The 258946-nt window shown below is 36.9% G+C and overlaps 10 protein-coding genes, 1 long non-coding RNA gene and 1 other non-coding gene across 29 annotated transcripts; 6 read left to right on the top strand and 6 right to left on the bottom strand.

The window, feature by feature from the left end:
* Positions 1-1875: 1875 nt before the first annotated feature.
* purab (purine-rich element binding protein Ab) lies at positions 1876-4632 on the top strand. Its single transcript, XM_058798270.1, has one exon. It carries the CDS (start codon positions 2137-2139, stop codon positions 2968-2970), a length of 834 nt encoding a protein of 277 aa, XP_058654253.1. The 5' UTR covers positions 1876-2136; the 3' UTR covers positions 2971-4632.
* A 5830-nt stretch (positions 4633-10462) lies between these two features.
* psd2 (pleckstrin and Sec7 domain containing 2) lies at positions 10463-46859 on the bottom strand. 2 transcript variants are annotated; one of them, XM_058797805.1, is made up of 15 exons: positions 46668-46859; positions 37550-38013; positions 35481-36200; positions 22732-22926; positions 22544-22624; positions 21298-21410; positions 20867-20927; positions 17946-18036; positions 17529-17572; positions 17204-17394; positions 15822-15892; positions 14530-14687; positions 14254-14398; positions 13597-13740; positions 10463-13180 (listed from the first exon to the last, which is right to left on the bottom strand). In XM_058797805.1, the coding sequence occupies exons 2-15, from the start codon at positions 37927-37929 to the stop codon at positions 12974-12976; spliced, it is 2601 nt and encodes an 866-aa protein (XP_058653788.1). In that variant the 5' UTR covers positions 37930-38013; positions 46668-46859; the 3' UTR covers positions 10463-12973. The 2 variants fall into 2 exon arrangements, with proteins under 2 accessions (XP_058653788.1, XP_058653790.1); XM_058797807.1 differs by lacking the exon at positions 46668-46859 and having other exon boundaries at positions 17946-18035; positions 20869-20927; positions 37550-37976.
* Positions 46860-66797: 19938 nt separating this feature from the next.
* Positions 66798-81101, top strand: zgc:92242 (uncharacterized protein LOC436899 homolog). The gene is made up of 6 exons (XM_058797808.1): positions 66798-66950; positions 68837-69217; positions 75067-75214; positions 75416-75506; positions 76421-76733; positions 80503-81101. The coding sequence occupies exons 2-6, from the start codon at positions 69037-69039 to the stop codon at positions 80649-80651; spliced, it is 882 nt and encodes a 293-aa protein (XP_058653791.1). The 5' UTR covers positions 66798-66950; positions 68837-69036; the 3' UTR covers positions 80652-81101.
* A 35302-nt stretch (positions 81102-116403) lies between these two features.
* cxxc5b (CXXC finger protein 5b) lies at positions 116404-131135 on the bottom strand. 6 transcript variants are annotated; one of them, XM_058796996.1, is made up of 3 exons: positions 130910-131135; positions 125282-126309; positions 116404-118120 (listed from the first exon to the last, which is right to left on the bottom strand). In XM_058796996.1, exons 2-3 carry the CDS (start codon positions 126104-126106, stop codon positions 118076-118078), a joined length of 870 nt encoding a protein of 289 aa, XP_058652979.1. In that variant the 5' UTR covers positions 126107-126309; positions 130910-131135; the 3' UTR covers positions 116404-118075. The 6 variants fall into 6 exon arrangements, with proteins under 6 accessions (XP_058652979.1, XP_058652985.1, XP_058652984.1 ...); XM_058797002.1 differs by lacking the exon at positions 130910-131135 and adding an exon at positions 129737-130025 and having other exon boundaries at positions 125274-126309; XM_058797001.1 differs by lacking the exon at positions 130910-131135 and adding an exon at positions 129737-130025 and having other exon boundaries at positions 116404-118117; positions 125274-126309.
* Positions 131136-136010: 4875 nt separating this feature from the next.
* Positions 136011-141227, bottom strand: zgc:110843 (uncharacterized protein LOC541492 homolog). Of its 2 annotated transcripts, none has more exons than XM_058797057.1 (3): positions 141055-141227; positions 138181-138353; positions 136011-136619 (listed from the first exon to the last, which is right to left on the bottom strand). In XM_058797057.1, exons 1-3 carry the CDS (start codon positions 141125-141127, stop codon positions 136530-136532), a joined length of 336 nt encoding a protein of 111 aa, XP_058653040.1. In that variant the 5' UTR covers positions 141128-141227; the 3' UTR covers positions 136011-136529. The 2 variants fall into 2 exon arrangements, with proteins under 2 accessions (XP_058653040.1, XP_058653039.1); XM_058797056.1 differs by having other exon boundaries at positions 138181-138383; positions 141055-141222.
* Positions 141228-142099: 872 nt separating this feature from the next.
* Positions 142100-149113, bottom strand: ube2d2 (ubiquitin-conjugating enzyme E2D 2 (UBC4/5 homolog, yeast)). Its single transcript, XM_058798178.1, has 7 exons — positions 148738-149113; positions 147437-147500; positions 146038-146069; positions 145800-145877; positions 145318-145423; positions 144326-144419; positions 142100-143242 (listed from the first exon to the last, which is right to left on the bottom strand). The coding sequence occupies exons 1-7, from the start codon at positions 148759-148761 to the stop codon at positions 143197-143199; spliced, it is 444 nt and encodes a 147-aa protein (XP_058654161.1). The 5' UTR covers positions 148762-149113; the 3' UTR covers positions 142100-143196.
* A 1340-nt stretch (positions 149114-150453) lies between these two features.
* Positions 150454-194758, top strand: ppp3cb (protein phosphatase 3, catalytic subunit, beta isozyme). The gene is given in 15 exon segments (XM_058798171.1): positions 150454-150994; positions 173867-174067; positions 177244-177368; positions 177499-177610; positions 179490-179635; positions 182440-182500; positions 182503-182578; positions 184415-184492; positions 185277-185371; positions 186158-186283; positions 186690-186767; positions 186983-187067; positions 188000-188097; positions 188447-188494; positions 192975-194758. Coding segments are annotated over 15 exon segments (1566 nt in total). The 5' UTR covers positions 150454-150936; the 3' UTR covers positions 193154-194758.
* LOC131553471 (uncharacterized) lies at positions 173975-209627 on the bottom strand. The gene is made up of 3 exons (XR_009274191.1): positions 209526-209627; positions 175836-176037; positions 173975-174109 (listed from the first exon to the last, which is right to left on the bottom strand). It is a non-coding gene; the product is annotated as an uncharacterized LOC131553471 (long non-coding RNA).
* sting1 (stimulator of interferon response cGAMP interactor 1) lies at positions 197428-210256 on the top strand. Of its 3 annotated transcripts, XM_058798174.1 has the most exons (8): positions 197428-199105; positions 199600-199790; positions 201099-201325; positions 201615-201792; positions 202637-202745; positions 208185-208408; positions 209547-209733; positions 209849-210256. In XM_058798174.1, exons 3-8 carry the CDS (start codon positions 201099-201101, stop codon positions 210130-210132), a joined length of 1209 nt encoding a protein of 402 aa, XP_058654157.1. In that variant the 5' UTR covers positions 197428-199105; positions 199600-199790; the 3' UTR covers positions 210133-210256. The 3 variants fall into 3 exon arrangements, with proteins under 3 accessions (XP_058654157.1, XP_058654158.1, XP_058654156.1); XM_058798175.1 differs by lacking the exon at positions 199600-199790; XM_058798173.1 differs by lacking the exon at positions 197428-199105 and having other exon boundaries at positions 199121-199790.
* A 3809-nt stretch (positions 210257-214065) lies between these two features.
* Positions 214066-216422, top strand: si:ch211-39i2.2 (DNA damage-inducible transcript 4-like protein-like). The gene is made up of 2 exons (XM_058798887.1): positions 214066-214391; positions 214990-216422. The coding sequence occupies exons 1-2, from the start codon at positions 214235-214237 to the stop codon at positions 215439-215441; spliced, it is 609 nt and encodes a 202-aa protein (XP_058654870.1). The 5' UTR covers positions 214066-214234; the 3' UTR covers positions 215442-216422.
* Positions 216423-216461: 39 nt separating this feature from the next.
* brd8b (bromodomain containing 8b) lies at positions 216462-242684 on the bottom strand. Of its 9 annotated transcripts, XM_058798877.1 has the most exons (20): positions 242554-242684; positions 242028-242124; positions 234621-234690; positions 234480-234529; positions 234003-234125; positions 232511-232591; positions 231766-231830; positions 231344-231486; positions 230046-230237; positions 229045-229147; positions 228629-228754; positions 227414-227595; positions 226687-227184; positions 225603-225805; positions 225434-225526; positions 225259-225327; positions 224094-224376; positions 221598-221690; positions 219456-219500; positions 216464-217552 (listed from the first exon to the last, which is right to left on the bottom strand). In XM_058798877.1, exons 1-20 carry the CDS (start codon positions 242570-242572, stop codon positions 217493-217495), a joined length of 2595 nt encoding a protein of 864 aa, XP_058654860.1. In that variant the 5' UTR covers positions 242573-242684; the 3' UTR covers positions 216464-217492. The 9 variants fall into 9 exon arrangements, with proteins under 9 accessions (XP_058654865.1, XP_058654860.1, XP_058654867.1 ...); XM_058798882.1 differs by lacking the exon at positions 221598-221690 and having other exon boundaries at positions 216462-217552; XM_058798878.1 differs by lacking the exon at positions 219456-219500 and having other exon boundaries at positions 216467-217552.
* A 15-nt stretch (positions 242685-242699) lies between these two features.
* Positions 242700-242772, top strand: trnaa-agc (transfer RNA alanine (anticodon AGC)). The gene has a single exon. It is a non-coding gene; the product is annotated as a tRNA-Ala (tRNA).
* The last annotated feature ends 16174 nt before the right edge of the window (positions 242773-258946 follow it).

Here is a 258946-nt window from a genome sequence, read left to right as displayed (position 1 = left end):
ACAATGTGAAGCTGGTTTATGAGGACATGTTCCCGTAATTCAAAAGGTTTAAAAACATACCAAATTTTTTTTTTTTTTATATAAAAATGTATAAAGTTTCCTGTAAGGGTTAGGTTTAAGTGTAGGGTAAGGCGATAAAAAAAAATACCGTTTGTACAGTAGAAAAACCATTACGTCTATGGAGAGTCCCCATAAACCACTAACGTGTGTGACAGGTATTACAAGGAGAAGGTGACTTTTCAGGACATCACCCCATGTCCCCACTTTTCAAAACGCTTATAAATCACACAGAATTGAGTGTATTGAAAATCTGAAATAGCACAAAGTTTCCTGTAAGGGGTAGGGTTAGGTGTAGGGCAATAGCACATACAGTTTGTACAGTATAAAAACCATTACACCTATGGGATTTCCCCACTTTTCACAAAAACAAATGTGTGTGTGTGTGTGTGTGTGTGTGCGTGTTTTTGTGACATATGTGGACACAAATTTGTGTAATGACATGGGTATGACATAGGTATTACAAGGAGAAGGTGACTTATGACTACATTTCCCCATGTCCCCATATTTCAAAAGGCTTATAAATCATACAGAATTAGTTTTTTTGAGAAAGTAAAAATGCAGAAAGCTTCCTGTAAGGGGTAGGGTTAGGTGTAGGGCGATAGAAAATACAGTTTGTACAGTATCAAAACCATTACACCTATGGAATGTCCCCACAATTCACACAAATGTGTGTGTGTGTGTGTGTGTCTAACTTCTACTCTTGTTTTTAGGCGTCCTCAAAGCATTTAATGAGCAACAACCTCAGAATTAATTCACTCATTAATAAAGCTGGAAAAATTCACGTGTTGACCGTCTCTACTGTGGGCGCGGCGCTGTCGCTGTCCGTGGTGCTGCACAGCAAACAGAATGTATGTATGCGTTTCTATTAGTCCATATCCTTACCATTACTAAGTCCTATCATTTTGTCTGTGATCATGTAATTTGACATCTTATTCGTTTTAATCCAGTTTGAACGGTTAATTTTTAATTACACAATTGTACTTACACACATATTGTAACAAGATAAATGGAAGAGGATGTGTGAAAATATCTAACAGTAATAAAACACCATCATGTTGATATTTATTAGCCTATTCTTTCGAGTTTCCCTTTCCGTCTCTTTTTCACACACATACACTTATTAAACACATGCACACGAGTCATGGTAATATGGGAGATAATCTACATCTGGTGATAAACACAGACAAAAAGAATAGCTAAAAACTTCCAAAGAATAGCAAAAACAAAAAAAAAAACCATCCAAACGAAGAAGTTTTCTGCTTCATGCGCAATCGTAACGCTGATGTGACTTTCACCAACACACTCCTGATCTGAAGAATCTCACGGACTGCAGAAATAGAGCCCCTCCACCAGTCGGAGACTTCAAGATGAGATAAAACATGCGAAACACATTTAAGAGCCCATTCTGTGTGGATAGAAGTCAGTGGAGAAGTTGATGCTTCAAAACGCTGAACAAACCGCTTTTCTGTAGAAACATCCTGACACAAAATAAACGAGCCGCTAATCTCTGACATGCATCTTAAACAATTAGGAGTCTGCTACAAAAAAGGAGAAGGCAATTTTAATTTTTTGTACACTGGAATCCACAAATGGGTACAGAATGTTGTAAAACCTGTTTGTAGTGACTCTTTGAAAATAGACCGTTTTCATATATATATATATATATATATATATATATATATATATAATACGATTCCTTTCAAAATCATACAATTATAAATGTAATTTTTAAGAAAGAAGTTGATATACATTTGAATCCTTTACATAGGATTCAAATGTATAACTCTAAACATACAATTGCTTTTAAGACAATCCAATGGTGGTATACATATAAGAATAATATAATACGCTTTAGATAATTTCAGAATGTCATGTAACCATCTAAAAAGTTTTTGTTTACTGTCTTTTTGCGGTTTATCTGATCCAAGTTGACGGCTGGTCGCGGAGGTTGCGTCGCCTCCTTCAGTGAGCGTCTCTGGCAGCAGATCTCGCGAGAGTTCCGCGGTCGCTCGGCAGCAGTCGCTTTTGCAGCAGGGCTGAGGGAGACGGAGAGAGAAGGTGCGGGGAGGCTGCATCATGGCGGACAGAGACAGTGAAAGTGAGCACGGTGGATTCGCCACAGGCCCCGGCCCGATGCACCCGGGCGCCGCGTCGCGGCTCCAGCACGACACGGAGGAGCTCGCCTCGAAGCGGGTGGACATCCAGAACAAACGCTTCTATCTGGACGTGAAGCAGAACGCCAAAGGCCGCTTTCTGAAGATAGCAGAGGTCGGGGCCGGGGGAAACAAGAGCCGCCTGACTCTCTCCATGTCCGTCGCCGTGGAGTTCCGCGACTACCTAGGAGACTTCATCGAGCACTACGCCCAGCTGGGCCCCAGCAACCCTGACACGGTGCAGGACGAGCCCAGGAGAGCGCTTAAGAGCGAGTTCCTGGTGCGCGAGAATCGGAAGTACTACATGGATCTGAAGGAGAACCAGAGGGGGCGGTTTCTCCGGATCCGACAGACCGTCAACCGCGGGCCCGGCCCGGGAGCCTCGCAAGGCCAGACCATCGCGCTTCCCGCACAGGGACTCATCGAGTTCCGCGACGCGCTGGCCAAACTCATCGACGACTTCGGCGTGGACGAGGACCCCGCGGAGCTGCCCGAGGGCACGTCGCTGACGGTGGACAACAAGCGTTTCTTCTTCGACGTGGGCTCCAACAAGTACGGCGTCTTCATGCGGGTCAGCGAGGTGAAGCCCACCTACCGCAACTCCATCACGGTACCCTGCAAAGTGTGGTCCAAATTCGGCACGACCTTCTGCAAGTACGCGGACGAGATGAAGAAGATCCAGGAGCGGAGCCGGGAGCGGAGGGCGCGCGAGATGCTACCGGAGGGCCTGCACGAGGACGACGGGGACGAGGACTAATGCATCTATGAGTGCACAGAACGAATGACATGATAATCAGACGTTACTGTAATATGGGATCGATCTACACACACACCACCCTCACAGACTCAAACAGTTGCATCTCTTCACTCATCGCCGGAAGTTACCCACTTACCCACCATTTAACAGTAAGACGCTGCTATCGACAACATGATGTATGAACCGTGTCCAGGATGGTGCAGGAGTGTGTGTATATCCCTCTTTACCCACGTGTGTGACACATCCAAGCTCTTATGCACTGCAAAAATCCACTTGTTTTCCAATACAAATATCTAAACATCCTGACAGCTATATATATATATATATATATACACATACACACACACATACACATACACACACACACACACACACACACACACACACACATTTTTATTATTTTAAGTAAAATCCAACAATTTTATTCAGATCACTCATGACACACAGCAAAGAATGTCAATACTTCGAAATAAATGAACATGCCTAGTCAATGGTAAAATGACACTTTATACAAAAACATATGAGTGGGGTCAGTTGTAATACGATTCAATATGCTTTCTAAACACTTCAGCACTGACATCTGTCAATCACGTTGCCAACTTGACAGCGGCCGCTTCATGTGTAAAAACTGATGACCTAATGTGTTTTGCAGATTTTAAAATGTACTTTCATAATTAAAAAAGTACAAAGTGATGTGAAAATGCTGCTGATATTCAGCATGCACATTGGGGTTTTTAACGAGAGTGTGCAAAGTGAGTGACGTCACTGTGGCTTGTTGCTTATTGGAGCAACTGACCCCACTCCTACAGTTCTGCTTGTCAATTAGTATGTAAAATATTTTAAAGATGCTGTGTATTTGACTGGAAAACAAGATGGAATTTTTTTTTTTTTGCAGTGTAATACTATTTCCAAAGGTGCAAATTGAAAAAGAGGAAGAAATATATAATTAGTGCTCACTTGACTTCTAGCACAAAAGCTATTATTTAGGAACCGTTTGAACCAAAGGTTCAACATGCAAACGAACATCAGAAGTGTAGGAACAGTAATGCGGGAGTGCTGTGAATATTTAAACATGCACTATTATTAGATTATCCAATTTATATAAAAGGACGTCACCCCTTCTGGTTCGACTTAAAAGGTGCACTTGGTCATTTTTCCATTATTTAAACAGTTTTTCGCTGGTGGCATCATGGGGGACGCCATGTTGAGATCACACGACCAGCCAATTAACAACATAAATGCAATGTTATTAGTCACTTTCATTTGCAAAATAAATTTATCATGGCAGAAGAAGCTTCATGTCTCACATAAATCAAAAATGACAGAGTGCACCTTGAAAAGCATATGAGGAAATCTAGATATGTTGTTTACTCATTTGCGTTTTAACTCTATACACAAAGCAAATGAGATTGTTTGTTTGCACGCGTCATGCAATGTGTGCTTCGGTAGCCGCACAGCGAAGGCATTGCTAAAACAACCGGTTGACGTTTGTTCCTGTTAAATACGAACCCTGTTGCACCATTGCCCACTGACATTTGGGCAGACCGTTTCATTGAAGTGCTAACTTAGATATACAAACTATGATTTTGTGAATCAGATGTACTTAGATCCTTATGAAATTGCCCACGTTTTCTGTGGGAATTTTTCTTTATTTTGTTTTTGGGGATGGGGTGGGTGGGAGGGGGGCAGGTACTCAAACAGGAGCTGTCCACTAGTGCGAGTTGCATTAATATCTGCGCGGAGCATCCTCTACAACGTCAAAAAACAACTCTGGTGCCTTATATTCTCCACACGTTTACATGCTTTACGTGTTCGATCATTTTCTTTCCGATCGCTGTTTGTCTTTCTTTGTCGTTCGGGGTCACAACGGCGTAGTTGCTGTATCACTCGTGGAGCTTCTTCGATGACTTCTTCGACAAGCCAATCAAAGAAAGAGGCACACGGGCTCTTGGCCCTCCACGTTGCTGTGAAAAGAACGATGATGTCGTAATCAAACAGCACTGACGTAAACATGGACGTACTGCGATCACGTCGTATCAGAATTACTTGGTTTTTCCGTGGTGGTGCTCAAAGGCGAAATCGATCCATGTGTGGTTTTGTCCTTGATGCCAGCTTTTGCGAAATTTGTAAAATTATGATTAAGACGTAAACAGTTTTTTTGCTTGTCAAAAACTTGGGTAATTCTGACGCGACGTGAACGCAGCAGTAGTCACCTAAAGGCGGTGGAGGTCTGCTCCTCGTGCTCCGTGTAAAAAAAATAAAATAAATTAATACAAAAAAAAAAAGTAACAAAGGTTTAAAAAAAGAAAAAAGCTGCGTGTAAAAAAAAAACAAAAAACAGTGTGATAGGGTTGTACGTATGTTTCTCGCTACAGCCCAGCATTATGCTAATGTAGGCCTATATTAGTAGACTTACGGCCGAGGCAGTAGCCTGTATGATTTTTTTGTATGGTGCTAATATCCCCGTTCGTGGGATTTACTTCTGCCGGTCTTATCAGTTGCTGAATTCGTTTGTTGTCAACCTCGTCACATCGCACCTTGAGATTTTACTTTTCTCACTAAAGTTACAGTGCTAACATTTCAGTATCGTGTGCAATATATTGTAGGCTGCGTGCCAATGGCGGTGTTGCCCAAAATTCAGTCCCACCGCAGGTTCACGTCCCCCTTCGGACCCCCAAAGCAAAACTATTTCCTAAAAGATCTTATAATGGGTACTCTATTCAATGCCTGATTGGAAATCCTACAAAATCGCTGAATGATGGTATGACAACTATAAAAAATAATCAAAGCTACACATAGTCAAATTAAACATTTGCCATTCTGGTTTTTGTTAATCCAGTCGTGTATTCCAGATGATTCGAACTATTAATGTTAACGCTACAAAAGCATTACCAGAAATACTACTTTGAGTATCTAGAAGACAATAATGCAATGTTTTTGAAAAGGCATTACTGATGGCTACCTCTTGGGGTCCGAGGGAGGCTCGGATTCTGTGGGACGATTGAATCTTGCGTGACGTCGGCATTTCGTGTGTGTGGATACTCGTCCCCTGCAACGACAAAAAATATACGCTTGAGGCTCGCTCTAATGAAACATGTCTCTGCGTATTAAACTAACCTTTTTGACTGCCCAAGTCAAAGTTGAGGGTTTATTCTACTAACTAAACCAGTCACCACAAACAGGGGCCGTCTGAAAGCACCTGCATATACAGCAGCAAATCTGCTGTCCACCAATCAGACGCAATCCTGTGTGACCTAAAAATATAGTGATGTAGTCACTTAAAAAGCTTCTCGGTGGTTGGAGTAGTTTAATACTCGGTTGCTAATATATATATATGTATTTTTTTTTTTTTAAGCTAATGTAAAATGCACAATGCTTCAGTCAGAGATATTCATAACTATTTATTTGATAAAATATCTTATGAATGTTGTAAGGAAAAAAGATAAAATACTTTTTTTCTCAAACCCTCTCTTGACATAAGCCAGCTCACTAGCGTTGCAGTGAAAAGCCTGTTGCTGTCAGAACCAAATGTCACAAATACTCGGATATGTGGGGTTTTGTAAAAACGAGACCTTTATATGTACTAAAGCCACCAGCCTACCGACAGTTTGGGGGTTTCTAGCCACAGACTCCCATGCTAAAGGCCCATTTCGTGCTAAGCACATGAGGAAGTCTATTGGGGATCAAGGCTGACATTATTCCTGTGGAGCGTTTGGTCTCTTGTTTACCACTGCACAATATTAAAGCATACATACGCACTTTGTCTCGCTCGATATGCCCTCACATCTCTTCAAGACTGAATCTGAAACGGCATGCTTCTCTTGTAGGGGCTATTTTAGGTCTATTTGTACACTGTTATATTTCTTTTCCTCTTGAGACCGGTAAGCAAATCTTTTTCCTATCACTGCCCGGATCCGATTACGAAAACTGCTCGATGCGTGCCACAGTACGAAATTTAAACTGGAAGTAACATTCGAAGGTGTTTTCTAGAGCAAAACGATGCAAAAATGCACCCTCGATCGCATACGCACATGTTTCAAGTCAATCGTGAAGGTGCTATTGGGAACTAAATGGCTCAGTCCTGTCCGGGTGGCATTGTTCAGCCAGACTTTATCTTGTAATAGTGTTCGAGCTCTCCACCAGCAAAGACCAGTATTGGTTTGATGCACAACAGGCTGTGGGGACAAAAAATTCGATGGTACTCTGACTCCATGCTGGATTGGAAGAGCAATTTCAGTCTTTTCTCCAATTCCAGAAACGTCACCTGTCCTTAATTTGCATAACTGAACTAACGGAGCTGCACAGACACCTTAAAGCCCTCACGTATCTGCAGTTTCCAATACGAAGAGCGAAGCGCAACCTTTTAACTTGATCTACGTGTTAATCTCATGAAGCGTGTGTGTGTGCGTGCGATTATACGGTTCCCCTTCCCTGTTAAACCACGGCCAGTCACCAACTTGGGTTAGTTCTCATACTTCACGTTCCTTCGGTCTCACAAGCTCGAGGCTTTGACCTGCTTAGCATGTAACTGTGAGCGTTTTGCGTATTAAGCAGACTGTCTGGGAGGGGTCCTGCATCGAGGGTCAATGCACAAGGAGGGTATTCACATATCCCACCAACCATTTCCTTTTTATTCCCTATCAAATGTGTTGTACTTAAAAATATATATATGACCTGTGATGTGTGTGTATATATGGTTTGTTACATATGATGCTCCTCTTTATTAAAAAAGATAGCATATATATATATATATAAAAAATATATAAATATGTATACGATTCCTATATATGTGTTCCTATATACATAGGAAATGTATATAGGAAAAAGCATATTGCTGTTTTTTTCCTTTGTATTTTATACTTACAGAAAGCATTGAATCAAATGGATAAAATACTTGCACTTTAAATATATAAAGAAAATAAAAAATCAGCATATTATTTTTGATAGGTGACCTCACATTCAAAGATTCTATAATTACTTTCCAGGCTTTGTGACAATTGCTGTTTGGCAGAAATCTATGAAGTTCTTCTACATATTGAAGTCTATTTTGTCTGTGTTACAGAAGGTTTACTAAAGTAAATTGCATGATGACTAAGTAGTGCACCAACTGTTATTTTCTTTAGTTGGTTAAAAATGTCTAATGAAAAAATACTGTGATGATTATTCTCATGTGTGTACCCATGTTAAACTTAAGTCATACATTCGAAGGTATTCAGTTCAGCCTTTCCTATAACATGAATATGGTGCTTAAATTGGCTTAGAAATCCATCGTGTTCTACTCTTCATCATTGCCACAACCATCCTCCTCCTCCTCTGCATCCTCTGTTTGTTCCCTTGGCTGTTTGCGTGTTCTCACAACTTTATTCAGATTTACGTTTCTTGGTAACAAGTGTGTTTTTGTACAGGTACGTATGTTGTTCTTGATTTGGAAAGCCTTTGTGTCTGAAAATGACTAATTGCAATAAATCATCCATTCCTCCCTGGCAATGATTGTTTTTTCGTGTTGTTGAATTCTTACGTCCACTTCCAGTGGCGCTTTAGAAGAATAGTTGACCCAAAAATTACAATTCTGTCATCAAAGTTGTTTGACTTTTAAAATATCTTATTTTGTGAACGACAAAATAAAGTCAAACAGGTTTGAAACCACGTGAGGGTGAGTAAATTATGACAATTTTCATGTTTGGGTAAATTCAAAGCATCAAGCTACTACAGAACATGCTAACATGAAAGTAATAGTTCTATAAAAACTGAAATTGCTTTAAAATAACCTACTTTAACCCATGTGCTTTCAATTGAAACAGGAGTTTCATGCAGAAGAGAACAATCTTTTTTCTATTATTTATGCCACAGTTGAGAATCAAGGGACATGCTACTTCCTATTGCTAGTCAGAGCTAGGTCGTATAGGTCGTATGATTGGACTGTGCAGGATGAATTTTTTGGTCCCACTTTATATTAAGTTATTAACTATTATGAACACTGGTCAACATTTGAAGTGGATCAAAACCTTTCATCAAAGTTCTAAAACCAAAATGCGTTCTTGTCTTAGGACAACTTTGAACTTTTTTGATCCACTTCAAATGTTGACTACTATACTTCAAAAGATAAGTACAATGTACTTATCGTGTTCATATTGTATTGTAAAACTGCTATTGAGGTGGGATACGGGTAAGGATAGGGGCAGGTTTTGTGGTATGGGTGGGTTTAAGGGTGGGTTAGGGTGTAAGGGATGGGTCAACAGTGTAATTATAAATACAGAAATTAATTATAAAATGTAATTGCATGCAGGTATTTTTAAAATATAAGTACAATGTACCAATTGATTAATTTAAATGTAAGTAAATAGTAGTTAAGGCCACGTAATATAAAGTGGGACGTTTATTTCAATATATTTAGTTTGTTTAGCATCCGCTTTATCATCTAGCTTTCAAATGACTTCAGTGTTATCAAATATAGACTGAAAGCTACAAAACTATAATTTTGACTTAACTTGATATTAAAGGGACAGTTCACGCAAAAATGAAAATTCTGTCATTAATTACTCATCCTGATGTCGTTCCAAACCCGTAAAGACCTTAGTTCGTTTTTGATGAAATCCGAGAGCTCTCTGACCCTCCATAAACAGCAACGCGACTGAAATATTCCCAGGCTCAGAAACGTAGCAAGGACATCGGTAAAATAGTCCATGTGACATCAGGGGTTCAAAGTATTCTCGTAGCTTCGTAAAATTACGGTTGAACCCCTGATGTCACATGGACTATTACCGATAACCTGCTACGTTCTGAACCTGGGACATTACAGTTGCATTGCTGTCTGAGAGGTCAGAAACTCGGATTTATCAAAATAATAAATAATTGTGTTGCGAAGATGAGCGAAGGTCTTACAGGTTTGGAACGACATGAGGGCGAGTAATTAATGGCAGAATTTTCATTTTCGTGGGAACTATACCGTTAAACACATAATATTTCAGATGTTTAACGAAAACCTCACTGACATTGGGACGATGGAAATAAAGGTGCAAAAATACCGAATTGTGGCTAGGTTTTCGGACTCATTCTTTCAGTGCTCTATAGTTTAACTGACATTTTAAACTTAAGTCAACAGGAAAACAAAAACTCTGAGAACACATATACCTCTATATACCATATACCACCCACATATAACACGTCTTATAGTGGGTGATTATTCAGTGCATGTTATTTAAGAGAAGACTTGCTCCCACCAAGCGGAAGTCAAATGGGTTGCCGTTTCATGTTGACTTGAAGAGTTGCTGCCATAGATATGTTAATTGGTAATACCTGTTTGACAATGTGTGTAATAGAATTTCCCAATAAAATTATGATTTTGCATAACAATAAAGACATTAGATATGAGAAGAAAGATGTGCCAGTGCTGTTCTGTAAGAAATGATTAATGCAACACTTGGCAAATGAGCTCCTACTAACCTGTGTGGCAGAAATAAGGACTTTAAATGAGATGAAACACACAGGCGGAGATGGTGAAATAATCATCACAATCTTTTATTACAACAGCGTCTGAGTTCTACCCTAAACGGGAAAATCATGTTAGCACAACAGCCAAAGCGAAAAGTAGGCTATAGAGGTCCCTTTAAGAAAGCCATTACTAAGAATGTATAAAATTGCAGCTCTTACGTCATTCCACATCCATAAAGCATAAAAGAGCCAAAAGCTCATTCTCTCACTTTCAGCGTCCTCATGCTTTACAACAGGACTATAAAAATCTACTTGCACTTGCTCAAAGTTTGTACCGTTAAGTTTCAAAATCCTGTTTGGTGGCTCAAGAACAATTTTCTTCCTCAAAAGTGACACGTTTCCAGGATTGAGACGTTTCCATTCGCTACAGCGATTCAGATGAAGAGGCAGGGAGGTTCATGGTGTGTTGTTTGCAGTCCTGCTGCTCAATATTCAGTCCAGGTTGAATTTTCTGCAGGCACATAGAGACACATAGAGGCTTTGTGGTCCATTGAATAGAGAAAATGAGGGCGTCGCTTTCAGTCTGAAATGTTTTTCCTCTTCGTCACTGTTTTGCATACTCAGACTCAACTTGCAGTCTTCCTTCCTCGCTTGTGCGCATACAATTACAATGTCCCATACCCTGTCCCGTGTTAAGACACTGTATTTTCCAACATCCGACATATCCCTGGATCCTTTAATCAGCCATCAGCTCTTCAGTTAAGAGAGTTAAAAAACAATGGTGCGGGCTAAACTAATTGAGGGTCAAACGTAGTCATCTTTACAAGCGTCTTCCCGATATATTGGCTCCAAAAGGAGAAAATAAATTTACAATTAATAAATATAACATAATAAATAATTACAAGGGGGTATTTGTATAACACTACAGACAGCCCACATGAATCTTTACATGCACCCCAACGTGCGGTGAAGCCCTTAAACTGGCTACTTCATGAGGCCGATACTGTGAGCGTCTCACAATTACATCAAATGCTACATCTAAACCAGACCTGTCAATCAGGAAGCCATTACCGCACACAGCCTTGGGATAGACACACGTTGTGATGTCGTAAAGAATGTCAAACACTGCCAAGTAATGTCATGATTTATTTAAAGGTGAAATGTGTCTTTTCTGTGCCACGTCAGAATTTATTCAACAATTCAACACATGCATGCAAGTTACGCAAGTTATTTTTGTGTCTTCACGCACAAAAAGTTTTCTCCGCTGATGTCACATGGACTATTTTAACAATGTCCTTACTACCTTTCTGGGCCTTGAACGTGGTAGTTACATTGCTGTCTATGCAGGGTCAGAAAGCCCTTGGATTTCATCAAACATATCTTAATTTGTGTTCTGAAGATGAACGAAGGTCTTATGGGTTTGGAACGACACGAGGGCGAGTAATTAATGACAGAATTAAAATTTTTGGGTGAACTATCCCTTTAAACATCATCGTCATGAACAGGAAAGCTTATCTATTCACTAGTCGCTTTAACAGCCTTGTTGCGTTTATTATTGCGCTCTAGCTATTCTAACTAAAACTTTCAGGGAAAATTTTTTTTTTTTGTTGTTGTTGGAAGGTTAATGGTGGAAAAGTTGAAGTCAAGTGACCGTGGTGTAATTTGCTCATAGACTAGCTTTTTGCTTTTAGTGATTGTGTTTAGGTTTCAAAATTCAAAAAAATTATGATGTTGAACAAAGCATGTAAGAATCATACTTTGACAAAATACTTTGTCGTCTCCACAAATTAAACTGACTTTAACATTGAAATAAACAACGCACATTTCACCTAGTATCCCAAAGCATTACATTGTTGCTTTGTGATGTCAGTGTGCCTTCATGACACTTCTTAAAGTGACAGTTCACTCAAAAAATGAAAATTTTGTCTTCAGGTCATTCCAAACCTGTATGGCTTTCCATCTACAGCGTAACACACAAAAAAGATATTTTGAGAAATGTCTCAGGCATTATTTTTTTTTTTCCTACAATGGAAATAAATGGGGTCTGATGTTGTTTAAGCCCCAGCATTCTTCAAAACATCTTCTATGTTCCTCAGAAGAAAATTATACAGATTTGGAATGATTTTTCATTTTTGGCTGAACTGTCCCTTTAATGGACTCTAAATGAACCTCTTTGCGTGTCACTATAATGTCACAGTAAAATTCTAAATGACATCACAACGTGGCTGCATGTCACAGTGCATCTTCTGCAACACATTTGTGATGCCGCAGTTCACTTTCTCTTGACTTTATATGCAGTGTTGTCATTTCTTCCCACTTATACAGTCTTGGTCTCCTCATTTTTCGTTTTTGGCACATAATGTTCATAGCATTATTAACAATGTTTATTGTTGTAGTAATAATACTAATAATACATATAATGGTCATAATAAATTTACTGTACATTGAAATAATAAGGACATTATAATGCTACGTTTGTATTTCTCTCGACTCTGTCTCACGTATTCGAACCCACTGCAGTCAGGCTCAGACGTGAGTGTGTCACATGAGTTCAGAGGACAAAGAAGGCTCTTCAGCTATTGTGCTCTGGGGCGTGTTTATGACCGGCCCGTCCATTGACCCCCTGACCTTGGCTGATTGACGGGCTGGACTGAGTTTTGCGCAGGTAACCTTCTTTCCCCTCCCCGCTGAACAGACTGGCTTCAATCTTATCCAAATCATCACTTCCTGCGCGAAACTTGGCCTGCAGGAGGCTGACGTACGTCTCATAGCGACATTTCTGCAGACACAGAAAAAAAATAAATAAATAAAAGATTAAAATGGCTTTAAATTAAAATGATTGGTTTTGGTTAGTTGCATTTTACTATTAGTGATTTGCATTATTTTGCATTATCCCTGTTGACCAGGACCATGATCAGAACAGAATTGTGACCTATTTTTTGGTCACGACCCACCAATTGGGAACCACTGATATAGATGTTTTGCTGATGCTATTTTATGACCAATGAGTACTTGATCAGCTAAAACCAATCATTTGATAACTAAAACAAAGGTTAAAAGGTGTGTTTTCTAACAAGTTTGACTCAAACCTATATGTTCTTCTTCATCAGGCCTATACAAGAGCTAAAGCATAGTTGTAACATCTAAACCACATTCATATGAGCTCTGAGACAGATGACTTTGCATTGTACTGACCTCATAGGTTAAATAGTGCTCTTTGATTCGATACTCTTCTGATTCTTTGCTCTTGGGTGTCAGATCTGGTGGGCTCCTCTTGTGTTCCTCCAACTCCAGAGAAATCTGCTTCAGTTTGTTCTCATGGGACTTCAGTTGCTCCTCCTGTATAAATTAGAACCACCTTTATGTAAATACTGTACAACACCTACAATTTTTGTTGAACAGTCAACAATAGGCTTATACAATGCTATAGATTTAATTAGTATTAGATTACTATGCCATTGTCACAAACCTTCATTACATCATTACATTATTGAATTCAGTAGGAAAATATTTGTGAAAAATGTACTACAAATTAAATATGATTTTAAAAAGATATAATTAATAATTATATATATATATATTTTGCATTTTTAATCTATTGTTTATAAACAAATGAGGAATCATTGAGTAATCATTTTAAATCAATGTCATGAACAAAACAAAATCATATTTTGTTATTGCTCCAAGTACATTTGTCAAACTGGAAAAGGAAGGTCAATATGACCTCATTGCATCATGGGATACAGTATTCTCAGAGTATTGTTCATTATTAATAATAATCAAATTTCTAAATTCTTCCACTATGTAATGAAGTTCATCAGTCTGTAGACGGTTTACAGTTATATTTTGCACCTGGTTGAGTCTTGTTGTGGATGAAGGCAGCAGTGGTCTGCAGAATTTCTTCATGGAGCCGATGGCGGCGGGAAAAGCAGGAGCCGAGAAAAGAGCAGCGACCAGATTAATCCTGAAAATCCATGACATCATCTCCTCTTCACTCCTACACACACATTTAAAGGGAAAGTCAAACAAGAAACCAATGAAAGCAATCTGACCCTAGTACTCGGTGACATCTACAGTAAAACAGCAGGAAAAAGATTCTCAGAGAAGTTGAAGAGGTTTGATGCTTACGGGGCCTGCAGGAGGAAGACCCTCCAGTCCGAAGTCTTGAGTTTGAGGACGTTCTGTCTTTTGCTGTAGTCACAGGCCCTAGTAGCAAGAGCGTGGTGAATCCGTACTGCATTCTTCAGGTCCACCTCTGACAGATCTTTATCAGGCTTATACTCATCCTGACCATACGGGGGAGACAGAGAGTGAATGCAAAAATGAAAATAAATGATAGAGGCAATGGCTGCGTTCCCAAACCCTATTGAGCTGCCAAAGTAGGCGGCATTTTAAGGCACCACAAAGGCAGTTCCAAAAGCAAGCAACATAACTAGATTAAATAATTATGCTGTTTTACAAGAAATCTGCTAAAATTGTAAAACAGTACAGAATGTATCCTTCAAAGTGAAAAAATTTAGCAAAATGTAAATTAGAAGAATGCATTTATTTCATTCAGTACTGAAAAGTGCTAATAAAGCAGGCTTGGTTACCCACTATTTGTGTTTATTGATTAATTTAATTAACATTATTCATTGAAATAATAATTATAAAAATAAATGATTGTGAGAAATGTTACCTAGAGAAGTAACTTGTTGAAAATGAAGTGTAAAGTAAAACTGCAATTGAAATAAAAATCAATTAAATGCGAACAGTAATAAAATAAAAAAAATAAAAATAAAAATGTTAGTAAAAAAAAAAAATTAATTAATAAAATAATATTAAAAACTAGTGTAATATTAGTATAAAAGAGTAATTAAATTAAATTAGTCACTTGTGAGGTTTGATTGCATTTAGCATGTCACCTTAGCAGACAGCAAGACAACCCATTATGTTTTGGAAAAAAGTCTATGACTACTGTATGTTCAGACTGGAATACTAGAGTAGACACTGTTAGCAAATTATATGTCATAATGTATATTGCCTTATGTATTTTAAACACAGAGCACTTTGTAACATTTTAAACTTCACTGTTGTCACATGACTTAATTCAATAGGTTACATAATTCAATGAGTGACGTCGATTGCATATTATTTTGCATTCTGAATACAATTTTGTGTAATAAATGTCTTAACTCTAGGAAGTCTTATTAAATAATGTGTTTAAAAAAGTGATTATAAACTTGTAAACTGTAAAAGAACACTGTAGAAATCAAATGCATTGCACATTGTGGAAAACAGTAATCAGTGTAGTGGGCTCTTGTTGGGACATTCTGGCAAATGTAGTTGGTTATCTGACTATTCCTTACAAATATTATAGTACACATACTGCAAAATATAGTATGAGTGTGTGTGGTGTGTGGGAAGTAGATTTAAATTACTTTCTGCAGGTAGAGAATCATCCCCTTCAGCACAGCATAAAACTTCTTCCAGCCTCTGCGTCCTCTCGGGGCTGCAGAGAGACAGAATAAAAGAGAAAAAGTGTGTGTGTGTGTGTGTGTGAGAGAGAGAGACAGAATAAAGACACACTTCACTAATGAGCTCCGCTGTTGTTTGCTGCAACACAAGTCGAGGAAAAAAATCTCTAGAACAAACTTCACTGCTCACAAATGAACTCCACCACAATGGAAGATACAACCTAATTGTTTTAATTAAAGCAGCTGCATTATTAAACAGAAGGAATTCCTGGCGGGTTCTAAATAATGCTGATTTATTGCATTCCTTGACATTAGCTCTGCTCCAAAACTTGTTGTTTACTGCCTATGTAGCCAGCTACCTTAAAAGACAACATCCTGACCATCATGGAACCTCATAATTGGCATATTTGGAGTGTTCTACATAAGAAGCGCTGCCACACACAACACAAACTTAAATCAACATAAAAATACACAGCACTCATTAAATGTAATATAAATTACTTACACTTATAAAATATAAAAAATTAAAATATGCAAAAATATACTTGCAAAACATAATAAAAATATGAAAATTATATATTTATAAAGATGCATAGCTTATAAAATATATAACTCTTACTTGTTTTCTAATCTAGCTCTGCAATAAACTTGGCATTGTATACTATTGATATTGTTGGCTCTGTGACAAATTGCCTGCAATGTTCCTCATTTGTAAGTCACTTTGGGTGAAAGCATCTGATAATTTAATAAATGTATATGTAAATATATATATATATTTAAACAAATTTCATATTTTTTTCATTAACATTTCATAAAATAAGTATATTTATATTCCACTGCTCTTTATTTTTCACTGAGCTTGTTATTGTTATTGTTATTAAAAATAATTTTCAAGTTACTGACATGAAGCTGAAATAAACTAAATATAAATATTAGATGAAAAACTTAAAAAGTAAAGTTTAAGTTGAAGCACTAAAATTAATAAAAAAATAACAGTGAAATAAAAATGATAGATAACTTGCAGATAAATTTTAATTTCAAATTTTTGTGATTTTGGCTAAAATGAGGAAGCAAATTATTGGCCAAATGACAGCATTTTAGTGTACTTAAAGATGGAAGCACATCTCTGATGCCTTAAAATGTTGCTTTAATAGGCAGCACACTAGGTTTTGGAAGTTGGAACAGAGACATGATTTACCTTTGTGTTTCTTCATTTATTTGTCTGTTATATTTGCCTCTTATATTGATACAGACAAAGGAAAAATGACAGGAAATGATGTGTAAACAGCACTGGGAAATTAATACCAAAAGCATGATTTTGAAGAACAAACAAACGACACACGTACTGCGTTTGCCGTCCATGTCTGCGTGGCTTTTGCGTGTCAGAATGCCGTGTTTGTATGTCGCAGCGTTGAGTAAAAGCGGAATGGCGATGAAAGGGTTACTGCCGTCCGTTACCCTGACAACCCTCTTCCCTCCCGCCTCACACTGCTCCTCCACCAGCTCCGACAGACTCTTCCTCAACTCCTCTTCCTCGCTGCAGAAACAGAGCGGATTAACCAGCATTAATGCACGTGTGCAGGTACTGCGCACATTACACGCAGATTAGCCCCAGAAGTCACATGATAATGCGAGCGCACTTGACTCCTGGGGATGATATTGGATACTCACATCGCCCACTCCAGCTTCTCGTTCTTTATTGAGTTATAGAGCACCTAAACCAGGACAGAGACACATGAGACTGTTAATACCGTACGTCTGAAATACCACAACTGCACCAATACAGTCAGACGGGCTTATGGGACGAGCATATGAAACAATATGCTTTTGAATCCAATTTAAACACGAATGCGTCTTTTGTTGCATTCAAAAATGCAATTACAATATGCGCATTATGCGGTTACTGCGTTTCGGGAGTATTTTAATGAAATCAGTCAGGTTTGGTGAGAAATCACACTCTATCAGTAAACATGCATGTGTTTTTCTGAAGCGATGTTTATTTTTTGTACCGCTGGTTGTCAATAATAATAATAATATAATAGAAATAAAGGAAGCAAATACATGTCTGCTGTGTTTCCACATAATTACCTTGAGCAATTCTTTGGAAAAAACTTTGCCGTCGTTGAGGCCGTCCAGATTGCTAATGAACTGCTGGCAAGACATCTTCTTCCCAATATTCTGCAATACAATAACACAATACTGTGTTACAACAATAATGACATATATGCCAATTAGTATCATCATATCATTGACGGAAACAACTGACCCTCTGCTAAGCTATCCTTCAAAACTGTTGCCATCTAAGACAAATGTATACAGATTGATGGAATATTATTCTTCTAACAGGGGGAAGGAAAGCATTGTGAATTTTTTCTTTAAACTTAATTGATAAATTATTCAGTGACATGATTAAAAACTGTGACTGTGAATCACAATTGAGGGAATTGGTTGCGGGCTGTTTAATCCACAGCATCCACTTCTCAAGATTTATTTAAAGATTTGGAAAAAGAGGCAAAACACCACTTATAACCTCTCAGTGTGAATATTATAAGGGCCCTGACAACAACGTTTCACCATATTTTGTTAAATTCCTGTAAAACCTCTCCAAACACAAGAGATCCTTACATTTACTTGCATTAGAAAAGAGCAAAAGCTTGTATGAAAAATGCCAAACAATAACAATTGCAAAGATGCAGTAGGATTTGTCAGTATTATTTCTAAGATGGCACTTAGCGAAGGGTCAACTGATTAAAAAAGAAAAAAAACTAAATCCCCTCGTAACCTGAGGTAAACTAACATTAGCCACAACTGACAACAGGAAAAAATACTAAACATAACTGCATTTTTTAAAAATGTATGTCATGCTTGTACGCCGCAATACTAAATTGTTGCATGTGGTTGCCAGGATGTTGTACAGAGTGAAATAGTCAGGTTCTGGAAGTAAAAATTGAATTTATTTTCTCCACAGGGAAACAGATTTTTAACAATAACTTATAAACCTTTAAAGAAAGACCTACTGTGAGTTTCAAGGTTGTTAATCAATGGTACATCCTTTTGATGAAGCCATCTGTTCGCATTTTTCAGCTTATTTTTATAGAGGGAAAATGTGTGTGTGTGTGTGTGTGTGTGTGTGAGTGTATATGTGTGTGTGTGTGTGTCTGTGTATGACATGTGTGTATTGATCTATCTATCTCTATATATACATATGTGACCCTGGACCACAAAACCAGTCATAAATTCAAAATTGAATTTTTCCATTGATGTATGGTTTGTTAGGATCTGACAATATTTGGCCGAGATACAACTATTTGAAAATCTGGAATCTGAGGGTGCAAAATACTGAGAAAAAACAAAAAAATGGGTACAAAAAAATCAAAATACTGAGAAAATCACCTTTAAAATTGTCCAAATGAAGTTCTTAGCTATGCATATTACTGATCAAAAATTCAGTTTTTATATATTTATGGTAGGAAATTCACTAAATATATTCATGGAACATGATCTTTACTTAATATCCTAATGATTTTTGGCATAAAATAAAAATGGATAATTTTGACCCATACAATGTATTTTTGGCTATTGCTAAAAATATACCCCAGCGACTTAAGACTGGTTTTGTTGTCCAGGGTCACATATACCTATGTATATCTACATCTATCTATCTATCTATCTATATACAAAAATTAATGGAAAAAAAACTTCTAGAACTAATTACTAGAACTAATATGACTCGAGATCTACTTCATTGTAAATCTGTGTGAATTTTTCACCCCGTTTATCATCTGCCAGAAAAAAATATGCCTGCTTACTTAGAAAAGTAATAATAAACCTCTCCTCAACAAACTGCATGATTTGAGGCATCACTCATGTCTGTGGCACAAATGATGCTTTTCAGGTCCATGAGTGATATTAATAGTGATCCTTAGACTTATGACAGGAAGATTGTGAAAGCTTCTTGCACAGTTTGAAGGAGATACCATATTAATTTATTATGGTTTGTAGCAGTAACAATAACTGTAGTTGAGCATTTAGTAGTCTTTTGGCATCTACAGTCCCATGGCAATCTTTTGTAAATATACATCACCATATTGAAACCTGAGTGATTAAAAAACGCAAATGTAACAATATAGAGATCAAATCATAGAGATAAAAACAAACTATATTCAGAACCACACCAGTTATTTCTAAACTCCATGCAGTTAACAAAGCTATCAGCAGATGGCAGTATCAAACCAGACCAACCATTCGAAACATCACAAACAACACACATCAATATCTCAGTCTGTCTGTCTCCCTCCTACCACAGAGATCTACTTTAGATGAGTAATATTCCACGAATGATGGATGAAAATGTTCTGAAAACACATTAAAGCTGAAGCCATTAAAAGAGAAGAAAAATACAAAGAAGAACAGAGGAGGAGAGAAAAGCACTTACCACCTGCCGCAAAATGAGTTAGAGAAGAAATGGAGAGAGAGATACATGTTTAGGTCAAAGTCGGAGAGAACTGTAATATTACTAAGAGAAACACAAGAAGAAGCAGCTTGTTAAGGAAAATGACACTATGAAGTGCATATGGTGAGGTTTTCAGTTTAGTTGCTGATAACGGTTCATTAGCATCATCTTCAAATATTATATTTTTTAATTTTTTATTCTTATAATACTTTCTTGAAAATCGTCAGTCTTGGCCTTCTGCAGTCAAATATATTTGTATAATGACCACTAGACATTTAATATGTTGGATGGTGTACAGTCAACCAGTTATTAATGCAAAATCAATACTTAACATCAGGGTACTGATCAACTTTTTGGTGTGAATACAGAATATAGAAATATGAGACAGGACTGAAGATTGTTTGTTTCCAGATCAATCTAATATTTGCTTCTGCAATTAGATTGGAGAGTAATTGCTAGTAGATCCAGTTAATGCAGTAACTAAAATTATGAGGCAATAAACTTGTTAGTGCCAGACACGTTTGGAATTAACGTCCTAAAGAAGAGCTGAATACATACGTGTCCATGCAGGTCTGTGTTAAGAAGCATAAGTGCACAGGTCAGTGTGTGAGCGCCATCTATTTAAAAAAAGAGTTAGGAAAAACAAAAGTTAGATAATAAGAAATCATACATTCTATAGAGCACATATTTAAAACTAAAACACTGTTTCAAAACCAAACCAGCTGCATAGTTGCACATCACAGGAGATTTAAAGCATCGTAAGCATCATTTGCTAGGCTAGCAACATGCTAACATAAAACAAATGTTCCAATAATTCACTCATGAGGTTACATTTCAGTGAAGATGCAGTCTTAGAAGGCCATCTTACTAGAGCTTGTAGATGTAAATTCACTCATGTACCATAAAAGTTAATTGAAATACATTATGAGCTGCCATCATAAAATTTGAGCTACATGGCATAAGCTAAATCTAGAGAAATGCACTTGCCCTCTGAGGTGAGAGCTTCTGGGTTACAGTGACAGAAGCGTTTGGAGAAGTGCACCAGCACACGTTCTCTCTCCTGCGTCTCTCCCATCAGAGGAAACGCCTTCAGGAAGTTCCTGCAATGACATGAAGACAATCATGGTGCTGTGCTAAGAAAGAGGAGAAATGCTAGTAATGCTATAATACAAATATACACACAGACAGTATATATATTCTTTACATTACTTAAAATGTAATGTCCTTGCATTGTGCTATTTAGTGCAGTCTGACATTCAATAAAAGCAACAACAGTTGAATTTTGGTTTGCATGGCTACAGTAGAAGAATTTATGTTAATTTTTTGGAATGCACAATTTCAGGAAAAAAAAAAAAAAAATCTATATAAACATGAATCAGGATTGCAATTTAAAATGCATTTTTTTAAGCTCCAGGTTTGCTGTGATTGTTTGTAGGGCTGCACAATTTGGCCCCAAAATTCTATCAATATGACAATAAAAATATAACAATAATTATCATTATTAAAGCATTTATTTTGGTGGAAAACAGCAGGACACCCTTAAAGCTTCTCTTTATAAGCTCTTCTCATTACAAGTTAATGACTGGCGGATGTTGTGTTCCCAAATCCATGTTATAAGCGACCCAAAATAGTTTCATGAACTTGTACTTCATGTACTTGTGTGTTTCGGGCCAGTAACTTTAGTCTAGACTGAATCAGAGCTTCCACTCACTGTCTGTGATAATTATCGTTCTATCCATAGAACTATTGTTAGTCCAGGACTGAAATATTCTTAACCGCGTTGTGCAACTGCACTTAGTTCCTCCTCTTCTTGCAATGCAGGTATTTAAGTAATGGCATGCTTAACTTCTTCCAGTTTCAGGGGTATTTGTGGAACTGAGACATTAATATGTGACATGCGTGAGTATTAATCTAAACTAAGCTTCTTCCTCTTATTGCAGCTTAACCATAGTAATAATACAAAGAAACAATGAAGCAGCTACATATGTGACGTGCTTTTAAAAACCGTTCAACAACAACCGTGTCTTTTACATTACATTTCTGACCTGCCCACACTGAAATCTTTTTGGTCCAAATACCTGCTTAGCATAGCTGTGTATTACACATCAAATATGTTCAGTCTGACTGTGATTTTGTTGGTACATTTGCCATTTTTCTTTCAGTTAGGATCAGTATTTGCACTGTTCAGGACACTAACAATCTTGGTTGTATTTTGTAGTTGAAATGTTCTCACCTTAGCGCTCTGTCTAATGACAACCCCGTGAAATCAAAGAAGCTCAGGTACTCCGATGCCACCAACTGGCTGAATTCATTACTGCAGGAGAAAGAGACAAGGAAGAGAGGGATTGTGTGTATGAATGAAAAGTGTTTTATTCCACTCCCTTTCCTACACAGTACGCTCGTTCACACACAAACGCTCACTTCTTGCCCAGGTGTCGTGCCACATCACAGCGTTTGAAGCCCTCCAGATAGAAGAGCCTCTTAGCCAGTCGTTTGGCAGCATCTGTGTCGACGCGGCAGCCGTTGGCGAGTGTATCCGTGCTGCCCCTCTCCAACGTGTCCACGCTGCCCAACTCAGAGTCCGAGTCGCAAAGCACATCTGTGAGGTTGGCATCACTAGGTTGGCGGAAACAAACAAGGAAAAGAAAAAGCATCAATGTCCAGATGGAAAATACAGCCAGAACCAAGATGGTAGATGATGGATGGTTTTAGATCAGTGTTTCTCAAACTTTTTGACTCGAAGACCCCCACTGTCCAACATAATATTCAAAGGACACTATAATAGAGGTGGGAATCCAATTCCGATTCTGGAAATCACAATCCAATTCTAAAACTACTCTTGATATGCATTTTCTTATTAATTAATGATACTGACTTCTAATAATATAACACTTATTTGTGCATTTTTATTAAATTACTTATAAGTACATTTGAAAATAATTACATAATTAATAATAAAATCAAAACAATTGTATGTTAAGTATGATTAACTAATTCAAACATAAGCAAATATAATGTAGTAATGGGAGCACATTAAAAAAGGGAACAAAGAAACACATTACAAGCAAAAAACAAAAAGTCATTTTCAAAGTATCTCAAAGTTTTTCAAATGAGGAGAGTGAAATATTTTTTTCTTTTTATCAGCATTTTTGCCGTTTGATTATTACTGATAGACAGTGCATTCAGACTAATGCACCGATCTGATTTAACGTCAGTTGTGTTGTCATGTCCATAAGACAGAACTGACTGTTTACATGCCATCGACTCTCGCACCACACAGACTGGTGCACGTCACACTGGACTGCATTTCCCATCATCCATTGCACTGATCACACAGCTGTCACCAATCACACGCTCACCTGAGATCTATTACACACTCTATTTAATACCCACTCAGATCCTGTTCAGATCGCTGAGTATTGTCTAGCGTTTAGCACTCTCCTAGTGTTAGCTACTGTACTAAGCCACTGTAGTACTCTAGTATTGTTCTGCGTTTATCATCTCTCCAAGCGATAGCTGCTTTACGGAGCCTTTTTCTGTCTTAGTTTCTAGTTCCTAGTTCTAGTTCTAGTTCTAGTTCTAGTTCTAGTTCTAGTTCTAGTCTTAGTCTAGTCTCATTGTGTTTCCTGATTTCCTAGTTCCTGATTCTTGCTCATGTATTTTGGATTAACCCTTTGCTTGCTGTTTCGGACTGTGTTTGCTCCTTGTCTGGACTTTTGCTCATGTTATCGGATTACCCCTCTTGTCAAGCCCTCTGGATATTGTTCGCCGATCAAAGACCCACGTTTGCCCTAAGATTACTCCTGTCTTGCCTGTGTCATACTTGTTTGCTGTTGTTTGACCCTGCCTGTGTTTTGACCATGTTTCATAATAAAAGCTTGCACTTGGATCCGCACGTCTCACATCTCGTTTGCCCCGTTACACATTTAAAGTTTCCAAAATCGATTCAGAATCACGATGCATCAGAGAATCAATATTTTTCTCCACTCCTACTATATAATATTATTAGAACTATACCTATTATTAGAACTAGACTATAACGTGTTAAGTATAACATTTTATTAACAGAAACTGTTTAATTAAAATTAATTAAACACAGTTCATTTTGTGATTGCTCTATTATATATTTTTTTTAGCATTTTAATTTAGATTGTTTGTAATATCTTAACAACAACAACAACAACAAATATTTAATTATAAAAAATTAAGTAATCTTTGCTGAGGCCCCGTGGATGAGAAACTGGATGAGTGTTTTAGATGGTTTATAGCGAGCCTTTTATCATTAGGTGGTTTAAATACTAGCTGTTGAGACCAAGTTCAATATGCCAGACCATTTTGGTTGAGCTGGCTAGAGATGGTAAACCACTACGGTAAACTTATGTTCCAACCAACTCATCCCAACTGGGTTTGATCTGCTTTTTCCATAAGATTTGTTACACTAGTCGTCCCCCCCCCCCCCTAATCCTATAAGAGATTGACAGAGATTATCTAACCCTACAGCAAAGATCATAGTGTGTACACTTGTGTTCAAATTTAGGCTATTGATATAAGCGTCCAATCCAAGCCCATTAAAATACTCCAGCAATTCATGCCACCGAATTAGCATTTAGCTCATGGGTAGCAAAGAGCATCTTGAGAGAAACACAATCTTTTTTTTTTTCCAGCCAAGAAACGGCAGATCTAATTCAACTAATTAAAATCTCGATGTGTTCAATTACTGCGATGGAGGCGAGTGGCTCATTAGGATGTTCTTTAAATGAAGCTATAATTTGGAATGAGGCGTTTTTGCATCAGCTGCTGAGCCCAGAGAGGACAGAACCTGCATGAGTCAGGCAGGCCATTACTGAAGTGACAGACGCCAAGCTTTATATGATTTATTTATGAACTTCTGTCTGGTTATGGTACACAGCTAACTGCGCATAAACTAATGTGCCTTGTGGTGTTTCATTGCAATCATAAACATATTACACTCTTAAAAATATTCAGCTTCACGATGCCATAGAAGAACCTTTTTTGTCTAAAGGTTCTTTGTGGTGAAAGACGGTTCTTCAGATTATAAAAAGGTAAGAAAGAGATGGTTCTTTGATGATGGTTCAAAGAACCTTTGACTAAATGGTTCTTTGCGGAACCAAAAATGGTTATTCTATGGCATCACTTCAAAGAACCTTTTAATCACCTTTATTTTTAAGAGTATAGGAAGGTACAGAACTTCATATTTTCATTGGGTTGCCTGAATAACTACTATAATTTAGGCTTTTGGGACACCGGATCGGATGTGCTTCTCACAAGATGTTTATACAAGATGTGTTGTGTTCAAAAATATCTAGACTGTGCAATGTAATGTGTCTTGAGATGTGTTTTTGAAAGCAAGATAACTTGACACTTTGACTTTAAAACACTTCTCTGAGAGAGTTTTATGCCAAGCTTCTTGGACAACTAGTCATCAATTGTGACTATATACACTGCTATTTAAAGGTTTGGGGTTAAAAGAAAAATAAATTAATATTTTTATTTAGAATAAATGCTCTTCTTTTGAACTTTCTATTCATCAAGGAATACTTAAAAAGATTTTCCATCACAACTTTTTTCAACATTGATAATAATATGAAATATTTCTTTATAAGCAAATCAGCATATTAGAATAAGTCAGGATCATGTGACACAGAAGACTGGAGTAATGATGAAAATTCAGCTTTTCATCACAAGAATAAATTGCATTTTAAAATATATTAACATAAACTGCAATATTTAACAATATTTTATACTGTATTTTTGATCAAATAAATGCAGCCTAGGCCAAATGAATTGTAAAGGACAAATTAAAAGGATGCTGTCATCACTCTGTGAGCAGACATGAAGAGAAACGCACTGCGAATACAGATGGCATATGCTTACTGGTCAACAGTTTAGTCATGATGCATGTCCACAGCCCTCTGAATAAATTATGGCTGTCATTTTCATTGTGGGTGATTCAAATTTTTTTGCATAATTTGATTAGCACAATTGCATTAGCTCTAAACTCGATAAGGAACGGTAATGTGTTGGTTGCCATGGCGCCAGTAGAACCTGGTGTTCCAGGAGAGAGAAAGAGGGTGTAATTTGTGTCCCTCCCAAGCAGATGGCCCCTTCATCAGCATTACCCACAATGCCCTAGAAAAGCCCAGACAAATCTCACACGGTACAGAGCGAGCAGTCAAGCAGGCATGATTGCACAGGGTACATACTGTAATTCTAGGTGAAGAACAAAGTAACAGGAACGCGTGATGAGCAGTAGTTCAAGGTGATGAATGATTCCCAATTTCATCCGGAGACCACAAAAGTATTTCAGAATTTGCTGAAAATATACCCACCATCAGGACATTCTAGATGTAGATAAATTTGCTTCTTTATCAGAACAGATTTGGAGAAATTTAGCATTACATCACTTGTTTACCAATGGATCCTCTGCAGGGAATGGGTGCTGAGTCCAAACAGCTGATAAAAACATCACGATAATCAACAAACCACCAATTAATGTCTTGTGAAGCAAAAAGCTGTTTGTAAATCCATCATTTAGATGCTTTAAACTTCAAATCATTTGGAGTCAGCTTCCGGCTAAAATTTCAGTCCTCTATTCATAATGCTTCTTGCTACAGTGAAAAAGTCATCTCACCTCAATCAGAAAAGAGGAGTATGCACAGACCAAGCACAGTTTGTAAATGAAAACAGTCCAAAACTATTCTAAGGGGATGGACTTTTCCACTAGAGGAAGCATTATAATGGATTATGGACTGGTATTTTGGCCAAAAGTGATGGTTTAAAACACCTTAAAACACCTTTGTCTCTTACCAATGCACAGCTTTTCACTTCACAAGACGATAATTGATGGACTGAAGTTGTGTGGATTACTTGTGTATTATTGTGATGTTTTTATCAGCTGTTTAGACTCTCATTCTGACGGCACCCATTCAGCAATACATTACAACATTACATAAAGGTATGACGAAATGTCATCTGAGTTTAGGTTGTACACTTTCCCTCTTCCTGTCAAGCAAAGCACTCACTGAATCATCACAAATGACTCACATCTACAGTATGTGAGGACATGTGTCTGCACAGAGACAGGTGTGAATTAGATCGTCAGACTCTCTGACTGGTTCAGCGCCCCTGACATAATCTTTCAGCAGTCAGGTGTCAAAACAGCTGGCCGTTTGTATTTTAGTCCTGTGTACATAATGACTGAACAAACCTGATCGGAAAGCAATAATTCTCCATCTGCCACCGGGCTGCTGTGATCAATAATAATGATAGATTGCACAGTTATAGTATTATCGATTCCTAAAGGAACCCAAGTAGGACATTGCCATGGACATATAATATTACAGGAGCCAATGAGCTGTGTTTGTGTGACATTTAAGTAAATAATCTCATTATCATTTATTATTTTTTTATACATATTTTCTCCAAGATCCTCCACGGGAAAACGGGAAAACAGACAGACAGACAAATACATAGTTTAAACGTTTGGGCAAGATTTATTTTTTTTATTAATTTTTTAAAGAACTGAATACTTTTTCAGCAAGAATCCACTAACATGAACAGAAGTGACAGTAAAACTAATTATATTCTGTTTCAAATAAATACTGCTCTATTGAACTTCTATTCATCAAAGAATCCTGGAAAAAAAATTATCAGTTTTTACAACACTGTTAAGCACAGCACAACACTGATTTGCCGTTGGAGGAATAAATTACCTTTTAAAATATTTTAAAATAGAAAACAACTTATTTTAAATTGTAATGATATTTCACAATAGAACCGCTTTTACTGTATTTTCAATCAAATAAATGCAGCCTAGGCCAAATGAATTGTAAAGGACAAATTAAAAGGATGCTGTCATCACTCTGTGAGCAGACATGAAGAGAAAGCACTGCGAATACAGATGGCATATGCTTACTGGTCAACAGTTTAGTCATGATGCATGTCCACAGCCCTCTGAATAAATTATGGCTGTCATTTTCATTGTGGGTGATTCAAATTTTTTGCATAATTTGATTAGCACAATTGCATTAGCTCTAAACTCGATAAGGAACGGTAATGTGTTGGTTGCCATGGCGCCAGTAGAACCTGGTGTTCCAGGAGAGAGAAAGAGGGTGTAATTTGTGTCCCTCCCAAGCAGATGGCCCCTTCATCAGCATTACCCACAATGCCCTAGAAAAGCCCAGACAAATCTCACACGGTACAGAGCGAGCAGTCAAGCAGGCATGATTGCACAGGGTACATACTGTAATTCTAGGTGAAGAACAAAGTAACAGGAACGCGTGATGAGCAGTAGTTCAAGGTGATGAATGATTCCCAATTTCATCCGGAGACCACAAAAGTATTTCAGAATTTGCTGAAAATATACCCACCATCAGGACATTCTAGATGTAGATAAATTTGCTTCTTTATCAGAACAGATTTGGAGAAATTTAGCATTACATCACTTGTTTACCAATGGATCCTCTGCAGGAATGGGTGCTGAGTCCAAACAGCTGATAAAAAATACTAGTCAGAAGCTAACAGCCAAGTTGAGAATTCAGTTTCAAAATGTGCAATTTGTTTACCAGTAATACCAGAAATAAATACTAAAATAAACGAAAATACTCAAAATAAGTATCTTTACAGTAGTTATTAAACTTTAAAGAAACTTAAAACAGCTTTGAAAAATAAATGTTAAAAGAGTTCTGCATTCTCAGAGGTCTCTGTTTACTTGGAAACTAAATTATGAATGTACTCCAGAGACTAACTTCAGTATGTGAAAAATATGGATTATTTCAAGTCTAAAATATGTGAGCTCACAACAAACTGGAACATGTGATGCAGCCCAAAGATGTGCTACAATATTTCCATTCAGCAGTGACTCACCTCCATACAGGCAGAATGGATACAGATAACGTACAACATTCACACACAGACCATCACTTCATGACAAAACGCTCTATCCTTCTGAATTCATCCACCCGTAACGCTTTATGTTTTAGAATTTGCAGTTATCGCTTCAAGATCAGGATGTGGGGCCAAGCTGCTATGATGTATGATACAGTAAAGCGCCTTGTTGGTGCGTGTGAGTCTGCTATCTGTGGTATTTGCATGCTTCAGTAACCTGCAGTCACAACATGTTTGTCCCTTCATCAACAAACATCAGATCATTCAGCTGGATGACCATCATAATTGGTTACAATAATCATCACAGCTGATGCCGCTCTACCATCCAAACTAATAATCATCCTTCTCTTTCTCTATACTCAGTATCACCTCAACTAGAGTTAACAGATTAGCTTCAGATGCAGAAACTGATCTGCACTAAAAGCACTTTCTATGAATAAATTGTATTTTAAATGTATTTTAATTTGTCTACATTTCTACTGTACTCAATCTTACCTTTTGAAACTTGGCAGCACTGCAAATAGGCCTATATTGTTGGCTCTCTTCTTAGACACAGTGCTATTTTAGTATTATGTATAAACTGTTAAAGTATTTATTAATATTTCTAATTAGTTTAATTATTTTGTATTTTCTGTTTTCATTTTGTTTCAATTTTAAGAATTCTGTTATATTTTTATTAGTTTTTGTTTAGTTTAGTTAGTTAGTTAGTACATTTAGCACTTCTGTAAGCACAAGTTTAGTTAGTTGCCAAGGCAAAATTAAATAAATTATTTTAGTATTATTTATATACTATTAAAATATTTATTAATTTTTTAATTAGCTTAATTATTTTTATTATTTAATATTTTCTGTTTAATTTTAGTTTTAGTTTTAATTTTAATAATTCTGTTATATTGTATCAGTTTTTGTTTAGTTAATATGTATATAGAGACAGAAATTACATTTATTTATTTAATTAGTTAAAGTAATTTTAGCACAATTTTAGCACCAAGGTCAAATTTCAAATTATTTTTAAAAACTCGTTCATTTTAATTTAAGTTTTTTTAATCTAACATTAATATTTACAATTACAATTACTAAAATCAATTTTGAATAGTTTTAGATTTAGTTTCCAAAAACAACACTGTTTGGAGACTATTTAGGATTAATTATCTCTTTCTGTCACAAGATATTATGGCTGCCAACTTGAAAATGAACAGTAAATATTCATGACATGAACATGGCTTTTTACATTCCATAGCCATACAACATAATGGCATCTGAGACAGTTATGATTCTATGGACCTTTAATGGAAAGGATATTAAGTTAATGGACCTCTTGAACCTTCATTGGAATCCCCTTGCTCTGAGATTCACTTTAGCATTTTTCCAGGGCACTTAAAAGCTCCAAAATTACAAAAAAACATAAATGTATCATAAAAGTCATTCACATGACTTGTGCACAGCAGCTTTGTGTAAGGAAAAGACTGAAACTGAAGTTATTCACTGAAAATCTGGAGTGCATTTATCTTTATGGTGCTTTCGAGTGTTGTTTGAAGCTTGACGGCTCCAATCCTCATTTAAGTCAGGATATTCTTCTGTGTACACCTTTTTGTGTTGCACAGAAGAAATTAAGTCATCTATGGAAGTCATATGGAATGACATGTGGGTGAGTAAATAATGACAAAATGTTTATATTTTATATGTTAAAACTATTCCTTTAAACCTTTCTTCTCCATTCTCGCAGTCACTTTAAGCTGCTGAGCAACTCACAGCAGTACTGAAGTGTCAGACAGAGACAGGATAGAGCTAATTATAGACTGGGTCTAAACCCAGTAAAGACAGACTTCTCTGTGATATGGACCTGCGAGGATTTAACAACACGGCACAGTGCCAATGAAAAAGACCCATCATGATTTACTCTGACACATGCACACACACTTACTATAGTAATAACTTTTCTCTCTCTCCTTATCATCTTTTGGTGTTGTCTCCACAGCAACGAGAGATTATTCTCTATCTTCACTTCTGCACTTCTAATAGCTCAGCAGAGTCTCACGGTCAGCTCACTTTCATCTCAGCTCATCCGTGCTCCGTTAGCAGGTCCACACACAGTGCTAAAAAGGCTTTCTGCTCTAGCCGGCATTTTCCTGAAGCTAACAAACTAACTGACCCATAGATATTTTACAGCTTATGCTCCATAAGGTGTGCAGCTAAGAAAAGTAATAGATTTACACTCTGCTAAAGCCTAAATGGTAACTGAGTATTGAAAAGATTGTTACCTATGGAAATATGTAATAAAATAATACATTTTATGAGGATTATGTTTTAAGTCAACATGAAACCTCAAAACCTCTTTTCAAAGGAGGATCAAATGACTGCTTTTCAATAAATTGCTATATATATGTATTATGCTATTATGAATATGTATTATGCGTGTGTGTGTGTGTGTGTGCGTATATATACACACACACATACGCTAATACATTATATAAAAATATATTAATTGTACACTGTAAAAAAACAAACAGTTGAGCCAACGTAAAATTTTAAGGCAACCAGCTTCAGCAGATTTTTGAGTTTCCTCAACTTGTCGTTTTAAGTTTATACAACAAAAATTTGAGAATCTCCTACAAAAATAAGTTGAGCAAACTCAAAAATCTGCTGAAGCTGGTTGCCTTAAAATTTTAAGTTGGCTCAACTGTTTTTTTTTTTTTACAGTGTACAAAAATTAGAAACATATATATTTTTCTCATGAAAATATTCACAAAAACAAAAATATATAGTAAAAATATATATTAAAAACATTACTGATTGATAAATTGTAATGATTTAAAAAAATGAATTGAAATTGCGATACATTGAAAGGTACATAATGACTCAAAGAAATACATAAAAAAGTAAATGAATAAATATATATGCACTTTCAATTTTTTTTCTTGTTTAAAAGAGTTTTAGATATAGTTACTGGAACACAAGACAAAGATAGTGATTAAGAAAATGTTTTTTGCAATGTATGGATTAAAACTAGAGGATATATATTTTATTCTACATGGGTTTAAGACATATTTCAGGAAGTGTATAACACTAATAGACTACAAACGCTGTTATCAAAGGATGTGAGCATCAATACCTGCAAGAGTAATTGAGTAAATAATATTGATTTCACACAAGCAAGATGCCTTTGAAAAAGAAAAGGCCTGTGTTTTTGGAGAAAAACAAAGGATTACAATAGTAATCCTTTCTCTTTGTTGTATGGAAGTATGCACGTGTGTGTGTGCAATGTTTATCACAGCCAGTGTGTAGATGTCAGAAAGAGAGAGATTGTGTGTGTGTGTGTGTGTACAGCTCTCCTGCATCCTGTAGGGATAATCATCAGCTAGACAGCACTCACCCGCTGCTCTTACACACACAACCAGGATGGAGCGGAACCAGACAGGAAGTTTGCATGTGTGTGTGTGTGTGTGTGATGGGGGTGCACATGAGTGTGGATTTGTGAGTATGTGTGTGACAATGAAAGATAAAGAAGGAGATTATGAGTGTCTGATAAAGACAGAATAAATGAGTGTGTTCTTTTGTGTGGATAGGTGCAGGCTTCAGAAAGGCGTGGGGGTGGTAAAGGAGGTGGGGTCGCGGCTGAGATGATTGTTTCTGTGCCTATGTCACCAAACGGGTGAAAAAAACCCACAAATTAGCGACCGCCTGAGGTGCAATACATAAAAATGCATCACATTTCATGTCACATATTGACCTTTGTATGGCAGTCAGAGCAGACAGATCAATCACTTAATCGTGTCTAAACTCAGGTCAGTCTCAGTGGAGAGGTAATGAAGCATGAACCTTCAGAAAATGAACAGATTGCTCTTGAGATGGCAGGAGAGAGTGTTATGTGTTTCAGCAGTGTGAATTCCTAATAGAAAATAATTGCTATCTTACATAAAAGCATGCATTCACTTGCTCACTCACTCATGCACAGCAAAGAACACTTTGAACTGAGGGATTTGTTGATGAACAGTTTGGGATTCACTTGCATTTCCTCTTATTTTCATTAAACACTAATAATATGAATATATTTTAAATACATGTCAAAATCAAAGTTTTATGGCTTTAAGTCAACGATAGGTTGCATTCCGGATTAGGACTGACTAAATGACAACTCAGTTGACTGAAAATGTGAATACTGAAGTGGACGTATGGTGGTTATGGTCCTGGTAGTAAGGCCTCGAAATGCTATAGCATTCTTTTTTTGTCCAATAAAATGCCCTTTTGAATGCAAACATCCTTTGCCTTTAACTAGCAATAGCAAGTAGCAAATCCAAGGTTTACAGCTGCAACGTAAGCTAAAGGCTGTTGGCTATTTAAAGAAGGACGCCTTCTGTATGTCAAAACTAACTTCCTGTTTCAAAAGCTTATGCATCTGGTCCACAAATTATAATGCTAAAAATATGATCAAATGTATAAAAACAAAAGGTTTAAGATATAGATAAACAGAGCTTGCATTTATTTTAAGTTCTCATATACCACACACACGCGCGCACGCACGCACATTCGTATATTTATTTACAGAAACTGAACTGAAATGTTAAATGCATTTTCAATGCAATTCTGAATGCAGCACAACTAGACTATGTTTTAAGTAACTCCCTAGTAATCATGATGCTTGTGAGGCTCTGAGGATTTGATAATTACCAGCATATGTTCTTTTCCTTCTGTTAGCGGTTGTAGACACTGTGCAGCACTCATTTTGTTCTCTGTGATGAGTTTATCAACCACATTCAACCACCATGCAACTCCAAAGAACTGCTAATGAAAAACACATGTGGCTAGTGTAGTGTTACCATCCTCTGGTACACCACAGGCTAATAAAGTTAGCCTCTAATGCTAAAATACGGTAGTTTTAATGAATAGTGTGCAATATGGAGGTCAACTGGACATGACCAAATGTAGTCTTGACCCTGTCAGTGACTAAAATCTAACTGCATTAATACAGAAGGACACTAATGGAGGCATAGACAAGCGGCACTTGGATAAAGCACAGTGTGACTGAAAACTAGAGCAAGGCTCCCGTCGTGAAAGAGGAAAGCCAAAGGCGATGATGTCACTCCCTAAAAACAATGCCTCATTCAGGCAGACTAGGGGGCAGGAAGCTGCTAGTCATTTAAAACTGGGGAGGAAAAAAACGACAACATCTGCTGCTGCGTCCAGTCCAGATGGATGCAAAGAGAGAGGGAGAGTGAGACAGCAGCAATATTAGACCTATCCTTCATTTGCTCCCAGAGGTGGAAATCTTTCCTCTTGGATACTGGCTCAGATCCGTGCAATATAAAAAAGTTTCCAGTCAGCTAGGTCACAGTGTGATACTCCCTTCAAAACAGACACCATAGGCTCTCATTTTCAAACCAGGCTTATTAGAAAACGTGCACGTGGAAACATTTCTGCAAAACGATATAACGATGCTTCTTGCACATTTTTCAACACTTTCAAAGTGAAATGTCCATTGTGTGGACGCTAAAAGAACTTTAAGTTTTATGAATTCTGGCTATGTTTTGTTGTTAATTGTATCGTGTAAATTTGGAAATGAAACTTCCGTTGAGTGGCTCTAAAAGGTTAATGCTCTATCGTGTTTGAAAACATTAAATCTGATTGTGAACCTAATGGATAGTGTTAACAAAAGCAAATGTGAGATAAAAACGCATCTGTTGAAGCAACCATGCCATTTTGCTTACTTCTACAAGCGAGTACCAGGTGAGCTTCCAAGCAAGTTTACTACATTAGAAAAGCCATACATTTTGAGAGAGTTACTGTATGTGACGCAGATGTCATAATGTATTAATTTACAAATCATGCACTATGGTAAAAGTGTTTCGAGGTCATAACATAGTATTGTGCAAGACAATGTGTGAAAATAACTCTTTACTAATCAATAATCTGCCCCCATAATAATGATTTGTGTGAAAAGAAAAGAAGATTTTTGGTGCTTCTATTCCTGCTACAGTTCATTCATTTGGATTTGTATGTGTTTTTGTAAAAATGTATGTACAGGCATGTTTTTCCAATGAGCCTAGGTTGCTCATTTTTATGCAGTTTGGATCAGAGTAACAAACAGCAAATAGTCATTGACTGTGGATTGAATCTTGACTCCATTCCAGATGAGCCATTGTCTGTGCTGGGAAGAAAGCATGAAGCATGAAACTTGTTGCTCACTAGTTTGAGACCATGTTATTAACTTGTGCTGCATGCCATCTACTGGGCAGATCAAGAAGATGATTTAGTTGCATCCCTACCTGATAGAGTTTGGCATCGTTCCTCCACTCTCTCCATTCCCAGGCAGCTCAATGTGGAATCCATTAGGGATGCTCCATTGTGCCGGCTGGCTCAAGACATTTTCTGACCTGCTTCCTGGAATAGTGGTCCGTAGCGGACTTGCAGAGCTGGCTTCATCCCTTGCCGTCTCCGTCCCCAGCTCAGACTCGCCCTCAGCCCCTTCCTGCACGGTCTCCAGCTCCAGCTCCCCAGGTTCAGGGCCCATTAGGGCCCTCTGCTGGATGAGAGGGGTGAGCGGTGCCTCGAAGCTGACGCAGCTGTCCGTCTCGTCGGTGAGCGACAGCACGTCCAGTGAATCCAGACTGCTGTAGCAAGTCCCGCCTCTCAGAAGCTCTGATTCAACGATGCGTTCAAACGTGGAGCTGAAGCCATCCTGGCTCTCTTTCGTTCTGTCGTACTCTTCCTCTCCGTCGTCCTCTTCCTCATCCACAGCTGTGATCTTGGCGACCTGCTCGACGATGCTCTCAAACGTAGAGCTGAAACTGTCCTGATTTCGGGTCTCCCTTTCCTCTCCGCCGTCCTCCCTCTCTTCCTCGTCCTCTACCTCAGCATCTGCTTCTTCTACGGAGAGCTCAAACGTGGAGCTGAAGGCGTCTAGGTTCCCCTGTGCTGAAGGCTCTTCCAGGACTCCCTCCTCATCCTCCTGCCCTTCACTGTCATCTTCAGTCCCGTTCTCGAACCTGCAGTAACAAAGATGCCAGTTAATGCATTCCCAAACCTATCCGGTAATAAACACATCACAGAGACACAACGGGCTAAAGAGGTCTTGCTTTAGACTATACACAAAGGCTCTTAGCCTGGCTGGCATGCGCTGTGCGTGTTCCTATCTTTAGTCGGGCTGCTGTCACAGTTCTTCAGCACGACTGCAGTGGAGGAGTCCCAGCAGAGAGGAGCATCATTCAGGACAGCTCCCCTGCCACGTACAGTGCCCAAAATATCTCCCCACCCTCATTGTAACATGCGTGCCACATCATTTGTGAAGCCTGACACTGAAAATTGCACAGCTAAACTCTGTAATACATGTGTTTCATATTCAAAATATTTTGTAAGACATGAAAAGCCAGGCATTGTGAAATTCATTGTGAAAAGATGGAAGCCTTTCAAGGGGTTTTGTTGATCTTTTGGGGGTCTGTTCAGACTACAGCTTGATCCTTTTTTGAAAGATCGTTAGGATGTGTGTTTTGGAAGTCAATTTTATTTGTTTAGCACTTTTGACCGGTGCAAAATTTCTCTGAAATTAGAGTTGACGAAGTGTCAGAGAAATAATAAAGAAATAATGTGTCAAATACTGAATTTTACTTTCTTACATTCAAACTGCAATTTTGTATCCTGTTTGCTTCCTCAATTTAAATTCAATTCAAATTCAGGATTCTCAGTTCCATTCTGAATAGCATGCAACCCTAATTTGGACCAAAATGTTGATTCAGAGGCTAAAATATGTATTATTAAGTATGTTGACCAGTGACAGTTACAGTCGAACTAAAGTCCTCATCTGTCTGTTCAAGTAAATGTGACATATAGGTCAATATTTAAAGGCTTAAATACATTACCACTCAAAGATTTGGACTTAGTAGGAGTTTTAAATGTTTTTGAAAGAAGTCTGTTATTCTTACTAAGGCTGCATTTATTTGATCAAAAATACAGTGAGAAACAGTAAAATTTTGAAATATTAAAATAACTTATTTCTATTTTAATATATTTTAAAATGTACTTAATTCCTTCGATAGCAAAGCTGAATTTTCAGCATCATTACTCCAGTCTTCAGTGTCACATGATCCTTCAGAAATCATTCTGATATGCTGATTTGGTATTTTTGTTTGATAGATAGAAAGTTTAAAATAACAGCATTTATGTGATTTTTTTTGTAACATTATAAAAGTATTTACTGCCACTTTTAATCAATTTAATGCATCCTGGCTAAATAAAGAAAAAAAGAAAAAGGGATTAAAGGAAGGATTATTGCTTCAGTCTGACAGAAATCAAACTTTTAAAATGTATGTAAATGTACAGTATATCTTATTTTACTAACCTTAGAGAGCACAGGGGCTTGGTTGAGTCCTTTTCTGGGCTCTGAGGTGGCAGCAACTGTGTGTCTTCACCTTTACGGATGTCCCTATTACTGTTTTCTGTTACAGGATCTAAGCTGCTGCCCTCAATCTCACTGTTTCGACCTTCCTCTTCTAATGTCACCTTCTCATCCTCCTTTGCACTGGACTGTGCGTTTCTGTTATTCTCTGTATCTCCGTCTTCTGCTTCACCTTGCTGCTCCTCCTCTGTCTTTGTCCCATTACAGGGCTCCAAATCTTTCGCAGTAGAGCCATCAGCCTCCTCCTCTCCCTCAGGTGCTGGGGGTGTATCTGGAGGTGGGGTGTCTGTGCGGAGGGGGTCATGCTGCCCCTCCTGACTCATGGTGGCCTCCTCAATCACGGTGTCCTGGCAGCCTGGGGTCACAAGGTCAGGGTCAGGAACAAGGGAGGGGGGTAGAGTTCACACCTATTAAGAAAGAAGGTGAGACAGAGCAATGAGATTTGAGAGGTGAGCCCTGAATAATAAAGGATAAGGACCTACTGAGAAAAACTGTCTATTCATAATCCACTCTCATTAGTATGGATAAAACTGTTAAAAACCACCATGGCAAAGAATGCATAAAAGCCCATCTGTTTCCAGAGGAAAAATTGCTTAAATAGTTCATAACTCAAAGTTATGGGAGTTTTTTCCTTTTTTTAAAAACCAGCATACTGGTATAAGTGACTAAGCAACATAGACAGCTTTGTGAATTGAAAGGAGATCTCTCTTAACTGCATACACTTCTAACTAATGGTTGGAAAACTATTAATAACCAACAACTAATTCTTTAACTGAGCAAACAAACCAACTGTAAATGGCCGTTAACAGAAGCCAGAGATGCTGAAGAAGAATGCAAAGAGCAGGCAGAGCAAGATCACTGTTCACCAGCGAAATATCCTAAATACAAAATTGGGGGTTTATATGAATGTTTCTTTGAGAGAAACTGACTGTCTTCACAAAAGTTTAGATGGTATTTTCTTTTCATCTTACCTCCATATAATAATGTAGTTTTTAAATGCTCAGTGCTACTTTGTTTACAAAGGTAACCAATGACATGTTCTATCGCTGCTGTTCCATAAGCGCCACCTGCTGTCAGAGAGTGAATCTGTGTTTTCATTCAGTATGTCTGCTGCTTCTTTTTCATGCAGATTTGTTTTGTTTTTTTAGCATAATTTCACAAAGCTAAGGTCAGACCATTCTGTTTCTGCTTTAAATTTTGAAATTATTCGATCTAATTTATATTAAAAACTGCTCATATTTTAATGTATAATGTTTGTTTGAATCATGATTAAATTTCAGTGTTTCTGCAACTGTTTCATGCAATCTGATTTATTTAAAGGCACAGTCAGGGACAAACCATGATAAACCGCGAACCACCAGAATCCTTAAAAAAAAAAAAACAGTGATACAGATTTTTGGTCAAACCGCCCAGCACTAAATGGTGATTAAAAATCTAACAATACAACAACTAAAACAATAGCTCACATACAGTGACAAAATAAAACTGTCCTTTAAGCAGGCTTGATGCCATAAAGTGACAGGACATTCTGTCCATCGTTTGGCCTTTATTTTTGTGATGTCACTCTTGGTAGCCACACCCACTGTGAAATCTCATTGGTTCAGAATCCCACTCCTGTACATTAAACATCGAATATTTTATTTCAATCAAATGTTCAAGGCAATGGACAAACAAACTGGTTGCCAGTTGCATCACGTCTGGTTAGGAAAAATACAATGAAAAATTAAAATGGATAAATAATTTTGGTCTAGGAAGAATTTGACAGTCATCAAAAATAGTCAACATTTTGATATCTTGACAAATCTAAGAACAAAGTAGAGATCTCTTCTGAAATGCTCTTAAAAATAAAGGTTCCAAAAGTGGCTTTCACAACGATGCCATAGAACAACCATTTTGGGGTTCTGTGGAATGGAAAAGTTCCATGGATGTTAAAGGTTCTTCATGGAACCCCAGATGCCAATAAAGAACCTTTATTTTTAAGAGTGCAGAAGAGACTCGTGTGTGATTAAAGGGGTCTTTTGCTTAGAAGAAATATTTAAGACTTAAGCAAAAGTATTCTTTTGCTCTCCATTTAACCTCAATAATGTCTAGGAAACAATATAACTGAAATAATATAAAGATTTCATCTGAGATTTTTCCATCCCATTTGCTAAGTACTGCAGTCCATCAAATCAGACAAGTGGAGCAAATGTGTCAGGCCGGCATGTAAGACCACAGCTCACTGGACATTACAGGTGACATTAAGCATTCTGAAGACTGAAGCAGTCAGGTGGCAGGATCTTTAAAGTTTAAACAGCGATTCAGACTCCATTATCTGCTGTCATCTTTGTGTTTTATCAGCCCTGCAGAAATGCAGGCCGGTGAGAATGCATTATCTTTGACTCAGCAAACCTCAAGCGCCACTGATGTTTTACATGCTAGAGTCACACACACTTACAATACAAGACGCAGACCAGAACGATCCGCTGAGGGTGAATTTAAGGGTCAGTCTGAGTCTAATTTTAAATGCTGCTCTGATTTCTAACATCTGCTCTGGGGAATCTTCCCTAAACTCAGCGGGCGGCGGCAGCACCGGACAGGACAGATGTTTTTTCAGATGATTTTACTTCTGTAATGTTACAACATCTGCCGAACATTAATCAATAGACCGCACTAGCGATGGGAAAACTGGATCATTTTACTCACTTGGATCTTTGAATCTCATTCAGCAAAATAGACTAATCTTTATTCAAGTCATTAATTTGAGTAGAGTTAAATTAAAATATTTAATTTTTAATTTCCAAATTCCCTGAGATACTCCAATTAGATAATGCATCCAAAGACTAATTAAGAAAAACAGAAATGATCTCCCAGTCCCTACTGCGTTTTCTGAACCAAATCTTTCACTCGTTTTTCACGTGACAGATGCAAAAATGAAAAGTTCATGAGCGATCCATCACTAGCCCGCACAGCCTAAAAGGAAATTAATTTCACAGGTGGAGAGAGTTATTACATTTTAATGAAAGATTACAAAAAACAAACTTTTTTGGACAATCTTCATTTAGAATAATGTGCCTTAAGGAATCTGGAATAATAGGATCAGGAATGTGTTGTTACAAAAGAAATCTGGTCTATTTTAATTTCACATCGACTTTGAAGCTGAAATCTGCTGCTAGCATCACCAAAAGAATTGCAAAATAATGACAAAAATAATTCACACACAGATTTCCAGAACACTACCTCCATTTGGTCGATCAAAACTTTTGAAATAAGTCTCATACACTCACCAAGGCTACATTAATTAAAATTTGAAATATTATTACAATTTAAAATATCTATTTTCTATTTGAATGTATTTTAAAATGTAATTTATTCCCGTGACGTAAAGCTGAATTTTCTGCATCATTACTTTTTTAGTCTTCAGTGTCACATAATCCTTCATAAATCATTTTAATATGCTGATTAGCTGCTCAATAAACATTTATTATTAACAATATTGAAAACAGTTGTGCTGATTAATAATAATTTTGTGGAAATTGAGACCCATCTATTTCAGGATTATCTGATAAACAAAGCATTTATTTAAAATCTTTTGTAACGTGTTTTTACTGTCACTTTTGATCAATTTAATGCATCCTTACCATATAAAAGTATTATTTTAATTAGAAAAACAAAACTTTTGAACAATAGTATAGCGTACAGTTGTCTCTGCACATTAAACTGAGAAGTACACTTAAGTGTGACTTTTAAATTCATATTCAGAGCATTTTCTCTTGGGCTCTTCATTAAACCCAGTGAACAGGACAGATGCTTAGTGGCACATCATTACATGTTTAATACTCATTTACCAGATGAAACCAAATGGACAGACACACAAACACAGGCTGGAATTTAAACAGCACACATGTACAGAAAATCCCTCTCTCTGGCAGAGAAACAGTCTAACATCCTCCGAGTTAAATGTGAAGCTCAGCTGCTTTTTTTTTTTTTTCTGAAGCTCTGACTCAGACGGTGCTCTTTAAAGCTTTCTAATGCCGAACATCTGATCGAATCCAACCGCAGTAAAACCCAAGTTTCCATTACATTAAAGCTCTATGGCCCAAACTCCCATTACATTAGGCAACAAATCAAATCTCTTCATGTCTATATTCAGTGCTGTTTGACAGAATACACACCAATTCATCTTAATCGTACCAGTTACACATTATTTCGATTGAATTAGGTCAACGGTGTGTGAACTGTGTGTAGTTTCCTACATTATTGTACCATTTACCCCTGCTATCCCCCCCTAAACGCTAGAGACATGGGAATTTTAAAAACACACACTGTCCCACACCACAATGAACATTTTGATGTGACATTTAGCAAAAGACGCTCTCAGAAAGTTACCTTTGACCTTGGCTCTTCATTCAAACACACGTGGTTAATGTTTGACATTCTGCATGGGCGCTCAGTACCCAAAGTCCATCCCAGCTGCAGATGATCTTTTCACATGGAAAGCACATCTAGACTCACATGCATGATTCCATCACACACAGACACAAACACACACTCAGGCTCAGCTGCTGTGCAGTACCCTGTTGTCATGCTGGCTATTCCTGAGAGCCTCTGAGCTCTGTATCTGCCAGATACCCATAATTCCTACAGCAGCAGCACACGCCCATTAAACAACATGACAGATCATTCACTGAGGATGTATGAGTGTGACGTATGACTGTGTATGTGTCAAGATATGCCTGTATTGGCAGTAACAACAATAGGGATCAACAATAAGGATTTTTTTCTGGGCAATTAGGCTGATTTTTACGTACCCACCAAAAAAAATAAAAAAAATAAATAAATAAAATTAAAAAAATATATATATATAAATAAAAAAAAATACTATCTGCACACTGAAAAGGTGTTTTTTAGAGCCACAAAAGATTTCTGTTTCAAATGCTGTTCTTTTGAACTTTATATTCAAAGAATCCAGAAAAAAAAGCTTTTCGCAAACATATTAAGCGGTTTTAATTGTTTCTTGAATCAGTATATTAGAATGACTTCTGAAGGATAATGTGACATTGGAGACTGGAGCAATGATGCTGAAAATTCAGCTTTGCATCACAGGAATAAATTAATTTTTAAAATATATTCGAATAGAAAACTGTCATTTTAAATTGTAATAATATTTTACAATATTACTGTTTCTTACTGTATTTTTGATCAAATAAATGCAGCCTTGTTGAGCATAAGAGACTTAAAATATTATCAACCTCAAAATTAGGTAGTATATGTATTATTATAAGACTTTTTATTCTGAATCTTAATCTGAACCCATTCAGTGCACACACTATTTATTCACACACCCTAAAACAATTTATTGTGCAATTTTATTATTGCTATTATTATTAGCATTTAATTTTTCCTTGAGATATTTATATTTTTAATTAATGATTGTTTTTAAAAGATTTTTTTTTTTTTTACAAAAAGAAAATATTCATATTCATGAATTCATGAACTCACCTTAGCTAGAAAACAATCATTTGTAATTTGTCAATTCCTACTAGTGTTTCTAATCTCTATAATTTTTTTTTGCAAATGCAAATCAACAGAATTTGCATCACAATGTCAAATACAGAGCAGAAAACCAATTACATGGATGTTAAAGATTAATGAATGTAAAAATGTTCTGTTCAAGAGAATCATTCTATCAACTTATTGTTGAGCCCTGAATATGATACTAAAACCTAAATCATCTGTATTGTAAAGACCATCTAGTAGTCTGGGGACAAGTTCACTATATATAACAATAACAGATGTCCTCAAGTGCAAAATGATTCATAAATAAAGCATATAATGCCTTTTATTAAAAAAAACACAAAGATTTCCTTTGGAGTTAGAGGTTTGGTGATCATTATCAGCTTTATATAAAAGACCAAAAATCTGCAGTGTGTCTCATTTAGATGTGTATGTGTGTGTGTGCACTTGACTGATTGACTGAGAGACTTCCAGTATTGTCAGCAGAACAGTAGGGTCTTCAGGGCGATCAATTCTGTTTAATTACTTTCCCTGAACTTGTCCGTCACCTTCACTCTTAACACCACACACACACTGGCACTCATACAACTACTGGCCTTTTAACAAACCCACACACACACACACACACCATTACTGATAGACTCAAAGAACGGCCTTATCTTCAAATCAACAACCTCTACTCAATCACTGCCACCCAAAAAACCTTCAACATGCTTTCAGAGAGATCTGCCTCCACCTTTTGGCTGTCCTGTGATATTTTGAGGTGAAATTTGTTCATTTTATGTGTGTTGGTTTTTCTGCAAGTTCCTTCCGACAGCTTCGGCTTAATCTCACATCTTTATTGATTGGATTAAAATAAGGCAGTATTTCCTCAGGGATCGTGGGTTGGCCACGCAGCAAGGGCCTGACAAAATGTGCAAAGAGGCAGAGAGGAAAACAGAGAGCTGCACTCACGAAAAAATGTGAAAATCTGCAGTTATTGCCATAGACAGCTATTTTGATGCTTTAAAAGGACTTCCAATTGTGTAACCTCATGTAATCCAATTGATTCATGACGTTTTGACTTGAAGAAAGCAGGTAATTCACAGGTTACCATATAAGGCACATTTTGAGGGATCATACTAAACACTTTTACAGTGCAATAAAAAGCATCACAAACCCACAGCCTTTCACAAAAACTCCTACATAATTACCAGTCTTTGTCTTAAATATAATTCACATACATACACACACACATCCATGGAAGAGTTTAGGCCTATATCTTAGGCCCTATAACCATTTCCTCAATATTAATCTAATAATCTATTTGCCTTTCAATAGTCATTGTGAATTGTCCTGTGTTGCCACAAATTAATAAATAATAGATTAATATGTATACATTATAATGCTTTACAAATATACATATATAATTATAATTATATTATTTTTATTAATATATTTAAGATATTTAAATATAGTAATAATTATAAATATATTAAAATATATTATTTTTATAAATATTTAATATACATTTTAAATATTTTTAATAAATATAATATTATACACAATTACAATTATAATTGCTAGAATTGCTTTTTATAATTATATTATTTGCATTATATTAATTGCATACATATTTTTTATAAATATCTAAATTACATATTTTACAAATATTTATACACACAGGTGGAGGCATATATAAAACAAATATTTAATTATTACATATTTAATCACAAATGTAATTAACTTTTAAATTAATATGTAACGTATGTAAAAAAACATTATTACATATCTAATTATAAATATGTAATACATATTAACATATTACACACACACACACACACACACACACACACACACACACACACACACATATACATACATATATATATATATATATATATATATATATATATATATATATATATATATATATAAATACTTAAAACATGGAAGAATTTAGTTGAATCACAATGGTTGAATTATGGAATGTCACAACAGAATGCATCTTAGTCAATTATATGGTGCACTATGCACTAGGGAGTCAGGGATTCATTATCTTATAAAAAACTTTTTATTTAAAAGTATATTCAGTGATAAAAATAAGCGTAAAAAGTCTAGTGCAACAGTAACAGGGTTAAATGAGACACTATCTATCCATAGTCTAGCCTACTCTCTACAGTCGGACCTATCCAATCTACCTGTCTGGGACTATTAACACAAAAGAGAGCCACTATATTACAAAAACACTTCATCCCCTTCTCCATCTCTATGTAGTCTGGATACCGGATGTCTGCGTGACCCACTAACCCTCTTCAGACGCGAGATGACACCGCCGCACACGCACACCGCGGGCGCAGACACACAAAGACTGACCGTTACAAACGATCAGCACGCGGTATTTAACTCTCTCGGGAGCTGCAGTGCGCTAAATATATCGATGCTGTCTACCTTACCCACATACAGCCGGCTGCGTAATGCTGCCTTTCCGTGCGTAACGAGTTACGGGACATCAAAATAGAGGCTTCAAGATGACAGAGTAAGCGCAGACTGGGTTTTTCCTGACACGTCAGGGGTCCTGTGAAGGAGACCACAGCTGAGTAAACGAGTGTGAACTACTGAGCCGTGCGTAAATGTGATTTAAATCACCTCGTTCTGTCACTTCCACTGTTGTCAAGGTCAGACGTCCTATTGTATCATGTCACCGTATCACTTACAACGTCTTCACTTAAATCATCCCAGAGATATAAATCTCATTAAACGCATCCAGGCTTACACGCACACACCTTTTTAACAGGTAGAGAGAGAGAAGAAGTGATCGTTTAGGGCGTCTTGTGTCTCGTCTGGCACTGGGATGTCTGGTTGTCTGACGCCTATATCCCCGCTGTTTCATTATGATAGTTGGGCTAACAATAGATCAATAAGCATTGCTATTGCATTGCATTGCATTGCATCGTCAGACATAAAACCGTATGCATTTAAGATGCATCATCATTTGCAACCAGAGAGTATTCATGAGGCTGCTATTAAAGCAAGATACTCTGCAGCTGTTCAAAGCATCACAGCTCAGGTTTTGCCTTAAATACAGCCTGTGTCTAACATACAGTGGGTCCTTGTGTTTAAGGCATCGTGGAGTAAAACACACACACACACACACATATACACAGAGAGCCTGAATCACAGCCATATTATCCCCAGCCTCCCAGTGCAGTAACCATGACAACAGGATGGCTGGGAGACACTGCGCTCTCTCAAAAGGCTTCGGCTGGTGCTTTCTTCCTTCCAAAATAGACCCCAGAAGCTTTTCAAGAGCACCTCGTCCTCCATATAAAACAGAAGGGGTCTCTCTCTCTCTAGCATTTAAAACCACCCAGGCCACACATATAACCTGAGAACACGTTGCATTTTCATGCGTACCACAGAGAAAATAACTGCCGGCATTGCAAACGCATGCACCTTAACGTGTGAGCTTTAAATGTGCATCAAAGAGCAAAAGCACTGAGCATACAGTCCGTTTGTGATGCATTGCATGCGTTAACCCAATTATAAGCGTCCTAGATGAATATATGTTAAATAAGATACTCACCACCAAAAAAATTGCAATACAAATCCCTTCGGAAAATGAAGCAATTTTGGCAGAGCGCGCGCGCGTCTTGTCTCCCTATATCATCCGAGCGGATCGATTTGCTGTGTTTAAGGAGGAAGCTGTGCAAAAGGCTTATCAGAACCGAGTCTGACACCTGCCGTTTCCTCTCGCCACAGCGTGGACAGCGCACAGCGACAGAGAGACCGACCGGCTGCGCGCGAGATCTCGGTTGTGTGTGTGAGTGAGCGCGCGAGCTGCGGCGGCTGTCTCGTGCCCCCGCGACGCGCTGGACGAGCAGCACTTCAGACTGTTGCTCACAGTCTTTCCACATCAATAATACATTATAAAGCACAATTCACGCGCACCGGGGGGTTCTAAGAGAATATTCAGACTCATTCGTCTTATATAAGCCATCATGACAATTCAAAATCAATATGACAGGGGGAAAGGCATTTTCAAAAAATGGTGGTTTACATTTCAACAAAATTTAGGGCATTGGAATATGAGCAGTTGATCTGACATGTTTTTACTGTATGTTTACAAATCAAAAAGTGCGTGTGTGTATGTTTTGATTTGTAAACATACAGTAACAACATGTCATATATTTAATATATATATATATATATATATGAATACATTTTAATTTGTAAACATTTTAATATCTCTCAAGAGATATCATATATAGGCTATATGGAATCTGATGATGAATAATATCAATTATTACAATTTATGATATTTATTATCAATTTATTCATACAATTGAAAATGTGTCAATATAATCTGCCTTTTTGAATACCACATAATATTATAAATTACATTAAAAAATCCAACAAAAAAAAGCATGTTTAAGTGTATGGTAACAGTCTTTTCTGTTGCCCTGAGACAACAATAACAACAACAACAACAACAACAACAATAATAATAATATTAAACTATTCAGTTGTTAATTTAAAATCCTGAATGTTTCTTCAAATAAAATGTCTTGATTTTTAGACAGGCAATATTTGAGACATACCTACTGAATTTGAACTGGGACCTTACCCAAGAAGTCCAGGACAATATTGAAAGGAACTTTGCTGTCAGGATAAAAAAAAAAAAAAAAAAATGAAATGAAAAGAAAAGAAAAGAAAAAAAAAGGAAGAAAAACGAAAAAGGTACTGGTAAGTTTACAGACATTTCCTTTTTACTTTAAAACACAACACAATCATTTGCATGATTCAAAATATGGAGAAACATCTGTGAAACATCAGTACGGAAAATTCCTTCATCAGACCCTATTTTTATGGACTTTTATGGACTCATGGAGTTTGTTTTTGCCTTGAAAACAACTTTTAACTTGACCATTAATAGCAGCATTGTTACTGTCCTGTGATGGGACCTATTTATTCCATTCTGTTCTCTAGTGTACCAAACATCTTTCATAGATATATGATGATATTGGAATATTCATAAAAAAATAGCATTGTTACCAAGATAGCCCTGTTCTCTCCTTCTACTCCTACAAAAAGTGACATTTGCATGTAATGTTGTTTAAAAACCCTTTTGTAATGGATAGAAAACTTCTGATATTTTATCTGTGATAAGAGTGGGAAACACTGATGCTCTGCAATTGAAAAGAGAATATTAATGGATCTATACATTGAATTCTTTGACCTCATCTTAATTAAGCAGTAAAGAGACGCCTTGCTTTACTGTGAAAGAGTCCCAGCTAAAGGTGTTCTTATATTCTTACACTAACTAGCCTGTAAATACAATAAATGGGATCATGTGACAATACCATTCTAGGATGCTGTATTTCTGCATTCATAAGTCAGAGGAAAACAATAGTGTTTAAACGTCACTAACTCAATAAAATCTAGTGATTGCGAGCTGTCAATTTTTGATGAACCCATACATTACATTTTAATGGGCAGGTCTCTCCTGTTTGTGTAATTTGCATTTTGCACCAGAGCATAAAAATGAGCCAGTGAACACCCACACTGTCATCCTGATGTTCATCCAAGTAGAAACTAGAAAGGAAACTGGTATTAGGGAGGTAAAAAAAAAAAAGAAAAACATAGCATTCACCTGTGCTAATGATACTTCAGGGACCTGAGGGTGGGTTTATGGGCTCTGCTTGTGTAGTTGAGTGAGAGAAAATGAAAATTGTGGGATCAGGACCACTAGCAGTAGACCCCCAGACACTGTCAATCTTAATCACTTATTCATTAGACTTCCACCCTCTTCCTCGGCCATCCCTTCATCCCATGGGATCTGGTGGAGGCAGGTTGGGGGCGGGTGGGACATCCCGGCTCGACAGCAGGAGGAATCCTGAAGGAGTGTCCGTGTTGGGAATGTCGCAGGAAGGTGGAGTGTCCTATACAGAAATGGGGGATGAGAGGAGACAAAACAGAGGTGTTTTTTTGGGGGGGAGGGTGAGAATGGAAGAAAGGTGTTATAGAGCTTAAACAGATGGAAATTATTGTACCATGGATGGATGGATGGGTGGATGGATAGACAGATTGGAAGAGAGATGTGAAATGAGCAGTTAGAAATTAATTTGAATATAATAAGGCAGGAGTGTTTAAAAAATGAATGTTCTGTCATTGTTTATTCACCCTGATGCCCTTTCTTATCCATATGCCTTTATTTTTGTCTGTGGAACACTTTTGAATGTAGCTATAAAATAGCTTTGTGTACAGAGTGGATTGAAATTTTAAATTTGACTAACAATATTATTCTGCTCCACCAAAGTGCGTAAATATCTTTCACTTCTGCATTCAGATTATAAAAATGGCTTTACACAAGAACGATAAAATGGCATTGGTTGTTGTTTGTGATGTAAAGAAACATTTTGCAACAGTTTAAATATATAGAATGATGTGTGAGACTTGAGAGCTGCAGCAGATGGGAATGTTTTCATTGAAAATCGACTTTTAGGACTGTTCCTCATCATATGGCTTTAGAAGTCATGGAAAATAGTACTACGGAGGACATTTATGTTTTTTTTTTTTTTTTTTGCACTAAAAATGACACACACACACACACACACACACACAAAAGACACACACACAAAATCAACTGTGATTAAAAATATTTATGCCTAAATGTAATATTTATGCATTTGAACTGCATATGAAATTTCCACTCGTTTGTATTTTAACATAGGCAAACCAATACATTTTATGTGATGCATATTTGTCAGATCATTTACCTATTTGCATCTATTTGATTATTTAAATAATCATATTTTCAAAATGCATTTATTCAAATGGCTTAAAATCTGCATAAATCTGTTTATTGTGAAAAAAATATTCAGTTAAAAAAATAAGCTGCATTCAATTGTATGAGACTGAAACAAATTTGATTTATCCATTAAAAATATATATATATATAAACCTGGTTGTGTATGCTTAAAACAGTCAGTTTAATAGTACTGTCTCACTTATGCATGACTGACAAATATGCATCACATTAAGTTAATTTTAAAACTGTAATCTTAATGGATGAATTTTTTTAATATCCAATTCAAATACATAAATCTTAAATTTAGGCTTAAATATTTAGTAATTGTTAAAATTGACAAACGACTAATAAATGCTGTATAAGTACTGTTTATTGTTAGTTCATTTTAACTAATGCAGTTAACCAGTGTTTATCACATGAAACCTTGCTGCAAAGTGTTACCAAAATAATAATTTAAATAATTAATTTTTATATGAACTATTCCTTTAAAGAAAATTAAGATATGGTGAGTGGGAGGGATGCATGGGTGGGAGGGTTCAGTGATGGATGTATGATGGATGGAGGGTGTGATGGAAAGAAATGAATGATAGATGGACAGAGGTAAATAGAGTGTGACAGAGATGGGAGACGTGGGAAGAGGAGGGAGAGACTGGCCTCAGGGATACTTAGCAAGCAGAGACAGTAAGAGCCAGGGGACGGCATGGACAGGATCTGATTGGTCATTTGTGGGTTTTCAGTCCAGGGATGAGAATGAAAGAGACGCAGCCGGTTTCCCAGAGGCCTCTCCTGAACCCTGGTCCACTGCTCCCAACGGACTGTTTTCCCACCACACAATACACACTGGCTGGAGGCCAGCAGGACTGTCCAAACAGAAACACACATTGGACAGAAAGGAGCTTGCGAGATAGCGGGGTGAATGTAAAGACGTCTAGGGGTGTTCAGAGAACTGGTGTAGCTTGGGGAAGGGGGGAGGAGCCGGAGCGCAGGCGCAAGGCATTGTGGGCAAACTCCATGGGGACGACCAGGTGAGGGAGGCAGTTAAAAGAAGCTGAGTCAGCGGGAGAGAAGGAATGGGGAGGTACAAAATGGATAGAATGATGAATGTAGTTACAGTATGATGGCACTATAGCAATTATTTACTCACCATCATTTCATTCTATATGACAGATTTTCTTTGCTGTGATGCAAAGCAGCCATTATTTCAGTCTTCAGTGTCACATGATCCTTCACAAATCTTTCTAATGCTGATTAGCTGCTCAAGAAACAGTATTATCAATGTTAAAAATACTGTTTCATATTTTTTTGTAAAAGCTGTGATACATTTTTTCATCCGAAAGAATATAATTTATTTGAAATAGAAATCATTGTAACATTATAAATGTCTTTACTATCATTGTTGACCAGTTTAATGCATCCTTACTGAATAAAACTTCTTTAAAAAAACAACAACAACAAAAAAAAAACACTTGACTTGTAATTCTGCACTATTCTAAATGTACATAGTTATGCACAGAAAAATCAAAAGATCACTGGTTTTCATCTTCTCAGCTAAAGCCTCTCAATAATTGATTCTTGAAGTCTTCGATTTCAGACTAATCAATTTACCTTTTAAGGTACGGTCATATTTACCACTGCTTGGCAAAATTTAGTAAGTGAAATCCAGTCATTTCAAAGGGAACTGGTGAAGATTTGAAAAGAAAAGAAAAGAAAAAAAAACTGCAGATCCACAATGGAGTGGCTCATTCTGGCAGTATCTACTCAGTCACTTTTCCACTGTTGGGGAGTAACTACAGTAGTTGCATGTAAAGGAATAACATAATTTAATTACAAAATAAATGTAATTGTAATCAGTTACAGTTTCTGAGAAAAAAATGTGTAATTAAATTAGTTACTTATGAAAATGTTAACAATAACAAAGGGGTTTACATCTGAATATTTTCAGACAAATAGATTTGATTGATTTCTTTGCCAAATTGCAGTGACTGCTGTAAAATATTAAATACTATACTGTAAGGTTAACCTTGCCTGATTTAAATTTTTCAAAATGATTAACAGTTGAAAACATTAGAAATTTAGAAAAGCATTCAAAAAGTAATCAGTTACATTACTTTAATAAATTAATTGAAATAGTTACACTACTTATTACATTTTAAATAGGGTAACTTGTAACCTATACTTTTCCAAAGTAACTTTCCAAACACTGCACATTTAAATATCATAAAATGATGATCCATAAAAAGGCTGTTTGAAAGAAGTTAATTATGGTTAGTTTATTTGCTTTTGACATTTATTTAGTTGTCATTATTCGTTATATTTTGTCATATCTAGCCCCGCTTCTTATTACATGTGACATTTCACAAAGCAAGGTTAAATGTGATGCACATTTACTCACCAGTAACAACAGATGATCAGTGTCTTGGGCAGAGGAATTGAAAAATTTAAGGGAGAGGAGGATATGGGAGATGTTGAGATGCTAAAGGTGAACGGTTGCTGGGGTGCGCTGGCATTTTGGCTGGTTCATGGAGGGAAGGTTTTGGTTCAGCTGTACAGTGTCAGCCCAGTGAACAGGAACCAGTCATCCCTTGACATTTGAAAAGCCTGACAAGACCATAATAACTGCAGCACAGCAAAGAATGTGTGTGTGTGTGTGCTAATGCAAGACCTCCATCTACACAATCTATTAAAGTCAAGATGACATGTACATTATCTGAAGAAAACATGAGTGGCACTTACCTATGCAAAACTAACTGCCATCATGGTTTTATCATCCATTTGCTTTGAAAAGTAACAGCACACCGAACAATCCACATGATTTCATTTGAAAAGCTTCTAACCCTTAAAGTATCAACAATAGTTAATAGTGCCTTAGCAAGCACCATTAAGTATAACAAATCTGCTCAGTGTCCCCTTACGTCTTAGAGGTATTTAAGGCCGTTTATTTCATTAAACACTTTTAACGAGTTTTGGATGAGAAATTTAGCATTTGATGGGTTTAAACACCTCCTTGATCTGCTGCAAATTACTGCCAGGACGTCTGATGACAGAAATGTCATACTTAAATGTCAGAGTGTTTAGCCATAATAGAGCGAACCGACCAAACAAAGGGCTTGAGCGTTTATCTCGCCGCCACTGCTGCAATCTCTACACTTTCATTAGGCAAATACAATACCATCTGATCACTCACTGTTCTGCTTTGTTCTGTGTGATTTCCTTCTGTGTAAGAGTGGGTTTGAGATGGCACAAAATGCCTCTGTGCACATGTGTGCATCACCCTGACTGCTGACTATGCTGAAACAAAAGAAAGATACAGCAAAAACGTGGTTTAAACTACTGTACCTCTATGGCGTTTTGTCTGTGTGGGTGACTGCTATACAATGTTTCACTGTTGCCACCCTTTGTTTGCACATGCTGTCTGTGTTTGTTTGCTGCAATGATCAATAATATATATATATATTTCCATTCAAAAGTTTGATAATAACTGTATTAAATTGTAATATTTCACAATGTATTCATCTGTTTTGATTAAATAATGCAGCCTTGGTGAGCATAAGAGACTTCTTTCAAAAACATTTAAAAAATCTTACTGACCATCATTTGTGAACAGCTGTGTATAACACCAATTCATATAATTTTAATTCTATTTACCATTTGCTTTTCACAGGCAATTGTACTTGCGGCAAGCATGCTCATTCTATAATGAAGCTAATTTACATAGAAAGGTGTGTTTGGCTCAAAAGAACAATGGCTTAATTTAAATACAAAGCACTGATATTTGAGCACATTTAGTGATTGGTTAAACTGTAGTGTTTGGTTAGTTTGCATTGAAATCATGGCACAACTGATCTCTGCCACAGACATGCTTACACGTGCAATGCCCATGTGTGCATGCGAGAGAGAAAACAAAAGCATGTTGGTTTGCACATTGTGACATTTACACAGTATTGCTACATGCTGTCGTGCTGTCACAAAACACAGAGCGCATAAAGATGTCAGATTCCAGCTGTCATGTGGAAAATTGACAAGAACAACAGAAAACCCGGTGGGAAACAGAAATAAAAATAATGTTCATGTGACTCCCAGTGCCGACCAGACGGCGGGGCGCGATTATGGCTGTCCAATAATGAGCTAGTCAGCACGAGTTAGCATCAAGAGAGACAAGAAGCAAATCTGACATGCAGACTTATCTGTTTAATTACCACACACTCCTGATGTGTGAGAGAGAGAGAAAGATGGTTGAAGGTTTATTTGGTTATTAACACGTCCATTATCACACACACAAATGCACACACTCATTATTGAATTGATAGTACAGTGCTGGTCCAGCTTATGAAATAATGTAATTAGCAGCTCTTGCAAAGGCAAGCATCACTATTACCCGAGTCATATCTAGTGAAGTGCAGGTGGACTCTTCTGACTTGATCCAGTAATGGGGTTGTGCATAATTCAGAACTGAAGAATTGGCTCAATTTTAATTCATGAGTTGGACTTGAATTTGAATTAAATTGGCTACACCCCACAGGAATTTGAACTGGAATGACAGGAAGAGGAATTTACTGAGCAGCAGTGCAAATAAATGCAATATAGATAATGCATTCTGGGAAGTGAAGTGTTGGTTTCTATGGTAATGCCATTGAGCTGTTATGCCTACGCTAAAAACAACAGTAACAGCAATGCAGTTTGCAATACATATATTGTCTTATGACATGACAACATGTTGCCGTTGCGGTTGTGCTGTATTATTATATTTCGTCTTGTGAGGCAGCGGCAGAAATGCAGGAAGCTGGAATTAGCAGCTTTATTCCATACTGCCGTCTCCGCTACTTTCAAAACTCAAAGAGGTATGTATACTAGCAGTACACTCTTAAAAATAAAGGTGCTTCAAAAGGTTCTTCAAGCAATGCCATAGAAGAAACATTTTTGGTTCCACAAAGAACCATTCAGTCAAAGGTTCTTTAAAGAACCATCTCTTTCTTACCTTTTTACAATCTGAATAACCTTCTTTTACCACAAAGAACCTTTTGTGAAACAGAAAGGTTCTTCAGATGTTAAAGGTTCTTTATGGAGCCATTTAGACAAAAAGGTTCTTCTATGGCATCGTGAAGCACCTTTATTTTTCAGAGTGTATATTGTGTTTTTCCGCTTGACTTGCACTTGCACAACACAAGCTTGTTTCTGCAAAGATGTTCAGCATGTTTTCTGCAAAATCGTCTGACGTGTTTACATTTTACGTGGCGTGAGGACGTGAAAAAGCTACGCTAAATCTGATATGTCCGGTCAGGCTGAAACGGATTTCCAGAAATGCGATTTGAATAGGATTCCAAACCACATACGAATGTAGCTCGAAACGGATTTGCACAAATCGGATTTCATGTAGTTCGTCGCTGTTCAGACTATTTAAATATGATCGGATTTCAATTGGATTTGCACAAAAATCGGATTTGGGCTGACAGTCTGAACGAGGCTCTTCAACAAATGGCTGGTAAGGGACTTCAAAGAGCTTCTTCCTGGGTTTGTGACATCACAAACCCTTAAATTTACGGGAACACGCAGCAGAGGGGGTGGGGCCATGTTGCACATGCAACTACCCGTAATGGTAAGAGGCGTGACGTATCCAGACAACATGCACTACTAGGCAGTTAGTGAATCTCAACACACTGGGCCTACTAACCAATCTGAGCCCATTGCGTATTTCCGAGGGAGGGGCTTCATAGAACTAGGAAGTCAACAGGCCATTTTAGGAGAATGTAAAATATATGAAAAATAATGAAATTTAAAAAAAAAAACAAAGCATGAGCACATGTTAAAGTGCACCCCATAAACACAACAAAGCCTTTGTAAATAGCTGATTGACAACCCCTTTAAATATAATTAACTATAAATTTTTATCCTATAGCATCTATTAATCTGTCTACCTATTTATTAATCTACATATATATATAACTAACATTCAAACCTCAAGGCTTTTTGAAATCCAAAATAATGGATTTTCAACTGAAAGTTTCTAGCATCCTGTTTACTATCTCAATTCAAATTCCATTCAAATTCAGGAATTCTTAGTTTATTTCTGAATGGTGAACAACCATGGCAAGTAATCAACTACCTAGCAACCACCCCGAACATCCTAACAACCACATAACAGGAACATGGCAAGGCCCCAGCACTGTAGCACCAACTTTTGCACCATTCACAATCTCTTCAGAAAATGTAAAAATGTAGTTAGTTTATATACCATTCAAAATAAATACTTTTACACAGCAAGGACATGTTAAACTGATCAAAGGTGACAGCTTTCAAAAATGCAGTTCTTTTGAACTTTCAAATAAGTTCAAACATCAAAGAACCCTGAAATAAATGCATAAAGGGTTCCACAAAAATATGCAGCAAAACTGTTTTCAACTTTGATTATAATAAGAAATATTTCTTGAGCAGCAAATGATTTCTGAAGGATCATGTGACACTGAAGACTGGAGTAATGATGCTGAAAATTCAGCTTTGACATCATATACATACTGTAACGGGAGGAAGAATCACACGACACGGAGGGTCAATAAATGCCTCGAAGGGTGCGTTTATTGGTGTGTGCAAGCGTGCCGTAGTGCTCGTGGGTGAGACCGTCGTGCTCCAGGATCAACTTGTGCTTCCGTGCTCTGCGTAGGTGCGGGTCTGGTGTCCGTGCAGTCTGTGTGCTGTGGGCTGGCTGGTCAGACGCTGCTCTCTGTAGCAGAGGGAGAGGGAAGTTAGTGATACGCGAACTGGAGTCATATCTCACCCCTCTCCGGTTCTGGCGTGCTTTTATCCACGTCTTCAGGTGTGGCCGGCCAGCCTGTGTTAATGACGTGCAGGTGATCCTCCTCCGTTTCCAGGGCGACGCTGATGAGGTCCCGGGACACACGTCACACTCCCCCCCCCCTAAGCGTCGTCCTGTTCCTGCGGGCGAGAGGGGAAACTGGGGGTGGGTGGGGAGAGATACCTGACAGACCTGCGAAAGCTTACCAGATCCGGGAAAGTCCGTCGGCGTTGGTGTTGGCCGTCCCCGCCCGATGTTGCACGATGAAGTGGAAGTCCTGGAGCGCCAGGAACCAGCGGGTGACCCTCGCATTCGTCTCCTTGGCCCGTGCCATCCACTGCAGAGGGGCGAGATCGGTGAACAGCGTAAACTTCCGGCCAAGTAGGTAATACCTGAGCTCCAGGACTGCCCACTTGACGGCCAACTCTTCCTTTTCCACGGCGGCATACCGTTGTTCCGTGGGGGTCAGCTTTCGGCTGATGTAGATCACCGGGTGTTCCTCACCGTCCTGTACCTGGGAGAGGACGGCTCCCAACCCGGTGTCGGAGGCGTCCGTTTGCAGCAGGAAGGGGCAGTTAAAGTCCGGGGCTCGGAGCACCGGCGCCGCGGTGAGAGCCTCCTTCACCTTCCTGAACGCCTCCTCTTCGGTGTGTCCCCAGGCGACCCTCTCCGGCTGCCCCTTCCTGGTCAGGTCTGTCAGGGGTGCTGCTAAGGAGGAGAAGTTAGGGATAAAACACCGATAGTATCCAGCCAATCCCAAAAAGGCACGTACTTGGGTCTTGGAGGTGGGCCGCGGGGCCGAGAGAATCGCTGCCACCTTCTTCTCTTGGGGTTTGATAAGTCCCCGGCCCACCTGGTAGCCCAGGTACTTGGCTTCATCGAGGGCGAGGTGGCATTTCCGGGGATTGGCGGTTAGTCCCGCCCTGCGCAGCTCCATGAGCACCCTCCGCAGCCGCTCTAGGTGGTCCTCCCAGGTCTCCGAATGCACTATGACGTCGTCCAGGTAGGCCGTGGCGTAGGGTTGATGGGGCCTCAGCAGGATGTCCATTAACCTCTGGAAGGTGGCTGGGGCCCCATGCAGGCCGAAGGGGAGGACCCGATACTGCCAGTGCCCACTGGGGGTGGAAAAGGCGGTCTTCGGTTTTGCCTCGTCCGATAAGGGCACCTGCCAGTAACCTTTGGTGAGATCCAGGGTGGAGATATATCGGCCCCTCCCTAGCCGATCTAAGAGCTCGTCTACCCGCGGCATGGGGTACCCACCGAATTCGGAGACCTCATTTAGGCGGCAGAAGTCATTACAAAAGCGGAGGGTGCCATCCTGTTTCGGGACCATAACGATGGGGCTGGACCAGGGGCTGCGCGAGGGCTCGATTACCCCTAACTTCAGCATCTCCTGCACTTCCTCTTCAATGGCGTGTCGCCGAGCCTCTGGCACTCCGTAGGGCCGCTGCCGGACGATGGTGCCAGGTGGTGTGCGGATGTCGTGCTGAAGGACATGGGTCCGCCCGGGCAGTGGAGAGAACACGTCGGAGAATTGACCGACCAGGTGTTGCAGCTCCGTCTTCTGGGCAGCCGATAGGTGGGGGTTGACGTCTACAACCACGGGAGTGGAGGTGGCTAGGGTGGCCAGCTGGGTCCTCGTCCCGACCCACCATTTCAGGAGATTCACATGATACAGTTGCTCCTCTTTCCGTTTCCCTGGTTGGCGTATGCGGTAGGTGACGGGCCCCACCTTTTCCGTCACCGTGAATGGCCCCTGCCACTTTGCTAGAAATTTACAGGCCGCGGTCGGGACCAGGACCAGGACGAGGTCTCCAGGCTGGAACTCCCGTTGTTGGGCCTGCTGAGCCTTGGTGAGATACTCCCGAACCATTGGCATGACCCTGTCGATCCGTTCCCTCATCTCACGGATGTGCTCGATCGTGGACCGATGGGCGGCCGGCTGTTGCTCCCAGGCTTCCTTGGCGACGTTGAGTAGTCCGCGGGGTTGACGTCCGAACAGGAGCTCGAATGGGTTGAAGCCGGTCGACGCTTGGGGCACCTCTCGAATCCCAAAGAGGACGTACGGGAGCATTCGGTCCCAATCCCGTTTATCCTCCGCAGCTACCCGACGGAGCATCCGCTTCAAGGTTTGGTTGAATCTCTCGACCAGCCCATCGGTCTGCGGGTGGTAGACTGAGGTGCGGAGCTGTTTAACCTGCAGGAGCCGACAGAGGTCGGCCATGGTCCGGGACATAAACGGGGTGCCTTGGTCGGTCAATATCTCCGCAGGGATGCCGACTCGACTACACAACAGGAAGAGTTCCTGGGCGATCGCCTTTGATGTTGCTTTCCAGAGGGGAATGGCTTCGGGGTAGCGAGTGGCATAATCCACTATGACCAGGATGTGTTCATGGCCCCGGGCGGACTTCGGCAGCGGCCCCACGAGATCCATGCCTATTCGCTCGAAGGGTACCTCGATGATGGGCAGGGGAATCAATGGGCTGGGGGGAGGAGTGCTGGGCGAGGTCTGCTGGCACGTGGGGCAGGTGCGATAGAAGCGCCTCACTTCCGCATCTAGTCCGGGCCAGTGGAACCGATCCCGAATTCGTTGGATTGTGTTGTGGGCCCCTAGGTGACCGGCCATGGGATGGGAGTGGGCGAGCTCGATCACTGTCTCCGTCTTGGATCGCGGCACTACCAGCAATTGTTTCTTCCCTCTCTGTAGCAGAGGGAGAGGGAAGTTAGTGATACGCGAACTGGAGTCATATCTCACCCCTCTCCGGTTCTGGCGTGCTTTTATCCACGTCTTGATGGGCTTCAAGTGTGGCCGGCCAGCCCGTGTTAATGACGTGCAGGTGATCCTCCTCCGTTTCCAGGGCGACGCTGATGAGGTCCCGGGACACGCGTCACAATTCAGTACATACATATATAAATATTTTGACTTGTAGATAAAGCAGCGACCAATGAGTGTGTGCAGAAATCAGCAGATAGTCCCCTAAAACCAGTGCATGAAAAAGTGATGAAGATTTGTTCTGTTCCTGTCTATCACTCAGAGAGAGAACTTAGGTCCCAGACTGGAACAAAGACATAAACTCTTGTTCTTATGAAACTGCAGAGTAATACAAACATACACAGAGAGAAACAGAGGGAGAGCAAACAGAAAGAAAGACAGAGGGAGAGATTAACTGGTGAATGTTGACCTTGCCAGCTGGTGGTTGAAGGAGCTACTTACACACACACACACACACACCCGGATATAGCTCTCTGGAGTGCACGAGCTGTCAGGTTGGCACTATGATGCAGTGGAGGAGGGGCCATATAGGGTGTGAGTTTATACCAATCCCTAAACATCCTCTCCAACACAAACACTCCACATGCTTACCCAAAATCCCACAGGCTGGGTGCATCGCCGTTCACAACTGGCCTGGAATGGGCCATCACAGGCCTAAATCACATCTGATCTCTGACCTCCATACGGTCAGTCCAGACTTAGCAACAGATCTCACACTCCATCAACAAATCTGCTTCAAACATTTGCTTGGTCTTCATCCAGACAGCCAAGATGCACACTGTAAAAAATGTTTTCATCATTATAACAACAACATCTGTTTTTATCTATTTAATTTGTTACATTAATATATATAATGTATGTATACAATTTTATGAGGCTTCAGAGTTTCAGCTTTTCTTCCAAGTTTTTTTTTTTTTTTTTTGTATCAAGTATTTTTAAAGTGGCATGGTCAAGTAACATTGACATCACTTTGATTTTACTTAAAACTTTGTTTATTGTTAAACATATTTGATTATATTTTATTAAATATTTAATCCTTAAAAATATCACAACTTTTTAAATATTTCAACTATTTTAAAATCACTTAAATATGACTAATTTAATTTTAAATTGTATATTCATTCATATATAATCATATATTTAATCATATATATCCTAGTTTAATTAAAATAAACTGAATTATAAAGAAAATAAATTCAAACACCGGTAATGTTCATACAGTGACTGTCATCCATATAGATATCCATCAATAAATGCAGTTCTTTATCAGCTCTCATAGGGACTGTATTGCAAACATACAGTCACTGCCACTGTAACAACACATAATATAGACTTTAGTATGTTAGATATTGAAAAGATCATTTGAAATAATAATTTGTTGTCCTACCTTCCAACGTAGGACACAAAGGTGACGGTGAAGCTTGAAGGTCCTGCATTGTTCAGCGATGGACAGTCATTCATTTTATTCATAATCAAACTTCATCCAGTCTCTTCAGAAGATCAATGCAGAAGAAAAGAGAAGAGACGGTTTCTGTATTAGCACCATAAATCCTCATAAAACGGAGCAACCAGGTGCAAAAGAAAACACCTATTCACACTCGCGTTAGAGAGCAATATTTCTGATAAGAAAAATGTTTAGTTCACATCTAAAGAACAATGGCTCCAGTTTGGTATCACACACAGATCTCAAAATAATCGATAATTTGATTAATGTACAATCTAAACAAACAACCTCTGTCAGTTCATAAATCTTTATTTATTTATTTATTTTTATATTTTCTGCCTATCTGTAATAATGTACAGTTAGAAAGAAAAATATAATTTGCTCGCTTACAAAAACGAAAACCTCATGCACCACAAGGGGGCGTTGTTCAATAGTGAATTACACTACGGCCATATAAACTGTAACTGTATATCGCTTCGACTATAAATTATTGATAGGGTGGGAATAATATTACAACTAATCATAAATTGCCCTACATTTCACATTTGCATTTTTAATCGAATTACTATTTAGTAATTAACTTAACACTTTATTAATTATTAACTAGAAAGCAATCTGAGGTAGCCCAATGTGCTTTTTGACAATGGTGAAGGTCCGTTGTTGGGTTCAAACCTCAAATCTTGTAGCTGCCAGCCCAGATGTTTAACTCCTGAACTAAGCCATTTAAATATTAATTTAGACAGATGACATATTCCCACTGATATGAACCCTGATAAGGATTTGACCCAGAAACCACCCTATGCCACATTCTCACATGTTTATGTTGTCACTGCAGGTCAGGCCGGTCCTCAATTTGAGCAAAAGATGAATAGTTGGAAAGAAATGAACTTTCCCTGACTGTGGGAAAATACCAGTTAGATAGACATTGAACCTCTACATGAAACTGAAACGATCTGGGTCTGGGTGCCTCACCAAAGAACAAGTACTGTTGACTTTAATGAGGCAAACGGACAACATTTTCTGAACATCTTCCATGCCTGTGTTTCTTCTGACCCCGGAGCGGCAGTTTTACAGCAATATCACTCGCTATATCATGACACGGGCTTTCTGTGGACTGCTGTTGTTCAGATACGGTCTATAACTGCTGAACCAGCACCAGTGTAATTCCACTTCAATCTAGAGCCTGAAAACACACAGGCACATGATCACTGCTGTTTCAAACAAACTGCAGCAGTTCATTATGCCTTCAACTGTTTCATTAATGCATAGGTCAATGTCACAAATAAATATAACAACATCTGGTTTTATGTGTTTAATTGTTCAAATAATTTGTTATTTTGCATACAATTTTATTAAGGTTCAGAGTTAAAATTTTTAACAGTTTTTAAAAAAAAATATTTTTAAAGTGGCAAGATAAAGTGCAATGAGCTTAAGTAGTCAAGTAACTTTGACATCACTTAAATCTTTAATTTGTTTATTGTTTAAAATATTTTATTATATATCTTATTAAATATTTAATTATTAAAAATATATTATATATTATAGTAAAATATTTTTTAATTTGAAATTGTATATTCATTCAATGATATATTTAATCATATACTTTATATCCTAGTTTAATTAAAATAAACTTAATTATGAAGAAAATCAATTAAAATAATGTTCACAAACTTTATTTCACAAAGTCCAGGTCACGTTTTACAATACAATCAAAAGCGATAAAAATAAGAACATATATTTTAAAAAGAATGTTAGGATCATAACGCTTTGGTATCCTGATTGCTGACACAATTTTCATGATAATTATGTAAATTTTAAATACCATAATGAATCTGGATTTTTTAAAATGTTAATTACCACAATCATTTGCAGTAATTATTCCCAGTGGTGATACTCATTAGATTCACATTAGCATGTTTAAACTGCAGTAAAAAATACTGCAGTTTAATGTTTTTTTTAATCAGCATACATTAAAGGCACTACAACAAATACTAAATATTTATACATATTTATATTGCTATAAAATATTTAATTGTTTTTAGAATTACAGTGCAGAGGACTGTTTTCCATTATAGCTATACATATTTAAAGAAACACATGCTTAATTGTAATAAAAAATTATTATTATTATTTAAAAAAAAGCAATATTTACAATTTCAAAAGCCAAATAGAATTGCTTTTTACTTAATTTTTATTTTGGAGTGAAATATGGCCTTGAAAGGTTTTGTGAGATTCTTTCTCATAAAACAAAAAGAGTTGCAAGGCCACTATTTTTCATTTGGCCAAAAGTTAAAAAACATTTCCATTTATGTAAATACACAGGGAAGATGCCGAAAGTGATGCAACATTTAACATTAACACTACTGGGTTCAAATGACGGCTGTAGGATCTCATTGGATTTCAATGCAGTGTAAAAAAAATATACAGATATTTGGAGTATGTTGTACAAGAAAATACTATTTCAGACTCAGTCTAATTCAGTGTGTTAGCCTACTTGCTATTTCTTTGAGTAAAGTGATATACAATATACAAAATCCTGCATCATTTTTTTTCCAGTGTGGGTGAACAAGCTTGATCACAGATAGCCATACTGATACATTTACATTTACATTTATGCATTTAGCAGACGCTTTTATCCAAAGCGACTTACATTGCATTCAAGTTACAGTTTTTTTTTTTTTACATTTTATCAGCTCTTGCTTTCCCTGGGAATCGAACCCACGATCTTGGCGTTGCTAGCGCCATGCTCTACTATTTGAGCTACAGGAAAGTACACGAGATTCCTCAAGTGTATTTTGATACGAGATTCCTCAAGTGTATTTTGATACGAGATTCCTCAAGTGTATTTTGAAGCTAATCCCAAACACAGTTCCAAACCCATGGAACAGCAACAGACTATGGAAATCTCTTGTGTTCAAACATTCCCAGTCTGCGGGATTGCTTTGAAAGTCAAATATGCTGTGTGTGAGTGAGTGTGTTTACATATACCGCTTGAACCCTAACCTGCACTGCGCTCCATAGTTGTCTCTGCAGGCTCACATGGAGTGAACAGTACTCACATGAACGAATGAACATGTGGTCCATTTCAAAAAGAGTAATGAAAGTCACATGACCGCAGTCCATGATGAGTCAGGGAAGAGTAAACAGGTCAGTACACTTAATCAGACACTTCCTGTTTTTCACAATGCACACACCCACATGAGTCAAGTCATTTCAAAGGAAATTTTTTGGGAAATTTATAAAGCATGCTTGTAGGCAAACAAAACATCATGTGACTCCTATTTAAATCTCAGTGAAAATGAATTGTGTACTTATTCAAGTTCTTAACAAAATGATATCTGTGTTAAAGAGATAGATCGCCCAAAAATGAAAATTCTGTGATCATTTACTCACTTTTTCAATAGAAAATTGACTTCCACTGTATGAACAAAAAACAATGACACGCTTCTTAGATATCTTTTGTGTTCCACAGAAGGAAGACAGAAAACTATCCCTTTACCAGATGACTCCCTTCATAGTGGGTGTGTAACATGTTTAAGTCATGACTGTGTTAAAAAACAAAAGTCAGGTGACTTTTTCCACAAGAAGGAGATTGTTTAATAAATGAGATGGACCTTTTAAATTGAATCTGAGGCTTGTAGTGAAGCAGGTTCATTTCCTTGCTGAATTAACCTTGACTTGCAAGGCTTGATGGGAAAAACACCTGTTAAGCACCATTATTTTCTAGGCCTAAATATGTAATGATGTATTCTGTTTGCACTAGAGGTCAAAGAAGTATAGAATTTTGTCGTTGTTTCTGGTTTCCTCCATTTCTCTTATTATCCATGTAGTGGAGATTCCCTCCTGTACTAACTGAATAGCCTTTAATTCACATTTTTACACTTCTGTTCTGCCCAACAAACACTAACAGCTCAATCCCTGTGGCTTTCACACCTCTATTCAGTCAGAGCTCTATAGAGATGCTAGTCATTGGGTTTTGTGATGTGTGGACTTCATTGTTCTCTGACTCATTTATTACATCTCTGTTGTTTATGACATAGAAGGCACCATGATACATTTCACACGTGAAAAACATTTGTACCTTTTTCTTAAAGAAAAAAAAACGACCCAAAAAAATCTAGTGTAACAATTAAGTAAAAATTCTAAAATATTTTTATGATTACATAATGATTATTTTGATTAAATAACTGAAAATTGTTTCTTTACAAATACAATTAATTTTTAAATAATAATATTTTTTTCTTTTTTTTTTTAAAACTGAATGCAAACTGTCCCAAAATTCCGAAAGGAAAGACAAATAACAATGTGAATCATTTTTCCTAGACAGCAATAAAATTGAATAGATAGTGTAGAAAATCTTAAGTGTGTCTCCAGAGCTTCAGATAAGATCTCAACAGTATCTCAGTTTGTAATGCTGATGACAGTCAAGTGTTCAAAAGCCTGTCTGTAGGGTTCATTTCAACTACTGAAATACGTCAAGGGGGGGAAAGTTTTTTGCGTCATATGCTTAATTTATGCCTGAATGGGTCTGTGTGCTTAAAGTTCAATTATGATGTCACACACAAAAGAACGTGGAATTAATAACAAGTCTGACAGTGACCTGTCAGAGAAACACAAAAGCATTTGGCTGTTCCATAAATACTCATTTACTTCAGCTGATGACCTCAAAATGACAGATTTCTTTTAAAAGTTTTCAAACAAACATACATGAAATACAATGAACCTGAAATAAAAAATATGGTTTCACTTTATTTTGATGGTCCCTTTAACACATTCTATTGACTATAAGTAATGTTGCACCTACATTTCTACTAACTCTCATTAGAGTGTTAGTAGTGTATTAGTTGACTGATAGGGTTAGAGTTAGATTAAGTTGACATGTTCTTGCAAAGTTACTTATAGTCATTAGAATATCTGTCGGGAGACCAACACAATAAGGAGTGACTAGATATGAAGCAGACAGTCTACTAATACTCTTATGAGAGTTTGTTGACATGTAGTTGCAACATTACTTAGTGTCAACAGAATGTTCAAAAGGGACCATCAAAATAAAGTGTTACCAAAAATATATATATATTTTTGAGTCATAAATATTAAGACACTTTTTATTTGTCAATGAAGAAATGTGCGTATTCATAAAAAGTCCAAATATATGTTAATAGTATTTCAACTTTTTAAAACTGATTCAGTGCTTTTTGTTATTAAATGGCACTTATTTTCTCATGAAATTCTGCCTTTGAATGATACTTTGTCTCATTTTTTCTGAAGTTAGACCACCATATTTTTGTCTTACAGTCCCACAACAAAATGCATAATTATATAATTAGTTGAATTTTAATGTACTCTACCATTACCTTAATAGTTCAGGATCTTTAGTAATGTCACAAAAATGTTTTATATGTTAACATCAGTTAATGCTATAGCAAACATTAACATGCATAAATAAATAAATAAATAACAGCACTTATTGATTTTGGATTATTTTTAAAAATGTATAAATTATTCTTGAATTTAATGTTAATTTATACAACTTTCTGAACAAATGTGAATTAATAATGAACTATTAAAGATTGTTTTTCATAGTTACTTCATGATACTTAATGCATTGGTTGAACTACACAAAAAATGGTTTTAGAAACAATTTTCACTCCAAAATTAGTAAAAACAATAGTATTGTAAAGCATACTCCAATAATCTTCGTTATATTTACAGCTTTTAAAAATAATGCTTTACAGTGTATATTGTAAATCATTACCATTTCCCATATATCAACATCAGCCTATCCTGCTGATTTGGCAATTCAAATGTAGCTGTTTTTGTTATGCCAATGAATCACATTGAAACAGATAGAGAGGGAGGAGACAAAGAAGGAGAGTTGTGGTGAGGAAGTCTGAGAGAAGGAGGGAGGGAGGAAGAATGCTATGATGTCACACTGTAGTGCACTCAAATACAAAAGCAGCCGAGAGAAAGACACACACTCACACACTCACTCACACACACGCTGCTGCCTGTTTCACTAACACAACTCCACAGCACACTTCTCCAGCTCTGAATGTGAGTACTAGTTCACTTTTCTCTCTCTCAGCTCACTTCATCAGCACTCAGCAGTCTCTTTGTCCTCATCTTTACAGCTTTTTCATTCTCTCTTTCTCTGAATCTCTCTGTATCCTCTCTCTCTCTCTCTCTCTCATGTGCTGAACAACTGAGACTGTTTTGGTTAGAGTTACAGCTCCTGATCTATCTAACGGCTGCTTCCTCTCCTGCTTTGTTTCTTATAGTTGCTCTTTTGCCAACTTCCAGAGTCTTTTGTGCTGTGAGTCTTTGTGTAAATGTCTCAGTCCCTGGCTGTCTCTGTTGTCCATCCTTAACATACCCAAATTCAAAGTCTTCTCTGAGTGCATCATCACAGTTTTAGCATGTTATTTCAGCTGCATTTGAACTAGTTTTATGCTTAGGTTGTTAGTTTTGCCTGAGTAAACTCAGTTGTTGCATTTGTCCCCTATCACTCTAATTGAAAACCACAGAATCGTTTATGAATTTATTGCTTCTTTGTTTGCTTTGAAAGGCTTTGTTAGTTGTGTGGTGAAGAAATATGTCTGACCTGGTGCATGATTGTTTTGAATAGAAAGGCTCTTTGTTTGAGAAATGCTAGTGGAGTAGGATTAATTTTCTGGCAGAGAGAAATAAAGAAAAAGAGAGAGTTAGGAACTGAAATGCTGAAGTAATCTGTGTAAACAGCAACAGGGATGAAGCTACTGAATGAGAAACAACTAAATAAAGTGTATGTCGGAGAGAAATATAGATGCTCATTTAGCCAAAGTCAACAGAGAGAGGAAAATCACACACAGAGCTCTGGAATAAAACAGACTGCTATTGTCAACCCAACTGAACAGCAGTCTGGATCAAACCATAAAACATCAAAACTTCCAGCTGCTCAGAGGAACGTTTGTCCCAACAGTCTCCTTTAACCTCTACGGGAGAGACAATCACAATGAGAATCACTGTAATATAACAACTGCTTCTTCTAGACAGCAATGAGAGTGTGATTTTCTCCTTAAAAGCTTCAGATAAGATCTCAACAGTATCTCAAACTGTACTTCTTACTTGAATCAGTGTTCAAAAGTATCTCCATAGGGTTCAGTTCAACTACTGAAATATGTCATCTGGAAAAAAAAGAGAATTTTTCGCTTCATGCATTCATTTTATACTTGAATGGGTTCACAGCTCAGTTATGAAGTTCATAAACAGACATTATATCACAACACTCATTGACTTCTGTTTGTCCAAAAAAATGGCAAATATATTAAAAAGACTTGGTCTTTAAGACAAAAATGTTTAGTTGGTGTAACTTTAGAGAAAATGAGACAAGGTATCATTAAAAGGCAAAAATTCTTGAAAAAATAAGTGAACACTGTATAAACACTGAATCAGTTTTAAAAAAAAGTTAAAATGCTATTAACATTTATGTGAAAACCAAACACGTATTTATAGCGTATTACATATTTTGGCTTTTTTATGAATAGGCACAGTCAGACAAGTTTTTACACATGTACTGTATATGATAAATTTAAAATTATTGTTAAATCATCAATACCAAGAAATTGTCTTAGGGTTACATATACATATATATATATATATATATATGCATGTGTGTGTGTGTGTGTGTGTGTTTATGAATTTCTTCCTAAGATAGTCCACAAAGAAAAACAAAATCTAAAAGCTTCATTAAGCCTCCTGAAACAACAATAAAACGTCTCTGCTCTCTTCAGAAAGAGGAAATTGGAGTGGGATGCTTTGTTGTTTTACGAGTGAAATCAGGATTAATTAATGCAGAGATATAAAGGAGTCGCCCATAAAGAGGGGCTGCACAAAAACGGCAACAGATGCTTAAATGGATCTTTCTTTTTTTTCACCTCCTCCCATTTCTCTCTCTCTTTCAGACTGGAATCACATGGCCAGAGTGTGGGACAGGAACGAACTCAACAGCAGGATCTAAAATGCCAATCTCTGGAAGATAGAGGAAGCTTTTGTTTGAGGAAAGGACGATAAGAATTCCAAAAAAGGAGCTGCACTCTTCAGAGAACATTTTTGTATACCAGCACACTTGTTCAAAAGCCCACAATACTCAAACAGACACAACATGCTGCAGCAAATCCTAGCTGACATGTACATCGACCCTGATGTACTAGAGGCTTTGAACGAGGAACAGAAGAAGATCCTGTTCTTCAAAATGAGAGAGGAACAAGTCAGGCGCTGGAAGGAGCGGGAAGAGAAGGAGGGCAAGGAGGGGATAAAAAAAGAAAAGCACCGGCAAAAGAAAGGTATGAACTCACACCCTTTCTAAAAATACTGCCACGTCTGTCATTCTGTAAGCATCAACAGGAGACAAAAATTATTTACAGAGCAGTCAAATGCTTTTGTGTGTCTCTTGACACGCCAGTGTTTTTGCACATTCTTAAGTGTGGGACATCATAATTGAACCTGACAGGCCCATTCGGTATAAACTGAGCACATTTTTACTTTTTGTTCCCGATGACGCATTTCAATAGTTGAATTGAGCCCAATGGAGAAACTTTTGAATAGTGATTGTCAGGTACATTCACACAGACGCCGTGCTGAATATAGTTCAGTTCTGTTATAAAAGAGAAAAATTGTGTTCACACACACTTCAGCTATTAAAGAGTGTGACAATCATTTAATATAAAAGAAATAACTACCAGTTTTAAAAAACACGTTTTTTTCTTTATATATATATATATATATATATATATATATATATATATATAAGTTACCATTTACTTCCTTAAGGCTCTGGCAATAATATTGAAAATTTAATTTCAGCTAATGTAGAGACTAATTTACATAAATGGAGATGAAAAGAATGACAACGATTTACACTACACTTGAACATTTTGGGGTCAGTATAAGATTTTTTTCTCTTATGCTCAAAGAGGCTTCATGGATTTGATTTAAAAATATAGTAAAAACTGATGAATTTGTTAATGCTGAATTTTCAGCATCATTACTCCAGTCTGCAGAGTCACATGATCCTTCAGAAATCATTCTAATATGCTGATTTCCAGCTTAAGAAACATTTCTTATTGTAAATGCTGAAAACGGTTGTGCTGCTAAACATATTTTGTGGAAAGATTATATAATGAAAATAAAGTTCAAAAGAGCAATGTTTACTTGGTGTAACATTGTCTCATTATACATACCTTTACTGTCACTGAATATTAATATCTTTCAAAAACAAAATGTGACTGACCACAAAATTTAAACTGTAGTGTAATTCACATACTGTCAGTTATTTCACTGACACATTTAGAGCCTGATTAAGTAAATTCACCCCTTGCCGTGTGAACATAGCCAATCAGAGAATGATTCACTTTTATTGAATGTCTGTGCAGATCCACGTTACAAGGAACCCAAAATAAATCTTTTTACCACGCCCTCACTGATGTAACAAGGAAATCAATACCTGTGTGAAATGTTCTAACGTCATTTCAAGGTGAACACATATTTTTAAGGCCAAAGGTAATTAAGTAACCTGAAAGAGCGAAAGAGTCACATAACAATACCGCAGAGACACGCTACAGCTGCAAGGGCAAAACCAGAGCCAAATTCCAGCTTTTCAACACTGGCCTTGCAACACACACAATACTCACATGCAAATCACCTTGCAGTAGATTACTGTTTATCTCCATAGCATCAGCATTTGTATGGAGTTGAGGCTTGTTTGGGATCTAACCCCTGTAATGCCGTAGGGGCCCTGCCGCTGTAAATTCCTCTAAACATTTCAGGGCTTTCTTACACTAATGCCTGAGGATGTGCTTTGCCAGAGATTTGGGCATGGAATGTTCTCAGGAAACACAACATGCAAAAACAAAGCAAACATAAAAGAGCCATTTTTGGTTGCCCAAAGAACCTTTCAGTGAACAGTTCTTAAAAGAAACATTTTTTCCTTGGTATGAAAAGCATTTTAAATATCTAAAAACATTTTGTGGAATTAAAAGGTTGCCTTGATTTTAAAGGTTCTTCATGGAAGCATCAATGACTTTATTTTTAAATGAAAATTATGAAAACTTATTCACCCTCAGGCCATCCAAGATGTAGATGAGTTAGTTTCTTCATCAGAACAGATTTGGAGAAATTTAGCATTACATCACTTGCTCTGCAGTGAATGGGTGCCGTCAGAAAGAGAGTTCAAACAGCTGATAAAAACATCACCATAATCCACATGACTCCAGTCCATCAATTAACATCTTTGAAGCGAAAAGCTGCATGTTTTCATCATTAAGATGTTTTTAACTTTAATTAGTTGCTTCTGGTTACATCAACAGTCCTCTATCCATAATATTGCTTTCTCCAGTGAAAAAGCATATCTCATTTGAATCAGAAGAAAAATCTGCACAGACCAGGCAGTGTTTACAACTGAAAACAGTCCAAAACGGTTGTAAACATAAAGGCCTATGTGAATTTTGATGTGAGAAGACAGATAGACTTTTCCTACTGAAGAAAGCATTATTATGAATTATGAACTATTTTGGCCAGTAGCAATGGGTAAAAGTTAAAACGCCTTAATGATGGATTTGTTTCTTACAAACACGCAGCTTTTCACTTCACAAGAAGTTAATTGATGGACTGGAGTCACGTGGATTATTTATGATTATTGTGATGTTTTTATCAACTCTAATTCTGACTAAGCAAGTGATGCAATGTTAAATTTCTTCAAATCTGTTCCAAAGAAACAAACTCATCTATGCAGTACCTTGGATAGCCTAAAGGCAAGTACATTTTGGGTGAACTATTCCTTAAAAAATGAAAGCTCTTTAGAGAATAGAAGAAAAAACAACAACCCAATAGTGTGGTTTGCAAATGCTCGTAACATGTTCCCTGACTGCGAAAAAACATTCAGTTCATGTGATGATGACGATGGAATCCAACCGAACAGGAATTGACGTTTACAACAGCATTTGCTCAAGGACACAAATGTTCTTGTAAGTGTTCCTATCAATAGTGCTGGTATTCTCCCCCGGCTTCTGTTTCTCATCAAAAAAGCGTCAAGTCACATGAGCCACATGTAACACAGGGCCTTTGTGAAGTATGTTTAGCTGCTGCACAAACGAGAGAAAAGAGAGCTGCTGTGTCACAGTCATGCAGTTTGACTCTTATTCATTTACTTCAGTTTGACACGAACACAGTCAAATCTCTTTTGATTTTCTCTCCACGGACACACAACTGACAGGGTTCACAGCTCATGTCAATGACAGCATTGTGAAGCGCAGCTGTGTCCGTCTTTCTCTCGCTCAGCACTTTGTGGCCAGTTTCAGTTGCCTCAGCTGATACTGTGTGTCAGCTCTGCGTCAGGGGCAGTCGAGATAAATACTGTTGAAGTTTCTGTTGGCAGTTCTGTTTGTACACAGGCAAACAAAACTATGAGCTACCGCTGGAACTTTGTACCCGAGACTCTTTTGCTACCCACTGGAAAGAAAAATCACCAATGAGATGTCTGTAATATGTCACTTGTTTCTCTCTGACAGCAATCCGATTAAATAGACAGCAAATGGAGACTTCGAGGTGTGGTCAGACTAGACATAAACCTGGGGAATTACTATAGACACCGTCGACGAATATGAGCAACAGGATGTGATGTCACAACTCACTGTCTTTGTAGCATGACCCATCCTACTTTTCCCGGATGTGTCCTCTAAAGGTGCAAATCATTTAGTAGCGCACATTAATCCAGCAAATCCTCAGCCAAAGGAATGAGTCTGTGAGCTAAACCGACTAAATTAAACACTTGACAATAAGTCCTGGTAACATTTGTTAAGGTGTTATGAACTAACAATGAACAACATTTTTGACATTTAACCAGTTGCATAAATATTATATCTGCATTAATGATTCCGAATGCATTTTTAATGTAAATAACATAGGCTAACATTCCTCCTTTTCTTTTTAAAGCACAACATTGTATCCCTAGTTTTTGATACATAATGGATTATATAAAATATCAACATTTACAATCTACACTACTGACAAATTAAAGCATGCAGCTTGTCTTAAACTTGCTTACATTCTTTAAAGTCAAAAATCTCAACATGAACTCATCTCTTATCAAAATCCAAATAAGACTATATAAATAATCTGACTTGTTAACCGCATCTTCATAGCTCTACACAAGAGGTTCCAAACATTTTCAAGGCACTGTCCACAACAACAGTTAAAGACCTACAACCCTTTACAGCTGTTCATGATTTACTGGATAAATATTCAGGATAAAGATTTAAAAAATATATATTTTTATTCACAATATCTACCTGGTATATCTGAACTATTTTGTAGAGCTTGGCATACAGAAAATGTGTGTTCATGAAATGTATCTAAATTCTCATGGAATTGTAGGATTTTATTCATTTACAAGGCTGTTCCAGATGTAGAAATCACACTTTTATAATTAGGCTTCCTTATACATCCTGGTTTTTCCTCAAGAGAAAACAGATTCTTGATAAGAATACTATTAGAAGTTTGCTGAGGGCCCCTGGTTGAGAACCGCTGGCCTGTTCTCTTAAATGTATGTCAACAATCGTCCCATTTGTGCTTATTTTAAGAAGTTTAAATGGATAGTTCACCCAAAAATTTAAATTCTGGATTGGAACAACATGAGGGTGAGTTAATGATGGCAGAATTTTAATTTTGGGTGAACTGTACCTTTAAGGAGTAACAAGGAGCGACATCCAAGCTATAAAACTCTCCTATGGGATGGTATGAACACAGATTTTTGCAGGCTTGTTGTCTTTTATTTGTAGTTTTATTACATAAAAGGAGGGAGAAGCTCAACCATTGATAAGTTGCGTTCCTATATAGGCTACAAGGTGTAGCTCTAATCTCGCTGCTCAAGTTGGGTCATAACGCTTTAAGAAACACTCCTCAAAAAACACATCCATCACCATGCAGTTACATCACCTTTCAAACACACACACCATGTCTTAAGCAGCATATGTGGGTGAACCATGTGACCTTGGCAACAAGCACTACACAAACACACACAGATCTAACCATTAGTGCGAAAAAAAATACCCAATAAAGATGTGTGCCAGTTTTATATTATGTAACTTTGTAGTTTCAGAAACACATACTGAACATTTCTGAGATTTCTAACAGAAACCCTAAATTCATTCCTGCATGGAAATGAAGCCATTTGATCTGCCTCGCTCTTAGTCGTTGCGTGGCTTCTGTCGACCTGGAGAACCGGTTCTTTACCTAACCTTTTTTGCTGGAACTGAGGGGTGTTAGGTTTTCCCTTACGTGCAAGAAAAGAATAAAGAACAGATCAACCCCTGCTGGAACAAACGCTTTCACGCTGGGAAATTCTTGACATTTTTTCCATAATTCCCACTGTGATATTCATGGCATTATGATGTACTTTTAGATTATTTAGCTGAGGTGAACTGCAATCCCCTACAATCCGCACAAGGATCCTCTTTGTCGCTTCTTATGTAAGCACCACATATCAGTTGATCACACTTCATTTCATGCCTTCAAACATTTGGTGTAATCTGAGAAGGTTAAATCACACTGAAATAATGATGAGGTTGACTGGGAAGGATTCACAGCTTTTGTGGGTCGGTGTAAGTATCTGTAAGGTGATAATACAAGCCTGATGAACGCTGGCATTGACATCTAGACACTGAATGACATTTACACACTTCTAAACCAGAGCAGGCGACCTACAGTATGCAGGATCAATTTCACTCAATGTCACAGCGCCATCTCTTTGTGAACAGGACACATTGCAGAGCGTAATATTGGAAATCAAGGGTTCAGGGTTTGGCTGGTTTACATCTTAAAGAGGTCTGTAACCAAAATAATATGCGGCAGAATACAATTTTAAAAGGCTGTCAATGGAGAAATATGCTTTATGCCAAACTGTCAAACCTCAACCCCTTGGGTTGAGTAAAGAAAATTTAAATAACAAGAAATTACAGACTATTAAACTTCAAAAATACCCATATCTTTGTTCAGAAAGCAAGTAAAAGGACTAATCGTGAGCTGTTGCATTTGTTGTGCCTCTTTGTCTTTGTAGCTTAATTGTTTCTGTGTTGCTCATTTATTTATTGTTTCTCAGATATTGATTTTCTTGCCATGTTTATTGTTTTGTCCTCAGGCCCTTGTAAAAATGTGAGCTGGTTGCTGGGCAGTGACGGTGACGTGCATGTGTGTATTATCGGAGAATCAGATGAGCTCAAATCTCCAAAACTCATCCTGTCCGAGCTGAGAAACAAGACAGCGGCCAACCCTAATACTATCAACAGGTACAACACCCTCAATAATAGGTAGAAATACATGGAAACACTTTAATATAGGGACCAATTCTCACTATTAACTAATTGCTTATTAGCATGCCTATTATTAACATATTGGCTGTATATTAGTGCTTATAAAGCACATATTTTGCCTGACCATATTCTACATCCTTGGACCTCAGAGCTAAATGTGTTTTTCTTTGTTCACAGATCAAAAGCAGAACTTGTAAATAGCAACCTGACCAAACCCAGCAGAGCACAACAAACCAGCACAGAACCGGGGATCCAGCTACTGCTCAAGGTGTGTGGGGGTACTAAATAATGTCTTAATCAAATTTAAAGAAAGAAAGAAAGAAGGTTAGTTGGGGTACTGTTAGAGCACTGCTTCCGGTTCTGCTTCAGAAATAATGTTGTATTAGACATGAAGTGGCAACCCAGCACAGTTCCAAACTATCACACAAAAATGTATTTAATTTTTTTAATTAAATTAAAATGGCTATGAAGGCACATAGGCCCAAGAAAAAGATTTTACATTAATTAATTTAGCAGATGTTTTTAACTAAAGCAAATTACAAATGAGGAATACAACCAGCAATTCATCTTAAGGAGGCATAGGCTGAATAGTAAGAACTTTGTGAATCATATTTGTCTTTTACCTTTGGTGTTTTTTATTTTTCAGGATAAGGCAATGTCACATTCTGCATGTTGGTATATAATATGACTCACTTCTATAAATTTACAGTACATATCATTTGTGTGACCAATCAGAGCATGAGATGAGATTCACAAGGTTGGAGGATAAAAAATATCATTAGCTTGGTATAAAAACAGACCTCAATGGGATGTCCACTATGATAGAACGTGTGCGTGTGTGCGCATGTGTTTAAATGAGTGTGCTTTCATGTGATTTGACATATGAATGTGCATATGTGTGAGAGGATGCACATGTGTGTGTGTGTGTGTGATTTAATAATAAGAGCAGCAATAATAATAAAACGATGGGTGTGTGTAGTTGGACAGGCCAGGCTCCCCTGAGCAGATGGTTTAGAGCCTGGGCAGAGAATTAAACGGTATCAGATGGCATCAGTGCCACGTTGCCAGAGGGAATACACACATGCAAAACACACACACACTTCCATCTCTCTTTGTGTCTCTGAATTTGTCAACTCCGATTTTATAAGTGTTTACAAATGAGTTTCATTCAATCTGCCACAGAAACCAGAGGAGCTCAGCGATTCTACGACAGTCTCAGATGAGTCCAAGCAGGACAGCGGTTCTGATCAGTCAGCTGACGACACCAGGGGCCAAACAGATGACTCCGATTCGGGCAGCGCGGAGGAGGACACGGGCCTTTACAGATCACATATGAGCAACACAGAGATGACAGAGACAACAGTAGCAGACAGACTCAGAGAGCTTCAACTGCACAGAGCAATGAAAGAGCAGCTGTCAATCAACATCAAGACACACCCACTGGACACACCCACACCAGACAAGAGCACAGAAGAAGAGTCTGAATTAATCCCAGGTATTCTTTCAACAATATACTACAAAAACACCACAGAACAAGAAACACAGAGAAACACAAAACTATTATCAACATTTATCTTACTTAACATTTATTAATAATTACTATTCATTTTGTCTGTTTATCTATTCATTCAGTTTTTAGCCTCTTTTTTTCTTTTGTTTAAACATGTCTAAAGTTTGTCATTTTGCCGTTTTCTAGCAATGAACATTGGTTAAACATCAAAATAAAATAAAAACACAATTTTTAAAATTAAAACTAATATATGTAATATTTTTGTTTACACACATAATATTATATATTCATATTTATATACACAAATATAATTATATTATATAAATACTATTATATAAATATAATATTACTTAACATTATTTACTAATATATTGTAAGAAGGGTAAGAGCACAGTAGCATCTGAAATAATGAAATAAGGTATTCTTTCAACAACATACTATAAAACATCACAGAACAAAAAAAGCACAACACAAGATAATCAACATTTACTTCATATAACATTTATTGTACAATTTATATTCATATATTTTTATATATTATATTAAATACATCTTATATTGTTTAATATTATTTCATAATATATTGTTTAATAATATATTTATAATTAAATATATAAATATTAAGCATTTGATATTATAACTATAACAACTATTTAACATTTGCCCTACATAATAGACAAATTGTCCAACATAAGACAAATATCAGATAATAAATGACCTCAAATACATTTATTTTCAACATTAAAAACTATTTATAAAATAATAATATATTTTTTAATTTATAAAATAAATAACTTTGTGTATGTGTGTATAGTATTTATTTAGTGTGCGTGTGTGTGTGTGTAGTATTTCCTTAATTTTGATTAAAACATGTTTCTTAATAATAAAAAGTAACAGATAAAAAAAAAAAATCTCTCGTTTATAAAATTTTGGAAAGGTACATTCATGTTGTTGTCAATGTAAATTGACAGCAAGCGCCATCTAGTGGACTAGTGTCATTAGCACAGGCAACACACAGCACGCCAGGCCTGCGAGCGCCTCCTACAGGACACACCAGTCACAGCAACACTTTCCTTTGTTTACCAGCTGCGGCTAACATTTTTAAAAACAAGGAACTTTGCGCTGCTCTTTGCGTACTAAAACGCTGCACTGCCTTCAGACCTACACACCAACTACAATCAAACTTATTTGGAAACAGAAAACAAATACGAGCTCAGAGGATTCAAACATACTAACGCACCTGTACCTGACTGTCAGCTTGGGATGGCAGATGTTGCTCAGGTGTTGTTTGGGTCGTCACCTCACATAATGTTGTACATACATGTTAATTTATTTAATGCTAAAGTGGATAAATGATTTACGTGTGGGTCATCGTGTGTGTGTGTGTGTGTGTGTGTGGACACGCGCGCATATGTGTGCGCTGGAGCGGGAATTTGCGCTGATCCCACGTTTCCATGGCGACAGCATAACGCAGTCAGGGGGTCACGGCTGCAGGGAATGGCCAGAGAAGCATCAACAGGAACTGCGGCTCAACTCCTGCGAGAGAAATAGAGAGAGACGTGACAAAACTAGATTGCTCCCATTATAATCAACACAGCTGTCCAGTAGGAACCACATGAACGATCTGGTTTTGTCACATGGTGTTGCTTGCGTCACCATCGCGACAAGTTGTCGACGTCATATCATTTTTTCTTTATTGTTGAAGTGATCTTCAGCAACAAATCATTAATTTAAAACGAGAGCAGGAGATATATATCAACAGCAACCGTTTACTATATATATATATATATATATATATATATATATATATATATATATATATATATATATTCAGGCTTAAAACTATAGGCTATATTCGGATTTTATATAATATGAATGGATTTTTTTATTATTATTATTATTATTAATTAATTGCTTTAAATTTCACAAAATTTGACAGTCAGTTTATATTACATTTTACAAAGACAGATTATTGTTTTAGTCAAACTGAACTTAAACCTTTATGTGTCAGTGTCCCAAAAATGTCTTTGTGTGCATTGTATTGTCAGTGTTTATTGCTGATGACTTTTCCATGTTGCACCTGGTTGGACATTTTCAGTCATTATAATGGGAACAGTCTTGAGTTGCCGTGCCGTTGCTTGCAACTTGGATATAGAGGTTGCGTCACGTGAATACAAGGGAAAAACTGCAAGTAGAGGGCATAGTAAAGACCCCCGCATCAGTGCGGAAGGAAAAAAGTGATGGCAGAGAGTCGGTCTCACAGGAAAAGCGTGAAGGGGCGGAACTCCAGGCTTAGACCCCTCAGGGAGAGTCTAAAAATACAGTTCTCCCCTGGCCTCTCCTCTGAGTCTCACTCTCCACAGCATCTGTCTCTGAAGTCACCCACGGTCCCCACAAGCGTCCTCCCCCGTCTCTCTGTCTCGTTTCTACCCCCCATTCCCCCTTTTACCTCAATCACCCCTTCACCTATTCCCTGACCACCTGTCTCACCCCGTTTAACACATTCAAATTGAGTCATCACTCCCGTAGCCTTTACCCTCTACCTCACTCTCCTGTTATTTGTACTCTCTTCGTCCTTTACTTTCTTCCTCTCACTTTTTTCTCTTCTGCCTGCTGTCGCTCTCCTTACTTCTCCCTCTTGTGACCTCTAGACCTGCCTTGAGTGGGTGGAAAGGAGGATCGAGAGAGAGAGAGAGAGGCAGGCAGAGAGAGAGAGACAGCTGTGGATGTATTATAATCCCCGGCGGGCTTGTGTCAGGGGTCTAACAGCTTTTTAAAGTCAGCAGTGATTTACAGACAGTCAAAGTCTCGTAATCACGAATTTCTGCTTGATTATTTCCTTAGTCTTGACCTCTCGTGAGGTCATCGTGGCTCTAAACCAAAACCCAGTGAGCTGACTACATAAGCAGAATTTTAAGGCATCGTAGGCGCGCTCCAGGCACAAAGGCCATTTCATATGGTATGCAGCATTATTATGGCAGCATCTAATGTATTTTTCACAAAGAAGGCAATTCCATAAAGAATTGTGACAAGCTCAATGGGAAAAAATAAATAAATAAAAATTCCAAAATGGCATTAATGAATGAATGAATCAATAAATAAATAAAATATATAGGTAAATATATATAAAAATTTAAATGTATGTAAATGATTTAATACAATTATTTAAAAAAATAATTACATCGTAAAGTGTTTACAATATAATTTTTACAATATAATTTCTAAATGTAAATAGTGCATATTATTTATACAGAATAGTTCAATCTAACAGACATTATATATAAAGTTTATATAAGTTATATAAGTATATATATATATATATATATATATATATATATATATATATATATATATATATATATATATATATATATATATATATATATATATATATATATATATATATATATATATATATTTGCAAAACCTAGTCCAAAAAAAAATAATTAAAAACAACAACTGCAGTTTCATTGAGATTAATTGGAATTCACAATGAAAAAACATGATTTTTGAGAATTGTTAAAAAACGAAGTTATCTGTTTTTGCAAATGAACTATTCATATATAAAATTCATATATATAGAAAAGACCTTATATATATATATATATATATATTATTTATAATTTTAACAGAGTATCATGTTAGCTTAGCAACATGCTAACATTGTATGCTGCCAATAGACAGCAAAACAACTCACTAGGTTTTGTTTCCATGTCTAATCTAACAATCTTTCTTCTGCTCTTTCTCTCTAAAGGAGTGATGAAAGATAAGGATAGCGGTCTGACATACGGCGGTCGTGTGGCTCAGCTCAGGAAGAACTTCAACACCAGTAATGCTCCATGTGTCAAACCACCGATCCCCTGCAAGCCCGCTCACCTACTGGCCTCCCCCTCTGTCAGATAAACACAACACTGCCACGCTGCACACCTGAAAAGCATCCTAGTGTATCCAAAAACCTGCAAAATGAACTATAAACATAGACTTGTACATACCTGAGCGTGTGAGCAGATCCAGGTGTGGACGTAGCTGGAGACGGACGTTGTACGGAAATCAAACACTACTTATGACCCAGCTCGAGCCATCACTCTTTTCACACTGTTTACAGAGGAACGTGAGGAGGAAAGGACTCAAAGATTTGTTCTACTGCCTTATATAGTTTATTTTTTTGTTTTGTTTTTTATATAAACTTTGTTTCCTTAAGGGGAGAATGACCAAAGTTATTGTTTAATGTTTTTATAGATAATGGCTCATCTTTTTTTGTCTGGTTGTAAATAACGGTGTCATATTGTATTAAATAAAACAACTGGTTTTAACTGGTTTTGCGAGCTGAATGCTAATGTAACTAGGAATGCTGTTCCAGGCCCTCCAATGTCTAGATAGATAGATGATTGGGTGGAATGGATGGATGGATGGATGGATGGACGAATAGATGTAAAATATATTTCCATATTATCGCCACATGTTTGGTAACTCAGCGGCATCTGGTTCATGATGGAGACAGTCCATCATTCCAGACTGTGAAACAGCAGCTGGGATAGTTATCATCTGTGCGTCCGACCGGTCGAGACAGACGGCAATGCCGGGCCGTCATGCTGACCCTCTCGTCTCAAATGAGCTCATGCAGCTGAGTTACTGACCTCTCCCTTATCTCCCTCCATTCCGTGCTTCCTCTGAAGGATCGGGGTGGAAAAAAAGAGACATGGAGCCTGGAGGTGCATAGAAATAGAGAGAGCATAGATACAGAGGAACAAAATGGAAAGAAGGACATAGGGAGATGGGGGGAAGGTATACATGATCTGAAGGGGATGGGTCACTCAATCTCATAAAATTTAGTTGATTTGCAGGTGATTTTTCTTTAAGATGGTATTAAAGTAACACCAGTACTGACTGAATCCTTCTGTTGAAGCTGTGGCCTCATGGTTATAGCACAGATGCTTAAGTGGTAGCCACATATATCTTTCAGTTTAACAAAATTCTCATTACATGTATATAGTAATATATAAGTAATGTATATGACCATAACCATATTCAATTAGTATGATAGCAATTCCAATATCAAAAGTTTGTATATACACACATCAACGTAATTCAAATTTGACACTATTTACTTTTTAATATTTGTCTTCCAATTCAACACAATTTTACATTCTTTTCAGATATAACTATAAACATATTTGGTTATAATGTTATTTTATATGTTTTGAGAAAAAAAAAAAAAAAATTACATTGACTTTTTACAAAGACTTTTTAAAGGGTTAGTTCACCCAAAAATGAAAATTAGCCCATGTTTTACTCACCCTCAAAGCATCCTAGGTGTATAGGACTTTCTTCTCTCAGACGAATCCAATCGGAGTTATATTAAAAAAAATTCCTGACTCTTCCAAGCGTTAGAATGGCAGTAGGCGGGTGTTTTTATTCAACAGTCCAAAAGTAGTCAAGTAAAGCGCACATATCCGTAATATAACATGCATCACACGGCTCCGGGGGGTGAATAAAGGCAGAAGCGCGACAGAGAGAGAACAAAACAAAACACCGGACACGAATTAGAAGCACAAAACGAGGATTTGTAAAGAAAAATGTAGGATTTCGATATAAGCCAAGAAAAGACTGGTTTTCCTTTGCTAAAGTAGGCTACTTTGCTTCCTTTGCTCCTGTAAACAAACTCGCGAGACTATCATATCTCACAGGCGCGTGTGCGACGCATAAGTCCTTCATCATCCACCAGATTGTTTATAACATGTTAAATATGGATATTTTTCTTACAAAAACACATCGATTTGCTACAGGAGGCCTTTATTCACCCCCCGGAGCCGTGTGAGACACATTTTATTACGGATGTGTGCGCTTTATTTGACTACTTTTGTACGGTTGAACAAAAACACCCGCCTACTCCGATTCTAACGCTTGGAAGAGCCAGGATAATTTTAACTCTGATTAGATTCATCTGAAAGAAGAAATTCATATACAGCTAGGATGCTTTGAGGGTGAGTAAAACATGGGCTAATTTTCATTTTTGGGTGAACTAACCCTCCAAGTTGTTTAAAAAATAAAAATAAAAATAAAAATAAATAAATATATATATATATATATATATATATATATATATATATATATATATATATATATATATATATATATATATATATTCTTTTGAAGTTTCTATTCATCAAAAAAAAAAAATCCTGAAAAGTATTATTTTAATGGCTGCTGAAAATCTAGCTTTTCCATCAACACATTACATTTTAAAATATATTCAAATAGAAAAAAAAGGTTTCTTAAAATTGCACCCTTTGTGAGCATAAATAACTTCTTCTCAAAGCATTTAAAAAATATAAATAAATATATGGGGCTGTTCTACTGATGAACGTTCTAAGGTGTGCAATTATTTTCAAGTTAAAGTATTTCTACTAAAGTATTTCTAGGCAAGTCTAGACCGCATTAGATGTTATTTCAAAGGTCCTTACAGCCTACAACAGCAAAAGAGACAAAACCCACAATGACACCGACCAAGCAAATAAATAAAAAAGAAAAGCACCTACTCTATCTCCTGATCTCTCCCACTCAAACACACAGTACAGCACACAAACGTGTTGTCAGTGCTGCTCTGACGATTTTATCTGTAAAATAGTTTAGCAACTTAAAAGCTACATGCCATTTCTCACTAACAAAGTAATAACAGCACTGTTCTTGAAGCAGATTAATTTAAAGTTTTGTTATTACTGCTCTTAGACCCTGCTGCCAAACACTGTAGAGAGACGCACAGACTCCTCAATGTCTCTCTCTATCACTGTATTAGTCTGCATTTATCAATGGCTCAAGCATGGACGGAACTTGACGATTGAAAGATTTTACTAAATATTTGTTAATAATGTTTTCAACTCAAAAGTAAATATGCACATAATGTAGTTACTTTAACATATATTAAATTGTTTTTTAGTATATAAATTAATAAATAAAACTTAATGGCTTCCCTAGTCTCATTTGTGTAAGAAGTTTTCGCCAGATGAATCTGCATTTTGGCGGATAATAGCCTGTTATATGCTGCTTTCCTGTTGCATGACGTACATGGATATTTACCTTTTTTGTTTTTTTTACAACATATGATATTTTATTAACAAAGAAAATTCTGAGCTCGGAGCCCTCCCTTCGGACAGCACATCAAATACGCATAAACCTTACTCTATTTATTATATGTAAGGTGTGAACTCGTGAAACAACAACTGGAGAGGAATCTGGACATGACCAAAATAAAGTCAGATGAAGGTGCCGATGCTTGACGTCTCCAGACCCGGACAATCTCATAAAGGTGATCCGCAGGACGCTCCATTGTAGCAGCTCAGTGTTTTACATTTATATTAGGAAAAGGACCATTTGCATCCAAATCTAATTTAATGCACACAGAACAGAACCTAGAAATAGATTTAAGAATATAAAGTGCTTAATTGGCCATTTTCAGTAAGATTTAACGTTACCAAATGTGTTTGCATGCCTGATTCTGTGCATTTAACTTGAATCATGTACCAACAGATTGTTTAAAAGCACTGTAATTCACTCGTTGATTTGCTTAAAATCTACTTTGCGATTCTGTTGACAAACATGTTTATAGTGCATTCTATTCAACGTGTTTATTGCTATAGCGCAGCAAAAATAGACTGCACAGCCAGAGATTATCTTACTATAGGGAGATGAGAGGGTCTGTGTTACTTACTATTAGAGAAAGCGTGACGGCTAACTTGGATCATGTGTGCCTTAATAACCAATCACATTAAAGCCTTGACGTCACTGAATTTCAGTCAGAGTTGTACGACACTCAGTCGCCGTTTATGGATACCATAGGAATGAATCAAAGCCACTAGAAGGCAAGCCTGCAACCATTTTAAAAGAGAAGTCTCTGACTTTTTGCGACAGATGGGATTCAGCTTATACGACACTTCTCATTCATTCCTACGGTATCCGTAAACGGCGATTTAGTGTTGCACAACTTCAATGAAATTCAATGCTTCAATTCAAGGCTGTACTGTGATTGGTAAATAAGGCACACGTGATCCAAGTTGACAGTTACGCTTTCTCCAATAGTAAGTAATACAGACCCTATCATCTCCCAATGGTAAGACAATCTCTGGAATGAATGAGAAGTGCTGTAAGCTGAATCCCACCTGTCACAAAAAGTCAGTGACTTCTCATATAAAACAGCATTTTGTTCGTGGTAAACTTTAAAAATAGTTAAATCCAAAAGTATTGTTTAGTGTAAAACATGCTGAAGATTAGCCAATAGGCTATCGATTCATTACATGAAAAGCTGTTTCCTCTAAAAAGCTGTTTATTCAGGGTAGTGAAGCCTCTCCTCCATTGACATCCATTCAAAACAACTGCCCCTGGGTCTCCTTTCCCACTGCCAAAGCGGAAGCATTAGCATTAGCTGTTATGCTTTTTTGGCTAAAGGTTGCATTCTTGCCTTCTAATGGCTTTGTCGCAGCCTTTACAAGTAGTGGGCCTTTGTGTGCAGTGTATCTGGTTACCATGACAATTTTGCGTAAATTTGTACGTTTACTACAGAAATGCTAAAATGTAGGGTAAACATACCTATTAAGCTCAAGTACCCATTAAGCACACTTCCATTTTTGAGATCAGATTATAAAAAGAAAAAAATAATTTATTATCCTACTTGATGTCTTAACCAATTGATATGTTTGTTACTATATACCTCCTATAATTTCAAGTCAATCAGATCATTGCACACTGAGATATGAGTCTCCATGTGTTCACACTGTATGGCAGCCATTTTGAAAGCTGTCTAAAAACTTTCACCAAAAGAGGAGCCCCTTAAATGTGCATTTTTTAGATGTTTAAGCTTCTATTTTAGGTAAATTTCACTACTTATTGTAAAATTAAGAGATTAATGTTCAGACTTTTGCATATTATAACCTGGAACTTGGATGTGGGAAATAATTACATTAGATCCAAAAGATAGTTTAGCAACATAGCGCAGATGCTACAGAACACAGTTAGCTGACTAGCTGTATAAGATTGTGTGCTACGCTAACATATTACGTCACAGGCATTACTGGCTTGTACTTTTACATCCATAATATTATAAAATGACAGTTTATTGCTGGTCTGTCATTTTACAGTGCTGTAATTTTTAAAGATTTCATATTATTTTAAGGTGAGCTTATGGGTGCACGACTATGAAAATCACACAGCTTCAGTGTGACATCAATAATAAAAAGTATAATTTCATAGATATTGTTAATAATAGTTGTTCATATTAAAATATGTATGAACTTAATACATGACCTAGACTATTTATTTAGCAAAAATCCTGTCATTTTAATAAATATTACATTAAATTTATTAAAAATTGTTGCTGCTCCAATTAAGCTCAGTGTGCTCTCATTAAGCTCATTCACATTGAACGTCTATGTAAATACTTCATAAACAGACTTTACATATAAACTGATGGTTGTCACTTTAAGTTAAGTTAACTGATTTTCTATGGATTCTGTTGACTCAAATCTGCAGACTGGCTCTGATCTTTGGCAACTAGCATCAACTTTTCCAGACTGCAAATCTGTGGAAAATCGGAGCAAAAATCATGTAGTATTCTCCTGCCTTAAGAGACTATAGATAAGTTGATATCCATTTAAAAAGAAGTTTCATAATGAGGCTAGTTTCTGTGTTCATCCCCATGAATTAAATGTTTTATTGGTTTGTTTTATTTGATTTTTGAATGTGTTACTTAGCTGAATGTGGACTAGTATAGCTGAATATATGAATATATAACTGATCAAATTGAATGCCTTGTTGCTTGATTTTAGTGTTCTGTTTTTTTTTTGTTTGTTTTTTTTTTGTGATTGACTTTGTACCTTCAAAAAAATTATTTTTTTTACAATTATTCTTTACAAATTTTCCTTAAAATAAACATTTATTTTTAATAAAACATGATGTGAGCTTAATGGGAACAGGGGTGCAAAAATGTACCCATTAAGCACAGCCAGACTTTTTGAATTTAATGATGTATATCTTAACTGAAATGCTTTTGTCATTTAAAATAAAATTAAATATTTTTGTGTGAGAGATTAATATTTTATTTTAACATAACTTTTTGTACTGAAACCAATATCTTGTGCACTAAAAAATGTTTCAATGTAGATTTTGGGGAGCTTAATAGTTACGTTTACTCTATTCAAAAGTTTGACTGACCAATTTGACTGGCTTGGGGTTTGGCCCCCTCAAGCTCAAATGTCAAGCTACGTCTATAGGCTCAAGCCTAGGTCTAAATTTACATTTTGGAATTAACAATGGAGGTGTGGGATGTGTAAGAAATTAGTCCTACACACAAAAGCGTTTTAAGGAAAAAAAACTGACAAATGTCTTGAAATACAACATCTAAACAATGTCTCGAGGTGCGGTAACCATAGTATAAGTGGAATAGGCCTAATTGACTCTGGTCCGTTGAATTATGCTATGCATCGTGGTTGAATCACCACCTCTGGTGTGCATTATTTTCTAATTTTACGACCCGTCCTAAATTATCCGTTGCATATATACTACAATATAATATAATATAATATTTATTATTTTACTTATTTATTTACTGACTGACGTCACCTCAGCCAAGGGGAGTTTAGTCATCCACATCGACTGCAAACAGGCATTCAGGTCTGAAACGCCCACTTTTCATGATTCAGTCAATTCCCAATGGGCAAAATCACTTTTGATTTGAATATTCCGCTTGCAGTCAAGTAAAACGGATTATAAATGTCATCTTGTGGGTTGCGTGACTAACTTCATTCTAATTTAGCTCTCACAAACATCACTCAAAAATAGTGGCCAGGTAATATGGAATGATATTAGATTTAGTGTCGATTCTGTCAATGATCTGATGCAACGAACTGGTCTGGATGTGTGTTTTCAGAACTCAACTAATGATGGCTACCTACCGTAGAAATACCTCTGATGTGCGGAGGGCGAGAGAACGGATTAATATTTCATAAACAGTATCATTGCTGTACGCGAGGCGCTGCAGAGTTTTGGGGAAGCTGCTCTGTAACTCCAGTCGATACTTTATGTCTGTCGTCTCTGTAGTGACCAAACCGGTGTAGAATTTTTACATGAGAGGAGAATTGATATTCCCCCTCTCTCTCTTTCTCCCTGCTTCCTTCTATCTCTCTCTCTCTTCTAAGCTTCTACAAAGACCGCGACTGTTTTGCCGTTACACTCAGATGCTCTGAAGAAGCTTCCTGGAGGAAGAGGAAGGTGGGGGGTTTCTCTGAGCGCGAGGAGGACAGGGGTACTCAGGCATCGTAAACCTTTTAAACGCGCGCGCACACACACGCACACACAATTCCCTGCTGCAGTGGGATTCTCTGAAGGGAGATAAAAAAGACTCTGTTGTGCGCGGGAAGAGAGAGAAGCCCATCACCACCTCCACCACTGTCACCCAGAGAGAAAAGAGAGAGAGAGAGAGGGAGAGAAAGGGAGGGAGAGAAAAAAAGTGTTGTGGCGGTCTAGCGGTGTAGGCTGAACCTCGGCTCCAGTGACCCCTGGCGAGAGAGAGCGCTGTGTGTGTGTGTGTGTGTGTGTGTGTGTGTGTATCCCTGCAACATGTGACAGGGCTACACACACACACGCAGCCTCACCCCCTCAGGCAAGAGCGAAACGGTCTGCAGCGAAAGCGCCAGTGTGTGTGTGTGTGTGTGACCGAATCCGTTCGGGGAAAACAATCCCTTCTGTGTGTGAGTGTGTGTGTGTGTGTGTGTGTGCGTCTCTATACGTGAGGCTGCGTGTGCGTGTCCGTGCGTGCGTGTCTTGCAGTGAACGGTCTACTGCGTTTTTTCCTCCATGATTAATCAGAGCGAGGGCAGGAGGCCGAGGGCCGAAGGGACTGCGACAGCTCCAACGCGCTTAACCCTTTACTGCCCACTCATACTCGGACTGGAGATCCACATTAAACACGACCTGTAATATCACGAACACTGAAACGATCGCGAACTAATTAGCTGGGACTATTGTGGTTGTAGCACAAACACCGTTAGTGATTAGGCTAATAGGGCGCAACAGGGTTTTACCATTTGGATTTTTAACAACTGTTCAACAAACAGTTCTATGCAGTGAATTAACCAATCAGTTCTGAATTGAAGTGACATTACAAACTTCGATCACTACAAACTTTGCATAAATAAATAACTAAACAACAAACTATTTGACTAATAGCTATAGGTTGTATACAAAAACACTAAGTGTACTAAATGACAAAAAACACTTAAATGCTTTCTAGCAATGTAGTAATGTAGTGAAAACCTTTATCAGTGTACAAGGCTACTGTTCAAAACTTTGGTGTTGGTGTTTTTTTTTTTTTTAATGCTTTTGAAAGAAGGTTTTTTATATGCTTGTCAAGGCTGCATTTCCAATTTAAAATACCTGTATTAAATATAATTTATTTATGTGATGTCAATGCTGGATTTTCAGCAGCAACTACTCAATTTTTCTGTCACATGATCATTCTAACATGCTGATTTGCTGCTCAAGAAACATTTCTTATTAATATTATTAATGTGGAACAGTTGTGCTGCTTAATATTTTGGTGGAAACTGTGATAGATATATAAATATATCTTTAAAAAAAAATGTACATCTGCTCTTGAGTCTCTGGTGAGTGGAAAACTGAACCTGACAACACCATCAATGCAACACAAACCCAGAAATCCCCTACAGAGATGAGAAAGACCATTTCAAACACAAACATCACATGTCTATCATGCTGAAAACCAATCACGAGCCCACAAAGGCATGCGATGAAAATTCACAGGTGGAAATTGGGGTGCAGGGCTGTCAATCAGACATAATCCCGCCTTTTTAATTTGACTTCAAAATTGGGATTCTGTGTCTTTTAGTCTACATCTTATGGCTTTAACAGCCACCTTTTTATTTTAATTTTTTTTAAATTACTTAACATATACAGTAAGTAAGATTTGTTTTAGAAGTAATTCATACTTTTATTCAGCAAAGATGCATAAATTGATCAAAAGTGACAGTAAAGACATTTAGAATGTTTGTATCTCAAATAAATGCTGTTCTTTTGAAGTTTATATTTATTTTAAAAATAAATAAATAAAAAAATGATTAAGAATGTATCACAATTTCCACAAAAATATTTTTTGTGATTTCTTTTTTCAGCTGAATTTTTGTATGTATATTTCTTAACATTTTTAAAGCATTTTCAGCATACTGCTGCATATGGCTTTGCTAATGCAGCACATATTAGCTGAATTTTGCTCTCAATATATATAATCTATAACATTTTGCTCTTGACTACAGAGTAAGACAAATAGAGACATGCGTCCTTTAATATGATATATTTTTATTATAAATCCTCAGAATTATAACGCTAAACACTGTATGTGGGCTATTATGCAATTTCGAAATTATTTTTTTTTTTAAAACAATAAAATATAAAAAAACTGTTTTGAACATTTCAGGTGGTCACTTTGGTTATATAAAGTGATTTTCATTCTTTAATAACTGAAGTGTGTGTGAACACCATCGGTTTCCTCTCTTCTAACAGAACTAAAGTATATTCAGCTCTGCTGCTGTGTGAATGTAGCTGTATTCACTGCATTGCTCACTACAATCACTATTCAATAGCTTCTCCATTGGGGTCAATTCAACTATTGAAACGCATCATCAGAGCTAAAAAAAAAATCACTTCATGCACTCAATTTATACTGTATAGGTTCACAATTCAATTATGATGTCACAAACAGAAGAATATGTAACTATTACAAACACTGTGACCATTTGGCAGTTCTGTAAATACTTTTTGTCTCCTGTTGATGCTCAATGACAGATGGGGTAATATTTTTATTTATTTATTGCAAAATGAACCAAATACATTAATCAAGCAGGGGTGTATCCAATTTTATTACAAAATTTTCTGACTATTTAAAAGATAGGACAAGCCCTGCATAACAAGTATGTCCAGAACTTCTTTTGGATAGGAAATACAACGTAATTAACCAGGAGGAAAACGGTGGGGTCTTTAAGAGTGAATCATGTGACTGAGGCTGTAAACACTGCAGACCATGTTTGTGTTTGTGTTATTTATTTATTTATTTTGCAGGAAGTTAATTAGAAATAAGTATGTAGCATTTTAGCTCAACGGTAAGTGTTAAATGCTCGTCCCATCTTGCTCAATAACTTCAGCACAAATGACCCCGATACATGAGCTGCCATTGTTCAGCCGGACACATGCTTGGGCAGCATGAACAAATATTATATCACATTATGAGTATTTAATCAGTAACCATATGTCATAATATAAGTTATTTTTGCTGGAAATTCAACCCAAAAAAGATTATAAATAAAATAAATATTTCTGCAATATATATTTTATTCTGCAATAACCCGCTAAATTAAATTAAATACTTTACAAATTAATGGTGCTGTATTATTTGACAATATTATAGGAACTTGATGAATGCAAACCAAAACATAAAATTATTAATTAAGTCTGGAATCAGAACAAAACAGAAATGAGTTTAATGCATTGAGTTAAAAATTAATACAGTATTTATATTTTATTGATATATCACCATGCATTGAAATATACAATGATAAACATTTTTGACTGCATGGGTTCAGGACTATTTATATTTGTATTTTTAATTACGTTTTTACATTTTCTGTTTTTATTTTAATTTGTTACATTTTTAGTTTGTTTTTTGGTAATTTTTATTAATTATTGTTTTTTTAAATAGTTCAGTTAATTTTTATTTCAGTTTTAGTTTTAGTTATTCTAGTACATCACCATAAACTGAATGAAAATGAGAAATGATGCCTTGGCAACTAGCTAAAATAAAACAAGTTACATTTTTTTACATATTTTATTTCAGTTAATGTTTATTTCAAATAACCAAATTTTTTTTTATGGTTTTAGTTTTAGTGTTAGCTAAGTAGATTATGTTTGGTTCGCTCTTAATACTGCAAATTATTTGTGTGCATTTCACCGATTTGTCATTTAGACAACAAATTCTGTTCACACATGACCTCTAAACAGACAAATGCTGTTAAATCTACAGAAAGGCTATGAAAGTGCCTATTGTCGCAATTATTTGCGGTCTTTCACAAATACACACACTCAAACAACATGATCATGAGTCATTCCGTAAGACTCCCATCAACTACGACTACAACTGCTGCTGCACACACACAATCGGCGGCCTTGTCGATAAGCACTCTTTGTTTCTCATTACGCCGCAGTTGTTTTGATGGGAATATCCTGTCACGAAGGGAAGGATGTCCACTTTAGAGAAAGAGAGGACGACGCTGGGCAGACGCTGAGGAAATGAAATACAAGAGACACCTACGTGCAAGCGAACGGATAAAGAGAGAGAAGGGGAGAGAGGAAAGGAACCGTACCACCAGCAGGCCCCTACAGATCTGCCAAACCGCTAGAAGAAAAACCCTGTTTTATTTATAGTGCGGCGTATCCATGGAAACCCGAGAGGTCACTGCAAGCTAGACCTGTATTTCACCCTTGCTCAGGGGAGTAGGATTTCACGGAGAGGCGCTTAGATGTGTGTGCGTGTGCATTTGTGTGTGTGTGTGTTTGCGCACAATGTGGAACCGTGACTGATGGTGGTCACGCAGTCCCTAGAGCAGGCAGCCAGGCCCGATGCATGCTGGGATGTGTGCACAGGAGGCAAGAGAAGCACAGGCACAAACTGCGTCTTTCTCGGCGCCGTACATCAGAGCCGTTTTTGTTCATCCAAACACGTTTTCACTCTGTGGGAGAGTGCCGGAGTATCAAATCTCACGGCATTAGTCAGGGTTGAGCACAAGGTTTCATGTGATACATGCAGAATCTCACCACCAAACGTTTAATTTCCTTGCAAATATTTTGATCCTTAACTAATTCTGTCATTTTACAGAATTACAATTTGAATATTGCAATTTAGCTCTCCGTGATGGAACCGTTTATAACTATTGCTCATAGTTCGGGGTAGAAATTTGAACAAATCCATGCCAAGTAGCCTACTGTGTTTTGGTGCGCAAATCGTCTTGCACAGTTGGCGCTAAAGACATGAATGATGCATCAAAGTGGTCAGATTTATTTATTTATTTATACATTTATTGTGAATGATAAAAAAAAATTTCAACCTTGAAAAAAAGCTACTGAACATTTTCCATATTATTCTAAGAATAACATTCTACATATTCTTAGAGTAAAACATATGTGGCAACCTGCCCCTTTATAAATGTAACGGTATGTGTCACATTCCACCAGTACTGCCCAGAAAAACAGTCTGAAGTTCATTGAACACGTTGACCCAATAGCGGTGCATGTTGTCACAATGTAAACTTGGGTAACACTTTATTTTAGGCTCTCTTAACTAGTTGCTTATTAGCATGCATATTACTAGAATATTAGCCATTTATTAGCAGTAATATAGTAAGTACATGTAGTTAATTAATATTACTCAGCACTTAAATGTATTATTGCACTGTAACAAGGACTCCTTAAAGGGGTCATCGGATGCAAAATTCACTTTACAAGTTGTTTGAACATAAATGTGTGTTCGAAGTGTGTGTACATATCCATCCTATAATGATAAAAATCCACCCAGTGGCTTTTTTTAAATCCCCTTTATCAAATCAGACAGTTCTGAGATTCCTGTCAGAATGATGTAGTTCTGCACAGGCCCCTCCCACCATAGTTGATTGACAAGACTGTCTTACCTTAGACCCGCCCTGAGTGAGCTGAGAGCTGTCCGCCATTGTGTCGACTCCGGCGCAGGGGAAGACAAGATGTCTCAGATTAAGCGATTGAGGTGTTTAGTTGTTGGATGCAATAGTGAATATAGCAGTTGTCATTTACTCCCGGCATCTGAGCCGCTGAAGATGCAGAGGATACTTTCGTTTTGAAGGGAATGCGCCGATCCCCGATGTGCCTAAATGCGTTTATGTTCGCGCAAATTATTCATGATCCAGCTTCATCTACAGAAGAAGTGAGTATAAGGATTTTTTATGAATCTTTGCAAATTGCCTTTCCTAATAACTTGGTAGTTAGCCAGTTTCACGGCTAAAGTAAACAGTACTGCTCTTCACCCCACGGAAGAGAGGGGCGGGGCCAACACAGCTCATTAGCATTTAAAGCAACATGGCCTAGAATGGCTTGATAAAAACAGAGCTGATTTTGACAGGGTAAAAAAGGTGTTTTTTACACTACCATTGAGAAATTTGAACCAAAGTATGTTATAGACTTTTCATTAAGACCCGGCCTAAATAATCATATCAACTTGTGGAAAATGGGCATCCGATGACCCCTTTAAAATAAAGTGTAACCGAAACTGATTTTGAAAGAATTTTTTTCCCTAAAATAATCTAAATTAAAACCTAATGTATTTGTCTAATACAAATATTTTTTATTTTTTATTTTAATGTATTACAGATTTTTTGAGCAAAGATTTATCAGTAAAAGTTTGTGCTAAAACAGCAAAAAATAAATAAATAAAGTCACATAAAACATTGTTTTAAATTGACCAATTAAACAAACGTATAATATTCTAAGATTTAAAAATACATGTGAAAACTCAGACCAATTTGACATTTAGAAGAGAAAAAAACTACATTGTATTTATTTGGTATTGATAGTGATTTTTGATAGTATCGGTGTATTATAACCATGTATTATCTTTTGAGTAAACTTTTAACAGTATAATTTTGGGCTTAATTAATAAATATTATTAATAGCCTGATGCAAAAGATGATTCCACAAAAAATCTGTATTTAAAATGTATTAGGCTATTTAACTTTTTTGCAGCATATGCACAAAAAAAGCAAAAATTACAACAACAAAAAATGAATATTATAAAATTAGAATATAAAACACGTGACAACTTTATAAACTTCTACTTTGTAAATGTGACGACATGCCCTGAGCTCAAATTTATGGGGAAAAAAATGCCCAGTTAAGGTATGTTTTTTCTTTTTCTTTTTCTTTTTCGTTTTCGTTTTCGTTTTCTTTTTCTTTTTCTTTTTCTTTTTCTTTTTCTTTTTTTCTAGCAACCACATAGCAACACCCTGATAGCACCCACAACATTGCAGCATTGCAGCAGCAACTTTTGCACTTTCTTTAGAAAGTGTAAAAATGTAGTATTTAATCAGTAAAAGTCAAAAACAAACGGTTTAAGTTTTCAGTCCCTGCGTTGCATCAGCTCCAAGTTTACATCGATGAAAAACAATTTCCCTAACAAGGACACAACTGCCTTACAAATGTCGTCTACCTGAGAATCATTAAAATAACTACCACATTTTCTGGACAAAAACCCCACAGTTAAGCGATCATTATTTAGGTTGCAAATCTGAAGGCCGGTTGTGAAAATGAAGACTAAAAGCCTTCTGAAGACGCTGAAGTAAAACAAATGCATAAATTAGGAAAAGGCTACCCAACTGTTGGATGTCCCAGTGGGTGCTGTTGTTCAATTATCAAAAAGATCAAACAACCGAGTTGCCAGCTTAAAAAAAAAGATGTCCCTGTGCGAACAAGAACGGCACATGTGAGAGAATCCGCCAAGGAGCCAACGATCACTTTGAAGGAGCTACAGAGTTCAGCAGCTGAGAACAGAGTGAAGGTGCACCAGTCAAGCATATCAAACGCTCTGACACTAGCCTGTATGGGAAGGTGGCACAAAAGAGGCCATTACTCAAAGGAACCATGTGAAAGCACGTCCGGAGTTTGCCAAAAAGCTTAATAGTGGCCCGGTTACAATGTGGGAAATGATTCTGTGGTCAGATGAGAACAAGATATAGAGCGTTTTAGCGAAAATTCAAAGCAATTTATGTGGTGTAAATCTAACCTCACTGCACAAAAAAGCACCATGCCAAGAGTGAAATATAGTGGGAGTTGCATCATATTGTACGGCTGCATTTTATCAGCAGGGACTGGACATCTTGTTAAGATAGAAGTAAGGATGGATGGATGGTGCAAAATATAGAGAGATACTGGTCTGAATACAATAAAACACATTATATCATTGATTCAATAGTATTACAGATTCTAACTGCATCGCAGATTCAAAGCTGAACCGGAATCTGAATTTGACAGAAGAACATTCTAAGAAATAAATGTGCCAAGAAGAACATTTTTAAGTTCTACAAAAGACTCTCAAATTCTTTAGAAAACCATCAATATACTGATGCTTTAACCCAGAACCCAGCTGATTTTAAAAATGTATAATATAATTTTTTTTTAATCGCAGAAGTCATATAACAACATAAAAAACTAAAAGTTAAAATTTGAACTGCTCCTTTAAGAGCGTATCAGACATCATATAATTTGTCTGACTCAAGATTCATAAAATATAAAGGGGATTAGTTATAAAAAAGAAGGGTTAGTTGTCGCACTTTTTACTCCAGTAAATATTTTTTTAGTGAAAGCTTATTGTTGAAAGTCAATTTCTGTATAGACACAAACTTTATAGTTGTGGCTACAAACACTCTATTTAACATTTGAATCAATATTGCCCAAGAAAAATCTATAGTTCATTGGCTACGCTGATTCAACAGTTGTCATAATATAAAGCTGCTAACACTAAAATACTGAATTCATGTATAAATTAAACTGATTTGAGAAGAACACAGTTTTCTAAACTAATATAAACTAAACTCAATTTAAACTAAAACAAAACCAATCTTCCACAACATTCCAGTATTTTTATTTATAGTTAAATGTATTATATTTATTGCCCTATATTATTTATTTTATATTATATTAAATGACTATTTAACATTTTTTGAGGAAAACTTTGTTGTGCTTATGAAGTACAAAAACAGCAGAAAATAAGGTAACATGATGCTTTGGCTAATTAATCAAATTTATAATACTCTAACATTAAAAATACATGTGACAACTTGCCCCGATTTGTATAAATATTTGTTTTTATATTTAAATGTATTATGGATTATTTAATATATTTTGCGCAAAAATTTAAGAGTAAAACAATTATGAAGGACAATTATGAATAAATAAATATGCATGTGAAAACTTACTTCATATTGACATTTATGAGTATATAGTATTGGTGCCTATCTGATGTATTATAGACTGTTCGATATCTTTTCTTTATGAAGCACAAAAACAGCAAAAATAAGGTATTATACAATAAAATCTTTTATTGAAATTTTTACAAAAATATCAAAAAATTGTTTTGGCCAATTAATCAAATGTATAATATTCTAATATTAAAAATACATGTGACAACTTGCCCCAAATTTGACATTTACGGGGAAAAAAAACCTACATTGTGATAAGAGTTTGGTAGTATGTCTGTCTGATGTTTTTGTCCTCGTTGTAATGAAACCAGCGCCATCAGCAACCAACAGCAGTTTGTGTGTGTGTGTGTGTGTGTGTGTGTGTGTTTGATGAGTATGTGACGGAAATCTGATTAGAGATAAAGCTGTAAACTTTGTTAGCTTGCAGAGGTGACAGCGTCAGACACGGTAGATCAGACAACCCCCTCCTCCCCTCTCTTTCTCTCTCTCCCTATCTCTCCTGCTCGCCTTTAGGCCAATTCAATAAAGCCAGGCCCTTATTTACCGTCAGACGGCACGGCAACACACTGGACTGTGGTGAGAAGAACAATGGCCCCTCACAGCCCCGTCTTTACACAACGCTACCCACGGCTGACGCTATCCCAGCCCAGCCCACAGGCCTGATGCCGTGCTGATAGAGATCAGAGTCACGCTAGCTTAGTTTGAGCTCATACAGAATGAGTACGGAGAATCAATCCTGCATTTTAGGACTTTGTCATGCTGTTGTGTGGACTCTTTGCTTGTGGGCTTCGTTGTACATTTATATAAGGAGTAGGTCTAATTCTGTCATTATTTCTGTCATCATCATGCCTCTCACATGCTGTTTTTCTGTGAAACACACTGCAAAAATCTATTTTTATCTTATTTTTGTCTTAAAACTCTAAAACCAAATAAACTGATTTGATAAGCAACATTGCATAACATTGTAAGACTTGTTTTCAGAGATTTAATATGATTGTTTATTACTAATATGAGAGTATTAAGTAACAAGCTAAAAACAAGTTTAAAAATCTGTCAAAATATAACAAAACACATTTATTAAGGGCACATCTGAAAACAAGTTTTAATTTCTTATGCAGTGTGGCTTCTAAAAAAAGATAAAAAGTAAATGTATCTTGTTTTATAGAGGTTTAGTCATTTTTAGCCCAAGACTAAGTAAAAACAGACTGCAAAAAATGCTTTTCTTACTTAGATTTTTTGTCTTGTTTCAAGCCAAAATATCTAAAACTTCTTATATCAAGAAGGATTTTCTAGACAAGTTAAAATTATTGTCTTGTTTTCTTACTGCCAATGGGGTAAGAAAAATAATCTTGTTTTCTGTTTGAAATAAGATTATTTTTCTTACCCCATTGGCAGATTATTTTGCTAAACTCACTTAATTTTGACTTCTTTTTTCTAAAAACAAGACAATAATTGTACTTGTCTAGAAAATCCTTCTTGATATAAGAAGTTTTAGATATTTTGGATGCTAAAAATGTTTAAACATCTTATCTGATAACTGTATTTATAAATTATTTTATTCATTTTTTATTGTAATTTGTAGCTGTTCATTTTTGTCATTTTAATTCTAAAACAATATACAAGAATAATATTGTTGGATTTTATTCCAGCTGATGAATGATAAAAACATAAAAAGCTCAACCATTTAAAGTGGCATAATTTGATGCACTTCTAAAAACATTATAATCTGCTGTTGTGGATGCCAATAGAGTTATCATTATAGTTAACTTTATAGTTATCATTCTTGTATTCAGCGGGCCTTTATGTACTATATTCCAAGTCATCTGATACATTTTTGTAACTAATTTACCAAAATGTAAGTTGTATTCTCTGATAATCTTAACATCCGCTGCACCTTTTAAATCTCACTCTCCATTTCTCATATTCAAAGCGGTGTACTGCTTTTTGCAACCACACATAAGAAAAACTGTGCTTTTTGGCCATTTAAAACATTAAAAGCCCAATTTTCCAAAGAGAAAATGACATGAGGGTGAGAAATTGATGACAGGATGTTCATTATTGGGTGAACTATCCCTTTAGTAGTATATCGCAACTCTAAAGACCAAGTAGATGGTGAAATCTTTTGTTCCCTGTAGGAAAGACTTTCACAAACACGCACAGACCATGACGTCTTGATATCCAGCGTGGCAGGATCTCACACACACACACACACACTGGGGTCAGTGGCGCTCAGTGAATTAGTCACATGGTGGTGTGTTAATGAAGCAAACCTTCACAAACTATTTAATCATTAACATCAGGTTTCTACTGCAGCAGCGGCGCATTCTCCCTCCCCATCTTAATCGCACACACACTCACACACACACACACACAGAGCGACACTCGCTGTCTGTGACACACTCAGCCCGGTTCGACTGCATCTCCTGAGACAAATCCATTTTATCTCTCCTAGACTGCATCTGCCTGTCTCCATCTCGCCGTCTCTGTCTCACTGTAACACACACACACACACTCGTTTACTCACTTACACATTATCTGCCTGCTCCAGTCTGCTTGCTTTCTACTTCCTGTCACGCTCTCTCTCTTTGTTCCTCTTCCTCTCACAACATACAGACACATAAACACAAACATGCAGTGCTCAGATCAACAGTTTACTGTACTAATAGTCTATTTTGACAGTCGTAGACCAAAAACACACCCCACACAGAGCCGTCGCATACATTCATGGGGCCCAGGACAATATTTTATTACAGGAGAGCATAGGTTATACCATACAAGACGACCTTAGTGGGCCGTGTTGTCCTGATAAATTTATGCAGTAAACACAGGGTTAAATGCTTAGCCGATGCATTGCAATTGACCTTTCGCAGGGTGTTTGATTGACAGGTGATCTGACCAATCATAACACAGAGTCTACCATTTTTAGTAGAAGAGTAGATTAACAATGGTGAACTTGAATTTGAAAAAGCGTGTGTATTGATGTCTTTCCAAAGTTTAAATTTCTGATGTTCATTCATGTTTATTTCATGCTATAACTAATACAGAGGAAGAGATGATCGCATCATGTGCCGCTTGAACTATGGTGCTAAAGCGATTTGTCACGACACATTAAAGTGCTACAAAATGTTATTTACTGTTTGAATTTCTTACAAAATGACAACATTTGAAAGTTTACTTGGTTTCATACCAGAAGTAACCTTGACTGTCGGCGTGTTGTCCGTTTCCTCTTTGCTCTGAGATGTATTTTTCACTGCGTGAGAATATGACGTGTAGTGTGAGAGCACAATGGCTTGTCAGACAACATAGCAACAGTAACGAAAGGGGGCGGGTCTTTCCGAAAGGGGCAATTATACAGCCACATTGTACATATTTAATATCTGTGGGGCAAAATTCTCCGTATTCTAGGGGGCGATAGAACTGCCTGTGAAAATGTCACTTCAGTGTTACGGACTCTTTCACATTCCAGGGTGAGCAGAAGTAGAATTTCTACAGTTTTATAAAAAACAATTCATGATTCAACATTTCTATGACTTTACAAAAAAGGAAAAAAGCATTGAGATTGATTACTTTTGTCATGAAACGTGAGCAGTGGAATAAAAAAAAAGCACAAGATCTCGAGACACGCTTAAGTTGAATGTTATTTCATTTGCAGTTTTTACGTTTTTAGAACGTAGTGTCATGTGCAAGGAATATATGCTAGCACAACGGTCAAACGCTGCACATGAAATCATACACTGTCTAGTAGGTATTGCATTTGGTTTGATTAATTCTTACTTTGCGAATGGTGAAAAAGTATGTTTTAGTATGAATATGGGTAGTATGAAACTCAGACATACAGGTGCATCTCAATAAATTAGAATGTCGTGGAAAAGTTCATTTATTTCAGTAATTCAACTCAAATTGTGAAACTCGTATATTAAATAAATTCAACGCACACAGACTGAAGTAGTTTAAGTCTTTGGTTCTTTTAATTGTGATGATTTTGGCTCACATTTAACAAAAACCCACCAATTCTCAACAAATTAGAATACTTCATAAGACCAATAAAAAAAAAAAACATTTTTAGTGAACTGTTGGCCTTCTGGAAAGTATGTTCATTTACTGTATATGTACTCAATACTTGGTAGGGGCTCCTTTTGCTTTAATTACTGCCACAATTCGGTGTGGCATGGAGGTGATCAGTTTGTGGCACTGCTGAGGTGGTATGGAAGCCCAGGTTTCTTTGACAGTGGCCTTCAGCTCATCTGCATTTTTTGGTCTCTTGTTTCTCATTTTCCTCTTGACAATACCCCATAGATTCTCTACGGGGTTCAGGCCTGGTGAGTTTGCTGGCCAGTCAAGCACACCAACACCATGGTCATTTAACCAACTTTTGTTGCTTTTGACAGTGTGGGCAGGTGCCAAATCCTGCTGGAAAATGAAATCAGCATCTTTAAAAAGCTGGTCAGCAGAAGTAAGCATGAAGTGCTCCAAAATTTCTTGGTAAACGGGTGCAGTGACTTTGGTGACACCAGCAGATGACATTGCACCCCAAATCATCACAGACTGTGGAAACTTAACACTGGACTTCAAGCAACTTGGGCTATGAGCTTTTCCACCCTTCCTCCAGACTCTAGGACCTTGGTTTCCAAATGAAATACAAAGCTTGCTCTCATCTGAAAAGAGGACTTTGGACCACTGGGCAACAGGCCAGTTCTTCTTCTCCTTAGCCCAGGTAAGACGCCTCTGACGTTGTCTGTGGTTCAGGAGTGGCTTAACAAGAGGAATACGACAACTGTAGCCAAATTCCTTGACACGTCTGTGTGTGGTGGCTCTTGATGCCTTGACCCCAGCCTCAGTCCATTCCTTGTGAAGTTCACCCAAATTCTTGAATCGATTTTGCTTGACAATCCTCATAAGGCTGCGGTTCTCTCAGTTGGTTGTGCATCTTTTTCTTCCACTTTTAACTTCCACTCAACTTTCTGTTAACATGCTTGGATACAGCACTCTGTGAACAGCCAGCTTATTTGGCAATGAATGCTTACCCTCCTTGTGAAGGGTGTCAATGATTGTCTTCTGGACAACTGTCAGATCAGCAGTCTTCCCCATGATTGTGTAGCCCAGTGAACCAAACTGAGAAACCATTTTGAAGGCTCAGGAAACCTTTGCAGGTGTTTTGAGTTGATTAGCTGATTGACATATCACCATATTCTAATTTGTTGAGATAGTGAATTGGTGGGTTGTTGTTAAATGTGAGCCAAAATCATCACAATTAAAAGAACCAAAGACTTAAACTACTTCAGTCTGTGTGCATTGAATTTATTTAATACACGAGTTTCACAATTTGAGTTGAATTACTGAAATAAATGAACTTTTCCACGACATTCTAATTTATTGAGATGCACCTGTACTACATCTGCCATGTTACAATGGGTAATCTGTTTACTTATTGACTATTATTGTTTACAAAATACTATGAATTTGCACATGCTACTATTTTCACTAACTATACAATATATAAGTAGACATATTTAGACACAGACAAAGACATTTGTGTACCACATGTGTCAAGCTGCGAGTGTGCATTGCTGCAGGGATGTTAACATAAACTTAGCATCAATTTTTATGCTCATTTTTATCTGTCAGGTCAACTATTGTTATGATTAGGCAAACTGTTGAAATTTTTGAAGCAATAACTACCTGAATAACAGCACATCTGGTTTAATGACACAGACATCTGAAGGAAACTCTATGGCCCCCTTGAGCGCTGAAGTTCGTTACCTCTAAAGTATGTTTCCGGCCTTAGCTCAGCTCATGTAGTATTCCTCTTACACTCACACACACTTTGATTGGTCTCTCTCCTGTATGAAAACGTGTCCTTGGTTCTGTTGCCATGGACAGTAACTAACCTGTTCTCACCCTCACAAACATGTGGTTTCTCTTTCCTCTTTCCTAAAAACTTTCCTAACTACCAGGCGCATCTCTCTTACTTTATTTTCCAGTTTTAAATTGTCTCTCTCCTTATTTTATATTTCATCACTATACTGCTTTCTATATCGGTCCATCCTCCTCCGCAAATCAGTAGCACTCTCTCTTTCTCCTTCTCCTCCTCCCTCTCCCTCGCGCTCGCTCATCCTGCCATCCTGCCGGGCAGCAGTGCCCGCTGGCACATTGGCAAGCTGGTGTCGCGACGGGCACGAGCCAGCGAGGACAGCAGGTGACACAGATTTGCGGAAAAGCAGAATTAGAGGTGCGGGAACCACCGAGGGGGAGCACTCACGCGGAAAATGGGAAGTCAGGGAATAAGGGAGAAAAAGGAACACTTAAAAGTTAAAACTGATTTAATGAAGTAACCGCAGAACTTGATTCCTAAATTTGATGCTGTTAAGACTGAGTTTAAGAATAAAATAAAGAATGTAAAATAAATTAATTGAACAAAAACTAAAGAAAAACAACTAACCTCCAAAGCTCTAAAAGCCAAAAGAATTACCTTGCACAAATATATCTACTGATATTGCATTGTCCACACACAGTGCTGCATGAATGACATATTTTTGTAGGCCAAAACCCAGTAACAATTTAGCAATTTAGCACTTCCAGTCTCATTGTCCTGAGGTCAATGTTTTTTTTTTTGTCTAGGTTTTTGGTTAAATGCCTAAAAATAAGCCCAAAATGTTTTCATGTTTTATTCTATACATAAAATACATCAGTAATATGTCATGTGATTTTTTTTTTAAATCTAAATGGGACTGCACTGGTTTTCATGGTCATTAAACCTCATTAAGATGAAGTTAAACTCATCTATTCACTAGTCCACTTTTAAAGCCTCGTTTAATTTATAATCACGCTCTTGCAAATTCTATTTTTCTATATTTCTATTTTTTTTTTTAAATAATGTGGTGATGTTGAAGTCATGTGACTGTGGTATAATTTGTTTATCCCATGTTTAGCTTTTCACATCTGGCGATTGTATTTAGGTATCAAAATTCAAAAAAGTTGTGTTCATTTGTGAATATTACCAAGATCCCAAATGTTTGTTGGTCACAGAGCTTATTTTCTGCAATAATCCAATTACACAATCCAATACACTAGTTTGAACACATCACTTTGCATAATTTATACTACAAAATGGCACAGAATAGTGCACAAGTATGGAAATTTTGACACACCATATGTTTAACTCTGCAGATGGCGTCCATTTATATTTGGAAATGTATTGGGATTTTTTTTATCCAGTTTTGTGTAACAATTTATAAGCTTTGATAGTCTGATCAAATATTAATACTACTTCCAATTGGACACATTGCATTGTGGGAAAAAAAAGTTTTCCATGCAGTGCGCTCTTTTGTTTACTCTACGGCTGTGTTCCATTCTGAAGGGCTCATCCCTACAAAGGGTTTACCCTCCTGAGAGCTTCAAAGGAATAAATGGTGTAGGGGACCAAATAACTGTTCCTTGGAACCCAAATCAGCGTCCTCTTACTGAGCCAATCAAGAATTAAACCTGTGCAAATAATCATGGGTGCAAAGGTTTTGAGCATTTTGGTTTGGAACAACTCTTCACTATGGCAGCCATGATTGTTCTCACTCCAGAGCGAAATTCAGAGGCAGAAATATCCCGTTTGGAGTGCAGCATATATGTAGTAGGTTGTATGAAGATTTGCATACTGTGCTTAGTGTGCATACTGTACAGTGCAGAAACAGTAAGAGTAGTATGGTAGTATGGAATGCTATTCTGAACACAGCCATTGTGTGCAGTGCAGTATGCATCAGACGGTCAGTGAACGGACTGTGGGCGGTCTGTGGGCATGTTGCCTGAGGCTTTTCAAAAGGTAATTATTATTTCAAAATCGAAAAAAAAAAAAAAAAGACAACTAGCCTCATGTAAAACAAAATAAAATATATTACTGAAAATTGAAATCAATTGAGAGGATGTGATTTTCAAACTCCAGGCGAGGAGATCACAACAGAAAGGTAAAATATGTTCCAGTGACACTGAAAAGGGGGCGAAAGAAAGATTGAACAGGATACTGGGAAGTGTCGTGTAGCCTGCAGTGGTCAATTCCCCACGGTACTGCTTCCTTTGTCAAATACCCTCGCTACCATCTTCCAAACACCCACACACCCACACACACACACACACACACACACACAGAGACAGTGCCTGAGGGTTTATGTCCACCATCTTATCACCATGCAGTGGCAGCTCTCTCTCTCTCTGGACTCTGGGTGAATTCCCTGTGCTGTCAGGGCCCTGTCACATCAGCAGAGCTAACAGAATATAAGAGAGAGAGGGAGAAATATTCAGAGTGAGACAGACAGAGGGAAAGGTGGACAGAAAGAGAGAGAGAGGGGGAAAAATACTGTTTGTGTACTGTATAGATTCACAGCCATAGGCTACGACTCAGCTAACCTTCCTCCACCCCTCACAACCTGAGCTCTACTTCAGCTTCTGCTTCAGAGTTGCACAGCTGCATAAAACATCCTCAGTTAGATTTTGGCCCTCAAGCAAGGTGTAGACTTCACCTGCAGCAACTCATGCAAGCTTAAACTCGTTGGTTTATCAATTTCAAGCTGAGGAAAAGATTCATAATGTGACTTGGAATAGCATAGACAGGCAGCTTTATCTGCGTATAATGATGGATATTATGCTGTGTTATGTTGTATTACACCATGAAGATATACTTTCATAAACCACACACTCAGAACACCTTAACATAGCAACAACCTAGCAACCAGCCAGAACATCAGAATGGGGGAACATAATCGACAACTTGGGGGTGGGGTTTTTCACGAGTACCAATAAAAAGCCACCTAGCATTACATTAAACTTACACATTTAACCTTTGCAACTGCAAAGCAGCATGCTAACAACCACTCATAACACCTCAGCAACTGCATAGAAACAACTTAGCAACCAGATAGAATTTGAGGACTATTATTAAAACTAGAAACTACCTTTCAACAACATATCGATATGCAAAAAAACACTTGCACATTAGAAACCACATAGTAACGCCATAGCAATGTGGTTACAATCATTCATAATAGCTAATCAACTGCTAAGTAACATGATGGCAACCACTCAAAACATTTAATAGGAATGGATTATAGAGACACTATAATATATAACTGTAATAATGTCTTAGAAACCCCATAGCAACATGTTAAAATCATTCAGAACACCTTTGCAACCACATAGTAAAGAGCTGATAGCCACTCAAACAATTGATAATCAGTTTAAACTAAAGGTTGTTGGACTCGATATAGGGTTCCTTCCTAGTGTTTCCAACTTATCAAAGATCCAGTGGTCCAGTATTGATATGCAGCCAGGAATCTTGTTTCCTGAAATGTATGTGTGTCTGATTTCAACGCCAGGGAAATACATAAAGCAAATTGCCTGTTAATTGATCACTTATATCAAAGTTATATAATATTGTCATATCGTCCAGTCAAAAACTTATATAATTTTTGTCATTGTTTATTTAAAAACATTCCAGTTATGCAGAATATAAGATGGTAAATATTTAATTGATGAGTTGTCAATATGATACATAACAATAAAATATATATCGTATGATTTTAATGCAACATATCAACATAAAATTATAACTACAAATCCGTGTTTCGCTGACCGGAGTCCATTTGTTTCTTTGAATTGCAGCGATCCATTTGCTTCTCCTTTCTGTAGCTTTAAGGCCCCGATATACATCAAACGAAGTTCGTTTTCGTTCTTCGTTTGGGGGCAAAAATAAGTTCGAAAAGTCTGAGCGACGGTATACTGTTTTCGAACATTCCAGCACCCCTGCGCTGCTGGAGGCGGGGTGTAGATTAATGTAAACATGTGTCGCGACGCTCGCGCATATGCCCTAAACACACCAACAGTGCAATGTATGTGCAACATACAGTGCAACAATGCAACAGTGTATCTAGGTCTTTTAATAAACTGGATAAATTATTACACGTTTTTATATTTTATGTGTTGTCATAATTTGATAAAAACAAAGGTTTATTATTGTATGTTATGGCATTCCATTTATTGTATACTTTTTAAATTCGCTTATTGAAAGAACAACAACAGCAGCAGTATGCTGTAACATTTATTTGAAACACATGTATTTGGTACTTGCTACCTTATATCTTTACTCTTTCGCTTCATTATTTTCATTGCTTTGGAAAACTTGCATCCGATGTTTCTCTACGTCGCTTTTTGCATAAAGGCCTTTCCACACTGAGCGGGAAAAAGCGAAACGAGTTTCGGACGCGATGACGCGCTGGAATAAAACAACCGCTTCCTATGGATGCTTCCACACAGACCGCGAACATTCGCGCAGCGAAAACGCTAATGTTTTTTTTTTTCGTCCAGTCCGACGAATCTTTTCAGTTTCGCAAAGCGAAAACACGGGCCGTCCAATAAGATTTGAGTTAGGATCACGTGACCGGAGCAGCTGCTGTTGCACAAAAGGGTGAGAATGGTGGCGCTGTTTCGAAAACCAGTGTAAACAAACAATGAAGAAGAGTATCTTGGATAAGAGAGTGGATACTGAGTTCTTGTTATCGTTGGTATTTGAGAACAGATTTATTATCTCATGTTCTTCATACAGAATAACATTTCTAATAATTATCCACTGAATCATGTGATCTGTAGAGCACCGTCCATTTTCTTCCACGTGCTCGAGTGTTATGATTCAGAGCGCCTTCACTCTAGATCTTTCTTATTAAAATAAAAAAAATCGAGTGAAACATTGTTCTTCACTTGAAATATGAAAGCAAATAGACATGATTATGACTATATATTTTCCGTATGTGTTTTGTATGCAGCTCATTTCTTTTTTATATAGCAATAAAGGATGTTTATGACTAATATTAGCAGTGTAGCGTTATTAAACATACAAAGAGTGTGTCTTATTATTATAGAATCAAAATCAACTATAAATCACAATCGGAAGTCATTACAAGCACTCGATAAAGGTTTAAAGTGAGTAAGCAAATAAATTAATAATTAAATACATTTTCAAGTGTAGCTTGATGCTAATTGTAGGCTACTTCTAATTATATTTTATATGTAGGCTATTCTTGTAAGCATTATAGATAGTTTGTGTTTCTGGTGTAGAACCAAAGTTTGTTTATCTTAATTTAAATGTTAAATCCATACACGCGATACATATCTGAGGAAAATGCATTGTTGGTCGGCGCCACCTAGCGTGCAGGTGTGAATTAGCAGAAGGTGAACATTCGTTTCGCGCTCAGTGTGAAAACAACATTCGTGGGTGATTCGCATCGCGCTCAGTGTGGAAAGGCCTTAACTCTGGGTCGTCAACACCAAGCTTTGTTGCAATTTCTTTCTAGGAATTAAATGCTTTCTCTGAATCTTTAAAGTCTGTCTGCAAGCGATTGTACAGGTGCGGATATATTTGTGGCAGCTCAGCTGACACGGTGTATTTATGTTGCTAGTGACTTGGAGATGTTGTTCTGCTACCTGACCTTTGTTGAATGAGAAATGAACTGGGGGAAGAAAAAAAAAAAAAAAAAAATTAAATAAATTTAAAATAAATAAAAAAAAAAATTTAAAAAAATCGCACGTCAAAGAAGGTGGTGCTCCAGAACACACCCACCGATTGCGTAATCGCCACGGACCAATGGTAGCTCAAAGGTAAACAGGAGCCAAAATGAACTCCCCCAGAAAGTTCGCTTTGGTGAGCTGTTTCGAGCTGCCGAAACAAACTCAAAACAAACTTCATTTTGTCCTGATTTTGTTCGAAATGACGTCATATCAGTTCGTTCTTCGATTTCGTTTATCGGGTATATCGGGTAAACATTTAGGCAGTCTGTAAAAATATACCTCAGATTTTCTGCAATCTATTTGTACAGTCAGTCGTAAAGCTTTTTCGCATTTTAGATGTGTTTTGTGTGTTCTGTCGCAGCATTCATGCTGTAAACCAATGCTGCCATTCAGTCTTTTTGCCACTCAGTGGGCGGTGTTGTGCCAAATTCTGCACCCTGCCAGATTATGCACCCCTCGTTGAAGTCGCTATCTGATTGCATAATCCTAACCCCACCCCTAATCCTAACCCCTCCCCCACACCTAAACCTACCAGGACTAGGGGGTGCATAATCTGGCAGGGGTGCAGAATTCGGCACAACAGGTGGCGGAACCGCAGTCAATCCAGCTGACGATGACATCATGTGCTCCCTCTATAGTTCCAAACAACCAGTAGTTCCAGCATTGAAGTCTATTAATTTCAGTGCATCTCAAGCACTCTCGCTAGAAAGTTGAAGAAATTACACCATTTTTTTTTTTTTGGCATTTTAATGCATTAGTTGACCTCTCGGAAATCTAGCCAGTAGTGGTATTTTATCGTTATAGTTATAGTTAATGTTTATCTATAACATGAAAAACACCTCAGTAGCGACAATAACCAGATGCTAGTTGTTTTAGTCTTTCTACAATCTTTCTCTCCATGTAGGAGGTTGAATGAATTTCATTAAAGACTGCCCATTCAAGAAATACAATGAAGAATTCTGCTAAATGTAATTGGTTGCCTTGTGTTTCTACACATTTACACATTATTTTAAATATTTTATTGGGTTAAATTCCGTATTTGCTTGTCTTTTCTCATCTTCACTTATGTTGTATGCTTGTGTGAATATCATAAAATAACACTGAGATGTAAGTAGTTAACCTTTTTAAATGTAACATTTAAAAAAAATCATCCCATTCAAACACATTGACACATTGAGTGGTTTGGAACTATTGAGAGTTCCATGAACCACGTGACCGCGTGGTGGCGAGATCAAAGCATGTCGCAACTCTGGTTCTCAATGGCTCTGGGTGGAATATACTCCTAATAGAGACACAGTGGACATAGCAATGCCCTAGCAACCACATAGCAACATACTAAAACCATTCAGAACATCTTAGCATCTGCATAGCAGTATCCTGGCAATAAGAACACCAGAATAGGGTGAATATCATAGAGACACGTAGAAAACCACCTAGCAACACCCTGGCAACCACATAGCAATATGCTTAAAGCCAACCCTAGTACTGTGTCAGGGTTTTGTATGCGAAAGCAGCACTCTAAAATCTAGTTTTAAGAGGAAAGCTGTTTCTTGCTGCCACAGACAGCAGAGAGGCATGTAGAGATCACATTGATGGGTTGTAGCAAATAAATGTTAAAGACAGATAGACAGAGAGAAGCATGATGGCCCGCGAGTGGAAAAGCAAGACACTGAAAGCAAGAAACTGGCAGAGAGGAAGGGAAGAGTGAGAGAGTGAGTGAGAGGGAGAGAGAGAGAGAGAGAGGACAGGCGGCTGTAATTGGCAGTCATTCTTTGTTGGAGAAGGCCGCTGGCTTTAATAGGCTCTGTTGGTGACTCGAGCAGTGAGGTGAAAACTGTGTACACACACACACACACACACACACACACAACCACCCATCCCCCAGATCTGGGAAGTGCCTGACCGCCCCTCTCACCTCCCATTGCCCTGCACCATACCATCAGAGTGAGTGAGAAAGAACGCTCATGTCGTATTACAACATCAACAAATGTAACCTCACAAACCCTGACTAAAGAAAAGTTCACATTAATGTGAACATGAAATAGGTTTCACTCCATTTTTGACATATATGCAGCAGTCAAGCAGTGCAACACTAATGTCGATTTGTGTGTGTATGCGCATCTGGCTGTATTAGGGTGTAATTGTCGAATGGGCCATAATTCCCGTTGGTAAACGCTGTGTATTGATTGGTTTGGAGGAGATTGTCGGATAGCAGTCGTGTCCAATTAGGAGCAAGATGGACCTCTCACAGTTCGCGAGGCTAAGAAACATGACATCATCATGTGTGAAGGGTCCACGAGATGTGTGATTTCAACACTGAGCACATCTGAGTTTATTTAACCACATCACCAATAACTGGAATATATGGTTTTTAAAGGAGTCATGAACTGCCTTTTTTAATGTAATTATAAGGTCCCCTTATAATGTTATCAAGATTTTTACATCAGGAAACATCATAATTTATGAGCAATAGGCTATTTTCTGTCCTGTTTTGGCCCCCCTCATCAGAACACTCTGTTTAAATAGGCATGGCGGATTGTAGACTCGGACGTAAGAGCCCACTGCAATGACTGGATAAGAATTTTGTATGTTTGACAGCCTTCATCCTTCATAGATGGACACTGATTTAGGTTAAAAATGCATAAATACTCAGTACATATCAAACAATCTGTAATAACAGACAAAGCAATAGTGACCACATAATTACTCACGTAATTAAAACAGTTACTCACACTTGTGTTGCAACATTATTATCGGATCCAATATAGTCAGCACAACATCATCTTTAATTCCAATCTTTCTGAAAATCCTGCATCGAATTTCATTAAAAATAGTTAATCAAATAAAGCTTATCATTTGATTTTTATGTAGACCTGCATTTGCCTCTCTTGTCATTTACCTTCTACATGCGCAAATCAGTGGGCAGGGCTAAACAGGCAGTGATGTAGAAGCAGGCGTTGATCTTCTTCTGTGGAGGCGTTGTTTAGCCACACTATTATATCATAAAATGGCACATTCCTTAACCTGTCATTTTTGCAGATTGGCTTCAATATGAGCTGTTTAGACTAACAAAAAGGTTTTGAGTTCTGTAACTGATGGGATTTTTTTATAGTACAATGGCCTCTTATGTGTCAAAAGATCAAGGGAATTTTGACTTGTCAGTTCATGATCCCTTTAAAGGAATAGTGCATCCAAACATACAAGTTCTGTCACTATTTACAAGGATCTTTGTTTGGAATACATTCAAACAATCTTTCTAGTAGCCATGGTGAAAACAACAAGAAAAAAAAGAACACACTAAGAATGATAACAATAACAATAACTATAAAGTTTTAATAATCATTTGAATTCAGTGAGAATAGTCTACACCATAACTATAAAGTTAACGATACAGAGGAATGAAATCACTGAAATCCCTTTAAGAACTTTTTTTTTCTCCAGCTAATGAAAGATAAAAACATTGACAGCCAATCAGATCTATTCATCCATCTGGCTTTCAAGAGCTTGAGTGCACGCTTAAAATAACAGAAATAAAGAAAATAAAATTGGAATGATCTGGGGGTGAATAATGTTGTCGTTTTGAGTGAACTATCCCTTTAATGCCTCATTATGAAACTGAAGCCATATGTTTAGGAAAAATCAATCAACCAATGACAGCCATTTACACACCAAGACCAAAGGTCATGAGGTAATAAAACTAGCTCCTATTATAATCAACAAAGCCGTCTATAATACAAAATAACACTTTTAATAAGTGTCACATTGTTGATTATAATGGGACTTATCTAGTTATATTTCAATCTAAACGAAGTTGATACACCAAAAAAATAAAAGTGCATCTCTTGAGAAGTGCCCACTAGGCCAGATAGGAATATAAAAGTATGCTATGTTGACATTTTGTGCGCAATTTAATATTTTATTTGTGCAAACATGGAAGATGTTGTCTTGTGTATTGCACATGTTTGACAAAGGAGTGAAAATATAGAGAAAAGGTCGCAGGAGATTCAGCTCGGCGTCAGCTGCGCAGCTTGCGTGTTTGCGGCGTGGAAGGGGGCGAATTAGATGGCTTCCTCTCCGAGAGAGACCTGACCGTGGCCAGTAGCGTTTCTCTGCCACCGTACGCAATTAAAGCCAGACACTGCCTGGACAAAGGGGGGTTGAGGGGGACCGGCAATCTCGAGGAGAGGAAAAAGAAATCTCTCTTTCCGTCTGTGCTGATAGTCCTCTCCCGAGCCTCCGTTCTGGTAGATTGGCCTGTGAAAGCACTGTCACCATGTGAGGTTTCACTTCAAAAAGATCTGTATTTTTGCAGATAGAGAAAAAATTACACGTCCGTTTAAAAAGGCAGAGTTTTTCCAATGTGTGTTTAAAATGAACTCAAATGACAGCGTCAGCGTATTTCCTTTTCACTGAATTAGTGGTTGATTCTTCAAATTCATAAAATGGCTCTATATTCTGATTGGACGAGACACTGTAAATAGCCAAAATTATGTTGTATTCACATCATTGTTGGAATTACCGTAATTACTGGAAAATGAGAACTTAGAGATACTGCTGAGGGCTGTTTATGTCCTTAGACTCTAGATGATTTGATACCATGGCAACTAACACCAACATGGATCCATGTGCAACTTTGTTGCTTTTGTTTACAGTAAAAGAAGTCATTACTAAATTAAACTGACCTCTAAGCTCTTGCATTTAGCAATGAAAGGACACCAAATAATACTGAATACAATTCAACGGCATATAAAATAGAACTGTGTACATAATTAGTTTTAGTACAACTTTTTGAGGTCGCTGCCAATTTTGTTGTTTTACTATGACGTCACGATGGATCTCTTAGATCAAGGGTGTCAAACTCAGTTCCTGGAGGGCCGGAGCCCTGCAGAGTTTAAATGCAACCCTAATTAAACACACCTGATCCAGCTAATCAAGTCCTTCAGGCTTATTTGAAAACTACATGGTTTGTGTGTTGGAGCAGGGATGGAACAAAACTCTGCAGGGCTACAGCCCTCCAGGATCTGAGTTTGACACCGCTATCTTAGATTTTTGATAAAGAAGATGCACTGCCTGTATCATTGAAATGGTACTGCTACCATAGTCTCACGTAGCCAGACCTTCAGACTGATGGCTGAAGGTCTGGAATAGATGGCAGCTTTCATTGGCCAAGGCCCGCCCATGATGCCGTTTGACCGACATGTCAAACAACTAATCACAGTTCGTTTTGTTCAGTGTCATGTTTCAGGGCGTGGGTTATTTATTTTTTTTTTTAGTTTTTAAAAAAAAATTCCAATAGACCCTTCACAGGGAGTTTGAACAAAGACAACACTGGTTTGACCTACGGGCGATTTGACCAATCATAACACCGAATCCGCCATTTTTGTCCGACAAACAAACCAGACTGGGGAGTAAAAGCAGGAGGGGCTGAACACAGTGCTAACTGACACCTTAGACCTGATGGATTTAGGGTTAGTGAAAATGCATTAAGTAGAAGATTATTGTAGGCTATATTAAACTGAACTGTAGGTGGCGACATGTGCTTTTGATGCCTGCAAGTTAAACTAAAGAAGAAGACACGAGATCGGTAGACCAAAACTTGAAAAATTGTGTGCACTGACTTTTCGCAGTTGAAACAAGGTATCTTCTTATGTTCATTCAAGATTATTTCATGTTATAACTAGTATAGTGGAAGAACTTGGGTAAAGTTGGTTTTATATTCGCACATTCGGACTATTGCATTCAATTACTTTGTTAACTGCACTACATTGGACGTTCAGCGGACATTCGCAAGTAAATATGACATTAAAACAATACTTGCCCATTTTGATCGATTGCGGAAAAAATGTAATTACAATGATTGGTGAAATGGTTTACAATGATGTTGCTGATTAGAATTTGCAAAAAAAATAACCTTATTGCACATATAATTAGAAAGTTATTGAACGCGGAAAAATGTCTGAATGTTGTGAATGTGCAAATATAAAACCAACTTTACCCAAGTAGTGGAAGAGATGATCGGTTCATATGCTGCTCGAACTGTGGCACTACAGCGATCTGTCATGACACGTTAAAGAGCCACAAAACTGTAGGCTATTTATTGTTTCAGTTTATTAAAAAAAAAGGGACCAAATTTGAGATTCTGTTTCATACCTAAAGTAACCTGCTCTGTCTTGTCTGTGGGCACGTTGTCAGTTTCCTCTTTGCTCCATGATGTATTTTTCACTGCATGAGAACATGGTTTGTAGTGTGAGAACGGCATGGCTTGTCGGACATAGCAACATAGCAACAGTAAAGAAGGCGGGTTTTTGCAAAGGGTCAATTGAATACATTAATGTCCAGAAGTATAACAATTTAGAGAAAAAAAAAAAAGTAGAAATAGAAGAATTTTTAAATACACTAGAGTTTAATTGGGCTCTAAAGTTAACCATAAAAGAGGCCTAGGATAAAAATAACTATTTAAGTAATTTAAAAGTTTAAAATGGAATAAATAGGCTTATTTCAAAGAAAATTTTAATTTTACTCATTGATATGATTAAAAAAAAGAGAATTTAAAAATGGTACACTATTCCCCATTATGCTACGTTTAAAAGACCGTCCTCAATAACTTGGCTAGGGGGTAAAATTGTGGATATAGTTTAATCAATCACAAGCCCGCTGCGATTATTTTGTGACTAAAATAAAGAGGACAGAGCAATATAGGGGAGTAGGAGGAGGAGGATAGAGGAGATGAGAGCCGGACACGTTGTGCTTTTCCGCCGTCTCCCAGCGGGAGTGTAATATCGTGGCTCCTGCGCGCTGACACGCGCACCTGGAAGTGCCGCTATGCTGCTCGCAGCACTGCACCAATTATAGCGCAACATCTCGCTCTGCCGTTACCATAGTAGCGCCGTGCTCCTGTTCCCCTGGAACGAATGAACCGTGGGGGAGCGAATATCTTATCAACCATCGCCCTGGTTACCGCGCTCTCTCTCTACGCGCGCCCCGTCGCTTGAGTGAGAGGCCAGAGCAGGCGCCCTAGCTGCAAATGTGTGTGTGTGTGTGTGTGTGTGTGTGTGTGTTTTGGACAGAGCTGCAGACGTGAGCACAGAAGGGTCTGGGTGATGTTGATAAGACTGAAGGAGCCTTTGCAGCGTCCCTCAACCGCTCTGTGATCGTGGGCCATCATTTCAGACGTGCACACGCACCCTAAATTGCATGCTAACGAATCTGATTTGCTCGGATATACAGATTCGACGTTGCATGTGGGGCAGGGCGGCGTTCAAATCATTTCTGATGGCCGTGCACCTGGAGGAGAACAAAACACGCTCGGCCCCATCTCTACGCAACCCCCACACACTGCGTTTGCTCTCTCCCCATGCGGCCCTCTGGCTCGCTCGCTCTCATCGGATTGATGGCCACGAGGAGTGAGACAGACAGACGCGGCCTGCAGAGAGAAAAAAAAGCTTTCACACTCTCATTCACTCCTACACCACGGACAAAAATATCACGCTCAGTTCACTGGTTTAACCCACCCACAACACAAACACACACTCACTCACTCTCACACTCGCGCACGGTTCAGTCAGAGGAAAATTATGAGTGCTCATTGATTTCACCTCACATGACTTCCTCCGTCCATGACTTTCTTTGTGAACGCAAACCCAAAATAAAACCAAAATATGGTGGCCAAGAGAGCTCAACGCGCTGCAACTTCAGAAAACACATGCCAATAGAAAACGCACCAGCAAATCAAGAAAACATCTTCATCAATTTGACAGCAGGTGCTGCAAATGCTCACAACACAACCAAATAAAGAATTTTATTTGCAGCGCTTTTCTTTGTTTGGTTGTGTTGTGAGTATTTGCAGCGCATGTGCTGTAAAATTGATTTGTTGTTTTCTTAATTTGCAGGTGTTTTTTTTTTTTATTTGCACCACGTTAAGATCTCTCGGCCACCATACTAAAATATCAAATAAGCATGTTTCAAAGAGCATCATTACTAAAGCTCAAGACAAGTGATAATCTTCATTTAAAGTGGCCATCACCATGCAAACATGCTATAGAATTGACATATTTCAACAACGACTATAGAAATGTTTGGTTTGCACCTCGATTTATTAAATTGAGGACTGCCAAGACCTCAGAATGGTTGGCTTTGGACACATATACATGCATTCATTTACGCAGACCGATAATTTTGGCCCCATACAGCACGGGAACAGCGTGCTGTTGGATTTTGACTTTAAATCATTTTGGTATTGTGCATTTCACTCAATCTAGATCAGTATTGGGGCGAACCTGTTCAGTAGGATTCAAGCATGAAGAAGGAGGGGAAAAAAACACCAAAATGACAGTTACTGCTAAAAAAAAGTCACTTATCCATCTTGGTGTCCATGTTATGTGGATGCCCTTAAGCTCCTTTCACATGAATAGCGCCAATGCGTGTCTCAACAAAGGCATAACGCGCTTTGACGCTCATGTGCAACGCGTTACGGATAGCTTACAGAAGGGTGAGTTTACATGGTTGCTGGGTAGAAAGAAACCAGAGAACCATTCACAATGAAAATGAAAGTGCTAACATGTTTGTGAGCTTAAAACAGAAAGGAAATCGCTGGTTGAACAAGAGTTTATGAAACTTTTCTCATAATGCTCTAGACAGATGTGTCATGCAGCTCAAGGTGTCACAATGGGGTATTGTCTGGTAATCCTTGTCTATATTATGAAAACTCAAATGATAAATGGAGTTTAAGTTGAAATAGTTTGAACTTTAAGCATCATAGAACAACATTTGTACATGTTCAATGACGCAAACCATGTGAAAAGGACTTAAAGGAGTACTGGAGATCAGGTCTTGGTGTATTTCAGCAATAAAACATCCTAATCATAGAAATATTATCATTACACATCAATAATTTCCTGAATTTTGGAGGTCCTGGTCTGCTAAGGGCCATGTCTTCCATCTGACCAATCCCATGAGGCTACAAGAAAAAGGAGGCGGGTCCTATGCAGAGCTGGTCTACATAGTGTAGTTCCATCAGCTTCGCCTTCCCTCCAATCCCAGTAGGCCTACAGCATTTAAAACAAACAAACAGAATGTCAAACCCAAAAGGACCTTTCAGGCATGTTTGTAGTAAGGGATGCTACATTAGAGTGTTTTTCATGGTCATCTTCGTATCAAATATTGAGCAACTTGAAAACTGAATGACGAATCAAAAAACAAACAAACCCAAAAAGAAAAAAAAAAAAAAACCTTAACATAAAAAGGCAATCGTAACATTGAGGCAGTCAGTAAGAACCACTGTGCTAAATTACAATAGTGCTCCTTAATTATCACAAGCTTTAAAACAGAGCCTTGGGATTACATTCTCTAAACGAAATTACGGCATTTCTCCACACATGGACAAACAAAACCACTAAACACACAAATAAAAATGATTGTCCGTTTTCCATTTGGCGGCAAATAGTTCCAGAGCATCCAATAAAGGGCAAGATTCCGAAGTAGAACTCAGATGGTTCCAAAATGGAACACAGGAAAAAAGAAAAACGGAATGACATTCCGCCATTCACTGTTTATTTTTGGTTCAGGACATGTTCATTCTCAAATAGTGCTTTCATTCCGTTCTTCATTTGTTTTATTTGTTTGTTTGCACCCAGTGTTTACAAGCGCCACATCTTTCCGAGTGGGAGTGGTGTCGCCGTCCATTGGGAGTCCTTCATTATGGGATGGAAGTCATGGGGGGAGGGTCCAGCTGCCCTATGGAAACCATCGGAAAGGAGCTCCGGTTGGCAGCATCACCTTCTTGGAAAGACAGGAAAGAAAGAGGAAGGAAACAAGGAAAATAAAACAGCGTGAGTCATTGATAATTCGACATAAACACCAACAATGGAGCAGTAAGAAAATGGGAAATGTCTCATTAAACTGGACTCTCAACTCTCATCTCCAGACCTTTTCCCTTTTCAGTCTCAAATCCCTCTCTTTCTGTGGAGCCAGACTTGCTAAGACCGTAAAGGGCTGAAATACCGCAGTGGTGCAAATGGCAGATTTTTTCCCAGCCTGCTTTGGGACTGGGCAGGGGTAGTCTATGGCTGTGGGACTTTGGGAGAGTGGAGACAACGGCAGCGTTTCCTGGGAAGACGTCCAGAACGAAAGAACGAAGGACCGAGGGAGAAAAAGAGGGAGGGGAGTGTTCCCTTCATCATGAAGTAACATGCACAGGCAATGATTTCACCTTACATGACCTAGTCCCTCTCTCTGTTTCCCAAACACACTCTCCCACTCTCTCATTACTCTCTGACAGGGCTTTGGCGTTTGTACACGCGCACACACGCATCCAGACCCCCTTTTCCCTCATCGACCCCATAGACAAGCCAACACAGATGGGCTGTCGGCCCATGCACATGGCCAATCAGACAGAGCGTGAGTGCATGGACAGACACACACTCGCACACTCACACAAACACTCACCAGATTAATTTCGAAGGTTATTTTTTTAACCCATCATCCTCAGTCTCTACATCACACAAAAACACATAAACACACACCAATACTGAAGAATGACAGTAAGAATAGAGGATCAAGGGCACCATAAACATTAAACACAGACCTTTTTTTTTTTTTTAACTGGCAGAGACTGATACAGTTGATTTTAATCTATAAGCAGATCTGATTTCTGTTTTATTTCCACTTTTTAACACAATAACTAAATAATTATTATACTATTTAAATAAAATATAAATATGCATTCTGAATATTAAAATAATAATAACAATAATTGCTTTTTGTTGCTGTTTCTGCAGTCATATTTATTGTTTATTTCAGATTTTTGACAATAATTAAATTACCACTGTAATACAAAATAAAAACAGTATTTATTATGAAATTTTAATAATAATAATAACAACAACAACAATGATACAAAGCAACAACAACAACAACAATAATAATAATAAATTATTATTATTATTGTTATTATTATTATTATTCTTTTAATGCAATTCTATTTATTTCTCATTTTGGACAAAATTATTATTATGCAATAAAATACAAACAAGTATTTTGAATATATACATTATATATAATTTATAAATAATAAAAGTTATTATTAATAAAATATTCAGAATGTACACTATGCTTTTATTATTACTATTGTAATTGTTATTATTAATACTTTTTATTGTTTATGCAATTACATTGTTATTGTCAGATTTTTTGACAACAGTAACAAATTATTATTATTATTATTATTGTTATATGAATACCTACTTTTTTGGTGTTTTTTTCTAAAGAGATCCACTAAATGTTGCCATTTATCAATTAGACCAATGACCAATTTTTTTTTTTTTTTAAATGGTCGAAATATAAGTCTGTCTTTAATGAACATACAGTAGATAAAATGCAGAATTCATCGCCGCAATGCTAAGGTGTTATTGGTGGTTGCTAGGGTGTTGCTATGCAGTGCTAAGGTCTTGGTAGTATTTTTAAATGTTTTTCAATGCAAATGTAAGCAGGTAGTGATATATGTTGATATATTGTGTGCCGGCCTGTCTTTGGCTCTCTCACACAGACACCGACACACACGCTGTTCCTAAAATACTTTTAGCCGTCCGGCTGTGAGACTGAGATTCCTCTACAAGAGGAAGAGGTGGGGCCTGGCGGGCAATGTCTGAGGCCCCGCCCACTCAATCTCCTTCTGCTTCCAGCTATATCAGGGACTTTCCGAGATACTGGCTGCCACATGGACACAGTGAGATGTGTCATCATGCAGTACACACACATCAACAAAAGTTGCAAGCAATGACATGCAAGGTAAGATCAATTGCCAGAAATTGAATGGGATTTGCACAAAAAAAAAAAAAACACACACACCTAACCTGGCTCAAAACACATAAAAGGGCCCTACATATGAAAACACATCTATCCATCCCAAACACACACACACACGCAAACGCATCAAGAAGTCAATAGACCCCCACACCACTGACTGTGACCTGTCAATAATGGCTCTTTAAACTCTATAAGTCCTCTATGCCTTATTCAACCAGACCGACCCTACTGTCAATAAAAGCACACAACACACACACACACACACACACACACACACACACACAGAAATATATGCAATTTGTTTCAATGACATCATGTAATGTCATCTTAATGGTAGTGATGTTCATATTTGTTATTAGGGTAACTGCATTTACATTTATAAACTAGGCAGATGCTTTTATCCAACGCGATTTACATTGCATTCAAGGCACACATGATGTCAGTTCATGCATTCCCTGGATTCAAGGCACACATGATATCAGTTCATGCATTCCCTGGGAATCGAACCCATGACCTTGATGTTGCTTGTGCCATGGTTTACTGTTACAGCTACAAGAACTCAACACCAGCTAGTGACCAACCAGTACAGAAACTAGCAACATGCAGGGACAATCACTGAGCATGTGAACAGGGTTTTAGGCAAAAAGGATACATTACACAAGTATGCAAATGCATCACAAGCGCACTGTCCCAAAGCGCTTGCGCATGACACAGCATTCTAAAATGTGACACTGAAATTAAAGCTACACTATGTAACTTTTGGCCCTCCAGCAATTTTGAAGCACAAACCAACTAACTTACAGAGGAACATTGTGTTGGTCATTATGTGAGTTGTGCTTCAGCTCTGCACGGATGAATCTGATGGGTTTAGGCGCTCCACTGTGCTCATGGTTACAGATGATCGCCTTATCAGTGTGAGAAAAATATAGGCTTATATACTCATATGCAGGCAAAAAATATTGCCAATATGAAAATATAGGCAAACAATATAGAAGTATAGGCAAACAGACCAAAGTAGAAACTGGTTTAAAGACATTGTGGCATTGTTACCAACAAACATTGTTTTGTGAACCAAGTGCACAGCAAATGTGATGCTATTCATATATGTTGATTCATGTTTTATTACGGATATTATCGCTTTGCCTTTCAGCTTGCAAACTCATTTCGGTTCGGGATTCAAAGTTGTTGTAGCTTCAAGCTACTTCCTCTGCATATAGTTGTAGCCTGAACTTATTTATTTACAGATATGACATAAAAAATAAGCACGGGAGGATGACAAAAGTATCCATCCCGACGGCTCTTAAAATATAAATTAACATAGGCTTATCATAGTGATTTAGGGCCAGGCAAAATAGTTTTAAGATGTGCTTACTCATTATTTGAATTTTGTTAAATCTGAACAACAAAAAATTACACAGTGTAGCTTTAAAAATGCATCTTTTTTATTTCACTACCCTGATTCCCATGTTTTTGGAAAAATAAAATAAAATAAATATGCTGTGTGAATGTAAAATTACTTAAAAATTACCTATCCATAAACATATGTTCAGTTTAACTAACATTAAACTGTTTAGTGAGTTGAAACTGTTGCCTGCCATGACAGTAGTTGACCTGGTAGCCAAAATTCACTACAGATTTATGCTAATGCTCTATAGCGCCCCTTGTGGCAACATATTTGTTTTAAATTATATATTACAAATTATACAAAGTGTGAAAACAGCTAGAAACATTTGTATTCACATGCTTGCATGCGTGTATTTTGGGCCTTAGACTTCATAGAGACACAAACACAAACACACACAAACTGAGCCCTCTAAGCTCTGGCGCACACCAACACCTCAATCTTTACCTCCTCACTGCTGTAATTCTCAAAGAAACCGGGCTGGTCAGTGGTCAGTACACACACGTAAACACAACCCCTCTCTCACACACGCAGTTCATAATGACTTTCACCGGGGCTGTGTTTACCTCTTCCTGCAACGCTCTACACACAAACAGACACACACAGGCGGTTCAGGGCCTCTGGAGGACGAGAAAGAGAGGGGTTCTGGGACACATTGACACCTGGCGCTCCAGATGACAGACGCAAAGGCCAGATGGACCGTATGAGGCTGCCACACGCACACAGAGATGCACACATGCACATACGTGTATGTGAACATGCATGAAAACAAACTCATATGCGCAAATAAAAACCGCCATGCTGCAAAAAAAACAAACAGTCACACATCATGTATGAAAGGCCCCATGTGTACATTCACAAATTATTTTAATTAACTGTGCCCGAGTCAAACAAGTTTCCAGCATTAAGTAAAAACATGGTCACATGCAACAATATCAGAACCTATTTAATATTTAGCATACAGATATACGGAGCAGGATTTTGAGCCAATGAGATTTCTCTTGCGGGGGGGCCATTTAGTATATATTATGTAAACTATAAACACTATGTATAGTTTCCTACAAAACTACACAGTAAAGAGTACTGTATCCCACAATGCAATGCACTTGACCTTCTATTTCAAGTGTGAAGGAAGATTTTTTTTAAACTTTATCATAAATTTAATTAAAAAGTCAAAATTACCATTTTATTTCCAGTCATATGCAATGTGATGAGGTCATGTGACAACTGTTTAGCTTACTACTGTTTGAACTGTTTATTGTGGAATAATGACTACAGGTTTCAGCACACACTTTTCAGTAAATAGTATGCTAGTTTTCCATTTCAAACATATACATGATATGTAATGAATAGAAATAGAAGATATGTAATAAATGAGTGGTGTGCTAGTATGCTATTTCCAAAGTCAGCTTTATAAATGGTATTGGTGTGTTCAAGTCCTTGTTTGTTTGTTTGTTTTGTTATTTATAAAATTATATTAAAATGTATTAAAATTATTTATTTATATATATATATATATATATATATATATATATATATATATATATATATATATATATATATATATATATATATATATATATATATATAGATATATCAAGAGTCTTGTTTTTACTTAGTCTTGGACTAAAGATATCTAAACATGTCTAAAATATATATATATATATATATATATATATATATATATATATATATATATAAATTAGTTTAAAATTAAAATAATTACAAAGTTATATAAAACAATTTTTAACTCTACATCTACAAAATGAATACACACTGATTTTTTCGGCAATAATATGGGATTTTGTATATGCAATTAGGTTTACTGTTAATAAAACAATAATAATTACATTCATTTGAACGAATTTACCATTAATAAAGATGCTGCATCCATTGCGTCAGACATGCTATCTCACTGACACACCCCAATTCTCGGTTTCCCAGTTGTAATTATGACTTTGTGGTGGCGTTCATGTTCGTTGAGTTCGTAAATACAATCTTTCTGACATGACTTGAAAGAGCCCTATTCTATTGTCTTGATGTGTTGTGAAGCCCCGCCCACAGTGAAATTTCATTGGTCCAAAGTCCCACATTCAGTACTTTGAGTAAAGACAGAACACTTAATGCTGGAAGCTTGTGCATTGTGCCTGGTTGGAACATGGTGTTATTTCAACATTTTATATTCATCACATTCATTCAAATTCATTAAATGTGATAGCTGAAACTCTGAATCATCTCATCATAGTGGACAGTGAAGGGGAACCTTACCTGTGGAACATCATGATGCCTTAACATTTTCCTTGCAAGAAAAAAATAAGCAACCAACTAGACCAATCTTACCATGACACCATTCTCACAAAGTTAGATCCTAACTAGCTTACATCAGCACAGACTCAAGAGCTAATTTTCCCACACCTGAACCTGCCTGTAAACAAGGCAGAAACATCTCAAGTTACGCTGCCTTGGAGATGGGAAACTACATTCAGCTTGCCATTTGTCAGGATGAGTAATGTTCATATGCTAACATTTATGAAACAAGCAGCATTAATTTCTATGTAGACTGTTTGTAAAAACTAGGGTTTGTCAATCGATTAAACATTCTAATCAAATTATTTACGAAATACACAGATTAATTAACTAAATGAATCATAAAATATGCTGAAAAATTGCTCTATATGCCCAAGCGTGAGATGGACCTGTTTGGTCGCCAGTTTTTTAGTGAGACAAAAAAGTTTGAGATCATAATGTTTTTAGTTTTTATTTTACTTTTTAAATAAAGTCTTTATTCTTATTCTTACCAAGTCTGAATTTTTTTAAACAAACATACAGTAAAAATAGCAATATTGAGAAATATTATTACAATTTAAAAGAACTTTACAATTTATTGTTGTTGTTCTTTTTCTACTTTAAAACGTAATTCATTCCTGTGATGCAAAGTAAAATTTTCAGCATCATTACTCCAGTCTTCAGTGTCATGTGATTCTTCAGAAATCATTCTAATATGCTGATTTGCTGCTCAAGAAACATTTTTTACTATCAGTGTTCACAATTGTGCTGCTTAATATTTTTTGTGAATTATTAAAAATTAAGTCTTTACTGTCACTTTTGATCAATTTAATGCATTCATGCTAAATAAAGTTTTAATTTCTTTAAAAAGACCTCAAACATTGGAACAGTCTTGTAAATTGCTCAGAATGTAGAAAATACTTTCTTACAGATTTTAAATGTGTCAGAGGTCATGATTTTACAGCATTAATGGTTTTATAGTGTTATTTATTTTTTAATTTAACTGCACTAAAAGAACACATTAAACTATAGTGAAATCCTTTTTTTTTTAAATCCATAGTAAAATCCATAATTTTCCATTAATCCATTACGTAAAGGACTGCACTGTACTGAAATAAGTCATTAACACAAAACTGATTCCACAAATTACTTGCACAGAAATTTGCTCAGCTTGTATTTCACAACTTTTATTTTCAACTTTTGCTGCTTTTATCCACAGGATTAATAGAGCGAACAGGAAACGATAAGGAGATGACGGAAGAGAATCAAGAAATTACACAAATTTGCAACACCTGCATGAGCATCACAGCGCAACATATCAGAAGTGTGGCCTACTGATTTAGCTCAAGCATTATGCTGTGATGCCCATGCAGATGATGCTATCTTGAATCCGGCTAGCATTCAGTGATAATATTTATGAATTTACTGTGCATTGCTCACCATCTTACCTCCAGCCCGCCAGCAGGTTTCTTTTTGAGCTCTTCGCACTTGCGGAACTTGCAGATCTGATGGCCAGTTTTGCGGTTGCGGCAGCTGCTGCACTGTTCGCAGTTAATCCTGCGCCGGCAAGGTGGACACAGGCCGCATCTCTTCCGCTTTTTCTTCCCGTTGGCACTGATGGCCGATGAAATCTCGCTCTGCGTCTGCTGGTGTTCCGACGCGCCCGTCACGTGAGAGAGCGCCCCGTCGGCAAGGAACACTCCCGCCGGCGTCATTATGAACAGCCCCGGGTGATACGGAAAACTCCCGCCCACTCCGCTGTTGCCAAGCAATGGGAAGTCCATCACACTGCCCAGCGAATCAGAAGCTGAGACCGTCTCCATGTCCCCGCCCACACTGACATTGGACGGGTCGCTGACAGGAAGCAGCATCCCCGCCCGTCGCAGGAGCTCGGCGGCCTGGGCGAGATGCAGGCCGCTAGGAGAGTCCAGAAGGCCGGACACTAATGCGCCCCGATCCAATTTGGCGTACCCCACTTGTGACCTGTGCTGGCTGGCGGTAGTGTGAGCTTTGACGCCCGCCGCCACCATTGAGCTCTGGGCAAGTCTGTTAGCATTCGCGACACTGGCCACAGCGGCGGCCGAACAGGTCGCGATGTACTGTGAGAGAGCTCTCGAGCGCTTCAGGCTTTTGCTGAGCGGAGCGCTGATGATACCGCTGCGGTTTCTCCGTTCCACCACCGGGGATGAGTCTTCGTCCCCGCAGCAGCTGTCCTGCGCCTCCTCATCCTCAACGGCTCGACTTCCCTCCATGGACCCTCCGCTGGCAGACATGGGCCACGGCGTGAGGGGGAGGGAGAGGGAGATGAGGGAGCTTAGGATGAACAGGGGATAGAGTTGCAACGTTCCTACGAAAGACCGAAGCCAAGATGAGATTGACGCGTGCACAGCTGGAGAAGCAGACCACTGGAGCAGCGGTTCACACTAGTCGAGCCTCAAGAACATCTCACGGATCCGTTCACTAAGGCCTGAGAATCCTGGAAAGGGAAGATAATGCACAGAGAGGTTAAAGTCAGAGTGGTTTGAATAAATGTATGGTACATGCAGAGAGGAATAATTCAGATTTTTCTTATGCTCACCAAGGCTGCATTTATTTGATCAAAATAGAGCAATAAAAACACTTAATATTGTTATACAATTTAAAAGAACTGTTTTCTATTTTAATATATTTTAAAATGTTATTGGTTTCTGTAATGCAAATAATAATAGGAAATATTTTTTGATTATCAAATCACCATATTAGAAAGATTTCTGAAGGATCATGTGACACTGAAGACTGGAGTAATGATGCTGAAAATTCAGCTTTGCTATCACAGAATAAATTGCATTTTAAAATATACTAAAATAGAAAACAGTTCTTATGAATTGTAATATTTCTTAATATTACTTTTTTTTGATCAAATAAATTCAGCTTTGGTGAGCATAGGAGACTTCTTTAAAAAAATTTAATTAGGTTACACTTTATTTTAAGGTGTCTTTGTTCAACTATTTATACGTTTAAGTACTGAGTAATATTAATTAACTACGTGTACTTACTATATGATTAGGGTTAGGATTAGGGTTTGATTGAGGGTTACTTACATGTAATTATGCATAATTTATTGTTATTATAATAGTAAGTACATGTAACGTGTAACAAGGACACCTTAAAATAAAGTGTTACCAAAAATTATTCCAAACTTTTCATCAGTAGTGTATATCCAAACCTAAAGAGCATGGAGAACCTGTCACGTCGGCCTCACCCGTCAACCGCAAAATGAATTATCTGTGTGATTCCTCACGGCACAGCATCTCACTTCATCCTTAACTGCTAAAAACCATTTTAACGAATCTAATTCTTCCGTAATAATCATACCTATAAACATACCCAATTTTATTTGTTAATTGTTTTGCCCTGCTGAAATGGGCACAAATTCATGGTGACATATAATCTACTGTTCGCTGTGGCCTCATCTGACCCATTTTGATTCCTTAGCCAACATTTATGTTTCATACATAATATCTGTCCTAGATATCTGATTTAGTGACAATTACACTTTGTTCGGTGTTCTTCCAAGGAACTGAAACTGACTGTGAAGCTCATGACAAAAAAAGAAAAGATTTTGTGTGGATTTTGAATTGGACGGTTTGAGTCTGTTAAATTGTTATATTTCATAACCTTTACGTGCAAAAGCCCGTTCCTTGTGACAGCAATTCCCCTTCAGTGTGAGACGTCTATCAGGGTCCACAGGCGGTCTGTTCTATCACGAAACCGGAATCGTGAGCTCAAGCGCAAAGCCCCTGGGGTGAGCCGACAGTGAAATCAGGATGTCTAGGTGCAAGCTCAGCCGCACTGACGCACGTATACACGCTCGTCAACGACTTAACATTTCAATTAACTGCCAAGCCTCAGTAAATCATGCTATTGGTAATAATTAGAGGGAAAAAAATTGTTTAGGTTGTGAGTGACTGCCCATGAAGATGAGGTAACTGGCCATTCATTCATACATACAAACATGCATGAATGAATGAATAAATAAATAAATAAATAAATAAATGTAAGGAAGAGTGGGGCTAGTTTTCTCAGTGACTATAAGGTGTTAAATGTTGGTTTCAAATATCTAGTTCAAAATGAGTATTTTTCATAAAAAATGAGTTGGGGTCACATGTTTTAAATGGTATAACTTACAGTAATGTTGGCTAAACAATGGTTTAATACCATTGTACATTTCCATTTTGATGTTTCATTAATTTTGGATTCATAACTGTTTTGCTGTGTGGCTTTTGTTATTTAATGGCAGAATCCATTGTGACAACTTACCCCATAGTGTGACAACATGCCCCACTACAGGAGCATGCTGTCACAATAGGTCAACCTCATAATATCAGCTAACAACAGAGGAAACTTAGCCCCCCACCCTTGTTTTTTTTTTTTTTTTTTTGTAATAAAGACTATAAACTTGTGTCTATTCAAAAATAAATATATTCAACATAGTGATAACTATCCCTTATCATTCCTTTAGACTATTTCTTGCTAATCTTAAAAAAAAAAAAAAAAAAAATCCTTTAATTGGTGAATCCTACTGTCTAAAGATTGATTCGGTCATATTAAATAATATATCTGACCTGATTAAAACCATATGAGGAACACTTTTACTGTAAGTTACCTGCCAAAACATTTTTACAGAGCACTCTATCCGTTAGCAAAACACATAACCATATCAATTACGATTACATCACATCCACATCAAGGAGTCATGATGGGAATAAAAACTTACTGGAGACAGGTAGCCCTCATCTGCAGGTAAAATAGGACAAAAGCTGCATCTACTGAGGGTTTCAGTAAATAATTGACCCGGCTTACAGATAAATAAGTTCCTAGCAACAGTTAAAATGCCCGTTCAGCAATTGCCTAATGTCAAATGCATGTCAAACATACGAGGCTCACATGCACAGGGAAATTGCTGTGTCCAGTATTGCAGCGAGCCAGAGGGACAATAGCACGACGTAGAGAGATCTGGACATCACCAGGGAACAATAGCCAAACCTGCACAAATAGCCCAACTGTGGCTAAACAAGATGACCTGCTTATCAAGACCTACATGTTCTGTCAAACAATCACCTCAATTAAACCCTTCCCAGATCAATCCCAATCACAGACCTGGATTAACTGCATATATCCAGGTTAGATTATTTAAAGAATTAGAATGCAAATGCGCACCACATATAAAAAGTTTGCATGTAACTCATAATGGATTAATAATAAACAGCACATATAACTTGCATTCATACTTACCTCTCTCCAAGAGGAATTCTGAATAATTCAGACATTCCCGCTCGGTAAATCCCTCATATTTTAATCCAGACAACCAATAAAAACAGAAAATGTCAAAATAGTATGTTTACGGTGACCACGGTACAGCAAAACAACAAACAAACAGGCTACCCGTAAATGCAACTATTGCGTGCGCCTATTTGGTTACGCGTGGCAAAGTTGCACCAGTGCATCTCATGCATATGGGCAAATTGTCAATCAGATGTAACGCCGATCATTTAGAAAGTAAAACAAAATCCCTTTTGTCTCATCTCGACCGATGTGTCTATGGTGACAGCGCGCGGTATGCGCCAACACGTCGCGTTGGTTAAGCACATTCCCTTGTTATTTCACTGCCAACTTATTCGTCTTGGCTGGATGTCATTGTAACTTTGAACAGTCCTCAACAAAGTCTCATTCCCCTCCCTTTGATAAACATAGGGTATCTGCATATTTGCAAACACAGGCGTCTTTTCATTCGCGCCGCTCGTGAGCCGAGGGGAGCGTTCCGACTGTCCGAGCGGTCCGGTGCTCTCACGCGCTGCGGAGATTTATATAAAAGAGAGAGAGAGAATAAAAGGTAAAAGAGCCAAACGAAAGCAAATGCTCACCCGAACTGAATTCTTCTCGCTGTTTCCTTCAATAAAGACCAAACACCGGCAGATACACGCAGAACGCACTTTGTCCGAGAGCGAGCGCGTGCGCTCCTCCAGCCTCTCGCGTCTCTCTATCCCACCTCCACATCCTCGCGCCCGGAGAAGAACATGCAAACACATTTCATAGATTTTTGGAGCTTCACACAAAAACCGAAGTGGACTTTCCGTCGGGGAAAAAAATAAATGAACCTTAAAGAGGTGTGGATGAGCGCGAGGGCATTCTGCGGTGAGGCTGTCTGTCTCTCTGTGCATATGAGAGCGAAATAATGAATGAAGTATAGTTTTGAGAGGGCTGGACACTCAGCCCATTGTTGACTCCATTCTTAATGGCTGTTGGCTGCGCTCGGGATTGATGTATTATATCAGAACTTTTGCACATTCACGCTTTCCAGGAACTTGGGGATGATTGATATTTTAATATGCAAAACACGGCTCCCAAGTAACCATTCACTCATCTGAAATATAACCCTGTTGGCTGCTCTGTTAATGAGAATAAAATGTAAATTGTAAATAAGGATCGCACGTTCATGAAAATAATAATAATAATAGCAATAATAATAATTATAGGCTACAACAATTAGCTATTATTTTTTGTGTACAAACAATTTGCTATTGTTTGTAGCATATTTGATATCAAATTAATATTTAATCCATATTATTAATAATAATAATCATAATAATTATAATAGATGCATTAATTATTAAATTAACATACATTCGTTTTTAGTAATCTTTTATTAATATTATAAATGTATTTTTTAAATCAACGCATTGTATTAGTTGTATATCATTGTTTATTTTACTTTTATTTTTAGCCTATTAGGCCTAAATTAATATTCACTTTTTATTAACTATTTTATCATTAATAAATATCAAAGCAACTTATAATGTATTTAATAGGAGTAGCTACCCAAATTGTTTATATTAACCTAATTAATTATAATTTTAAATTATTTGAATTAGTAATAGCCTAATTAACATTAATTAAGTTTATTGATTAATGTAGGCTATTTAATATGAGTACCCATAAATTACCCCTAAAAATGCATTAATTTTAATTTCTCTAACAGTCAGCATATAAAAAGCCATTAATCTTTGTGAGGAAATCAAAGGGACTGGACTCGTTACCACAGTCGTCGTGTTTCTCTGTGTTTGATGACTTTGTCTGTGACCGAGGAGCCGTTGTGCTGTGGGTCCATTTGTCCGTCAGTCCAGTCGCTCGCAGACGCTCCTCCTCGTCGCTTGGAGTCCACTCCACCTCTTGTGAGCGTCCTGTGTGTCTGGCAGGCGGCCAGCTGAAGTGTGGGGAAGTGACACCGCCAGGGCGGCAGAAATTTTCCTCCGTTTCGGGCTTCTTCCCAGTCGCAGACGGGCGAGCGTGCATTGGCTGGAAAGTGGAGCAGCTCGTCAGGGACGATCAATGCGGATCGATCAGCGCGGCGCTGCTGCTGGCTGCGGGTTTGAGGGGGCTGCGTGTTACAGTCCTCCACAATTGCATTAACGGGAAAGTTTAGGCTTGAGTAAAGTGACACTACTTTACAGCTTAACTTCCCATCATGTTTTTTTCCCCCCCCATTTATCTGTATTCACAAAAGCCTAAACTCTATTCTAAACCTATGGGATTACGTTTTCACATACGAGACGTTGTGTTTATACCATGGTAGTAGCCTACTGTATGAACACAGATTAATATCCCATGGTATTTAGGCTACATGTCTCTCCAAGGCACTTCAGAAATAGGCCTACCATCGTAGTTGTGTGTGTCCAAAAATATCGTGATACGGGACTTATCAAATATACACTGATTACCATATTCATATAGCTTCCATGGTATTTACATCACAAAAATATACTAAAAAGTACCACGGTGATGCTACTAACATTTTTTGGACACATACATGGTTGTGCTCAAATGTATGCTTGTATCTGTATACCATTTAAATACTTTTAAGAAATACCACGGTAGTTTCCTAAAACATGGTATCATATACCTTACTATCTGATTACTATATTAAAATACAATAGCGTTTAAAGCACCTACAAAACAGTACCATGGTACTACCATGTTTTTGGACATTCACCACGGTAATACCATTGTATTCTTGGAAGTATAATACAACTCTTGGAACTCATACCACAACTGTACCATGGTACAGCCACAGTACTTTTTGTAAGGAATGGCACTCAGTAGTATTTCAGTGAATACCATGTTATTACAACATAGCCTAATTATGTCCAAAAACATGGTACTTTGGTAATTTGATTTATACCACGGTATATGATTAGCATATTCACATATCAAATATACAAGGCACTTGAAAGTACCTCAAATGTTTTATATAATATAATACATTATAATTTATAATCATTTACAAATATAATATTATATAATAAAAAAATAAAAAATCTATATATTATATATATATATATATATATATATATATATATATATAGTTTATAATTTGTTTATTTATATATAGCCTATTATATATTTAAATATAAATATTGTTGCATAAATCTAATCATTTTTCTTATATCTTAATTTATTTATTTAATTTATATTTAAATATATAATAGGCTATACATAAATGAACAAATGATAAACTATTATATATTTATAATAATATCTTTTATAAATAAAGACAAACATCAATATAATTGTTTTTCTTTAGCATTTAGTACCAATCAGGATGTAAGTGGACTATTCAGAGAACTATTCCAGGATGCTTGACTTGAGCCAGGTTTGTTTGTGAGCTCATTGATCAGACCTTTGGATCCTGAATTGCATCATACCCTGAGTTCACCCTGGAGGACGTTCCTGTAGTATTGAGCTGGTATATCACTGGAGCACGACGAGACGTCCTGCTATGGGACAGATAACAGATCATCTCCAAACGAAGCCACATGATAGATCATTAAAATGGGCAAATAAATAAACAAACACTTGCCTATCCTTGTGGCCACATAATTCCCAGATAACTTTGAGACCTCAGCCCCCCTCCTCACTGAGCTGGGGGGGATTGTGTGGTGGTGAGTGGGAAGAGGGGGGTGGATGAGGACGTTGGATTAACGTCACATGGTTCTCTCTGGCAGCCAGACACATGACCCGCTCCACAGGAGGGGATAAAACCCACTTGAAAGACGACGGCATGGAGACCGAGGGAGAAAGAAGAGGGGAAAAAAAAGAGAAAGAGATGGAGCAAACGTCCGGTTTTCTCAGACGCTGAGGAATGCCGTCGGCCTGCTTCTCGAACGCAGAAATGCAGTAGACTCGTTCCCCCATGAGATACTTTCCTTATTTCTTCTGCTCTTTCTGTTTCTCACTCCTGTGAGTTACCTGTGGTTTTGGGCACCATGTTGTTAGAGCTTCCTGTTCTTCAATGACTGATATCTCCCCCAAATATCCACATACTATTTCAGAAAGATTTATTAGACAAGAAATAACCTACAGACTGTTAATAGTCTTGTTATTGGTCTCTATTTCACAAGCAATTTCTTTTTTAGAGATTTGTTTAGAGACTTTACTCGTCCCTTGCCAATTGTGCTTCAGAGATGAATTATAGCCAAAATTGAGTTCTTATTGCAGGAGAGTTATTGCTGGTATTTTTCTAAGCAATTAGACATGCAATTCTCACCTAGCAGATGATAAAATGGTGAAAATTTTGTAGATTTACATTGAAATAGGCACCTGAATTCAGCAAAAACATATCTCACTGATGCCATCCTTAATAATGGTAACATGTTTCTGTAATACGGCCCTGTGTCAAAATTTAAGACTTAAAGGCTGTTTTGACCACCTAGCAACACCCTAGCAACCACCCACAACATGCTATCAACAACTTAGAACACCGTATCAACCTCATTTCAGTACTTTAGGACCACTGTGCTGAAACATATATATTTTTTTACTTGGTGTGCATATAAATACATTAATATTAGTATCTAGGGACCAATCACACAAAACGCATTTGTGTATTTATATATTTATTTATTTTTAAGCTGAAGTTCTAAGGGGCTATTCACTTAGAATGCGTTTTTGCTTTGAAAACTGCAATACAGCAAGTAGAATGGAAGAAAAAGGTCTCAAGATTTTTTAAAGGTCGAAAAGTTGAGTGCTGCATTTTTAGAACACCGTGTCATGCGCGAGATACAGTGGTCAAAAACATCCTTCTAACATGTTTTCATAGAAAAACACTTAATAGTAGTAGAGCACTGAAATGGAAAAACGCTTTCTGTGAATAGCCCCTAACTTTAGCATTACGTTTTTATAATGCTGAATCATGCACAAAACACTGCAAAAGACACAAGTGCTACAGCCAAACAAATCCATCTAGAGCATGTTTTCATAGAAAAAAAAGATTGAAAAATAGTCAGTCAAAAACACACATAAAGGGATAGTTCACCCAAAAATGAAAATTCTGCCATTAATTACAAACCCTCATGTCGTGTTCCCAACCCGTAAGACCTTTGTTCTCGGTCCGGCTGACGTAGAACACACATAGGCTGCACCTTGTTTACAAGCAGAGGAATGAACACGCATGCGGCATGGTGCTCTCATGAATGCTGGTGGAGACTGACCAGAAGAGAAGAAATTGTTGAATAAAGTTAATTTTGTTTTCTTTGAACACAAAAAGCATTATCGTAGCTTTGTAAAATTACAGTAAATTACATGTGAACCACAGATGTCACATGGACTATTTTAACAATGTTCTTACTAAGTTTTTGGGTCAGAAAGTTCATGAAGCTCTCTAACCCTTAATTTGTGTTCTGAAGATGAACACGGGTCTTACGGGTTTGTAACGACATGAGGGTGTGTAATTAATGACAGGATTTTCAGTTTTGGGTGAACTATCCCTTTAAGTCCTGGCCACATTAACAAAACTTTTGCTAGATTTTTCAGGCCCCTACACATGGAGATGCGTTTAGCCGCATACGTAAAACATTTTGTATCGCATCGGCATTTAGTCTGGACGGATCCAGCGTTTTGGGAGCCTGAAACCGCTATTCTTTTTAAACCGGGTCCCAGAGTGGATAAATCTGAAAACGACACCCTTGTGGTTTTGTGTGTACAGCCAATCCACACATGAAACGATGTCATCACCCCAAGCCTCGCAAGGTTTATGCACGTGCTCCAAGTCTTATCCGTTTTTATTGAATGTCTCTCTGTGGCAGAATTACAGCGCCACATACTGGTCTGGCATGTATACTACATCGTTTTGAGTCGGTTTCAGTGGTTTCTTGTGTACACAGATATTTCTTGAGATGACGCCGTGTTTACGGAATTTCTTTTTAGAACAAACAAAAAAACAAAGATCGAATAATGAAAGCTCTGGCTTCGTGTGGATGAGTAAAGAAGGCCCTTTACCAATAGTGAAACATTGCTTAATGAAACCAGTCAGCTTTAATAAATATATTGGTAAATATTTTGAATATGCATGTTAAAAGTTTAACAACCTTGAATCCGGTGCGAAATCCGGGGATTTTTTACTCGCACAAAATTCCAGATCGTGCGGATTCTTAAGTAAGTTTTATCTGTGGATTTAAGGAATCCATATGTTCAGGATTTGCGTGAGGCCAAAAAAAAAAAAAACAATGCAGAAAAGACAACGAAGATTTCACGACGTGTTTAAGCTGTTCACATGCTGACCAACAGAAAGCTGCTTGGTTTGAAAGTAACTTCTGTGTAAAATGCGCTTCATACATCAATACATTGACAATAGACAATTTTTTTGCGAAAACACCTCTACACTGTATAAAATACATAAAACAGCAAAATATAAAACATATCGATATAAACCCACTAAATAACAGTTCGTGGGTATATATAGCCTACTTTAGAACTGACTATAAATATAAAACAAAAAAAACGAAAAAAAAAAAAAAAACCCAAAGAACCTCTTAGTAAACATGCAAGATTGGGGTGTCCAGCAAAAAAAAAAAAAAAAAATCTATATATTTATAAACCTCACTTCCTGCAGAGCCAAAGAGGTGACGCTGCCTCAAAATCCCTTCAAAACAAACCCAAGAGCACCGAACCGATACAGTGGCTCCATCTGGTGGCTGTAAGCGGTACTACAGCAGGGCGATCTCTAATTTCCTGTGTTTTGCAGCAGTACAGGAAGTAGAGCACATTATCTCCCACATCCTGTTTTAAAACTTTGGCTGTTATAACCCTGCTTACTGAATATAGAGAGTGAAAACCCAAACCTGACAAAATGACACAAGGGTGAACATTTCAAATTACGTTTATTCAAAATGCACATCTTTATCGTACAGCAAAATACACATGGCCTCCGAATTACACATCACGATAGAAATTATATTTCTATGCTGTTTTTAAATGGAACCTGGTTTAGTTTTACACCTATGGTAAAAACTACACAAATGTTCAAGTCATAATCAATGAAATGTTCATTAAACTGTGCGTAGTATTTCTGACCTCTCATCAACATTCACCTGCGCTGTAGTGCAAAGTTATTTTTAGAGTACATTTAAAGCACATTTAAATTATATGGTTTGTGTTAGAAGCAGAGAGAAAGACCAAGTCTAAAACCGCATGTTTACAGGAAATACAGTATGTTTGCTGATGCATGTCTGCAGTGCTACAGGAAGTCCTCATGTGAATGAGACACATTGACATTGAGAATTACAGTAATTGTAATATTAAATCCTCATCCAGTTCCTCTCATCGCCAGTGGATGGAAAACACTGATGCAAACACACATATACACACACACTCACTGACTATTTAGGGGTTTTTCTTCTTAATGATCAGAGGTCCAACATTATCACCAGTTTCCTCGTTGTGTTTGGTGTGTGCGCCGTCACAGTATGGAAACTGTCCAGGGAACAAACAAATACATACAATTCACAACCACACATGATGATCCTTCAGAGAGTGTGATGATGTATCTGTACGCTTCCTGCGGTTTTAATGTTTATTCCAACACTTTGCACTGGTACATCTGCAGGAAGCTCATCTAGATCACTATGGTGCTTCAGGATATGACAAACAGTGACATGAGGGTGCATAATTGACAGAAATCACAATTCTGGGGGAATTATACCATTAACACTATAAAGCCTGTCATATGGAATAATGGCCAGAAAAAAACACCTTTTTTAAATGGAACAATGTATTGAACCTTTAGAGCAGTGATCCTCAAATCTGGCTTGCAAGATCCACTTTCCTGCAGAGTTTAGCTCCAACCCTGATCAAACTCACCTACCTGTGATTTTCTAATGATCCTGAAGACACTGATTAGCATGCTCAGATGAGTTTGATCAGGGTTGGAGCTAAACGCTGCAGGAAAGTGGATCTCGCGAGCCAGATTTCAGTATCCCTGCTTTAGAGAAAAGTCTGCATATGTATTTTTTTTTTGTTGAATATCATATTTGATATATCAGGATTCTTATGGCTAATATAATATGATATAGTGATATTATGAAGCTCATACTTGAGGAAGAAAAAAAACACTTCCATGTTATTCAGAAGCCCTAACTGCCTAACTTGTTTTTCTTTTGAATTAAGTTTATTTGTCTTGGAAGACAATTTTTTTCTTGTTTCAAGCATAAACTCAATTAATTTTAATCAATTTTTCAATTTTATAGTTTTATATATTTGCAGGAAGATAAAATCTTTGAATCTTTTTTGTATATCTTTTTTTTTTTTTACAGTGAGAAAATTAAGCAAAAATGTGCATTTTGCAAAATAACGAACTTTTATGTAAAACTGATTTTTTATGAGTATAAAAGACTACTTAAAATGCTTATAGATATCATTTGTCACTCCTAATAATAGGTCTTAGTAAGTTGATATTTAAATGCTTAATGTTATGATCAAACACTGCAGGTTTTAATTGTGGGGCAAAACATTTAATCAAATGCAATACAATGATGATTAAGAGATGAACAAATAAATGTTCCACAAAAGCCTGATATTTGATATTCATATTTTAACATGATTATGTATGGATAATTGTTTTAGTCCATCAAACGTTCATCTTGAAATATTTCTAACAATATAAAAGCTATATGGATGTTTATTTTATAAAAAAAAAAAAATCATAAATATTTCACAGCAAAAAGAAACAGGTAAAATATCCTGAAGGGCCGTGTTTTAAAATGATACCAAAAGTCCTTTTACTTGCTAAATAAGTATAAACTAACAATCAGACAGAAGACATACAAGATTGTTTATAATAACAGGTTTTTCATTAAAGTTTTAATCTTGTTAATAATTTAGATGCCTTAAAATTAATGTATCAAATTTAAAAAAATGGTTCATACAGATGATCTCCAAACAAGCTAGTGGGATCATTCAGCAGGCATGAAGAATCACTACACTACCCTATTAATATGAACTCAGACATGTGATCCACTGAGGAGGTTTCACTCACCTTCTTGGATCTCCAGCAGCGGCAGTAGACGGCCTTGTTGCCGATGTCCTCCATGTCGAAGCTGTGCACTACTTTGGGGCTGTCTTTGTTGACTGACATGTTGACCCTGCTCTTGGGGCTGCTCTGTGAACTGAAGTAGCGTGTCAGCAGGTAGGTGCTCAGAGCTGCGGCCACTGCAACGGGAACGATGGTGGTCAGCTGATCTGCAAATGTACACATGAGGAGGCGCTCGTTTTTGACAGGGCCGGGGAGTTCCTGCACACTATTCTACGAGCATTACTATTTTCTAGAAAAGATTTAGTTTAAACTTTGGGTCAAGCCCAGCCACGTTGAAACTGGATTTTGGACATGATAACCTACACTGTAAAAAATTACTGTGATTTTAACGGTAAAAACTGTGAAAATGCTACAGTGAAAACCTGTTAAATGGTTAACGGTAAGTTCCCCTAATATATACGGTGAAAAACTGTAAAAGACATTTGAGACAATTTTGCACACTGAGCACCTTCTATACGTGTTATTATTTAAAAGCTGCCTGTGATGGGCTTAGGTTCATCATGTGACTTTCTCATCACCACCTGCATTTGGTGGTTATCAGTGTATTTCAAAGGTACAAAACAGATTTCAGTACTTCAATAGGTTGGTATATTAACATTATATCAGTTAATGAAATTAAGGTATTTAACTGTAAATTTAACTTAAAACTGTAAAACCTAAAATGTTGCTACCGTATTTTTTACGGTAGAATTCCATAGTTTTTTTTACCGTAAATTTTACGGAATTTTTTTTTTTTTACAGTGTAGGTGGGGCCCTATAAAATTTCCAACAAATTCTTTTTTTCTATCTAACTCTGTTTTGGATTTTTTTTTTTTGGACTGCATTTTAATGGTTAAAATATATATTAGTAATCAAAAAGCATTTCTGACTATTTGAAATTATGAAATGTATACAAACTTAATTTATAACAAATTTAACAAAAATTACATGTTTATGGCCCTATGCAATGTTTTTTTTGTTTTTTTTTCAAATTCTGTTTTATTTTTCCCAAATTCCATGCTTCCTGTTTTTCAGTAATTTATTGAAAATTTTACAGTAATAGTGCTTTTCATATATCAACTTGAAAATGGGAAAAGCACTTAGGTTTATTCCCAAGTTCAGAGAAGTGTAACCTTGCATTTGACATATAAAAATTTAAGGACTCTGATCTACAAAAAAAAAAAAAAAAATATTTCACCATATCCACTTGCCCAAAACCATACTTCAATATTAAATTTTTTTCACAACAATTAGTGTTTCCAAATGTTATTTGTAACAATAAAGGCTTTGTTTGTTAAAATACACTCATTAATATATCTTTAAAAACATGATTCATCCATTACGTGTCATTTGGAAATTGTGCCTTTATGGAAAATTACAATGTAAATTTGGTCCTCCACACTTGGAGAAAAAAAAAAAAACTTACAATGTTATAACTATAATTAATAGTACAGTAATTTTGACAGTGGCTCTCATTCAGCTTATATTATGCAAGCATTGATTGCACAATCATATTAAGCAATTATTTACATGTCTGAATACCGCATAACCTCAGCATTAGAAATAAGTGAAACTTTAGCTCAGAAAATAAATCTGAATAGTTTGCGGTCGTATTTTAAATTTCCCTGGTTCCAACTCATTTTTTGAAACCTATGATTTTCTATCTTCAGTATCACTCATTTATATATTTCTGTTTCAAACAGCCTGATCCAATAGCTCCATATATCATTTCTACATTATTTTCTCGAATTAAGAAAATCTACATGAATTTAAATTTCCCTGAAACACACCCGGTAGTTATTAATTAACAGAAATACAACCAAAGCAACACTGCCCTTTGGAACAAACTACTTTAGACAAAATAACTTTACAATTTGATATCAGTAAACCAACAAACTCAGTGCCCAGAGACCAGAGAAACAGTCTACAACCACATAAATATTACATCTGTAGCACACTTTAAGCTTATACAGCTTTTAGTGCACTATAAAACACATGCAGTACAGAATAAAAGTGTTTATTGACATTATGGGGTGGCTTTATGTGTCTGGTCTTCAGTGTCATGTGAGCTAAACCCATGAAACTTAATCAGATTCAGCACTAAAATATAGTCACGACATGTGTCAACACAGATACAGGCTTTCATCTTGTAAATCCTGGTCAGGTGAGAAGGATTCACTCTGACTCTATAATGGTAGTCCTACTGATTTCCGTGAATCGGTTCTTGAGAACGGATCGTTTCTCAATGCTTTAACTTCATCACGTGATCACTGACAGCTCGACGTGACATAATATAAAGCTAGTCTAAGCTGTCATACAGTTAAGTTGTAAACGTATTTTAACACGGTTTTTATTTGTGAATGTGGACGAATCGTACAGACAGATTCGGTTCAAATGATTCGAATCAAAATAACTATTCATTCCTCGCTGTATGTTTCCCGAGACATCAAAACAATCAAGTTTGTCAGGCTCATGATCTGCCGCATAACAAATACTGCACAGAGACATGGCACCAAGATGTAGCTTTATTTCCTACTAAAACAGTGCATTCATTTAAATATCCAAAATGCATTATCAATCCAAAAATACCTGCAAACCTATGACCTAATAACGCGTGCGTGCAATAATAAGCGCCATAAAACTTATCTGTAACGTTAATGTGTGCAGGTTAGAAAGCATAACCTAACATAAATCATGTACAATCTGAAATAAACACAATTTTCCGATACACAACATAGTATCGAACACGCTGACAAATGTGTGTTGATTCTTTATGGAATTGCTGCAATCGATCAAGGTTGCAATGGGCTTTATATTAAAATAAAACACTACTCTTACCTTTAGAAACCTTAAAACCCGGTATTAACCCTGGTTTAGTCAGAGCTGAAAGCCCTGGCACTTGAGATGCCATGACGGTAGAGTTGTTCGGACTTCAAGTTTAAGGGCACCACAAGGTCTGAGAGACGCTGAACCTGAGTGGCGCCGTCACTGCGGAAACTCTGCGTGATTGCGTCACTGGATATCTGACCAATGGCTGGAGAGCGTGACTCACTCACACTGCTACCTCAGATTACTGTAAACATGGGGCCCAAATCCCTCTTGAGCGTGCAGCAGGCAGTTTGGTGGCGAGGGTTTGTTTATTATACACTTTTTAGCCCTGATATTTAAATGTTTCATAATATAAAATATTTAAAACCTTTGAAAGAACGTTCACTCGAACCTGACTTATAGGATTTAAATAGAAACAATTTGTCCATGAACTGACAACCAGTATTAAATAACTTATATAATAGAAAATAATTTTATTTTGTATTAGCCCATTTAACACAAAGCATTTCACGATACTCACTTCCACAAAACAATACTTCATTTATTCTTTTCATAACAATTAATATTTATGGTATGAAGTGACATCCAGAAAAAGCTTTGCTTATGGAAAGAAAAAAAAAAGAAAAAGAAAAAACATGATTGATCCATTAGTTGACATTCGGAAATTTTGCCTTTATGAAAGATTAAAGAAAATTGCACATGGTGCATTTAATTGTTTCAGTCATTTTAAGTGCGTTGGTCCACCACACCAAATGGGGAAAAGGCTCCAATAAAAGGTTTTTGTTCAAAAATACCTTGCAACTTTGTTTTACTATAGTACAGTAACTGTGACAGTGGCTGCCATGAGGCACATATTGCACATTTGTTTTCTATCGAAAGAACCACCAAATGGACAAGCAGAAGAGATCAAAGAAATGTTCCTTTTTCAACAGAGCTTTCGAAAGCATTGAGGATTTAAATCCCAAGAGGACAAAGTTCCTCACATGCAGTGTTTACAAGATCCACATCATCTGTTTAACAAACACGTAGGGAAAAACCATGCAGAAACAAAGCATTTCAGACTTTAGTAATCATTTTATTACACAGTTTTAATCAACACACAAAGCTCAACGAGCCTGTCAGGAAATTAAATATACAGAAGTTTGTCTGTGAGGAGTTTTGTGTCCTCTCACCCAGGGACCCAATCGAGTCTGGCTGAACCATGTTAGCATCTAATTCAACAAGAGCAGGAAAAAGAAAAGAAAAAAGCAACCTAAGAGTTACAAGGGTGGTTTGGGGGAGAGAGAGAGGAAAAAAATAAAATAAAAAAAACAGTAAGACGCATGTTATAGAGACTGCTTTAAATAACTGGTCCGAAACCCTGCATGTGGTGAATGTTTGTGAAGTTGGTCATGGCTAAGGAAAGGGGAAGAGACAGTCTTTGCAATGACAAATGGAAACAAAATATATATATTCATAGTTTTCAAGTCCATTAGAATACTCCGGAGGAGAGGACAGGATGTCCATTTTCCTTTAATTAACTGCTATGATTTTAAAAGAATTCCTTATAGATTTTATACAAAAAAGATAGCCAGCATACCCCTCCCTTCTCTGCAATAAAGAAATAAAAAAACAAACAAAAAAAAACTTCCTGATCCAATGTACAGTTGGAAGCCCAGGAAATGGAAATGAAAAAGTAAACTGTAAAAAACATATCCCTCTATGTCCAGACTATCACAAATTGAAGGGGGAAAACAAAATAATAATATAGCCCTCCCTTCCCAGTTCTTAAAAACAACAAGGAATGCTTTTAGAGCCATAAACATCTTCTACAGCAAAATTGATACGGACTGATCCTAAGCAGCGGGTACGTCGCAATAGCAACGGATAAGGTAAAGCAGGAGCTGTGGAGTGGAGGTTTGCATTTGGGGAGGAAAAGGAGCTACAGTTGTAGTTTGAGTATGTACACCATGGCTGCCAGAGGGCTAAGAGTGGGGGGGGAGGTGCTCTGGTGAGGGGAGGCGTGGCTTAAAGAAAGCACTCCAATGGAAACCAACAAGATCTGTTTTTTTCTTAAGCTTTTTTCTTTTTTATCTTTTGAACGTTCAAAATCTCCCCTAACCTTAAGATGGAGAGGTGTAATTTTCTCCCATCATGATTCTAACTCCAAAACTACATTGCATACTTTTGTGTCCATTCCCGAGCTATTCTGTTGTACCTATGAAAGAAGAGAAATAAAAACATTACTATAACATATCAGAAAGGCTTTTGGATGACACATACGCTCTTAAAAATAAAGACTCCAAAAGCAAATAAAAGAAACATTTCGGTTCCCCAAAGAACCTTTCAGTGAACAGTTCTTAAAAGGAAACATTTTCCTAGTATGAAGATTTTAAAAATCTAAATCTTTTTTCACTACAACAGAACCTTTTGTACAATAGAAGGATTCCATTGATACTAAAATTTCTTCATGGAACCATAGATGCCAATAAAGAACTCTTATTTATTTCTTAAGTTTAATGCAAACAACCTGTTGTTGAAAGATGTGGCAGTAAAAACTATTAGAATTAAACATGAGTGTGGGAAATTAAAGGGCCAAATTAATTTGGTTTCTGAGCCCTGAGCATGTGTATGTGAAGAACAAAAAGTTATCTAAAAGAAAAACATGAATTGTCCCTTTGGACACTGTCAATTGCCCTCTTCATGTTTTAAAGGAAATTTGGAAAAAGTTGGGCATCGCCAATAATTTAAAATCTATTACAAAGGAACTCTTCAGTATTCCCTCGAGTTCTTACAAGGTCCAGCCCTCAACCTCAATTGCTTTTTCCACCCACATTTGCCAATAACACCAGTTTAAAACAATAAGGATCTAATGGGAGTCTGCTGGCATTTAATTCCCTTTTCTGCTGAATTTGATTAGAATCATCCTCCAGTTCAAATTATTACACCCAGCTCAGTCTGGTTTAGATAAAATAAAACACTGTTGCTCGTTCAGCTATTGAAGCCTGCTTTTTGGAATTACAGCAAGCTGAAAACATTTTCACTTTTGCCATGTCTCTACTTCTGTCAACTTCAAAGCTCAGCAACAGTAAAAGTAAATTATTCACAAAACAGGACTTCAGATCGTCAGCGTATAAACACAACATCCCCAGGGAAGAAAGGTGACAAGTGTCATAACAGGAAACTGCATAGACAATAACGCAGCTAATAATGCAAATGACTGCATGACAGCACCTATGGGGAAGAGCATTAGGGCAAACACAGTGTGCGGTAGAGATCAAGTACAGAAGAGGACACTCACTTTTCCCTGTCAGTCTTGTAAATGCGGGCGATCTCAGGTACTAAGGGGTCGTCCGGATTGGGATCACACAGCAGGGAGCAGATGGACAGGAGAACTGAAGGGCAAGATAAAAACATTAAAAGAAAAAGAAAAACAACGTTAAAAGAACAATATGCTTGCTTAAACAGCTGTCATCTTATATAAGGACATTCGTTTTTATATATATATATATATATTTTTTTTTGAGGCACCAAAAACCTGTTATAAGCAGCTCAAATATACGTGAATAAAAATATAATCAATATAGTTGGAAATAACTCTCCAAAACACCAAACTGTCCCTAACATACCCACTTAACATGTGAACAGCAGCAAATTAATCACATTCAGCGCTAGCTGCATGCATTTACATTTAGACACTGCAGTAAATTCAGAAACTCAAAGAATATTCTCCACTATCACTTTATCTAGCTTTTCTTTTTTGTTGTTGTTGTGTGTTAAAAATCGAGTTTTAAACTAAAGAATGAGATTATTATTAGAAACAATTATGCAGCAAATGTTATATCAATGAGAAACCAACAGCATCTTACACTCTCCTCTGGTGTAAAAGCATAACATTTCAATTTGTGTTTGAGTTTATTGCCATATAAAGCTTCAAAGACTACTTCATGGCACATACAGACAATCAAACGTCCAATTAAACTATCATTTCAAATTTTAAAAAGGTAACAATTCTGCACGACAACCCTACAAAATGTTTTTAGTTTACTTTGAATAAATCTGAATACGAAATAGGATTCTGGGTGCTACATTGTTTAAAGCAGTTCTCACAGCACTTGAGCATTCAAACATCACATTTTAATATTTTGTCTACAAGCTAAATTTTGTGGGTAACAATAAAATCCTACTAAAACCCCATACATGCTACACCACGGGAAGATATAGACTGAGGCTAAGAAACAAACATTTCCAGAATTAAGTGCTGTAAAACAATCTTTGAAAACTGTGGTGTACCTTTGGAGATGGTAAGTGCTGGTGACCACTGTGACCTCAGAATATCCAGACAAATGCTGCCATTGCTGTTGATATTTGGGTGATAGATTCTTGTGGTAAATGCAACCTGAGAAAGGAGCGAGACAAAAATAAGCATGCAAATCACAACCTTTACAGGCTAAACAGTAAAATTACAGACAACTCTAGAACAGTTCCCAATTACTGAAGATTGTAATCCAAACACAAGCACTGGCTTCCTTCGAACACATTCCTTAAATTCATCCACAAGATTCCTTGCATTCTACAACTGCATATGATATACAGTCATAAGTTTAATTATTTGAATATATGGTGGGAGGAAAAACATTTCCTTATGTCATGACAAAGAAAGTACAGGTTGGTAAACCGAGGATTCAAAGTGACAAATAATTAAGCAGCTCCTGAGAATAACCAAAACACCTGAGAAGCTGTGCCCGAGTCAAACAGGTGTGGATGTTACTGACCTTTGGCGGTTTGAAGGGGTAATCTGTGGGAAAGTGTATGGTCAAGAAGAACACTCCGCCCTGGTAAGGACTGTCATTCTGTAGGGTTAAAACGTTTAATTAGCATGAATATATATAGCAAATCAAAAACTCAAAATGATCAATATTTACTCAATATTTCAAGACAACAATATCATGCTCCAAGGGATTCCTGTAATGTTGCCGTCTACTATAGGAAACACGGAAAATAAATACTTACCGGTCCCATTATTGTGGCCTGCCAATGAAACACTGAAACAAGACAAAAAATAAATAAAATGTGTCAGGGAAAGCCTATATCAGTCACACCATGTTCATCATGTCTTTTTACAACTCAAAGAGGTACAATTTTTGCTTGCCAGCTTAGAATCAGTCTTGTCAGAATTAAAAGAGCCCACTGAGGAATACAGTATAAAATATGATGAAGCAAATGTGGGTACAATTATGTTGTCATATTTCAGTCAAATCTCTGAGGCACTAAGTGGGTCAGATGGTTGTATGAGTCACAGTTTAATAAAGTTGTGACTCTTTTGAGGGAAGCTATATATGCTATTTGTCGGTTCAAACAATCCGTCGTCTTGTGGCTGAGCTTCACGCTAAATATTGATGAGCACCATCTATCACAGGACACACAGAAAACACGATCAGACAGGAAAAAGCACTTCTGACAGTATGTGTTTGAAGCTACTATGACATTCAGTTCCTATAAGTGCTGTATCCATAAGACACCTTGCAGAGCAGATTCTATTAAACAAGGCAATGATAAGAATAATAATTTTTAAAAATACCTCAACAGAAAGGAATGTGACAAGTTGTTAGTTGTAACTAGCTGTTACACCACAACATACCAGTATTTCTCCTCAAACTTAACATACATACATACATATAGAGGCCTCTACTATATTTTAACTATAACCATATTATATATGGTTGATAAAGATCATCTGAAAAAGGAGGAATATGACGTCACCCCAGAAGAGAACTTGTTCTTTCAAACAACTAATTATATCTATCACAATGTTCTTTTTCCAAACATGCTAGTTTGTTATTGCATTGTTCTAAAACTTGCTGAATTTCCTTAGTGTACACCCCCCACTCCAAAAAAAATATATATTTTCTTTCAATCAGTGCAGGTTTTGTGTTTGCTTTTGGAACGGACTGATCATTGACAACACTGATTAGGGCTTATGTACCTCAGTTTGAATGGGGGTAAAAAAAAAAGCATTATTTGTGCTTCATTTTGACAACATTCTCCCAAAAACTGATGTGCATAAGATGAGATCAATGAGGCTTACAACCAATCAATTCCAAAAAGAAATACAAAACCTGTGGTAATTGAAAAAACAAGTTGACAAGAACATTAAATCCTAGATTTAGTGATAATATTGCATAAGAGATTTACACTAAAAATGTAAAAGGCCAATAATTTGACACAAACACCAAATTAAATAATTTCAGCACAGCAAGAGTTAAAAGTTAGATTTTTGTTACACAATCAAAGCTGAAATTAACAATGATTATCTTCAAAATACCTGTAAATCGAATTTGAAGAGGAAAAAAAAACAAACAAAAAAACACTAGTTTATCAAATTCATTGGTGGGCAAAACAAGTTACTTACTGTCATCCCCTACTGGGCCCGCTGAACACTGAGCAGGTGGGTCACGGCCCAAATCATGCAGCTCCTGCAACACACCAGAAAAATAAAAAAACAAAGCAGTTTAAAAACGGTTCACCTATCATGACTTTAAAACCAGCAAGTAAAACTCTGCATCACCTGTCCCGATCCCTTCCTGAAACACCTGCAGTGCACACTGCTGACAATGAAGCACCAAAATGAAACTGAGAAACTGACACCGAAACCTAATACTCCAAATATCTGTGCATTTGATAAAGTTACAGTAAAATACACAGAACAAACGCAATGGATGGATAATTTAGAGAATAAAGAGGTCAATATCAAATCAGACACATAACAGTCTGTGTAATGGAGTTATTGCTGCTGTAATGACATGAGAGGTGACCACAGCTTATGTAACTCAGATTTTTCCGGGTTAGTCTGTTCTACTGAAACCCAAGAGTATTGAAACATTCAAAATTGTCAGAAAAGTACAACAAGGGGTCTGAAATGTGAATATGAATGCTTTGGACCACGTTCATAACGCCAATTTGCTTGCGCCACAAACTAACCTCAAATCTCCAGATAAATAATGTGCGAGGTTCCCTATAAAAATTAAACAGATTTACTAAAGGACCAAATCTTTAGATGCTGGTGAGGAGAAACAGATATACAATATAAACAACACCAACACATCCTGAAAATGATTTAAAACATTAACGCGATGGCAAACTGAGGCCAGATACCGGAGCGGTTAGCCAGTTAACAACCCAAACCAACACGAAATAAATAAGTATAATATAATAATACCGTACACTAATTTATTATTAGTAAAAATACAGTAAGTTGATGAAGTTGTGGTGGATATAAACGATCTTTGTTCAAGGTTTCTAAATGGGCCTTTAGCATTGGTGGCAACGAGGGGTTAGCATGCTAACACGTTATCATGATCTTACATTAATCCTCAAGCGAACCATTTCAACCCGACTTCAATTTCAAATGACTGTTTATATCCGTTTAAGATAAAAACGAGAAGGGAAATACAAAAGCAATGACCGAATACATATTTTATATCAGTCACATACAGCTCGACGGAGGGTCGCTAGCTTTCATGCTAACCGTTAGCCCGGGCCGAACCGTCGAACCGGGGTGCTTTACTACACTTGTCATCCCACCAGTGTCACACTTTACACCTTTAACTTCTCAATAACATCCCTTAAATCGCCTTTCCAGCGTAAATGAGGAAGGATGGTGCGTTTTCAATGCGGAATAGGGCAATGGCGCCCGTGACTTCCTTCTCTTACCTTGTGGATTCTTTTCAGAGCCATTGTTGTGCTGTTACTGCTGTCAAAAACACACAAAACCCGCCTTATACTCGATTAAAACAGCGTTTCTTCAATTTCGACGCGACCAACCCCTCCGGTGTCTTAATAAGGGACGCCTTGGGGTAATTATTCGGTCGGTGTTCTAAGTGTGACGGAGCCGGTTGGTGTAATTTGAAGGCGAAACTGAAAGGTGGTGCTGGTAGCGGTTCGGTCTTCCTCCTGCAGCAGCGGCAGCGAGCAGCTACCGCATCACGCACACTGCGCTGCTCTAATCAGATCCTTCCGCCAATGGACGCAGTCGCAGGGGACAGATTGCGCGCCGACGCCAGTTGCTAGATAGTGCGGTAGTGAATCAAGAAACTGATGCAATAGCGGTGCCAAAATGGCGGATCGCGCTCAGCAGCTTCAACGCGTATTGAGCCCAAATGAAAGCCTGTGTTTGAACGCTTCCATTTCGAGCCGACAAACAAGCTTGATGATCAACTCAGTAATAGAATGGAGAGAATTAGGAGGATATAAGTATGATATGTCGAAATGTTTACTATAAGTGGTGTTCATGCGACTCATTCATATGAGCGAAACAGTTTATACAATTTTAACATGAATGGCAATAACACATATACCCTCGTTCAGAGGAAGTTTCACCAGTGCGGAGGGATATTTGACAAATTAAGGGTTTATCGCGGCAAAATACGAGATTATCGTCCATAGATGAGGGAATGTGTGTGTAACTAAGGACCACTGCTGTGCATAATTTTTATTATTTGAACTAATTCTTTTAACCATGCCACATTAATCTGTATGCACTTTACAGGTATGTTTTTTTGTTATGTTTATTCCTGCATGACCTCTATAGCTCAAATTCAAACATGCATATTTTTTCATTAAATCATATATATATATATATATATATATGATTTGACTTAATCTGATGCATTGTAATTATTTATTGCCTTACCTTTTTTTGTTCTCATTTCTAATATATGATTGTCCAAACAATTAATAGCAAATATTTTTAGGCTGCTTTTGTCTGATCCTCACATAATCCTGATTACTCAAATCCAAAAAGATCAAACTATCGGCCTATATTCCTAAAATACCTTGTTTCATTGTGATATCTTTATCCCGTTGCACAGGTTTATGCCCTCTACCCCATTCAGACAATCACATTCATTGCAAAATAAAAAATAAAAACAGGCCTTTAGGCGTAATGGTGGAATAGAACAGAACAGTACTAACACACTGGGTTCAAAAGAAATTGTCAATGGTACAGCACAAAATAATGCTGATTATTAATACATGACAACAAAATAGTGCAAAATAGAGTGATGAAAGCTATGTTGTGGCGATACCATGTTAAAGTGATACTTTGATATAGAATTTGCTATCCTACATTATTTACATGCAATTCTATGGAAATTAAAAGAATAACATTGTATTGCCATGGTAGCCTACATGTTCAAAAGTCCACCATGACATTTACCATGGTGCATTGCCCAAAAACAATGAAAACCGAGAACTGTTTTGTACTTATGTTAATGAAACAGCATTCCAAAATGGTATTTGTACAATAAATTGTTTGATAGATAGATAGATATAATAAGATATAATAAAAGAAGGCAGATAACAGAAGCTGGGTTGTTCTTGCAACATTCACAATACAGTAAGATTCCTACGCCGCCTTCTGACTTTCTACGCCATGAAGCATTAAAAAGACTGACGTCAATAAAGCAGCAACAAGGCCTGGGTGCGCGCGCGCTCTCTCTCATCTCGTGCGCAGGGAAACCCCGAATCAGCCTCCGCGTGATGGCAGTATGAGGCAGTCCCTGCAAGCCAGAGCGTGGGAGTTCCTGTCTTCGCCATGTCGGGGTGGTGCTGCAACGCGCTGAGGATACCCTGAACCGAGCAGAAGTCTCCCAGCCCCCCCTCCTGCTGCTCCATCCATCCATCTATCTGCCTACCCATCCGCCCCCACAAGGCACCAGGCAGAGTCCAGTATCTCCAGCATAACAGTTTCCCCGGATCAGCTGCGACACATCTTCCCCCCTGACCGACGGTGGACGGAGGAGAGACGCACCAAGTGATGCGGCTTCTGCAGCCCGCGCATCCCGCAGCACCGAAGACCTCACGCTCACCCGTTAGGAGTAGGCGCACTTTCCCCGTTATCTACAACAACCCATGAGAATGTCCAGCGCAGACATCATGGGTTTAAACCCTACCGACCGCGTGATCAAATGTAAGTGCATTGTGTTGTGTACCTTTTTAATCGTACTCAGCATTTTTAAGCATGCAGCGTTATGTGCGATTGTGCATGTTTCGCGATGATTCTGTTTCTGTGATGATGCGCTGTAAGGAAAATCTTTTTATTGAAGAATTTTTGAAAACCTCATACGTCATGCATCAGTGATTGAACAGTAATCAAAGGATGATTCAGATGGCGTGTTTTGCATCCAAAAAACTCTTTCCATATGAGATTGGCAACCCATTAAGGTTCCCTATATGCTCAGCGATGCTGATGCAGGAGAGCTATGGCAAGCCAACTTAACATTTTTTCCCCCATACTAACATTTTTATCTTAGCAAATTAGTAACAAGTGCTTTTTTTTCTACATTCTACGCGGTAAAAATGACTTTTCAAAGTTGTAAATGAAAAATTATTGGAGTAAGTTTTTCTAGAAAATACTAATTCAGTGTTTCAATTTCAAAATTTCAAGTTTAATTCAATGTGTTCCCTAACATTTTTATGTAAATGTGATATTTAGTACCACTTTCTGAGTGAAAATTGTTTCTACACATTTTTTCAGTGTATTATTTATTTTTTATATATACAAATTCGTGACTATAACTAGTCACTTACAAGCATCTCAATAGTCATCTCAAAAGTAAAGGGAAAAAACAGTTGATAACTAGTGAAATAACAACTGAGGTTGTAACTTAAATGGGTACTAGTATGTAATAAGTGCAATAAAACTGAAATACACATTTTTTTTTCGAAGATGTAAATAGCCTAAAACAAATATTACTGGAGGACATTTTAAAAGAAAATAATATTTTGACTCAGTGTTTCTACTTCAAAATGGCACATTTAATTCAACGTGTTACTTGTTTTTTTCTTTGTAAACATTTGTGAATTTACTAGCAATTTCTGAGTGAGTGTTGTTTTTACACCTTATTTTGTTGTTGTTTATAGTCACTATTGGAATAGGTACTAGAATCTATATTACATTTATACATGTAGTAATTAAGCAGTTCTATAAATCTAAGAAACAGTTTTAAAGAATAAAAGCGAAACGGCTTGCCACATCTGTGGAGCGCATCGACGGCTGCGCGCGCCTGCTGGCGGATGGATGAACTGTTATACAGTGCCAGGTTACCCGAGAGAGAGAGAGATAGAGGGGGGAGGAGAGCAAAAGAGAGAGATTAACATCTCGATCCAATGAAATATTTTTGTCAGTTTGAGGATGACAGCGAAAGGACGACTTAAAGGTAGCGTGGCTTTTGCATTGCATTCCTGCATTGTTTCATGCATCTCCTTGCGCTCGCCCATTCGCATCTTTTACTCCAATGTCAGTGCGCGCGCTTGTCGGGTAGCTACCCGCGCTCGGATAACGAGGTGATCTCGTGAGTTACCGTATCGATTGTGCTTGTAATGATGTGAAATGTGCAATGCCTTGCACGAGTGCACTCTTGTCATGCGGGGAAAATGCGCTGAAATCCTCGCAATGTCAGTTCGTGCATTGACATGCACATCCTTGCAGAGACGGCCTATGAGGGTATTTTAGTGTATCATTCCGAAGCAGTTTATCGATTCGTTGGTACAGCGTTACACACTGTAAACAAGGCTGCACATAGAGGATGCGCTGCATCCAGAAATCCCAGTAGCATTAAAGCGAAATGTTATTGCAGAAAAACAAGTTGCATTGCAGTACTATATATTTCATGTGATGTGATGCATGACTACGTTAAGAGACTATGCAATTCCATCATAACTAGCCTATACCAATGCATGCATGCATGCACGCACTGTAAGCTTAGCAAAATTTAAAGCCATATTTACATTTCCAGTTTTTGCAATAGACAATAAATATATAATAATAAAAAATAGAATGCCAAATAGTGAAGATGTGGGCATTACAGCATCGCTGGATGATGGGATATGTGTATGTGGATGTATAGTGTGGGCGGTTAGTGGAGAGAGGGGTTAATTAGACTTCAGCGATGCCTGTGCAAACTGAAAAGCTACCCAAAAGCATCTATTCCCAGTGTATATGTGATCAATTTGTCTGGATTATGGAAAACAATAAAAGCGGACAGGGGAGGCACATTTTGGACCACCGTAGTGTGTGAGCAAGTGTGGTTTGGGCAGAGAGAGAGAGGTGTTGTGTACTGTAAGGGCTATCCCTTCAACCCTGGAGTGTGGCCGCCTGTAATTATTTAGCAACATATGCCATTCTGCATTAAATAATCATAGTGCAGCATATGTGTCACATTTATGTAATATTAACCGTTAGGTATCTTGGGTACTAAGCTTTAGGGAAGGTCTGTATGAGAGCGTGTCCAGATATAGCTGGCGTACGAGGAAGGCAAAGCAGCCAGTGTGAAGGTGAGAAAGGTATGAGGCGGACACAGCGGAAGTGAGAAACTGCCTGATGGTTCATGGAAACCTTTAGGAAAAAAGTACAGTGGGTTATCCTTGATTATAAAAGCAGCATTGTACTTTTGATATATAAGCATATATTGCATGGTATTTACAGTGTAGGTCAGACAGTACTATGGTATTACCATGGTACATATCCAAAAATTCAAGAAACATGCTACCATGTTCAAAAAGACATGACATTACCATGGAACATTTTTGTTACACTTAAAATATACCAAAAAGTATTATGATATTTGAAAACGTACCAGAAAGTACTATGATATTTTGAACATATACCATGTAGATACCAGGGTACCATGGCATATTTCAAAGTACTATGGTGTTATCATCTGATAACATCACTGTACTATGGTACAACCACAGAACGTGTTTGTAAGGTTTGGAAAACACCAAACCTGAGATTTATGTGATTTTGTCTATAAACGATGGTAATACTGTGTGGTACCAATGTCCAATATTTGGAGGATGTGATTCTTGACATGACTATTTAGAATTTACTAATTTTTAATATAGTACTGTGTCAATAGAAAAAAATAACATGGTTACATTGTACTTTAGAAAGCATGATAGGTGTTTTAGTAAAGTAAATTGTGTGCTTTGCATAATTATTTACATGTTACTCCAATAAATTTCAAAGAATACTATGGTATTACCATGATACTTGTATGTGTCCTATGGTAATACTATGGTACCAATGTCCAGTGCTGGGAAGATGGAATGCTTAGCATAATTATTTAGATGTTGCTCCAAGATATCATAGCTCCAAGTATTATCATTGTACCATGTCTAAAAAAACATAGTATTATCATAGTACCATATTCAGAAAAATTAATGGTAATAACAAAACATTGATGATAATACCATGGTGTTTTTTAGTCTAGAAGACGGTGTGCTTGGGATAATTATTCACATATTACTCAAAGAATACCATGGCATTACCATGATGCTTGTATATTTGTTCTAGTCTAGAAACAATGGTAATACTATGGTACCAATATCCATTGTTGGGGAGATGGAATAAGATTCCATAATTATTTAGATGTTGCTCCATGATATCTTACTATGGAACCATGTCCAAAAAACCAAAGTATCACTATTGTACCATGTCCGTGTTAATACCTACATTTTAATAGTAATACTGTAGAGTAACCGAGAGTAAAAGTGGTGCATAGAAGATGGCACGCTTGAGACAAACACAAAGTGAGTAAGCAAGTAGATTGCTTGAGATGAATTTGCTCATTTCCACAAGTTATTATGTGCTGCATTCTTCGTGAGACAGAATGCGCCTCACTGCCATCTGTCTCCTCAAGGAATGTTGTAATGCGACAATAATGACTAGATTATTCTAATTGCATCATAGTGTATTTTTTATGATTGTTACTAATAGGTGTTTTTGGCCCATAGGAATGGAGAGCTTTTGAAACAAGAATATATTATTTGCATGCAGTCATAAACACACACTTTCATGGCATTATCGAAACGGCTTCAAAGATCGACATTTATTCTCCAGATTTTGTGTCTGTGTTAATTCATGCATGCCTCCTGCCGAGCGCCGACACGACAACATGAACGGGATGTTAAAGCCCAACACTGAAACTAAGAGAGAGTGTTGACATGAGCCTGGTGATAAATGAAACAAGAGCAGGTGAAAGAAAAGAGAGGGAATGTGTGAAAAGTGCAGAGGATGAGAAGTGGGAGAGACGGGGAATTAGGCACTTGACAGCAGATAGATGGATGGATGTGCATGCGCTTGTGTCCCAGCAATCTCTTTCTCTCGCACACAGGGGCAAACGCTCAGGCAGTGTTTGAATGGAATTCTAGAGTACTGCGTACTGTTCAGTATATGCTGAATATTGCTAACTGTGTTTAAAAAATAGTATGTGGACATTACGCAATTCTAATCAAACCAATGGTTTTTATTATATCACACTTGGAGAAAATTATCCTTATTCCAATTTATTTCAAAGCATTTGGTAGTGGATTTCATCAGCCTATAACCTGATCTGTAAATGCCATGGATACTTTTGAATGACTATCAGTGGAGAAAAAGTGCTTTTTGCAAGCAGAATGGTGTAGCTAACTGAACTAAGCTATGTAAGCCAAAGCCATGTTGCACAAAGTAGTATAAAGGTAGTTTTTAAGGAACATTAGTTTACTTGATGGCCATATTTACCTACTTCGGGCCTGCAAAACCACCTCTTATATATCTGAATGGGGAAATACTGAAATCTCAATGGCATATTTCAAATCAGCAATAAAGTCTGGCTTGTCTGATAAATGCTGAAATAGCATTAAAATCATAAAAAATATATAATAAATGCAAGCCAATAGCGTTAAATAGGATGCTTGGCATAATTATGTAGATGTTTCTTGGTACCATGTCCAAAATAACAAATCTTTACTATAGTATTGTGTCCAGAAAAAAAGAGAACAACATGGTAGTACCATTACAATGTACTTAGAAAAAGCATGATAATAACATGTTGCTTTTAATGAAGAAGATTGTGTGCTTTTCATAATTATTTACACTTTACTCCAAGAAACTTTATGGAAAATTATAGGATACTTTTGTACTAGTGTCCAATGTTGGAAAGATGGCATACTCTGCATAATTAATTAGATGTTTCTCCAATATATTATAGTTTTACCATGGTATCATGTCCAAAACACCATATTATTACGATATGTTTACCAAAACATTGAACCTAAAAAGGCATGATAATACCATGGTGTTTTTTTCATCAAGAAGATTATTTATATATTACTCAAAGACACTTCAAAGAATACCATGGTATTACCGTGATACTAGTAAATATTATAGAAACCACATAGTAATGCTATGGTCCAGTGTCTAATGTTAGGAAGATGGAATGGATTTTATCAAAAACATAAACTCTGAGCTTAATTCTAGATGAGAAACTATAGCTAGACTAGACAAAAACAATGACCTGACATGGAACAATAAAGTGCTTCAATACACAACCAGGAAAAATGTCTAGCATGAGGACTTCAATTCAAGACTGTATTAATCACATAACATAATCAGTGACAGAACAGAACTGCTAAACAAGATAACAAGACAAATGGACATGAACCAATGAGAGAACAGAACTAATAATGAGGAAAGACAATGAAAACAACACATGAGAAACAAGCTGGAACAGGAGGTCACGTGACATGAATCAGGAAACATAACTGATACCAAACTAAAACATATGACATAAAAGACATGACTTGATAGACCTGAACTGAATACATGAAACATGAACAAAAACCTTCGACAGACGTGACATAAATAGCATTAAGAAAGTATATTTTTCAGATCGGTCCCACCAATGCGCATGTGCAGTCCTAAGTGTATGCGAGTCTCAGGTTTCTATGGGAACCAGAGCTTCTAATGGCAGTGACTCTTTTATTTAGAAGGCAGGAGCCGTCATATTGCGCATTGCGGTTTCTCCCATTCATTAACTTTGTCACATGACCTCATTACATGCATGTTTGATCCTATTGGGATGTTCCTGCTTATGAGTTTGGAAGTCATTATAATGATGTAATTGTGTTCAAGTGATTTTGTTTTGAAAAAATGAATGCATTGGCCAATTTCAAAATTCTTTCAATTTTACTATTGACAAAAAACATTTAAAGAAAAAAAAATTGCACATTAAGTGTGTAACTGGTGCATTGTCAGTGTATTTAACGTTCTTCTTCTGCTACAGAGAATGTTGGGTAATATTTTGTCAAACAAGCCTGTTGCTTCAAGAAGCACATGAACTTGGTTTTATTCATTTACAATACACAAAATGTGTACAAATTAAAATTGTACAGAAAATATTCACAATTACTTAATGATAACCAATACCAATTTGTTTCCACCATTATTTTTAAACACATTCATATTTACATTCCCCCAACTTTGAAAGTCAGACTCTGGTAATTACAAAATTTAGTGGTTTTCATATGTGGTAAATTAGCATATTACAGTAAATGGAGTCAAGTTTCAGTTTTTTGCATTTTTAATCCAATTTTCTATAAAGTCATCTTAACTCTTGGCAGTCTGTTCAAGTAATGAGGCCAGAAAAAGATGTAAAGCATTGCAGCTGATAATACTCGCTTGATTTGTCACACTGAAAATGGAAGGTCAAGTACACTGCATTGTGGGATATAGTGCTCAGTGCATTGCATACTGCAGTACTCTTTTGTATACTGCACATTTTGGCAAATGTCAAAGGTCATCCGGGTAGTTCATGCATACAGAAAATTTGCATGCTGTATGCAGTGTACATCCTGCATACTGCAGAAATATTAAGATTAGTACTGTAATAAGAAGTATGTAGTATGCTATTCCAAAAGTAGCCAGTGTCACACACTTCAGTTCTGCTTTCAACCATGTGAGAATGCTTTTATTAAGGACTAAAGTGCTGCCCATCTAACCAGATACTGAGCTAATCAACTTCATCGCCCACCTGAATGATGCAATGGAGAGAGAGAGCAAGAGAGAGGCAATCTCGCATCAAATGCGGTGATACAGGACTGCAGGAAAATGATGAAAACTGTTTCCTCCCACACAGATGCACAAACACACACAGACACACACACATATGTTACGGGTCACTAGAGATGTTAACTTGAGCACACACACGCTGATACATACAGATGTGTGTAATGGAGAACGCTCACACGCTTGACCACCTTCACACATCGCAATCTGTGTCGCACACACACACACACAGGATGGAAAACAAAATGCAGTCATCTGTGCCCTGGGCAGGACCTCCAGCTAAAATCACACTCACCCCTAGTCTGTCATCCATCATTACGTTTTATATGTTGTAACTTCTTTTAAAGGAATAGTACAATTCTGACATTGTTTACGTATTTACAAACCTGTATGCTATGGCTGCACAATTCATTGAAATAAAACAAAAATCATGGCCCAGTGCACCAGCTGTTGTCAAAAGAAAAACTTAAAGGGCTTCCACCAAAATAAATGTGAAAATAAATATTAATTATTATAGAAAAACATTATTATATTATTTTTTAAATACTCATTTTATTTTCAGTGATATATTACAATATTAATTTATTTGTTAATAATAATAATTATTATTATTATTATTATATAATCACTAAATATTGGGCAAAATTGTCCAGCCCAACAAAGAAGCACAAGGCAACTTGGAGCTTGCTTGCTTGTCTGTCTGTCTGTTTGTTTGTTTGTTTGTTTATGTATTATTTTATTTTTTTTTTAATTTAAATCACAACTGCAATTTGTATTTTTTTTAAATATATCACAATTACATTTTTTCCCTACATTATGCAGGCCTATATGTTATCTTTTTCCTTAAACAGGGTTTATTAATTATTATTATTATTATTATTTTATAATATAATTACAAAATATGTATATTATATATGAATATTTTAATATATAAATCACAAAATTTGGGGGCCAAATTGTGCTGCCCATTAAACAAGACCGGCCAACTTGAAGTTTTTATTATTATTTTGTTGTTGTTGTTATTTTTAAATCACATTTTAAAATATCAATCACAGTTTTTATCAGAAAATTCACAATTGAATTTTTTCCCCAAATTGTAAACCCTACTATATTCTGATTTTTTCCCTTCTGTAAAGCAGCATCAGAATATCTCTTTTTGTGTTTGACGAACAAAACATAACACAACATACAGGTTTGTCTCAACATGAGGGTGAGTAAATAATGCCAGATTGTTCATTTTTGGCAGAACTGCTCCTTTAAACTGACACTAGACCTGGATGAGAATGCAGCAGGGTGACTGCCAGGAAATTGTAGGATATTCGAAATCATTAGTGCACAACACAGGATGTGGACCAGGGTAAAAATAACATGCCACCACATACAGATACCCATACGCAGATCTGGTTCAAAACAGACTAAAGGTGAAACTAGGAGGAAGAGTGGAAGAGGAAGAGAGAAAGAATGAGTGAGACTAAATTTAGCCTCTTTAACATAAATACTTTGGGTGTGAGTTTGGAGCATAGAGGACACAGTGGATAGCACAGAGCTGAGACCTAATGAGGCCACGCGAAAGCAGGAACGCTTCTGTGATCCAGAAATCCAGTAGAACGGATCTTTATCCTGTATTTACTGCTGCCTGAGTGGATGACCTCATCACTTGTGGCCTGTCAGTCAACCCAGGTCACCCTGCTGATTGGTTCACCGGTGTGTTTGTCATCTTAAAGTCCCGCCTCCTGCTTTTGTGCACATGCAGATGGCCCCTTCATGTGTGAAGCATGCATTAATTGTGCAACATCAAACGCCGCTTGTAAAAATCCCTCCGTCAAAGGCGCATGATGCTGTTACCTTCTCCCGATCTGGGTCAGGCGCGACTCTCCCTCTTATCCATCCCTTTAGTCAAATTTCGACAGTACATTTTCTTTCTCTTTGTCTCATCTCTATACAGAATTCTGAGATTGTCAAAGGATGTGGCAGATGTATTTTTGAAGCTCGCCTGTAGTAACAATACAATGTTTCTGTCTGACACACAGCAAAATGTGTATTCCATCGCTTTTAGGTCTCAGGGGCTAAAACAGAGCCGTCCCATGGTTGTGTGATCACAGGATGATGTATTTCAGATTGTCAGCAGTTTAATTACAGGATGCTGCAGCTTGCACACTGGAAGTGCTTCTGGAACGGCACCGTGGGTGTCTGATGGTCTTCGCTTGCTGCAGTTACAGCAGTTTCAGATCTCACAAGTTTGTTGTTCGACATCACAAATCTCTCAAATTCTTTGTCCTACTTCCCCCCCACTTAAGCCAGAAGTGAGCTTCCCACTGACAACATCCACAGCAGCAGTGTTGTATTGTACAGTGAGTTCACTAATAATCCAGTATGGATTCAGTACGACCTCAATACATGAAAACTCTGCTTCTGCAGAAGTTACTGTGCCTGAATCATGCCTCATGTACCTGTGAAGGAGTAGTCCAAAGTCCGACATGTAAATGCTGAATTTATAATGAAAAAACAAAAACAAACTAGTACACCCAAAAATGAAAATTTGTCATTATTTACTCACCCTCATGTCATACCTTGTTTGCATTTCTTTATTCTGTAGAACACAATAGTTCGGAAAATGTGTTAGTAGTTTTCTCTATACAATGAAAATCAAAATCGAATCAATTTTTGGATGCAGTGTGCTTCAAAGAAGAGAGTCATACAGGTTTGAAATGACATGACAGTAAATCATTTTCATCTGGCTAAAATGCTACAATGCAAAAGGCAAAACATAAAAACTATGCTAACGCTAGAAGTATAAAAAATGGCTTTAAGTTTTTTGACTTTGATATCAGTTTTCCTTCATTACTATATTCATATATTCTTGCATTCATGAAAAATAAAATGTTTAGGTTTTTAATTGTAAGTAAATACTACCGTTCAAAATTTTGGGATGAGTAAGAATTAATGTTTTTAAAATAAGTCTCTTATGTTCACCAAGGCTACATTTATTTGATTAAAATACAGTAAAAACATTACTATTGTGAAATGTTATTCCAATTTAAAATAACTGTTTTATGTTTTATTATATTTTAAAATGTAATTTATTCCTGTAATGCCAAAGCTGATTTTCAGCATCATTACTCCAGTCTTCAGTGTCACATGATCCTTCAGAAATCATTCTAATATGCTGATTTTCTGATCAAGAAACATTTCTTATTATTGCCAATATGTCCAAAATGACAGTTTATTCATTGAAATCGAATGCTTTGAAAATTTGTGTATATTGAAAAGACGAGTTATTTGCAAAAGTAACTTATTGTATTTATTATATTCAACTACCCAAAAAAATCAAAATAAATAAAAAATCTGAATTGATAATCCCAACAGTGTACGTGTGGGTTTTATAAAACAGCATTTCACACAGCTGTGTAATGGTACAGGAGGTTTGAAGTGGTTTTAATGCAGGTGTGTGCATTATAATCACCACAAAGCACTGTATTTTGTGCCAACTCAACAGATATTGCTCATACCTCTACTGGAGAATCATCAACAGGAGACTGCATGAAAAATGTCTGAAATGGTGGATAATGAGGCTGCAGCCAGAAAGAGTTTGTAGCTTACTCATTTTAAGGCCAGAAGAAAAGGAAAAGACCTCTGCAGGAGCATGTAGAGATGTTAATAAGGGTCTCAGTCTCAGTTGGTTGTAATTGGCCTTTGACTCAAATGACAAGGTTTGTTTTTTTTCTTCTATCCAGCACTCCTCTATTATTGCCGCAAGGGGGGCTGTAGCATATATATTAGTGCAAATTGTCTTCAACAGTCACGTTTCTCATGTTTACTTGATTTCAAATGTTGGATTTAATTTGTTTTGTTTTGTTTTGTTTTACGCTGCCTTGCATCTATGGTTTCCCATACCAGTGTTCACAAAGCCCCGAGGGTTTGAAAAGAAACTGCAGGAGATTTGTGAGTTGATGAAAAGCTTGTTATTAAATGATAAAAATGTAAACTAATCAAAATAAAACAAATGACCTGCATGTCATGTGACCATTAACCAAAGTCAGAGAACCTTGAATCTGTGAATGTGTTAAATTATTGAAACATTAACTTAAAATCTCTGTTTTCAAAAATATGTTATATTTTGACAATACAGTCTAAATTTTAATACACAATGTCAATCAAACAAACGACAACAAAAAAAGCCATTTTACGATCCAAACATTCAGCATGAAAAAAAAGCAACAGGGTGCAAGAACAACAGAAGTAACTCAGTTTAAAAAAAATCAGTAACTTTGTTTTCCAGCTTAAAATGTTGCTGCAGGGATTACTTTAAGAATATTTTAGTTTAAAGAGGTTTGTCTGACCAAAAAGCTCACTAGGCTATTGTGCAACAAAAATTCCCAGATTGCTGGATTGTGGTATTATGGAATAGTCAGTTTAAAATTTAATACTACAATGTTTTTAACCAAATCACCTACCCGGCCTTTAAAAAAAAAAAAAGAGAGAAAACTGATTGTAGAAGAAGACAACTTGCACAAATGTCCGCAATGGCACTCCTAGTGGCAACACTGAGAATGCGCCATGTACTTGAGTTGTGAATCACACGCTGACACATATGAAATCAAGCTTAGTGTAGTTAGAAGTGTCTATATTCACATACTTCAGAGTATGTTTTGACTAGTGCTGTCAATTTTTTTTTTGTACTTTTCCAGTTTAACAGCGATAAAAATATTTAACGCAGGGGCGGAGCTAGGGTTGGCCACCCCACTCAAAACCGCTGCTTCTGTCTCTTTTTTCTAGACAAGAAATGCGTTTATTTAGATGCAGAACGTCTTTACAACAACATCAAACTTTTAGATGTGCACTCCACTTCGCCTCAGCACCAGACACGAGTAAAACGAGCGCAGAAACGGTACCGGTGACGAGGAGCTTCAGTGGAACAACAGTGAACAGCGTTCAGATGAGATGTTGTGATGGCCATATGTCAGTAAAAACTAATTTTACTGTCCTAACAGCTGTTATACTGTGCTCGTAGCATGTGCTCTTCAATTGCACACACAAATACAGCATCGCTCTGTAGCCTGTATCATTTCATATTAAAGGGGTGGTTTACTGCTTTTTTTCTTTGCTTGATTGCGTTTATGGGGTGCAATATAACATGTATTCGTGTTTCGTTTGTTAAAAAACGCCTTATTTTTCATATATTTCACCTTTATTGTAAGCCGCTTTCTCCTCTGTCATTTGAACGACCGGTTGACTTCCTGATTCTCTGAAACCACTCCCTCAGAAACAGGCAATGGGCTCAGATTGGTTAGTTGGGCCGGTGTGTTGTGATTGGCTAAACTGCGTACTGCACATTGTCCGGAAACTTCACGCCCATCACCTTCACGGGCGACAGCTGCATGTGCTCCGGTCAAATGTAAATAATGGTGTCAACATTGCCGTCTCAGTTTGAGCCAGAATCAGATCCAGAAAGCGGTAATGAAGAGAGTCAAGCAGAACTTCCGCAAGCACGGCTCTTACAAAACGTTTCTGAATGAAGTTTGCTGTCGTGATTACATATCATTTTTTAAAGTTTGTACACGTTTGTCTTATACACACAAAATAGCATCGAACTAACTGGCTACTATAACCAAACAGTTGGCTTGTGTTTCTTGATCAAATCGAAAAATTACGTCATAAAGTATACATGGAAAATACATTTACAAAATTAGTACATAATTACAAATTCGGGTCCAAAATATTTGTACGCGTTTGTCATAGACACACGAAATAGCATTTAACTAACTGGCTACTAAAGCCAGCGTTTACGTCCTTGATAAAACTAAAACGTTACGTCTGAAATTATACATGCAAATACATTTAAAATTATTAAATCTTACTTACAAGTTGTGGCCCAACAACTGCTGCCTCTGGTTTTAAAGTTGTAACTGCTCCATGTTTTAGTAGTAGTTTCTGTGTGAATCCAGCATTGATTCTGGAAGCTGTCTTCCGTAAAATGCGCAGCACAGAGAGCTAAATTAGGATTGTAATTGTCAGGAACATAATCAAACATAAATTTTAACCATTGTTGACGAACTACAGCGTCCGTAGGAAGCCCGAACACAGAAGACCTGACAGCTGGGTGAAAATAACACCGTTTCGACGGCATGGCTACAACTCTCCACTATAACTCTTCTTCTTCGACACAGCCGCAGAACATGGCCTTGCCCCCTCTTTGGCATGTTCCGGAGGGAGGGGTTGATGCAAATTTATGGGTTTTTTACGTATGCAACCCGGGAAGTATCTCGTTGTAGTCCCATAGGAGTCGTTTTTGTAGGCATTAAACTTCCTGATTTTTAAAAGACGATATCTCCGCTTACGTTGAACTTTCATCGCAGCAACTTTGCAGATACTGTTCATGCACCAACAGCAACATTACACACTATTTAAAATGAAAAAAGTGAAATCGCAGTAAACCACCCCTTTAAAGCACGAATGAAACTACAAGCATGCGTGTCAGATCCGTGTCACGTTTAGCAGCGGCAGCTCTTAAAGTAATTGCAGCCAAATAACCTAATAACCCAGCAGCTGTGATGTCTGTTATTCAAAGAACAAAAGAAAAAAGAGGAACTTTAGCTTTAAGGATTCATCTACATTTAATTTAGAATTTAGTGTTTGATAACTTTATTACATTTTTGTATATTTCCTACTTGCTGAAGGGCACAGATAGATATGACATTTATTATAATGGGTTTATGTGAAGATTGTTTTAAGTTCACTTAAATTAGAAGGATTTATTTTTTAAAGTCTAATAAATGTTAAAATTGATAGTTCTCAATTATACTGTAATATTGAATGGCTATAGTCAATGGTTAAATATTAGGGAAAAAATAACAGTTTCATAGAGTCAGTATTATTGGTATCAGTGTCACTCACCTTCAATCATAAAAAAAGTCATTAAATAAATATAAAAAATATACTGTCTTTACGTTGTTTCTACATTAATTTAAAGATTGAATGTGAAATTATTTCAATATAAAAGTACATTTTAAAACTTTAATGTTAGGTGGGATTAATTTTGCGATTAATTTCAGATTTTTTTTTTTAAATCGATTGACAGCACTAATTTCGACCTAAACCACATTGTAGCCTCCAACCAGCAGTATAACAGTATAGTCAGTTTGAACTTGATTACCTCGTTGTGAAAAGCAAGATTCTTTATAAATTTTTGTTCTCATATCACAGTAGTTGAATTAATAGAGAAAACCAGTTGTAGAAGACAACATCTTATGTGAGTGTCCACTATAGCACTCCTACTGGCAATACTGAGAATGCATGGACTTGAGTTGTGAATTGTGCGCTTACACATTGACACATGTGAAATCAAGCTTAGCATAGCTAGAAGCATCTAGATTCATGTACTTCGGAGTATGTTTCGACCTAAAATACTTCAAAAAGTAATCATGTTTAGCTAACATGAATCTTTATGAAAAAACGCTAGTCTTTGTAGTTGGTTTGTTTTGAGACAGCATGCTCATGGCGTTTATCAGTCTTCTAGTTTACCAACAGTTTCCTCCACAGCAGGGGTTCAGACTCGAAGACAAACCTTTTTGAGTGTCTTCCTGTAAGTGGAGGTCAGGACGGGGCAAGGGCAGGAGTGTACGGTCAGGGAGGAGAGGGAAGGAAAGAGTGAGATAGAGAGAGAGAGAGAGAGAGAGAGAGAGTGAGAGAGGCTCTAGCACAGCTGTGACCTGAATGAGTCCCTCCCCTCGTACCTCTGGGGTCCGGGAACAAGCGCGAGCCTGTCAGCGGCCTACTTTCCCAAAGTATGATTCTAGGCCATTATCTGTGTTACCACTGGTGGGGCTCCAGCGGGCTCAACGGATCCGCAGAACAATCCTTTTCATCGCCCGTGAACGCGTGAGGGAGGGCCGGCAGTTTGGAAGTGTTACTCTGAGAGGAACGTATCTTACAGGAGGGAGTCAAGGTGAGGTCGACTACAGGAGCAGGAGGACAGAGAAAGAGACCAAAAAAATAGCAGGGAGTTAAAAGGAGAGAGATTATCAACCAAACTACTGCACATTGTGGTTGGACTGCTGTTATATAATGCAAAGAAATTTATACGTACATACAAGTTTGACCCGAGTCTATAAATAAATACTTTGTTCTTTGAAAATGATATTTTGAAAATAATTTGGAACTGTATACAACATATGTATATTTTTGAAAGTATCTCTGTGTTCCACAGATGAAAGAAAGTAATTTCGAATGACATGAAGGTGAGTAAATGTTGACAGAATTTTAATTTTTGAGTTTGAACTGTGCCTTTAAAGGGGTCATTGGATGCAAAATTCACTTTTCAAGTTGTTTGAACATAAATGTGTGTTGGAAGTATGTGTACACATCCATCCTATTATGATAAAAATCCACCCAGTGTTTTTTTTTAAATCCCAATTTTAAAATCCCCTTTATCAAATCAGACAGTTCTGAGATTCCTGTCAGAACGACGTAGTTCTGCACAGGCCCCTCCCACCATAGTTGATTGACAAGACTGTCTTACCTTAAACCCGCCCCAAGTGAGCTGAGAGCTGTCCTCCATGGTGTCAACTCCAGTGCAGGGAAAGACAAGATGTCTCAGATTAAGCAATTGAAGTGTTTTGTTGTTGGATGTAATAATTGATATAGCAGTCATCATTTACTCCTGACATCTGAGCCACTGAAGACGCAGAGGATTAACATTACTTTCGCTTCGAAGTGAATGCGCAGATCCCCGATCTTCCTAAATGCGTTCACGCGAATCATTCATGATCCAGCTTCATCTACAGAAGTGAGTATAATGGTTTTGCAAATCGCCTTTCCTAATAACGTGCTAGTTAGCCAGTTTCGCGGCTAAAGTAAACAGTACTGCTCGTCACCCCAAGGAAGAGAGGGGCGGGGCCAGCAGAGCTCATTAGCATTTAAAGCAACATGGACTAAAAACAGCTGATTTTGACAGGGGGAAAAAATAGCTTTTACACTACCATTGAGAAATTTTAACCAAAGTATGTTATAGACTTTTCGTTAAGACCCTAAAGAATCATACCAACTTGTGGAAAATGGGCATCCGATGACCCCTTTAAGGTTCGTGTTCAACCTTGATGGAGAATTTATAGACAATCCCTAAGCTTTCTGACTAATCAGATCATTCGTTCATAGGCTCTATGTGAGCCGCAGTCTCTGTCAATACTGTCACATTCCTCAGAGCCAACAACTGACTTGTTATTTCAGCACAATTTTAGCTGAAATAACAAGTTTAATAACAAATTTAACTGCCATACAGTGGCCTGTTATGTATCTTATGTCTCTTTGCTAACCAAGGCTGCTCGATTGAAAATACAATAAAAACAGTAATATTGTGTAATATTACAATTTAAAATAATTGTTTTGTGTCATAATATTGTTAATATATTGTAAAATGTAATTTAATCCTGTGATGCAAAGTTGAATTTTCAGCAGCCATTACTCCAGTTTTCAGTGTCACAAAAGAACAGCGTTTATTTGAAATAGTAAAAATATTTGTGATGCTACAATTTAAGAGCTCTCTCACTGTTGGTCAGTTTAATAAATCCTTGCTGAATAAGAGTATAAATTTCCTTTAAAAAAATCCTACTGAATCCAAAATATCAAACAATAGTCAATCAATTTCAATATATCTATATGTTCCACTAAGGTTTGACAACCACAAATAGCCTATTTTTGTATCTTAATTTAGAACAATATATTTTCTGTTATTATCAAAGCAGTTCTATCTATACAAATTAAAACATAGAGGATGCAGGAACAACAGCAGTAACTCAATTAAAAAATAAAAATAAAATAAAGTTTCCAGCTGAAAACTGTGCTGCTCCTGACAGGATGAGAAATGGTACTACAGCAAGCACAATCAAAGAGTTGCATCTTCCCCATAAAACTGGAAGTACCAAGTGGCACTGTTCATAAAGCACAAACTATATGTCTGCCATTGGACAGATTCACACAGACAAGTTTTTGATCTCCATTTCCTCTTGCAAGCTAGTTATGAATTTTTAATTAAGCTTCAGACAACAATAGCTCAAACTGAACCACATGGTGCTTTTTTTGTTTTTGTTTTTTTGTCTTTTTAAAAGCTCTACAGCCGCTGGTGATTGTATGTTTTCATTGTATAGAAAAGAGCAGCATAAACACTCAACAAAATGTCTCCTTTTCTGTTCAATGGATGAATGTAAGTCATACAGGAAAGTGAGTAAATCGTTACAATTTGGGTGTGCCAAGATACCAAATTCTGCAAAATATCAGTCAGAAATGAGATGTGAGCAGTCAGCATTTGAGGCTTTTGTGAGTGTATTTGTATGTGTGCATTTGAGTGAGAGAGAGGGATCAGAGTGTTTGTGTGAGTGTGTGTTTAGTCTGGTGCTTGTTTTTTCAGTCTCTAGTAGATGCAGAAGGAGCCTCAGCATCTGTCTCAGCAGCTGGAGGGTGTCACACACACACGCACACACACACATGCTCTCACACGTGGGTCAGTTATCCTGACCTCACACTGCCGCTGCTTGTCCTGTGTGCAGGCTGTGAAAGGGCAAGAAGGAAGTTTGACAGAGAGAAGAAAATAAAGGCGTAGCGAGTATTCATGAAATGCTGATATTAAATTTCCATGCCAGAGGTCAAAGGTCAACGCCAATGTTGACACAGAGCAGATGGCAGCTCCATATTGGCACTGCTGATCACAATATGCAAAAATGTGTATGTGGGTAGCTGACATGAAATACGTGTCCTATTTTAGGCAGCGTTTTGCTTTTATAATAATTTTATAATTAATAGTTTTTATTTTATTTTTTATAATTGTTTTGCTTGTTTTATTTTTTTTATTTAATTTAATGTTAGAGGCACTAGTTGGAATATTTTATTTTATTTTTATTTTTTTCAAATATATATATTTGTTCACTTTGGGACTATTTAAAATAAACTACTAAAGAAAAAGTAAAAATAAAAAAATTGTGAAAATATAACCTTAAAGTCCAACTTTATTTTTTCGTTTTGAAAAGAATATACGTTTTATATTCTGCACATTAGAATGTTGAGTGAATTTCACTAAATTCAGCATTTAATATGGTTAAACTGTGTTTTAATATTAGACCAAATAATATAAAAATTCTATATGATCTATTTATTAACCAGCTTTATTTAATCAATTGAGGGACTACATGGAATATTGTACTTTCAAAAATTCATTGTTTTGGACCATTTAAAATAAAATACCAAAGCCAAAAAAAGGGATAAAAATAGTGACAATTTATAACCCTAATGTTAATACTTAAAATCTTTAATGGATTAATAGTAATTTTCATTCTGTACATTTTAATGTTGTGATGCCAAAACAGCACTAAATTCAGTTTTTAAAGTGGTTGATTTAAATTTTAGTTTTTTGATTTTAGACAAAAAGCATATCACAAATGTTAATTCATATCCGTATACATATTCACAAGTTCATAGACACATTATATGTCAGCTATACTCATGTGTTTATTGTTTAGGCTTGTGCTGCTTCTCTGCAACACTCACGTTTATATTTAGCTCACATTGTTTTGCGCGGGTTCGTTCCGCTCTCCGATCAATGATTCATGGAGTTTCATTTCATTGTTGTGGTTCATAATCCAACATGTTTATTTACATTCAAATGCCTGTGAAAAGATGCACCACATGTGTGTTTATTGACATGAGAGGGTGTGTGTGAGGCCTGTCACTCTATGACTGTGTCCATGACAACAATAATTATGCTCATGTTCAGAAAGAGGACAGCATACAGTATGTGCTTATTCAGAAGGAACGTATGCAAATATCTGTACTGTAAAGGTGTGTGTAAGTGTTTTAGGTAACCAGAAGAAAAAGGTTGTTGCTCAGAGTTTGCTTGATCTCATATGACCATTTCTTTTTAAGATAGTTAAAAAGAAAACATTTCAAGTTTTAAGATGTTTTTCCTATAATTTCTTAGGTGAAATCAAAAGACACAAATGAGACGGTTGTTGACATGGAGTAAGATTACAGAGTTTAAATTATTGAGGACAGCAGCAAAATCTGATGAGAAACATCATGTGAGTTGATACTGAATCTCCTTTGATTGTAGACTTTAGTGTCTTGACAAATCTGAGCACAGTTTGAGACATTAACATCTTTTCTGAAACTTTAAAGGAAACGTGAGATTACTGGAGTCTTTTTCTCAGTAGAACAATAAGAGAAGCAAGAGCCTTAAGTCTTCATTTGCTCTCTTTGTTCTCATTAGGAGAAACAACTGAGACATTAAAGAGATTTATTTTCCTACGAGTATTTTAACGTCTTTTTGAAAAATATGTGCAAATGCATGTACAAAATAATTACATGCACATATCTGGCTTTGCACGAGTCATGCATATTTCTTTTCTTGTGAGCGTGTGTGTGTGTGCATTTATCACGTGCAAGCGAATGCTTGTAGAGTCGGCAGTGTGTGTGTGTGTGTGTGTGTGAGTGCAGTGCATTTGCCTGAGGAGACAGTGTTATGTAAGTTATCTCTGCAGCATACTGCACTTCAATAATATACCCAAACTGCTAAATAAAGACACGTACACACTCATACTGTAAACACATACAATAACAAATCATATTCAAAGCAGATCAGATTCTCAGGACACTCATTGTAGAGCTTGTCCTAACAAAATGTGCCTAGTAAAATGCCATAGTGTTCTTATCAGCAGGAAAGAAAAATCATAGATGACATCTCTTTGATATCTCAAATGTTTCTCCTAGACTGAATTGTGATTAAATGGAGAATAACTGGAGAGATGCTCTCCTGCTTCTCAGTTTCCCCTAAGAAAAAGACCCTAATATCTCCTTTGAGGGTTTTAGAAGACATCTCAACTGTGTCTCAGACTATGCTCGTATTTGAGCATAATCAGGCTCAGATGCAAACTCAGAAAGTCATACTTATAGGTTGCCCTTTAATAGCCCTTAAAAGAGACATATTATGCCCCTTTTTACAATGTAATATAAGTCTCGGGTGTCCCCAGAATGTGTCTGTGACGTTTCAGCTCAAAATACCCCACAGATCATGTATTATATTATTTTGAACATGCCTATTTTGAGTGGAAGCAGAAACACAATGTTTTTGTGCATGTCTCTTTAAATGCAAATGAGCTGCTGCTGCTCCCCGCCCCCTTTTCTAGAATAGGGCTGTGCCTTTACAGCTCTTACCTCAGATACTCTGGCAAAAAAAAAACATCTGTGTGGTTTTTATTATAATGTCTATCGTGCTGAAATCGTGCGTTTTAAACCATATTAGTTTAAACTTCTGATATATGGTTTTCTGAGCGGACACATCCGAAGCACGCGCACAGAAAGCTGCTGCCACATGGCATATGAATACTAAACTAAGTTTTCGCAAGCGAAAAACGCCATGGTGAAACAGTATTTAGAGTCCCAGCCTCAAAGGAGACGAGAAAGCAATGTATTTATTGATTTATTTACTTTATATTATGCTGCTGACACACAGATCTAATATAAACATGCGATTTCTTTCCTCGCTGTTTACCTTCACAGAAATAACTGATTGTTTTTGTTATTCATGTGTGTTTTTAACATAAACCTGTGTGTATTTGACGGTTTAAATGCAATAAGACATGAAAGAGAACACAATGCGTGGGTGGAAACTTGCAGATTAAGGGACGGTAATATTATAGTAAGATCCCCTTTCTATGTCACGGCGGGAGCAAAATCTGAGCGGCTTGTTTTTTCACAAGCTTGCAGAGAAAGGATTACCAAAAATTTACTGGGTTGTACTTTTTCACATTTTTTGGGTTGGTAGATGCACCAAGGACCCGATTATAGCACTTAAACACGGAAAAAGTCAGATTTGCATCATATGTCACCTTTAAGACTTAATGGGTCTTGGAGGAATTTTATGCAAAATGCTTGAGTTCATATTGAAATCTTGACTCATGGAGACATTGTTGAGATCTCTTCTGAAACTCTAGAGGAGATGTGGGGTTGTTTTCTCAGGAGAAGCTTCTGAGAAGCATCAGACAAAACACTCCATTTGCTCTGTTTATCTCATCAAGAAGCAACTAAGAAATGAAAGAGATCTCATTTGTAATGTCAAAAGTCAGAGATTTTAATATGAACTCAAACTTTCTCAACAAATCCATCCATCCCCATAGGTTTTATAGCTCTATATTTTCTCTGTCCATCTTTCTCTGTCTCATTTGTGTCTCGTTTTATTGCTTGCAAGGAATTTAAGAAGAATCCCCTGAGACGAAGTTGACAATTTAACATGCTTGAGAACTCAAGAAAGTCATCTGAGCAGCAAAAGAGAAACTTTGGGGCAATAAAACGTTTCTCTGTGTATGGTCTGATGTTCTGCATCATGAAAGTGACTCCATTCCTTTGTTCCTGAAATATGTAAATGTTATCTGACTGAATTTATCTTCACAGTTATTGTTTTGGCTGCTGCAGCACGTCTGCGTAGCTTGAAAAATAAGTTTCTGAAAACACATTTTTTGGATGTGGAAATGGGTTAGCATGTGGGCTGCTATGACTCAGTGTGTGTGTGTGTGTGTGTGTGAGATGCGCTTCACTGGTGGCATGCCAACCTCTGGCTGCTGTTGCCCGGTAACACTTTGCCACAGTTTTGCTCTCATTTCACCTTTTTACAGACTTTTTGTCTTTTTCTTTGTGTATCTATTTTTTTTCCCCTTTCATCATCATTTCTGGCATGTTATGTAATGTGGAAATGATAATAAACCAATATCGCTGTTGTGTTATTGGGATTACTTGCCTGTCCTGACCTTTTCTCTCTTTTTAATCGATAAACTCTAGAGTTTGTGTGTGGTTTTAGAAAGTATTTCTAAAGTATATTTCCTAAAATATATTTCCCTAAAAAAGTTTTAAATCTAGAAGAATTTGATGAGAAATAATTAGTATTGCAGCATATCTGAGCAAAGTTTGAGACATTGTTGAGGTCTCTTTAGAAACTCTAGAGGGAACACACATGAGATAATATCATCTGATTTCATTTGATTTCTGTCTGAGGAGAAACAATTGAGATAAGGAGATTTACTTACAGGAGTTTTTCCGAGTCTATTTGAAAAATATTTGTAAATGCCTGCACAAAATAATTATTTGTATGTTTGGATTTGTTTATGAGCATTTTTCTTCACTTATTTTGAAGTCACAACTTAAGGTTGAAGTTAGTATCTTCTATGGTAAAATCCCAGTTGAATTATAGTGTTAAAACATGTATTCTCACTGTAAAAAAAAAAACTGCTGTTTCAACTGCTGCCTTAAAATTTTTAAGTTCAGTCAACTTAAAAATGTATAGTTGTAGAAAGTGACAGCTTGGGTAGTTGACAAAACTTTTTTTTTTTTTATAAACTTACAGTGCTCTAAAAATGATTTTTCTAATTTATAAATAAAGATTATTGGTTTGTTTTAAAAGAAAATACTATTTCAGTCTACTTCAGTTTCATGTTCCATTCATTGTGTTACTTGTCATTTGTTTGTAATGGTTGCTACCTGGTGAGTGAAAATTGTTTCAAAAGTAAATTCTACACCATTTTCTTTTTTCAGTGTAATCTGTTTAGACATTTTGGTCAGTGTGTTTTAATGTGTAATCAGTACAGTAACATTTACTGGTATGCCCACCCTCAAGTCTTTAAAATATTTTGGTCTTTAGATATGATTTGATCCTTCTTTCAGTGTAATTGTATGGGAATCTTTACCTGTTTTGTTTCGTTTGTCTAAATAGTGTAATCAGTCTGGTTTCTCATCCTCATGTTCCTCACAAAGTCATCTAGCAGTGTTTCATTGTGTATGTTTTATGCATTCTAGCTTCACTCAGCATTCTGGATGTGTCACTATACAATGGATGTTTTTTTGTAATCTGGTTCCCTTTTGGTTTTCTACACCGTTTACTCAGTTCTTTTCTCTGTCCTTCTCTTTCTCTCTCTGCAGCGGTGCCGTTTCCGCTGAGCCACAGGTTAAGCATGCGAGAGGTGTTCGACTGCGAGGGGAAACCGCGTGTGGACCTGCTGAAGGCTCACCTCACTAAAGAGGGCCGCGTAGAGGAGCCCGTCGCTCTGCGCATCATCAACGAGGGGGCCGCCATCCTCCGCCAGGAGAAGACCATGCTGGACATAGAGGCCCCTGTCACAGGTTACTGATACAGACATCTCTGACAAGAAAACAGGGCATGATCTATAGACACAAACAGAAAATGTTATTAACTTATGCTTGCCAAGGCTGCATTTATTTGATTAAAAATACAGTAAAAATAGTAATATTGTAAAATATTATTACAATTTAAAATAACTGTTTTATATTTGAATATATTTTAAAATGTAATTTATTCCTGTGATATAAATGTGAATTTTCAGCATCATTACTCCAGTCTTCAGTGTCACATGATCCTTCAGAAATCATTCTAATATGCTGATTTTCTGCTGAAAAAATAATCTTGTCTTGGGACACGGTAGTTGATTTTTGGCTGGATGTTTGAGATCCTTCAAGCTGGTTTTTAGAACATGGCAGATGGTCTACCAGCTAATGACCAGCTATTAACCAGGTTAGGCCAGCTACAAACCAGCTACTATGCTCCCAAACACAGCTTAATCTGGGATGTAACCTCATAAGTGATATTTGGATCACTACATAGGCAGCAACTCAATGCATCACACAAATAGCTCTCCACACTGGAGACTCAACTCATAATTGATTCCAGTAGGCCTAGAGTTTGACGTTAGCATGTTGCTAATTGCAATAAAAATACAGCATGCATAAGAACAGGGTGTAATTGTACATTTTTATTTTTCATTATTAAATTAAATATAAATCGCCAGTTCTTGCCATCTTGTATTTGTTGTGTACTCGGAGCTTAAGACAATGCATTCAGGGATTGCCTTCACCACAAAGAATATGTGTGACACTGCATTAAAATTGTACAAAATAAGGCATCCAAGTATAATTATTTGATGTTATGTTATTATATTCAATGCTCTATTAGCTCTATTTCAAAAGCCCATAATCCCAGAATGCATTGTGTTGAGCTCTGTGAAAATTTGGCAGCTGTCCGTGAAATATAATGTTGAATTTAAATATACACATATTTTATTCATTACTAAAAATATTAATATCTGCAATATTTAATGTAAAGTTTACTCTAGCGTTCAGGTTGGTACTATTTTAAGAAACGAGAGTAAATATATTTATAATGTTACAAAAGATTTGTATTTTAAATAAATGCTGTTCTTTTGAACTTCCTATTCATTAAAGAACCTGTTTTCAACATTGATAATAGAAATGTTTCTTGAGCAGAAAATCAGCATATTAGAATGATTTCTGAAGGGTCATGGGACAGCGAAGACTGGAGTAATGATGCTAAAAATTCAGCTTTGCATCACAGCAATAAATTACATTTTAAAATATATTTAAAATATAAAACAAATCATTTAAATTGTAATAATATTTAACAATATTACTGTTTTTACTGTATTTTTAATCACATAAATGCAGCCTTTTTATTTATGACAATCACAATTTAACATGGCTGAATATTTACCTTTATATACCCATAATTTTGAACAAAAGGATTTATTATATTCACGTTCTAGAGTAAAATAAGTGATATTTTGTCCTTTGTGCTTTAATTTAGTCATGTATCAGATGATAAAAAGATACATAAATAAGATACACAAAAGATACATAAATAAGAATATAAAATATATCTCGAGAGACTAACAACAGGAAGTTTAAGATATGCATGTGCGTGTATTTACGCAATTACACTACATACTAAGGAATTTTATAACAGGAAAAGATTATCTCTCTCACCCTAATAAAGTAGAAAACTTTTGAAAAAACACAGGCTGAGAAGACGTTAGAGAATAAATGACATTGTTAGGAGAGGTCAGATAATGAACTGCACCTTGTGAACTTAATTTCCCATGAGTCAAAGCGTCATTCAGCACAGGCAGCGGGTCTGACGCAGGACGAAGATGTTGCTCCTCAGCTATGAAAATGCCATCATTTAGCAGGCAGAGAAGCTGAACACGAGCACCTTTCACACCTGAGACCGGACCGCTCCCTCTCTCCCAGCATGCATTTCTGAACCCTCATCAGCTGGTGGCCTGGTGAATTTCACACACAGGAGTCATTAAACATTAATTGCTCGCTGGATAACTGATTTAATTCCCTAGAACCCATTACAGAGAGAGATGGTTAGCTTTGTGTGCTTTCAGTCATTCAGACCTCGTGGCCTTTAACCCTTTGACCTCCCATTGGGCACACACACACTCACATGTGAATAGCTCCAATTAGACGACTTCATTAGATATAAAACACTCACCTTCTCTTCAGTCTCTTTCTCTTTTTCTCAAACACACACATTTCAGTCAGGACGGTGACCAGCTTTTTCATTCTCATCTTAATGATGTTTATTGGAGGGTTTCAAACGGATTTCAGCTATAACTATTGGATTTTATCATTATAGCCAGAGACAAGATCTTACAGTGTTAACAAAATACTTTGTATATCACAGAATAATTGCAAGAGCAATTTTGATATTCTAATATGTACTTATGTACTAAAAATTAGGTAAATTATTTTTTAAATAATTCCAATTTCTCCACAATTTATGTTCGTGACAGAAAAAGTAAGCACAAATACTTATTGTGAGACTTTTAACAATAGAAAATTGACTTTTGTACATTTAAATTGCTTGTCATAGGTTTGTTCAGTAGTTTTGGTCATCATCAATGTTATAAGCAGAGATTTAAAATGGAAGTTTTAATTTACACTGGCCTTTGATTTAGACTGGCAAATAACTGTATAACAATCATATATTATTCATTTATTTAATATACCTGTATGTTTAAAATTATTAGACAATTTAATGAATTAATAAATAAATCTAATCCTAAAATAAATCATTTTTAAGGTTTCTATGCTAACACTAACTAACTGTATACCAGTATTATTTATTTATTTAAAATATGTTTTAATAAATAAATCCTATAATAATCTCTAATCCTAAAATATTTTAATTTTTTTCTTTCTTTCTTTTTAAATAAACTTAAAGTAGGAAGTTTTAATATCTTCCTTTGATTTTCACTGATAAATAAGTTTATGCCAGGAGTGTCACTGTAATATTTGCATACTGATTTTTTTTTTTTTTTGTCAAACATTTGGGTTACATCAGAGTTTATTTAATGAAAACTGAACTACAGTTAAGAGGTCTCAATCTCTGTCATTCTGCTAAATTCTTCCTTTTATTACTCTTTTGCAAGCACTATTGTTTCCTTCAGCCATTGCCAATCTTTTTTGTGTTGTTACAGTGTGCGGGGATATTCACGGGCAGTTCTTCGACCTGATGAAGTTATTTGAGGTTGGCGGGTCTCCTGCGACAACGAGGTACCTGTTTCTAGGGGACTATGTGGACCGAGGGTACTTCAGTATTGAGGTGAGTATGTCCTAAGGTTCTGTTCTACCCTGCTTAGGGACCCTAGATTGTAGCACACACCACCTTTGCCTAAATATCTTGATGTGGTCCGTGAAAGCATCTTTCTTTCTATCTATATTCTGTCCTTCAGTGTGTCCTTTACCTCTGGTCGCTGAAAATCCTCTACCCAAAGACGCTGTTTCTGCTGCGAGGAAACCATGAATGTAGACATTTGACTGAATATTTCACTTTCAAACAAGAATGTGAGTACTGACACGAGGACAACTCTTTTCATTTACGGTGTCTCTACACTTACATTTAAGGTGTGAAACTATACAATTCTTATAAGCACAACATTTCACCTCTCCTTTCCTCTGATGGAGGTCTTTTTCTGGAGCAGTCTCTTGTCAGACAGAAAGAGAGATGCAGAGAGAGAAAGAGGGAGTATGATTAGCAGAAAATTAATTTGCCTGTTAATGTTGGGCCCAGGGAGCCTGTGAGTGTGATTTCCCTGATGAGGGGAGTGAGGAGGAGTGGGTGCCCTCCTTTACCATCTGCTGACTGACAGAACACACACACACACACACACACACACATTAATATGCTCAAACTTATATACAAATGTTTACTGTGCTTTCTAAATTGAGACACACCATACACCTAAAATGAGTTTAAAATAAAACAAAATACTACTACTTCTGCTACTACTAATAAAGTAAATTATTTAAAATAATCATTCAAAAATGTAAAAACAAATTATAAAATTATTTATTTAATAAAATAAAAAAGTGTCATTATTTACGCATCCTCGTGTTTGCGACTGAAAGTCATTATTCAATAATAATCTTCCTCTCTACTTGAAGTCTGAAGTGTCATTAGCATGATATAAATTAAAACAAAAATTATGAATATTAAAAATAATAATTTTAATTAGATCCAGCTGAATGAATGATTAAATATATATTTAAAAATATGTGTACAGATATAAGCTCCAACTTTAAATAAATTTAAGAAATAAGTTATTATATATTTAAATAATTCAACATTTTAATGAGCTCCATGGTAATTTAAAGGGATAGTTCACCCAAAAATGAAAATTCTGTCATCATTTACTCACCCTCAAGTAGTTCCAAACCTGTATGAATGTCTTTGTTCTGCTGAACACAAAGGAAGATATTCTGAAGAATGTGGGAAACAGAGCAGTTCTGGGGCACCATTGACTTCCGTAGTATATTTTTTTCCTACTATGGAAGTCAATGGTGCCCCAAAACAGCCTGGTTACAAACTTTCTTCAAAATATCTTCCTTTGTGTTCAGCAGAACAAAGACATTCATACAGGTTTGGAACTACTTGAGGGTGAGTAAATGATGACAGAATATATAATAAAAATAAATAAAAGTAGTAATGGAAGTATAATTATGTGTATACTTAAGATAAACATTTTAATAAATTAGTAAATTATAACTAATAATGAACTACTTTTTTGTATTTAGAATAAAACAAAGCAGCACTGTTTACATTTACATTTATTTTTTATTTTAATAAATTTAAGAAGTTTTGTGGGGTAATTTGTCAACTAATTTGCCTCCAGAGTATGACTATATTAAATATTCCCTCATTGTGATGTACATTTGAGAAGGTTGTCACATTCAGTATAGATTCCTGACACAGAGAACATTTGTATTCTTATTATTACTACACTACAACATTGTAGAATTTTTACATATTGATTGATCCAACTTCATTAGTGAGACAGTATTTGTGTGTGATCAGAGGAAAGATGGAGGGAGAGATGGAGAGATAATGCAGAGTGATGCAGTGATGTGGCTGAACAGATTGGTAGATTTGAGCAGTGAGATTGACACAGCACAGACTGTCTCACACACACACACACACACACACACACCTCTGGTTTAGTGTCCTCTGAAAGTGTAAATGAATGCAGGAGCTTAATGTACAAATTAGTTTCATACAGAGAAAATAAACCCTTCAGAAGGAGCTCATTTCATTTCTGAGCTCTGGAGTGACATTACTTCTCATCTGTATCTCTCCTGCGCTCTCTTTGTTTGTCTCTCACTCTGTCTCTCGGGTGAAATCAGATGCTCCGTGCAGGTGTGTGATCTCTGTCTCTCTTCCTTTCAGGTAAAATCAAATACTCGGAGCAGGTGTACGACGTGTGCATGGATGCGTTCGACTGTCTGCCTCTGGCTGCTCTGATGAATCAGCAGTTTTTGTGTGTTCATGGCGGCCTGTCTCCAGAGATACACACATTAGATGACATTAAGAGGGTGAGGAGGAATGTGTGTGTGTGTGTGTTATGTATATACATACATATAATTTTGTTCAGTGTGTGTGTGTGTGTGTGTGTATGTATATATGTATATATGTATATATATATATATATATATATACATACATAACACTAGTTTTGCCCCCATTTTTCATGAGCTGAACTCAAAGATCTAAGACTTTTTCTATGTACACAAAAGGCCTATTTCTCTCAAATATTGTTCACAAATCTGTCTAAATCTGTGTTAGTGAGCACTTCTCCTTTGCCGAGATACCCCATCCCCATGTGGCATATCAAAATGCTGATTAGGCAGCATGATTATTGCACAGGTGTGCCTTAGGCTGGCCACAATAAAAGGCCACTCTAAAATGTGCAGTTTTATCACACAGCACAGTGCCACAGATGTCGCAAGTTTTGAGGGAGCGTGCAATTGGCATGCTGACTGCAGGAATGTCCACCAGAGCTGTTGCCCGTGAATTGATGTTCATTTCTCTACCATAAGCCATCTCCAAAGGCGTTTCAGAGAATTTTGCAGTACATCCAACCGGCCTCACAACCGGAGACCACGACCTGACTGCAGTTCGTCGTCGTAACCGACTTGAGTGGGCAAATGCTCACATTCAATGGCGTCTGGCACTTTGGAGAGGTGTTCTCTTCACGGATGAATCCCGGTTTTCACTGTACAGGGCAGATGGCAGACAGCGTGTATGGCGTCGTGTGGGTGAGCGGTTTGCTGATGTCAGCGTTGTGGATCGAGTGACCCATGGTGGCGGTGGGGTTATGGTATGGGCAGGTGCATGTTATGGACAATGAACACAGGTGCATTTTATTGATGGCATTTTGAATGCACAGAGATACCGTGACAAGATCCTGAGGCCCATTGTTGTGACATTCATCCACGACCATCACCTCATGTTGCAGCATGATAATGCACGGCCCCATGTTGCAAGGATCTGTACACAATTCCTGGAAGCTGAAAACATCCCAGTTCTTGCATGGCCAGCATACTCACCGGACATGTCACCCATTGAGCATGTTTGGGATGCTCTGGATCAGCGTATACGACAGCGTATTCTAGTTCCTGCCAATATCCAGCAACTTCGCACAGCCATTGAAGAGGAATGGACCAACATTCCACAGGCCACAATCAACAACCTGATCAACTCTATGCGAAGGAGATGTGTTGCACTGCGTGAGGCAAATGGTGGTCACACCAGATACCCCCGAACCCCCGCAATACAGTAAAACTGCACATTTTAGAGTGGCCTTTTATTGTGGCCAGCCTAAGGCACACATGTGCAGTAATCATGCTGTCTAATCAGCATCTTGATATGCTACACCTGTGAGGTGGATGGAGTATCTCGGCAAAGGAGAAGTGCTCACTAACACAGATTTAGACAGATTTGTGAACAATATTTGAAAGAAATAGGCCTTTTGTGTACATAGAAAAAATCTTAGATCTTTGAGTTCAGCTCATGAAAAATGGGGGCAAAAACAAAAGTGTTGCGTTTATAATTTTGTTCGGTGTATATACATACATACATAATTCTACCGTTCAAAAGTTTGGGTCAGCATTTAATTGACAAAAAGTGACTTTTTGACTACATTTTCACAAACTGTTTTTCTTTCAAATAAATGCTTGTTCTTCTGAACTTTCTGCTCAAAGATTAAAAAATGTGTCATGCTTTTCACAAAAATATTAAGCAGCACGACTGTTTTCAACAACAACAAGCAATGTTTATTTAGCAGCAAATCAGCATATTAGAATGATTGCTGAAGGATCATGTGACACTGAAGACTGGAGTAATGATGCTGAAAGTTCAGCTTTGCATCACAGGAATAGATTACATTTTAAAATATAATGCAAAATAAAACAGCCATTTTAAATTGTAATATTTATCAATATTACAGTTTTTACTGGGTTTTTGATCAAATGCAGCCTTGGTGAGCATAAGAGGCTAAACTACTAAAACTCTTACCCACTCCAAACTTTGAACGGTAAATCCAGTTCCTGTTCCCCAGAAATTCCTTATCAAGCAGTCCTAGATGATTTAAAATGTTTTATGCCTTAAGACTTAGCTCTATCAACAGACGTTTGACGGATCTTCTGTAAATCTCCCATTATGCTTCTGGTCTATTTTCTTTAGCAATGAACAGGCTGTGCACAAACACAGCACACCACACAGTTTTTTAAAATGATTATTCTTGTCTTCTTTACTTTGTACAACAAAGTACATTTTTATTTTCAATGCAGAAAAGAAAAACAAAAAAATGAATGCAAAATGAATTTAGAAAATTGAGTAAAACGTAGTATTAACAAATTAAAACAATAGTGTGATGTAAAATAAGATAAAATAATACAGAAAATATGGTTAAATATTAATAATGTTGTTCATTTATTAGTATTATTAGCATATTTAATAATATTTAATTTTAGTGATGTTGACACTGAGCAGACGACTCACTGTATTTATATATTTACGTATATACTTAAGATAAACATTTTAATAGGTAAATTATAACTAATACTGAGCCACTTTTTTGCATTTAGAATAAAATAAAGCAACGTTGTTTACATGTTTACATTTATTTTAAGAAAAAAAAAAAAAAAGATTTGTGGGGAAATTTGTCAACTTATTTGCCTCCAGAGTATGACTATATTAAACATGTGCTCATTGTGATGCACATTTGAGAAGGTTTGTTACATTCATTCTCAAAATGGAGGGATTACATTCTCGAAACGGAGCACATTTGTATTCTTATACTACTAGATAACTCACTGTCTCTCTGTTTGTCTCTCAGCTGGACCGGTTCAAGGAACCGCCAGCGTTTGGCCCCATGTGTGATCTGCTCTGGTCCGACCCCTGGAAGATTTCGGCAATGAAAAGAGTCAAGATTACTTCAGCCACAACACTGTCCGCGGATGCTCCTACTTCTACAGGTAAACCACACAGCCTCCTTCCGTATCTCAGTGATTTCTCCTAGACAGCAAATTGAGACTCTCCTGCTCCTCACATTTCTCCTCAGAAAATCCCCCAGTTACTCAACAATGAAATCTCAACAATGACTCTGACGATCCACATTTATTTTATAACGCTATACTCTTACTGTCTGTCAACAATTGTGTAATTTATGTATCTTTATATTACCTCTAGGGAATTTTAGGAGAGCCATCTTAAATTTGAAGTCTTCTGCACTATGAACGAGCAACCACTGAGCAAACCGATGTTCCTCAGGGACCGTTTGTACAGTAAATTAAGGTGCAGATGAAAGTCCAGCGCCTGAAGTGCTGCACGAGTTTAATTGGAATTGTAAAGCAGTCCAAACAGTGACCAGCCTCAGCACAACACAGAATCCCCACAATCCCACGGGAATCTGCGCTCTGCCGTTACCATGACAACTGGCTACTACTGCCAGATCCGCTGAGATATGAAGATACAGAGATATAGTGAGAACCTGAGAGAAAGACAGAAATGATGGAGCAGAAAAGGAAGAGAAGATAGAAAAGAGGGCCAAGCGATTAAACGAAATGAAACAGAAATCGTGATATGGCTTAGTGCGATTATCAAATCACGAAGGCTCCTATTTAATTAAATAAATAGGGAAGCATTTTGTAATGAGAAGCATTTTTAAACCTGTAGCCAACAAAGGAGAAGCAGTTTTCCACCAAATGAATGTACGATGGCTTAACATTTGAAAATAAAGACATTTAGACATAAATATTAGTGTATTATATAATATTATATACAAATGTATATAATATCATTATTTTCTGTTATACTGTAAAATAAAATATTAATAATGTAGAATGTATATATTTCTTTTGTTTATTTTTATTTAATAAAAATAATTAAATAATAATAAATAACAATAATATAAAAATAAATAAAATATAAATATAAAAAAGAAATACTTTACTATTATAATATTTAACATAAAATAGTATATAATAATAATAATTATTATTATTTTATAGTGATTTATATATAAATTTTTGGGCAAAATTACAAGGAATCACAGCTAACCTGCAGCAAGCAAGCAAATAAAAAAATAGAGAGAAAGAGAGCGAGAGAAGGGATACCACAGCTAACATTGCGCAGCCTGTGAATGAGAGCCTCGGGTGTGAACGTTATTACCCACAATCCTCACTGTTTTCACTTCTTATGAAACCTTCTGAAATCAATGAAACACAGTGGATGATCGGTGTGTCTGTGTGCGCTTCAGGTCTGTTACTTTCAATATACCAGTATAAAAAGAAAATAATAGACCGCTAAGTTAAACTAACAAATAACATGCAGGACTATTCTTCAACATGCAATCATACACCACCGAGTCTGAGTGCTCATCTCTTTACTAGTATCACATTTAGACCCTTCAGATATTTTGAGCAGAAAATGATGGTGATTTTCACTGTAAGCTGCACATTTACTTCACTGCTACCCCCTGGTGGCTGATAGCGGTAAGACAATAATAAACACGCTAACAACGGGTAAAGTCTGTTATCATAAATATCAGAAGGCTGTGTAATCAAATGAAACCTAATGAACTGGCAATGAGGTTTCAACAGATATGCTAGATCTAAATCACAAGTGCTAAATGGACAAAACAACAGTCTGTGGTGGTTTGCTGATCTTAGCTGGTTTTAGATGGTCTCTCAGCCTATGTAGTATGTATGTATTTAGCTAGTTATTTAGTCAAATGAGTTGTGTTATCAGTGAAGGACTGTAAATAATGTTTATCAAGCCTCATTAATGTATGTTTTATCATTTTTTTACAGCTATCCTGCGGTGTGTGAGTTTTTACAGACCAACAACTTACTGTCTGTCATCAGGGCACATGAGGCACAGGACGCGGGGTAAGAAACCAACACCAACATCACCTTTGACCTCTTGTCTCTTTCTGTATGGCTGCTTTCCTCACCTACAGATATGCCTGATGAAACACCCACATAAAAGCAGTATACTGACAGGCTGGTGGAGTTTGTGTTGATCAAATACAGAGAGACACACAGAGCCATTGATTCTCCATAATCCACATACATTACAGTACTGTAGTGTTTATTGATCTGAAATGTGACCAATGCACAAACATTCACCTATTCACCTCAGCCCAGGCCCACTTATCGGTCAGTGTAGCTTTAAATGTGCAAAGATAATCTACAATACTCCACAATAGTGAACTATACCTTACAGGCAGCTAAACAACAGTCAGTAATGCATCTACAATATTCAGTACAACAGATGACAACAACAACAGACAGCATGTTAGCCGAGTACATTCATTTTACACAGACGAGTAATATTAATGTTCTTTAAACATATTTAAAGCATTTTATGTTCATCATTTTATTTTACTGCACGCCTTTGCACATTAAAGGCCAAGTTGTTTTAAAATAAACAGTGTATAAAGGCTTCCAAACAGTAATTTATTATGATCTGAGACTATGCTTTGAGAAACCAAACATTTTTGGGGTTTTTAAACCGGGTCCACCATAACACAAATAAGTACTTAATTTTTAGCAAAATCTGAGGAAGAAGATTATTTTTCCCTCACTTATTTCCTATTGTGATTCTGATTAAGTTTCTGATTGCCATACTGTAATTACCTTCTTTCTCTTCTTTGTTTTCTTTCTCTCTCAGTTACCGTATGTACAGGAAGAGTCAGACTACAGGTTTCCCTTCTCTCATCACCATCTTCTCTGCTCCAAACTACCTGGACGTTTACAACAACAAAGGTCTGAATTCAGGTTTTCTCTCTGCCACACGGTTACATGCCAACACATGTGGTTCATTATGTACGAGCAGGTGTATCTCAGAATGAAATGAGTTGTATCTTGAAGGAAAAAAATAATAATTCTTGTAAAGATATTATCGTTTTTTGTGTGCGTGTGATATTTTTCTATGATTTTCTATGTGACACTTAAACTCTAGTGTAGATCAGCATTAATTTAATTTAGTACAAAGTTATACAACAAATATAGACAACAAACAGTTTATTTATAAATTTAATATTTTTCATTAAATTTAAAAATGAAGAATGAATTAATATAATATATAATTCCTAATTATCTATCTATATATATATATATATATATATATATATATATAGAAAAAAATACATAAAACAATATATAATTATTTGTTAATTACAATCATTATTATTTATACACATATATTCATATACAGTATATCAACTTCCTGATTGTCCTGAAAAGGCTTTATTTTCTATGTGCAAAATATTTTTTTCTTATCTTTGAAATATGAAATGTAATCCAGGCATGTTGTTGATAGATTTGTGTAGGAGAGACATATGGAAACCTGTTTTGTAAGATTTATAAATACTGAAGTATGTCAGAGGTCATCGTATGTAATGCAAAGTTGCAAGGCTTTGTGTTTTTGTCGTGTGTCAATTATGTGTGTCAATCAAAAAGTAAGTTACAGATGTTCATAAGAGAAGTAGAGATACTCATGTAAATATGTTTGTTTTGTGTGAATATAATTGCTTTAATGTCTGTCCGCAGCGGCCGTGCTTAAATACGAGAACAACGTAATGAACATACGACAGTTCAACTGCTCGCCACATCCGTACTGGCTGCCCAACTTCATGGACGTCTTCACCTGGTCTCTTCCGTTCGTTGGAGAGAAAGGTGGGAAATTCGAGGAAACATGTTCTTAAACAATGTTGCTAAACAGCTTGAGACATTCTCATTCTGCCTGGAGACAGCCAGGCTTTGTGACTGCACAAATTCTTTCCATTTTCTTCATTCTGGGTATGTGTGAGAAAAGTGGATGCGCTCTTCTGCGGACTTGTTAAAACAAAGCAGATGGAGTAGCTCCATCTATTCTGTCTCAAGTCAAACTAGAATGAAGCAAATGAGCCATCCAAAAATATTTCACTTGATAGAGATGGAGATTAAAAGATCAAGTTTATCCAGCGTATCAATATAGCATTTCTTGTTATGGTGTTGTTGTGAATGTATTTGTTCAAAATTATCATAGTTTATGCTAAAATGTCAAAAGATCTTACCTTTTTTACCTTTGACTCCTCTACAGTGACAGAAATGTTGGTGAATGTCCTCAGTATCTGCTCCGATGATGAGCTTATGAACGATGGAGATGAGATCTTTGATGGTGAGGACTGCACATTACTCATACATTTTTCCTCTAATGTTTTCTAAAACGCACAGGACTAGATCATTTATATTATAACACCTATAGTTTTTAAAGTAAGAAATAAGAATTAGACATCCCAGATTCCTAGAGAAACATCATTTAAAAATCTTGCAGAATATTCAGCTTCAGTATGTTGTTTATGAAATCTAAGTTTGTTTCCTGGTTCATCTTAGCTAATGCTGCGGCCGCCCGTAAAGAGGTCATCAGAAACAAGATTCGTGCCATCGGCAAAATGGCCAAAATGTTCTCAGTCCTGCGGTGAGTCTGGGAGGGGTTGAGAACACATGTTTGGGTGTGTAGGACATAAAAAAAATTAAATAAAAAATTATATATATATATATATATATATATATATATACACACATACATACATACAGCAATATGTGTGTGTTTGTGCGGTGTGAGACAGCGTTGTTATTGCTACCATTAAAATCATTTTCATTAATTGAAAAAAGCTGAGGAAAAAAACATTTTAAATGAAAAACTTGAATTTAATCTCAAATGAAGATTAGAAATGTTGCCTTGGCTACTAACTGAAATACACTATATGGACAAAAGTTTTGGGACACCCCCTTCAAATGAACAGGTTTGATTACTTTTGAAATCATGGGTTAAAGCCGCTTTTAACTTTGGTTAAGACTGACTTTAATCACATGTCTAATGCAGTGCCAAAGGTGACCAATCACAAACTAATCAATACTTACATCATTAAATATTCATGTGTTGATTTGCAGAAACATCCATGTGTTGTATTATTGTAGTACGTTTCAGAAGACAAATTTCCACAAATGGACAAGCAGTTGCATGCTGAGCTTGTCCAATTAATGTCATTAACCTCATAATTATGCAAATAAGAATATTAAATAATAAAAAATGACCAATGGTTAACAGTTATTTAGTATTATTTATATAATATTACAGTGTTTATTAATATTTTGAATTATTTTTACATTGTCTGTTCATTTTAAATCATTTTATTCATTTTTTAGTTTCAATTATTTCAATTTAGCTTTCATTTATTTTTATTTCAGTTTTAGTTTTAGCAGTTTTAGTACTTATTTCAGTTCAGTTCAGTTCATTTTCAGGTTTTTCATCTAATATGTTTTTTTTTTTTTGTGACAAGCGCATTGTTTAGTTTGTGTGGCGTATATGAGTGTTTAAATCGCAGACGTGTGGTTGTGTTTCGACAGAGAGGAGAGTGAGAATGTGTTAACCCTGAAAGGTCTGACTCCCACCGGCATGCTGCCGAGCGGCGTACTGTCTGGAGGAAAACAGACCTTGCAGAGTGGTGAGTTACAAAAGCAAACATCGCTCTTTCTCTCTCTCCCATCACAGCCTCTTTTCTCTTTCAAGGTCACTAAGACAATGACTTACAAACTCATGTACATGTTTGCTAACCCCTCTCTTTTAGTCAAACACTTTCGTTCATTCTCTTCGCTAATTAAACCATCAGAAATGTGCACACACATACAGGGACACTAACCGGCTAACGCTAACTGCTAACTGTCCGCGGCAGCTACTTGGCAGCTGATGCTGGGGGACTGTGCTGCGTGCATGACTGTCACAATAAACTCCCCCATCCATCCTCCCTCTCTCCCTCTCTCCTTCTCTCCGTCTGTCTTTCTGTGCCTCCTCAGCTACCATCGAGGCCATTGAAGCCGTGGAGACGGTTGAGGATGGAGAAGGTAAACTGGCCGGCCTCTATCTCTCTGTGCTGCTCAGAGGTTTCATAGCGACCGCTGTAACACGCTAGCTTGCTAGACAGCGCAGCCTAGCTAACTGAGCGTGTGGGGTGCTATGACTGGTCAGGGATTGTGTATTTCTCACAGACACACACACACACACACACACACTTAACTACATGTCTAAATGGGAACATACACTATTTTAAAAGTTTGGGGTCAGTAAAATATTTTTTTAAAGAAATGAAAACAATTATTCAACGAGGATACATTAAACTGATCAAAAATGACAATAAAAACATTTATGTTACAGAAGATTTCTATTTGAAATAAATACTGTTCGTCTGAACTATATATTTATCAAAGAATCCTGAAAAATAAATATATCACAGTTTCCACAAAAAATATGAAGCTGCACAACTGTTTTCAACATTGATAATAATCAGAAATGGGTTTTACTTTTAAGCATCAAATCAACATATTATTATGATTTCTGAAGGATCATGTGACACTGAAGACTGGAGTAATGATGCTGAAAATTCAGCTTTGCATCACAGGAATAAAATACATTTTAAAACTAATTCAAATAGAAAACACTTATTTTAAATTGTATTAATATTTCACAACTTGACTGTTTTTACTGTATTTTTAACCAAATAAATGTAGACTTGGGGAGCATAAGAGACTTCTTTCAAAAACATTAACCATACGATTGTATTGTTTTTAAGCTACATTTAATTACAAAGACTACAGACTAAGGAAAAGAAAAATTAGATTTCTAGATTTAAAAAAAAATATTTGTTTTATTTAATAATCTTAATTAATTATTTATTCATTCATTCATTTATTTATTTTTACCTTTGAGGGCATTCCTAATAGAGGTTTTGTCAGATTTTGTTAATATCTTAGAACAGTTTTCAAACATGATTAGTTTTACGTTTTCTCCATTTTACTCTAGTCTAGTTTTTCTAACACAATCTCTGATAAAAGTTATGGCTAAATTGCCTACCAGTTTTCAACTAATAAGTCCAGATAGGAATATGTAGCATCAGGTTTGATTATCATTTTAATTAATTCCTTCCCATAATAATAATATACATAAAGTCATAATCATATCCCCGCTAAATGAAACTGTTTAAACCAGCTTAAATCATTTTCTCATCTCCTGTGCCAGCAAAGCTGATCTGTTTTGCTAGTTTTAGAGGGGTTTGCGGCACGTGAGAGGCTGGGAGAACAGCTAGACCTGCATAAACCAGCCAAAACCAGTTTAAGCTGGTTTTTCAGCATGTACATTGTAACGCACATCCACCCAATCTCATTTCAGTGAAAACTAGAGCCCAATCCTGTTTAATTCAGTATATAAAATATGTCCTCTGTTGACAATTGTAACTCAGATGTTGTTTAGAAAGCTAGTCTGAATAGCGTATTATAGAAATACACTGAGACATACATAGACATGTACACACACACACAAACAGACCTGTGTCTTCCTGCTTATGCAAATGCTGGACTCTGCTCTGCTGTTCTCCACCTTTTTTTCCAACGGCATACATTCTTATGTACCTAATCAGCAAAGTTACAGAATGACTCAGCAGACAGCAAGAATCTGGGCCATAGGCAGGTGAGGGCGTGCGCCCCTGCCTCTCACTAATGACCCAGTATTCTTACAGCACCCTGCCCCAAACGCTGATCACCCCAGCGCCGCTCTTCGCGCACTCACTCTGGGTTTGGTCTATCATGACCATGTGATCTGCAGGGATCATGTGACCTCTCTATGACAGGGTTTGTTTTTTAGACTCATTCTAAATGGTCTTTGTGTAAATCTGGTAAACAATGACTTAAAGGTCAGTGAGTGGTTTTGGATAATAAATGCCATTTAAAATCTCCATATAGCAAAACTGGCTTTAAATCAATAACATATTGGCCTTGTGAGATTGACCTAGAGCTCCAAGGCTGTGAAAGAATGAAATACACTTATGTAGAAGTGATTCTTATTTGAAACCAAATGCAAAACAAGTTGAATGAATTTGTGTAGATCTTTCATTTAAAAAAAAAAATTATGAAATGAGAACATTTATTTAGGAATTGTTTTAGAAACAGTTTGCACAGAACCGTTCATGAGGCCCAGTAAATATTAAAATTGCAAAGTTGAAAGTAAAATAAATATATACACACATGCATGGAAGATGTTAAGTACGCAGCAGTGTTATTTTAATATTATTTCTATTCTATTAGCATTTATTAATATTTTGAATAAGCTTTTTTTATATTTTTACTTTTTATTTTAATTTTAGTTTTTGGTAATTTGGTTATGTCAATTCAACTTATTTCAGTTAGTTTACAAGGCGACATTTCTTACTTTCAGAATGTGTTTTAATGTTTTCTAATTTATTTCATCTTGATTTTTATAAGTAGTAGAGTTTTTAGTTAATAACACTGGTGCACTTGAATATTTGTTTTATAATATTCAAATAGTTAGCATCATTATTCATATCAGAGCGAGTTGGTTAACTTCAAGGTTTATAGCTACTTATCAAAATATACCTATGGAGAAAATCAGTAGCAAAAATACTTCCAAAACTCTTTTCTCAGCACACAGGGTGAAAGCCAGAAACATCTCTGTTGTCTGAGAGCAAACCCAAGAGAGAGTCTCACATCATCTCTGACTGTGGTATAAGGCACTATGTTTCCATCAGAATGGATCAAAGTACATTAAAAATTGACATTACAAAATACTATTTTGATGCTGGTGAAAAGGGTTTGTTTTCTAATGGAAACATTGACTGTGCTATTGGTCTTTGTGAGGTTTTTCCAGTTGAAGTGGAAGTGATAAGATGTAACGTTCATTATCATCGCCACAGCTGTTCCCTTGTACACCACATACAGTGTTGGGGAGTAACTATTTACATGTAACAGCATTACATAATTTAATTACAAAATAAATGTAACTGTAATCCCGTTACAGTTACTGAGAAAAAAAAAGTGTAATTAAATTACAGTTACTTATGAAAATGTTAATGATTACAAAGGGGTTACATCTGAATATTTTCTGTAAAAAGCTAGGATATGTTGAATAATATTAATTTGCTGTTTTTGATTGATTGTTCTGAATTATGAGACACCAGCGTTTTGGGAGATTAGGACACAGAATAGGACAAATGCTTATTTGATAGCTGTTTTACTTCCTATTTGGCTTTATGTATATGCTTTATTTTATTTTTTTAAGATTAACTTTTTTCCACGGCATTGTTAGATGCCAGTGTTTCCTGTCATTGCTATGCAATGATTTGATTTCAAAAACAGTATCTATTAAACTAATTCTTTTTAATATTTCACATCTGTTTTTAACCTCAAACAATCTCAAAATAAAAATAAGTGCTAAAGTCTCATTTTGTGATGGCTGTGCTTTAAAAATAAATGATTATAATCTTAATCCAAGCGATGAGGGATTTTGAAAGTCTGACAGTAATCAGTGTTGAGTTCTACTGTAAGGTTAACCTGCCTGGTTTAAATGTCTGAAAATTATTTTTTAAATGTAGAAATTTAGAAAAGCAATCAAATGTAATCACCTACATTTACTTTAATAAAGTAATTGAAATAGTACACAGCTTATTGCATTTTAACTTGTGATCTGTAACCTATTACATTTCCAAAGTAACCTTCCCAACACTGATGATATATTGTGTGTGTGTGTGTGACCGGTTGTGAAATATGTGCAGTTGTGAATTTGTGCTTATAATGTGACTATTACATAGCAGAGTGAATCAGTCGCGTGTTTGAAGAGATATCTGTGTATGAGTGAAATTTTAAGTCATATCAGATCACATTTCACTCCAATAATCAAAATAAAAAATGTTTGCATAAAGAAAATGTGAATGTGTATGCAAAATATGAAATAAATGTAATATTTTGTTGCATTATTATTAATAGTATTTATATTGCAATATAATGCCCCTGAAATATTCATTACTGTAATTTGTCCAATATTGTAAAATAATCAATTTTATTATTTAGAAATTTGAAAAATAAATTTAAATGTTGTACAGCAAATACCACCCTGGTAAAAAAAAAAACTAAAAATATGTTTGTTTGTTTTTTACATTACAGTAATCGTTTTGAGGAAAATGTAAAAGTATATTTTTATTTATACATAAATACATGCATTTATTTAGTTAATTTAGCAGGCTGTATATCTGTATATTGTATTTTTGAACTTTTTTTTCCACGTACTGCAAAATTGCAAACTGCAAAATATGATTTTGAAGTGAAATATGACCCAGACATGTGTATGTGTGTGTCTCTTGATATAGATATATCATCATGTCAAGAGAACACTCTGTGACTATATCCAATTTGTAGAACAAGCCATTCATCTGTCTAACAGTATGTGATCATTTGTTGGTATGTCTGCTTGTCTGGTTTAGATTTTGCCCATGCGCAATTGGTGACTCCTCTTCTTTTCTCTCTTTTTTTTTTCTCATAGCCATCCGTGGCTTTTCTCCACAGCACAAGATCACCAGTTTCGAGGAGGCGAAGGGTCTGGACCGCATAAACGAGCGCATGCCGCCTCGCCGAGACGGGGTCAACAGCGTGGGGCTGTCGATGGGCAAGATGAACATGGCCGAATCCAACGGCACGGACGACAACAGCAATACCCAGTGATTCATCTCCTCCTCCTCCCATCCCTCGCTCGCCACTGCTCCTCCTCCCATAATGCAATTCTCCCCTCTCCCCTCATTTTCACTGCTACCGTCTATGTAGCAGATGGATTATGTGATATATTTAGAAAGAACTCCCTGCTTGACGTTCAACGGCCTGAACTACAAACATGAGATGAGCCGCGTGAAGATGATCATGCGTGAGAGTTGCATGATGGGATATGTAGTTTTATGGATATGGGGCTATGTAATGGAAATACGAACACGGAGTGCATTCCCTGTTCCTTTGTCCGAAGAGATGTTTATTTATGCGTGTTTGCACTTTGCGTGCGTGTCTGTGTGCGTGCGTGGGCGACATGTGATATATAATTACTATACGATGATGATGATGATGATAAGTAGGTTTTCACAAACGCTTACCTTTTTTTTCTTGGCCTGCTGTGAAACATAAAACACAAGGCCGACGCACTATTTATTCAAAAGCGTCGGAGCGTACGTTTGCGTTCGTACGTGTGCGAGAAGCTTGTAACCGTTTACTTTCACACTTCTCTTGCAGTTCTATGTTTTGCTACTAGTAATCACTATATATGGAATAACTAATATTACACAGAATAACTTCACACAGGTTATCACGATTAATCCACAAATAACAGAGAGGTTTGGAGTCGCCGTAACGCCCCTCATGCTATGTGCTCGCTGTGTTGTGTAAATCCGCCGTTGTCACGTCGTGCTGCGGTTGCTATGGCAGTCTGACACTTTCCCGCCACCTCTGGTGCTCCAGAGCTGATGGGGGGGGAGAAGCGTTCAGTCAGCTCTGTGTGTGTGTGTGTGTGTGTGTGTGTGTGTGTGAGTGAATGCGAGAAACAGGGGGGTGATTTGAGCTGAGGGATTGCGTCGAGCTGTTATTGGTGGTTTCAAACAGGTCCTTGTCCTGTGTTGCCGCACTAGACAGAACGGATTTCCAGCCACGCATAATTCATGGGAGTTTATTTTGTATATAAATGGCGTATATTTTTAAGGACCGTTTTGTTATCGCTTATTTTCATGTTATTTTATTTTGTATTCAAGCTATTTATTTATTGTTTGTTGGGTTCTTTTTTGTTTGTTTACATTGCTGTACAGTTAATTAAGCTCCGATGAGGTGTTAAACCTTTTGCGTTTCTTTATCGATGTACAGAAGTTATCCAGTAGTGTGAAGGAACATATAATTCTGTGAAATGACATCCGGGCTGCCAAAGCATGACTGCATGGTTATTTCAAATGTAAATCAAATATGGACACACCTTAACGTGTCGCACATTTTTAAGGAGAAGTATATTCTGATCATTATTCTAAACAATATTCTGGTTACTTATGATGATTATTATTATTATTAAGAGTTCTGCTGGTTTATTCCACTTTGCCTCATCCTCGTTTTGGTTGCTCATTGTGCTTTACTTTATGAATAATGAAAACGTTCATGAGTTATTTGTGATTCTATATCTTGTATTTTTCTCTGGAGCTTCATTCTGAGCATCATGATTTCCTGACCTACAGTACGGACAGTGTGAGCATGCCCTATGGGACAAATCTCTTTTTTTACTCTTGAATAAAATATGCATGAACCTTTTGGATTTTTCTGATTTATTCAACTCGCATTGCCAGCATGTCTCACAAACAGTAAATGATAAATCAGCATGGAGATCAGCATCTCCTCCATAAAACAAAAAGTGTTCAACATTTGACGCATTAGTGAGTGAAAATCATGAAGATATGACCAGGTCACATTGCATAAATCACATAAGCGTGCAAAAGTCTGTAAGATTTGTTTTTAAAAGATGAATACGTTTAAAAGATTTTCATGTTCATGCATATGCATTTTTAATCAAACCTACAGTCAAAAACAGTAATACTGTGAAATATATTACAATTTAAAATAACTTATATACACATGTATACAGTCATGGCCAAAAATATCGGCACCCTTGCAATTCTGTCAGAAAATGCAACCCTTCTCTCAGAAAATTGTTGCAGTTGCAAATGTTTTGGTATTCACATGTTTGTTTGTTTGCATTGGAACAGAAAAAAAAACAAAAACAACAGAAGAAAAGTCAAATCTGATACAATTCCACATAACCCAAAAAAAAATTGCACTGGACAAAATTATTGGCACCCTTAACTTAATATTTGGTAGCACCCCCTTTGGAAAAAAATAATTGAAATCAATCGCTTCCTGAAACCATGAATGAGTTTCTTACACCTCTCTACTGGACTTTTGGACCACTCTTCTTTTGCACATTGCTCCAGGTCATTCAGATTTGAAGGATGCCTTCTCCCGACTGCTGTTTTGAGATCTCTTCACAGGTGTTCTATGGGATTCAGATCTGGACTCACTGCTGCCATTTCATAACTCTCCAGCACTTTGTTTGTGTCACGGGGTCAACGAGACATGAGCCGTGCAGATCCATTTGCAAGCTTTTATTTCTCAACAGAGACATGGTCATAACAGGCAGGGTCAAAAAAAAAAATGGCAAACAGGTATATTGAGGGCAAGACAGAGGAATACTCAAGTGAACGGGCATGGTCTCCGATCGGTGAACAATATCCAGAGGGCTAGATGAGAGGGGTAATCCAGGTACACGAGCAATAATCTGTTCAGTGGCAAACACAGTCCGAGACAGCAGGCAAAGGGTTAATCCAAGATACAACGGCAGAAATCAGTACACGAGGAAACAGGCAAGGCAAGACTAAGACAACTAAGTGGGGAAGACTAAGACAGCCAAGTGGGCTCCGTCGAGTAGCGGTCACTTGGGGAGCGATAAATGCTAGACAATACGGAAACTAAAACACAGAATAGCTACTTTACCGAGCCATCGCTAGGAGAGGGATATATGCAGAACTAAATGCAGAGCTAAACAGAAACACAGAATGGCTTGGTAAGGCAGCTAACACTTGGAGAGTGCTACACGCAGAACAATACTCGGCAAACTGTGAATGGAAGTCCATGGTTTATATAGAGTGTGTGATTGTGAGATAGTTCTCAGGTGGGAGCGTGTGATTGAGACAGCTGTGTGTACTTGGTGCAATGAATGCTGGGAAAATGTAGTCTGGTGAAATGCAACAATAGTGTGGTGCAAGAGTCCATGTGATGAGCGAGTAACCTCTGGTGATGAGTGAACGGAAGACCATAACCCAGATTCATGACAGTTTGTAACCGTTTCTGAGTGCTTTTTGAAGCGTGTTTCGGGTCATTGTCCTGCTGGAAGACCCATGACCTCTGATGGAGACGCAGCTTTCTGACACTGGCCACTACGTTGCACCCCAAAATTCTTTGGTAATCGTCAGATTTCATGATACCGTTCACACAGTCAAGGCATCCAGTGCCAGAAGCAGCAAAGCAACCCCAAAACATCTTTGAACCTCCACCATGTTTGACTGTAGGGACTGTGTTCTTTTCTTTGAAGGCCTCATTTCTTTTTTCTGTAAACAGTGCCATGATGTCCTTTACCAAAAAAACTCTACTTTTGTCTCATCTGTCCACAGTACGTTCTCCCAGAAGGATTGTGGTTTTGTCACATAAGTTTTGTCAAACTCCAGTCTTGCTTTTTTATGCCTTTGTGTCAGCAGTGGTGTCCTCCTGGGTCTCCTACCATAGCGTCCCTTTTCATTCAGATGGCGACAGATAGTGCGAGCTGACACTGTTGTACTCTGTATCTGGAGATCAGCTTGAATTTGTTTGGAGGTTAATCGGGTTCTTTATCCACCATTCGAACAATCCTTCGAACGTCCAGGGAGGTTAGCTACAGTGCCATGGGCTGTAAACCTCTTGATGATATTGCGCACAGTGGACACAGGAACATTAAGATCTCTGGCGATGGACTTGTAGCCTTGAGATTGTCCATGTTTTTCCACAATTTTTTCTCTCGAATCCACAGACAACTCTTTACACTTCTTTCTTTTCTCCATGCTCCGTGTGACACACAACACAAAGGTTGAGTCAACTTTTCTCCATTTTAACTGGTTGCAAGTGTGATTACTCTATTGCCCATACCTGTTACTTGCCACAGGTGTGTCTAAATACAAATTACAGGAGCACCACATGCTTGAAAAGCAATTATTTCTTGCAATTTTGACAAGGTGCCAATAATTTTTTCCAGTCCATTTTTGAGTTCTGTGTGAAATTTTATCAAGTTTGACTTTTCTTCTCTGTTTTTTGTGTTGCTGCAGTGCAAACAAAAACAATAAGCACGTGAATACCAAAACATTTGCAATTGGAACAGTTTTCTGAGAGAAGTGTTGCATTTTCTGACAGAATTGCAAGGGTGCAGATATTTTTGGCCATGACTGTATTTTATATATATATAAAATTTATTCCTGTGATGCAAAGCTGAATTTAATTTTTCAGCATCATTACTCCAGTCTTCAGTGTTACATCATGATCTGGACATGTTCTTGACAGGTTTCGTATGATTCACTCTCAGTAAACTACATGAACACATGTCACACCGTCTCTATTGTTAAGTTTCATTAGTAGTTAAATTACTTTATGATAACAAGAAATGTCTCAACTGCAGTGGTTGTCAGGTAATTCTAACTTCTCGATTTTGTCTTCCCAAGATATTGCTGAAAGCAAGAGGGATGGGCTAATATTCATTTACAGGTCACTAAATACACAGATGGCTCATAATTCTTGGAAAAAAAAAAAAAAAAAATGTTCTAGCATCACATACCAGACTCTTGTGATCAACAGATGGCAGTTTAGAATTATACTTGATGAACAAAGTGCTTAAACAAACAAATGGTCATTGATACAAATAAATATAACAAAGAATGCAAATATAATGCAACTAAAAGTCAATGTGACTTTTTTTACGTGTACTTGCACTTGTATTTAAAATATAAAAGCCTTAAAATATAACTAAAAATATACTAAAATATAACAACCTACACCTGCCACACTCAAAAGAGACCATAAAATAGACATGAATGTAAAGAAAATGAAAACCGTTAAAGAAAGTCACAGCACAACCACTGCATTCAGTGACTCACTCATGAAGACAGTCGCTTTCATTCCATCAACAATCATCTTTCTGGAACAAATCGGTTGAGTGAATGATTCAGGACTCATAAGAAGTTGCTTGTTTGTTGCTTGAATGAACCAGTACTGTTTTGAACAAATCTGCTGAATGAATGATTCAATGACTCTTTTGTTTCTGAATGTAGCAGTGGTCGTAGAAAGAATCGTTAAATTAATGATTTAGTGACTCATTCAAGGGCAGTGGCTGCATCCAAAAACGCATACTTCCCTGCTAGTAGGCAAAAAACAGTATGTGACAAAATAAATATGTCTTAATTCACAGCACTTACAAAAAAGTAGGCAAAAAGTACCCACATTACCTACTACTTCCGGCGTGATTCTGAAGTGCATACAATGGACACTTTACTATCCCATGAGGCCACTGGAGAGAAGAAAGGCAATGACACACAACTGATACAGGTAGGTTATGTGACAATGCTTTTCAAAAAATATACCTACTCAAGGCAGTATGCTATTTCGGATGCAGCCAGTGTTTTTGAATTATTCGGCTGAATGATTCAGTGATTCACTTTTAAGGACATCCAGTTGTTTCGTTCCTGAATGAGGATACTACTGGAATGAACCAATGTTTTTGAACTAATCAGCTGAATGAATGATTCAGTGAAGAAAGAAGAAAGTGAAGTGACGTGTGGCCAAGTATGGTGATCCGTACTTGGAATTTGTGCTCTGCATTTAACCCATCCAAGTGCACACACAGAGTAGTGAGAAGTGAACAAACACACACACGGGGAGCGGTTTTCGTGGTATTGAGGGTGGAAGAGAGCGCCAAACATTCATGACCCCACCGTCAATTCTTGCAAGACCGGAGACTCGAACCCACAACCTTCGGGTTAAAGTCTCTATCCATTAGGCCACGACTGCCCCAGGACCCCTTATAAGGTCAGTGGCTTATCTCGTGCCTAAATTAAACATTATGATTGTCATTCACTTAACTGATTCATCACCTGACGCCACTTACTGGTGTATCTGTATACCATCTATCCTTAACCAGTCTCTGGAGCTGCATGAAAATATCATTCAATATGTCCTCACTGGAAAGACAACTGACCTTCTGTACAGTTCACATTATCAGTATCATGAATTTAATTATTTGATTAGTGACCTAAAGTGCAAATCATTGCTTTTTTCATCTTACATTAAGCCCTAAAACATGCATTTGCAGATTTGAGTCCCAGATTTTCAGTGTGGTCTTCTCTTACACTTATGGACCCCACTGTACTTCCCTATCCACATGTAAATATGGACTCTAAATATGTGAAATATTTTATAGCCTACTTACATTTATTTTTGAAGGCAACATATATTTGTGTATATATCTTTTATTTTTCAAGATTAGTACTTGTAGTGTGCATTAAAAACCATTTGGAACACAGAATTCCAAACTTGTTTGGACAAGGACTTTTCCCCATTACTGAAAGCGAAAGTGAATGGCCAGACAAAGAAGGTGTGTTGTGAAAGCGAAGACAGAACCAACCAATAAAGACAGAGCAAAAAAGAAAGAGAGATCAGAAGATTGCACGGAAGAGAGAGGATAAAAACCAAACTGGTCACAATCAAAGCTAAGGTAAGCTTGAACATGTATTATAGTTTCTTATAATCAACTGTAAAAATGTACAGTAATTGCATTAGAAGGCAAAATATCAAAAGCTAGCATTATAATAGGTGAAAGAAAGCACAAGCATACTTTTAAACATTTTATCTGATGCACTTAAAATTAATACATTCATATGGCTTTAGAGTCCAAATATTTTTGGGGACCAGTGTAGGCCTATGTGTTTAAACTTCGCAATTCAGTTTATTTTTTTAATAGACTATTGCATTTAACATGTTTATTAGCTGAACTTCTCCTCTGGTCACCGGAGGTATGACAACTACGCTTTCTAAAATGGGGGCTAGATAATATATATATATGAATCATTTAATAGCCTGTTATATAGGCTACTGCTAATCAAATCTTTCTAAATCTGCAAAAACTGCCTCTGAACTGAAGCGAATCCACCCAAACCCCTTTCGACTGCAAGATATTGACACATGGCTGACAGTCCACTGGTAGTGAACACCGATAAAGCTGTTTGATCTTTATGAGGTTTTGTACGTGTGAGTTAGATCGAGTAATTCTGTGGTTACAGTAGTTGGATATCGAAATAAAGCAGCAGGTGCTGAGAATCCCTCACACAACTGCAGCAGGTGTTTTTCCTCTCACTTGTGATTTGCGTTGTCCGTATATGGTGAATCTCTCCATCTGTCGTATCTGAGATGCAAACAAGCTCCACTAAATTATATCCAAATGAAGCTTCAGACACGACAGAGTCATAACAAGGAGTGGCATTCATTACAGTAATTTAAAACTGGTAGTAGTTCCCGTAAACCCAGGTCTAAGTATGATGAAATCCATTGCACATCTGCAATACAACACTATGCGCAAAACAAGAACCAATAAAGGATTGAAAGTAGAAGTAGAATTCATCTGAAATTTAGAAGTGTAAAGCACAATAAAAATAGATTTAGATGTAAATGGGCGTTTCTTTAACTATGGACAGTTTTATCACAGGGGAATTCTGTTATGAAAACCAATAACATTTCAATCCTGTGTTGTTTTTAAAAGCATTCTGTAGTGGAAATGATGGAAATTACATTTTTGGAATAAAATGGCCAACAGCCAACTGTCTTGCTAAGGATAATTCCATTTTAGATGTCCTTAATAATAAAAACAATCACATTAAAATCTAAGAAATTATATTCATGATAAATACATAAATAATGAAGGCATAAGGGTTTAAACCGGTTAGTTTTGATAAAAATCAACCTCTGGGGCATGAATCTGTGGAGTTAATGAGTGGTTGATTCTACACTGTGAATGTGATGTGTTCAGATGTATGGTGTGACGGGAGAGGACGGTCTGGTCCCCAGAGCGCGCAGCAGGCTGCCGGTGGTGTGTTCTGTTGGACTGGGGCTTCTCATGCTGCTGTTTGCTTGGCTGCTGGACTCTGACAGGATCAGTGAGAGAGCTGGAATGGTCGCTTTTTGCATCACAGTAGAAAGGTTTATTCACAGTATGTGCTTGTTTGCAGAGGAGTGGCTCTTCCATTCAAGACAAAGGTTAGAAAACAGTTTGTATATGCAATTTAGTTGTAGAATGTGATGAAATATTGTCTTCACTCTTAAAAATAAAGATTCTAAAAGGGTTTTTTTTGTGCAGCAATGCCATAGAAGAACCATTTTTGATTCCCCTCCTAAAAAAAAAAAAAAAAAAATCTAAAAGAACCTTTTCCACTATTTTGTGGAATGTAAAGTTTCCATGGATGTTAAAAGTTCTTCATGGAATCATAGTGCTGGATGAAAGTATTCAAAAATGTATTGTTTCAATACATAATATGCTCTTTTCTAGGTATCACGACAGAATGAATGAGATCTTTCAGGCTTGCTTTAGAGGGTATGTCGTTTTCGGAATGTGTGCAATATTCCTAATGCTAATGTGGGGTGGAGTTTCATTCTCTGGAGAACAGTGGAGCACCATAACCCTCATGTGCGCTGTTTACCTGGTACTCAAAAGCTTGGGGATTCTGGTAAGATTCATCACATGCCAGGAGAGCAAAGTCTAAATCAAATGATTATGTGAATAAAATTCAGTACATACTTGTTCAACTGGTTCAGTTAAAGGAACGGTATGCAATGTGACACAGCACTTCACATATGCAGTAGTTTTCAAGTGGTCTACACAGAGTCTATAATTAGAGGATCTTCAAAAATATCAGATAGTCACACTCAAAAAGCACAGTTTGGAAGGTAAAAGACATTCAGTCTTGATTTGAAATGCTACACAAGAAACATATAACACACCCAGTACTCATTTAACACATGAAGGTCACTGACGGAAAAATATTCAAAGTACACTGTATGTAATGTATAACTATCAATTTAAAGGTGCTGTATAATCTCAGCTGCTTCACTTTTGCTTTCACAGAGACTGGTGGGATTTATCAGGACACCTGATTCTGATATTTAATACTGATATTAATAGCTCAGAGACCTTCAGAATACCCCTGTGGTTTTCTGATTGCAGTTTCTCTCTTCAGCTCGGCTTTCCAACTAAAACCACATCTCATTTTTTAGATTTATAAATTACTATTAATATTGATTATTACACAATGTCATCCTCCTTTACTTGTTCTTAACTTCAGGATTACTGTGGAAGCTAAAATTCCCATTCCAGCCATACATTTATCTTCATACATAAACATCTCACTCAGTTATAATTTCTTGCAAACAACTATGTGTTTGTACTGCAACTTAGCTGTGGATCATCAACAATAAAACAATTTTTTTTTTAAAACAAGAAGAAAAAAAAAACCCTACAAATTAAACAAGTATATATATTTAACAAACTTGTATGTTTCTGTGTTTTTGCAGGGCCCTACTTCAGTTGAAATCTCAGAAATCTGTGAAATGAAGAAGATGAATGTGGCACATGGTTTGGCCTGGTCTTTCTATACCGGCTACCTCAAATTTGTCCTTCCAGGTACATTCGTTTGCACTCTACATGTGAGAATATTTGTTGTGGCCTCTAGGGGGCAGTAATAACACACAGTTTACTCAAAGGCTGCTAACTTTTAAATAGCTATTAATCATGCTATAGTTGTAACTTAGATTAATTAAACTAAAAAGCCAGCAAATAATTAAAAGTAAAAATAAAATTGTTCTTTTGAGATCCCTTAAAAGTAATAAGCTATCTTGTAGTAGCTATCACCTTAGTCAGGGTAGCGCCTTTCATTTTTGACAGGAATGAAAACGAGGCTGTGTATGGCAAGCCGTTTTAACTTTTATTCATTCTCAGGATATGACTTCTTGATATCAACAATTCAATTTTCACTAGTTAAAATGTTCATTCTTGATATCAGGAATTAGATTTCCACTAGTAACAATGGCTATTTTTGATATCAGCAATTACATTTCCACTAGTAACAATGTTAAATCTTGATATCAACAATTAGATTTTCACTAGTTAAAATGCTAATTGTTGATATCAAGAATTAAATTGTTGATATCTGTAATTGTATTTTCACTAGTTAAATGTCACCATAGGCTGCCATTCAAAATCAATTGTTGATATCAAGAATTAATTTCTTACTAGTAACAATTTAATTCTTGATATCAGAAATACAATTCTTACTAGTAAAATGTCTATTCTTGATATCAGAAATTAAATTGTTGATATCAAGAATTCCTTTTTGGATATGTGCATAATTTAATGACGAGTGCCGCCCTTTATAAATGTTTATGGTGGATAGACGACAACGTACAGAGCCCAAAAGAGAACGGCACATTCGATTGCCCTCTCATGAAAATAAAACGTTCCTGTAGGCTATTTTTAATAATTATTTTGTCTTCATTTAGGCAGAGACTACTCATGATAACTCCGCCTACCAACGTGTCGTAGAATTAGAATACTGCAAAAAACTTCCGAACGCTGTCAGCTTCAGTGGCGCAGGTAGTAGAGCGTAAAGCCGTAAGTTTTTGACGCGATAAACGCGGGTTCGATTCCGCCTTCTGCCGACCTCGTTCTACTCTCTTTTTTACATCCCGTGTCACATCGGAAATGCATTTATTTTCAAGAAAAATTAAGGAAATATTCCAAAACTGGAAAATAACGTCTTGTTATTGGTTATAAAGGGTTAGTTGTAGGGGCGGCATCCAGTTAATCATTTTAATACAAATTATCATTTACACTCAATACGTTATTATTGTATACTGTTTTATAATGTAGCCAACTACAATACTGAGGTGCAGATATCGCCCACTATTTGCAATAAGTAATACAAACAGCATCAAACTACTATTACTGCAAGAAAATATTACAATCATTAAATAGTGTAAATATAATCTATTGCTAAGAAAATATGCAATTTTCACTTACTGTAAATAGAATTCAATGTATTCACTGTTTTCAAATAGCCGAAATCAAATTCTAAACTAACAGCCATTTCAACTGGAAGATGAAGGCTGTGATATTAATTTCATCCACTAGAGGGAGTCACAGTATAAGGAATCATCCATAATAATAATAATAATAATAATAATGATAATAAGCAATGAACCAGATGGGCAAGATCAGTGGCGCCTGCAGGTGTACGGCTGTATGCACTGTGCGTACCATGAAACATTTCAGCAGTAGATTATAGGCCCGTGTGTCCCGTATTTCTGTCGACTGAACCAGCCATGCCATTAATAATGAATGTATCAGACTTTTGCATGCCAAAGTCAATTTCTGTTTATAAACATTACGTCAAATAGAAATCGTGCTACACGCACTTTCATAAGATTGGGTTCGACTACAGCAATTTGTAGCCTATTTTACAAACGGGAATACAACGAATTCATGACAATGTTTTACATTCAAGCTACCCATAATATTTAAAGTGAAAAGTTATTTAAAATCATCTGGAATGCAATAAAGTCATTTTTAAAGCTGTTTTTAAAGCATTTGCTGCATGGATTAAAAAAAAATAGGCTAATAAATACTTCACATATCAGACAAAATTGCGTTGCAGAAAATCCTTTAAAGTTTAAGGAATTCAGAGCAGAGCAACATAAAAATCTGAAAAAAATATAATCGGGCCTGTTTTAGGCTTTTCCTTATTTTTATATTTTAGACGGTGATGAAAAATGACTGGCCATCTCCTCATTGGACGTGCCTTTAGACAGAAATGCATCTTTACAGATTACATAATGAAAGAGTTTTTGTTTTCGATTTCAATTATTTCGTTTTAAAGTAGTAATTTAAAGCTTTCTATAGACATATTTATCATATTTGTGACTCAATTCGTTGAGTTTAGGTTCATCATTGTGAAGCGCTCCTATTCAAGACGAGACGGCAAGCGCATCTTCTGTTTTCCTATTTATTTTATGAAAGCACAACCTTTTGTTGATATTGTGAATGCACACAAATGAAAGTAGACCCTTTACAGTTCCGAATAATGTTACTCTTACCTTCATGAGCAAAAATTACAGCATATTTTAAGTTGTTTCCACTATCAAGAAAAAAATGCAAGTGACCTCTCTGGCGCCTCCGTGTCCTGCAGAGCGCGCTTCAGCTTCCACTCTTCACACAAACAATGAGATATGCACCTAGCACACATTTATATAGTTCAAACATTTAAACTAACATTGTGATATGCTTGAACTGTTTATTTCTATAGATTTTATTTTAGGCAAGTCCTGATGATTTGAGAAGGCTATGATCAAACATAGGCTATGATCAGCTCACTGTGCCGCTGGCCGCTTGGTCGTTACTTAAAAAAAGAAACAAAACAAACAAACAAAAAAAAAACTTACATTTAACAAACAAAAAGTGCTCCAAACGTTTTTATAAATTAACTTTATAAAACGACCCCCAATAAAAAAATAAAAATCCTTTGCAAGATTACATAATTCTTATTAAATCGTTGTCCATTTCCACTCCGAACCCACTACAATTGTTCATGTCTTAACTTTCAGAAGAGTGTATCAGTGCAGTGTCAAATTTAACGTAAGGGTTCAATAGACTTTATCATTCATCTTGTCCACCGATACTTCAACAGCTGGACAACATGTTATATGAAAAATAATGCAAGTATTAGGACATTACAGTGTGTATCACGTTTGGTCCCAATGGTCAAGAAAATCCAAGCCGAATTGGGCAGAGAGTGCAAATATGTCGGATCATCAAACGTGTCGGTGTTATAATACATCAAAATGTAGGCTACAGTTAAAAAAAAAAAAAAAACAATTCGTCGGCACGAATTTGGGCACGCGATATGACGACTCGTCCAAGTGGCCTAAATACAACGATATTTAAAAAAAAAAATAATAAATTCCAGCAAAACGTTAAAACTTTGTATGACGCAGTATTATGTTTTATTTTTCATTTTGGTTGTAATTTTTATTTGATGTATTAGAAGAAAGTGTAATGAAACCAAAAATAAACATATGAAAAAAACTACATTATTTTATAGCTAAATTAATGCCTTGTTCATTTTTCCTTTAATTATCTGAAGGACTTGGTGGCCAATAAAAAGAAAAAGGATAAAATTACATTTTTTTAAACAATTAACAAAAAATAAATAAATAAATCCAGCCATAATTTCATGCTTCATTGACAAAACAAATAAATAAAGGAGCCGTTTCTGCTGGACGTTCTTCCGCCATCTTTGGCCAGTGCTGACGTAAGGATTATGGGAAAACCAGAACTCATTAATATTCATTAGCTCATTACCATAGCTATTCTTACTAGTAAAAATGGCATTTCTAGATATCTGTAAAAGTATTTTTACTAGTTAAAATGTTATTTAAGATATCAGTAATTATATTTTCACTAGTTGCAAGGGCAATTTCAGATATCAACTGGCTTTGTTGATATCAAGAATTCAATTCTTGATATCAGAAATACAATTCTTACTAGTAAAAATGTCTATTCTTGATATCAACAATTTAATTCTTGATATCAAAAATTTAATTGTTGATATCAACAATTTAATTGTCACTAGTGACAATGTTCATTTTTGATATCTGAAAATGTATTTCTGATATCAACAATTGGGAGGATATCAACAATGTAATTCTTGATATCAGAAATGAACATTGTCACTAGTGACAATTAAATTGTTGATATCAAGAACTAAATTGTTGATATCAAGAATTAAATTGTTGATATCAAGAATAGACATTTTTACTAGTAAGAATTGTATTTCTGATATCAAGAATTAAATTGTTACTAGTAAGAAATTAATTCTTGATATCAACAATTGATTTTGAATGGCAGCCTATGGTGACATTTAACTAGTGAAAATACAATTGTTGATATCAAAAATTAAATTGTTGATATCAACAATTTAATTCTTGATATCAACAATTAGCATTTTAACTAGTGAAAATTGAATTGTTGATATCAAGAATTAACATTGTTACTAGTGGAAATGTAATTGCTGATATCAAAAATAGCCATTGTTACTAGTGGATATCTAATTCCTGATATCAAGAATGGACATTTTAACTAGTAAAAATTGAATTGTTGATATCAAGAATTCATTTCCTGCGAATGAATAAAAGTTAAAACGGCTTGCCTATTGCCATTACCATGATATAAATTCTTGATATCAAAAATAATATTTTTTACTAGTAGAAATTTAATTGCTGATATCAAGAATTAGCATTTTAACTAGTGAAAATGTAATTGTTGATATCAAGAATTAACATTGTTACTAGTGGAAATGCAATTGCTGATATCAAAAATAGCCATTGTTACTAGTGGAAATCTAATTCCTGATATCAAGAATGAACATTTTAACTAGTGAAAATTGAATTGTTGATATCAAGAAGTCATATCCTGAGAATGAATAAAAGTTAAAACGGCTTGCCATAGACTGTGAGGGATAGAAGTACAGCAAGTTCAATGGATTGTACTGTTGTTTAACAACATTGTTAGACGAAAAACTTTCAGTAGACAAAAACGTCATAAAACAGTTTTGAAAGTTGTGAAAATCTATGACTTTTATACAGTGTGTGCCACTGAAAAGACTTCTGAAATATCCCTCACAGCCTCGTTTTCATTCATGTTAATTTAAAATCTGACTAAGATAGTCCCGTAGCTTAAATAAAACATGGTGCTAGCAATACCAAGGTGAATGCAATATAAGTCACTTTGGATAAAAGTGCCAAATAGTGCAGTGTATCCAAAACTAAGGAATAGTTTAGCCTAAGGATGATGATACATGGGGAAACTTTTTGAGTAATGTTGCTGTCAATGGGCAACCAGGTGAAACACAGGGCCCACGACCGATCTAAGAGTAATGACATTCTTCATAATTTCAAAGTCATGTTTCAAATGTGTGATTAAATGATGACCCTGAGCTGTCAAACCATCTGATCATATGAAAGATTCTGCTCACTTTCTATTTTCACGTTTCTGTTCTTTCACCTGCAGATTTACAGAACAAGGTGAACCAGTACTCCTCCACCAGGGGGAAAATGAGCTCTTCACGTCTACACATCCTTCTGCCCGTCAATGCAAAGGTTCCAAACAAACCTGAAGAGGAGGACACCAACGTGATCTTCCATGAGAACCTTCCAGAACTGGAGCGGGACACAGCAGGGGTGCGGAATCGTAGCTACAAGAACAGTGTCTACAAGATCACCCAGGACAACGAGGTGGGCTAATGCTGATTACTGATTATTGAAGTTCTTTGATACTGGAAATGATCAAGAACTTTTTTCAAAGAAATCATTGCAAAGATATGATATACAGAGCATTTAAACTAGCACCAGTGTGTCCATTGATTGATAGATAGATGTGTTGCCTGTTAATGTGCATGTTTCTAGTCTGAACTTCTCTGGTGTTCAGGAATTCCATACTTTTAAGGCTGTGTGGTAACGTTATATGCCAGAACTGATGCAGACGTTTGCACATCTTAGTGATGAGAGAAACAAAAGTTTATGAAACTTTGAATCAACAGAACCAGTTGCTTCACAAAATGATAAACACCACACGCTGGTGACACTGGTAAACATTTTTTTGTTTTGTTTCACTTTTTATGTTTTATTGAAAGTGTTATCTATTAAATGCAATTAACAAAGCGTTATTATTAGAATACCATTAACATTGTTATTTTATTAAACTGCAGAGCTTGTTTTGTTTGTATTATAGAGAACTTGGTTAATCAGGCTAATAGACTATTAACTACAACTCCTTTTTGTTATACAAATGTGCCTTTAAAAATGTTTACAAATTTATAAAACAGATCCTAGACTGGGTAAAAACCATACAGACACTTATTCATGGGTATACAGAATCACACTCTATGGCAGTAAACCACTGAAAATTTGAAATGTTTTGACATTGTGGTGTAACAAAGGCTCATTTACTGAAATCACTGAATCACATGAGTTTGGCATTTGCTCCGAATCAACAAATGATCCACAAAGGTTTCAAAGCTTCACAAAGCACTCATCACTAGCACACACATAACTGAATTAATGTTTAGTTTTTTCTTCAAAACCATCTACATGTTTTTGCCTAAAAGCTTGGATTACTTTAAGACAAATATAAATGGTTTCTAGATAAAATAAATCACCTTAAAATAAACAAACTGCCTTAAAATGTGTTATAATATTTGTTTACAAATTGAACAGTTTTCAATGAAGTGCACTGAAATAGCAGGGATAGTATGCAAATTGAGATGCAGCAACACAAACATTTGACTGTCAAAACAGAATCTCCTTGTGGCTAAAAGCTGCAGTGACACTGAAAATAAATCCAAGGTCTTACCTTCTCTTTGTGTTCCTGTAGACTTTTAGCTGTGTTCTGGAATACGCCACACCACTGCTGACGCTGTATCGGATGTCCCATGAGAGCAGTGCAGGGTTTGGAGAAAGAGAACGAAAACAGCAGGTCCTGTTGTTCTACAGAACGCTCAGCCAAATTCTGGAAGATTCTCTAGAGTGCCGGAACTGTTACCGGCTCATCCTGCTCAACGGTCAGAATTGAAATTTAAAATAGACTATGAAATCTTATCTGGATAAAATTCTTGTAGTTTTCTCCTACAGTTCTCCTACATGTCTAATACTGAATTTTATACACCTGTTTTTCAGATGAGCACACAGGTGAGCCTCATTACCTCTCCAGAGAGATCATCCAGCACCTCAAACAGCAGGACGGAGAGATTCACATGGATCCCATCCAAGAGCTACCAAATGAAGTCCATCCTGTTCCAGAAGAGGGTCCGATTAGGAATTTTAATGTTGCGCATCATGCCACTTATCCAGAAGACCCAATGAGCAATGACCCCACCCTCATGTTCAGCCAACCACAATCCTTAAGATCTGAACCAGTGGAGACCACTGATTATTTTAACCAACCTAATGCAAAGAGATGAGATTGGATCATGCAGTGCTCTGTATGAGTTCTTGGTTGCTTGTGTTCAGTCTTAGAATTAATAGAATAGACCTTGATGTAAACATTTAAGAATCCATTAAATCAGCTGCTCATTAGCACCCTCATTTTCTCTGTGTTTCCTCTTTATCGTGTCTTGTTCTGTAAATATGGACAGTTTCAATGCAAATTATCTGCCAGCACCCAAATAAAGGCTCATGACACATTCACACTTTCAGTGTTACTTTAGAATCATTTATGTTTTAGTATATTTACTTTATGACCATGTTCACATATGGCTTCCTTTTTGCATGATAGAGCTTTAGTTGGCATCTGCAGATGGCACGGCGGATTGTGTTTACCGACAGTGGTTTCTGGAAGTATTCCTGGGCCCATTTAGTAATGTCAATGACAGAATCATGCCGATGAGTGATGCAGTGTCGTCTGTGGGCCCGAAGACCACGGGCATCCAACAAAGGTCTTCGGCCTTGTCCTTTATGCACAGAGATTTCTCCAGTTTCTCTGAATCTTTTGATGATGTTATGCACTGCAGATGATGAGATTTGCAAAGCCTTTGCAATTTGACGTTGAGAAACATTGTTTTTAAAGTATTCCACAATCTTTTTACGCACTCTTTCACAGATTGGAGAGTCTCTGCCCATCTTTACTTCTGAGAGACTCTGCCTCTCTAAGACATCCCTTTTATAGCTAATCATGTTACAGACCTGATGTCAATTAACTTAATTAGTTGCTAGATGTTCTCCCAGTTGAATCTTTTCAAAATTTCTTCCTTTTTCAGCCCTTTGTTGCCCCCGTGCCTGTAGCAGGCATCAACTTTGAAATGAGCTCATTTAGTAGATAAAAGTGGAAAATTTCTCAGTTTAAACATTTGTTATGTTCTCTATGTTCTATTGTGAATAAATTATGGGCTCATGTGATTTGAAAGTCTTTTAGTTTTCATTTTATTCAAATTTAAAAAACATCCCAATATTTCCGGAATTCGGGTTGTATTTCTTTTTTTATATGCTATAGTTTTTGTTAATATTGTGAATTTTATATTTTGTTGTATGTTTTGGTAATTTGTATTTAGCTTTTTAAAAATTTGTCTATATAGTTTTTATTATTTCTTATTTATTAGTTTATTTAGTTTTAGTTATTTTAGTACTTCAACTTAAACTAAATAAAAATTCAAATAAAATTTTGTATTTTATTTTATTTCAGTTAATGTTTACTTCATTTCAAGTAACGAATATGTTTTTATGCCACTAATAAATGTAGCATCATTTATTAAAACATTTTGATATTATATAGGGTTTTTTATGCATCAGAGACTTGCATCTGTGAATATGTTGAAAGATATTGCTTTGCTAACACCTACAAAAACGCATAGGACTTTTACTAAAAAGATGTTTTGAGGGCTTACTGTTGCTTAAAAAAAAAAAAAAAGATTTTACAAGAAATAAAATTAATTTTTGCATATTAAAAATGTAAAAACCTTAGAATTAATGTCTTTATTCCTGTGTATGCTTTTTCCCTTACTGAAGAACTACTTATTCTCAAATGCTGTTGAAAAATTCCTTGCTTCTTCCAGTGAAACAGCTCTACTTTGACTGACTCTTTTACTTTCCATGTCCTGCAGCAGAACAATTACAGTGAATGAGAAAAACAAGTTTAAACAAGTCATGATGACAGAGGTGATGCATAACACTAGGAATGATGATTTAAGCTGAACCACACTGCTCGTCCATGACTAACATGTTTAAATCTAACATTTATCCATGGATCAAATATCTTATCCAGTTGAGATAGCTAATTTGAAATAATCAATAAAGAGCTTACTCTGAAGCTGAGCAATTTAGCTGAGCAATATTTTTTTTATATGAAGTGTTAAACTAGTCCATCAGGTTTCTGCAGCTGAGCTGATGTAATTTGGCTGGTGTATAAAATGATTTATCTGACACTCAGATGATAAATGAAAACTAGGTGTTAAGTTTATGGATGGTTTATCTCTCTGCACATTTGATCATCTTTTTATAGTTTGAAAATGACTTGAGGGTTTTCCTATGAAGAGATCCATATATGGACCTGATTGAAACAACGTGTCCGTCAGGTTTTGATTTGACAGTGATAGATGAACTATCACGGGTTTCACTATCATCTGTTTGTGATCAAAATCAACAAAGACTGTAGTCATGAGGATCTGTGAACTGGAAAGGAGGAAAAACCAACAATATTTTAAAACATATGGTTGAAATAAGTCTAGTCTAAGGTCACATGAATGTATTGTCTTAACAGCTGATTCAGTGAAGACACAACCATTTTCTGTATGTCACATTATGAAAGCACTCCATGGTCAAAGGTTTTCAAATAGTTTACTCTTCCTTCCTCGTTCACCCACTCAGTAAAACATATAGGAGATCTGTGGTTCATTTATTCAACCCTCATTTACATAACTTCTGGAAGGTGTTTCTACAGAAGTCTCGTCTAGTTCCTCATTGCAATATCGTAAGATGTTTCTTCACTTCTGCATGTTTGAGTGGGGCAATGCGACGTCACAGCTCGACCGGTTGGTTAATGACAGAGAACAAAGGTGAGGTCACGAGGAAAAGTCCCTCATCGTGACTCAGAGATAGACAGACGGCAAACAGACAGTTGCTGCTGATGCCAGTAAAACTGTAAAAGCACTTTCTAGATCAAACCTGTAGCAGATCAGACAGACTTAAGTCACAGATCTGCTTTCTTTTGGTTTATATTGTATTATTTACTTCATTAAGACATTTCTGTGTGAAAACTGTCAGAAAAAGAAACTTAATGTTAAAGAAAAGCTGTAAATTAAGCAACTTAACAAACAGGAGCTAAACAGGTAAAAAGGTTCTGTTTGTTTATTAGTTCAATGTAATTTGAAATATTAAGGCTTTAAAGAGTTAAATAAGAGTGTAAAAACATGTTTCAGAGAGAAAATGCTGAACTGGATTTTACTGATCAGGTGTTTGTCATTCAGGTCATGTGAGTCTCACCTGTGAATAATCACACCTCATCTCACACCATCTGAATCACTTTCTAGAAATCACATTTTTAGTACAGCACATACAGTAATTGTTCTGTCCATCAGCATTTATGTGCATATGTGATGTCAATTTGAATCACCTGTCACGATTAAGACATATAGGCACTTCTGTTTATTTAAAGGTCACTAACCTTTACACTAAATTTCTTTGTCTCATTGATAAATTATTAATTCTTTTTTTTTTTAACCAAGGGTCTCAAATGTAATATGCAATGAATCATTGCATGACTAGCGAATTTGGGGAAAAGGTAGAAGGAGATTGAAAATTGTGGAAAAAGAAACAGTAAATAAAATACAAAAATGGGGGAAAAAATATGTAATATTCCCATAAATGGCTGCTACTAATGAAAGTAGTTTAGTAACGTTTAGGATATCATATTATTTGCAAAACTACATGTAAAAATAAAATAAAATAATCATTTATTGAATGAATTAATAAATATTGCAGGATACTTGAGTTAATTTCAAAAACGTTATAGAGGTCGATTAAAAATTGTGGAAAAAGTAGTAGTAAATAAAATACAAAAATGGAGGGAAATTATATATTATTCCCATAACTGTTAAATGATTAAGATTGTTGAAGAAAAATTCTTTTTTTTTTTTAGAAAAATACTGTCAGGCTAAAAACAATCAAACATATATAGCTTATAAAGGTGATTTAAAAATGTGGAAAAAGACAAATGTGACCAGTCAGATTTGTAGTCTACATAAAATTTACATAAAAATGTTTATTTGTCAGCTATGTTTGCTTAATATAAAGTCTATATAATATGATATGATATAATATAATATAAACGCAAGAAGCCGGCTCGGTTGCATGTACTCGCGGCGTCTGGTCTGATTTCACCTCTCGTGAGTTTGCGTAATGTAGCCCATCCCACAAACTTCAGCTGATGCAACATTACAGCTCAGTATAAAGCCGGCTGCCGCCAGAAGAGCGACACATTCAACCTCTCGCATTCATGGAAGGAACAAAGAAACACTCAGTGGAAGAGCTGGGCGAGCTGTCGGGGAAACTCTCGGAGGAATTCACGTTAAAATGGTCTATACGCAAGCCCTTGTGTTCGGTAACGGGATGTCCGTCAGGAGCGAGCAGGAAAACCTAGCTGAGGACCTGCGCTTTCTACAGCACTTCAGATCAGGCAGAGACAACCTCAAACACTGCGGCAGACTCATGAAAGCACACAGCTCATCAAGTAAGTATCCTATTCCTGTCTAAATCATATATTATAAGAGAAACCGGGGCAAGTTGTCACAGCTAGGCGCTCTCTCTCAGTAACAAAAGTCAAAAGTTTTGGTTTTGCATGTTGATTTGAAATAACCTAGCTCACAAATGTTAAATTGATATATTTAAATAAATAAAAACAGGATGACACTGAAGAAAAGGTCCGTTTAAAAGTCGAATAAACGTTGATGTCAGGGTGAGTCACGTGTCTTGTGTAGGCCTACATTTTTTTATTTTTTGAAAATGACAGAATATCCCCATTATGACACCTCGCCCCTTATAGTGTATTAAACCTTTCTTTTACTGTTCAAAAGCTTTTAGATCAGACACGTGATTATTCATGAGCAGGGATGTTCATAGTTCCAGTTTTCCAAAATTGCAACATATTAATTCTGCCCACTTCAGTCCATGGCAGCTTAGATCAGCTGATGACACTGTATCAGAGGCTGACGGTGTTAGTTTCTCGATCCTAATCTAATGAGCCACTGGTCACTCTCAAACTGCTGAGGCGTAAAGTTCCTGTCCGGTCAGCTGAGCCTGACGCGTTCTTCTTATTTACTCATTCACAGGTCTGGGATCTGAGTGCAGTTTGGAAGAGGAAGAAGGAGAAGACGTTCGTCTTCAATTCGACCTGGCCAAACGCATTGAGAAGTGCCTCTATGAGGCCAAAGGAGCCAGTCTGAGCTGTCAGGAGCTGCGTCTGCCCAAGCGCATGACCACACGCGTGGCCGGAGACATCCTGCGCTCATCCACGGATGAGCCGTGTGGGATACGAGGCGCGCTGATCCACATGTTCATGGAAAGCAAGGGCACACTACTGAAACTGGGCACCGTCATTCCCGATCAGAGTCTCACGCCGACTTTTGAGGTCTCTGTGGTCCTGCAGCCTGATCTGGGTGGATGGCCTCCGCTGAAGATCCTGTTCGGAGGCGGGAAGGTCTTGAGCCTCAGACGGGAATATCGGCTGATCAAGCGGAAGCTCTACTCGTCCGCCACTCCTACTGTACTTGAGTTTTATTAAAAGTTTGGTATGAAGAGTAAAGGGGAGGAGAAGACAATGCCTGAGGTCTTAAGAGGAAGAGGACAACTTTAGGAAAAGCTCATTTTGCACATTATTATTATTATTATTATTATTATAACTGTTACATCAGCATATTTCAGAGTTCACTGAATGGTGTTTAAAAATGAAGATGATAATGTTCAATGAAAGAAGGTGATATTGTGACACTGAAATTTCTAACACAGCATGAGCAGCTGTTGTTATAATACTGCATTATGTTTGCTTAAAATATCATTAATATACATACAAATAGCTATAAGATGGAACCTGATGCATATACACTATCATTCAAAAGTTTGGGGTCAGTAAGCTTTAGACATTTTCTTTAAAAATACAGTAAGATTACAAATATTAAAATAACTTTTCTGTTTCAATATTTAAAAATGTATTTATTAATTTGATGGCAAATCTGCATTTTTGGCAGCCATCACTTCAGTCTTCAACCTTCAGAAATCATTCTGCTGATTTGGTGCTTAAGAAACATAGCATTATTATCAATGTTGAAAACAGTTGTTGCTTGCATACCTTTTTTTTTTTTCACCTAAAAGTAATAATTTCTTTCATTAAAAAAAACAGTAATGTATATTCATGTATGACCTGGGATTTTACATTGTCATATCTTGAGGTTTGTGACAAACACTACTGTCAGGTGACGGGGCACGTGAGACCAGATCATCTTTGTATGATTATGACGGGTGTGTTGAGACTGCAGCATATTCAGTTACAATTCTCCACTATTGTTTACTGCTATTCAGAGATATAGGATGGTTCACATTGTGTATGAATCACGCCACTGATATATGTTGACGTCATTAATGGATATCGAATGGTTTTTGTTTTTGTGACTTTGAACAGGACAAGCTGGTATTGTCCTCCTAGTTAAGCATTTGTACTATTATTTTTGTTTGAAAGCACAAGTTGAATAAATTATTCTTGAAACAACATCTTGTAATTGCAGACTCTCATGTTTTATTAAAACATTTCACAACACAATATACAAAAACACTGTACACAAAGACCCTGTACAAAACTATATGTTCTTTCTAAACGCAGATGTCAAATTAAGTCTCACTTAAAGAATGAAAACAAACTGAACATAGTACAGTAGGCCTTTAACTGTAAACCAAAGCATCCATAATCCTGACTATAGGCAAAAATCAAGTTAAAAGAAACTTCGGATCCATCTTCATTCCTATAGAAGAAAAAAAGCGTACTTTTATTGCTCCTTCCTCCGTCATTCAGCGTTCCACATCTCAAACTGATAAGGCGATAGTAATCTTAGTTTTGAACAATGGCTTGGTTTCAATCTTAGCTCTAGAAAATGACATTCTGATTTCTAACCATCCAGTGGTTATGACGGTGGTACATTCAGCTTTTCTTTTCTTTTTTTTGAAGGCCAGTGATGACTGCTAAATTTGACATCAACACTCTTAAAAATAAAGGTGCTTAAAAGGTTCTTCACCGCGATGCCATAGAAGAACCATTTTTAGTTCCACAAAGAACCATTCAGTCAAAGGTTCATTAAAAAAAAATTTAAAAAATCTCTTTCTTACCTTTTTATAATCTGAAGAACCTTCTTTTCACCACAAATAACCTGTTGTTGTGAAACAGAAAGGTTCTTCAGATGTTAAAGCTTCTTTATGGAACCATTTAGACAAAAAAAAAAGAGGTTCTTCTATGGCAAGCACCTTTATTTTTAAGAGTGAAGTCAAAAACTTTTAAGCAACTCCTCTAAACTCAAATAAACACAAGGTCAGTTTGTCCTGTCCTGCGAGTCTAGAATCAGAGCGCACTTGACCAGTGTTTCCGGTCTAGGACTGAAGGGTTTCTGTGAAGGAGGGTCAAGCCCTTAAAAATTCCCTTCTTTCTGTGTCCTTCTGTAATTAGACTGTCGAATTGCTGCGTCAAGCCACCGAGGCATTGAGTAACTAAACTTAGCCCGAATGTCTTAACAAAACAGGGAAATAAAGCCTATTTGAATTTCCGTAACAGCTGCAGTGTGACATCTCAGTTCACTTTTTCATCTTCATATCAGCCTCAATGGCACTGCGGCGCCCTCTGGTGCCTCCATCCTGGAAGAGCAGAGAAGCAGGCCAGCCGTGAGAAAGTGCAAACAGCCGGTCATTCACTGCCCTAACACACCAGACCATCAGTGTGAGAAACTAACTAGTTTGACCTGAGAACGGGAAGTGTGTGTGTGCATCACTAGAACAAGCACTTCATCTTAAAGTGACTTCAGAACAGCGCAATACATAGCTACGGATTTGAAGAGTACAGGCTAAAAAAACTGCCACAACAGTGAAAACAGCATAAAAAAATGTAGTGCTTAGGAGTGAGTGTGTTAACAGTGTTAAAAGTTGCTCGTGGAGGCGTTGTGTCGTTTCTTGAAGACAATAAAAATGAGTAAAACTCAAACCGAAGCATTTAAAAGGAAAGTTCTTCCACAAAAAAAAAAAAAAAAAAACAAATTATTCGCCATTATGTCATAATGTTTTTTTTTTTAATGGTTTTAAAAACATCTCGTGCTCACCAAGGCTGTATTCCCTTTGATTAAAAATACTATGAAAAACAGTAATATTGTCAAATATTATTACAATTTAAAATACCCGTTTTCTATTTTAATATAGCCTATTTTAAAATGTAATTTATTCCGGTGATGGAAAGCGGAATTTTCAGCATCATTGCTCCAGTCTTCAGTGTCACGCGATCCTTCAGAAATCATTGTAATGTTGATTAGCTGCTCATGAAACATTTTTCATTAGTATCAATGTTGAAAACAGCTGTCCTGCTTAATATTTTGTGGAAACAGTGACACATTTTTGTTCAGGATTCTTTTGATTAACCCTTAAATGCATGGATGCTTAACCAATCATTATTACATATTCAGATCTTTAGCACCCCGGGCCTACATATCCAACATGGATGGATCTCGAACTGCTGCAATGGTATAAAATTCTCCTCGTATTTTAATAACAATTACAAAAGAATAAAATAAAGCATATTTCGTTACCTTTTGAAACATAGAAGGGTTCGATTTGATCAGATGCTTTTACCATCAGTCATCGTCAGAGAGCATTTCCCCACTCCATTCATAATCTGGCTCATATTCGCGATCATATTCTCAAAACTATCATTTTCAATTACTTAAAAAATCAATATTGTGATTGCTGGCAGCTTATTCACCACATCCACCATCAAATGACAGTGACACTTATATTTAATTGCTTTCAGTAATTGCTCTGCAGTAAAAGCAATTCAGTCAGGTTCAATACTGCTGGTGATATTCTTTTGTTTTATGGCTGAGGTAATTATGAATAAAACATCACGCCATCATTGTCTAACAAACAGTGCCACCTTGAGGAATAAATGTGATTATTGTGCACTTATTGAGTCGTCAGATATTTCATTATTGTTGTGCAGCAACCCGATACACCTTTTTACAAAATATTAATCATAACACTTTTTTTTTTTTATATATATATACACATTTTATTTTATCTTGTTATATTGTTTGTAATGAATAGATTGAGGAATACTAAGAAAGTTGACTTTAAAAAAACAAAACAAAAAAACTTTAAAAAAATGGAGGGAGAGGGTAGTGAATGACATCCCAGGTTGCTAAAGTCCCAAGGTATGTATTTAAGGGTTAACAGAATTTCAAAACAAAAGCATTTATTTGAAAAAAAATATATATATTTGTTACATTAAAATGTATTGACTGTCACTTTTCGATCAATTTATCATATCCTTGCTGAATAAAACCATTCAACTCTTAAAATAAATCTTGATGGAAAAGAAATTAGGATTTAATAAATGACGACAATTTATTCACAACCTTTTAACATACCAGCCTGGACCCAAAGCGAGCAATGAGCTCTAACCAATCAGAGAACTGTGTCAGAGAATAAATGTGTGTGATTGTGTTAGGTAAGAAGGGACGGGAAATATCTTGTGATCTTGAGCCTGGATACTTACAAAGAGAGAGAGAAGGAAAGCAGGAGAGGCCATGGAGAGGCTGTCCTGTAGAAGGACAAACAGCACAGTGAGAAAAAGAGAGTTCACTATTTAAAACCTATTCTAGACACAGCCAGAGAGACAGACGTACAACAGAGCAAAAGCAGGTGTTATGGGAGCAAACGGCAGGTATACTATTCTAAAACCCTGATCATGAGATGGAAAACATCAGAGACATGTGCAGAGAGACTAGAATGACCAGATGTTTTATTTATGAGCCATATCCCATGTCTTGATGGACTTACATTCACTCGACCCATTAATTAGTCTTTAGTTTGATGAGCAGAGTGGATGGGATATCTGTTGCTTTCCCTTTATACTATGAAGAGATAAGATGAAAATATTTGTCATGCATGTGCAAAATGATTGACAAAATTTAAGGAGAAAGAGATGCTCTTATTTTATTGTTCTGACAATAAAAACCTACTCATGATATAAATTCATTATTTTCATTTACACATTTTGCAGACTCGCTTTTTTTTTTTTTTTAAATCTGGCAAACCATTTACATTGCCAGTCATCTTAAAAACATCATACAATGACTTAAGGCCAACAAAACATTTGCTTTCCACTGGATTTTTTCCCCAGATGGTTGTGAATTAAAACAAAAACATGAACTTTTACAGTGGGATGGATTTGAACTCTAGTTTTGTGGAGGACAGAGCAGTTTTCTATCAAGGTCATCTGGTCACCCTAGAAGCTTCTCTACATACAGACACACACGACTGAGAAAGAAAAGGAGGATGAAATGGAATCACGATGGAAAAGAGAATCCTAAGACTAAAGGAAAGATTTGAGGGGCTGATGAGTAACAGTGATGTGTATATATGCGTGTTAGCCGGATGAAGACATGAGGTGTTCATGTATGTGTGAGTGTGTTGTAACCGTTTCCATGATGACCGCAGCACTCCAACATAAACTCAAATAGATGGTGATGAAATGAGTGTCCAGTCATTTGAAAGACCTCAATCACACTGCAAACAGCTCAGTGTGAAAGCATCACTGAGACTGAAACCATGCAAACTAAAAAAAAAAAAATAAAAAAAAAACTTTTAACTTTGGTCTGGTGTGTGTTAAAAATAAAAATGGCACACAGATTCAACAAAAGAAAGCATCAAATGGCTGTTTAACCCAACCCTTGGACCACATCCATGAAGGCATTATTTGCATTAGGGTTGCAAAGGGGTGGAAAATATCCAGAAACGTTCCAAAAATCCCAGAAAGATTTAAAAAAATCCTGGAAACTTTACAAAATTTCTGGAATTTACTGGACATTTTCCAACCCTAATTTGCATGCTTACAATAATCACATTTATGTTCTGTTTATAATAAAACAATACACTGCTGTTCAAAAGTTTGGGGTCAGTAAGAATTTTGTTTAATTAATACTTTTATTCAGCAAAATAAAATAAAATGAATAAATAAATAAAATACATTTATAATGCTGAAAAAGTATGAAATCATATTTCAAATAAATGCTGTTTGAAATTTGTTCATTAAATAATCCTGAAATATCAGAGTCTCCAGACAAATATTAAGCAAATGTTTTTAACATTGATAATAAAAATATTTCCTGAGCAGCAAATTAGCATATTAGAATAATTTCTGAAGGACCATGTGACTGAAAATTCAGCTTTGAATCACAGGATTAAATTACATTTTAAAATATATTCAAATAGAAAACAGATATTTCAAATTGTAATACTATTTCACAATATTAAAAGATTATTGCATTTTTGATATAACAAATGCAGCCTTGGTGAGCTCAAGAAACTTTATTTGAAAAGCATTAAAAAAAAAAATCTTACTGACACTAAACTTTTGAACAGTATTGTGTGTATAAGCAGACAGACAGATAGATAGACAGATATTCTCCCATATTTATGAAAATGTTAGATTATTCTACATATAACCACATTTGCGATACAATCATTTACAGAACAACTAGGCCACAAATATGGTGCCATGTGGAAACCTGGAAGAGAAACTCGAGTGTTAGACTCAAGGTGTTTGTGCATGGGTTAGTACAGAAGTCTGTCTTCTCACCTGCAATGCCCTTGATTCTCACCTGTGTGTGTGTGTTTGTGTGTGTACAGGACTGACCTTCTCATTAGTGTCTTGTTTGGAGTTGTTCCTTTTCCTTCTGGCTGGTGGTTCTGGCTCTAAATGAGGGTCTTTGTGTGCAGGACTCAGGGTCTACATACGAGACTGTGTGTTAGTGCAAGTAACGCTAACCTTACTGTCAGGGACTTCAGCAGTTCACCTGTGTGTGTGTGTATGAGTGTGTGCAAGGGACAGAAAGTGTTTTATTTGGGTCCTATTCATCTATGTGGAACGTGTATAAACCAAATCGCTTTTGGATCAATCTCACGCAAACATGTCCGGCCCCATTTCTGCCCAAACTAAAAGGTAAAGTGCATTCAGAAATAATCAATAACACTTTTTTTTTTGGTGTAGATTTAAAATGCTTTATATTATTATTTTTCACATCCATCTACACTCCATAAAGCTGCATATTATTTGCTGCATGTGATATTTCAGGTTTTTCTTTTTAACTCTTTCCCCGCCAGCGTTTTTGAAAAAAGTTGCCAGCCTCGCCAGCATCTTTGATGATTTTCGCTAAAATTCATGGTCCCCAGAATATTTTGTTGTATAAATATCTGAACAAGCAATACATCAAAATAAAGAAAAAATCAGTTTTATTCTAGCTTCAAGCATTCTTTTTTTTTTTTTTCATCAACACTTGAATGTAGGCAGGTTTCATAAAAAAGCTAAATTTTGAGCAAAAAGCTGAGAAAATGGCATTTTTATCAAATACTATGTCTGGATCATATTCAGCACGATGATCAAAGCAAAGATGCAGTAGATGGCTTCCATCAGCACCCCCAAAGCTTGCACAGTACTTTAACACTTCCTAGATCAACATTTCACTCAGTAACATTAGGCAGTTTCCATTTACATGCTGTTTATTGTTGATGATCGCATTATTTTCCATATGCATCTGCTTACATATGAGATTGCTCGTTTTTGCATCTTCCTCACCTGTTTTTGATCGGGACATTTTAGACTCATTCAGAAGATGCGTAATAGCAGCAAGAACGCAGAAACTCAAAAAATTCTGTGTTTGGTGGGGAAAGAGTTAATTAATGTCTGGTTTTAACTTTGTTATTATTGACTATGGATTGTAGATTGCTGTGAACCATTTTAAGGCTGCCACATAATAAATATATGAAAAAAATGAAGAGGTCTGAATACTTTCTAAATGCATTGTATTTTATATTTGCCATAAAGAAACGGAACAATTTTAATGACAATTAAACATTAGATGGTTCTTATTTTATGCTTCTCATTTTGGGGTGAAATATGAACAAGGCTTTGTGAGATTCACCATACAAGGTTTGCATTTCTGAGTTCGTACAGAAAGTATTTGGACAGTGACACTTTTTCCTGCATTTCAGCATTTTTGGATTTTAAATAAAACTTAGCTCAGGGACTAAGTGCTGAAATGACAATTTGAGTGCAGCCATCCCATTAAGAGCTAGAAAATCAATTTGTGCAGATTACCTGTGAGTATTACAACAATGTCATGTGCAGTTCGTGGTCGCAAATCCATTTTGTGTGTATTGACAGCCATTAAGTCTGTAGGCTAAAGACATTACGAGTCATATTTCCTGACAATGCTTCAGTTTTTGCTTTCCTGTTCATTCTCAGTTGAACTGAAATCAGGTCAATTTGCAGGTACTGGCTGTTTGGTGCCACTGCCAGCCGATAGTTAGAGGCAAAAGTGATGTTTTCAGGACACTTTTGAATTAATGCTGCTTCAACAGAGACACAAATAAGAGCCAATCCCACAGCGTCATCCTCACAGATAAAGCTTCATGCTGTGATGCACAGGAAGCTGTTTTTTCCTTTCCTTTCTATGACTCTGAGCTCGCTCTTCCTACAGCGTTTCACTGTCCGCAATACTTCACTTCAGATGTCCACAGACTCTTTGATGTACTTTGATGTCCTGTCCTTGAGACGTTTGAAGCTTCTAGCCTGCTCTCTGAAAAACATCTCAGCCTATATCCTGGAAAAGGATCAAGCATCTTGATTTGTTCTAGAGATGCTATTTTTCTTTATAACTGCACATTCTTTTCTCTCAACAGTCCAGTGTTGTTAACTAAAACTAAAATAATTAAAAATCATTTTAGAGAACTGAAATAAAGAAAATAAATCAATAAAAAAAACTACAAAAAAATGACTAACAAAATTAATAAAATATTAAATATAAAAATAACAACTAATTCAAAATATTAATAACTATAGTTGCATGTAAATAATACTAAAATAACAGTCTTAAATATCTTTTATTGTCATCCTGCATCTTTAAGCTCTCTTTTGTCTCACTGAATAGTTTGTCTGTTGAAAAACTATTAAATGTCACTGGCCAAATAATTTGCAGTGAAAGCACTGTGTGATTATGTCTCCTTATAGTGTCACTGTGTGTGTGTGTGTGTGTGTGTGTGTGTGTTGATATTCCTCCAACCTTCTCCACAGTGTCTTGTTTCCACTTGTGGGTTCAGTGTATGTGTGTGACTACGCATGTGTGTCTCTAACCTTCTCATTGGGGTCTTGTTTGCGGTTGGCCTCCCTTCCGCGCAGGCTCTTGGTGCTGATGCCTGATTCTGATGTCTGCATGATCAGCTGAGTGGCCAAGAACTGCTGGATCTGTTCCAGAACATCTCTCTGCATCTCTAGGGCCATGTGGTAGACGTCATGATCCGAGCTGTTGTACATCACCGCGTTCTGGAACATCAGCATGATGTCTCGCTGGAACTCCGCCGTCGTGCGGATCTGCCCAGACTCAATGTTCTTCTTGATGGCTGATAGGTCCATCGGTCTGAGGAGGTGGAGATTTCAGGAAGGACAAAAACATAATTAGCCAACAGAAAAACTGGTAACACTGTACTATAAGGTTCCTTTAGTTGACATTAGTTAATACATTAACATAAACCAACAGCTGTTTGGACTCTCATTTTAAAGGCACCCATTCACTGCAGAGGATCTACTGGTGAGCAAGTTATGTAATGTAAATTTCTCCAAATCTGTTCTGATGAAGAAACAAATTCATCTACATCTTGGATGGTCTGAGGGTGAGTACATTTTCTGCTAATTTTCATTTACAAATTTAATTTTCATTCTGGACACTTATGTTTTCAAGGTTAAATATTAGCAATTTTAGTGATTAAAAAGCATGTCTATTCCCTTGAAGTCACTAAACGTATACTATTTAACCAAAATGAAATTTTTACAGTCTTATGAAACATCTTATTTTTTCCCAAACTGTGGGAAAAACCTACATTTGGAATGTGGACTTCCCACATTCCATGTTTGCCGTTTTAATTTTTCTAAACTTCATTTTAATGAATTAAATATATTTTAATAAAAAGCATATCAAATGAATGCAAGGCACTTTAACAATTTAATAACCTATTATAATTTTTACAACAATAGGGCCCTATGAACCGTTTCATTTATTCATTCATTGCTTTCGTTTTTAATACAGCTTTATTAATATTATTATTATTATTCAAACACACTCATCCATATCTCAATTTGGTTTAATTATTCACAGATTTATTCACCCAAAATTTGCCATTCGGTGTTATATAGTAAATTCCATTTTTATGACTGGATTACAAGATTATATTCAAGTTTTCTGCATCACGAAAATCATAGAGCCCTACATACTCAAAAAAGTAAGAGAGTCTCATCTTGATACCTGTGTACAATGCTGTGATAACCAGGGGCGATATCATCAGACACAGGCTGCAGAAACACACTTGCATACCTGAAACACAAAACAATAAATGACAAACGCATACAACACATTTCCGTCTACAGGTCAGTGCTCATCATTAAACAGCAGCTGAGGTAAGTATGAATGAGAAGCTCACCTGTGATTGGCTGCGGCCCGCCACACCAGCATGATGGCTTTCTTCCAGATCTTCTGAGCCTGCAAGGCCTCTTGATCTTCACTGCACATGGAGCTGAGAGAGAGAGAGTTGTTAAAGGCAAATGAAAGATTGAAACACACAGAATACAAGCTCACAAACAAACACTCACAACTGTGATGAGGCAGGGCTGCTGGCGGTGGAGTCCGCTGTGGTGTAGCGCTGAGAGTGACTGCCGTATCCATCCTCACTCTCACTGGCAGGAGGATCAACCTCTGAGAGATATGGCCCCTCTCCATCCCCATCGCCACACTCTTTCATCTCCATCCCTTCATCCACATCCACCTCACTGCCTCCATCCTCTTCCTTCACCTCCTACAGCATTTGAAGAAGGAATTTTAAACAGAGTGTTACTAATTCATCCTTTAAATCAATCTGTGAGGGAAATGCAGGGAGTTTGTGAGTTGATGAAGTGTAAAATGTAAAATTTAAAATAAAAACACTATTTGCTTACCTGTATGTCATGTGACAATTAACCAACATCAGAGAACCAAGAACATTTGAATTTATTGTTAAATTATTAAAATACTAACATTAAAATCTCAGAAGTACCTATTTTAGGTCAAAAGGGTTAAAAAAAAAAAAAAAGGTGCAGTTTCTGTTATAATTAGCTCTTCCTAATTCTTCTACAGAATTACAGAAAAAAGAGCTTTTTTGCAAAATGTCTCAATTATGCTGTTACTGAATGTTACTGCATGTATATTATCAACCACTTTTATGGTGCTTTTTTGTCATTTTTGGAGGTCATCAGTGTCTTTGTTCATTCACTTTCTAGAAAGACATTTGTTTGTAACATTGTATGCTTTCATCTGACACTATAATTTTAAGTGTTTTATAGTAGACTAAGCAAAATGTTTTTTTTTTTTTTGTTAACATATGTTATGAAAACATGTTAATATTGTGAACTATTATTACAATTTAAAATAACTTTTATATTTATTTGCCAGTGATGGCAAAGCTTTTTTTCAGCATCACTACTCCAGTCTTCAGTGTCACATGATCCTTCACAAATACATTCCAATATGCTGAGTAACATTTCTTATTATTATTATCAATGTTGAAAACAGTTGTGTTGCTTCATATTTTTGTGGAAAGCATGATACATTTTGATCAGGATTCTTAGATTAATAGAAAGTTCAAAAGAACAACACATGTATATAAAGACAGTTTTCATTTTTGCTGCTGTTTGCTGATACCTTTGTGTCTTTTGCCGAGGCTGAGCTGTCTTCTGAGTCCAGACAGGGCGTCACAGTCTCTGGTTGAACCCAGTCTTCCCCCTCACACTTCACAGTTGGACTTGGGATTCTGTTCTCCTGCTGCGTTTCCTCCATCCCACCTTCTCCCTCTCCCTCTCCTTCCCTCTCACCCTCAGTCTTAACCTCAGAGTCCTGGCTCTGCTCAGTGTCAGGGGCAGCAGGCGCCACAATGTCCCCTGTCACTTCGTCAACTGCTTCGGTTTCTGTAGCCTCCTCTACCAGAACCTCCATTTCTCCCTGCACACCCGCAGGGTCAGGGCAGCTCTGTGTGACCGCTGGGGCAGGACTCTGCTGGACGATGGGCTCTGGTTCGGCTGCCTTAAAGGTCTGTGACTCCCAAGGGCTGGTGAGGGGGTGGCCACCAACTGCTGGGTCCTCGCAGAGAGAGAGAGCCGCTTCCACTGCGGCTGCATCCAAAGCCTCCACAGGATCGTCCACCTGAGACAGATATATTAGTTTACTTCATTTCAGATTTGGCAACAGAAAGGAAAAGCTTTATAACTATTTTCTGTTTTAAGAGTCTTTTAAAAAAAAATGGAGGGAACTGTGAAAGCACTTGGTGGTTCAGAGAGTTGAAACAACTTGAGGGCAAGTAAATCCCTTTGACACTACAAGTAACAACCAATCGCACCATCACAACCATACACAGGTGTCTGTGTGCATATACCTTCTCTTCTATGATTGCAATGATATCTCCCACTGTCTCTAGGTCCAGTTCATGAGCCATGTATGACACTGACACCACTGTGTCCTCCACCAGCTCTGCCTCCTTCCCCTCCACCTCCGCTGGTGTGGACGACCCTGCCATTACCGCTTCTACTCCAGAACCTTCAGCAATGGCTGCAGCTCCTAAACACAACAGGAAACACATCGCTTAGACTCTTACTATGGTTCATTTCTTTCATGAGTGCTCTGAAGAGGAAGTAATGACTCTTTTTAAAAGGAAAAACCACAACGTTTTTAAAAGGGTAGGTTACCCAATAATGAAAATTCTGTCATCATTTACTCACCCTCATCACTGTTCCAAACCAGAAGTCATTGACTTAAAAAAATACTATGGAAGTGAATAGCTACCATTAACTGTTTGACTGTAGCTATTGATTTGCATAGCATGGGGAAAAAAATTAAATACTATGGCTAGTCAATGGCTACCGTTTGGTTACCAACATTCTTCAAAATATCTTCTTATGAGTTTAATAGAAGAAAAAAACTCATGCCATTTTGGAAAAACTAGAGGTTGAGTAAATGACAGAATTTAGATTTTTGGCTGAACCCTTTAAAAGGTGAATTTGGCCTTTGCAGTCAGTGCCATTACTTTGAAAGAAATTAATACTTTTATTTAGCAAAGATGCATTATATTGATCAAAAGTGACAAATACATTTATAATGTTTCAAAAGATTTATTTTTTTATCTATGAAATGAATCCTGAAAAAAGCACAAAAAAACAATATATATATTTAATTTTAATATGAACTGTTTTCAACATTGTTATTAAGAAGAAATATTTCTTGAGCAGCAAATCAGCATATTAGAATGATTTCTGAAGGATCATGAGACACTGAAGACTTATTTTAAATTGTATTAAAGTTTCACAGTATCACTCTATTTTTGATTAAATAAATGCAGCCTTGATAAGCATAAGAGACTTTCTTCAAGAACATAAAAAAAAAATCTTGTCGACCACAAACTTTTTGTTAACTGTTATTCTAGAATATAATCCATGAACTCTAGCACTGCCCGTGCAGTCTGAGTGATTTGTGATTGAATGAAAACGAACTACACATCACATCACACAAACAGGAAACAGACTGCCTGAGCAAAAACAGACTGACTGTTCTACAGAGAGAGTGCTGAAGAGAGGAAATCAGAGAGATCAGAGACCTGTTTTGAGCACAGAGAGGAGGTCCGGGGCTGGGGGGACCACTGTGGGGGGCTTAGGGGGATCAGCACTGACAGGTTGCTGCGTTGGGGTGGCGCTCTCCAACAGACGAGATAACGTAGGAGCATCTGACACAAAGACACACACATATAGCGCTACAGACACACACACTAAAGCACACAGCTACTCTCACAATAATCAAACTAGACGGTAATAATGTACTACAGAGAGCATGAAATCTAAAACTTGCATGCAGGATGCATGGTAAAAATGCAAAAGAATTGAGCTAAAGAAAATCAAACCAAAACAAACCGCATAACTCAAAATTCAGTTTGTTCAATGACAAAGAAAATGTTGAAGAGAGTCATTTAAAACGCACATTTAAAACATACAGAAAGAAAAGTGTGTATTTGTTTACCAGCTGTAATGTCTTGATTAGCAGGAAGAGCGGTTGCAGCAGTGTGAAGCTCAAGTCCATGAGACCCATTACTCAAACCTGTGGCCACGTCACCTTCAACCACCTGCCCAACAGACACGCAGGGAACAAAATGAGAAACCATTCGCAAAATCTACAAACACATTCGCCACTTTTAATGTATGTTAGTCAAGGTTTCTTGCACCAAAAACAATCATAGTTTAGTTTCTACACTGGGTTATTATCGTTAACTAAAAAGAACACTATTTATGAAGCATTTTTAATAAAATAAAATAAAATAAAAATAGCCTAAATATTCGATGAAAAACCTTGCATAAAAATTCTAAATCTTGCCTAATATGAGAAAACTACTAATAAAACGAGTAATAAATATATATATAACAAAAATATAACAATTCTAAAACAACACTAGATATACGACCTGCTCTCTGACTCATATTAGTAAACATGTGGTTTTGTCGCAGCACATCTAAAAATGCTGTTCACATAAATGCAGGGCAAAGGAATTGCAAATAATGCCGTCTAGTGGATATTTACAAACAACCGAAAAGCAGCAAAGCACAATCTAAAAAAGTGTTTGGTGTAAAGGGCCCCTAAAACTTTCATATAGAAATTTACTCTGTTATGACTGGCTAAACTTACTACTACTTACTACTAAAGTTGGCCCTTGTCAAAATGCAGAATACTCAATATAAACCTTTGTTGTTAAATGTTAATGTGCTAATCTTTGTGATGTAAATATCAGAATTTCTGATTGTCCATATTTGCAGTTTAGTTAGTATAAATGGGCTGGCCTGAAGAGGGAGCTTTTCATTGTGAATGTTAGAGTATGTTTACAGGACAACATAAAGTAGACATGAATGTAGAGTTGAGAAATGGAAAATGGGTCTGGGACATGACACAGGCAAAATTCTGTTTGCGGTGACATGCACCTTTAATCCAAAGGTTTAAACATTGAGTGTTTTACAGTATCCCACACTCACCAGTCTAGAGCTAGCAGCGATGAGACTGCCCTTCTTCAGCAGTTCAGACAGCAGCGGGGAGGGAGGTGGTGTGGCTTTTGGGGCAAGGTGCTTCTTCTGCGGGGAGTCATCTACCATAGGGGCCAGACCTGACTCTTTGGGCCCTGGACCCGTGACCTCTGACATAGGCATGAAGACGGTCAGTCCTTGAGCCTAGATGGAGAAATCATGAGTATGACCTCTTATTAGAGTCAACTTTAAAGCGGCAGTCCGTAACTTTTTTGGGTTAAAAATGATCCGAAATCAATATTTGAGCAAGTACATAACCAGCCAGTATTCAAAACTATCACCTTACTTTAGCCCGATTCACAAAGGTTAGCTTATAATAATGTTTTCTAATTTGAATGGTACGGGTAGGTTTTTGCGGGAAATTCGAGCATGTCACTGCTTCATTACGCCACGTCTGAAAACAAAGAAGTTGTCCCGGCTAATAGGCAATCGCATGTGAGGATCCTGCAGGTGACAGATCGTTTATAGCCTTTTCTCACAGCAGCTAGAATTAAATGTATCATTTTGATGGTGGATTGTAATCCAGAAAGGATTATGCATTTATGAAATTAAATTATATTCCAGTTTTAAATGTGCTTCTGATTACAGATAGCCTGGGATTACACAAGATTTGTATTTTAAAGACAACCAGTTCGAAGGGAGCATAGCTTGCTTTTGGGTTAAAAGAAATTCTTAATATGAAATTCGAATGGCATGACAATTAGATTAGACTGTACAGAAATTGAAATCTACATGCTAATACACACTATACTCATTGTCACGCAATGCTGATGTTGTTAACATTAATAATTTGAGAATAAAGTATAACAATAATAATAATTTGCACGGTTAGGTGTGATGTGAGCTAACTGATCTTTAGATTTAATCACCATTGGTAGCGCGATTTATTGTAATGCTTTTTTCCTTAGTTGGTCAGAACAAACGTGGCAGACTTATTACTTCCTTGTTCAGATGGCAATATACGGTGAAAATTCTTATTTGGGTCATATATTCCAAGATGTAGGCTAGAATCTGTGATTCCTAAGTATCCACACTGGTGCGGTGACTGACAAACTGACACACATACTCCTCAAAACATTATATTCATCCACGCTGCAGCCGTGCCGGAGCACAACCCCATGCACAGAAGATAATTCCACACAGAGCTGCAATTCCAGGTTTTCAAACAGAGATGGTGACAAAGAGGCAAAACTTACGGACTGCAGATTTAAGTTTAAATGTTAATAAAAAAAAAAGCCACAGGAATTCACCATGGAACTGCCACAGGATTCATCCGTCATTGGCTGCAGTGTGTCTGGTTGCGAGACCTCCATGCTGGGAGAACTAGCACTGGGTGGAGAACGTACTGTCACGCTGGGAACTCTCTTTGGTGTGTTTTTAGCTGCCTGACGAACTGGAAAGAAAGAGAAAAATGCATTATTGTTTTTATGTAAAATAAATGCATTTAATGTATTTATGCAAAATAAACATTTCACTGCCAAGAAACAAGCCCAAAGTAATAAAAACTGAAATTTCCTAGTATTAAAAATGCAATATTTGCATTTGGTAAACTAATATCATTTGCATGTACATCAGCAATATGTTACACTGCTAAGTTAATATAATTTTTTTTAAAAACTGTCTTTTCTGGAGGCATTAACTTTTGAAAGTGCTGAGTGAAAGTAAATCTCACCCTGATATGCTGCCTCAGTCGCCCTCTTCTTCTGCTCTGCCTCCTCTTCTTCCTGCTTCCTCTTTCTGACAAGCATGAGAACACACACAATCTCATGATGACACATTCAAAACATACGCAGGTTTTTTTATTGAATTTTTCAATTTGAATTATGTTTGAAGATTATGAGTCAAAATGTTTTGTCTGTGTTCAGATTTGAATAATCATGATGCACTTAATTTGATGTCACTTCAAATTAACAAACAAAACCTAAAACTTTGACAGAAAGTATTATCTAAATATATATCCAAATGCAACAACTAATAAAAGTATGTCTGAAAACACACACGCATTCATCATATACATATATATATATATATTTTTTTTTTTTTTCAAATAGAATAAAATGTATTTTTATAATATTTGTATTACTTAACATATATAAATGATGCATAATTTGATGAATATCAAATTAATATTGTTGATGAATATTGTGTAATACTATGTAATCCACTCGAAATACATAATATTTAAAAAAAATAATAATAATTTTTTGTAATGAAATAGAGTGCATTCATTTCATAAAAATATGTTTTATACAATATAGGGCTCCAGCCATTTCTCAAAGTATTTAATCTAATGTGAAATAATGTTTGTTAAAGTGAAATCAATACAAGGGTGGTTGAAACTAGATCATATAGGAAAAATTAAATGAAAGGCCAATAAGATAAATGACAAATGCAAAACCAGTACAGAATTGTCTTACAGCTCTATATCTGCCCACAGCTCCTCCAGTTTAGGGTCCAGATGACCCACTTGGATCAAATCCACTTCTTTCTTCAGTTTCCTGAAGGGACAGAACACATTTATCACATATGTGTAGGGCTGCAACTAACGATTATTTTAATAATCGATTAATCTGTCGATTATTTTTTCGATTAATCGATGAATCGGATAAAAAAAGAAAAGCATTCATTTCCAACCCTTTATTCAAAAACAGAACTAAAATCTTTAGAAAGTGCACAAACATGTTGCTCCTTGAACATCCCTGAGCTGTTATAATAATAATAAAATAAAATAAAAATGGACTAACACAAAAAACATACACATGTATGCTTTACATCTGCCAAATATATAGACTTTTGGGGGGGGGGGGAGTGCAAAAAATTTAATAATTTAACAACACTGCGTCGTTAGCGTTGGTATTGTATCAGACACTTGCATTTAACATTATATGAAAATCAAGCTCAAATGGAGTTAATAATGTTTTTGACCAGAGAATGACGGAGATGGAGTGTTTTGTCTGTCATTAGAACGGCTGTAACTGTTATCTGAAGCAGCAAGTGCATTATGCTTTCATCAACTTTTACAGGTTATATAACTTTGATTGTAGCTATATGAGCGCTTAGTTTTTTCTTGTTGTTTAATACACTTGGCCAAAATCTCAAATTAAGCGCTTATGCACATAATGCACAGGATATTTAAAACGATATAGACGGCAAATAACTAATTCTTCTCCACTCTTCAAACACACAAAAACATTATCCTTTACTGACATAGTGTTTGAGTAAAGAAAACGCTGTACTATTCAAACACCAATTATTTATTCACCCTTGCATTGCGAAAAAGCAGAGATCTCATCTTCTCCAGGCTGTGCGCGGCGCGTCAATCTGAACGGAGGCGGGTGAAGTTACGAGGTCTCGCTGAGAGCTCGATGATCCAATGGCGTTACAGTTTTACTGACAAGTTATTTTAATGCTTATCATTGGTTTACTACTTTTAAAACTCTCTGATTTAAAATAATAAAAACGAATTATAAGCGACTCAAGTTTGGATACTTTTTCACAGCACCTGACTGGGCTAGGTATGGCAACTGCCATACTCTGCCATACGCAAACGCCGCCCCTGCTCCCACACCTTGGATGACTTGGGTCGCACGGATTTCTCTGCCTCCGCCATGTATCTTTCCTCTACCTCCGCTCGTTTTTGTTTTGTTTTTTTTTTATTTATGAGGCGCCAAACTCTGCTAGCATCCGTGCGCGAGAGAGACCGAGTGTGTTCACTCCGCTCCGCTCAACTAAAGTTTTTTTTTTTAAATAATCAAACGTCTCGCGTCGCGCGACACAATGAATCGATTATGAAATTCGTTGCCAACGCTTTTAGTAATCGATTTTTATCGATTTAATCGATTCGTTGTTGCAGCCCTACATATGTGTGAAAGATACAGACAGCGAGAGGAGAAGTAGGTGAAGATGTACCTGTATTTTTCCTGTGTGTCTTTGATCAGCCTCTTGAGCTCCTCGATCCTCTCTGTTGTCAATCTACGCACGATCACATCCTCAATGGTCTCGACCACCTCCCCTTTCTCACCCCGTTTACGTCTGCAGGGAGTGAACATGTCAAACTTACCAATGAACTTGTAAATATGCACTGAGATGGTTTAGGTTGCCATACTATACAACAAAACTACTACAACATGCTAACTGGCTAAGACAATAGCCAGAAGTCTAATTACCCAAAGTCTGTGCAAAATTCATAAAATGCTTTTTCACATATTTGCTGCTTTCCATGCACAAATATAAAGTACAACTTCTATGCTGATTATTAGTTTTCATTGTATACACAGACTAGGTCATAAAATTTAACTCTTTTGGGTTTTGCGAGAACAATAGCAATATTTAATAAAGAGAGCTCAGCACAAATGTTTTGAGAATGAGAGAGAGAGATTTACTTACTTTGGGGCCTCTGTGGTTTCCAGCAGCTCAGAATATTGGGAGGCACAATGCTGCAGAGATCATATTGATATGTTAAAACATGAATCACTAAGCAAATCACTAATACTAATAAAATCACTCAGAGTCACTCATTTAAATAACCTTCTGTGAGAACCAGTCTGGGGGTCGTCCAGGCTCTGAGAAGGGCTTGATGGCTCTGCTTACAGACACCCTGACAAAAAAAATATAACAGTGTATCATACATATTTAACAGTAATTCTTTATGAATAAAGACATACACTTAAGAAAATTTGGTGTAGAAACTATTTTCACTCAGAAATTCCTAGTAAACTTCACAAACAATTACAAAGAAACAAGTAATACATTTAATTAAATTAATGCTGTCAAATGATTAATCACATCCAAAATAAAAGTTTTAGCTTAAATAATAAATGTGTACAGTATATATTTATTATGTATATATAAATACCCACACATGCATGTACATTTAAGAAAAATGTTATATTTATATATTAAACATTTTATATAATATATTATATGAATATACATATATTCATGTAAATATTTTCAAAAAGTATACTGTATGTGTGTGTATTTACATACACATAATAAAAATACACAGTACACACACATTTATTATGTAAACAAAAACTTTTATTTTGGATGTAATTAATCGGGATTAATCGTTTGACAGCACTAAGTTAAATGCAAAATTTTTAAGTAGAAAGATTGAAATAGTATTTTCTTGTAAAATGTACTCCAGTTATATTTATTTTATTTACAACTTCTTGGATAATAGACTCAAACTCTAAACTTGGAAATAAAAACAATATGTTTTACAATTTTAAAAACATAAATGTGATTTTCCCCCAATTCTTAAGCACACTTTGGAACACTTTCAAATCTCAAACTCTATTTAAATTATGCTCCTAATGTAATTTGTAATGAAACAAGAAAGAAAGAAAGAATACATTTTTATTAGTGGCTACCATTGTAAGTATTCTTATTTTTGTTTTATACATTAATGAATGTATCTTCAAACAGCCAAAAATATCACTGCACATAAACTACAACTGATCTGTTTAGCAATGCTTGCTGATTACTTATTAATGAATTGTAATTAATTTATTAACTCTTTACAAAACACTTTATATTGTGTTTCCCACACACAGACTTTATATTAACGGCCGCCCAAGAATATTCGGTGACACGTTTTTGTTTTTATTACTATTATCTCTTACACATTTTTTTTATCTGCCCGAGATAATGAAACCATCCAACGCCCTACGCGTTTCGTGCTGCTCAAGAACCGTCGACACTCCCACAGACGATCTCCAGTGTTTCCCATTATGTTGATTTGTGGCGGGCAGCAACAATACCCACCGCCCGCTGCCATCAGCTCCCGCGTCCCACACACACGAGCTCGACTTTAGCACTATATTTAGCAACTTTAAGACCCTTTTGGCGGCCTTTTCCCCATAACAGGTACATACTGACAAACCTAGCGACTTTTTTGTAAAAACCTTAGCTATGGTTCAGTTGGAAGATGTCTCCAGTGTTGCCCCGCGAGCGCGAGGTCTGACTCCCGGCGCAGTGTCGCCTCTCTCGGCGTCTGTTCTGTGCAGCGAGCGGCAGACAAGCACCGCATTCAGCTGGCCGTACCGCAGCAAAATCGTTAATAAATCATTTACAAAACAGCGTTTCCAAGCACCTGTCGCTTACTGACTGTTTGGACTTTTAAATATGAACATAATTCGTCTGTTAATATGCGCATAGTTTATTACTCAGACGCAGGCAGTGCGCTGAATCAGACAAAACAGTAGCCTAGCTAATATAGCAAAAACCACTGCATATAGTCGCTTTTTAGTGTAAGTTAGATGTATATTGATTTTATCAGACGATGTTGCCATTATAAATCAGGATTTAAGGAGTATAGTGAGAGTGATTCCTGGTTAACATGTAGCATTAATGGGTCGTGTTTACTATTTATACTTGTTTTATGTATGACAACAGAAAATAATGTGAACAGCATTGTTGGGCATTATTATTATTCAGTATTACTGTATGTGACATTTCATAGAGTAGAACAGATCTGAAATGCCAAAACGTTATGCCAAAAATAAACGATATTTCACAGCCAGCAATAAACTCACATTAATAAAAAGTTATAAAATTGTAATAAGCTGCATTGCTTAGGTAAGGTACTAACATTCTCTGAAAATACAGTAGCAAAGTGTTGTGCTGCACCATTAATTTATTATTACTAAAACAGTATCAATTAAATTAGACATTATCATAGACATTTTAAATGGTAAGAAAATCATAAATATATTATTTCTTTTAAAGTGATTCAAGTTTAGAATTATAAAAAAAAATATTTAGTGTAATTTAATAAAAAATTACACAAAATAACTGATACTATTTTGGGTAACTCCAAATATTAGTGATGGCCGCTTTTGAAACACTGCTTCATGAAGCTTCAAAACTTTTGCGAATCTTTTGTTCCGAAAGTGGTTCGGAGCGTGTTCGACTTCACGCAGCACTGCGCAGACCGATCGACGGCTGACTTGAAGCAGTGCATGCCGGTTAGAAATTTAGTCCGAGTGCTGATGAAGACACAGCTGTTTCACGATTGGGCAAATTCACCACATGACAACAATGTCGTGTGTTTCTAACATCTTCAATTCCAATACTGCTCACAAATCTCCCTGTAACCCCAAAAGAATATGCCTCTGTAATTGGAGCGATCTCTTCTAGTATTGTGTCTTTGTGTAGAGGTATTTCATACTCTAAACATGCTTCTTTACTTCACCCTGCTGACATTTTCTGTGGCAGAATTTGTTTTTCATCTAGAAAAAAGAATAATAATAAGGCTATGTTTATTGTTTCAAAAATAAACTGTTAGTAAACCAAGTGCTATTTTCTATTGGTCTAAGTTTATCGGAAATATTAATTGGAGGAAAGTTTGGGTATTACCTAATAAATATCTCATTACAAATAAAATAAAATTAATTTCATTTAAGATACTGCATAAATGTTACCCTGCTAAGCATTTTTTAACCAGATTTATTGAAGATATAGATGTAAATTGTTCAGTCTGTTCATTACACCCAGAAATGGTTCATCATATTTTTTGGCATTGCCATTATACAAAGAGGTTATGGTGGAAGGTTTCTAGATTTATAAATGACAGTGTTGTGCAACTTTCTTTTACAATATGAACATGTAATATTTGGTTTTTTGAACCATGACAAGAACTTTGAAAATGAGGCTTACATAATCAATCTCTTGATTATACTTGTTAAGTTTCATATTCATCATTGTAAATTGTGACCCTGGACCACAAAACCAGTCTTAAGTCAGATCCTAACAAACAATACATCTATGGAGAGCTTATTTATTCAGCTTTCAGATGATGTATAAATCTCAATCTCGAAAAATTGACACTTAAGACTGGTTTTGTGGTCCAGGGTCACAATTCAGGAATCAGAAACCTCTTTTTTTTTCTGTGGTACTTAAGGAATTATCTATCTATTTAAGCACCATTAAGGAGAGTACAAACAAAAAAGCTGTAAAAACTGTGTATTTATTTGGTATATTTAAGTTATTGTGCCCTTGGCACTTTTGTCTTGTATTTGTTGTTCAAGCATTAAAAATAATAATAATAATAATAATTAAAAAAAATACTGCTCACAAATCTGTTTTTAGAACAGTAAAAGCTATTTTACTGTAGTCGCTATGTTATGTTGAGTCACGTTTATCATAAAACACTGATTGAAAGCATATATACCCCCACTTGATTAGTATTTAATATATTTACGTTGAACTTTATTCTTGCACAGATGGCGCTGTATTAAGCAGTATATAAAAAGTGTTTCTGTTGCTCATGAAAACGTTTCTGAAATGTCGGTGTATTTGACAAATACTGCATTTTATTCCCTTCACCTGTGATAGAGTATGCAAACACCACGTGAGCGTCACTAACGGGAGCAGAAAGTAGGCTTGTTTGAGATGCGCCTCGCCTTCAAACATGTATTTTAGATTTTTATAGAAAATATGACAACAATTGCATATCTCACACAGAGATCGCACTGTCATAGTGTTTGGGGATATTCATGCACAATTTAAATACATAATAGCATGAAATCAGATTAAAAAAATAAAACATTTTAGAGGAGAACGCAGCATCACTGTTGTCTGAACCAATGAGCATTAAGCTGTGTTGTCAGTCAGTCGTTTCCCATCATGCTTTTGATCAGCGCAGTCGGTGGAGAGCAACTGCTCGACTGCTCGATCCGGCACAGCTGCCTCGCTATCGCCAGAGTTTTTTGGCACACGTCAGCATGACATCAGAGCAAGGCGGACATAACTCGGACACTTTTCTAACTGGCATGCGCCTCGCGGTGATCACCGGTGATCGGTTCTGCGCAGATTTTGCTCATCTCAAACAAGCCTATTGTCCGGCTTGACGGCTCCGTTTTCAACTCCGCCCCTGACTGCAAGCAGCTACTCTCGTTGATCTCCGTCTGTAGCCGTGCACCTAATAGGTGTGTTTGACTTGAAGCGGTGCTGCGCAGAATGATCAATGTATGACATCAAAGTACCGCGAGGATCCATCTGCCCACCCACTTGTTGGGTCTTTTTCCATTGGTCTGAATGAAAATGCAGATTCATTCTTTGCCACTAGGTGCCGCTTTTGGAGCGTTAAAAATAGCGGTTTCCCCGTCGAAAAACACGAAGTCTGCCGTATGGGAATTTCTCGGGTAACGCAGACTAATCACAACGATGTTCAGTACAGATGACGTTTTGGCGCCGATCGCTAAATAAATACTTCCAGGTCGTACACAAACGATACATCTGTGTCGTCTTCATTTCTCCCTCTTTCACCCTCGATCAAGACAGAGACCCATTCGCCGGTTGTTTAAAGGGGTGGTTTACTGCGATTTCACTTTTTTCATTTTAAATAGTGTGTAATGTTGCTGTTGGTGCATGAACAGTATCTGCAAAGTTGCTGCGCTGAAAGTTCAACGTAAGCGGAGATATCGTCTTTTAAAAATCAGGAAGTTTAATGCCTACAAAAACGACTCATATGGGACTACAACGAGATACTTCCCGGGTTGCATATGTAAAAAACCCATAAATTTGCATCAACCCCTCCCCCCGGAACATGCCAAAGAGGGGGCAAGGCCATGTTCTGCGGCTTTGTCGAAGAGGAAGAGTTATAGTGGAGAGTTGTAGCCATGCCGTCGAAACGGTGTTATTTTCACCCAGCTGTCAGGTCTTCTGTGTTCATGCTTCCTACGGACGCTGTAGTTCGTCAACAATGGTTAAAATTTATGTTTGATTATGTTCCTGACAATTACAATCCTAATTTAGCTCTCTGTGCTGCGCATTTTATGGAAGACAGCTTCCAGAATCTACACGAGTTCAATGCCGGATTCACACAGAAACTATTACTAAAACATGGAGCAGTTCCAACTTTAAAACCAGAGGCAGCAGTTGTTGGGCCACAACCTGCAAGTAAGATTTCATCATTTTAAATGTATTTGCATGTATAATTTCAGACGTAATGTTTTAGTTTTATCAAGGACGTAAACAAATGCCAACGCTGGCTTTAGTAGCCAGTTAGTTCGATGCTATTTTGTGTGTATAAGACAAACGTGTACAAACTTCAAAAAATCATATGTAATCACGACAGCAAACTTCATTCAGAAATGTTCGTAAGAGCCGTGCTTGCGGAAGTTCTGCTCGACTCTCTTCATTACCGCTTTCTGGGTCTGATTCTGGCTCAAACTGAGACGGCAACATTGACACCATTATTTACATTTGACCGGAGCACATGCGACTGTCGCCCGTGAAGGTAATGGGCGTGAAGTTTCCGGACAATGTGCAGTACGCAGTTTAGCCAATCACAACACACCGGCCCAACTAACCAATCTGAGCCCATTGCCCGTTTCTGAGGGAGTGGTTTCAGAGAATCAGGAAGTCAACCGGTCGTTCAAATAACAGAGGAGAAAGCGGCTTACAATAAAGGTGAAATATATGAAAAATAAGGCGTTTTTTTAACAAACGAAACACGATGACATGTTATATTGCACCCCATAAACACAATCAAGCAAAGAAAAAAAAGCAGTAAACCACCATTGTTTACATCTGTTCAAAATCACGTCATTTAAAAAAAAGAAACAAACTGCTGGCTCATGTGTCTTTGCTACTGTTTGAGTATTATACGGAGAGAGACCGTCCGTGTGTGTGTGTGTGTGACACACTCGCGCGCGCTCTCCTTATGTGTATGTGCACACATCTTTGTACCTCACCGCACATAACTTGATGAATGTGTAGAAAGTGAGCATATCTCCAAAAACCTTGTTGAGCTTCAGGTTTAATGACTGCATTTTTAATTTTTTACAGAAATGTTTTTGAGTAGGTTTAGGTTAAGTGGCTGCATTTTTAAATTTTTCTCATTTAGAAGGATTTTTTTTTTTACAGAAAATAATTTATTTATGTTATGATTATTGTTGAGCTGCAGGTTTAGGCACACTTAAGTGACTGCACGTAATTTAATTAACAAGAATTCAACTATTTATATTAATTATTTAACCTGACATGTTTACCGTTCCAAAATGTTCTATATGTTTCTTAAAAATAAAATGTATTGCGTTCAGTGGAAAAAAACGTTGTTGTTTTTTACCCAGACATTTAAAAATAACATATTTTAGAGCTGTAATCGCAATACCGTGATATTTTTATCTAAGGTTATCATACCGTCAGAATCTCATACTGGCCCATGCCTACTGTACACAAAGCAGCACTGCACTCAGCTGCTTTATCAGGCATTGATTACAGGCGAGACACAATGAAAAGGAGACCAATCGGACCATTCACCGCAGATTAGCGTCACGCAAAGGAGGGGTTTGGAAGCGTTGAGCGAATCGTTTGAGAGTCACTGAGCAAATAAGGTAAAAATAAATGCATATTATAAGACAATGAAAGTGTTTTTTGACCTTGCATGCATGTCAACCTGTTGATGGGGACTCCCAAAACCAAAATATGAACCCGTTATAGGGGCACTTTAATAGTTTCTTACTGGCCTGTTTAGACAAGCTCTCCATTAAACAAATAAAACAAGCCCTGAAAATTAATAATAATTATTTTAAAAATGCATGTTATACAGACACTTCATATTTAATGGCATTTCATTATTTTGATTGCATTTAATATAGTATACACTTGTTTAGTTTTTTGCATGATTTTTGCAGTTTTGACCAGCAGGCGTCACCAGCGTGTGGTGTTTCGAGCGCTTCGAAAAGGTAGCGGGATCGATGCCCGCATCCTCCAATTATTATCTTACGTCCTAATCATAATTACTGACGTAAATCTGCCACTATCCTCTGTAAAAGTAAAAGAAGCCCGGGTGATTAACAGTGCACTCATATATTAACAAAAGCTACAATACAGACTCTGCAACAGGGTAAAGCTCTGCATTATTTAACATACTTCAATCTTAATACAGTTCTATGATAATGAACGTTAATTGTTTATTCTTACCAGTTCTGATCTCCGCTTCTCATCACTGAGGAGGCGAGACAGAGTTTCTCCCGAATTGACCAGGGTTCAGTCGGACCCAGAGACAGCATCTTGTGTTCTAGTTAGGTGTTCAAAATATGAGTTTTATTTGAAGCTGTACTGAATGCAATTTGTTATACAAAAACGTGGGGGGAAATTATGGTAAAATAAAAAAGGCTGATAATGTAGAATGTCGTTAGGTGCTTCTTTAAAATATTTATTTAACACAAGACCATTTGTTAAACACAATTATTCATATTACATATACAGAACGCAAAATAGCACATTTTGTTCAAGAACAGAGAGAAATGTGTGTTGACAATGTAAACATTGATCGTCTTTGTTATCATGAAGCCAGCTGGCGCAGCAACTAAATTGCTCACCCAGCGTTACTAAGAGCATTAGCTACTCTATTTAAACAGGATAAAACACTTCATAATCCAATTTACAAAGTGATTTGATTTCAGATTGTATTGTGAATATGTTGAGGAAATAAAATAACACTTACTTCCCACCCCGGTCGACATTTTCGCCTATCTGTAACAGGCCGCGCGGCTGGTTGTACTTACTTCCGCCGGAACTATTGTAGTGTAACACCCTCGTAAACGCTATCAGGTGTCGCACAAATATCCTTCCGACATTTACGCTAGCAGAGGGGGATTAGCTCAGATGGTAGAGCGCTCGCTTAGCATGCGAGAGGTAGCGGGATCGATGCCCGCATCCTCCATTTATGGTGCTAATTTTAATAACTTCAATTAGGTACAACGCAGGAAACACACAGAAGCAATTTGAGGATTATTGAGAGATTACTAAATACCCAAGTAGTTGCTATCTCCTTTTAGTTTGTAGTTCCTTATAGATATTGTAACAATGAAATATTTGCTCTATAAACGAAATGGGAATCTGAAAGAAAAAAAAAAGTGCGTCATTAAATACATATTTAAAATATATTGTCATATCTTTTGCTGTATCTTTTCTATGGCAGAAATAGTAATAGTATTTGGTGAATAGTATTCACGCATTGCACATGTAAAATTACTTTTGTTACCTTTAAACTAGGAAAAAAGAAAAACTGTCAAGCCATGAAACAGCTTAATAATGAATGGCCTCGTGGGGGAAGAAAACACAGGAACAACAAGGTAAAAACTCTGTGTATTGTATTGATTTATAATCAAGCTGTATTTTTGTCAAATTATGCAAAACATGTGAAAGTATATTATATATTTGTGCGTATTTAAGACATGTACAGCACTACCTATTAGTCTTAGTAAGACAATCAAGCCGGCCATTTTATTCCACAAATGTTTAAAATATAATATGCATACACAATGTTTAACTTGAGATGGTGGCGGAAATGTTCATGCCTTGAAAAATATAACAAAAATGTTTATTTTCTGAAACACCACAGGGCCAAAATTGGCCAAAGGTAAAGAAACCTCAACAGCTAAGTACCTTTATTTTAAGCATAAATGAATGTCTTTCTCTGCTTTTCCACAACGTCCCTGTCCATTAGATCAAGATTTGTGTTTGATGTGGGTGCAATGAGCCAGACACCATAAAATACTTATGACTCATGTCACTGTATATAATCATGTAGTTTCCTTTGCAGCCACCAGGTGACAACAGCACACTGCAATATAAAATATTTGAACTCATGTATCATTCACACTTAAGAGGGCCCTGAAGATGCCTGCCTCAAAATCCCCATTTATGAGAGACTCACACTCATTTTATGGTTAAGATGTGTTTTATTGAATTATATAGGCCTAATACTTATATAAGGATTTTCACAGTCACTATTGTTGTTATGCCTTTTGAAATATAGCATACCTCCAACCTGTTAGTTTGGATATCTATAGTAGCCTATATTTAGAAACCCAAAAGGGAAATCATTATTACTAGCAGTAAGTTGTGGCCATCAGAACTATTACTCTTCTTAAATGATAAGAACATGTCTTGACAGCAAACTCTACATCAAAAAGCAATCATTCTGAAATGATCAAGCCACCCAGGATCTACCAATAATTTAAGCAGTAAAAGTGGTTATTTGTCAGGATGAGTTACCGTTAACATTACAATACGAACATTTTGTCTGCAGAATATAGTTATCAGGATGTACCGTAGTAAATGTGCCTTTGTCATGAAGAAATTACCTGCTGTGACCCTAACACCAGGCCTAAACTGGCAAGCAGTGCAGTAGAACTTTGCAGTGACAGTTATATTTGTGGCAACAAATGAGAATCATATTTTCAATTACCAACATTGTTTTGTTAACTGACGACTTTTTAGAAGAAGCATAGCATTAAGGTCCACCACAAACCTAGCTGCCAGTGGACTGTAAGCTGATATAAAAACAAAAGTGTACTAATCCGATTGTACAAGTTAAAGGAACTGTTTAACTAAAAATGAAAATTTGCTGAAAATATACTCACCCTCAGGCAATCCAAGATGTAGATTAGTTTTGCTTCTTCACTGAAACAGATTTGGAGAAATTTAGCATTACATCACTTGCTCACCAGTGGATCCTTTGCTGTGAATGGGTGCCGTCGGAATGAGAGTCCAAACAGCTGATAAAAAAGTGAAACAGTGCTTGATGTGTGCATATCTCTCTCCTGATTCAGACAAGATTACTTTTTTCACTTAAGAAATAAATATTTTGGATAGAGGACTCATGTTTTAGTTGGAAGCAACACACTGAAGTTAAAAACATCTTAATAATGGATTTGTTTCTTATAAACATGCAGCTTTTTGTGTTAATTGATGGACTGGAGTCATGTGGCTTACTTGTAAATTGTTTTGTTTTTATCAGCTGTTTAAACACTATTCGCTGCAGAGGATCCATGTAGGCCTAACTGTAAATATGTGGTTATGTAATGCTACATTTCTCCAATTCTATGCCAATGAAGAAGCAATCTCATCTTGGATTGCCTGAGGGTGAGTGGGTTTTCCGCAAATTTTCATTTTTGGGTTAACCATTTCTTTAACATGAATTATCTACCAATTCTCCAAATTGTGTGTTGAGTGTTGTATTTTTTAAAGCCTGAGCGTGGATAATATCCTTCTAGGTTCTTTTTTTCTGGACCCCTGCCAAATATGCCAATCAGACACAGTAATTGTCCAATACAATACTGATATTCAGATCTGGCCGAATTATGACTAATTAATATAATCCCTGAATAGCTGCATTTTCACAGTTTGCGCTACTGAGCTGTAAGTTTATTCGTCAGCAGTATCAGACTAACAGATCCGTGTTGAATTTCTGAGCACTCCACCAGAGAACCTGCTCTGTCTGTGTTCTACAGCAAATATTAATGAACGCATCGGCATAATACGATGTCCTCGGGCGTCTCCACGGTTATAACACCATTCACTTGAATCAATATCTCTGTTGCATTTAATTGATGGGCTCATCTTATTCAGCGAAGGACTGAGAAACGCCTGGGGCGAAAGAAGAATGTGAGGTGAATGTGTGAGGATAAGTGGCTGGGTTTTGTTGAGGAGAACCTCACTGATGTATATGCTGTAATCACACTCATGTGTTGGTCAGACGGGACCGCACAGCAGACCGGGGCGCCCAGCCTTGTAGTGTGGGTTGAGTTCGTTGCGTTCACTTCTCTTGCCCGTAGGGGGTTTGAGGAGCAGCTACACAACAACAGCTGTTGCTAGCAAGAGAGAGGGAGGTCATATTGAGACCAAAAGAGAGGAGTGACAGATAAAGAAATGGGATGTTGGAGACCAACAGCTCAGAGGCGTAAACACAAGACCTGTGTTCAGTAGCTAATGAAACTACGGTTGAATATTGTCCTATTTTCCCTTTCAGTGCAGCAATACAATCGAATTGGACTCACTCACTAAGGTGACTAGATTTCAGAAATGAAAACCAGGGAGATTTCTAGTTCAGCGATCAATTTACATTTCCAATGATATAAACTATGAATTAAATAATTAGGAGGGGAACAATTCTGGTTTTGTGTACTTTGACTGTGGTAATTGTGAGTAATTATGGTAAATCATACTCTTTCATAGTATTGTAAACTACTTTATTTACAGGACACTGAATATTCTGTTTTTAATTGTCTTCATTTCAATGAGTTTTTTCACCTAAAATTGTGTGAACAGATGAAATTGAAATTACACATTGTATGCTGCGGTGATAAAGGCCTGATATTTTGCATGCAATATCTGGCTCATTACGTATAATTTCACTTTTCAGGCTGTAGACACACAAGACAGCTCCAGATGGGGACCAAAAAAATGAGGACTGCCCCCAGAAAAACTGGAACGCCTGGTCACTGTGGATAGAGAGTGGTTAGTTAGACATGAGCAGAAAGATTTTGTTTGGTCCTGCTGTGTTATTAATACGAGCCATTAATGCATCATACTTTCAATAACTCTCTCTCTCTGTGTTCATCTCCGCTGTCTTTTCTGCCCACCGAGTCCATTAAGCACAGAAAGCTGAAACGGTGTACAGGCTGATGATAGTTTCTCTCTCAGCCTCTGGCCCTCTCCACTCCATCAACCTCTTTCTCTTTTTATCTGTCCCCCCTCTCTCTTTCTCTATCTCTACATTTTCTGTCTTTGCTTTCATAAACTCGACCCTTTTTTGTGTTAGCTGAGGTTAGAAACCTCACTGAAGTGTGTGTGTGTGTGTGTGTGTGTGTGTGTGTGCGTGTTCTTCATGTGTCCTCTGGGCCAAATTGTGTTGGTATTCCTGGCTGAAATCAGGGCATGCATCATGATGGCCTCAATTGGCTCATTAGGGCAGAACCCACCTGAGCCCCAGAATTACACACACAAACAGAGTTAACTACAGAGTTAAAGCAAGATATCTTCATTAGTGGCACTTACTAAGGCACACATTACTATTACTTTTATTGCACAGTTAGTAACACTGCACTTTGTGCTACAGACAGGAATGATACCTAAAATTGTTGAGCAAAGGTGTTTAACAGAGTTCAGCAGTTGGGTTCTGGAAGTAAAAATGCCATTTATTTCCTCTATATGGAAACTGATTTGAACAATAACTTGTACTGTAAACATTTAAAGTGGTAGTCCACCAAAAAGAAAAAAAAAATGAAAACTGTGATATCATTTATTCCGTCTCATGTTCCAAACCTGTATGACTGACCAAAAAAAAGATAGTTCGATCAATCTTGTTAACCTAATGGTTTTAGGTCACATTGACCTCCATAATATGTACAAAAATACTATGGAAGTCAATGATTTAATGTCACTCAGAATGCTTCATGGGATTCTAGTTCTTTCCCTCATTAAATCTGTCAGGGACACAATCTTGTAACTTTGTCTTTTTGTCCAATTTCCAAATGCCTTATTGCTTCAAATCAAAGTTTGTAATGTGATTCACCTCATAGCTGGTTGGTTTGGTTCACAGCTTATATCTCTTAAACAAAGTCTTTTTTGAAATCCCTGTGGAAAAAAATTATTCCAGGAAATGAGGCTGCTGAAAAAGTAGACTCTCATTTTGCACTCTATTACTCTTCTAAGTGACTGAACTTATGATTTTTAACCCTAACGCTATATGTGCAATAGTGATGCTTGCCTTTGCATGCACCACAAAAATACTATGGTAGTATATATTGCACAGTAAGCAGTGCACTAACCATTCCGGATGGCGTTCCAGGTGGCATGTCTCTGTCCTCACCTTCCCCTCCCGCCTCTTCTCAGGGGGATTCTATGATGTCATGTCTCTGTGTCACCCCCTCTGCCCCGCCTCTCTCCCTTGGGACATTAGCCAATTTGCCAAAGTGCCTGAGCGCCCCACCCCCCAACACCCTCTCGCTCACACTCGACCTTTGACCTCACCATTATCAGTGCAGTGTGACACCACAGCATGACACTTCACTGAGGCAATGGGCCCACACGTGCTCGTAACAGCTACAAATCACCAATGCAGCCATTTGTGTGTGTGTGTGTGTGTGTGTGTGTGTGTGTGAACGAAACAAAGAGGGGGAGTCGTGTGGGTTTGGATGTGTTGGCTTGTTCGAATGTGTGTAAAATTCTGATATATGGAACATGGGTGCACTAGCAGTATGTGTGAGTCTGACTAATGTTAGCACATATGTGTGTGGGGTGTAAAAAAGATTTAACCTCAGTCAGCAGGGACTGCGCCATCTGAGAATTGTTCTCTGATGATAAGCTGTTTTGCGTGGCTGGTTTTACACACGTGTGCCCGCACAAACACTCACAGAAACTGTCCATACTAACTCACTGTACAGATGGACCTGACGGAGTGACGCGCACACACACACACACACACTTCTTAGAGTGACGCCATCCTCAGCCTTCAGCTGGTGATAAATCATACTACTCTTCCACACTCCATCACGCAAGAGAGAGAGAGAGTAGAGATAGAAAAAAAGGAGAGATGTCACTGGGCAGTCCATCACCTTTTTGTAAAAGAGACCAAAGGTAGAAAGATGGTGAGGGGGAAACAGAAAGCGCTAGAGAGACGTTCCATCAGCTCTTTCCAAGGACAGGTGTGCAATCTTGTGAATGTCATAATTGAAAGCTGTTTTTTTCTTTAAGCTGAGCCAGATCGAATTCTTTTCTACAGCCGAGTGTTTCCAGAAAATACCCACGTTGCACTGCTCTGCAGGAGCGCTGTATTATTTGAAAAATTCCCCAAGATAAATATAGGGTTATGTATGGTGTAAGTGGATAGGCAAAGTGCTCAAGAAAACGGATTGTTAAGGAACACATCAAAACAAGAGCAAACTACCATGGTGGCTTTTCAGTCTGTGGGGTTTTATTTGAGTATTTTACCTATAGACAAGCCCAGGCAGAATCTGTGGATTTCTAAAAAACCTTCTTTGATGATTTTGAAGGAAAATTGCAGAATGGATTTGAACATGGTGAAATATACTAATGGAAAATTAATATTATGTTCCAGTATACTCACTCACATGTCATTCTTAACCTGAAGGATTTTCTTTGGTGAACACCAAAAAATTTTTTTAGCACAATGTTCATGCTAACTGGGAGATGTTAAGCTCTAAAAATAGCTATATTAAATTCCATAAAAGTATTCCTTAAAGTGAGAGTTCACTCAAAAAATAAAATTTTGTCATCATATACTCACCCTCATGTTGTTCCAAACCTAAATGAATTTGCTGGTAGCCATTGGCTTCCAAAGAAGACTTCCATAGAAATTGGTTAGCAACATTCTTCAAAATATATATATATATATATTTTTTGTGTGTGTGTGTGTGTGTGTGTTCAACAGAAGAGACAAACTCATGACAACGAGTAAATGATAGCAGAACAGCATTCAAAGTGTTCAAAAGTTTGAATTTGTAAAATGAAAAAAAAAGGTTTTTGAAGAAAGTCTCTTATGATCCCCAAGGTTGTTTTTTTTTTAAAATCAAAAATACAGTAAAAAAACAGGAATATTGTAAAATATTAACATTTGAAATTTTTTTTTTTTAAATTCTTGTTTTAAAATGTCATTTACTCCTGTGATGGCAAAGCTGAATTTTCAGCATCATTGCTCCAGTATTCAGTGTCACACGATCCTTTAGAAATCATTTTAATATGCTGATTTGGTGATCAAGAAACATTTCTTATTATGATAAGTCTTGATCAATCAATATTTTTGTGCATACTAACATTTTTTTCAGGATTATTTGATTAATAGAAAGTTCAAAAGACCAACATTTATTTAATCTTTTGTAACACAATAAAGGTCATTGCTGTCACTTTTTATCAATTCAATACATCCTTGTTGAATAAAAGCATTAATTTAAAAAAAGCACCTTTCTGTCTCCTAATTTTGAAAGATTGTGTATATTCAAATAGGGTGCATTTGATGTATCCATGATGGCAAACACCATAAGTTTCATCATTGATCACATAACCCAGTGAAGGTGAATATTTCCAGTGAATAAACAGAGCAGAGAGACCTGCGTTCTTATTGGCATCTGAAAGCATTATCAAATTAGCCCAAATATTTAATAAACAAACCCTCAAGGGGAACTCTGGGAATAGCGAGCGTTCCAATTCTGATTAGTTATCTGTGGCGATTTCTCTGGAAACAGATTCCATGTGGGCCTGTCCGTTGCATAAAACGAGGCATTGAGATCTGACCTCAGAATGCCTCAGAGCGAGTGGCATTACCTTTGACCCCTGTGCCCTCTGCCACATTGATCTCTGCGCTGATTGGATCGAGAATGGAGGGTTTTTGTGGCTAAGTGGCAGAAATGAATGGGGTTTTGTTCTGAAATAAAAGAGAGGAAGGTTTTGGTCTGACTGAGCCGTTGTTGAAGCACTGCGGTTGTTTTGTTTTCCCTCATAATTCTATAATGACATCATAACGCTCATAACGATGTCATAATGACAAAAGCCGCCCACTTTCGAATGCATTTAGAATGCTCCTATTCATCCCAGGTGTCAATCATTTTTCCTCGCTCCTGTTGCTATGCCTCTCAATTCCTTTTTCGCCGCGTCCCTCTTTCTCAGTCCTTCTCTGTTCTGAGTCAGGTATAAGGGACAGCGGAGAGGGACGCGTGTATGTGTGTTTGTGTGTGTGCTGACAGTTGATTGGATTAGAGAGGGATGCGTTTGTAATCGGGGGGTATTATCTCTGTTCGTCTTGTGCATTAGGGAGCATTAGCTCTCTTGGGATGGGGTGGAAGGGGGGAGGTACTGCTGCGGGGGTACTGTACACGCTACCTGCCCTCCTGCTATCTATCTCCCTCCATCCGCCCCCGGGGGACCTGCAGATAGCACCCATTACTGTCAGCCTCGCCTGCCTCTAATTGGTCCAGATAGGAGCCCGTCGCTGCTGAGGGAGGGGTTTTAGATTCGATTAAGAGTTTTGATATGCCGTTTCTAAATTTTTAATGACCAGTAACTGAAAAACAATGCAGCACATTAAATGCAGCGGGCAACCCAAGATGACCGTGCCGAAACAAAAACCTAGAGACATATGAGGCTGGGACGACTGGATGTGCAGGATGTTTATGGCCCCCTGGTGCAAATCAGGAGTGTTTTAAGAGAAATTTTATGATTACGATGGGAGTTTGCTGAACTCATAAACTCTTTACTGAAACTAGTGAGCTGCCTTGGTGTCTGCTGCCTACATAGACAGCTTCCTAACTGAAATTGACTGATAGTAAGTGACTTGATTTCGTTTTGCAACTCCACAGGCCCCAAAAAGCTTTGCTACACAGGAGACTTGACAACTGATTCCGGTAGAGTTTGGTGGTAGCATGTTGCTAAGCTTACTATGACTACGTTTACATGGACATCAATACTCTGATTTTAATACGATTAAGACAATACTCTGATTAAGAGTCTACCATGTAAACAGAGATTTTTGATGACCTTAATCCGGCTAAAGTCATAATCGAAGTAAACACAAATCGAATTAAGACATGTGGAGTATTCCTATTTTAGTCGCATTATTGAAGTGCAGCACAGACTTGTAAACACCTTAATCACATTATTACCGTCGTGTAGGACTTTTCGCCGCATTTTGCGACAGGACACACACACGGCAGCGATCAACCATTTGACGGCAAACAAAAGAGCTTCAACACTGCTGTCATCTGTATGCACGTACAAATAATTAACTGCACTTGAAGCTTTCCTAAAATTAAAAATGAAACACCCAAAACTGTGTATGGCATTATTACAAAGACGAACTATATGTTTATATGTGAAATTCTGGTGGGGACGTCGGATAGCGTCGCGTGGTGACGTAGTGACGCATGCCATTAATCGATCTATGTACTCTAACATGTAAAACGGGAACATGAAAGGATTATTTTAAAAGCAACTCATGTAAACACTTTAATCATAATATTGTCTTATTCAGAATAAGGTAAATAACTAGATTATTGATGTCCATGTAAACGTAGTCTATGTTAAAAATACATATAACTCACAAATATTGAGAAACATTCAGTCATTTTAAAAAAATGTTATATTTCAAAGTATAATGTTTATATAAAGTACTCTTCAATTAGTAAGCATATTTGATTAGATTTTTTTTTTTTTTTTTGCGTACAACAAACAGAGCATGGTACTCAGTACAATAGAAATAATGGAGAAATGAACAAAGAAATTGGTGAAAAACAGTAATAATAATAATGAAAAATAAAATAAAAATAATGAATAAATAAGAGCTAGAAAGATACAAGAAAAGAAAATGCTTTTTCAGTCTTTCTATTTAAAAATTTCATGCCTATACCTTTTGTAACAGTTTTTGCATCAGTAACATTAACATGCTGTCTGTGTAGGGGGCAGAGACAGACTTGGAGCTAAAGTTGGCCTGACTGGAATACAGTTCACTAAATTTCACACTGGAGCTGTGTGTTATTCTACCTTTAACTTTGGATTTTTAATGTACACTAAAACTCTGACTAATACTACGGTTTACTCTGAACCCAGTCGGCAGTATGAACTCTGTACAGTAAAGAACAGACACAAAGCGAGAACAAGATGCGGTAACAAGGAGAGAGAGAGAGTCTTTTCTTAAAAGCTTTATTTGTTCTAGCCTAAAAAATGAAATAATGTTCAATCAACACAGCGTTCTGTTCTGCGTCTGGGGTCTTTCACTAGTTTGCATTTCCCAGTAGATTCAGACTTTATTTATTCAACAAAGCTCCGGCGCTCTCTGCGGATCACAAAGCCAATACGCTAACAATGTGCAAAAGAGCTACAACATCTCTTAAATAATGTACAACCTTCAGAGCATCTGAAGCTAATATTCTTCATCTCATGCACGCTCTCGAGACCTGTGTTCACTTGTCTTTCCGTCCTCATTTATGTTTGTTTTTCCCTGCGTATTTCAACCAAGTGTGTCCGTGTTTGTTTGTGTACGCGTGTTTGAATGAGTCTTGCATGTGGTTGTCGGTGTGTGTGTGCGCGTGTAAATGATGAGTGTGTCAGCGCCTATGTATGGTGGCATGTCATAATACAGCTGATACTCAGGCTATTAACTTGTTGACACTTTGGGGTCAGTTTGACAGAGGCCTAATGCTCAGTGTGACAGAGTGGAACCTCTTCATTATCCACAATGTAATGGTCTCATCGCTGAGGGCTTTCTTCTCCTCTCTCTCCGTCTCCGTCTCCGTCTCTCTCTCCCTCGCGTTCCACTCATTCCTAATTTGCAGCCTGGTTCAGTTTGGCAACATTCTCCTTATTTCCTTCACCTATATCCTTCCTTTCCGCTCTCGCTCATCCCTCATTCATGTCTGGTTCTCTTGCTCAGCATCCTGTCCTGGTCCTCTGGCCTTCATTATTCACCCTCCATCTTTCATTTCTCTCCTTTGGCTCATCACTTCATCTTTTACTCTCTTTCTTCCTCATGTTCCCTCTCTCTCACACAGTTGTTCATACATTCACCACCACATTTTCTCCTTCTTTGCTCATCTATTCTTTATTCCATCTGCAATATCTGATAGAATCTCACAAAAGCGTCAAGAACAAGTCAGAGTCATATTTCACCCCAAAAACAGAGGCGATTACAGGCGTTTTGCTAACTTCTGCTAGATTTAGCCACTGAACCGGAACCACACACCCTCTCCAAAAATCTCACATGTGAGCTGCATGATTAATTGAAATAAAACCTTATAAACTAGCTGTTGTCAACAATAGAGAAGCTTCCTGTGGTTTTTGCTAAAATAAAAGTTTGTTATTTAGTGTTTCAAATTATTATTAATATTATCATCCCTAAATACTCTATAATTTTTTTTCTGATTGGCTTAAAAATGATGTTTTGTTTTGTAAGTATTGGTTTTACTGCTCTCAATTTATTGTGATTTGCATAAAAATTTTTTTTTTAAAAACATTGTATTAAAGTAATTATTTATTCTAATGAGATAATCTAATGGTTAACACTTTTGAGAGTTCAAAAAATCGAAAAAAGTAAAATGTCTGTATCCATTACGGTAATGGGATTTTGGTGGGAAAATGTGCTTAATTGTCAAGAAAATCACGTCTTAAAAATCTTAATGGTCCTTAAAAATAGGCTTCATTTTCTTTATTCAAAATGTGTTTTGCATTTTTTCTTTTGCTTTTGGGCCAAAATGTAATCTGGATATGTTTTTGTGAAATCTTCCTGCTCATTTTTTCTCTCTCTGTGTGTCTGCAATTTTGACCCGCCTCCGTTTCCACCTTCTTTTCCCTTTCAATTTGTATTCTTCCTCTCCACCTCCCTCCTCTTCTCTAATTCTCTCTTCTCTCCCCTCCCTCTATTTTTTCCACTTTATTACTTTCTTCGATTATCCACTCCTATCTTCCCCACTCAATACTTTCATTTCATGCTCCTCTCCTCTAATCTTTCACCCAATTTCTCCCTCGTTTGCTCTTGTCTTCCTGTTTTCTCTGTTTTAAGAGGGTGTCCCATGCTTGCCTCACTCTGTCTGCCTCTCTTTCACAGTCTTCTCAGGTTTTCTCACCTCATTCTCATGTTTTCTCTCTCTGGGAGCTCCAGTCAGCTGGAAAGTTCCTCAGTTTTCACCTCCACTGACTTTACAGGTGAATCTCACAACGAAATATCTGGGTTATATTTCACCCAAATATTGAAAGAATAAAATAAGATAGAAATAATATTGTTGCATGAAGCTTAATGAAAATGAAGCCTGCTTTAGCACTATTAAGTTTTTTTTTTTTTTTTGTGATGTGGACCTGAAATTTAAAAAAAATAATAAGAAGTTGTTTTGATTTTGGGTGAAATATGACCTTGATATTTTGTGATTTGGTGCACAATAATAATTTCTTATTATTATCAGTGTTGAAAGCAGTTGTGCTGCTTAATAGTTTTGTGTAAGCATAATAATTTTTTTTTTTTTATCTGGATTATTAAATCCTGAATAAGAAGTTCAACAGAACACCAATTTTTTCATTTGAATATTTTCTAACATTATACATGTTTTTACTGTCCCTTTTGATCAATTTTATGCTTTCTGAATAAAATGTAAAATAAAATTAATTTTTTCTTCAAAAATATTAAGCAGCACACCTGTTTTCAAATTTAATAATAATAATAATAAATGTTTCTTGATCAGCAAATCAGCATATCAGAATGATATCTGAAAGATCATGTGACACTGAAGACTGAAATAACGATGCTGAAAATTCAGCTTTGCATTAGAATAAATTACATTTTAAAAGATATTAAAATAGAAAACAATTATTTTCATTTGTAATAATATTTCACAGTATTACTGTTTTTACTGTAATTTTGATCAAATAAATGCAGCCTTGGTGAGCATAAGATTATTCTTTAAAAAAAACAATAAAAATCTTAAAAGGCGATCACAGTTTCTGTTTCCTTCTGAGTTTTTGTAAGATCCTTTCAACCTTTTCTGCTGTACTGCAAACCCCAGTTTCCCTGGGGAAAAACTGAACCCAGTCTACTGAACTGACCGGGAAAGGCTTTTAACTTGGGAAACCTTTTCACATGCCACTACATGCACACTTAAGAAAATAAATGATGGCATAAACAATTGAAAACATGCTGTCTTGGCACATATAAAACACACACACACACACACACACACTTGATCTCTTTTCATCTGTGCTCTATCATTCTGTCATAGCATCCCTCCATCTCTGCAGGAGTGTATTTGCTGATGCCTGCAGACGTAATTTACTACGCCTCATTCCCACATGCCGGCTGACTCACAACTTACTCACTGAAAACTTACCTTCATAAACGCTGCCCTGTGTGTGTGCAATGGCAATCACTTTAAAGGACGTTCTTATAAGTATGTCACAGTGTGAGCCCATTGGGTTCTCAGAAGTTTTTTTTTTTCAGGAGAAGAAATATCAAAATATTCTTAAATCATGACACATTCACTTGAGGTCCAGTTTACTATTAACAAACCATTAAAGGAACACTCCACTTTTTTTGGAAATAGGCTCATTCTCCAACTCCCCCAGAGTTAATAAGTTGAGTTTTACCGTTTTTGAATCCATTCAGCCGATCTCCGGATCTGGCGATAGCACTTTTAGCATAGCTTAGCATAAATCATTGAATCCTATTAGACCAGTAGCATCGCGTTCAAAAATGACCAAAGAGTTTAGAAAGTTTTCATATTTAAAACTTGACTCTTCTGTAGTTATATTGTGTACTAAGACCGGTGGAAAATGAAAAGTTGCGATTTTCTAGGCTGATATGATTAGGAACTACTCTCATTCCTGCGTAATAATCAAGGAACTTTGCTGCCGTAACATGGCCGCAGCAGGCGCAGTGATATTACGCAGCGCCTGAAAGTAGTCCCAGCCAGGTAAACCAATTATAATATAGCCGGGGACCACTTTCAGGCGCCGCGTATCACTGCGCCTGCTGCGCCATGTTACGGCAGCAAAGTTCCTTGATTATTACACCAGAATGAGAGTATAGTTCCTGCCAAATCGGACTAGAAAATCGCAACTTTTCATTTTCCGCCGGTCTTAGTACACGATATAACTACAGAAGAGTCAAGTTTTAAATAGGAAAACTATCGAAACTCTTTGGTCATTTTTGAACGCGATGCTACTGGTCTAATAGGATTCAATGATCTATGCTGTTATGCTAAAGTGCTATCGCCAGATCCGGAGATCGGCTGAATGGATTCAAAACGGTAAAACTCAACTTATTAACTCTGGGGGAGTTGGAGAATGAGCCTATTTCCAAAAAAAGTGGAGTGTTCCTTTAACTATGACTTTGCCTCAATAAATTAATTTGCTACTTAGTAGTTGTTAAGTTTAGGTATTGGGTAGGATTAAGGATGTAGAATATGGATATGATAATATCATGAACAATATGTGTTTTATAAGTATTAATAAACAGCCAATGTGTTAATAATAGGCGTGCTAATTAGCAAATAGTTAATAGTGAGAGTTGAGAATTACCTATTAAATTGAAATGAGTTAAGGTTTAAAACAAGAAAAATATCTGCCAGGAAAAAAAATAAAAAAATTAAAGGGAAAAACAAGATTTTTTTTTTTCTTACCATTGGCAGATATTTTGTCTTGTTTTAAGCAAAACTCAATTTTCATACATTTGTCAGAAAACAAGACTTAATATCTTATGTCATTTTGCTTCTCAAGTAAATTTATCTTAATTTAAGAATGTTTATATATTTGTACAGAAAACAAAAATGCAGAGTAAGTTTTTTTTCACTTTAGAGTTCGATTGAGTTTGAGACATTCTCTTCTGAAACTCTCAAGGAGAACTAACAAGCAGAAGTCTCTTTCGCTTCATTTGATCTCATTGCTGTCTGGTTGAAAAAAATGAGATATTAAAGAGATCTCATTTTTGTTTGGGTTTATTTGTGTATCTTAGCACAAATAAACACGCACGTATGCTTAAACATCATGGTACAGCTGCACAGATGGCTACATTATCTCAGTATGATCACATGATTTTGACGGACCACACCAGTGATTAGACTGATACCTTCATTGACCAATCAGTCGCCCCGACTTCCCTCCTGCTTCCCAACATCTCTGACACCATACAGTCCTGTCACCTCCCTGGACTCAGCGGTGCTAATACATCATGTGACGGTCCGTCTGGCCGCCCTGCATGCGCGAGTCATAAATGTATAGATCAGAACGGGTGACAGTCTCACGGCCCTGCGGTAAAAACCTTGCGGCAGTGATGGATGTGGACCCCAGAGAGAACATCAACCAGCAGCTATCAATCAAAAGCACAACAGGAAACGGCACTTCTGCTTGACGTGGGTTTAGACTCTAATTAGAGGATGAGATACAGGAAAAATCAGATCACTCCTGCAAATCACTTTTTGGATCAGTAGTTTTTGCCTGGTTTTCTAGTTAAAACATCTGAACAGCTTAAACATAGATTTACACTACATTTCATGTATATTACGAGCATATTGGCTGTTTATAAGTACTTATAAAGCACATATTAGCCTTATTTTAACTCCTTAATCCACCCCGTACCTAAACGTAACAACTTCTAACTATTAACAAGCAGCAAATTTGTTTATTGAAGCAAACGTTGTAGTTAATAGTTAGTTAATAGTGAGAATTGGTCCCCAAACTAAAGTGTGACCTTTTTGAAAGAAGTCTCTTACGATCACCAAGGCTGCATTTATTTGATCAAAAATGCAGTAAAAACAGTAATATTGTGAAATTGTATTACAATTTCAAGGAACTGTTTTGTATTTTAATATATTTTAAAATGCAATTTATTCCTGTGATGGAAAGCTGAATTTTCAGCATCATTACATCACATGATCCTTCAGAAATTATTAATATGCTGATTTGGTGCTCAAGAAACATTTCTTATTATTATCTCTGATGAATAAAAAATTCAAATAAACAACATTTATTTGAAATAGAAATATTTTTTATAACATTATGCATGTCTTTTGTATTACTTTTGATCAGTTTAATGGCATTGTGGCTAAATAAAAGCTTCTATCCTAAATAAATAATCCCATTTTTTTGGGTTTCAGTGTTAAAGGTGATTTCTGAACCACTAACATCACCAAACAGAATTGCATAAATAATAAAAAAAATTCTGACAGGTTTCTTCATTTCCCATTGGTTAGCCAAAAAATAAGAAATCTAGATATGTATAAAATCATGTCATGAATAATTGTGAGTCCACTTGGACTCCAGAGTGTAGCTGTCTGCAATGCCTGGTCAAACAAAAATGTTTAATACATACAGTATATAAATACACTGTAAAAAAAAATCTGTTACATTTATGGTAAAAAGGGCAACTGTGGTTGCCAGAACTTTACTGTAAAAATATGGTAACATTTTAGGTTTTATGGATTCAACTAAAAGTCATGTATTTCATTAACTGATTTATAATGTTAATGCAGAGTTTCTGCAGGGCTTTCTTAAAAAGTCCTACATTGGAGCAGAAAGTCTTAAATTCATAAAGTCATGCCATTAAATGTTGCACTGCAAAA

The sequence above is a fragment of the Onychostoma macrolepis genome, chromosome 14 (assembly GCF_012432095.1).
Source record: "Onychostoma macrolepis isolate SWU-2019 chromosome 14, ASM1243209v1, whole genome shotgun sequence".
Classification (NCBI taxonomy): domain Eukaryota; kingdom Metazoa; phylum Chordata; class Actinopteri; order Cypriniformes; family Cyprinidae; genus Onychostoma; species Onychostoma macrolepis.
Note: the sequence above shows the minus strand (reverse complement) of the source record. Positions and strands in the feature narration are given on the sequence as shown.

What these genes read in the sequence shown, in the direction of transcription:
- cxxc5b (XM_058796996.1), bottom strand. Translation starts at nt 126,106, where the DNA reads ATGTCTGCCAGCGGAGGGTCCATGGAGGGAAGTCGAGCCGTTGAGGAT. An exon ending in AACCTGCTGGCGGGCTGGAG is followed by an intron (nt 118,121 to 125,281) that starts GTAAGATGGTGA and finishes TGTCTTTCCAAG; the next exon opens with AAGGTGATGCTGCCAACCGG.
- zgc:110843 (XM_058797056.1), bottom strand. Translation starts at nt 141,127, where the DNA reads ATGGCATCTCAAGTGCCAGGGCTTTCAGCTCTGACTAAACCAGGGTTA. An exon ending in GGGTTTTAAGGTTTCTAAAG is followed by an intron (nt 138,384 to 141,054) that starts GTAAGAGTAGTG and finishes GTACATTTGCAG; the next exon opens with ATCAGCTGACCACCATCGTT. An exon ending in GCTGCTGGAGATCCAAGAAG is followed by an intron (nt 136,620 to 138,180) that starts GTGAGTGAAACC and finishes TTCCCTGGACAG; the next exon opens with TTTCCATACTGTGACGGCGC.
- brd8b (XM_058798876.1), bottom strand. An exon ending in AGAAGCGGAGATCAGAACTG is followed by an intron (nt 234,691 to 242,027) that starts GTAAGAATAAAC and finishes TTTTTTTGTCAG; the next exon opens with GGTGTCTGTAAGCAGAGCCA. An exon ending in AATCCTGTGGCAGTTCCATG is followed by an intron (nt 230,238 to 231,343) that starts GTGAATTCCTGT and finishes TTCTCCATCTAG; the next exon opens with GCTCAAGGACTGACCGTCTT.
- ube2d2 (XM_058798178.1), bottom strand. Translation starts at nt 148,761, where the DNA reads ATGGCTCTGAAAAGAATCCACAAG. An exon ending in GGGCCCAGTAGGGGATGACA is followed by an intron (nt 146,070 to 147,436) that starts GTAAGTAACTTG and finishes GTCTTGTTTCAG; the next exon opens with TGTTTCATTGGCAGGCCACA. An exon ending in AGGCCACAATAATGGGACCG is followed by an intron (nt 145,878 to 146,037) that starts GTAAGTATTTAT and finishes TTAACCCTACAG; the next exon opens with AATGACAGTCCTTACCAGGG.
- si:ch211-39i2.2 (XM_058798887.1), top strand. Translation starts at nt 214,235, where the DNA reads ATGGTCTATACGCAAGCCCTTGTGTTCGGTAACGGGATGTCCGTCAGG. An exon ending in GAAAGCACACAGCTCATCAA is followed by an intron (nt 214,392 to 214,989) that starts GTAAGTATCCTA and finishes ACTCATTCACAG; the next exon opens with GTCTGGGATCTGAGTGCAGT.
- sting1 (XM_058798175.1), top strand. Translation starts at nt 201,099, where the DNA reads ATGTATGGTGTGACGGGAGAGGACGGTCTGGTCCCCAGAGCGCGCAGC. An exon ending in AGATCACCCAGGACAACGAG is followed by an intron (nt 208,409 to 209,546) that starts GTGGGCTAATGC and finishes GTGTTCCTGTAG; the next exon opens with ACTTTTAGCTGTGTTCTGGA. An exon ending in CCGGCTCATCCTGCTCAACG is followed by an intron (nt 209,734 to 209,848) that starts GTCAGAATTGAA and finishes CCTGTTTTTCAG; the next exon opens with ATGAGCACACAGGTGAGCCT.
- purab (XM_058798270.1), top strand. Translation starts at nt 2,137, where the DNA reads ATGGCGGACAGAGACAGTGAAAGTGAGCACGGTGGATTCGCCACAGGC.
- zgc:92242 (XM_058797808.1), top strand. Translation starts at nt 69,037, where the DNA reads ATGCTGCAGCAAATCCTAGCTGACATGTACATCGACCCTGATGTACTA. An exon ending in AAAGCACCGGCAAAAGAAAG is followed by an intron (nt 69,218 to 75,066) that starts GTATGAACTCAC and finishes TTTTGTCCTCAG; the next exon opens with GCCCTTGTAAAAATGTGAGC. An exon ending in AGAGTCTGAATTAATCCCAG is followed by an intron (nt 76,734 to 80,502) that starts GTATTCTTTCAA and finishes TTCTCTCTAAAG; the next exon opens with GAGTGATGAAAGATAAGGAT.
- psd2 (XM_058797805.1), bottom strand. Translation starts at nt 37,929, where the DNA reads ATGAGTCAGGAGGGGCAGCATGACCCCCTCCGCACAGACACCCCACCT. An exon ending in TGATTCTCTACCTGCAGAAA is followed by an intron (nt 14,688 to 15,821) that starts GTAATTTAAATC and finishes CCGTATGGTCAG; the next exon opens with GATGAGTATAAGCCTGATAA. An exon ending in GTCTTCCTCCTGCAGGCCCC is followed by an intron (nt 14,399 to 14,529) that starts GTAAGCATCAAA and finishes ATGTGTGTGTAG; the next exon opens with GAGTGAAGAGGAGATGATGT.